We start from the raw sequence: 288,358 nt of genomic DNA, 5'->3' as shown, positions 1-288,358 counted from the left end.
TCTTCTATCAGCACCTCTCTTGCCTCTTTATGCACCTCTCTTGCCTCTTTCTGTACCTTTCTTCTTCTTTCTGCCCCTCTCTTGCCTCATTCTGTACCTCTCTTGCCTCTTTATACACCGTTCTTGCCTCCTTCTGCTCTTCTCTTGCCTCTTTCTGTACCTCACTTGCTTCTTTCTGTGCCTGTCTTCCTCTTTCTGCACCTCTCTTGCCTATTTCTAATCTCTTACCTCTTTGTGCACCTCTCTTGCCTCTTTCTGCACCTCTCTTGCCCCTTTATGCACCTTTCTTCTTCTTTCTCCCCTCTCTTGCCTCTTTCTGCACCTCTCTTGCCTCTTTCTGTACCTTTCTAGCCTCCTTCTGCTCTTCTATTGCCTCTTTCTGTACCTCAATTGCCTCTTTTTATGCCTTTCTTCCTCTGTCTGCACACCTCTCGCCTTTCAAACTTCTTACCTTTTTCTGCACCTCTATTGCCTCTTTCTGCACCTCTCCCACCTCTTCCTGAACCTCTCTTGCATCTTTCTGCAGCTCACTCTCTTCTTTCTACACCTCTCTTGCTGTACATGTCTTCTTCTTTCTGCCCCTCTCTTGCCTCTCTCTGTACCTCTCTTGCCTCTTTCTGCACCTTTCTTGCCTCCTTCTGCTCTTGTCTTGCCTCCTTCTGCATCTCACTTGCCTCTTATTGCACCTCTCTTGCCTCTTTCTAACCTTGTACCTCTTTCTGCACTTCTATTGACTCTTTCTGCACCTCTCTTGCCCCTTTATGCATCTTTCTTCTTCTTTCTCCCCTCTCTTGCCTCTTTCTGTACCCCACTTGCCTCTTTCTATGCATTTCTTCCTCTTTCAGCACCTTTCTTGCCTCTCTCTAACCTTTTACCTCTTTCTGCACCTCTCTGGCCTCTATCTGCACCTCTCTAGCCTCTTCCTGAACCTCTCTTGCCTCTTTCTGCAGCTTATTCTCTTCTTTCTGTACCTCTCTTGCCTCATTCTATACCTCTCTTGCTTCTTTCTGCACCTCTCTTCCCTCTTTCTGCAGCTTTCTTCTTCTTTCTGTCCCTCTCTTGCCTCTTTCTGTACTAATTGTGCCTCTTTCTGCACCTTTCTTCCCTCCTTCTGCTCTTCCCTTGCCTCCTTCTGCACCTCACTTGCCTCTTTCTGCACATTTCTGCCTCTCACTGCATCTCTTTTGCCTCTTTCTAACCTCATACCTCTTTCTAAACCTCTCTTGCCACTTTCTGCAGCTCACTCCTTTCTATCAGCACCTCTCTTGCCTCTTTCTGCACCTCTCTTGACTCTTTCAGCACATCTCTTGCGTCTTTATACACCTTTCTTCTTCTTTCTGCTCCTCTCTTGCCTCTTTCTGCCCCTCTCGTGCCTCTTTCTGCACCTCTGTTGCCCCTTTCTGCACCTTTCTTGCCTCCTTCTGCTCTTCTCTTGCCTATTTCTGCACCTCACTTGCCTCTTTCTGTGCCTTTCTTCCTCCTTATGCTCCTCTTTTGCCTCTTTCTAATCTCTTACCTATTTGTGCACCTCTCTTGCCTCTTTCTGTACCTCTCTAGCCTCTTCCTGAACCTCTCTTGCCTTTTTCTGCAGCTCATTCTCTTCTATCAGCACCTCTCGTGCCTCTTTATGCACCTCTCTTGCCTCTTTCTGTACCCCTCTTGCCTCTTTCTCAATAATGAGAACTTGCATCTTCTTCAATACTCTTGAAACTTCCAAGCATGCTTCTCCAGTTAGCTTGTTGTATTGTATTTTGTTCTCATGCTCCACTGGTAACATTAGCAAACGATGTAAGGTGATTCCTTTTATGTTATATGCTGCTAACCCAGTTGGAGCAGTAACCACACAAGACAAAGTAGAATCCGTTTTTTGCTGTAGGTAGCTTCTGATGACTTTTATTAAGAAACTTTTTCCAGTTCCAGCTTGTCCACTTACATACATCCTGATTGGATGAAATGATGTGCATGAGCACTCTTTTTTTTCATGTAGAAATCCGTGATCAATTTTGTTTCTGATCTCTTCATAAATTTGTTGCTGCTCTTCGTTCAGTTGTCTTTCCAAATTTTGTAAGTCTATAAATTCTTCTTGAGCTTGATTCATAGCCGTTTCCACTTCATTCATGGCTATTGATGCTTCATTTTCAACGATTGGTTGTCCTAGGGGATCTTGACTGAGTGTTCCTGAACTTTGGCTGTCCTGAGAACTGTCTCTAGCTACTTCTGCTGCAATTGTAGTTTCCTGTTCAATTTCTTCATTTAACATTTGCAGATAAGTTGAGAATGTACTGCATTGTATGCTGTCTTTGCAAGCATTAAAAGAATCTTCATAGCTTTGAAATTCTCCCAGTAGTTCATCCTCTGTACGCCATGGTTTAAACAGCTGTAAAAGAGCCAAGTAGTAAAATTCCTTTTTGTCAGTACTGTCGCAACTCAGCTTCCTGTGATTTATCAAACTTCCTTTTGTTTGCTTCACCAAACATCCTTCCTCACCAATGACTTTATATTTTCCATTGTTGATGTCTTCTGCGGCTTTCCGTGAATAAATGTAGTTCTGCAGCACTTCATAAAGACACATGTTCTCCAGATGATGACTTCTCTTTGGGTAATATGTGTCCAACATGTTTGATTTCAAAATATCTGTACTTTCTGGGTCATTCTCGGCCAAATATTCAATTTCTCCAACAGATTTCAGTACCCGATTTCTCATTGCTGCAAGGCCTAAACTTGCCCAAATTATTCTTCTTGATTTCGAGTAGAGACTTGCAGAAGATAACCTATCTGAGCATTCGTAGGATCCAATTTCTCGATGCGATAAAATCTTTAAACTGAAACTGTACAGCTTCTTACTGATAGTCTTCTCGTGAGAAATCTCTTCCCACATTTCCTTCAATTCAGTTTTTTCAGATTTCGTAATGTAAGACGTTACATATCGAGCAACAGCAATGGAATTGTCAGCTACATACTGTATATCCATGTTAGCATTCCACATGGATAAAATGACTGGGTTGTAGTCATTTATATTTTTTGATTCTTCTTTTCTTTTAAGGTTGTAGGTATTCTTAGGTGATTTTCTTGTGATAGTATGTCTCACAGATGACATAAAACTGTTTACTCTTCCATTTGAAAGAACAGGTCTAGGAAATCCAAATCGACATTTAGTGTAGTATTTATCTTTGCTCTTGTATTTCCGTCGACAGTATTTTCCACACCGATGACTTTGGAAACGTAAAACTTGCTCCTTTAACTTTTTCTCTTCTGTGCTTTTTGGTATAGCACATGTTGCATATTCTTCAATGTAAGATAACACTGCTTCATCAGCATCTGTTCCAAACTTTGGGGCATCCTTGATCCACAACAGCATATGAATATGAGGAGCACCTCTTGCCTGGTACTCTTTTCTCCAAAAGAAATCCACTACTTCTCCTAGAGGTGGATTTTTTTTATTGCAGATGAAGGACATCATAGCCTCAAATCTATGATTGAAATATCTGCAAACATTAACCGGATCCAATGAGCACAGTTCTCCTGCTGTCTTGTATTCGATGTTTTTAATGTTTGAATTTGCCTCTCGTAGAAAATCCAGTAAATCATCCCAAGCGTACTCAGCACAGCTTAGGGTAACGAACCATGTTGGTGTTCCTAAATTCCGTAACATGCATTTTAATTCACCATGGCGTCGGTACCAATATTCATTTGTCCCACGCTGACAAGCCATCAGATTGATCAGTTGTGTTTCCAAATGATCATCTCGGTGCTGCACTTTCTCCATAAAATCCTTAGCAGACACATTTTGTAAATGTACTCCACTTTTTAAAATGTGATTTACTGCATATGATAATGCAGACAAGTCGCTTTCAAATAAAAGATGGAACAAATAAGGAATACTTTGTCGAAATCTTGGATCTTCTGCATATAGTCTTGTAGTCCGATACTCAGAAGCTGGAATCTGTTCTGGACGTCCATCGTATCGTCCTCCTTTTCCTTTAGGAAACAGCTGGGGAAAACATCGAGCTTCCAAGCTCTCCTCCCATACACTCACGGGAGTTCCTTTTGCTTTCTTCATCTGAAACAGATCAATATTGTCTCCCATAACTTCTTTTGAATGAAGAGGATGTATGCTAAAATGTTCATAAATTTCTTCTTCCTTTGACTTGTCCACTTTTTCAATTTGTCCAGTTGGTGTTTCTGTGTCTTCTTGTAAATCTTCTTCTTCTTCTTCTTCTATATAAATTGATTCATACCATTTGTTATTCCTTTTCAAATACAAATTTGCTCTTTGTACTTTCCGTACATCTACCAGCTCCTGCCAAATCTTCTTATTCTTTGTAGGTACACCATTAACCAGAATAACTAATGGTTCAGTTTCCAAAGTATCTGCATCAATAGTTTCCATATTTTTTTTCAAATCCAAGGGCAAATACACCACTCTACCTTTTAAACCTCTCAGTAAATCTGAAGGAGGTAATTTACCAGTTTTGGGCTCCATACGTACTATGGTCTGGAACGGATGAACACATTGAATAAGTATAGACTCATAAGTATTTAATTCAGAAAGTTCGGCAGGAATAACATCCAATTCTAAATTATTATGTACAGCTCTGGTCGGCATTCTATTTACAAATACGCTGAACTTCACCCAATTCAAAACAATTTTCAAGAAATATATATGTGGCAAAATCCTTTCACTTATAATTATCTTCATTTTTCTATAGAGATCAACATACCTGGTTTGTTTTCTAAAATGAGTTCTGCGGCAACAAATACAAGTAATATTTGGTCTTTCATTAGAGATTTTTTCAAATTTTGTTATGTGATCATTAAATGTCTTACTTACAAATGGTTCTACATTCTCTTCCACTTCTTCCTCATTTACTGTGTCCTTTTCTGCACTGTTTTGTTCAGGACCAAAGTAACAAAACTGAATTTCATCAACAACCTTCTCTACATCTGATACTGACCCACGGAACAGAGCCCTATTCAATTCATCTAACTTTATTGCTGGACTTTTAGCAAAATACAACCGTCTCACAAACTTTCTCATTTCAGTATGATGAACAGCCAGCATTCTAAAATGATGGAAAACACTATTACACACTTTTCTAGATAGACAAGCCAGAGAATGACCCTGCAAACCAGTATTCTCTCTCACTCTGCATGGATCTAGACTTTGAAGCACCTTAATCTTCTGTTTTACACTTTTTTTACTATATTCTCTTAAAAACTCACGAAATTTATCAATAGATTCCTGACGCACAGTGCAAATACTACTACAATTCCAAGTGTACACTGGGGCTTTAGGACGTCTCCCCATAGCCTCATCCGCCATCACTTGTACCTCATCTCTTGGAACCATTATCTCCTTCTCCATTATGCAACCATTTTTCACTTCGTAAGCACGACCTCTGGTGTCAACTGCATGCAGCAAACCATTACTTTGAAAATAGCTCTCTTCATTAAAAAAAGGTTCACTACTTGAACTATGCATCCATTTTCCTAAAAACACTTTACAAAAGTTTGTTCTGTTCACTACTCTTTTCCTTTTGCTTTGTGATTTCAGTACATTAACCATTTTATCTAATGTACGCATCCTATTCAAAATTAAAATGAATAGTTTCCTTTTTAATTCTAATGCCTTTGCTGCAATGGCTTCAATTTCTTTTTTTCTCTTGTAAAATTTAGCCTTTTGCTTATATTTCTTCACATCCTTTATCAAATTGGACATAACTCTTCTCTGAAACATTTTTCTACGTATCTCTTTAAACGCTGTTTTTCTGTTTAAGTTAATCTTTTTAGTTGCAGAAGGTATATTTGCATTAACTAAATTCTCAATTTTTTCCTGTCCTTTTCTAGTGAAAACATTCTTTCCAGTACAGACATTTTGTACATTTTTCCTTTTTTTGAATATGTTCTTTAAAAAATCTTTTGTCTGCTTACCAGAAGATGTTTTCTTTTTCCCAACATGAGCATCTCCAACTAACTTAGGTCCTCCAGTTGTCTTCAAATATAGGTTTTTTTTGTGGTCTTTCTTTACTCTGGATTTTGTAGGCATCTTAAATTTTGTTCACTGCTCTTCAGCAATACCTGAAAAAAACTAAAAAAAAATGTCTTTATTTTATTTAAATATATTACTACATTTTTTATGTTCTTTAGAAATCTTAAAATACTATAAACCCCTTTCCTATAAATGAAAATCACAATAACACCTTCACAAATTAAATATCTAAAAATAATTCCTGTGTGCACACAAAGTCATGCTTTGAAATTAGACAGAAAACGAAATTTCTTTGCCAATTGCAAAGCATACTTTCTACTACTTTTTAGGCAAGTGAAAAGTACTTTTACAGACTGACACATTATGAATCCACTTTTCAGATTCTTAAAAAAGCACATGTCCAAACTGCTTTTTCAGACCAGCACCATGTGTAACCTGGGTGACTGACTACACTCCAGCAAGGGCAACCAGCCTTAGTGATGCTGAATGTTTTTGCATTACTGACTGAAACCTCAAACCCCACTCGCTTGTGAATACTGTGCATGATTCCACAGGGTAAGCAGCTGGGTGTGTGCTAAGAGTGTGCTTCTGCACAAAAAAATGGCTCCCCCTTTCCATCTAATGCAACTGTGAAATCACCAGAGCAATACGCAATAAATCTCTGCCTGTAATTCCTTTTTGCACACAGAGTCATGTTTTCATATTAGTCACAAAACGAAATTTCTTTGCCAATTTGAAAGCACACTTACTACTCTTTTTTTTGGCAAGTGATAAACATTTTTACAGACTGACACATTTTGAATCCACTTTTCAGATTCTTAAAAAAGCACATGTCCAAACTGCTTTTTCAGACCAGCACCATGTGTAACCTGGGTGACTGCCTACACTCCAGCAAGGGCAACCAGCCTTACTGATGCTGTATGTATTTGCATTACTGAGTGCAACCTCAAACCCTTAAAGTATTCCTTATTTTTACCAGTACACCTTAATTTATCGTGAAAACATAGTCCATATTATTTTACATGTTCCTCACATTTAAATTTCTCCCAAAACAGAAAATGATAAACACAACTTCAACAAAAGGAATTCCATTTCTATTATTCATTTCTTAATTTACCATATACATCCCCTCTCAAACTCTAAACTCACCTTTAAAATTAGTTATGTTATGTTATGTTATTTACTTTTATTACGCGCACAGATACTCGAAGAGTGTCCCGGCGCGGTTCAAGGAGGACAGAATTAAAGCTCAACCCTACGAGAAGAGGTAAGTTTTTAGAAGTTTCTTGAAAACCCCAGAGTCTTCAACCAATCGGAGAGAGAGGGGGAGGGCATTCCAGGCGCGGGCAGCATACACAACCAGGGAAGCGCCACCTAGTCTATGGCGCTGGAAGCGAGGTACCTTCATGAGCATAATCCAAGCGGGACAAGATAAGTGCACGCACCACCGATTCCCTAGCCGCTTGAGGGAGCAAAGGAAGAAATTTTGAGAAGACCGAAACAGCAGCCTGTCAAACGAGTAACCTGGCTAGAAAAGGAAAGGTTACTGTCAAAATAAATGCCCAGGTTCTTAACGGTCTTGCTGTTTGAAACCGGCGGTGGGAACTCAGGCGGCCAGATAGACTCTCTAAATCCAGAGGGGAAGTCACCAAACATCAAGACCTCGGATTTATCCTCATTGCATTTTAAATGTGCCGACGCCATCCATTTGAAGACCGAGGAAAGACACCTCTGCACATGGGCCACCGATGACCCCTGTTTGTCCCAAGTGAACAAAAGTTGCGTATCGTCGGCATATGCAATGACCTTAGCTCCCAGCCTCTCTGCTAAAAAGACCAGAGGAGTGAGATAGATATTAAATAGGAGGGGGCTAAGGGAGGAACCCTGGGGAACACCCGTGTCAACGAGAAGAGGTGATGAAGCCGCCGGGGGTATCCAGACTTGTTGGTAGCGGCCATCCCAAAAAGATTTGATCCAGCCCCAAACAGCGCCCGACACACCAATCTCCGAGAGTCTGTCAAGCAACAGAGAGTGGGGGACAGTATCAAAGGCTGCCGACAGGTCGAGCAGCACAAGGGCAGCCTTCCCGCCGGCGTCTAGACAGTCCCGAACGGCTTCAGAGATTTCCAGAAGAGCACCTTCCGTACTGAAGGAAGGCCGGAAACCCGATTGGGCAGGATGAAGAAGATCCGCACTCTCGACATACTCAGACAGCTGTCTGTTCACTATCTTCTCACAGACTTTAGACATGCTGGGGAGAAGAGAAATAGGTCTGTAGTTTCCCGGCGCTGAAGGATCGAGAGTCGATTTCTTCAGTAGGGGGAGGATTTTGGCCTGCTTCCAACAGTTAGGGACCCTGCCCTCCTGCAAGGATAGATTAATGATGCAGTTAACTTCCTCATTGACTGTTTCTGCCACCGAAGCCAGAAGTCTTGCTGAGCAAGGATCGTCCGGAGAACCGGACTTCAGACCCTGAAGAATTCTCAAGGTACCCGCCAGATCCACCGGGGAGAAATAAGACATGGAATGAATGGTAGGCAGCACCGCAGAAGTAATGGGAGAGGAGACACAGGGAATCAAGGGCCCCGTAGAGACAGGCGGGGCAGAGAAGCTGCCTTGTATCTTTAAAATCTTGTCCCGAAAAAATGTAGAGAGTGTCTCGCACCAAGCCGTGGTTGCTGGTAGGACGCAGCTCTGCGCCACAGGAGACAGAAAACTTTGAACGATAGAAAAGATTTCTTTCGAATTATTCTTGGCTCGATCAATCCGAGTGGCGAAGAAAGCCCTTTTAGCAGAAGAGATCGCTTTATAGTAGGTTTTTTGACCCAGCCTAAGCCGCTTCTTTGCTAACGAGCAGTAGTTGCTAAGACGCCAGGCGCGCTCCAATTTCTTACAGCCCTGCTTGAGGAGACACAGATCCTCCTTAAACCAGGGTTTGGAGGGAGAAGCCCTTGACTGTCTAGCCGAGGTGGGAATGGCAATGGCCGCCCAAGAGCCCGAAAGCCAGTTAGAAAAGGCACCAAGACACTGATCAAGGTCTTGTGACAGAGACGGCCTATTGGCCGCCAACGCCTTGGCAAACAATAGGGGGTCAACCTTCTTGAATGCTGGCTTATGACTGACCATTGGACTGACACCGGGCGGGGTCACCACCCATGAGAAGGGAATTAGATAGTGATCAGACCAGGGGACAGGGAGTGGAGTTTTGACAGAGATAGGGAAGTTGGAAAAAATAGGATCAAGAATATGGCCACCAATATGAGTAGCCTGATCGACCCATTGAGAGAGCTGCGCAGATTGGCAAGTATCAAGAAGATCACGTGTGTCTTTCGAATTATTATGGTCAAGATGAATATTGACATCGCCAAGAATCACATAATGAGAGAACTGTAAAGCTCTCATGGATACCGCCTCCACACAGGCCTGAAGGAAAGCATGGGCTACTCCCGGCGGACGATAGATCAGGGACCCTCCAAGAGAAAAGTGGGCCGAGCAGCGAAGGTTAAAATCCAGAACTTCGCAGCCATCCCACGTGCTGAGAGAGCACCTATCCAACGCCCACATCTCTTTAAATATCACAGCCAAACCCCCACCTCTCCCAGTGGTACGATCTAATCTGCTGATTTTGTACCCCGAGGGAATGGCCAAGGTAACAATAGGGTCGGAGGAGTTATCAAGCCACGTCTCTGTAAGAAATAAAAAGTCCAGAGCTTTATCGTCCAGGAGCTCAAACACTTCTGCATGGTGCTTTTTCAGCGAGCGCACATTGAGTAGCGCCGCCGAAATGACCGAGGAGTTAGGTATTTTAGAGCCAGAACCAACACCCAACTTGAGGCAGAAGCCACATGCCTCACACGCAAAGTCACTGGTTCCAAACAGGTTAGGGAACAACTTCGGGTTGCAAGACGACCCCCGCAGCCGATTAAGACACTCACGTGAGTAGGACCGGTGGCGAGAGACATCCCCCCTGAAATGGGCAGCATAACTGGCCCCGGCTCCCGTCGGGCTGCTGACGGGCGCAGACGGGCTTGCCTTAGGCGCGCCTTCGGCGCGCCAGCGGCGCGCCCGCTGCGCTCGTCCGCTGCGCGAACGTGCAGCATGCATTTAAATAGTGCCAGTGGTGGGGAGACTAGAGCGCGTTCAAGATCAAAATGGCGCTTAGTACAGTCCCGCCGGAAGTGAGGAAAGCTCACACGGCAATGAAAAATACAATTTAAAGTGCCCCCAAATATATATCCTCCACAAGTGTGCAAATTCGCAAATTAAAAGTTGGCAAAGATAAGACACAATTAAACACAGTTTAAAATGCGCAAACAATTGAACACAGTAAAAAAGTTGGTAAAGCAGCGATTTTGGATAGGAACAGGAACAAAATTCTGTCAGCCAGCTGTGAAAGAAATGTGGCACTCAAACAGCAGATTATCAGAGCCAGGATCTCTGTTCTTTACACCTCTCTCCTCTCAGCAGAACCAGATAATGGCAAACTTTCCCTCTCTTTTTCCACACATATACATGTTAATTTCAAATCTCAGTGCTTTCCCCTTTTTTTCAAATGTAATCACACATTTCTATTGGTTGAAAACCAACCCTTTTCCAAAAGTACCCTTCCCCCAACTTGACTTCTGCCTAGTACCCTTCCCCCAACTTGACTTCTGCCTGCTACCATAGCAACAGCTCATGGAACACTGCTTTGTTGAGTTAGGTCAGAAGTTCACCAAACAATGTTTCAATTCCACAGAGCAAGAGTGCTTGACTTTTCAAACCTAACAGCAAATCCATAGTACTGTTCTTTGGTAACACATTTTTCTGTACCAATACAAAACATGCTTCTATTAATTTACACATACAGCCTAGTTTTTATTCTAGAATGGTATGAAACAGCCAATCAGTTCTTTTTTTATAAAAAAAATATGTATGCCTCCATTTCCAAACTGTCTTTCATTTCTTTTTACCATTCTACTGAATTACACCTCCTGAGTGCATCCAGTTCTCCTTTGAAGATGTTCACAGTGTGGATTGTAGGGCACAGCTATGTCTTCTGGAGTGAAAAGTATGCAGAGAAAACACATATGGTGAGAGACCTTGCTTTGCCAAATGTAGACATTAAATGGATTGGTCAGAGAGGGTTAAAGTGGCACCAATTGATGCCATTGGTGAAATCCTTCATGCAAATCCAACACCCTGACCTCATAATAGTGCACTGTGGTGGCAATGACCTAGGCACTTTGACTGGGGTAGGTCTGGAAATGCTTATGAAGGACACCTTTGCACAACTGTTTTCACTTTTCCCTAAAACTGCCTTTGTGTTTTCTAACATATGCCAAAGGCAAAAATGGAACTGGTCCAATCATTTCTGTCCGCAGATTGACAAAGCAAGAAAGCACGTCAACAAATCTGTTTCTGCTTTCCTCCGTGACTATGGTATGGGTTCCATTTACCACAACAACTTGCGTTACGACATGCAAGACATTTATAGAGGAGATGGTGTGCACTTCAATGATGAAGGGAACAGAGTCTTCCTCTTGAACCTTAGACTCTGCATCGGTACTTACTTGAAGGTACCACTAAAAAATCACTTCATAAACACAACAGCTCTTTTTAGAGCCCCCTAATATCTAAACTCTTAAATCTGCATTTCATTTCTTTTATTTTATTTTTTTTCTACCGTACGCGTACGTTGAGCTTACCGTACGCGTACCCCGCGATTTTTTTTTAAATCAATAAATGTTCTCTTTGTACTTTTCTGTCCTTCTTTGACCCCCTTACAAATGTTAGGGGGTATGTAACTCTCTCCCTTGCCCCCTTTTCAAGATATCACTCTTTTTTTTCTGAGTGAAACACACGAAATGGCGGCCGCCGCTTCCTGGTTTCGACCGATTCGAATGTTTACTAAGATCTAACAACCAATCAGAATCGCACTCGCGCACGCCACCGTACGCGTACGGTAAGCGCACCGTAAGCGCACCGTATGCTGGCTCAGATATATATATTGATTTAAAGGCTATTTTCTCAGAATCTACTGAACAGATTTACACCAAACCTACAAAAGGCACTTCCTTGACCTGAGGACTACCTCTCTGCCAAATTTCAAGTAATTCTGTTCAGCCGTTCGGGCTGTAGCTGTGTCTAAAGGTCCTATGAAAAAATGCAAGGGAAAAACGCGTTTTGGGACCCCCCTTTTATCTCAGCCCCCGCTTGACGAATCCCCCCGAGACATTCAGGGTAGGAGCGGAGCGTAGCGCCCCACCTATTTTGAAAAATTCGCAAGGATTCGTCAACCGGCGCCAAAGTTATTCAAAATAGAATGTTGCGGATTTCCTATGGAAACGTGGTCCTAACTATAACTACCTACTGGCGACCGCCAGTAGGTAATATATATATATATATATATATAATATATATATATATATATATATATATATATATATTCACTGAAAAAACCATAGGTTTCACACATGTTATAGTTAGCGGAAATTTTACTGATAAAAAACCAATGAAATTCCCCCGTTATAGTTAGTGCAGGCAACTATAACTCACGCGACCGCAATCCTCTGCTGATGCTAATACTGTATTTAGACACTTATTTGCCCATGTCTTCTTCCATAAATTTTTAGCTATACATATATTACAAATATTTTTTTTTCATAAAGACACATATGTCATCAGCAGAAGATTGCGGTCGCGTGAGTTATAGTTGCCTGCACTAACTATAACGGGGGAATTTCATTGGTTTTTTATCAGTAAAATTTCTGCTAACTATAACATGTGTGAAACCTATGGTTTTTTCAGTGAATTTGCAAGGTTTTTTAAATGCTAATTCCTAACTATAACGTGTGTGAAACCTATGGTTTTTTCAGTGAATTTGTACGGTTTTTTAAATGCTAAGTTACTTTACGCCATTCGTGGCGTGCGCGCCCACTTAACGCAGTTCGTTCCGTGCACCTACGGTGGTACAAAAGGGGGTGGTGATGGATGGAGCATCAGAACCAATCAAACACTCACACCCAGTCAACAGATCTGGGTTTGATCCATCACCATTCTTTAGCCCACTCTGCCACCCCAGTTCAGACATGGCCATATGCAAATCAGTCTGACCCTGTGCCTCATGGGAAGAGTGCAGCCCGAACTGCCAAGCCATGCCTTCCCTGGACCGGAAACAAGCTTCCTAGGACCGGTTTCTGGCATTTCAGCCGTCTTCAGCCAGGCTTGCTTGAATCCAGTGGCAAAGTGAGCAAGGGACTCACGTCTGAGCATACCCTGCCAACTTATGGCGAACAAAGCGGGACAAAAGGGGGTGGTGATGGATGGAGCATCAGAACCAATCAAACACTCACACCCAGTCAACAGATCTGGGTTTGATCCATCACCATTCTTTAGCCCACTCTGCCACCCCAGTTCAGACATGGCCATATGCACGCACGGTGGGCCACGCATGGCCATATGCACGCACGGTGGGCACGCGGTGCGCTAGGTGCACCGCGTGCCCACGTTACGCTAGATGGGCCATGTACGCACGATGCGCTTCGCGCACCGTGCGCACATGGAGGACATATGATGCACTTCGTTTTGAAAGGTAATATTTTAATTTTTCACACCTGTTATAAGCCATGCACAAATGGGGCCCTTCGGGCACCATTTGCACACGGGGTGGGGAGAGTGTGGATAATTTTTTTTTTTAAATATTTTTTTACCGTACGCGTACGGTAAGCGTAATCGGCGAAATTAGCGACAAAATAAAAAATCCGTTTTTGGCCTTGGGGGATCTTTGGGGACTCCCTCAACATGGCTAGGTGCTTTGGAGCTGTCCAAACAGCCCCTTTACATGTTTTTGTGCTTTGTATTTTAATCCACACTCTCAGTGCGAGAGAGAAAATGGCGGCCGCCGCTTCCTGGTTTCGGCCGATTCGAATGTTTACTAAGATCTAAGAGCCAATCAGAATCGCGCTCGCGCACGTCACCGTACGCGTACGGTAAGCGCACCGTAAGCGCACCGTAAGCTGGCTCAGATATATATATTGATTTAAAGGCTATTTTCTCAGAATCTACTGAACAGATTTACACCAAACCTACAAAAGGCACTTCCTTGACCTGAGGACTACCTCTCTGCCAAATTTCAAGTAATTCTGTTCAGCCGTTCGGGCTGTAGCTGTGTCTAAAGGTCCTATGGAAAAATGCATGGGAAAAACGCGTTTTGGGACCCCCCCTTTTATCTCAGCCCCCGCTTGACGAATCCCCCCGAGACTTTCAGGGTAGGAGCGGAGCGTAGCGCCCCACCTATTTTGAAAAATTCGCGAGGATTCATCGACCGGCGCAAAAGTTATTCAAAATAGAATGTTGCGGATTTCCTATGGAAACGTGGTCCTAACTATAACTACCTACTGGCGACCGCCAGTAGGTAATATATATATATATAGCTCGCAACATCAACAAAGCACATTTCTTTTGGATACATGATCCATAAAACATACATAGATCAAAAACGTACAAATTTGGCACAGTAAAAACATTCCAGTTAAAAGGAACCAATATGAGAAACTAATGATTAAATCTGTATCTTAATAGCCAAGATATTAAATACAGTAATTCATTCTAACATGATAGGACATAGTTCGGTTGAAATAAAAATAGCATCGAATATAATTGACAATGTGTCAGCATACTTAAAAATATATAAATACAAAGTTAAAATCTGACTTTAAAAAAATACGCAAGACAACAAGGATGTGCAAGTGAGGTGTCCTCCGAGTGCAATACAGACAATCTCTCAGATTATGCTGTAGGGGCTATAGGAAGTGCACTCAAGGATCCTTTTTCATATAGGCCAAGCGGCAAGCAAAAGTTGAGCAACACTAATGACTACCACATCACTATTAACAGACTTCAAGTTTCTTTAGGCAGTCTCGTATTGCCTAAAGCCTAGCAGTTTGCCCAATAGTATGTTCCACGTCTTGTGAGAGGACTTGTAAGTTTTTCAAAATAAGAAAAAGTGGTGCAAAGTTTCAGGCACAAGTTTGCATGCTGGGCATGGATTGCTCCAGCTCAAATTGTTTTTCCCAGGTGGCCCTGAAGCAAACGCTAGGTAGTGTCCCATATCTGAATTTTAGATACGCTACTTTAACAGCGGATATTGTCAAAGGAAGCTCTATTAGCTACGCCAAAGTTGTAATAAAAAAATCTGTTGGTCAGTGTAAGAGAGTAGGTTCTGCTTCACATGGGTACCCCCAATTTTTGCTGGTGTTTCACTGTTTTTCGACCTTAGTCTGGCTGTGGCCCTGCTAATCAGGACCACAGCCTAGCTGCTTCCTCTCTAAAATGGTTTGCATGTACATTAGGTACATATCTAATTGGATTCTGGAGTGCCTTAAAAGCCCCTAGTATATGGTATGCTATGTACATAGGGCATAGGTACCTCAGAGACCTACCAGGGGCTGAAGCATGTATTATGCCACCCCTGGGAAGCACTCCAAAATGGCACCACAGGTCTGCTACTGCAACCTGGGTAAGGGTGTGCTTGCAACCTTTACCGTAGTATAGGCTACCTATATCCACATATATATACAGACACATATAAACCTATAAGTCACTCCTATGGCAGGCCTTGACAATCCTAAAGGCAGAGTGCTTGGTTTTGTTTGAGAGGGTGCCCAAGCATGAGCTGAGCCCCTCTGCAGCTTTTGGAAATACTTCCTTATGGCTGTTCTGTGATGCAGCCATACCATATACTCTTAAGTGCATTATAACCTCGCGGTAAATGCTAACTTTGGAATGGCTGCATCAAAACATGTCGTGTTTGGTGTCAAACGCTTTGGAATACAACCCCCCCCCCCCCCCCCGCCAGTTCTGGTGGTGGGGGTAGCATTCCACCCTTCTAGAGGGAAAGACATGTTCACACTGGTCAAACCCGGTAGGACTTTCCTGAGCCCTGGCATCACAAAATGAATGCCTCTGCCACAGATGCAGGTCTGGCCTCCTGCTGCTGACCGAAACTCTGGCAGGGGAGGCCTGGACAATAGGTTTCCTGTCGAAGGGAGGTGTAACCACTTCCCCAGACAGGCAGATGTGTATTGGGGCTGGGCGGGAGCACTCTCTGGTGCCTTGAAGTCCTGCACTGGGGGCACATTTGGTGTCCCTGTGCATAGTCCAGTTCAAACCGGTTGCAGGGGCTACCTGCCCATGCTCTGGCATGAAACTGGGCAAAGGAAATGGGTGTAACCACCCCTCTTTCCAGACCCACCCATAGGTGGGGCCTTAGAGTTAGTCCATCCCCTAAACTTACTATAAGTATAGGAATCCAGTCCCTAGGACTTTAGATTACCCTGGATGAAACTCTGCAACGTACATCCTGGACCTTCAATGTTCTATCCTGACTAGAAGACTGAAGAAATCTCCCTTGGGGTCAAGGAGTGACTCCCCTGCTTGGCAGGCACCAAAGAAGCAACTGACCGGTCTGCATCGCTGAAGCTCCTGCTGGACACTGAAGTCTTTGCATCACCAGAGGTGGATTTCCAGACTTCACCGAGGCTACCCTGAGTCGACAGCAAAGCTGAGGCCTGTGGCTATCATTGGTGACGTGGAACCATGACCCCTGGGCACCGTGAACTTTTGCAACAACACTATCTTCCTGGACCTCCTCAAAGTTGTGCTTTGAGCTCCAAGTAGCCCCAGCCTTGAGCACCTTCTGCACCAAAGATTGTTGGCCTCCACTCCACGAGTGACCCGTGGGCCAGCTTCAAGTGCGACCGCTTGAAGCTCCTTTGCCATCACTAGCCAGTTGGCTAGCAGGTCCCCACAAAGGCAACTCCTTTTCTCCTTGGGCTTTCCTGATTGCTCCAGATGTGCCCTGACTTACCCTCACTGGGTGAGTCCCTCTGACTTTGCTGGTCTGCACAGCAGTCCTTTCTCTGAATTCCAGTGACTTGCCGTTGCCAAGGCTTGTTGGGTCCATTCTGGTCGCCAATACTGCAGCACTTGACGGGCTTCCTGGGATAGCTCAAATCCAGCTTGTGGACTTCGTCGACACCTCCTGGACCTCGTGGCTGAAGAGTCAAGACACCCATCAACTCACCTGAAGCACCCGACATCTGTGGGCATTGGTCCATCCTGCCCTTGGTCACTGGCTAGTGACCCAGACTTTGTCCCCTCTGCTTTCAGTTTCCTTCCATCAAAGATCCAGGCTTGGATCTCTTCGGACACTTCTCCTCTTCACGGCATCAGCAGTTCTTTGCAGGCTTCCATTGAAATTGATGACGCGACCCGACACCAAAAGACACCTATGCACCCGGCTTCCCTGGGTGAGGTAACTCGAGTACTCCGGTGCTCCCATGGGTCCTAGCCCTAGAACTTCTTAAGTCCAAAAGGGTTTGGTCCTGACTCGATTAGAAGTGTCCCTAATCTTTACATTTCCAACCGCGACAATGCCCATAGAAGATAACGGGAACCCGCGGTTGTGTTTACACACTGCATACAGTCCCCGTGGGTCCCCTGTGTCACTACCTTGGGTGGTTCCTTGGGGTCCCAGTGATTCTACAGGCTCTAGGCCTTGTGTCTAGTTCAGTCGTGGTTCTTATACCACTTTTTTGTATATGGTTTGGTAAGCCTCTAGAGCCCAAACGTATATTTGTGCTTTTACTGATGCTTGCTCACTTGTAAATTAAGTACTTCGAACTCCAGTCTCATAAAGAGACTAGAGAGGTGTGTGTTAACCTAAATACATATATTTTAAATATATACCTGGTGTGGTTGTCCTTTCATTTGATCATTCAGGAGATTATAGACTGGTAAAACAAGCTACTTTACATTCCTTCAAGACTTAGCCTGAAGGCTGTTCTCCATAGCTACCACTAGGATAGCCTTCAATAAAGGTTGTCTTTAACCTATCACCATAAGGGGTTGTTTGGACTGATACAAGGTGCCCACTAGAACTAGTGGACAGCATATATCAGGCCACCTTCTCACACTCAGACTTTAGCTCCTCCCTCCATAGGTGTTCCCAGAACCTCTCCTTAATCAATTGCTTATATGTTACAGCAGCTTCATTTGGATAGTCCCAGAGCACGCAAAGATCTATCAAATAAATCTTGTGTGTTAGATACATGCCAACCAAGGGATGTTTAGGTGACCCCAAGTGCTTAGTAGTTTCATAGGTGAAGTCTTTAGGGTTCAAGTTCTTTAGTGAACCAAAGCTTGTGCCAAAACAACAAAGGTCTTAATTGCACGGTAAAAGAAATTGGGTACAGTCCCTGATCTAATAGTAATGGGAGCCCAGGTGTGCTTTATGGAAGGTTAGCTAACGCCCTGAGGAACTTTTTTCCACCATAATTAGCTGTTTAGTGCTTGTGTGACCCCAGAGTTCTGCACCATAAATTGCAGAGATTTTTGCTTTGGTGTAGCAAATTTCAACAGCTGGGGAAAGATTTCTGGATTTCATTCTCTTCACAATCTTGATAACCGCCCCTGATTCCTGTTGCAATTTTAGTGCACTCTTGCTTATCTGTGCCCTCCTGCTGAAATTTTGAGTGAGATTCACCTCCAAGTAAACAAAGCCTTGGACTTGCTCAAGAGGTCGTTTAAACACTAGAATGTTAGGTCTCACAGCCTTAAATGGGTTTAAAACCATTTATTTTGTTTTGGATATTTAACTCAAGGCTTCTGTATTCTCAAAGTGGTAAAAAGTGGTTAAGTATAGTCTGAAGGCCTGCAAGGGTCTTAGATATAAGAAGGGTTTTGGCGGTAAATAATACGTTGGGAATTGTAGTTGCACCTATTTTCTGGACATAGTTGCTTAAGAAATCAAGAAACTGGACTAAGTCATTACTATACAGTGAGAGGGAGAAAAGAGATAGGGCTAAAAAAAAGTCCTGACGGATTCCATTTTCTATTTTGGAGAAATTAATAAGCTTCCCATTATTTCCGTGCCTGACACGTGCTTGATTAGCTGTATGGAGTCTAAAAATATACATCTAGGATTTGGTCTCTGACCCTCATGCTGTCTAACACATCCTAGAGTTTATGGTGGGTAACCAGGTTAAATGTTGATTTCAAATCAACAAAGGCCACGTATAAGTCAGCCTTCCCTATAATAACTGTTTTCCAATAAATATGCCAAATCGCAACAGTTGATCTAATCTGCTAGTTTTTGGCCCGCTTGGAAATCCGAAAGTATGTGATTTTCTATTTCCCAGTTTATATGTTTCCCTAATAGTTAGAGAAAGAATATCTTCTGTAGCCCATTGATTAAACTGATGGGTCAATAGTTGCCTGGATCATCCCACCAACCTTTATTAAATATTGTGGTTATCTCGGCACTCTCCCATGGTTTTGGTATGGGGCCACCATCCGGAATTTCCCTTATGAGAACATTGAGATAGGGAGCCAAAATAGCTGGCTCAGTTGCATGTAGATGAACCGGTATGCATACTGGGCTTAAAGCCTTCTTGGGGACTGAGGAAAATAAAATATTATAAGGCCTATGTGTCCCCGTGTGTTCCCCACCACTCATGTGCACATACATGTAACCTATGTATTTCCCCTCCATGGCCTGTCTATCATGATGCTTATGCTATAACGTGGCCTGCCATCATCCAGTCTCCCATGAGAGAAACGACAAATCTGCACTGAGGCCTACACGTTTTGCATCATGTTTTCCTGCATTTTCATGAAGCCCATTATTGTGGCTCAGCCAGAGCCGAAAAGAGGTTTCAGGCCTCAGAACGCTCTGAAAGCTGCAGCTGCGTATCCTTGGCCTTGCACACTTGGGCCTCAGCCAAAGGGGCCCCGACCGAGTTGCCGAGACAGTATTGAGCACGGTTATCTGCTTACTCCTACCGAAACCACATTCCTGCCTGGAGAAGGAGGGATAAACATGACCCATCTGCAAAGGAGAAAGCCTAGCCTTCCTGTCTCTTTTTGTGCGATTACAAAGCTCACGTCAGTGAAAAGCCCATAGCCCCCATGTAAGCCTTCAGCAGTAAACGAAGAAATAAATGCCACATTGGCTCTTGGTGATGGGCAACCTATGTCACGAATCAGTCCCTGCTCCAGACTTTAGATATCAGATAATACAAGATGTGCTGGTCGTCTTGACACTGAAGGCCTAACTTCCAGATTCCCCGGTTGCACAGCAACCCTTCCCCACGTCAGTTACACGCCATGCTCGAGTCGAGCACAAGTAAGGCAAAGTTCCAGTAAAGTTCCAGCTGATCACGCAACCCCCTCCAGGTATCCACCCACCTATGACACTCACCTATGACTCATCAAGTGGACGCCCACATGGACGCCCACCTTCACGCCTACTTACACGCCCACATGCTCTTATCTCATTCTCTCTTGCTCTTCTGCTTACGTATAATATCAAATGTATATATACTGTACTCTGTGAATAAAGTTTGAGAATATATTCTGAGAATACTCTGAGAATTAGACCCTTCCAGATCCCTTGTGGTGATGGAACTATTCTCCCTATAACTCGAGTTATTGGAATAAAGCCCTTTTGAACCGGATACCACAGACTCAGCCTCTTGCTTTATGCATGATCATATTGATAATGAAATTCTGAGTGCGTAATACTTTATTTACGACATTAATGGCGCCCGAAAAGGGACAAATCTCCTTCCCCACACGCCGGAGATGAAGGTCCAGTTTTGCCCCCTTCCACAGCCGTGACGGACTTCAAGTGCGCACGTCGCGGGTTTTCCCGCCAACTCCCTCAGGCCACCGAAGGAGGAGGACTGCGACCAGGCATCCATACGAGGCGGTGAGGATTGTGGATCGTCCTAACCCAGAGCCCACCTGCGAGAGAGCTGTGTCCGAGGTTTCTAGAGATCCACCTAAGATACGCCATTCCCTGCGCAGCCTCAAGTGTCCGAGGCCTTCAAGTTCAAGTACAAGTTCTGCTTCCCGGTGAGTTTCTCATGGGGGTTGCAATAATGACGGGTTCATTTAATGAACACGGTAAAGACGTGTCTCACTTGTGAGACCGGTATGTTCAAGAGCATGCATTCAAGAATTAATGTTTCAAGAATTACAGTCCAAGTTTTCAGGTGCACCGATATAACTGTATGAATGTTATTGTCTTAGTCAGGTTCAGTTAGGTTTGAATGTGTCAGGTTTTTATGTAAGTTTGTTTCATTGTGATTTTTGTTTTTGGGTCATTGTGATTTTTGTTTTCGGTTACATTCCAACATGCCGTTGTTTTCAAAACTGCGTAAGATATGTACCAGAAAAGGTGTACTAGAGGAACCAGTTAACATTCCGCCTAGAGACACACCTGGACATTTCATGTACTGTAAGCATGGTTTAGATGCCGTGTTGTTTTTAGAACTATGGGTAGATTACACGAAGGATTTAGAGACAAAGTATAGATGGCCTATCACGGGAACGTGGGATGCGGAATGCATTATGAAGGTAGAGGAAGGTAGAGGAAGGTAGAGGAAGAGTTATGGAAGAGAAAATGTAGACCTGCTCAGAAGGATGCCATTGAATTATGGCGCAAGGAGTCACATAGAAGGACAGAGTAAGTGTTCCACAAAGCAGAGAGAAGTAGACAGGAGTCTGAAAAAGCCAAAGAAAAGAAGTTACAGGAGGAAGGGGAACGGGTAAAAAGAGAGCAGACTGAAAGAGAAAAAAATACTGACGTTGCTGGTATTTATCGCGTCCTTTCAGAGGAACTAGCAAGAGTGGCCCCAGTAGAAAGACCAGTTAGAGTGCCACCGCAAGTACCCCGATACATATAATAATGATATAGTAGCCCAAAGGTTCTTGAGCCTCCCACCAAACGAACAGCGCATAGCTGGTGTTTACATGGTCCAACATTTGACTACGTTGTCAAAAGGAAATTGAGAGGGGTGTAGCTAGAGAAGGAGCAACACCTGTGATTTGATGACACCCCTAATGTACAAAGTGTTAACGAAAAATAATTAGTGATCGGTTAAAAGTTTAGCTTGAGAAAAATTGTGGGTATTTCGAATTTGCAAATTGTACCAGAATACAGGTTTGTGTTCTTGGTGGTTCAGTGAGCCAATGTGCTGGGTCCAGACAAATTGTATATAAAAACGATCTTTCAATAGGGCGAATTATTGCAGTTTATATGGAATTGAGAAGACTTTTTGTCTTTGACACCTTCACAGTGAGGTCCGTGCGCACCGCAGCGGCCCTCCTACTCGTCGCGGCTTAGCCCCCGCTTCAGAGTGAGGAGAGGGTGGGGGCTGAATAATGCAAAGCTATGCAGAAATCGGAGACAGATTCTGACCTTGAAGCCAAAGTGGGGGCCGTAAAAGGAGCAGAACAGAGACACTGCTTAGAAAGCTTCTCTGACATAGCATCTGTGTAATGCCTGCAGCCGGAGAGCCTTGAGGGCCAGGAGTAGATAAAAAAAAACAGATGGCTGGCAGCCCAGGCTCAAGCCGCGCTGAGGGGCTATTTTTAGCTTCTCTGATAAGACAGGGCAGCTGAGAAATGAAAGTCGAGAAACATTTCCTTTGTTCGTTTCTGTGCAAAACAAATGCCCCGAGGAAATGTCTATGTTTTATTTTTTAGCAAATGTTACATTGCTTCTAGACAAAAAGTAAAATGATGCTCTTGCTTGAAATTTTAAGGGCTATATGCCTATATAAAAACGATTTTCAAATTCAGACAATTTTAAATTGTGGCCCAAAGCTGCCACCAGTTGGATTGGCAAAATGATCCAAAGGTTACAAGTATGAGAAGACACATGAGATATGCGCCTTCAAATAGGAAATGAGGGTACATTGTGTTGAAATAGATGCATAACACCTTTCCAAAAAGAAATGTTTGTGTGTTTTTCATTTTTTATTTTTACTGGTCCTATGTGTCAGAAATAACGCAGTCAGTCCAGCTGACAGCTGCTCATCATTAGGATGAGCTTCTGTCAGATGGGGGTGAATAGGGCAGGAAAATCAGTTATTGATAATAAGCCTGACAAATTAAGCAGGCCAGAATGTTCGCCTCTGAGCTGTAGGTACAGTAATTGCGCATCACTGCTCATTTATATATGTTAGTGTAATTGTCTATGCTTTCTGTGCTTGGTATACTGATGGCTTGGCATATGTATTTTATATATGTTTTGTTTTTGTGTCGTATTGACCAGTATGTTTAGCATTAATACAAGTTCTCCTGGGCGATACAGAGATGGTCGTGACGACGTAAATCTTTGCGCAGCGCTTGGCTGGAACTTGCTCACAATTACTAAATTTCACAGACATGATATTACCATTATCATGCTGTCAAAATAGCAGACAACACGTTATCAGTGTATGTCTAATTGGTATTGGAGATGAATAAAATAAAAAAGGCTATGCAAGACTAAAATATGTATCACATGACTGCCTTTCTCTTATAGACAGGCAGCCTCGGTCATATGTTTCCAGATTGGACATTAAGGAACAATTATGATCTGTACACTCGCATCTTAACACTTGAAATGCCTGTTTTAAATAAGGACTGTCACCCCAGGATTTCCTTTTTAAAGTTTGCTTTAGTAAGCTCATTCTTGTAAATGGTGGCACCAAAAGTTGACATGTTTTTAAATTAGGCTATTAGGTTTGAGCTTCTGAAGGGAGACGTTTGAATATGAAAGGCGAGGGATGCAGCTTATTGTATAGGTGGAAATTATTGCAAAATGACTGATTTCTTTAGCAGATAAATTATTAATTATGAAATTATCAACATTAATAAGTGTTCTTAAACTTGGTTTTCCAAATATTTAGGAAGCTTAGCATTCCTAGTATGGCCTCCTAGCATTAATATTGACTTCAGGTTGGTGTAGGTTCATGTAATAGGGACATTTGCATATGAGATGTCATTTGGCCAGCCCATGAGCTAACACAATGAGGTTTTTACATTTGTTAGAAGGATTTCTCGCCATTTCAAATACGCTGTGTATCTCCTATAATTTTGCTTACGCCCAGTAGCTACACAATGAGGATTAATAGTGTTGACAAGACACAGGGTTTGATAGTGTTTGACAGCAGTGAAATCTGTTTCAGATTTCCTCCTGTCAAAAAGGGGGGAAGGTGGAGAATATTGGCTTCTTGAGGAGAATATTGGCTTCCTGCTGGCCCCTGAGGAGGTTCGCTTCCCGCTAGCCCCTTAGAAATTAAGTCCCTTGGAAATTAAATTAGCCCCCTTAGAAATTAAGCCGAGGAAATAGGTATGTTGCTCTTCCCTTTTCTCATGTTTTATTGTGATCTTTCAGGGGAATTAGTTGTGGGTAGTTCTACTAAGCTTAGGCGACTAACACCGGAACGTATTCAATTGATTTCTGGCCTTTCACAGCCCAAGACACAAAAGGAGGTACGTGCATTCATTGCCCTCACTTCATATTGCCGGCAGTGGATTCCCCAGTATGCTTACATAGCCAAGCCCCTAATACAGTTGACGACACAGGAGATAGCTTCTACTAATGTCCTCCCTTGGACACAAGAACACACTGTGGCATTTGAAGAATTAAAACGAGCTTTATGTCAAGCACCAGTTTTAGCGATCCCTGATTACAACAAATCTTTTATGCTTTTTGTGACAGAGCGGGATGGAACAGCACTATCTGTCCTAACACAAGATCATGCAGGAAAACACAAGCCCTGTGCTTATTTTTCTAGTACATTGGACCCAGTAGCACAGGCTTTGCCTGCATGCCTAAAATCTGTTGCAGCAACAGCCTTAGCCATAAGACAAAGTGACTCGATAGTGCTGGGCCACCCCCTGACAGTACAAGTACCGCATGCAGTGGAGGTTCTCTTGAACCGGACACAAACACAACACCTGACTGTAGCGAGACTGACAGGTTATGAGCTGACGTTATTTCAACCACACATAGAGATCAGACGATGCAACATATTGAATCCTGCTACTCTTTTGCCCTCCAGTACAGAAAACGTTTCCACCACATGACTGTGTTGAAGTAATACATACCGTGACTAAACCAAGACAAGACTTGACAGATGTTGCACTCCCAGACCCTGACCTAACACTCTATGTTGACGGCTCATGTATGAGGACGGGGGCGGGAGAATTAGTGGCAGCATATGCAGTAACCACTGCTACTGAAATCATAGAGACTAAAAGAATAGACATACTGTCAGCACAAACAGTAGAGCTCATCGCCCTGACACAAGCATGCATAAGAGCTAAGCACTTGAGAGTAAACATTTACACCGATTCACAATACGCATTCGGGGTAGTTCACAATTTTGGGGTACTATAGAGAGAAAGAGGTTTCTTGACCTCTCACGGGGCCAAGATACAGCATGGCCCCCTTATTCAAGCCCTTCTAGATGCGATACATTTACCAACAGCCATGGCTATCCTGAAATGCAAAGCACATACTAAAGCCACAGATACCATTTCTCAAGGCAATGATCTGGCAGACCGAACCGCTAAACAGACAGCTCAGACCCCACTAGACATGACAAAATCACAGATACCATCAATGACCAAAGCCATGACAGTTAGGGATCCTTCCAGGGATGTACAAGACATACAGACACATGCTACTCTAGACGAATTAAAGAAATGGTCGGAACAAGGAGGGGTACTGACTGATCAGGGTTGGATGACTAAGGGCAAAGCAACATGGTTTCTTCCTGATTCGATGGTACAAGTGATCATAAATACCGCACATAGTCCTGCACACTTAGGAGAGAAAGCAATGCTAGACAGCTTACAGAATATATGGTTCAACAAGCACCTGCGTGCAGCAGCGAAACAAAAGGTCAGAACATGTATGATCTGTTGCCAATTCAATCCAGGTAAAGGCATTCCGATGGAACAAGGTGGATTCCATCCACCTGACCATCCTTTTGAAATCCTTCAAATGGATTATATCCTAATGAACAGATGTAGAGGTTACAAATATGTCCTGGTACTCATGAAGCAGGTGTCCCTTCTGTTAGGGTATACCTGGAAGTTTCATTGTGTGCGACATCCTGAGGCAGCAGGCCTTGTAGAAAGACACAATCAGACCTTAAAGATAAAACTAGCAAAGATTTGCGCAGACAAAGGTGTAGATTGGATGGTAGCCCTGCCGGTTGCCCTCTTTTACATGCGAATGGTAGCCCATTCTAGAACAGGCTTATCTCTCTATGAAGTGGTCTTTGGTAGACCACCGAATATGTGGGGCACTCTAATGCCTAAAAAGATTACTGATGTTGATAGTAACATGCTGACAGATTACCTGGCTTCCTTGATGTCTGCACTACTCTCTTGTCGTTCGCAGGTTGCTGCCGCCTTCCCTGACAACACCCAGGTCAGGGAACACTCCATCGCTCCTGGATGGAAGGCGCCGAAGTCAGTGCTCTGGACCACGAGGACGGCCGTTAAAGTCAAAGGGCGGAAAGGATGGTTGCACCTTCACCACTCTTTTACAAAGGAAAATAACTTTTCAGACTTTGAGCACCATTTTCTAGAGGAATTAAACTTAGATCTAAAAAGTCAGAACCCGTTTGATCAATTAAGTCCACTAGGTGGTGAAGCGGTTGAACATGTATTCTGGCTTGCATAAGATCTTGAACAAATCAGAATGAGAAAAAGAGCAAGATGAAAAGCAAATACTGTAAAATATTACGTGGTAGATGTATAGTGACTTTGATTTTTCTATCTCTTCTGTGCATCACGATAATATGTATCAGCTTAATACTACATGCTATTTTTTCCTCCTATTGCCTCACTCTTACACTCCTCCACTAATGATACCATAAAGCACACATTTAGTGATCTGCCATCCCATGAGCTATCATATCGACTTGCCTTACGCAACAATACCTTTATTCAGATGCTGCACCATTCACATCAGACTAGCAATGCTACAGACTGCTGGGTCTGTGGCCGACTTCACCCGTATCAAAAGATGAAGGGAGTGTTGCCTCTTTTCCCATTTCCATTCTCCCATAATGGTTCTTGCGGAGCATGGTTTGCCTTAATGACATCCATCAACGGTGATGCCAAAGAATGTCAAGACAAGGAGTGTAGAGGCGACTGGGTATGGGGTAACTTGACTAAAGTCATGAATGAAGCATGTTTCCCAGATGAAGAAGGTCTTCCCCAAAGGAAAAGTACAGATCTAGAAAATGAAGAGTATCTGCAAGGAAATGTGACCCTTGACTTTATAGTGTTGAATGTTAAGCCCATACACAATTTAGGTCCATCCTTAATTACAGTCCTGCCAGTATAAGGGAACTTGTGTGTCAGAAAAGAAGGCTCAGTACATTTGGGGCACAGCGAGTGTGATACTATAATAGTGTTTAAAGACAAAGGAAAGTCCTATTTCAGAGCATCACGACACACCTACTTTATTTGTGGCCAGACAGCCTATGTACAGCTGCCCTTGGACTGGGGTGGGACGTGCTACATATCATTTCTTTTATTCCTAATAACGCACCGTCTGTATACAAAGCAATAACAAGGCTCCACAAGATTGCCCAAAGCATTCACCAAGACCCAGGCACGTGGACTTGGTCCAGTTGGCTCTGGGGAATAATATCGGCATGGGGATGGAAAGTGTTGACCGTCTGTGGATTAATACTACTAATGACATTCAGTTGTTGTCTATGTCTGCAGTGTGGCCCGGCCATTGCGGCCTATGTGCTACTGCATGTGTTCCACATCCCCATTTACAGAGCATTGAAAATGGTAAAATAATGCTGCAAGAACAGATTGACTGTCACATGAGAATAGATATGACATGAGGGTCCACTAGGGGACAAGGAGGGAATGAGGAAAATAAAATATTATAAGGCCTATGTGTCCCCGTGTGTTCCCCACCACTCATGTGCACATACATGTAACCTATGTATTTCCCCTCCATGGCCTGTCTATCATGATGCTTATGCTATAACGTGGCCTGCCATCATCCAGTCTCCCATGAGAGAAACGACAAATCTGCACTGAGGCCTACACGTTTTGCATCATGTTTTCCTGCATTTTCATGAAGCCCATTATTGTGGCTCAGCCAGAGCCGAAAAGAGGTTTCAGGCCTCAGAACGCTCTGAAAGCTGCAGCTGCGTATCCTTGGCCTTGCACACTTGGGCCTCAGCCAAAGGGGCCCGACCGAGGTGCCGAGACAGTATTGAGCACGGTTATCTGCTTACTCCTACCGAAACCACATTCCTGCCTGGAGAAGGAGGGATAAACATGACCCATCTGCAAAGGAGAAAGCCTAGCCTTCCTGTCTCTTTTTGTGCGATTACAAAGCTCACGTCAGTGAAAAGCCCATAGCCCCCATGTAAGCCTTCAGCAGTAAACGAAGAAATAAATGCCACATTGGCTCTTGGTGATGGGCAACCTATGTCACGAATCAGTCCCTGCTCCAGACTTTAGATATCAGATAATACAAGATGTGCTGGTCGTCTTGACACTGAAGGCCTAACTTCCAGATTCCCCGGTTGCACAGCAACCCTTCCCCACGTCAGTTACACGTCATGCTCGAGTCGAGCACAAGTAAGGCAAAGTTCCAGTAAAGTTCCAGCTGATCACGCAACCCCCTCCAGGTATCCACCCACCTATGACACTCACCTATGACTCATCAAGTGGACGCCCACATGGACGCCCACCTTCACGCCTACTTACACGCCCACATGCTCTTATCTCATTCTCTCTTGCTCTTCTGCTTACGTATAATATCAAATGTGTATATACTGTACTCTGTGAATAAAGTTTGAGAATATATTCTGAGAATACTCTGAGAATTAGACCCTTCCAGATCCCTTGTGGTGATGGAACTATTCTCCCTATAACTCGAGTTATTGGAATAAAGCCCTTTTGAACCTGATACCACAGACTCAGCCTCTTGCTTTATGCATGATCATATTGATAATGAAATTCTGAGTGCGTAATACTTTATTTACGACAGGACAGTGGACTTGAGATCCTTTAATGAATAAGTAATGGGGATCACAAGGGAGTCGCATTGCCTTGGATAGTTTTTTAGTCTCTGGCTCTCAAACTCACTGCATCCAGAGCTGCTATCTGAGTACAAGTTCTCAAAGTGCTCACCCCAAATATGAGGTTGGGCATGGAAGGCCACTTTTGAGGCTGCATGATGGCTACCATGTACAATTATACACAAATAGGTCTTGGAATCTCAAGTTTTGACAGCGCAGACCAGATATTATCTTATGTTACGTTAATAAACTTGTAGAGCACACGAATATCCGTGGGTTTCTGGGCGCTATATAGGGTATTTCTGTGGGGCGGTAATCAGGAAGAGAAAACAGAGTGACTAGACATTAAAAAGCCAGGTTTTTAACTGTTTCCTCAAATTCCAAAGAGTGGGTGCTGCTTTGATATGTATAGGCAGAGTGTTCCAAAGTGTCAGGATTTCAGAGGAGAAACAGCTGCCCTCCTTTAACTCTCTTGAATTTGGGGTGATTGATCATCAACGTTTTTTTTCAATTGTAGATCTCGATTAGGAATGTACCAGGAGAGGGAGCGTCTAAGGTAGGCGGGTCCTGAGTTGTGTAAGGCCTTATACACAAGGCAAAGTGCCTTGAACTTAATACGAGAATCTACCGACAGACAATGGACTTTTTTTATGGATACAGATCACCTTGTCCTCCCAACAAGATTAGACATGGATCACCATTTGCTTGTACTTTCTCTGTGCAGTGGAGATACCACTCTGAGCTTTGGTTTTTATAGACTTCAGAAGGGTATTTTTTGCTGATCTGCACTGCTCATTATATCATGGATGCGAGGCAGTTTTATGTTTTAGGTTTTTGGGCTCCCTTGATAGCAAATCCCTTAAGGTTGCAAAGATTTCCTCATGGCATGCTATGATAGAATTGGAGCTTGGATCTTGGGAGGGCTAGGTTGCTAATTGTTTTCAATGTGCCACCTACCTTGGAATATATCTTCACCATTAAATTAGGGTGACCTGCTACATACTCCTTTTTTCAGTGCCTTTTTGTTGTTTGTGAGGTTAATATTACCCAGGAGTCTAAGTTTGATCACTTCAGGCCCAGAGGACATAAGGCCTTTTAAAACTACTTTGAGGGCTTTATGGTTGCTGTCCCCCATCTCAATAACTGCCATATCCCCCATGAATGACCATGTCTAAAGGGATAAGAGTTTATAGTCTATTCTAGAGGAGTGATTTTGTCTTTTAAAAGTCTGACTCCTGGTCTTTTAGTCAGACTGTGGTCTACCATTGCAGGCTCTAAGGCCCAGCCTCAGCGTCATGCCCAATAATTGATTTGCTAAAACTGAGCGTCTCTTGGCTTGGAGGTCTAGCTTCGGTATATGCCATATGGCTTCTTCCTCCTTAGTTATTAGCCGTTAGTTGTCTAGAGGTTTGAATATCACATTGAAATAACCAGCCACTATCAAAAATGCATCTACTGATAATACACCTATCGAGTGCTGTAAGGAAGTAAGGCTAGCTGGTTCCTTATTCACACCCATATGCCTATTGTACATACTAAATATATAGGCACATTGATTATTTTTGATAATAGAAAGACCAAGTAAGTCTGGTGAATTCTCAGAGAGCCTCTTAATTCTGCAGTTTGGTGAATTCTTCACCCAGATAACTAGACCTCCCACTGGATGACCTCTCCCATGGGCATGGGCGTGTGCAGTGCAACTCAGAGTTAGGTGCTGGGGTTAGTTGGGCACTGCCTTAGGCCGTGTGCAGCAAAGTTTTAGGCACAGAGCAAGGCGGTGATGCCAACCTGTGCTGCAGGTCAACCCCGTGCTATACATGGAGCAGCTGGGGGTTGAGCTCGGGGTCTGGCCTGTGGCCATGTTCTGCGCCTAACCCCCAATGGCATGCACAGCTGACTATGTGTAACAATATAAATGGTGTCATGGATAATATAGTCATATATGTGCTTTCACTTGGAAAAGGTATAATCGTCGCAGTAATTATGTCATTGCGAAGTCTCAAACAACCTTGAAAACAGAAAATAGGTCTGCAAATAGTTTTTTAAAGAAACTTAGTGCAAAAATATGAGTTTAAATATGCTTTGAAAGAAGTATGTATGTACCTGACAATGAAGAAGCAAGTCACCTCCACTGTAGGCTCCTGCTTTCACACGCTAAGCCTCTTGAGGAGGGTTTTCCCTTTTCTCCCCATGACAGTTCGTAAATCACTCCTTCAGGCATTAGTAATAAGCCACCTAGACTACTGGGACGCCCTCTTGATCTCAGCCAACGAATCCTCCCTCAATAGACTTCAGGTGGTCCAAAATACTGCAGCCCATTTAGTTTCCTAATCTCCTGCCAGGACCGCCTCTCTACCGCTACTTCATGGACTACATTGGTTACCAATCCACACGCTGATCCGATTTAAGATCTGCTGCACAGTGCACAAGGCACTAACAGCAATGGCCCTAGCTACTTAGCAGATAGATTGACCCGATATTAGCCTTCCAGAACACTCCGGTCAAGCTCTAAATTGCTACTTCTGGTGCCTCATGTTAAGAAATCCCGCATAGGTGGGAAAGCTTTCTACTACCTAGACCCCTCCTATTGGAATCAACTCCCTCCGGAAATGCCCTGACTATCTACTCTTCCGTCAGCTCCTCAAAACTGAGCTTTTCTGAAATCCTCTTCCTTTCCTTCCTTTCCGCAGTGTGGAGATACCCCTTTGGGGGTGATTCAGGTGCTTTATAAGACATGAAAATAAATAAATAGTAATATATGTAGGACAATGTTCAGAATGGATTTTTTTTGCATATCATTTTTTAATGTGTTGGTGGTCATTTAATGGCTGCTGTTTTCGTGATGTGTCCATGGAGATCATGACGTCATCGTGAAGATCCCCAAAAACGAAAGAAAAAAACATTCAGAAAAAAACATCACAATATTTCAGAGACTAGGGTGGCTCTGACAAGAGCCGTTGTGTTGCTTGTGTGTATATGACAGCTACACATAAGTCCAGATGCAGAGTTTCAGGATACTTAGAAACACCCTGTTGCCTTCATCTGTAAAGTGCACTCCATCATTTCTGTAAATTCCATACATGTAAAACGCAGTTTGTTGTTATAGATACAGTTCAAGTGATGGTCTCTGAGCAATGCAGAAACAGTTTTATTAACATGTTTCCTGGCTTTGTCAACCTGGGGACAGAATTGAATTGACCACTTCCATTTCTGTCTCTGGCATATATTAGGGTACACCAAGACTGTGTGAGAGAAAGTGATATCAGTTCGGCAAAGGTTTCTTTCATTATGATTTCCAGCCCTACTCCAGTCAATGTGCCCAGGTCATTGCTACCACAGTGCACAATCATGTGGTGGGAAGCTTGGGAATCTACATGGGATCTAACCAAAGGCAGCAACTGATGAATATTTAACCCTTTCTGGCCAAACCAAGTGATCTGCACATTTGGCAATCCCAGGTCCCTGTCAATACTTCTCTTTTTTACAGCCACTTTAGCCCATAGATATATCTGTGGTCCACAATCCATACTCTAAGCATTTTGAAGTGAAGGAACAATTGTAATCAGGAGAACACTGGAGCTGAATAAGGTAGTTTTCTAAACGCAAAATGGAGGTGTTCTAAAGAAACAAATATACATATAACAAAAATACTCCGCTCTTCCCTTGCTTGTTTGCTTGCTTTCACACGAACAGGAGCACGGACCACAGATTGGTGCAGGTAAGTTGTTTTATTTTGCTCTCTAAAACAACAGCATGACGCGTTTCAACCTCGAATGGCCTTGATCACATGACGCGCCTCACAGTTAGAGGTTAGATTTTAAACCATTTCGTTTTCATTTTTTTCAATATCCTTAAAGTTACAAGTGTATTTTTTTCCGTAAGGCAACAATAGATATTGAAGACATACTGTTTACAAAAATAGGTTTCGGTCAGAGTGACATCCTGGTTTATTTTGAAAATTCAAACTGTAAAACCATAAAACCTTGACAACTTGCGTAGAATACTTTAAGCACATTAAAACGCTACATTTGTTCTTACATGAAGCAACAATATAGACTGGAGACATACTGTCTGTTTGTATCAATAGGTTTTGGTTAAAAAAAACTTTATATGTATATATATATGTATATAACTCCTTGAGAGTTTACATGTGGCAACAGATTGCTCATGAGATATTTGGATACATTGTTTAAGACTTGTGTGATGTTTCACACACATGGCCACTTGGCATTGAATATATCATTCATACGTATATATATTTTTTTATATTTCTTTTATGTACTTACAATGAATAATTGAATTGTATTTGCATATGTATACTCTCTGATATTGATTTTATGAATTTTGTGAATGATGCACTGGTATTTGCAGTTTGAAGAGCATTTTATCTCTCATTTTTGCTGCAAGAAAATCTTTTGTTTATTTCTATGCTCGGGTTACGAGCAACTTTGGTCCGTTTTTTATGTTTACACATACTTGAAATGGTGGACGAGTGATTTGTAACTTTGGCTTGTGAAGAAGAGCGTCTGCTCGACACTCGTTGCCATTAAACATTTCTTTGAAACGAGCCTTGGAGTGCGAGGTATTCCTTTGCTTAGAATACTGTGGAGTTTTCTACAAAATATATATATATATATTCACTTAAAAAACCATAGGTTTCACACAAGTTATAGTTAGCTGTACATTTCACTCGTAAAAAACCAATGAAATTCCACGTTATAGTTAGATCAGGTAACTATAACTTGCGCGCCCACAATAAACTGCTGATGACGTCACATAATACATCACTTATGACATGGTCAGTGACATCACTCATGACATCAATGATGACATCTGAAATGACACATTGTGCATTGCGGTCGCGAGAGTTATAGTTACCTGATCTAACTATAACGTGGAATTTCATTGGTTTTTTACGAGTGAAATGTACAGCTAACTATAACTTGTGTGAAACCTATGGTTTTTTAAGTGAATTTGCAAGGTTTTTTAAATGCTAATTCCTAACTATAACGTGTGTGAAACCTATGGTTTTTTCAGTGAATTTGTACGGTTTTTTAAATGCTAAGTTATGTATTTATTTTTAATTTTTGCGCGCACGTTGCGCATTTCGTACCGTGCACGCATCGCCATTTTTTACAAAATATCAATTGTTTTTTTCTCCCTTGGGGGTCCTTAGATTTATATATTAAATGTGATTGTTAATTCTTTTATTTTTTTTATTTTTTTTTACCGTACGCGTACGGTAAGCTTACCGTACGCGCACTCCACGATTTTTTTTTAAAATTATTAAATTTATTTTTCATACTTTTTGGTCCTTTGTGAACCCCCTGACGAATGCTCGGGGGTCTGCAACTCTCTTCGTTGCCCCCTTTTCATGTTATCAACCTTTGTTTTTCAGTGCGAGAGACAGAAAATGGCTGCCGATACTTTCTGATTTCGACCGATTCGAATGTTTACAGTCATGTAACCACCAATCAGAATTGAGCTCGCGCACGGTAAGCGGTAAGCTTACCGTAAGCGCACGGAGCGCGCTTACAGATATATATATTGATTTAAATGCTATTTTCTCAGGACCTACTGAACAGATTTACACCAGACCTGCAAAAGGCACATCCCTGACCTGAGGACTACCTCTCTGCCCAATTTCAAGTAATTCTGTTCAGCCGTTCGGGCTGTAGCTCGGACTAAAGGTCCTATGGGAAAATGCATGGGGAAAATGCGTTTTGGGACACCCCTTTTTTCTCAGCCCCCGCTTGACGAATCCCCCCGAGACTTTCAGGGTAGGAGCGGAGCGTAGCGCCCCATTAGTTTTGAAAAATTCGCGAGGATTCGTCAACCGGCGCCAAAGTTATTCCAAATAGAATGTTGCGGATTTCCTATGGAAACACGGTCCTAAATATAACTATCTACTGGCGACCGCCAGTAGATAATATATATATATTATATATATTATATATATATATATATATATATATATATATATATATATATTCACTGAAAAAAACATAGGTTTCAGGGGTGTTATAGTTAGGAATTGGCATTTGAATTACCTTAGAATTTCACTGAAAAAAACATAGGTTTCAGGGGCGTTATAGTTAGCTGGACATTTCCCTCGTACAAAACCATTGAAATTCCCCCGTTATAGTTAGTTCAGCTAACTATAACTCGCTCCCCCGCAATGCACTTCTGATGACATCACATATTACATCACTCATGACATGGTCAGTGACATCACTGATGACATCACTGATGACATCTCAAATGACATCACTGATGACATCACTGATTACGTCATCCAGTGAGTCTGTGTTTCTGTAAAGTTTTAATATGTTTAGTATATATAGGGAAAGGCCTGTTGAAGAATGAGTGGGTGTACAATTGTGTGAATGGATGATTTTCTAGGTGCGTAACTGACTCTATCATTCATTAAATGTATCTTACTGCAGACTAGTGACTAAACTGTGTGAATGTCTGTATGTGTCTGTGTGTTGGTGTATAAGTGGCTGCATGGTTTTGTGAATAGCTATATGAGTGTCTATATGGGTTATTGATTGGTTGTCTGAGTATCTGTATGGGTGCCTGAGTGTTTGTGTGGGTAGGGTGTGTGTGACTCTGTGCATAGATGTGTGAGTGGGTGATTCTATGGGTGCATGGTTTTAAGAGTGCAACTGTGATGGACTGTATGGTTGGGTGAGTGTATGTATGGGTGTGTTAGTGATTGAATGTATATCTCAGTTGTACATGTGTCAGTAACTACATATGTGAAACGCAGTGTATATGTGTGTAAGAGTATATAACTGTCTATATGTGAGAGTGTGATTGTGAGAGTGGCTGAATGGATGAGTGTGTGCTTGTATCAGTAATTGTATAAGAGCGTCAGAATGTGGTAGCATTTTTATGAGAAAGTGAACTTGTGTGTGTTTAACTGTATAGGTAAGTAAATTGGACTGTGATTAATTATTTGCATGACTGACTAGGTGTGTCAGTACGTCAATGGATGATTGGCGGTGTGTGAGTGTCTATATAGGTGTATAAATGCATATGATAGTCCTGTACTGAGTGACTGTAAGTATGAGTGACTGTACAGGTGAGTGAGTGGAGGTGTATGTAGACCTAAGAGTCAATGAGTGGGTATGTAGTTATTGGTATTAGAGTATCTATGGTTTTCAAAATGGCCATCTGAAATTTTGAGTCGGTGTATCAAAGGTTATATTAGGGTGTGAGAAGATGCACTAATTTATCACATGGATGACGTCATCAGTGATGTCATCAGTGATGTCATTTGAGATGTCATCAGTGATGTCATCAGTGATGTCACTGACCGTGTCATGAGTGATGTAATATGTGATGTCATTAGCAGTGCATTGCGGGGGTGTGAGTTATAGTTAGCTGAACTAACTATAACGGGGAAATTTCAATGGTTTTGTACGAGGGAAATGTCCAGCTAACTATAACGCCCCTGAAACCTATGTTTTTTTCTGTGAATTTCTAAGGTTTTTTAAATGCCAATTCCTAACTATAACGCCCCTGAAACCTATGGTTTGTTAAGTGAATTTCAAATAGTTTTTGAAATGCCAATTCCTAACTATAACGTGCATGAAACCTATAGGTTTTTCAGTGAATTTCAAAGGTTTTGTAAATGCTAATTCCTATCTATAACTTATCTCCAAAGATATCACATTTAATGATTTTCATTGGATTTCTATATTTTTTAATTTCAGTGTGTCAATTTCACTAATTATCTTTTTTTTAAATACTTTTTTATCACCATTTTTTGAACTTATTTTTCAATTAATTCTTTAAAAAAGTAAAAAATATTATTTGTTTTTATTGGGTTTTTAAAAATATTTTTTCATATTTTTAAAAATATTTTGTAAACTCTATTTTCCCAATTTTTTTTTTTTTTCATTTTTTGGGGATCCGCGCACCCTATGCGCACCGTTCTCCATCCCTACGCGAAAGCATCCACGCATGGTATGCGTTGGGTACGTGTTTGATGTGCGATTCCAATGCGACTCCAAGCCTGTACGCAACACGTACGATTACGTTACGCGACGCTTATGTGCTTCCGCGATGCGTCACATGCGTGTATGACGCGGTGGGTGCACGGATCCCTTGAAATATTGAACATTTAAAAAAACATATATATATATATTTCATGTGAATATTAATTGACGAGAAACTCCAAACTACTCTTAAAAGTAATATATTTATACATCTAACCTATATTCCTTTTAAATTCGATTTTGCAGATGCGCGCTGGGTGCGTGCTGCGTAAGCGCAGGGTGCACGGATCCCATGTGACGTGCAAAAAAAGAGATTTGATTGGTCCATTACACTTCCTGTTCTAACTATTGAAAGACCCACCCATTTCAATCATTCTTCTTTGACCTTTTTTGGAAGAGCATCTCCTTGCAGAGAAGAAGCTTTTTGACTAAGTTTTTACTTAGTTCAAACTTTTTTTTCAGAACAGATAATGGCTTCAGGGCAGCAGGCATCTCCTGCATCTCCTCATACATCTGAGGATGATTTTGTGGAAGAGCCATCACCCACACCACATTTTTCATCTGTGGTGTGGAAATTTTTTACGTATCCTGAGGGGCAAACTAAAACCAATGCCACCTTGGTGACATGCAAGATCTGCAAAAGAGTGCTGTCTCGAGGGGATCCTAACAAGAAATACTCTTGTGGGACAGCTAGTATGATGAAGCACCTGAGGACCCTTCATCCGGTAAATCTTGCTCGGGAGGAATGCCGGAGGATGAGAGTTGCTCCTGTGCCTTCTGACTCATCGCAGCCAAGCACTTCAAGAGTGCATCCATCAGCACAAAATTTGGACATCCGTCCACAATTTCAATTTTTGAAAGTGCTCTGCACTAAATGCAACGCGATATTATGCTACGGAGAGCAGTCTATAGATCTGATCTGCCGTCGGCAAGAAAGTCACCGTTGCTAGATTTTTTTTTTTTCCCTGAAGTTCATTGTTTTTTTCCTCCTGTTCTGTTTTTTCCTTTTTTTTTTTGCAGAAAAACCAAAAAAATTACAAATTGTTCAGAAAACCCCCCAAAAAAATATAAGAGAAGAAAGAAGAAAAAAAAAATTCTTGTAAGAACTAACTTTCCTGGTTTAAAAAAAGAGCTATATTTGTTTGTTTGTGTGTGAAAGTTTAGATGAATGCATGTGTAGTACGTAATTGACTGAATGAATGCATTAGTAGCGTATGGTGAATGTATAAGTGCAGAACTATGAGGAAGTGCTGCAGCATCACACAGTAACCTCTTTAACTGCAGTGTGCTGTAGTACTTCCGAAGCACAGAGAGGCAACATATGTAAATAAATATGTTGCAAATCTATGCTTCTCTCTGCACGGCTGCTTAAACTGCAGCCATGTGGTGACACAGGCATCCTTGCACCATAGTGCAAGGATATCTGTGTCATGTGCTGTTTGTTTTTGTGCAGGAAGACACACCTTCCTGCACAAAAACAATCAGTAAAGGCATTTTTCTCCTTCAATGTATGCTGAGCATTGTAGCATGCATTGAAGATATAAAAATGTGGAGAAATGAAAACAATTCTCCTTGTTGTGCTTGCCTACACCAAATTTAGAATGATACAGCATTCACACGCATATCGAGATTTATGATTTCTGATAAATCTAGAGATGTGTCTTGTTCTATGAGTATTCAGTGCAATCATGCACAACAATACTTATAGAACACCCTTTCAACGCAAAGTGGTGTGTATGATGAGTTTGTATTTACATGGAGTAGAAAAAGTGCACAGAGTGCCTTTTCCTCTCTTTGTAAATATGAAAGAGTGTCTTGCGCAATAACTATGTTACAAAAAGTGACATATTTCTGTTTTTAAAATTGCTTGCGAATGATAGACGGTAAGCACAGAGTTTTGTCTGCAAAGATGTTCAAAGAAGAATGATTGAAATGATTGCGGTCCTTCAATAGGTACAATGGGAAATATTATGCAGGTCACATGATATCCGACTACGATCAGATTTCAAAACTACATAGGTATAAACAGAGTGTTTTTAAAAACGTGTTTAAACTTTGTAGCTTCTTGCAGATCTCTCCAGTCTGCATATTGATACTTAGTTAAACTTACCTTCACAGTAATAGAAATAAAAAATGGTATACATTTTTTTCAGATTTTCTTTGCAATTTAAATTGATGTAAATTGCTTATTTTAAAATTAGGATCTGTGAAAGAAAAGAAAAAAATAGTTATAGCATGTAATAATACATTTTACAACACAGCATAATTTCCACAAAGTAATTTTGCCATTTTTGCTGTTCTCAGAATATATTGAATTTCACTAGAAATAGTGATTTCAATCGTACTCATCACTTAACAGCGGGCAAAAAAAAAAAAAAACAGAAAGATTGTTTACAAAAACCCAACATGCTATTCTCAGTGAAATACCAGAAAATACAAATCACACATATATGAAATGCTTACGGCTAACAAAATTATATAACTTTAACTTATAAAAACTGTAAATGTTACCGCTTTAAAATATTCACCAAATTAATGACCACCAAAAAGTCCATAATTCAAGCATATACCTTTCCTTGAGGCCTATTTTTGCACTCCTTTTTATGTAAATTGTCCAATGGTAGTCCTACTAAATCATAATAATACATTTCTCAGAGAGTGAATTATCTTCCTAAAACTTTGGCTTTAAAAATATTAGGTAGGAATTTGGTAATTCACTAGGCAAACTTTGTTTGAAAACCAGCTGGGCATCATTACAAAGTGTCCAGCCTTTGTCACATTTTAGATAGGCAGTGTAATGTCCAATGTGTAATGTGGAAGGACCATTATGGAAAATTATAGCAATTGCTACAAAAGTCCTTCCTGGTATTGAGTTGTGCTGCTACAAATTGCTTTATTAAAGTATAAACTTTTCTTCCGTCAGCTGTACAACGTTGCATCATTAAAATTATGTATTTGCCATATATTTTGTTAAAAATAATGTGGATAACATTTCTGATTTACATTGACTACACTCCATGTTTTGATTTGCACCTTTAACTAATTTATTAAAAGACACTGATTTACAGTCTGGTAATGTTAAATACAGAAATCTCTCAGTGTCTACATTGGAGCTACATGTATACATGCAATTTTCACAATAATGTTCCCATTTGTAAGAAAGGCTAAAAATATTTTCTATTTCTACACCTTCATTTTCAAAAATGGTAAGCATACACATTAAAAATTCCTGAGCATCTTGTTGGATATTTTGTGAAAATTGTGTAGAACCAGAACACACATCCAAAAGATTACGAACATCTGAAACAGATTGTATTTTACTTGTGTCTGAAGTCAATTTTTCAAAAACAGAATGCAACAATTCTGCATAATTTGTTCTTGCAAACCTTCAAGATAAAAAACAACATTGAACACTACATTAGCATAGCAGTTGACACCTGAACCATTTTCAAACTGATATCCAACAACCACTTCAACAGTGTCCAATTTCTTTTTACTTGCAATCACAACATTATCTTGTGCTATTCCCTTCTCAACACCTTCAGAACTGATACTGTCAAACATTCTTTTTCGACCAACCACACGCTTTTCTAATACTGGATATTGACCTAAATTTGGAGCATACACCCTTCTTAACCTATTATACTCTTTTACACAGTTTGCATCTGCAGTAACCTTTGTCTCATCAAAATCAATCAAAAACAAACCAGATAATGTTCTGACTCGCGACAAAGCAACATATGCCATACCCTCTTTAAATACAGTAGATCCAATGTTCACCAATGCACTGTCTACACTTAATCCTTGAGATTTATGAATAGTCACTGCATATGCCAGAGAAAATGGAAATTGTTTCCTACGGACATATAAATCTTTAACAAGCAAAAAACGAACTGAACAACGACCAATTTCTTTAACTTCTTCAATCTGATCAAATTTAATTTTTAAAAATTAAATTCCTTCTTTTTGCTGAAAATTAACAAAATCTACCACTTTACCCATTGCGCCATTAACTAACCCTTTTTCTTACAAATTTCGCCTTAAAATTACCCGCCAGTTTACACACGCATACAGTGTCTTTTCTAAACCAGCTGTTTTAGATTTTTTTTTCTAAAGAATCCAGTTTTGTTTTTAACTTTCCCGTCAAAATAATAGTAATTCCTTCATGCTCTTTTTTATCGATGGCTTCCATTTTTATAATTTCTTCATTTTCCAGTTTCAATAGTTCTTCGTTGATTATGGAACACTCTCGCAGTGTTGGCATTAAACAGATTACTGATTTATTTTCAGCAATTTTCATGTACACTTTTGCAGGAAGTACATTTTCATTTGGAAAGACATTGCAAAGTAATCGACTTTCCAAAGCTTGTTTGCCATGTTTTGTAAGAATTCCAATTCTTATATCTTGAAGAATACTTTCATATTCACCATCATTTGCCTGTCGCATATTTGTTGTCAGTTCTTTGTATTCAAAATTTGTCCAAATTTTCACATTACCAACACTACCAAGAGACTTTCTGGTATCTTCATGTGCAAGTGTTTTAAATACTGGTTGTCCTTTTACCGGAGTAAGTTGCAATAGATCTCCAAAAACTATGACGTGTTTTCCTCCAAATAACACGTCATACTCTGTTTAAAGAATTTGTTGCATTCTTAAATGCACAAAGGCAAGCATCAAGTTAGAGACCATGCTCACCTCATCAATAATGAGAAGTTTCATTTTCTTCAAGACTCTTGAAACTTCACAACAAGCTTCTCCAGATAGCTTGTGGTATTCCAATTTGTTCTCATGATCTACTGGTAGCATTAGTAAATGATGTAAAGTAATTCCTTTAATGTTATGTGCTGCCAACCCAGTTGGAGCAGTGACAACACAAGACAAATGCGACTCAGTTGTTTTTTGCAGATAACTTGTAATTACTTTAATTAAGAAACTTTTTCCTGTTCCAGCTTGACTACTCACATACATTGACCACTCACATAGGTTGAAATGATGTACATGCGCACCCTTTCTTTTCATGAAGTAATCCATGGTCAATCTGCTCTTTCACTTGTTGATATATTTGTTTCTGTTCAACATTTAGTTGTTCTTCCAAGTTTCCTAACTGTACTACATCTTCTTGAGCTTGATACATTGCTGTTTCCACCTCATTCATGGCAGTTGCTGCTTCATTTTCAACAATTGGTTGTCCTAGTGGATCTTGACTCAGTGCAGCAGAACTTTGACTGTCTTAGAACTGTCTCTAGCAATCTCAGCTGCAATTGTAGCTTCTTGATCAATTTCATCATTCAATATTTTCACATAATTTGCAAAAGCACTGCATGGTATGCTATCTTTACAAGCATTAACTGAATCTTCATAGCTCTGAAAAACTCCAAGTAATTCCAGTTCTGAACGCCATGGTTTGAACATTTGCAAAAGGGCTAAATAGTAAAATTCTCTTTTTATCAGCAGTGTCGCAACTCAGTTTCCTGTGATTAATTAAATTTCCTTTCGTCTGTTTCACCAGACATCCTTCAGAACCAATAACTGCATATTTTCCATCATTGATGTTCTCTGTAGTATTCCGTTTAAAAGTGTAGTTTTGCAGCACTTCATAGAGACACATGCTCTCAAGATGATGACTTCTGCTCAGGTAATATGTGTCCAACATATTCGTTTTCAAAATATCTGTACTTTCTGGTTCTTTTTCTGCTAAATATTCAATTTCTTGAACAGATTTCAGTACCCGATTTCGCATTCCTGCAAGACCTAGACTCACCCAAATGATTCTTCTACTTTTTGAATATAGACTTGCAGATGATAACTGATCTGAACATTCATATGCTCCAATTTCACGATGTGATAACATCTTCCAACTGAAACTATATAATTTCTTACTTAGAGTCTTCTCGTGAGAAATCTCTTCCCACATTTCTTTCAATTCCGTCTTTTCTGATTTAGTAATGTAGGATGTTACATACCGAGCGACAGCAATGGAATTGTCCGCAACATACTGAATATATATGTTAGCATTCCACATGGATAAAATAATTGGATTGTAGTCATTTATGTATTTTGATTCTTCACTTCTTTTTAAGTTGTAGGTATTTTTCGGAGACTTGCTTGTGATAGTATGTCGCACAGCTGACATAAAACTGTTTACTCTTCCTTTGGATAATACAGGACGTGGAAATCCAAAACGACATTTGGTATAGAACTTATCCTTTGACTTGTACTTTCGTCAACAGTATTTTCTACATCGATGGCTTTGGAATCGTAAGACTTGTTGTTTTAAGTTTTTATGTTCTTTGCTATTGGGTACAGCACATGTGGCATAATCTTCAATGAAAGACAAAACAGTTTCATCTGAATCTGTTCCAAATTTGGGGGCGTCCTTGATCCATAACAACATATGTATATGAGGAGCACCTCTTGCTTGATACTCCTTTCTCCAAAAGAAATCCACAACTTCTCCAAGAGGTGGATTATTTTTATTGCAGATGAAAGACATCATAGCTTCAAATCTATGATTGAAATATCTGCATACATTAACAGGATCCAATGAGCACAATTCTCCAGGTGTCTTGTATACAATATTTTTTATATTGCAATTTGCCTCTCGAAGAAATTCAAGTAAATCATCCCAAGCAGACTCAGCACAGCTTAGTGTAACAAACCATGTAGGAGTTCCCAAGTTACGTAGCATACATTTCAGTTCTCCATGACGATGGTACCAATATTCATTAGTCCCTCGCTGACATGCCATCAGATTAATCAACTGAGATTCTAAATGATCATCTCTCTGATGCACTTTATCCATAAAATCCTTAGCAGTTACATTTTGCAGATGCATTCCAGTTTTTAAAAGGTGATTTACTGCATATGAAAGTCCAGACAAGTCACTTTCAAACAGAAGATGAAACATATAAGGGATATGTTGTGATCTTGCATTCATTCCATCAAGATGACATGTCTGTGGAATGTGGAATGTCCTGTGTGAGCTTGTAGCTCAGAGGTTCCAGAGGTGACTGTTGCTCTGGTCTGCAGCAGCTGTGTCTAATAAACACAATACATGAAGTATCCCCATTTGATGTCCTACAATCATTCATACCCCACTACAATTTGGCGACGAGGACGCCCACCTGCTTCTAGACTATGTCCTGCATGGTTGAGAGAGTGTCAACATAAGAATGATCATATGTTAAAAATGGACCAGGTCGTGAGGCCAAAGGTGGAAAATTCTCAGAGTAAAATGAAAGGACATTATGACCTTACGCACAGAGTCAAACCTGTGGAAGACAAATTGCAGGTTGGAGACTGGATTCGTATCAAGGATCCCAGTCACGTTACCAAAGCTTTGTCGAAATTCAGGCCTCCTGTCAGGATTGAGGTTGTGTCTAGGAATGCAGTGAGGACTAGCAAGAATGAATGGTGGGATAAGGGAAGAGTGGTGAAAGTGCACAATCACATTGCTGTGCCCAATGATTCTTCTCTTCCACCCAAACCAGTCTTGCACTCCTGTGTTTCTCCTCCATCTTCTCATTCTGATATTGATGTGTTAGAATCAAGGGGTTCTTTTCATCCTGAACCTGTACGTAGGAGTGATAGACGAAATACTGTCAAACCTTTAAGATATCGTAATTGATGTGTATTATCATTAAGTCATTTATTGTATGTTCATGATTTGGTGCATTAATGTCATGATGTTTCATTTGCATGTATATTAATGTATCTACAGTAAGTTATGATTTGTTGCATTGATGCTGTGTCATTTTATTGTTGTTTATTTGGTTTATTCATTGTAAACAAGAGAGATAGTGTTGTGATCTTGCATTCATTCCATCAAGATGACATGTCTGTGGAATGTGGAATGTCCTGTGTGAGCTTGTAGCTCAGAGGTTCCAGAGGTGACTGTTGCTCTGGTCTGCAGCAGCTGTGGCTAATAAACACAATACACGAAGTATCCCTGTTTGATGTCCTACAATCATTCATACCTCACTACAGGATGCATTGTCGAAATCTTGGATCTTCTGCATATAATCTTGTTGTCCGATATTCAGATGCAGGAATCTGCACAGGAGGTTCATCATATCGTCCACCTTTTCCTGTTGGAAACAACTGCGGGAAACAACGAGCTTCCAAACTCTCTTCCCATACACTCACGGGACTTCCTGTTGCTTTTTTCATTTGGAACAACTCAATCGTATTCCCCATCACCTCTTTGGAATGAAGTGGATGTACACTGTAATGTTCATAGATTTCTTCACATCTGGACATGTCCACTTTTTCAATTTGTCCACTTAATGTTTCAGTATCTTCTGCTAAATCTATTTCTTCTTCTCCCACAAACACATTTCTATAGTACTCATTATTTTTTAACAGATACAATGATGCCTTTTGCACTTTTCTAGTGGCTCATTTTCTGCATGGTCTACACCAATAGTTTCAAATTTTTTCCTTAAGTCTAACGGTAAATACACAACTCTTCCTTTCAATCCTATTTGCAACTCTGATGGAGGTAATTTACCTGTTTTAGGCTCCATACAAACAATAGCTTGAAATGGGTGAACACATTGAATGAGAATAGACTCATATGTATTTAAATCTATCAGCTCTGGAGGAATAGCAACCAACTCTAGATTATTATGAACTGCTCTAACAGGCATTTTATTCTCGTCTAATTTGTAACAATATTTGCAAATGCGCTGCTCAGATCCCAAATCAAAACAATCCTCTACCAGCAAATAAGTTGCAAATTCCATCCACTTATCATTATCTTCTATTTCACTTTTTAAATACAGATTGACAACCCTAGTCTGATTTTTATAGTGAGTTTTCCGACAACAAATACAAGAAACATTTGGTCTTTCACCTGAAAGTACCTTAAACTTTGTGAATTCATCCTCAAATTTTTTTGTAATCACAGGTTCTACATTGTCTTCAACATTTTCTTCTACTAATGTCACAGTTTCTCCACTCCCTTGCTGAGGACCAAAGTAACAAAACTCAATATCCTCACAAACCTTCTTCACATCTGATCCTGAGCCACGTAAAAGAGCACTGTTCAACTCATTTAACTTTAGTGCTGGACTTTTCGCATAATACAATCTTCTCACTAACTTCCGCATTTGAGTATGATGTACTGCCTGCATCCTGAAATGGTGAAAAACACTTTCACAAACTTTCCTAGAAAGACAAGTCAGAGAATGACCTTCCAAACCAGTATTTTTTTTCACTCTGCAAGGGTCTAGTCCATGCAACACCTTAATCTTTTGTTTAACACTTTTTTTAGTATATGCTCATAAAAAACTACATCATTTATCAATAGATTCCTGTTGTACACTACAAATACTACTGCAATCCCATGTATACACAGGGTGTTTAGGACATCTCCCTAGAACTTCATCAGCTATCACTTCTTCTGCATTTCTTTCAACCATTTTCTCTTTCTCAATTGGACAACCATCTCTAACTTCGTAACCTCTACCACTGGTGTCAACTGCAAACACTAAGGTGCCGATTACGATCCGGTAAAAAAATTCCCCGTACGACTCGTATCCGGTCTTTTTACCGTACAAATCGTACAAGTGCCGTACAAACAGGCAATTACGATTCGCATGGGAAAAAGTCCATACGAATCGCATTGGGAATTATTCCCCACACGTCCTCGGGTCGGAAAATGTGTCCGACACGTCCTCGGATGATTTACCGTACAAGTGTGAAAAGTGAAGTCCGACCGCGGAATTACGATCCATCCCGTGCGTCCGATGTTACAACCGTATGGAAAAAACACTGTCCGCACTGAACTCCCATAGCAACCATGGAGACATGTGCCCGCATACGTGCCCAACACTCCCCCAGACCTCCTATGTACGAGTCGAATCCCCCCTCCCGGCCCCTGTATGTTCGAGTCAACCCCCCCCAGCCCCCGTACGTTCGAGTCGTACCCCCACCCGTGTATGTACACCCGTGTACGTGTCGAACCCCCGTGTATGTACACCCGTGTACGTGTCGAACCCCCCCATGTATGTGTCGAACCCCCGTGTATGTACACCCGTGTACGTTCGAGTCGTACCCCCACCTGTGTATGTACACCCGTGTACGTGTCGTACCCCCCGTGTATGTAAGCGCTGGGGGTACGCACCGTACATACACGGGTGGGGGTAAGACTCGAACGTACACGGGTGTACATACACGGGGGGTTCGACATGTACACAGGTGTACATACACGGGGGGTTCGACACGTACACGGGTGTACATACACGGGGGTACGACACGTACACGGGTGTACATACACGGGTGGGGGTACGACTCGAACGTACACGGGTGTACATACACGGGGGGTACGACACGTACACGGGTGTACATACACGGGTGGGGGTTCGACACGTACACGGGTGTACATACACGGGGGTACGACACGTACACGGGTGTACATACACGGGTGGGGGTTCGACACGTACACGGGTGTACATACACGGGGGGACGACTCGAACGTACGGGGCTGGGTGGGGGTCGACTCAAACGTACGGGGGCTGGGGGGGACGACTCGAACGTACGGGGCTAGGGGGGGTCAACTCGAACGTACGGGGGCTGGGGGGGATGATTCGAACGTACGGGGGCTGGGGGGGGTCGACTCGAACGTACGGGGGCTGGGGGGGGTCGACTCAAACGTACGGGGGCTGGGGGGGTCGACTCGAACGTACGGGGGCTGGGGGGGTACGGCGCGTACCGGGCCACCGACTCTGGTCGTTTCGCGCCGTACTTCGCTTTTCCAGCACTTTTTGGGTGCCGTGAAAATATTGCCGTCCAGACTGCTGTCGGTTCGAATCGTACTTCCTGGGTCGTGAAACGCTGCCTGACAGCATCCCGACGTCACGTCGGAGCATTCCCGGATCACATTCGTATGTATATTTTCGTCGGTCGGTGTTTTTTACGATTTGTACGGAAATGGTGTTTCCGTGCGAATCGTAATTCCATGTTTGTAAAGTTTTACTACCGGGTACGAGTCAGACGGAGAAAACACTCCGACCGACGGTTCGTACCCGGTTTTTACCGGATCGTAATCGGCACCTAATTTTTTGCTCTGTAAATAACTCTCTTCATTAAAGAAAGGCTCTGAACTGGAACTGTGTTTCCATTCTCCCAAAAAAATATCACTAAAATGTTTTCTATTAATTACTCTTTTCCTCCTACTTTTGGCCTTCATTAAATTGATTGGTTTATCTAGTGATCGAATTCTGTTTAATACTAAAATGAATAGTTTCCTTTTTACTTCAAAAGCCTTTTCAACAATGTTTTCAATATGCTTTTTCTTTTTATAAAATAGAGCTCTCTTTTTATATTTCTGCACATCTTTCAGCAAATTATGTACTACTCTCTTGTAAAATATTTTTTTTCGTAATTCCTTATACTGATTTTGCCTTCTTTTAGCACACTTTGTCTCCTTTGACTGAATATTTGTTTTTTTTGCTTTTCCTCTTATTTTGAATTTTTTTTCTAGTTAAAACATTCACAGTGGATTCAGCGTTCTGTACATTCTGTTTCCTCCTACAAACATTTTTAATAAATTGCTTTGTGATCTTACCAGAAGATTTTTTTCTTTTTAGCCACATTATCATGTACAATCAATACTTGTGGTTGACTTTTCTTGAAGTAATTCTCCTGTCTCTGTTCTTTTCTTTTTCTTTTTTTTACAGGCATGATTTCTCTATTTTAACGTCGAAAAACAGTATCTGTAAAAAAGAATCACAAATAAAAGTATATTAATAACTTTCAAATTCACACTATTCTATTACTGTAAAAACACATTTTATATAAAAACTGACTAAGAACCTATAGCCATGAAGCACAAGTGTGACGATGGTTAAAACACTACATGCATAGTGCATACTACTTTGAAACAGTTTATGCCCTAAAGCCTACCTCTCTAAAAGAGTACATGCTAACTGACTGAATGATTACAATACTATTAGGAAACAAACTGGGTGTGTGACAGGGTATTTCCTAGAAGTGTATGATTATTGATGGTGTGAAAGACAAGTGTGAAGGTGATTAGAGACCTACATGCATTCTGGACACATGTTTCAATCCATTCATACGTTAAGGCCTGTCTCACTCCAATACTATGATTAGAGTACTGCAAGAAGAATGCCTAGGTGAGTTTATAAGTGTTCGGGTTTTGGCACAGTGAATGGATTACTCCATGGTGTTGAATGGTTCACTAGAGAACTCCAAGAGGAGTGACAGAGTATTTGCTAGAAGTGTATGAATACTGACTAGGGAATTGAAGGTGTAAAACACAAGTGTGTAGGAGGTTAGAGGACTGCATGCATAGTGGATAGGCATTTGAAGCAATTCATGTACTAAGGCCTGGCTCACTTCATGAGTACTTGGGTACTGACTGAATGATTAGAGTACTGCAAAGAGAGTGCCTGGGTGAATTTATAAGTGTTTGGGTTTTGGCGCAATGAATGGATTAGTACATGGTGGTGAATGGGTCACTGGAGGAGTACAAGGGGAGTGATAGGATGTTTGCTGCACTATATGTATACTGAGTGGGGAGTTAAAGATGTGAAAGACAAGTGTGTAGGTGGTTAGAAGACTGCATGCGTACTGGATAGACGTTTGAAGCAATTTATGTGCTAAGGGCTGGCTCACTGCATGAGTACTTGGATTCTGACTGAATGATTAAAGCACTGCAAGGAGACTACCTGGGTGAATTTATAAGTGGTTGCCTTTCAGTGCAGTGAATGGATTAGTACATGGTGCTGAATGGGTCACTGGAGTAGTATAAGGAGAGTGAGAGAGTATTTGCAGGAACTGTATGAATACTGTCTGGGATATTGAAGGTGTGAAAGACAAGAATGTAGGTGGCTAGAGACCTACATCCATAATGGATAGACGTTTGAAACAATCCATAGAGTAACACTTGGATCACTGCAAAACTACCTGACTACTGACTGAATCATTAGAGTACTACAAAAAAAGTGACTTGGTGAATCTTTTTAAGATTTTGGATTCTAGTGCAGTGAATAGGTTAGTACTTACTGCCAAATGAGTCAGTGGATGTGTGCAATTAAAGTGACAGAGTGTTTATTGCAGTTTATAGATACTGACAGAGAAATCGAACGTCTCAAAGGCAATTGTGTTGGTACTTACAGGCCTCCATGCATACTGCAAACACATTTGAATCAATCCATGTGCTAAGGCCTGCCTCACTCCATTAGTACTTAGGTACTGACTGAATGATTAGACTATTGCAAGAAGCGTACCTGGGTGAATTTACAAGTGTTTCAGTTTTGGCACAGTGAATGCATTACTACATGGTGCTGAACAAGTCACTGGAACACTGCAAGAGGAGTGACAGGATGTTTGCTGAAAGTACATGGACACTGACTGGGGAATTGAAGCTGTTAAGGACAAGTGTATAGTATGTTAGAAGACTGCATGCATACTGCATAGACATTTGTAGCCCTCTATGTGGTAATGCATGGTTCACTACATGAATAGCTGGAAACTGACTGAATCATTAGACTACTGCTAGAAGAGTGCCTAGGTAAAACTGTTTTTCAGTTTTGGCACAGTAAAAAGATTAGTACATGGTACTGGAATAGTCACTGGATGAGTGCAAGATGAGTGACAAGATGTTTATTGAAGTATATAGAAACCGACTAGTTAATTAAAGAAGTGAAAGACAAATGTGTAGGTGACTACAGGCCTGTATGCATACTGCATAGGGGTTTCAAGCAGTCCATGTTGTAAGGCCTGGCTCGCTGCATGAGCACTTGGATACTGACTGAATGATAAGAGTACTAACAAGAGAGTGCCTGAGTGAATTTATAAGTGTTTGGGTTTTGGCAAAGTGAATGGTTTAGTATATGCTACTGAATGGGTCACTAGAGGAGTACATGGGGAGTAACAGAGTGTTTGCTTGAAGTGTATGAATACTGACTGTGGCATTAAAGTTGTGAAAGAGAACTGTGTAGATGGTTAGAGAACTGCATGCATAGTGGATAAGCATTTGAATCAATGCATGTGCTAAGGCCTGCCTCACTTAGTTACTACTTGAATAGTAACTGAATGTTTACAGTATTGCAAGGGCACATCCTGGGTGATTACATAAGCAATAACTGGCTTCTAATTCTAACAAAACTTGAGAACAGGAAAGTTTTTAAGCAGTTATGCATATTCAAACATATGAAGTACCCAAATGCTTCTCTCACAGCGGTTCCCAAATGCACACAGACTCACAGTGTGATTCTAGATGAGCAACACGATCTCTAGGAGTTTACCAAAACTCCTTCACTACTGTGGAAGGGGTAAGGGTACTGTACACAACCTACATATTTCAGTACTACACTTTACTGTCAGTGCCTGTCTCATTTTATCAATGCATAAGCAATGACTGGCTTCTAATGCTACTAAAACTTGACAACATGGCAGGTTTTAAAACAGTTATCTGTCATCAAATACATGATGTTCCCAAATGCTTCTCTCACAGTGGTTCCCAAATGCACACAGACTCACAGTGTGATTCTAGACAAGCAACACTATCCCTAGGAGTTTACAAAAACGCATTCACTACTGTGTAAAGGGTAAAGGGACTGCACACAATCTACATATTTCACGACTCCAGTTTAGTGTCAAAGCCTAACTCATTTTATCAAAGCATAAGCAAAGACTGGCTTCTAATGCTACTAAAACTTGACAACATGGCAGGTTTTAAAACAGTTATCTGTCATCAAATACATGATGTTCCCAAATGCTTCTCTCACAGTGGTTCCCAAATGCACACAGACTCACCTTGTGATTCTAGAAAAGCAACACGATCTCTAGGAGTTTACCAAAACTCCTTCACTACTGTGGAAGGGGTAAGGGTACTGTACACAACCTACATATTTCAGTACTACACTTTACTGTCAGTGCCTGTCTCATTTTATCAATGCATAAGCAATGACTGGCTTCTAATGCTACTAAAACTTGACAACATGACAGGTTTTAAAACAGTTATCTGTCAGCAAATACATGATGTTCCCAAATGCTTCTCTCACAATGGTTCTCAAATGCACACAGACTCACAGTGTGATTCTAGACAAGCAACACTATCCCTAGGAGTTTACAAAAACGCATTCACTACTGTGTAAAGGGTAAAGGGACTGCACACAATCTACATATTTCACGACTCCAGTTTAGTGTCAAAGCCTAACTCATTTTATCAAAGCATAAGCAAAGACTGGCTTCTAATGCTACTAAAACTTGACAACATGGCAGGTTTTAAAACAGTTATCTGTCATCAAATACATGATGTTCCCAAATGCTTCTCTCACAGTGGTTCCCAAATGCACACAGACTCACCTTGTGATTCTAGAAAAGCAACACTATCCCTAGGAGTTTACCAAATCTCATTCACTACTGTGCATGGGGTAAGGGGACTGCACACAATCTACATATTTAAGTACTGCACTTTAGTGTCAAAGCCTAATTCATTTTATCAAAGCATAAGCAAAGACTGGCTTTTAATGCTACTAAAACTTGACAACATGGCAGGTTTTAAAACAGTTATCTGTCAGCAAATACATGATGTTACCAAATGCTTCTCTCACAGTGGTTCCCAAATGCACACAGACTCACAGTGTGATTCTATACAAGCAACACTATCCCTAGGAGTTTACCAAAACTCATTCACTACTATGGAAGGGGTAAGGGGACTGCACACAATCTACATATTTCAGGACTCCACTTTAGTGTCAATGCCTGACTCATTTAATCAAAGCATAAGCAAAGACTGGCTTCTAATGCTACTAAAACTTGACAACAATACAGGTTTTAAAACAGATATCTGTCAGCAAATACATGATGTTACCAAATGCTTCTCTCACAGTGGTTCCCAAATGCACACAGACTCACAGTGTGATTCTAGACAAGCAACACTATCCCTAGGAGTTTAGCAAAACTCATTCACTACTGTGCAAGGCGTAAGAGTACAGTACACAATCTACATATTTAAGTACTGCACTTTATTGTCAAAGCCTGACTCATTTTATCAATCCATAAGCAAACACTGGCTTCTAATCCTACTAAAACTTGACAACATGACAGGTTTTAAAACAGTTATGTGTCAGCAAATACATGATATTACCAAATGCTTCTCTCACAGTGGTTCCCAAATGCACACAGACTCACAGTGCGATTCTAGACAAGCAACACTATCCCTAGGAGTTTACCAAAACTCATTCACTACTGTGCAAGGGGTAAGGGGACTGCACATAATCTACATATTTAAGTACTGCACTTTAGTGTCAAAGCCTAACTCATTTTATCAAAGCATAAGCAATGACTGGCTTCTAATGCTACTAAAACTTGACAACATGGCAGGTTTTAAAACAGTTGTCTGTCAGCAAATACACAATGTTACCAAATCCTTGTGTCACAATCCTTACCCAAATGCACACAGACTCACAGTGTGATTTTAGGCAAGCAACACTATCATACGAGTTTACCAAAACTCATTCAGTAGTGTAGAAGGCGTAAGAGTACTGTACACAATCTACATATTTAGGTACTGCACTTTAGTGTCAAAGCCTGACTCATTTTATCAATCCATAAGCAAACACTGGCTTCTAATCTTACTAAAACTTGACAACATGACAGGTTTTAAAACAGTTTTGTGTCAGCAAATACATGATGTTACCAAATGCTTCTCTCACAGTGGTTCCCAAATGCACACAGACTCACAGTGTGATTCTAGACAAGCAACACTATTCCTAAGAGTTTACCAAAACTCATTCACCACTGTGCAAGGGGTAAAGGGACTACACACAATCTACATATTTAAGTACTGCACTTTAGTGTCAAAGCCTAACTCATTTTATCAAAGCATAAGCAAAGACTAGCTTCTAATGCTACTAAAACGTGACAACATGGCAGGTTTTAAAACAGTTATCTGTTCGCAAATACATGATATTCCCAAATGCTTCTCTCACAGTGGTTTCCAAATGCACACAGACTCACATTGTGATTCTATACAAGCAACACTATCCCTAGGAGTTTACAAAAACTCATTCACTACTATGGAAGGGGTAAGGGGAATGCACACAATCTACATATTTAAGTACTGCACTTTAGTGTCAATGCCTGACTCATTTAATCAAAGCATAAGCCATGACTGGCTTGTAATGCTACTAAAACTTGACAACATGACAGGTTTTAAGACACATATCTGTCAGCAAATACATAATGTTAGCAAATGCTTCTCTCACAATCCTTACCCAAATGCACACAGACTCACAGTGTGATTTTAGACAAGCAACACTATCCTAGGAGTTTACCAAAACTCATTCACTAGACTAGAAGAGGTAAGGGTACTGCACACAATCTACATATTTAAGTACTGCACTTTAGTGTCAAAGCCTGACTCATTTTATTAATGCATATGCAAAGACTGGCTTCTAATGCTACTAAAACTTGACAACATGGCAGGTTTTAAAACAGTTATCTGTCAGCAAATACATGATGTTCCCAAATGCTTCTCTCACAGTGGTTCCCAAATGCACCCAGACTCACAGTGTGATTCTAGACAAACAATACTATACCTAGGAGTTTACCAAAACACATTTCCTAGTCTACGAGTACTACATTTTAGTGTTTAGACATGACTCATTTTGCAAATTCATAAACAATGACTGATTTCTAATTGTACCAAAATATAAAAACAGCACAGTTATCTGTCTGCAAACACATGAAAAACACAAATGCTTATCACAGAATGCTTTCTACATGCACAAACACTGTCAATAAGATTGTAGACAAAACTACACTTTAGCAGGAGAAATACATTAGTCTGATTAAAATCAAAATAGTCTACATACATCCCCTCAAAATTAAATAACTCACCTTTCAATTTGTTTTGTAGATTAAGAAGTATATCAGTCACACACCAGATATCAGTCACACACCAGATTTTCTTATACAGAATCTCTGCACTGTGCACCTATCAGCAAAACCAAAGAATGGCAAAGTTTCCCTCTCATTTTCCACACATATACATGTAAACGTCAAATCACAATCCTTCCCACATAAATTCAAAAGCAAACACACATTTCTATTGGTTAAACATTTCAACCCTTTCCAAATGACATAAATTTGAACCCTACCTCCATTCTGCCTTCTGCCTGTTACCATAACAACAGGTCATGGAACACTGAACTGAGCACACAGGTCACAAGTTCAGCACACAATGTTGCTAATCAAAACAGCAAGTGTGCTTGACTTTTCAACATATCAGCTTATCATATATAATGTTCCTTTCACGCACTTTTTGTTAACCAATAAGAATCATGCGTTTAAAAAACAGAAACATGCACCCTACCTTTCAGTGTAGAAGGTTGTCAAACAACCAATGATTTCTTGTCTTTTTTCAAAACTGCATCTTAGCCACCATTTTAGAAAAATCTTACTTTTCAAACTGCCATTTCATTTACAGAGACCATTTGAGTGCATCCAGACCTCCCTTCAAGATGCTTAGAGTGTGGATTGTGGGACACAGCTATATTTTCTGGAGCCAAAGGTATGCAGAAAACAAAGGCATTCACAAAGACCTAGGTTTGCCAAATGTAGACATTAAATGGATTGAACAGAGAGGGTTAAAGTGGCACCAATTGATGCCATTGGTAAAAACCTTTATGCATATCCAACACCCTGACCTCATAATAGTGCACTGTGGTGGCAATGACCTAGGCACTTTGACTGGGGTAGCTCTGGAAATGCTTATGAAGGACACCTTTGCAGAATTGTTTTCACTTTTTCCCAAAACTGCCTTTGTGTATTCTAACATATGCCAAAGGCAGAAGTGGAACTGGTCCAATCATTTTTGTCCACAGATTGAGATAGCTAGGGAACATGTGAATAAATCTGTTTCTGCTTTTCTCCGAGACTATAGAAGGGTCAATTTACAATAACAATCTGCGCTTTCATATGCAAGAGATGTATAGGAGAGATGGAGTACACTTTACTGATGAAGGAAACAGAGTCTTCCTCAACAACTTTAGACTCTGTATAGGTACTTACTTATAAGTACCAAAAACTCTTAATGAACACAACAGCTCTTTTTAGAGCCACTCAAGAACAAAACACTTAAGCTAGATGTTTATCTCCCAAAAAATTGCATTTTTTTTCCCTTGGATCCGCGCACCCAACGCGTTAGGAACCGCGCACCCAACGCGAGAGGAACCGTGCACCCAACGCGTTAGGATGTGCGACTCCTAATTTTACCGTAAAAAAAAAAATAGCCCCTATCACTAATTTTTATTATCCCCGGGGACCCCATCCCTTGGGGAGAGCCGGCATTGCTTTTCCACATGGGGAGCTGCTGACATGCAGCTCCCCGTGTGGAAAAGCAATATTGTTTGGATTTTGATCTGCTCTCTCTTTCAAAATCCTAACGAAGTTTGCTATGGGAGGGCGGGAGACTCCCGCCCTCTCATAGCAAACAACAGTGTCCTGGGGGTGGGCACCCCAGGACACTGTAGGAGCCGGCCCTGGGGGGGTGGCGGTCCCCAGGGCCCTCGAGGGTTCCAGGAGGGGGGTCACGCAGCCCCACTCCCTTATTAATATATAAACATTTTGCCCCCGGGATTTGGCCCGCCCGGGGGCTAATTATTAACGAAGCGCGGAAGCCCGCGCTTCGGGTTTTTTTTATTTTTTCGTCCGGATCCACGCACCCTGCGCGCATTTCGCCGATTTTTTTTTTTTAAAAAGGGGGCACCAGGGGGTCCTTCTGGGACCCCCTGAGCAACACTAGAGGGTCAGAGAATTTCTACCCTGCCCCCTTTATATGTTTTAAGCACTTATTTCCCTTACTTCTTCAGCCTCGCTTCTACCGAGGCGCAAAATGGCTGCCAACAGTTCCTGGTTTCAAATGTAGACAGACACTTGACAGCCAATTAGCATTCAGCGCGTGATCAGGGAAGGTGCGCTTAGGGTGCGCTTAGGGTGAGCGGATCCTCCGAGGCCATAGATATATATGTACTTTTAACTCAAATTTTCTCAGGAACTACTGAACGGATTTACACCATTTAAGCAAAAGGCACGAGTCTGAACTGAGGACTACCTCTTTGCCAAATTTGGTGTAATTCCGTTCAGCAGTTCGGGCTGTAGCTGCGTCAACAGGTCCTATGGGAAAATGCATGGGGAAAACGCGTTTTGGGACCCCCCTTTTTTCTCATCCCTCGCTTGATGAATCACCACGAAACTTTCAGGATAGGAGCGGAGCGGACCGGAGCTGGCCAAAAGTTTGGAAAATTTCACAAAGATTCGTCAACCGGTCCCAGACTTATTGGAAATAGAAGGTTGTGGATTTCCTATGGAAAATAGGTCCTAACTATAACTACCTACTGGTGACTATATATATATATATATATATATATATATATATATATATATAGATATATAGTTAGGACCCTGTTTCCATAGGAAATCCACATCATTCTATTTGGAATAACTTTGGCGCCAGTTGACGAATTCTCGCGAAATTTTCAAAATAGGTGGGGCGCTCCGCTCCGCTCCTACCCTGAAAGTCTCGGGGGGATTCGTCAAGCGGGGGCTGAGAAAAAAGGGGGGTCCCAAAACGCATTTTCCCCATGCAATTTTCCATAGGGACCTTTAGTCCAAGGTACAGCCCGAACGGCTGAACAGAATTACTTGAAATTTGGCAGAGAGGTAGTCCTCAGCTCAGGGAAGTGCCTTTTGCAGGTCTGGTGTCAATCTGTTCAGTAGTTCCTGAGAAAATCAAAAGTAAAATCATATATATATGTGGGCGGAGCCTAACCACACATCTCATCCTGAGATCTGATTGGCTGTCAGCACTTCATCCAAGAAGTGTTGCCAGCCATCTTGGGACCAATATACATGATAGCACCTCATTAAAAAGCATTGCAGTTAATAGAAGGTTTTAAGACTTTAGTTACATTATAAATCATTTGTTGATGGTACCATACTCATTTTAGGAATTGTGGTATGTTCTAAGGTGATTTCACCATGTGAAAAAGCCTTCTGCTGGGATATCATGATTGAGAGAAAAATATTTTCGCATGCTTTTCCCACAGAGGTTTGGAAGGTGATCTATAAGCTAAACTGAGAGCTTATTTTCTGTAAATTCACATTATCTTTCTCAGTCATGTGAGAATGAAGTCTGACATTCTCAGTAAAACATGTACATCCAACAAGGGCAGAGACTGTCAGTTGATTCCTTTGTGTTCTACTGCAGCTTCCCAGAGTGTTCCAAAGAACAACTAGAGCGCTAGCAGTCCTACTTATGGCACACCTGAAGCCATCTTGCTTGGATTAAAGTGGTAACTCTTAAAACATTTAATTTAAAAAGGAACAAAATGAGGGGGTTCATTTTTCCAAAACAAGTATGATTAGTGCTGCAGAAAAAAAAACTAGGGCACATTTTGACTTCTGAAATCCTCTTTTATTTCATTAAAAAATTCTGACATGCAGACTGAAACATGCACTTTCAATACCAGCAGCAGTTTTCCCTGGTGAGCAGTAGCTTTACTACAGTGATCCAATGAGCAAAAAGAGTGCTAACATTCTGAATTTATGGCAAATGTGTGACACATCTGAATGCCTTCTTGATGGAATCAAAGTAAAAAGCTGAAAGTATTTCCTACTGAGGAGACTGCATTAAATGAGGAAATTAGGAAACTTCATAACAAATAAGTCTCCCAAGATGGCCACCAGAGACAAAAGAGCCCAAATGTAGCCCAAACATCACCCAGATGTAGCCCAAGTATAGCCCAATGACAGAATGTCCCAGAGTCTTCTTAAAAACAACTAGAGCGCTTACTGTCTTCATTATGACAAAAGTATGGCACACCTGAAGCCATCTTGATTGGAATAAACTGGTATCACTTAAAACATTTAATTTAAAAAGGAACACAATGAGGGGGTTCATTTTGCCATAGAAATTATGATTAATGCTGAAGAAAGAAAATGAGGGCACATTTTGAGTGACTTCTCAAATCCTCTTCTATTTCATTAAAAAATTCTGACATGCAGACTGAAACATGCACTTTTAATACCAGGAGCAGACTTCCATGGTGAACAGTAGTTTTACTACAGTGATCTAATGAGCAACTAGAGTGCTAACTTTCAGAATTTATGGCAAATGTGTGACATATCTGAATATTTTCATGATGGAATCAAAGTAAAAAACTGAAAGCATTTCCTACTGAGGAGACTGCAGTGCATGAGGAAATTAGGAAACTTCATAACAAATAAATCTCCCAAGATGGCCACCGGAGACAAAAGAGCCCAAATGTAGCCCAAAATCACCCAGATGTAGCCCAAATATAGCCCAATGACAGAAGTGTGCAAAACACTTATTATTTTGTGTTTTTGCAGTGTTATACAGTGCAGACTTGTCAGGTATTGGAGTGCTTTACATGAGCATTGGTTACATCACACAAGAACAAATTCATTTTGGTTGTAGACATGGGGAGACTAAGTGATTTGACCAGAATCACAGAATGTCGAGCTGAAGCAGAAACTCCAACCTGGTACCCCAGTTGCAAAGTCTGCAGTTCTGGAAGTAACACCACATCCTCTCCCCTAAGTGCAACATTTAATCAAGTGGTCAACTGGATAAAAAAACATAAAGATAACAAATAATTTAAAAGTGCTTTGTCGCTATTTGAAAACTCAGAAAATATGTCCTTATTTTAGTCTTTTAGAGCACTAACCATAATTTTGATGCCAATAAGACCCTCTCATATATGTAATTTCTAAAGGAAATGCTCTAGGTATTACAGTTTTGATTACATCAAGATGACGTCAGGCGTTCCACACTTTTGTAATAAATATAGAATGTTAGCAATCTAGTTGTTCATTAGGATACTGTTGAGAGGCAGAGGCCAGGGGCACGGACTCTGAAAATTGAAGGCAGGTAGGAGGGTGCAAAGGCAACAATTTAACCACACTGAGCAGGCAGGAAGGGCCGTGGCAGCACAACAGACTATGGAGGGCAGTGGAAAGGGGTGCAGGGGCAACAAACCAACAATACAGGACTTGCAAGAGAGGCTGTGGCAATGTAATAGACCATTGTGGGCAGAAGGAAGAGGCAATGGTAGTACAACCATACATGCCAACAGACCCGATTCAGCCAGGAAACGTCCAATGTTTTTAAGCTCAAATGGGCTTTATTTGATCTGTCTCCTGTCTACAATCTCCTCTTTTTCAATGTAACTCTAAGGGGAAAATCAATACCCCAGTTTTTTTTCAAAATCTCCCTCTTACCAAGTTCAAAATGTTCGCAAGTATGGTACATTGGATCATGGAAGGAAATGGGGTAAGGACATGGACTTGGATAACAGAGGACAGGAGGAACATGGAGAGGTGCACCAAACTGACCCTGCAGGGCAGGCATCAGGGTTTGCAGCAGCACAATACACCACACAGGGCATGCGGGACGGGAGTGCAGCAAAACAATCCATAGAAAGCAAGAGGGAGGGGACAGGACCATGCACATGGACAACAGAGAACAGAGGGGCAAGAGGCAATGGTAGCTAGCTGACCATAATGGACAGACAGAAGAGAAAGCTGCAGCATAACAGACCATAAAGGGCAGGAGGGATGGATCAGGGGCATTACAATGGAACAGACAAGCCAGGAGGGAGAGAGTAGGGGTCTGCACATGTAAACAGAGGGCTGGGGGCAAGGGGGCAGGGCAGGAGCAGCAAGATAGCCATGGAGGTCAGGCAGGATGGGCACTAGAAGCAAGACACACCATGAAGAGCAACAGTGAGACTGTGATAGCATACACACAGACCATGGAGGGAAGGTGGGAGGGGATCAGGGGCAGCTAACTGACCACACAGGGAAGGTGGGAGGGGCCATGGCAGCACAGAAGACCATGCATGGCAAGTGGGAGGGTTAGTGGCAGCACAATGGCTATGATGGGCAAGAAGGAGGGTGCAGGGGCATGCACAAAGGACGATGGAGGATAGAAGGGAGGGTCAGGACCTGTGCACAGACAAGAAAGTTCAGGGGAAGGGGCCTCACAACACACCGCACGGGGCAGGCAGAAGGAGCGGTTGCAGCACAACAGACCAGGGAGGGCAGAAGGGTGTGGCAGTACAATGGACCATGTAGGACAGGAGGAAGAGGATAGGGGCATGGCATGTGGACAGGCAGGGTGGAGGTGGCAGGGACAGGTTACAGTCATCTGACAATGCTAGGCAGGTGGGAGTGGAGTGGCAGCTCAACAGAACACTCAGAGTAGATAGGAGTGGCAGGTCCATGGAACATGGTGGGCAAAAAGGATGGAGCAGGGGCATGCACAAAGACATCGGAGGGCAGTGGGAAGGAGAATAGGGGCAGCAAGCTAAGCACAGAGTTTAAGCAGGAGGTCAATGATGGGGCATAGAATTGGGCAATGGAGGGCAGGAGGAGGGGACTGGTACATCATACTAAATTGAGGGCAGTGGCAGCACATCAGACCATGCATGGCAGGAGGTAGGAGGCTAGTCCATGGATTCACACAACAGAGGATAGGGAGGAGGGGGATGGGGCAGCAAGCTAACTGTTCAGAGAAGGCGGGTATTAGGAACTTTATTGTTTTTAAAACGTGTGTCTGTGCGAACTACTTAAAATATGAATAAGTATGCAGCATAATCTCACTTTTATTCAGGAAGAAGAGGACGTTTGTGACTGTGACTCCGGGCTCACTTGGCAGAAACACCCCCTGACCCTCCACCCCCTATCGCAAAATGTAATGCCCGTGAAAAGGGTACGTGAACACAGTGTTATATAGAACATAGTCCTGAGAGCACGATTGAAAATGAAAACTAGATATAGTGTATGGTATAAACTATGCACCAAAAAGTGTGATATAAGATGAACCGGGCGTGAAATATAATATGCAATACATTCTGCGCAATGACAGATTCATTGGAGAGCGCGAGATAGCACAGGCACTAGCGCGTGCTATGCGATGTGCGCCTTGGAGTGTAATATGCACAGGGCAGTGTTTTGTAACCTAACTAGTCTCTAAAGTTGTAATATAAAATATGTGCTGGGGAGTGTAACGTTGCATATGCACTGTGACAAAGATATGGATCCCAGATTGTAATATGTATGGCATAGCACTGTGCGTTATAATATAGGCATTGAGGAAGGCACGTTAGATGGGGCAATATAACCCGTGCGAAGACAAGTGTGGGATGACATATTCAGGGGGTGGTGTTACAGTGCACATGGGCTAGAGAGTGTCATAGCATATGCACTAGCTGGTGGAATACAACACAGAGGTGTGTGGCACTCGGCAGGCAATGGTGGATGTAACACAGCATTGGGCTCTGCCAGGAGCGCGCTGTGACTCTCAAGTGATGTTCGTCCCCTTTCCAGAGAGTAAAATAAAAAGTATTACACATCCGGCAGTGGATGTGTGTTTTATTAACCGTGAGGGGGGTTTCTTACATAGTTTTGGTCGAATTTTTGTCGAATCCCCTTTGAATGGCTTGGTGTGCATGTGTAATAAATGTGCCCGTCAATAGCTACCCATGTTTGTATAAATAAACGACAATGGTGTCTACCGGGATTAGGCACGGTAGGGCATCAGACATGTCAGAGCTTCACTAGTGGTGTAAATACATTCCACGTGGATTCATTGTATGCATAGTCGCCTTTTAATGAATATCACTCAAATCGTCATGGTGATAGGTACGTACGGTTTGTCCAGCATGTCCTAGGTGTGTCTATAAATATATATTTTTAAAAAATAATAAAAAACAGTGGCCGGCCCTGGGGATTGGGGTAAAAAAATATAATTAGGAGACAGGCCCTGGGGGATGGGGTCATCAGGGCCAATAAATTAGAATAAGAAGGGGAACCACACAGCCCCCCTTCCTAAAAAGTTAAAATAAATAAAAGACTGGCATTGTGCCGGAGGCCACGCCCCCTCCTTGCAGCACTCTGCAAACGCGCCCCCTGGCGAGTTGTAAGTTGGGGAATTAATTCCTCTTCAATACTGAGGGTCCCTGAGGGCCAACTAGCCCAACAGGCATCTCCAGTATGCGCCAGGGAGCAGCGCTGCAGACAGGTGTCATGAGGCCAAGCCCCTTTTTATACCTCTCTGCAACGCAGCTCTGTGGCGCTTACTGGAGGTACCTAGTGGTCTAGTTTGACCCTAGGGACCCTTAGGATTCAAGGGGACTTAATCTCTCAACTTAGAACAGCCACAGGGCGCGTTTACACAGTGGTGAAGGGAGGGGACACGCACTATGGCACGTTTTAAATTGGGGATATAATTGCCCTTCAATACTGAGGGCCCCTGGGGGCTAACTAGCCCACCAAGTGCTTCCAGTAAGCGCCACTGAGCTGCATTGCAGAGAGGTGGTCCAGGCCGTGCCACTTTTTACACCTCTCTGCAACGCAGCTCTGTGGCACTTACTGGAGGTACCTAGTGGGCTAGTTGGACCCTAGGGACCCACAGGATTTAAATGAACTTAATCTCCCAAATAAAAACGGACACAGGGCGTGTTTACACAGTGGTGAAGGGAGGGGACGGGGCCTGAGTTAACGTGTGCAAAAACGCCCTGTGGCCTGTTTTAAGAGGTAGTTTTAATCCCCCTGCCCTATTATATACTAGGGGCTTACAGAGGAGGTCATGCTAATCACAGGGGGACCCCAAAGCATAATGTTCCCTAGTGTATGTAGGTGTTTTCACTGTATTCTAGGTGTCTTTTAACATAGCACTGGCTCTAGGACTGGTTAGTCAGACTTAGTTACCACCAGTATCCATCTGAAAAAGTTGAGGGTACGGGATGATTTTGCAACAAGGCTTCTTTCTGCTCTTCTGTTTGTTCTTTCTGCACGTTATCCTTCTTCCTGCACTTTTCTTCGTCTTTGAGGACTTCTGTTGCTTCTTTCTGCATTTCTTTTTTTTCTTTCTGTGCGTTTTTTCTCCTTTCTTCACATGTCTTATCTCTGTAGGCATAGTTAGAAATTAGCATTTAAAAAACCTTTGAAATTCACTGAATATATATTCACTGAAAAAACCATAGGTTTCAGGGGTGTTATAGTTAGCTGGACTTTTCACTTGTATAAAACCATTGAAATTCCCCCGTTATAGTTAGTTCAGCTAACTATAACTCGCGCGCCCGCAATGCACTGCTGATGACGTCACATATTACATCACTCATGACATGGTCAGTGACATCACTCATGACATCACTGATGACATCTCAAATGACATCACTGATGACATCACTGATTACATCATCCAGTGAATGTCTGTTTTTCTGAAAATTCAATATGTTTTATAATGTATATCTTAAGGTCGATGGAAGAATAAATGGGTATATAAGTGTCTAAATGGATGATTTGTTTTTGAAAAATTGATTGTGTAACTGACTGATTAAGTGTATCATAGTGAATACATGGCTTAGTGAGTAATGTTTAAATATGTAAATATCTGTATCAGTCTCTCACTTTGTGTATAAGTGGCTGCATGAGTTGGTGAGTAGCTACATGGGTGTCTATATAGGTTATTAGTTGGTTTTTTGAGTATCAGTCTGAGTGTCTGCATGATTCGGTGGGGGGTATTACGTAGTGCATAGGTGCATGAATAAGTGACTCACTGATTGTATGTGTTGAAGACAGCATGTGTGCAGGACTGTATGGGTAGATGAGTGTGTGTATGGGTGTGTTAGTGAATGAATGACTGTCTCAATAGTGTCTTTATGAGTAACTACATATGTTTTAAACTAGTATATGTGACTATTGGTGTATATAATTGAGTATATGTGAGAGTGAGAGATTGAAAGAGTTCCTGTATGAATAAGTATGTGTTTCTATAAGTGATTGTTTAAAAGACTAAGTATGTGTAAGTTTCCGTAGAAGTAAGTGTGGTGGTGTGTGTATAACTCTATATGCAAGTAAATGTATGTTTGATTCTTTATTAGCATGAGTGACTATGTGTGTGAGTAACTCTATGGATGAGTGGCATTGTGTAACAGGATGTATAGGTGTATGAGTACATATGATGAGTGAGTACATGTATGAGTGACTGTATAGGACTGTTGGTGAATGAGTGGATGTGTATGTGGATCTTAGAATTACTGAAGAGGTTGTTGTAACTGGTATTGGTATGTCCATTGTTTTGAAAATTTTAGTCTCTATTTTTGAATGTGTGTATCAAAGGTTATATTAGGGTGAGAGGAGGTCTGCCACTCTATCACAAGGATGATGTCATCAGTGATGTCATCAGTGATGTCATTTGAGATGTCATCAGTGATGTCATCAGTGATGTCACTGACCATGTCATGAGTGATGTAATATGTGACGTCATCAGCAGTGCATTGCGGGCGCGCGAGTTATAGTTAGCTGAACTAACTATAACGGGGGAATTTCAATGGTTTTGTACAAGTGAAAAGTCCAGCTAACTATAACACCCCTGAAACCTATGGTTTTTTCAGTGAATATATATATATATATGAAGAGCTCTAATTAGAGTGAAACACTGTGTCAGGGATTGCTTTTACTCATTTCAGGTTGGCTTGATTGGTATTTTACCAATTCAAAGCTCTAATACTGTGCCTGGAGTGGTAATTGGCTTTTGTCATTTTACAGCTCGGCAAGGACAGCACTGTGCTAGTCCTATGCTTAAAGACTTTGCTGTACAAATGGCAAAAGACTTTGTCCTTTTCTATCTCGGCGTGGATGGTACTGTGCTAATCCTCTGCTTAAAGATTTTGATAGAAAAACAGACATTTGAGGTGAGCAGATCTAGAGTGTCGCTGGTGTTGAGAGTGCTCCATACAGGAGCTGCTTTCCACCTAAACTTGAGAACTACCCAGAGTTCTCTGCTTCTTTTTTGCATATATATATATATATATATATATGTATATATATATATATATATATATATTATCTACTGGCGGTCGCCAGTAGATAGTTATAGTTAGGACCCTGTTTCCATAGGAAATCTACAACATTCTATTTGGAATAACTTTGGCGCCGGTCGACGAATCCTCGCGAAATTTTCAAAACTAATGGGGCGCTACGCTCCGCTCCTACCCTGAAAGTCTCGGGGGGATTCGTCAAGCGGGGGCTGAGAAAAAAGGGGGGTCCCAAAACGCGTTTTCCCCATGCATTTTTCCATAGGACCTTTAGACACAGCTACAGCCCGAATGGCTGAATAGAATTACTTGAAATTTGGCAGAGAGGTAGTCCTCAGGTCAAGGAAGTGCCTTTTGTAGGTCTGGTGTAAATCTGTTCAGTAGGTCCTGAGAAAATAGCATTTAAATCAATATATATATCTGTAAGCGCGCTCCGTGCGCTTACCGTAAGCTTACCGTACGCGCACGGTGCCGTGCGCGAGCGCGATTCTGATTGGTTGTTAGATCTTAGTAAACATTCGAATTGGTCGAAATCAGGAAGTGTCGGCCGCCATTTTGTCTCTCACAGTCTGAGGGGGTGTAAAACAAAGGTGGATAACGTGAAAAGGGGGCAGGCTGGACAGTTCCTGACCCCCTAGCCTTTGTCAGGGGGTCTTAGAAGGACCCCCAAGGGCAAAAAATGAATTTAAATTTTTTTTTTAAAAATCGCCGAATGCGCGCAGCGTACGCGCACGGCGTAAACGGAGAAATTCCGTGAAATTCGCGAAATTACGCTTACCGTGCGCGCGCGGTAAAAAAAAAATTTCAAAAAGGAAAGCTTAAAAAAAAAAAAAAAAAATTGTGAGGTAAGGTTGGCTCTTAAAAGAGCCGTTGGGTTCATAGAGGGATGGAGGAAAGAAAGAATGGGAATATTATGAGCGTCTACAAACGTGCTGGTCTATCTTATTGTTAATAAGGGGAACACTGGTCTCCCCAAAAACAATAAGACCAGAACATGTTATACACCTCATTACAACCCTCCCAAATCCAGGGTTAACATCCAGAGGAGCAGAAGAAGGTGATGCTCCCACCTCAGAGGAAGGGCTCAGCTGAGCTGCCGATGATGTCCTCGGCTGAGCTTCTGAGGCTGGGCTCTGGTGACTTACTGAAGAGTTTTCTCCAGTATGTCGAGCAAAGGTCCTGGGATGTTTATCCCTAAGGTGTCTCATCATAGAGTGATTTCCAAAGGAATACTTTTTCCTAGGATTTCCTCTTGATAAAACACGGTCACAAAGTGTGCAAGTGACCAGTGGAGCATTGACCTTTTTCTCCCCCTCTGGAAAAGTAAAATACTCCCATATAAAAGAATTCTTCTGTTTCCTCCTTCTCTGGATGATGGTGGTGCTGCTAGCCTCACTCTCAGAAGAGGTCTGCTGTTCTGCCATTGTATCCCAAAGACAATTCAGCTCCTGCTCCTAGAGAATCACAAGCAGTAATGAGGGGAATGGGTGTGGTGTGGGAAGTTTCTGGAACTGAAAGTAGTTTCAACCAATGAAAAGTGTTCTTTCAAGCAGTAATGAGGGGAATGGGTGTGTTGTGGGAAGTATCTGAAACTGAAAGTAATTTCAACCAATGAAAAGTGTTCTTTGTGGATCACATGACCTACCGTGCGCGCTCCGTAAGCTGACGGTACGCGCTCGTAAACAAGTACGCATGCGCAAACGTGACGCTTACGGAGCGCTTATGGAGCGCGTACGTAAGATGCACTTGCGCATGCGCATTACACGCCCCTGCGTAAGCGCGACGTTGCTTCCGCGTGTACACGTACGTCACGCACATATCACGTAAGCGCGCTGTACTTATGACGTGCGGAGCGCGTAGCGTCAGCTTACCGTACGCGTATCCTATTACGTACACGCACCGTACTTATGATGTACGGAGCGCGTACCGTCAGCTTACCGTACGCGCACGGAAAAAAATGCAAAAAAAAAAAAAAAAAAACCTTTCCATAATGCAGGATATAGTACATATATTATTTTATACATAGGTTTACAAAAAATCACAAAAAAAAATGTGCATTTAAAAAACCGTACAAATTCATTGAAAAAACCATGGGTTTTACACACGTTATAGTTAGGAATTAGCATTTAAAAAACCTTGCAAATTCACTGAAAAAACCATAGGTTTCACACATGTTATAGTTAGCTGTACATTTCACTCGTAAAAAACCAATGAAATTCCCCCGTTATAGTTAGTGCAGGCAACTATAACTCACGCGACCGCAATCCTCTGTTGATGCTAATACTGTATCTTTAGCTATACATATATTACAAATATTTATTTTTTATAAACACACATATGTCATCAGTGATGTAATATCTGATATCATCAGCAGAGGATTGCGGCCGCGTGAGTTATAGTTGCCTGCACTAACTATAACGGGGGAATTTCATTGGTTTTTTATGAGTGAAATGTACAGCTAACTATAACATGTGTGAAACCTATGGTTTTTTCAGTGAATATATATATATATATATATATATATATATATATATTTATATATATATATATATATATATATATGCAAAAAAGAACCTGAGTTGCTGGGTATTGATCGAGAGATTATCAGGTACGGTCCACCATAGTCTTTAAAGATTTAATTAATTAGCATCCACGTAAAAAGGGTTGCAGCATCTTTTATAAGTTTATTCGCATATTACCAAAATAAGCAGACAAGTGTCCGCCCCGGACGCGTTTCGATCGTAAAAACGATCTTGTTCACCTGACGCGCGGGTGACCGGACTCCATTTTTAAATAAATTGTAACCAATGGGATTCATTCAATCAATTGCTTTCACATGATAGCCCTAAACAGAGTTGAAAGACTACCGTACATTTACAAAAAACAAATTGCTCATGCAACTAATTTACATTGAAAAGTCTGTTCAAAGAGGAAAATACTATTCACAATTAGTCTTATTGCTTAATGTTGTGAGATTGTTACATCACTACTCTGGATTTTTACAAATTAATCACTGACAATTCTAGTAAAATCTTGGTTGCTGTAAATAATTTACTGATAACAACGATGTTTAAACTGTCACATATTTTAGTGAAAAGAAGTTTTTAACATAATTCAAGTATTTGGCTAGTGCCACTTGATTCATATCTCATGTCTCTAAAACAAAGTCGACTAATAATATGAGTGGGATAGATATATCCCCTGTTTACATATGGTATGTAATCTTTATAAACAAGTTGATCACCTATTATAACCCCTTTTACTAAGTAGGCAAACAAAAAAAATTAATTTGTATATGCTAAAAGTGAAAGCGAAAAAATCAATAATGAATGAAAAATCCCTCACAAATAAGTTTTTTTAAAAAGATTGGAAGTGCACCAGACAGCTTACATGAATGCAGAGAAATTGATATGTTTACGTCAAAATAAAGGTGCATATAGCCCCAAATTCGGCTGATTGCAGATTTCCAAAGAAATTAGATGTCCAAAGTGAAAGTCAGCATTGAGGGGGTTCAAACAATGATAGACATAGCAAGAACTATATCGCTTTCTTAAATAATGAGAAACACACTCATTGAATTACATTATGAGATACTAGCGAGATATGCCCCCCTCAAAGATGAATGTCCCAATAGAACTTATCATCTAAATAAGTTGCATCAGTTTATTGATATCATAGGAAGTGATGGAAGTCCTCACTAGTGTTCAACCCATGTGGTGTGCGTATATCTAACATGAGGATAAAAGAAGATTCCAATTGCCTAAGTTTTTTCTCTCTGTTACCCCGCGATGATTTGGGGGAACCGAACCAATCACTGAATAAGTTAACTCCTTCAGATTGTTGTTATGGACAGCCTTGAAATGACGCGCCACTGGATAATTTTCATCAGAATTGACTATGGCGCGCAAGTGCTGAAGAATTCGATTAAAGACTGGTAACTTGGTGCTGCCTATGTATTTTAACTGGCAAGTACATTGTAGTTGGTAGACCGCATATTCCATCCTGCACGTATAGTGCTCTTTTAATTGAATCGGAATACATATATATATAGATAGCAAAAAACAAGCCGTCTCCGTAATTCCAGGTCGGCGAACAGAGACAACACGAATCCCAGGCACAGGTAAGTTTATTAGTTACAGAGCTGCAAATCTGATGCGTTTTGGGCCGTTGCCCTTGCTCACAGTTAGCCAGAGCTTGGCCCGCCATTTTTTAAATATGCTTTAGAAAACACCATGTGATAAAATAGACAAAAACAAAATACTATGAACGAGCTGTTGGTGTTACATGTCAGTTAGTCTGGTATTCAAACGATCAATGGTCATGTTTAAAACTTGCCGATTATTGCAAGAAAAAGCATATTAAAATCAAAAACCATAAATGATTTGTGTGCACAAATATAAATAAACCCAAGAGAACTAGTTTCATAAATAGGGATACAACAAACGGCGAACAATATACTAAATCATTTTGCGATTCCTGTATAAATACTGGAACTATTGGGCAATTCATAAAAATATACATGGTGGTCGATAATATTTTATGCAGAAGGGCTATATGACGCATATTTTTGTGCAAATAATGCAAAGGGAAATGGGCAGCACTAAATGGAAGAAAATTTGCAATATCATGCAATCTATATATAGATGTGCAAATACTGCTTAAAGCTATTGTGTACATCAAATAAGATCTACCCACATGTGCAAATTACGCACATTTTTAAAGCAGCATTTTTTAATATCCCTGTGTCAATACAACATGGCTCTAATGTGCAAATTAGGCAAACGATTTGTAAACATGTAAAACATGTGCAAACTTATGCAAAATTTTAAAACCACATACAATTTTGTACAAATATCGCCTCACTTATTGATCAGTTCTGCATTTGCCCATATATAGTCACAAATATTTATATAATTCCCTATGAACAAGTTCTTCTTAAATGTGCTAAAAACCACTATATGTAAACAAGATTTGGGTCTGTTAAGACCATTGTTTACCTGACCACCTGTATTTTAACTTTATGAAAATGATTGAACCTTAGTCCTATCATCAGCTTATTGGACGTGCAAATGTAGTGTGTAAACAATTAAAGAAATCCCATAAAGAAAATTATTAATTAAAAATTCTTTCATATGTTTATGTTTAAAAAAACGACGATGCTGCAGGGAGGCAGCTTAAAAAGTCATGATAAGTGCTAAATTCTCAAAAAGCAAGCAATTTCTATTTACAGTACTATGATTCTGTATTTATAAGAAATGATATAGGTCCTCTGTCTTGAACATATACATATGTTTCATTGGATGCTGTCAGCATGAAAGTCAATAAAATTAGGTAGTGTGTTGGATGCCTCAGGAAGGAGTCTCATTATTCGCTGTAATACAGACATTGATATGCTTTTGAAACTGTTGAGTAAACCACCCCTAGGTGGTTAGGCTCACTGAGCTAAGAGTGTATTCGGAGGGGAAGGGTTTTAAAGAGATGGAACATTTTTTCAAAAATTGAGGAGTGAGGAGTGAGGACACAATTTAAGTAATGGAAAGCTTTATTTTCCAAATCAGGGCTATGTAATAAACTGCTGTGTAGTATTTACAATTTTTTTTAAATGAAGCTTGATATAGGTTTTAACTCCTGTTTTTTGGTGATTTCTCCACAATCATTGTAAATTCATCACAAACATAGGTAGATAGGAATCTCTCTTAGAAAAAGAGGGTAGGGTTAACACATACTAACCATTGTTCCAAGTGGAAATATCGCAGTTTAAAATGAAAGACATGATTTAATTTGCTGCCTTTCTCATGATCATAGATCGCAAAGCTGAAGAGGTTGCCATTTCATGATTGCTTTGAATGAGAGTGGTGTACCATTCTTGTGCTTAATTTGTACACATCCTAACAGTGTCAAAATGATCCAGGAAGAGCTAAAACAACAGAATAATCTACAAACTGAATTCACTGGTTTGTACATAACTTTTGAATCCTTTATAAAAATTACATTAGAAGTGAAGAAGTATATGGGAGTTTGATAAAAAGAATATCACAGTGATAAGAAAAAAATATATCAGATGAACTGTATCTATTAAAGTGTATTTGTTTAAGAGGTTAGTGGTGAATGTTTTGGGAAAGCAAGAGAAAAATGAATTAGTGCCTCTTTATTAAATTGTGTACTTAATTGACAAATAATATTATAGTATTGTGGAAAGTCCAATGAGGAATTAAGAATGTTTTAAAAGTCTAAAAATCATGTGTAGAAGAGATACATCTGTCATTTGCATTAACCCTGGGCGTAGTACTACGCTTCGCTCACAGAGCATGCATAGTTTGCACTATTATGCAAAATGCACATAGCACAGTGCAAACGTAGCGTAGCAGCAATATCAACAATTTTACATGCTAAAAAGCATATAACCAATTCCCAAAAGTGAACTGTGAATGAAAATATTAGGCAATGAGAGAGGTGATGATTTTGGGGTCCCCCCCTAACCTAGGGGGAGGACCAAGCAGATGCCTTGAACACAAAGAGCATATCATGCTGGTGAACGATTCAGTGGTGGTCCCTTCTAGGACCAACCCAAGCACAGTTATGGGCAAAAATACAATCCCAACCAAAGGCCCTGCAAAGCATTATGGGACGAGATTAGCAGTGGGCAGTGAATATTATAGTGTCCAATATCAAAATCATTCTACAAAGAGCTGCAGTTCAACTAGCCGTTACTAGATGTCCCTCAGGAGTCAAATGCAAAAACATTGAAATTATTATTGCATCAAGCTGCAGTTCCACTAGTCATTACTAGATGTCCCTCACGAGTCAAATGCAAAAGCATTGAAACCCTTTAATGAATCTTTTGCATTTGACTCGTGAGGGACATCTAGTAACAACTAGTGGAATTGCAGCTTGATGTAATAATAATTTCAATGCTTTTGCATTTGACTTGTGAGGGACATCTTGTAACGACTAGTTGAACTGCAGCTCTTTGTAGAATTATTTTGATATTGGATACTATAATATTCACTGCCCACTGCTAATCTCGTCCCATAATGCTTTGCAGGGTCTTTGGTTGGGATTGTATTTTAGCCAAGAACTGTGCTTGGGGTGGTCCTAAGAGGATGGGACCACCACCAAATCGTTCAAGAAGATGTGCTTTTTGTTTTCAAGGCATCTGCTTGGTTCTCTCCCTAGGTTAGGGAGGATCCCAAAATCATCACCTCTCTCACTGCTTGCTAATTTATCATTTTCACTTTTGTGAAATGACTATATTCATTTTAGCATATTAAGATAGAGATACTTATTGTATCATCACTTGCATTGTGCAAGATGCTGTTTGCAATTATTGCTCAGAGCAAACAAGCACACAGTGCTAACAGCTACGCACTATGCAGTTTTCGTAACTGAGTGTAGCTATGTGTAGTGCTACTACGCAAACTATGCCCAGGGTTAATTTGCATTCATGGAGTTGTAGTACTTTTAGTAACCTTATTAAACAGGAGCAGTGTTGTCGCAAATACAAGATGAGAACATGTTGTCTGCCTGTATATGAATTAGAAAGTAGTAATACTTGTTAGGACTGCATCGGGAATTGTTTGTCAATGTCGTTTTTAACTTAGATTACCACTTTGCATATGCTTAGATGGTGAGATATGGTTTTTCTGGCTGCAGATAGCTATATATACAATGGGACTTTTGAGTTTACTTAAAGATGCATAGAGGTAAATATTTTTAGAAAGATGACTTGAAGGTGTACATCTATTAAGAAATCGCAGATGTGTTTACATGGAGATGTATGTTCAGTAAGGCTGATGAAAATGTCATGCATATGGTGAGGGTGGTGTTTTTTCTTTTAACATGGTTTGTTCAAAATTGAGAAGGATTCATTGTGCAGAACGCCTCAAGAGTTATTGTGCTAGCTTCATTTGGAGTGTAACTTTTGTTCGGGAAACGCTGACTATATGTTTTAGAAGCAGAAGAAGTATTTGAGAAATGATGTAGCTATATCATTCACAAAAGGTTCTGTGCTTTGAATTTTTTTTAAATGTTGTTTTCCGTTTTAGAAACATACTGATGCATGTGCATCCTCAGTAACAAAGCAAAGCATTCTCCTAGAGAGCCAGTTGTGCAATTATATACTAAGTGTGATATCTAGATTTCACTCGGAACATAGCTCAGTAGAAAAGCATGTACAGTAAAACAGGTAGTTTGATACTAACAGAAGGAGATAACCAATTAATCAGATCTACAGCTACAACCGTTATGTATCCAACAGTAATCAAGGTACTTTCACAGTCAGTCAGGCAGTATTCTTTTATTAATGCAATCACCTAACCACTAGTGAGGCAGTCATCAAATCAGTGATTCAGTATCCATGGAGTTATTAAATTACCTAGACACTAAACATGTCCTCTTTGAATCAGGCAGGCAGAACTTATGTAGTCATTGAACTATGGAGGAACTAGCTATACAGTCATCTAATCACCCAGATATTAACCATTTGCTTATGCAATTAACAAGGCTGTAACTATGCAGTCACAGTAACACTTGTGCAGAAGCTATGCAGACAGTGAAATACTGAGGAACACGCATGAGCTCATGCAAACACTCAGGTACTACTCATGCACTCATCTAATTACGTAGAGAGAACCATTGTAGTAAACCTGTTATCCATCCAGTAGCTATGCACTCATTTAATTACTGAGGGAATACTCTTGCACTAATGCAATCACCCCAGCAGTACACTCACTTTCATCCAATCTTTCAAGGTTTAACAATGGAGTCATGCCATCACTCAGACACCAGTCATGCACTCATGCAATCAGCCAGGCACTAGTGATGCACTTATTCAATTATCCTAACACTAACAATGTAGTTATCTAAACACCCAAGCATTACCTGTTCAATGAACCGAAAACACATGGGCAGCAGCCATATAGTCATGCAATCACTGAAGTACTACTCATGCACTCATCCAATCTGCTAGGTGATATACATGTACTTTAACAGTCATGTAAGCACTATCCATGCAATATACAAATATCCTACATACTATCTATGCACTCCTGCAATCATACAGGCACTAACATTGCACGCATTCTATCATCCAACCACTATCTATGTATGTATTGAATTACTGAGCCATTAGTCATGCACTTGTCTTATCATTGAGGTACTACTCATGCACTCATCCAAACACCCAGATAATCATAGTGATATAATCATGCAAACATGCAGGCAGTACCTATTCAGATATGGAATGACCCATGGAGTTCTGATATACTCACGGAATCATCTAGGCGCTAGCTGTATACTCAAAGAATCACCTAGGTACTATCTATGCACCAATTCAATCACCGAGGGAGTATTCATGTATTCAAGCACAAACACATGTTTTACAAGTTTTACTGAGGTATATGTACTCTTGTAGTACCATCTGGTGAATTATATATGCAAGCTGTGACACATTCTTTGGATGTAGCTGGAAGAATTAGCAAGGTATATGCTTTTATAGAGATTAACTTGCAGATTGTTATATGCACCATTTCCCAAAATATAAATCTGATACATTTAAATAGAACAGTACTGGGATAATAAATATACCACTAATACAGTGGTAGAGAGGCATCAGATAGCACTTATGTTGTGTTTACCTATTGTTTGTGTTGAGACATTGTACATACTTGTACACTTGGGGCTAAATTTAGAAGACAGTAATGCAGTGCGGAGCCGGAAGCCAATTGGCTGCGCCATGCTGCATTACTTTCAAAGCACAGAGATGCATCATATTTACAACAATATGATGGATCCCTATGCTGTCTCCTGTGCTGGCAAACAACTGGCTGCCATGCACCAACAGAGAAACCCTTGCACCATAGTGCAAGGGTGCCTGTGTAGTGGGGAAGATTGTTTTTGTGCAGGAAGGGACACCTTCCTGTAAAAAAAATATTATAAGAGGTATTTTCCTCTTTGTATGTGTGTGTATATATATATATATATAGATATATATATATATATATCTATATATATATATATATATATATTCACTTAAAAAACCATAGGTTTCACACATGTTATAGTTAGCTGGACATTTCACTCGTAAAAAAACAATGAAATTCCCCTGTTATAGTTAGTTCAGATAACTATAACTCGCACGCCCGCAATCCACTGCTCATGACGTCACATATTACATCACTCATGACATGGTCAGTGGCATCACTCATGACATCACTGATGACATCATCCTTGTGATAGAGTGGCGGTCGCGGGAGTTATAGTTATCTGAACTAACTATAACGGGGGAATTTCATTGGTTTTTTACGAGTGAAATGTCCAGCTAAATATAACATGTGTGAAACCTATGGTTTTTTAAGTGAATTTGCAAGGTTTTTTAAATGCTAATTCCTAGCTATAACGTGTGTTAAACCTATGGTTTTTTAAGTGAATTTGAACGGTTTTTTAAATGCTAAGTTATGTATTTATAAACATTTTTTTTTTCAAGGTTTTTCACTTTGGGCACACGGTGCACTGCGCGCACCGTGCGCGCACACCGCAATTTTTTTCAAAAATAATAAAATGTTTTTTTCACCCTTGGTGGTCCTTCTGTGACCCCCTGACAAAGGCTAGGGTGTCAGGAACTCTCTTCCCTGCCCCTTTTTCACGTTTTCCACCTTTTTTCCACCTTTCCTTTTCAGTGCGACAGACAAAATGGCGGCCGACACTTCCTGATTTCGACCGATTCGAATGTTTACTGACATCTTTCAACCAATCAGAATTTCGCTCGCGCACGGCACCGTGCGCGCACTGTGCACGCACGGTGCGCGCGTATAGATATTTATCTGCTTTTAAATGCTATTTTCTCAGGAAATACTGAACAGATTGACACCAGACCGGCAAAAGGCACTTCCCTGACCTGAGGACTACCTCTCTGCCAAATTTCAAGTAATTCTGTTCAGCCGTTCGGGCTGTACCTTCGACTAAAGGTCCTATGGAAAAATGCATGGGGAAAACGCATTTTGGGACCCCCCTTTTTTCTCGGCCCCCCCTTGACGAATCACCCTGAGACTTTCAGGGTAGGAGCTGAGCGGAGCGCCCCATTAGTTTTGAAAATTTCGCGAGGATTCGTCAACCGGCGCCAAAGTTATTCAAAATAGAATTTTGAGATTTCCTATGGAAACACGATCCTAACTTTAACTATCTACTGGCGACTGGCAGTAGATAATATACATATATATATATATATATATATATATGTTTTTATTGCCTAACTTGATCCTTTTTTTATTACTGTATGTTGTGCTTTTATGATATTTTTTATCGAATAAAGCTTTACCTACCTACCTAGATATATATATATATATATATCTTCAACACAAAAGATTGCCCATTGAGGAGACGCCCCACAACAGGAGATTGTCACCTTTTAATTGAGGAAAACACAGTTAGGCAAAAGTGCAGTCTCCCCCTCAGTAAGGACAAAGCCCAACGCGTTTCGAACACTCCTGTGCTCTTGATCACGGGCGAAGTGGAGACAAACGTAACGGCAGTTCAAAGGAGCCATTTGTAAATGTTCTAAGGCCATCAGGCATGCTGGTACTTGTGGTTCCCTTGTACGAAAGTGATTTCCCATATATGGAATTTATAAACATTTGGTGACTACATTGTGTTACTACAGATAAAAAGTAAATGGAAGTACTATAATACTAGTAGCCTTAAGTTGCTTGTGAAGTCTCTTCACCACTAAAAAAAAAAGGTCACCTTTTATTTCTGCTACAGCAATTTCTATGTAGTACCACGATTTATGTTTTCCCACATGGACTAAGAATATTTAAACCAGCTTTTGGCCTAACAGGGATGATGTTTACAAAACTAAATGCAAAAATTAAGACTGCTTCATAATTGCTGGACATTTTATACCAGATTTAAAAAATCAGAAAAAGTTTTAACATATAGTTACTTTCATTAAGGTAGTAACCAATCAGCAAACAGTATTAAAAAACTTGTAGTGAGTGCAGTGAACAATATGACATAGTTGTAATGATCTACTGTGCACATTTGTTTTTATTTTTTTACAATCCATTGTTTTTTTCCCCACTGCATATACGGTTGCATAGACTGACACACCCAGGCATACAGCAATGCCAACACTGACACACCCAGACAAACATTAATGCAGCCAATAATACACTGAGGCATACAATGACACATCCAAGCAGACACTGACCCACCCCAGCATATACCAAAGCAGACACTGATACACCCAGCCAAAGACTAATGCATCCAATAACACATCTAGGCATACACTGACACATACACTGACATACCCAGGCATACATTGATAGATACACTGACGCACCTAGGCATAAAACAATGCTGACACTGACACACCCAGGCACACACTGATTCATACGCTGACACGCCCAGGCATACACTGATGCATAGACTGACACATCCAGGCACACACTGACGTATACACTGACAAACCCAGAGACACATCAGTGCAGACACTGGTACACCCAGGCATACAGCAGTGCAGACACTAGTACACCCAGGCATACAGCAGTGCAGACACTGGGACATCCAGAAAATTACTAATGCATCCAATAACACACTTAGACACACACTGCTGCATAACCTGACACACCCAGGCATAAAACCAATGCAGACACAGACACACCCAGGCATACAGCATGTAGACACTGACACACCCAGCCAAACACTAATGTATGCAATAACACACCTAGTCACACACTAATGTATATGCTCACATACCCAGACACACACTCATGCAGACACTGATACATACAGGCACACACTGACGCACCCAGAGACACACCAGTGCAGACACTGACACACCCAGGCATACAGAAATGCATACACTGACATACCCAGACACACAGTGATACTAACACACTCAGGTACACGCTGATGCATACATTGACACACCCAGGCACACACTCATGCATACAATACCACAGCCTGACACACTGACACACCCAGAGACAAACCAGTGCAGACACTGAGACATCCAGGCATTCAGCAATGCATACACTAACATACCCAGGCACACAGTGGTACAGACACTGACACACCCAGCCACATGCTGATGCATAAAATGACACACCTGGGCACACTCTCATGCATACACTAACACACCCCTGTACACACAGATATATACACTGACACACCCATGCATAGAGCAAAGCAGAAACTGACACACCCAGCCATACACTAATGCATGCAATAACACACCCAGGCACACACTGATGCATTCACCAACATGCCCATCAAAGCAGACATTGACACAGCCAGGCATACACCAAAGCAGATACTGACACACCAAGCCAAACACTAATGCATCCAATAACACACCCAGGCACACACTGACACATACACTGACATACCCAGGCATACAACAATGCAGACAAGAACACACCCAGGCATACACTGATGCACACACTGACACAGCCACTCTCACATTGGTACAGTCACTCACACATTAAAAACACAGAGTTAGCTCTTTGTTTGACCAGATGGTGGTTCTAACAATCACATGGTTTTTTCCTGAAAGGTATTTTGACAGTCTTTTAATTGTTTTCTTCTTTTTTGTGTACAGGGTAGTAAAGAGAGTAAGGATGGGAAAATTTAAAGAAGCAACTGCCTTCAGTCTTCAAAAACATTGAGTTGTCACTGGAAGCAAAAAATAAAAAAACAATAACAGCGATGCATCTTCACTGTATGAATGCACCCACAATAGACAATTTTACAGCGATAAGCATGTGGCATTTCACACAATGAATAACCATGTCACTCAATTCTTCGCAGTCAGCATGTAATGTAATGACTGCAGCTGATGATCGTTCTCTCAAGGCTGCTGTAGTGGTTGACTGTCCTGCTAGTCCTGCTTTCTCCTGCATCATCCAGTTGTAGATCCTTTCATGAATTGTTTTTAGATGCTTCCTCATGGAACTTGTCCCATATGTAAACGTCTTTGCAGTGTCTCTGGATAACTGCTTTCTGCAAATATTGCACTGCACATATTTTGCTGTCACTTTCTTTTTTCCAAAAGGTATAGTAAAGTGCTTCCAGACATCACTTTCTTTTCAGTGAAGTGTTGCGTCTCCCTCCATATCTGCAACAGGTTGTGGATGATCATCCTGGATGGTATGATGTAGCATCTGCCACTGACCTTTATTTATGAGGGCTTGTGCTGCCGTAACATCACTGTTTTGTGTTGCTGCAGTGGCATAAACAATGTGCCACACTGCACCCTATTTACAAAGTGACGCATCTAGGCAGATGCGTTAATTTGTAAAGCCCTGCGCTACATTATACCTGCATCAGGCATAGTGTATGCAGGGTGAGCATTCACACGTAAAAAAGACTTGTAGAAGTAGCACAGTGAAATCTAAGAGATTTCACTGCACCACTCCTATGACTTGACTGTGTCACGATCCTTACACCTGCTTCAAGCAGGTGTAAGGAGAGACACATGGCTTTTTACATGGGACTCGCCCCATGCGTAATGAAAGGGAAACAGCCTTTACAGCGCAACAGTTACAACGCATGCCATTACATCGCATGCCGTTGCAACGCAAAAGGTGTGCAGCAGTGGGTAGAAGGTGTTGGATTTAACTCCAACACCTTCTCTACTGTTGCACACACTGGAGTTGGAATAGAAAATTAACCTATTCCAACTTTCAGTGCTCCCAGGACAGAAAGTCGGGGTAAAGTTATGCGTTGTAACGGCATGCGTTGTAACGTCACATATCGGTAATGAAACATTGCTGGAGTTGAGTACGTTTACCGACACACTCCAGCAAAGTGTCATTACTGTGACATCAGATACAATAGGATTCCTGAAGTATCTGTGCCATCCTTGCGACATGGAGTGCTGTAGTGTAAATAAGGTGCATCCATGTTGTCGCAAGGATGGCGCAATGAAAAGTGTTGCATCGCTGTTTTTCAACAATTACACTTTTCATAAATGAGGCCCATTGTGTAAAAGCAGAGCACCAATGGTTCTTAAACCTGCTTCTAGAGACTTCACTGGTGAAGTAACTGGTTTTGGGTGTGATTTTCCATGTGCATGCATGGGTTCCTCATATATCCAATTAGAACACAAGGACTGGGGGTGAATTTGCAAACCCGGCGTGTAGAATCGCGGATTTGTGAAAGTTGTAAAAAGTGTAACTTTGTTTAAAAGCAGATATAAGGTGGTCTATATACACCTGTAAATATGATCACACTGATCTCATAAATCAATCAGCATTTGTAAAGTGCAGCACTATTTCCCCTAAGGGTATCTGGGCACTGAGAGCGCCAAAACTCTGTCAAAAAGCCAGGTCATCAGTTTCTTTCTGAAGTCTGCCAGGGAGGGTGCTGTTTGGAGGTGGATGGGCAGGTCATTCCAGGTCTTGGTGGTGATTTAGGAGAAGAAGCACCCCATGCTGTGGCTGCATTGGATGTGAGGAGTGTATGAGGGTGAGTGAGGCCAAGTGCAGTTGTATTGAGGGCGGATTGAAGTTTATTCTGGGGATGAGGTACGATGGTCATTGGTCATGAAGAGCTTTGTAGGCATGTGTGAGGATCTTGAAATCACATTTTCTGAATGTGGGGCCAGTAGAGGTTTCTGAATTTATGCCAAAAGTGAGGCACATCGGAACACCATTTTAATGGAATCGAAATGGAAAACTGAAAGAATTTTCCACTGAGGGTGCTCCAGTAAATGTGGAAATTAGGGAGCTTCATAACAAATAAGTCTTCCAATATGGCCACCAGAGAAAAAGGAGATCAAATGTAGCGCACATATCACCCAAATGTAGCCAAAGTATGGCCCAATTATAGAAATTTGCAAAACACTTAATTTTTTCGTTTTTTTGCAGTTTTATATAGCACAAGCTTGTCCCCAAGGTATTGGAGTGCTTTACATGAGCATCGGTTACATTACACAAGGACACATTCATTTTGGTTTTAGACATGGGGAGATGAAGTGATTTGCCCAGAATCACAGGATGTCGAGCTGACACTGAAACTTGAACCTGGCTCACTAATTGCAAAGTCTGCAGCTCTAGCCATAACAGCATATCCTCTCCTCTAAGTGTAACATATAATCAAGTGATCAACTGGATAAAAAACAGAGATAACAAATAATTTAAAAGTGCTTTGTCGCTATTTGAAAACTCAGAAAATATGTCTGCATTTAAGTTTTTTAAAGCACTTACCAGAAAAGGAAATGCTTTAGCTATAGCAGTTTTGATTACATCAAGATGACGTCAGGCATGCTAAACTTTTGTAATATATATAGAAGTTAGCAATCTAGATGTTCAATAGAATACTGTTGGGAGCGAGAGTTCAGGGGCATGGACTCAGATAATTGAGGGTAAGGAGGAGGGTGCAGGGGCAACAAGTTGACCATGCTGGGCGGGCAGGAGGGGTAGTAGCAACACAACGGATCATGGAGGGCAAGGGAAAGGGGATCATGGGCAACAAACTAACCATGCAGGACAGGCAAGAGAGTCTTTGGCAATATAACAGAGAATTGAGGGCAAAAGGAAAGGCAGTGGCAGTACAACCATACCTGCCAATGGACCTGATTCAGGCAGGAGACTCCTGATGTTTGTAAGCCCAAAAGTGTTTATTTTATCTGTCTCCTGCCTACAATATCCTCTTTTCAATGTAAGTCAATGGGGAAAATCAATTTACCAGGTTTTGTGTTTCAAAATCTTCCTCTTACCAAGTTCAAAAGTTTGGCAAGTATGGTACATTGGATTATGTAGGGTAGGAGGAATAGGGTAGGGACATGGAATTGGTTAACAGAGGGCAGGATGGAGATGGGAAGGGGCACCAAACTGACCTTACAGGGCAGGTGTCAGAGGTTGCAGCAGCCCAATACACCACAGAAAGCAAGCTGGGTGACAGCGTGGCACAACGGACCATGGAAAGCAATATATACAGTTATACCAGACCATGAAGGGCAGGAAGAAGGAGGCAGGGGCCCGGCAACAGACTGGACAAGGCATGAGGGAGGATATTGGGGTCTGCACATGAAAAACAGAGGGCAGGAGGCAGGAGGGCAGGAAAGGATGACCATGGAGGGCAGGCGGGATGGGCTCTGGAAGCACAACACACCATGGAGGGCAACAGTGAGTCTATATTAGCATACACACAGAAAACAGAGAGAAGGTGGGAGGGGTCAGGGGCATCAAGCTAACCACACATGGCAAGTGGGTGGGTCTTTCGCAGCACAGAAGACTATGTATTTCAAGTGGGAGGGTTAGTGGCAGCACAACAGACATGGAGGGCAAGAGGGATAAGGGAGGGGGCAGGAGCCTACACAAAATACCATGGAGGACAGATGGGAGGGGTAGAAGCTAAACACCGACAAGAAGGGACAGAGGTTGTGGCTTCTCAACAGGCCATGTGCGGCAGGCAGGAGGAGCAGTTGCAGCATAACAGAGAATGGAGGGCAGAAGGGAGTGGTAGCAAAAGGGACCCTGGATGAAGGAAGGGGATAAGGGCAAGGAACTCAGACAGGCAGATTGCAGATGGCAGGGACAGGCTGCAGCCATCTGTCCATGCTTAGAAAGTGGGAGGGGCAGTGGCAGCTCTTCAGAACAATCTGAGTAGATAGGAGAAGCAGTGTCTGTTCCATGGAACATGGTAGTCAAAAAGGAGAGAGCAGGGGCGTGTACACAGACATGGAAGGGCAGGGGGAATAGATTAAGGGCAGCAAGCTAAGCCCAAAGGCTAAGTAGGAGGGCAATGATGGGTCATAGAATTGGGCAACGGAGGGCAGGGGAATGGGCAGGGACATCAAGCTAAATGGAGGGAAGTGGCAGGACATCACACCATGCAGAGCAGGAGGGAGGGGGCTAGTGCATGAACTCAGACAACAGATGGTAGGGAGGAGGTGGAGGGGCAGCCAGCTAACTGTTAAGGGAGGTGGCAACAGCAGTGGCAGAACAACGGCAACACAGGGCTGGGATGAGGGCACAGGGGCTTGGATTTGGGCAATGGAGGGCAAGGAGGGTTGGGGCAGGAGCAGTTATTTTGGGTGAGGGCAGCACAATGCCAGGCCCGGTCCGGCCTTGTGTCCAGCCCCCCTCCCATGCATTGTGTTCTGCATTTAACTTACTGTTAAAAAAACCTAGAAATTCAGACAAAAAAACAAAGGTTATAGGGGCGTTATAGTTAGAAAATAGAATTAATAAAACCAAAGAAATACACAGAAAAAAACAAATGTTATAGGGACGTTATAATTAGGCTCAGATTTCACTTGTACAAAACCAGTGAAATTCAGCAGTTATAGTTAACTATGCTAACGTTCTCTTACGCAATGCAATGCACTGCTACTGGCCTCAAATATTACATCACTCATGACATGGCCTGAGACATCACTGATGACATCTCAAATGACATCACTGGTAGCATCACTGATGACATCGTCCAGTGATTGTGACTGTTTTCTAAAGGTTTTTGAATGTTATCCATATATACTAAGGAACTGCAATGGTTAAATGACTATACTTTGTGTATTACTAATGAGTGATACTATTTCTAACATATATTATGTGAGTAGCTGCCTGACTGTGTGTATCATGTGTGAGTGGATGACTGAGAGGCTGTATAGGTGTGTGTGAGTGGCTGTATGGGTGAATAAGGGGGTGTGTGATTACCTGTATGGGTGAATCCGTGGGTGTGTGAGTAACTGTATGGGTGTGGGAGTGGCTGTGCGAGTGTCAGTATTGGTAATTGGGTGGGTGTATGAGTGGCTGCATGGGTGAGTGAGTGGCTGTGTGAGTGTCTGTATGCACCTGTGAGTGGATATGTGAGCGGCTGTATCAGTGGATAGTGGCTGTGTGACTGATTGTAGTGGTTATTGACTGTGTATGTAAGTGGCAGTATGGGTAACTGAGTGGCAGTTTGGGTGGGTGCTTGGTTAATTGATTGGGTGTGTGAGTGGCTGCATTGGAGAATGAGTGTCTATGTGAGTGGCTGTATGGGTGAGTGAGTACATGTGTGAGTGGTTGTATGAATGAATGAGTGGGTGTTTGAGGGGTTGTATGGGTGAATGAGTGGTTTTGTAGGGAGCCTGTATGGGTGAGTGACTGTGCATGAGTGGTTGGATGGGTGAATATGTGTGTGTGTGTAAGTAACTGTATGGATGAGTGAGTTGATGTGTGAGTAGGTGTATAGGGCATGAGTGGGTATGTAAGTGGCTGTATGGGTGAGTGACTGGGTGTGTGAGTGGTGCTATGGATCAGTGAGTGGGTGTGTGAATGGTTGCATGAGTGTGTGAGTGGGTGTATGAACTTTTGGTGTGTGTGAGTGGTTCTGTGGATGATGTCATGTGAGATGTCATCAGTGATGTCACTGACCATGTAATTAGTGATATATTATGTGAGGTAATAAGCAGAGTATTGTGGGTTGTAAGATATAGTTAGCTCAGCTAACCATAACTGCTGAATTTTACTGGTTTTGTACGAGTGAAATCTGAACCTAACTATAACATCCCTGTAGCATTTGATTTTTTCCGTCAAAATAAAATAAACAAATATAGATAGATAGAAAGATGGATAGATAGATAGATAGATAGATAGATAGACACATATCTTCACGGTATGCAGATATACATACCTTGACAATTTTATGGTAGTAAATGTTTTGGTCATCACTTTTCTTTCAACATGATATTTCTGTCCACGATACTCTGACATTCTGGAAAAGCACAATTCTAACTACAACTTCATCAAAGACATACCAAAGAGTTTATGCAGAGATTAAAATGATTTATTATTTCACAGTTGGATATTTACATTGAAAGCATCAGAAAGCTGGTATTGCATACCCTTTTACAAAAACATTAAGATAACAAAATCTGTATGACATAGAGTTGCACATAGGCTTTCCTGGAGAAACCTCGCACCTAACTTGATCATGTGAAATTCTGCATCACATTTGTAAGTCTTTAACCTAAATTTGCTTAGTTTGAGACTCACTTCTTATCTAAATGTGTATCCTTGATGAAATGGCTGATTGTTCTTTAATGAATATGGAATGTTGGGACAAGATTGCAACACAGTTTCACTTGTAAAAGTATTTGCTCTTAAGTACCTGCTTGAAAGAAGATAATTTGTAATACAGCATGTGTCTGATATTTAACAGAGGCAACATACTTAAGTATGGATAGAGTAGGGGCATTTGTCTACATAAAATGAATACATCATGATTTCCAGTTCATAGATTCCTATTAACACAACTATTTGTTCAGTATCACACTTGCTTATAGCTACTATAGCTTTTGTAATGCTGTATCAAAAAAGGTCTTGTATTCCAAACTGTCTCCGACCACTGGTTAACCGAGTAAGCAAATATGCAAACTTCATGACAAAATTCCTTCAAAAACATTCATTTGAAATACACATTTCAGGCACGTGGAGAGCCACCACCATTGAAATTTAAAGGCAGAAAGATCAATATACATTCTCCGAATACTGTTCAGTTTTATAGTTTAACAACGTTTTTCACCTAAGGTATCAGGGAAAGGAAACTTGAAAGGCAGTGCTTCAATGATAATATTTGACAGGGAAATAACTTGCATGATAGAGGGCATTGAGGTTTATGCAACACATAAGAAAGTTGCTACTGCTCCCAGTCTGTACAGGCTAGTGCATTATTAGGCATTTATTTATTAGCTAAATAGCAGCTTGTGAACTTAAGAGGCTGTATATTTCTTATAATAAGTGGACTACATAAGAAATTAACTAGGTTCAACAAGATCTAATATAATAGATGAGCAATATGCAGAAGTGTTAAGTATGTGAATTGTTGGAATTTTTATTGAGAATATTTATTTGATTACAAAATTGACCCACTGGCAAACACAAAAAGAATCTGAACTAAGATGGCAAATGAATCTGGCAGAAGTAAGAATAAAAAAAATTGTATTTAGTTGAGCAATTCTTGTGCTTATTTCTGATTCAAGATGTAACATAGTTGCTCTATCATCAGTGTACATTTTGAATACCCTAAAATTCGTACATTTCAACCTGTGCTGACTGACTTTAATCTCAATTAATCTAAATAGATGGTGATTAAAATGGAACTGAAGAAACAGCAATTTAGATGTGTTTCCAGTACATCTGCTGAAGGCGCTGATGCTTTGCCAAGTGGATGCCTCAAACATGGTGCTAGCCTTGCAACACGTCAGTGTCTTCAGCTGAGCCACTAATATATAAAAAGAGGGTTTACCCAAAAACTGACCACAGGGGTTGGGAATGGTCCAAATAAACAACAGGGTTACCCCTGACTGGAGTTGTCTAATATTAAAACAATAACAAATCATGTGAAATTAAACAAAAAATGCACAATAGAATAGAGAAGGACAAAAAGAGTACATCAGCAACACAGCAACTTTATTTCATATATTTGTTTCCACAAATATATAATCAAAAAGGCTATACAAATAGGCATCAGAAAATATTTTCAAAATATTAATTTATTTTTTAGTTCTATGTGATTTGTTATTGTTTCAATGTTAGAGTACTACTCCCAGGGGTAGCCTTGTTGATGTATTGATCTTTTCTTTTTAACCATTTCTGTGGCAGCTCCACTGAAGACACCTGGCATCCCTGTCTACCTGGTGGCTACCTTTATGCATAGCAACCAGTCTTCCCAAAGTGATAGTTTGTCCTTGAAAAACAAAAAATAAATGTTCTTGAAACAATCTGAGTTTTCTCCCAACGTGTTGTAGTCGTTGTTTTGCCTCTTGTCCAAGGCTGGCAGACTTTCACTGTCAGCCATGAACAAGAAAAAAAACATATGCCATACCACCCACTCTATATAGGGCAGAAGGTTTGACATGCATGGAGTAAAGTGGCAGACAGCTGAGTCTCCATCCTCAGAAATCGGGGGCTTTGCACACATCTAAACGGATTGACAGCAAGTTTGGTGGACGGGCAACCTGATGTTTTATGGAGGGTTCCCTGCATTAGCCAAATGCTAAATCACGCCCCAAAAAAATAAAGTAAGAAGATGAAGAGAGAAAGAGCGATTTATGGAGGTGAATCGACAGTCTTTATCCTTTGTGCACATTTCATGGTGTATACTGTTGTCCCCTTATTTTACTGATTTATGCCCAGCAAGGAATTTTCATTATAAGCATCTTTCTCTGTTCAATTTCATAAATGAATAACACAATCACATTTTGTCTATATCTGTGAACTTTTAGAAAGTTTAAAATGCAGAAGGAAACACTTTTCCTCAAACATTTGGATCCATTTCAAACACCGTGGTTGTTGATTTCACCTTATTATAATTAAAATAAGAGATTTTTAGGCAGGACCTCATTTGTATATGTTTTGTTTACTTCTGGGAAACCCAGTCTTCTTTCCATGCTTCCTGCTCCTTTTCTAGGAAACTCCCTAACTATATCCGAATCACTAATTCATTCATACTTCCTCCTTTTCCTCTCGCATATAAATGCCATTCTCTTATTTATTAGGTAATCAATTATACATGATGTGCACTTTTTTATTGTATGCCCTTAAGGACTCCCAGCATATTATTTGGTGTATTTCTGCGCCCTCTTTGTGCATTCTTAAATGTGTTGCCACCAGTACACTCACTGTTATCTATGTTTTCTACTCTATTTAGGAGTGGACTCGGCTCAGAAGAGGGTACATGAGTGTGATGTGCTCACCATTTTGCTTCAAGCACTCTAATTATGTCCTGGAGCCCCACTGTTAAGAAAAAGAAAGAAAAGACTCAACAGGAGCACATCTATAGCTTCAGCATGACTTGCCAGAGCTACCTAAATATGTAAAGGATGTAAAACGACGAATGGCACTGATAAAGTACACTTATAAACATGCACTGAAAAGTATTTGAAAACAATAGCTTTGCACGTTTTATTTTTTGACAATGGCTTTACGCGTGACTTCCTTTCAACAAAAATTTCACCTTTCAACATACATACCTTTCTATACTTCTGAATCTAAATGGGGACATATTCAATTTTTCAGATTCAGAAGCTCATGTAAAGCACTGTAAGGAGGAAGCAATGCTTTCCAGCCTATTGACTAGTAGGTTCATTTACTGTTACCATAACAGAGTAATTGTAATGACAAAGTCATTTTAATGAATTCAAATTGAATTGCAATGTCTTCAAATGAAAGAAAGGTTGATAGATATTTTTTGTTTGCTAAAAAAAAACGGAAACGAATGTAGAAATTGGTAAGAAAGTTCAGATTTTTCTATGTGATTGTTCAATACATTTTTTCATATTTGATCTACTCATCACCATCATAGTGCTTCTTTCAAAATTTTGTTAACATTGAATGCCCGACCAAAAATGTATACATTTACATTGAAGTTCCAAACAATGATGCTTGTATGTGTCATATTGAGTAGAAAGTAAGCAAATGCAACCAGCAAACCTGTTAGAATAATATCATACATTATTTGTGTAATTTTCACTGAAATTATAGATTTCAAAATGTTTGATTTCCTACCAATGGGCTTGGTAGTTCACGAGATTAAGTGAAAAGAAATGCAGGTAAGTTTATCGACATGATACCCAGGCTACTGAAGACAGTATGCGGAGTGAGAGCTATGTACAGCTGTATTATAAAAACAGAAGTCTAACTTTAGTAATAGTCTTTGTTTTTGAACTCCAGAGAGAATTCACTTCATTGGTAGTGGCATCAACATTACCATTAAGAGATCAATTTCTCCACTCTTTCCTCAAGAGTTCAATGTCTTTTCCTGCAAAGGATTAGTCCAACCAAGCTGTAGCAGGAGTTAAGCATTTCCTTCTAAACGTGCTATGGCGCAGTAATCTGAAGGAGAATGTTCACACACAGAAATGTTTATTCTCTCAGAATTTGTCACATTGCTTTTCCGTATTCAAATTGTGTCTTCAACTACGTAAGGGTAGTACTGATGAAAGAAAGAACACTTCTTAAAACTCCATGAAAGATAAACTATCTCCTTAAAGGGCCTTTAATGTGTTGACCACTTCCATGTGTTAAATGTATATTTTATGTACATTGTTCCACAGCAACTATCGAGTGACCTGTGAAAGAAAAAAAAAAGATTGTAAGGTTACATGTGGATAACTGAATGGTCTTTAAAATTGAACATTTCAAAATGGTTTGCAAAACCGTTTTCATTCTGATAGCACTTTGTTACTCTTAGCGTACACAAACATGGCTATTTGGGTTCATAAACATTAAACGCCCTTCATGATTCATGTCTTGGTTTAAGAGAGCATACAACACTCAAAATACAGGTTCACAGTAGCTCCTGGCCAACATGGTTTGAGAACTATTTTTATTTCTCCAAGAACGTTGGGCCCTCCATACGATTACATATCATTTTCCTTTCTTTTTTTGACTTCCTGACTTTGGACCATGTAGTAGCATAAACTTTGCAGTTGTATTGGTGATGATTGTGCATTCGAATTACTTTTCTCCATTCCCACTCAAGAATGCATTCTAGTGTTTGTATTTTTCAATATGACAAGCCGGTCCTCAAATGGCTATTGGGTTCTCCTCAAGTTTATGTTGTTCTGTAGAGTGCTTTTACCTTTTACTATATTTTATTTATTAAAAATGCCATCATACATACCATGCCAGTCTTGCTGATACTGTCTTTCAATGTCGTGCCATTTTTTGCCTTGCTGTGTCTGAAAACATTTTTCTTACTGGCATTTTTTCATAACTGCACACCGCTCATCCTGTTATGATTTTCTTCTGGCTCTCTTTTAATTGATGTTGTTATCTCCTACGCCTTCACACTCTCGTTTTTTTATTTTGATCAAAAAAGTGGCATTTTGAGCTTTGATCAATTTTTCCATTTCTGTATGCATAATATTCCGAGAATTATTAAGTGCCCTTTGGTTACTCATTAGGTTTCCCACATCCTCAACATTCTCAGTTCATACATCAATTAATATATCCAAAAGTATTCTTCATAAGGCCATTCCGCTCTGTCAAGGTCAATTTGCACTTTGAAAGTCTAAATTTACAGCACTTTGTGCTTTCCTAAGATGGAGATTCTGTTTTCTCATACACTTTATGTGTACCTGGTGACCAGATGTTATATCACTGAAATGATCGTTTGTTCTGCACCAGATCATATATTGGAAGTTAATGGGAGAGAAAGGATAGACTGCCAAGTGCTCTACAATGAGTAAACAGACCTTGGTAAATACAGTGATAGAATTATGGGTGTTTCTGTTGTATTATACACATGGCCTTTCAACCGACTATGTAGCAACTTTAAATATACATTTTAAATTCTAAAAAATATAAGGGTCGTCTAGGTTTCCCCTTCCAGTAAAGAAGAACTGGGATGAGCAGTGTACATTTAATATCTTCTGAAGTGGCTATCTATATTGGGTTGCCATTTGTTGGAACCATGGTTAGGGAAGATGACAGGTTATTAACTTGTAACTTGCAGGTGGACAGATAAACAATTTATAGTTCAACTGGTTTTAGCAATGGGAGATTGAGTACAACTGCTGGGCTCAATTATATGAGAAGGTGATTTCGAAATGAGTGCAAAGTGTCAACTGGTTTAAAAAGCCAACCGAGTTTTTGTTTACTTGATTGGGAATTCCCTAGGATTAACTCTGAACTCATCTTTGTAATTATTTCCTTACATAAAAAAAATTGCAATAGTTGCCACTTTTCACCTAAAATTCCACCTTTTCTGAAATGCCCCATTCAGCGCACACTATGCTCAGAACTGCTTTAGATTACACAGCCAAACTTTCATCTGCTAAAAAATGCAAGCATATAACTCCAATCCTTAGAAGCTTGCACTTCCTGCCTATTAATGCAAGAATCAAATTTAAATAGGGCTGCCTTTTCTGTAAATTCTTGCATGTGAACGTGTATATCGATCTGGCCCAATTATTCATAATTTCTAGTGCACAAAGAGGAATCAGGAGAAGGACCTCTTGGTGTTTAGAATGCCTAAGGCTGAGAACTTCTAAGCTCAAGAGCTGCACCTGCTTTCTTGAAGTGTCTTCCAGTTGCATAAAGAACCAAATCGTCACTCATGCTCTTCAGAAGACTATATCTGAAATGCTCTTCAGAAGACTATATCTGAAATACACATTAAGACAAATTGGCAAAGCTATTAGGTCTCAACAGTGAAATATATTGACTTTGCCAATTCTTGTTTTCTCCCTAATGGCTCGAGCCATCTTGTAATCATTTTTCCTAATCTAAAAGAAAACCAATATAAGATAGTTACCATGTGTTATAGGTAAAAAAGCCATCTTTTTTTTTTTTGATAATTCTTTTTATTGGCATTTATTAACATAAGCATACATACATCACATTCCGTGGAGATGAGTATGATACATGAGTAGCAGAATAGACCGTCATCAATATAGAGAGCACGTTTGCGTCTTGTTCCGTGGAGATGCGGCCTGTGCTGTAGCAGATCTTTGCCCGTAAAGAAAACTGGGGGGGATAACCAAACTGGGAAGTGCCATGGGGTTCTGAATGATTGGGCCAGGTTTATGTCATAAGTCTGCCATTGCCCACTCGATAATATAGCTGCCTCCCACCTGGGGGGGTGGGCGCGTATGCGATCTGGTGTGGGGAACCGTGAGGTACGTCAGGTGAGCAGGGGTGAACCCAACAGGCCTGAGGGTGGTGTGGAGGGTCACTGGGGGGATCCCCTGCCTTGGGAACCTGTACCGCATGAGGCGGTGCGGTGTCGGGGGTATGTATGTTGGTGACCAGGGCCTCCGGGGTCTGGGATTGTCTGAATTGGTGCAATAGGAGCGCCCATTCTAGAGAGATTGGGACTTTGCGGATACCTTTGGCTTCTTCCTCCCGTATTGCGTCCTCCTCAGCTGCAGCCCATTTAAGAACCGCCCCCACTCATGCCGCAATCGGAGGACCAGTAGGGGACCGCCAGTGCATGGCTATACAGCGTTTGGCCAGTAGGTGGGCTAGGAAAACAAAGCGTATTGGTATCTTGTGTCGCTTCCTCCGCCCCAGTATACCCAGCGCGCATCCCTCCCAGGTAGTCAAGTGGGTCAGCCCGGTGAGATCTCTAAGCGTCGAGTGGATAGATGACCAATAGTTCTGAATGCCCGGGCAGGTCCAGAACATGTGGAAAAAGGCTGCCTCCCCCGCTTGACAACGAGGGCAAAGGAAGGTAGCGTCGGGATAAAAGCGTTGAAGGCGCGCTGGCATTAAGTAGGCCCTATGTAGGATGTGAAACTGTATGTTCTTAAATCGGGCGTTCCTGGATACTTTTTTGGGGAATTCTATCGCCCTGTCCCACTCGCTGTCATGAAATGGTTGTCCTGCTTCCTCCTCCCAAATGGCTCGGAGAGGTACTAGCAGTGGGGGTGTCAGGTCCCCGATCGATTTGTACAACCATGTAATAAGGTGTCGACCCCGTCCCATTCGTAAAATTGTGTGGAGAACTGGGTGTGTGGGAGGCTCCCCCAATGTAAGATCAGAATATGGTCGAAAGTGGCTGAGGAGTTGACGGTGAAGCAGGAACTGGCCTGGGGGCAGATCATAGTCGTCCATAAGCTGCCGGTACGACCGGAGCTGTCCCTCTTTAAACAATATTTCTGCCTCGGCAATGTCTCTAGACGCCCACTCCCGAAGCATGGCGGATGTGAAGAATCCTCCGTGTCTCGGCCAGCCGACTAGTGGTAGTAATGGCGTGTATGGAGGGCAGTGTGGTGCCATGCGGTGTATACGTTGAACGCATTTCCGGGCAATATCTACCTGAAGGGGTTAGGTTCGCGTATGGCGGGAACCCGGCAGAAGCAGGCGACGCAACTCGGGTATGGGCATACATCCCATGGCAGTGCATGTTTCGAGTGTGTATCTCTCCGCCGTCCAGTATGAGAGCCACTGGAGCTGCGACGCCAGGAAGTAGGCTTCGAATGATGGCGCACCGAGCCCCCCTTGCGTCGTGGGTAGTTTTAGCTTGGCCAGCGCAATCCTGTGCCGCCCCTGACCCCATATTAGAGAGCTGAGGAGTGTATCTAAATCTTTGAAAAAGGATCGGGGTGGGATCACTGGGAGATTGGTGAAGTAGTATAGAAGCCGCGGGACCAGTATCATCTTTGCCAGGGCTACCCGACCAATCAGGGCCAACGGGAGGCTCCGCCAGAACCCAATAGAGGATCGTATCCCTGCTAGTGCCCTACGATGGTTACCCTAAAAAATGTCGACTGGGGAATGATATAATCGGATCGAGGTATCGGGGACCTTCTGCCGCCCAATGCAGTTTCCGGTCCCCGATCCAGACATCTTGGGAGGAGGCGCCTGGATGGAGGGGTATACCATCGACTTGTCCCAGTTCACTTTCAAGCCCGAGGCCTCCGCAAACTCTGTCAGGGCGGTCTCGAGCATGGTGAGATCCGCTGTCACATCCTGTATGTAAATGAGGAGGTCGTCTGCATACATGGATACGCAGTGCGTAACGTCCGCTAGTGGGATAGCCCAGGCTTGCCCATCCTTACGGAGCTGGACGGCCAAGGGTTCCACCACGAGCGCAAATAATAAGGGCAAAAGGGGACACCCTTGTCGCGTGCCCCTGTGTATTGCGAATTCCGGGGAGATATAGCGACCAAGGCGGACCCGGGACGTAAGATTTGTGTAGAGCAGGCGAGTGTAGGCTATGAGTGTGGGGCCTAGGCCCGCCCGTCCAAGGACGGAGAAGAGGAACCGCCACGTTAGAGTGTCAAACGCCTTTTCAAGGTACAAGATCAGACACGCCGCGTGAGGAAATCGGTCGCCAATCTGATCCTGGATGTGAAAGAGGCGCCGGATATTATGAGAGGTATTCCTTCCCGGAATGAAACCGCACTGGTCCGGGTGTACTAACGGGCGTATAATTAGTGAGTATCTGTCCGCCAAAATTTTCCCTAGAATTTTGCAGTCGGCTGTGAGTAGTGTGATGGGGTGATAGGAGGCTAGGAGTTGAGGGTCTCGCTCGGGTTTCGGGAATGTCACAATCACCGACGCTCTCATGGAGCCAGGTAGTTCGCCGAGTCTGAGCGCCGAGTCTAATACTGCTGATAGACGAGGGGTCAGCTGTGGGACAAAGGTGGCGTAATATTCAAGTGGGAGCCCGTCAAGGCCAGGGGCCTTGCCGCGGGCCAGTGCTCGTTCAGCGCTTGTAATCTCAGTGGTTTGTATCTTTGCGTCCAACCCCTTCTGGTCTTCAGCAGAGATTTGGGGGAGGGGAAGAGGGTCTAGGAAGTGGTCTACGGCCCCTGGGTCGAGAGATGAGGGAACAGTGTAGACTGCCGAGTAATGTTGATAGAATGCCTGAAGGATCTCGTCCTGGGATTGCACCAGGGTGCCCTGGGGATTTATAATTGCGGTAATAGGCCGGACTTCAGTATCTCGCTTAGCGAGCCATGCCAGAAGTGTGCCCGTCTTGTCACGGTCCTTGTGCATTCGGGTTGCGTATGCCCGAAAGTTGTGACGTCGGAGGCCCACGCACACCGTCTGGTACTCCGATTTGGCGTGGGCCACCTGAGCCACTGTCGCTACCGATTGATCTGCGGCCTTCGTGGCCGCAGCCAGTCGCTGTTCCGCCTTCTCTAGGGCTTGCTCCAAGGTGTGTCTCACCCCGGTTCTGTGCCGAATGCATTCTCCACGGGCTACCACTTTGAAGCCATCCCACTCGACCACGGTTGACGACGCGGTCCCCGTATTATGAGTAAAGTAGTCTTGGATGCTACGTTGGTGTTCGTGTGTGAAGATCTGGTCTGTGAGGTAGTCCCGCGATAATCGCCACGTGGGGACAGGGGGGTGCGGGGGTCGCCACTGGAGGCCGAGAAGGTGTGCATCATGGTCTGAAACTACTCTGCCCAGATAATCCGAGTGACGTATTTGTGGGAGAAGCGTTGCGGTGCATAAGAATCGGTCAAACCGGACTCGCAGGTTGTGAGGAATGGAGTGGAAAGAGTAAATGCGGGCCTGGGGATGGAGCAGTCTCCATGCGTCTGTGAGTGACCAGTGCGCGACCCATGCTTTAAATCGGTCGATTTGTCTGTAGGTGGGGGAATGTGGGAGTGGGGGGTGCGAGCGGTCCAGTCTCGGGTCCAGGATACAGTTGTAGTCCCCTCCTAGTAGCCAGGGTACATGCGTGAATTGGGCCAGAGAGGTTGTGAGTCGGTCCCAGAATTTATCCTGATCGACATTTGGGGCGTATATACTTCCCAAGGGGATAGCCCTCCCATCTAGTAGACCCTCTAGTAGGACGTATCTGCCTTCGTCGTCCACCACCCGTCTAAGTTCCCGAAATGGGGTTCCTGGACAGATCCATATCAGTGCCCCCCGGGCAAACGAGGAGTAGGTCGTGGCGCAGATGAGTCCGCGCCATTTTACTCGTAATTTGCCCACTTCGGTTGAATTAAGGTGGATTTCCTGTAAGCAGAGGATAGATGCTTTCTGTCGTTTTGCATAGGCGTATATCGTGTAGCGCTTACGTGGGCTGTGTAGACCATGTGTGTTGAGTGTGAGTACATTAATGTCTGCGTTGGTCATCAGCCGTGCCATAAATGGTCGGTTCTGTGTGGGGGCTGGGTGAGGTGCCCATTAGATAAATCGTGTAGTGGACCCTCAGGGATGCGCTGCGTCTGAAGGGAGCAGGCAGATGGGGAGCCTGGATAATCGGGTATTCTGTGGTGTGAAACGACATAGCAGGGTGGGACATGTGCGAACCGGGGTTTAAACAACGTGTAGGGGTGTGGGAAACTGTCCCAATACATAGGACTCATCGTTTGGGAAACGGTGTGTCCAAACTTCCTCCCGTAACACGAGGGGGGAGAACTGCTTTATATGATAGGGGGTGACGATATGCGAGTGCGAGGCCGCGCGCTGAGTGGGCATGTAGTAGGATCGGTGCGCGTCAGGAGCAGGGTGTCAGTCCCCGTGTTTGAGAGACAATGGGTGCTAGGTGTACATTACATAAAAGGATACCATGTGGTAGTCTGTATGCCTGAGTTGCCTCATGGCGAAGTAGGAGAGGTCAGTCCATCCAGTAGTCCATCTGCAGTTTGCGGAGTGGCGCCGCCTGGTCTGCCCCCGAGACGGTGCCATCGCTGTCGTTTTCGCCCTCTGATGAGAACAGGTGCGGGGGTCGATCTAAAGAGTCTGAGGGCTGTGTGGTGCGCAGATCGATCACTGCTTGCAGAGCTTCACGTCTTTCTCGCATAATCTGTTCGAGTTCAGGCGAGTCATGGGAGCCGTTCGTTGTTCTGGACTCGATATTGTGGAGTTTCTTGGGCCGCTTCCTGGCGTGGAAAGTTTTGAGAGGTGAGCCCCTTTGCAGATGAGGAGTGGGTGCCCGCGGGCAATGCTGATCTGTCCAGTCTTGCGCGGCTTCCGCGGATGTGAAGAAGAGGGAAGACCCGTTGTAGAGGATCTTGAGGCGGGCCGGAAAGAGCAATGCATATTGAATCTTATTGTCCCGTAGTCTCCGCTTTACCTCCAGGAAGGAAGATCTCTGCTGTTGTACTGCTCGGGCATAATCCGGGAAGATCATGATTTGGTTGTTTTCCACCCGCAATGGCGCCGCCAGTCGCACCGCCCGAAGCACCGCATCCCGATCCTGGAAGTGTAGGAACTTAGCGAGGAGTGGTCGAGGAGCCGCGCCGGGCGGGGGCTTTCGGGCTGGCACTCGGTGAGCCCGCTCTATGGAAAAGAATGTTGTACGGTCTGATGGTGGGGTAAAGGATTTCAGCCACGTGTCCATATAGTCTATGGGGTTTGCACCCTCGACTCCCTCTGGCAGCCCCAGCACTCGGATGTTACAGCGTCTTGAGCGGCCCTCCAAATCCTGTGCTCGTTCCTCCACCGCGGCTAGGCAAGAAAGGACCCGCCTGGAGCGTCTTCTGTTGCTCTTTTAGCATTGGCTGCATTTCCTCAAGTGTCTGTTCCTCTGTATGCACCCGGTCCGCCAGTTTCCGGTGATCATCGCGGAGGAGGTTGACATCTGTCGCCAGGGTACCAAGGCGTTCTTCCATAGACAGACGGGATAGCTCGATGGCGGCGAGGACCTTATCCAGCTTATCCAAGATTGATAGGTCTGTGGAGGGCACCGTGTTGGGGGACCAGGTCGAGGTCCGAGGCATGTTCTCCGGGGCTGTCTCCGGGACCGCTTGAGGCTGCGCAGGCTTTGATTTCCCCATCTTGATTCCACGTGGTATGGAAGGGTCGGTGTCGTCGGTCAGGTCGTAGGAGCCCTCAGTGACGCCAGGGGTCCGCGGAAGGGCAGAAGGCGCAGCAGCGATGGGCCGTGGGGGAGCCGCACAGGGAAGTAGCAGCCCGGGCCGGTATACTGGATCTCCCTCCGCGGGCAGGGCACAGGAGTCGTCCACGTCAGCCACAAAACACCACCAGCAGGGCGCTCCCAGTAACAGGCCACCCTCACGAAGACTCCGCCTGCAGCCGAAGTTATGGGAAATCACTTGCGGCGTTCCCAGGATTGAGGGGGGACACCCCACAGGACTTGAGAACTGACTTCGCGGCCTCCGTATAGGCCAAGCCCTCTCCCAGAGCCCATAGCTGAGGCGAGGCCACTGAAGTCCCTCAGTATATAGGCGACGAGGTCCCGCTGTGAGTGGTGGGGGAGCCCGAGCCCACGGCGCCCTCCCTCAAAGTCGCCGTCTCCCTCGTTCTCCTCAGTGTGTTCCACAGCGTCCGGCACCTTGGGTGTCCTCGTCGGCCACGCCGGGCCTCGTCAGTCTTCTGGGCCCCCTGGGGGGCTCTCAGGCGGCTCGTAGCGGGCAGGCGGCCGGCAGGTCCGTCGAGGGCACAGCAACTCCCTCGGGTATCGCCGGAGAGGCCGTCGCTTTGGCGGTCACAGGAACTAAGGCCTCACCGGCTGCATTGGGAAGGATCCGGCGTCACCCGGGCGGCCATGTTAAGGTCAGGCAGGTTCTGTTCGGGAGGGTCGAAGGGCCTCCAGGTCTCGCCGTTCCCACCGGAGCCCAGCGCTCCCCCAGCCCCTCCCAGAGTCCACCACAAGGGGTACCTGGGGTGTTCGAGGGCTACATCGGGGTCCGCTCACGGCGGGTTCACTGCGTCTGAGATGGTGGGTGCGCCCGGGGTGGCGAAGCCCCTCCGCCTCACGATGTTCCGTGCCGCTCATCTTGGGTCTGTTCCCGGTTTACACCCTCCAGGTGTCAGTGCAGATAAGGCATGATGCGCCGCTGGTCTCAAAGCCTCCCCTCACACCGTCACCCGTTTTGTTGAGAGGAGCTCCGACGCCATCTTGGTTCTCGGGTTGCGGCGTCGGCGGCTGCGGCCGGACAAAGTCCCGTTCTGAAGGCTAGGAATCCGCCCAGGCGTCCGCCGGCATCACACTATCATGCAGCCACCTTCCGACGCCCCCTGCGCCGATGAGCACCCATGAAGATGCTCCATAATGCTTCCGAGAGGCGCCCAGACGCGGAGCCTCAGCAAAGCAGGACCGCCATCGTGGCTTGCTTAGCCACGCCCCCCGTAAAAAAGCCATCTGATAGTGTTTTTTCATAAAATAATTTTAAAAAATTTACAAGATCGCTACCATGCATGCATGCACAAGCATGTGCAGGAGCCATGTAATAATGCTTTTCTTCTATTTTAAGCAAAGTCATCTTGTAAAGGTCTATTTTAGAAAAATCCTTTAAAATAGTTGCCATGTGTAAGCTTGTATGTATGGTAGCTATCTTGGAATGTTTTTCTTTAATATAAAGATTCTGAAAAACCTATTGTGCATGTCCATGCATGCGCACACATGGATAGCCATCTTGGAATGGTTTAAAAGGCATTATAATATGGCTGCCCACCAATAGAGAAGTCAATGTCATGAGGATCATGAGGGCCAGGGGAGAAAGTGACCATAGAGGTGGCTCATCTTTTAATAAACAGAGTGGCAAGTGAAATGAGTAGCAGCAGAAGGACACAGAGAGTGGGAGAGAAATAGTTCCTCAGGCAATTTAAGGACTGATGCCAGCGGGGAAGGGTATACTCATAAAAAAAACACAGTGAAATATAAGTGCTCATTGGGTCTCCACCAGAAGAGGGAGAAAAGCCATTGAGTCAGGAGCAAATATTAGAAAAGTCTGGCTTTGCAATACTTCATTCATAAACCTCCTTAAGTTGAAATACTGCTACCACGCAGACTGCAATATAGAAAGACATTGTTTAAAGTTTATGTTGAATGGTGGATCTTATTTTATACTGTATGTCATTTTATGCAATATATTCAGCTCTATCGATGTTGGTAACCACCATGGCAATTAGGCACACCCTTTATTTACATATTAGTATGGCCTGCTTAGAGTCATATTAAGTCACTCTCTTCCTTGTCTGGGGCACCATCAGCCTAACGTCTTAACCAGGTCTTTCACATGTTTCCAACAGCCGCAAAATTCACTATACACATCATTTACTTTGGTTTCTCTGGGCAAATGCTTCATAAAATAAACATACTTAGATTAAACCATTTTCTCAATAATATATCACGCTGCTCCCCCAACATTACACCTTTTCCCTTCGTCACATTGATTCTTCCACTGAGACACTTCTCACAATTTATATCAAGAATTCTTCCACAATACCCCTGCCTACCCATTCCAAAATGGCCACCACACAGGTTTGCACAAGAACCCCACCTAGTAAACCATACTAACCCTTTTGCCACAAACCCTAATCTAGCTTGCATGAAAAAACGTGCAATTGGAACGTTATGCCTTGTATCAGAACCACCATCTTCAATTGCCACTTTGCCATGATTTTAATATCACCCCTCGCCAGCCAGTGCCCTAAGTGCATTAAAATATGTCTGCCACTGTTTTTCTCACCCACCTGGCACGAGTTTGCATTGCTCGCTTGGAACAGTATAGCTCAACGTCATTCTGATGAATAGAAATGACTCACAAGCATTTTATGTTTGGTTCTTTTGTCCCCATTATATCCTCGTATTCTTCTTTACCTTTTGGTTTCATATTTATGTGTCTGTTATTTCTGTACATCCTTAAGGAAGTCCCTAGGCCTGTGAGCCACAAGGGATTAAACACATGTTGGCTGTTTTTGTGAACATCGTACCTCCTAAAATAAGAAATACTACAACAATAAATGACAAGAAGAATTCTGTTAACATGTAAATACAGTGACTATGCCTGCACTTATTTATCCAAGCTGAGAGGGTTAGATATTTATATGTGATGGTTCTTCATGAAAATCAGATGGAGGATAGAGAGTACTTATTGTGAATAGGGGTGGTGTAGCACTTTAATAACTTCGGTTGAAATAGGGAACATTTGAGGAGATATGCGTGGGCGTCTTTTTCCCAGAGGAAGGTAGAATCTTCAAGAAAATCTGATAACGAAAGTGGTGACTTGATCAGCGCTCTAATCAGGCATACAACCCTTTTTGCTGCCTGGTTGGCGGTATTCATAGTATATTCTCATCATTGAGTCATTGGAAGCAGAAGGAGAGTACTTTATTCAGTAAAAGAAATTGCATTCAGGAGATTCATTATGGATAAAGGCAACCCTACCAGTTTGCTGTGTTTCAGTGAGATGTAGGCTCTGCATTTAAAAACCTTAATCAATTTTGCTTTTGGATCTGCTAATTTTTCCCTTGCTGTGGCATGAATCTCTCAAGTGGAGTCTCACTTACTGAAATGCTTCCTCAAAATTCGTTTGGTGCCGCAACCTCCAGTGCCTAACGTTTAGTATGGTGTCACCTGTCTGCAGGCAGCTAAGATAGAAGTCTCTGAGCTGGTGTGCAGTAATACATGTAAACATACCGTACACCTGTAGGTTGACTGAAGAAGGCTTCTGTTTTTTATTCAGACTGTCAATGGCACACAGGTAGACCTTTGGCATCTGAGGCACAGTGTAAGAGAGTAGGATCTGCACTTATGTTGCCCCCACTTTTTTTCTGATGTATACACTGGTTTCTGGCTATATTCAGGCTGGGTCCCTGCTAATCAGGTCCATAGTCTCTCTGTTCTCTCTAAACGACTTGGAGTGCATATTAGATGCACTAGTGATTGGTTACTGTGGTGCCTTATGAGCCCCTAGTATATGGTACCTTAGGTACCAAGGGCATAGGTACTTTACAGGCCTACCAGGGGCTGAAGCATGTATTATGCCAGTCCTGGGAAGCAGACTAAATCTGACACTTCAGGCCTGCTACTGCAGCCTGGGTGAGGTAGTGTTAGCACTCCTCACTGAGGTATAGGTTCCTATATCTCACCATACACACACATATAAACCTATCAGTTATCCCTATGGCAGGCCAAATCAATCCTGAGGGCAGGGGGCTTGGTTTACAATGTGAGGGGGTGCTTCTGCCTGAGCAGGGCCCCTCTGCAGCTGGCAGGGTCTATTCCCTGTGGCTGTTTGTGGATGCGGTTAAACCATATACTGTTAAGTGTATTATAACCTCCCGGTTAATGCTAACTATGAAATGACTGCATCAAAACATGTTGTGTTTGGTGTCATACAACTTGGAATCATACCCCCACATCAGTCCATGATGTGGGAGCATGATCCCACCCTTCTAGAGGGGATGACATGCACCTACTGTGGTAACACGGTAGAAATCTGAAAGAGCACTGGCATCACAAAATGGATGCCTCCTGCTGCTGACCGAAACTCACAGTGGAGGAAGCCCAACAATAGGCATCCTGTCACAGGTAGGTGTCACCGCCTTCCAGACAGATAATTTAATGTAAGTTATATTTATATATTCACATATATTTGAGTTACAGTTCCACAAAATGTTGCATTATTACATGAAAGCAAATTACACAAATTTTGCACAACCCCTATTTCTGAGCGCAGCAAACATTTTCACACTGGTAGGGAGCTCTAGACCAAATTGGTGAGAGTCTCAGATAAATAAACATATTCAACTCCATTAAAGAATTCGGCTAAGGTAAATCTGACATTAGATCTGAATTTCAGATTCAAGAAATAGTAATGGAAGAATAGAAATGTATACAAAGTATCGACATTGGTCCTTGTATAATGTGCAATTCAAAAGTTATATGTCAACACAGTTTAGAGATAAAGTGCACAATATGGAAAATTGATAAATATAATTCACTTTATGCAAAAGGAAAGGAGCCTTCCCTTTTAGTAAGTAGATGAATTATAAGGTCTCATCCTCATTCTATGTCAGGCAACAGGTGACTTAGAATGTGTGTGAGAAGTTAGCCTGGCATATGCTGGTCTCTAGTTATAGTGGCCACCTTGCACCAGTCCAATTCGACTATGGTAGATAGGTTTAAGACAACCTTTTAAAGAAAGCTATCCTAGTGGTAGCTGTGGAGAGCAGCCTTCAGGCTAAGTCTCAGAGGAATGTAAAGCAGCTTGTTATACCTTATAATCTCTTGAATTACAAAATGAAAGGACACCACACAGGTATATATATATATATAAAATATATATGTATTTATTTCTAGACACACTCTACTAATCTCTTTATGAGATTAGAAGCCAGGAACACATTAAAATATTAACGTTTCACAACAAGTTAAGCACAAATATGGCTGGGGCCCTAGGGGTGTACCAGACCATATACTAAAAAAGAGGTTTAGGAAAGTCGACTTGCAAAATGACAAGGCCTAGGGCCTGTAGAATCGCTTGGGCTTCACGAATGCAGTGATAGCAGGTAAGTAACAGACCCACGGGAGATGTGTGCAGTGTGAGAACACGGATGCAGGTTCCCTATTGATTACAAAGGAGCAAGTCGCGGTTTGATTTTTAAGGTTTTAGGGTACTTCGAGGAAGTCTACAAGCAAGCCACTTACAAGGTAAGTCATTCGAGGGCCAACACACACCAGGGCACTGGAGTGCACGAGTTACCTCACCCAGGGAAGCCGGGTGCATAGGTGTCGGGTCTCGTCACTGTTTTCTATGGAGACCAAAGAAGACTTGCTGCTTGCGCCGACTGAAGAAGTGTCCGGTGGAATCCAAGTCTGACAGCAGATGATCTTAGATTAGCTCTAGGAGCTTAGGGGTCTGAATCATGGGGTAAGTCAATTACAGTGTCTGAGTCAGATGATAAAAATCAAGATGACCTGGACTCTGTGGTTGAAGGGCCAGATCCACAGGGATCTGAAAAGGACAGAGGAATTCTCCCTAAGAGAGCTGACAGAGTGGAGGAGAGCCATAGGTCCCCTTCAAGGGAATCTGACCACTCATATCACTCTGGAAGGGAATCTGTCCAGCAGAGGAACTTATACCTTTCTAGAAGAGAGACCTCCTCTGAAAGAATGTACAAACTGCTGCAGTAAGAGGAAGCAAGAGTTGCCCTCAAGGCCAAGCAGTTGGCTTTAGATAGAGAAGCCTTTGAGCTCCAGAGAGCTTCTAGAAAAGGGGGATTAGAACCCCCTGGTAGCAACAACAGTGCCCACTTCTGGGGCTGCAGGGACTTCGGACTCTGGCAGGAGCAGGAAAGTTTGCGACCCTTGATTCAAGTTTTTGGTGCCTGCCAAGCAGGGGAGTCACTCCTTGACTCCAAGCGAGATTCTTCCGTCTTCCAAAGGTAGTGGAACGTCGAAGGACCAGGATTCTTCTTGTAAAGCGTCATCCAGGGTTATCTAACTTGCAATGGCAAGGTGTACCTATCTTATAGTAAAAGAAAGGGAGGGACTAGCTCCATGACCACTCCTCTAGGAGGGTCAGGGGGGTGGATGGTTACACCCACTCCCCTTTATCCAGTTTCGCGCCAGAGCAGGGGCAGGTAGCCCCTGAACCGGTTTGAGCTGGCATATGCACAGAGGAGCCTACTGCTCCCCCAGTGCAGGACTTCAAAGCACTCTAGGAGTGCACCCATCCAGCCCCAATACACTAAACCCTGTCTGGGAGGTGACCACACCGCCCTGTGACAGGATGCCTATTGTTGGGCCTCCTCCACTGTGAGTTTCGGTCATCAGCAGGAGTGCAGCCCAGTGTCTGTGACTGGTGGCATCCATTTTGTGATGCCAGGGCTCTTCAGGATTCTACCGTGTTTCCACAGTGGGTACATGTCTATCCCTCTAGAAGGGTGGGATCATACTCCAACATCAGTTACTGGTGTGGGGGTATGATTCCAAAGGGTTTGACACCAAACACGACATGTTTTGATGCAGCCATCCCAGAGTTAGCATTTACCGCGAGGTTATAATGCACTTAAGAGTATATGGTTTGACCGCATTCATAAACAGCCACAGGGAATAGACTGAGAACTGCAGAGGGGCCGTGCTCAGGCAGAGGCACCCCATCACATGGAAACCAAGCACCCTGCCCTCAGGATTGACAGGGCCTGCCTTAGGGCTGACTGATAGGTTTAAATGTATGTGCAGGGAGAGACATAGTGAACCTATATCTCAGTGAGGAGTGCTAACACTACCTCCCCAGGCTGCAGTAGCAGGCCTGTGGTGTCAAATTTAGTCTGCTTCCCAGGGGTGGCATAATACATGCTTCAGTCCCTGGTAGTCCTGTGAAGTACCTATGCTCTTGGTACCTAAGGTACCATAAACTAAGGGCTCATAAGGTACCACAGTATCCAATCACTAGTGCACCTAATATGCACTCCAAGTTGTTTAGAGAGAACAGAGAGGCTGGGGCCCTGATTAGCAGGGTCCCAGCCAGACTATAGCCAGAAACCAGTGTAAACATCAGAAACAAGCATTTGCAATGCAATAGGTCTCGCATGAGTGAACGTGTGAGCTATTGGCTTTGCTAATGATAATGCAATAGCTCAAACGTTCAGTAATGCAAAAGCGCTTGCATTGCAAGTGGGTTTTTTCTATATATTTATGTTTTAAGCAATTGCGGCACCAGCGCTGATCGCTTAAAAAAGACTTAGGGGTGTGTTAACAGAACCCTAGCAAAGAAGAGCAAATAAAACCGGAAAACAGTGCTGTGCAAAATAGATGTTAGGATACCAAACATCCTAAACTTGGGGCTGGCTATTGGCTGTTATTACACTAAAAGCCACTGTAGACATCGTACCACCACGACTGCAACTTTCTGCCTCACTCTTTCCTGACCCGTTGCCTGTTGTTTTGGGACAACAGCTGACACATTTATATAGAGTATTTTCAGTTTTTTGTAAAGCGCTAAATGTCTTTTTCAAGTCCCTCAAAGTGGTGGATCATTGATGCCGCGTTCGCTGGTGGCAGTGGGAATGTTAAACGTGTTTAGCAGCTTTCATCTGAATTTTGCGATTGCGTTCCTTTTTTAGCACAATCTCAATTTTAACCAGCACACTCTTTTCTAATGATTAGAAGCACACTTAATCATTAGTCACCTTTGTTAAACGCCTCAAGTTTGCACAGTGAACTCATTATTCCCTGGAGAACAACTCAGGACGATCTAAGATGCACACTTCATAGTGCGGTGGTATTAATTGCATCGCTTGCAAGCGGGTGATGCACATAGTCATAATGAATGAAATAAAATATGTATAACTCCGTGAGCTTATGTGAAAGACTAAACAGTCTGAAAAAAAGAGAGGGAGTAACAGAGTGAGAGAGAGAGTGATTGATTACAATATAAAGGAGAATAAGAGAACGTATTTACCCGCCTTTGTTTTTGCCCGAAATCTGCGTGTACCAAACAAACTCTTCCCTCTGAGCCTCCCACTGCCTCGCTGATAAATCAAAGTGCCGACGCTATGCGCTTAAGAAGGACCTCGAGTGCTGCAGGTTTGGAGGTGTCGGTTCCTTAAAACACTGTGACTGGATCCCTGGACAGCGCAATCACTGGCCTGCGCACGCCCAGATGAGTAACTGACCTGGCCCATGGGAAGACTGGCAGCCGCTGACCTGTGGACATTAGAGGGTGCCTGCTGGGCAGGCCCCTGGTGAGGGTGGACGGTCCTGTTGTGGGCGTACTCCATCTGAGTACGAGGGTGAGAGGGGAAACTGTCCTGATGTGATCGTCGGCACAGTACACAAAGTGCAAGGGTTGGCTCACTTGAGTCCCGTTCTGTCCGGTCACTGAGGCTGCTGACCAATGAGGAAGTGCTGCTGGACTGCCTGAGCCATCCTCTCCGCCTGCGGTGTGTGTCGCCCAGAGTTGTCAGGCGGATGATCAAAGGAGGTCCCTGCGTGGGAGACCCCCAGCCCAATGGCCATTTCTGTAGCAGTCTTGGGGCTTACAAAATTAAAGTAAAAGTGCGCATGGTGCGCTGAAAATAAAACAAGCTTGTGACTCTTTGCGGACGTTACGAGAGACAGAAAAAGAATGGCTTTAATAAACAAGAAAGAATGAGTGGTGTGCGGCAAAGCCGCAAAAGCGAAAGCATTTGTAACCTGACACAAGACATATGGCAGGCTGCGCGCGCTGCTGACTTTGGAGCTGGAGAACAGGGTTCGAGCCTCGGCGTGTGCTGCATTATTTAATTATTTAAAAATAAACAGCGATCTTGGAGGGGAGGGTGGGGAGAGATAAATTAAAAAAATAATACACATGGAGGGGGAGACAGATACAATTAAAAAAAAACACGGTTGAGAGCGACAAATGCAGCATCTGAAACCAAATACAACAAACGGTGCGAGAAGGTGGCTCAACAAGAACGCTGCTGTTTTTGGAGCAGGAAAACAGGGTTCGATCCTCAGCATGGGCTGCGTCATTTAAGTGTGATTTTAATATGAATAAATTGAAAGGCGCACGGCCTCCGTATCCACCTCCTTGCTTAGGGAGTGGGAGGGGTCATGGCGACTGGCTGTGTAACAAGAGTAGGCGGCTGGAGCAGCCGAGCCTGCGCGGCTCACTGTACAGGCTGGAAGACCTCAGCATACTGAGAACAACAAGGAGCGAGGGGCGCGAACCCGGCGCCATGGAAAAAAAAAAAAGTAGTGCCTACATTTAAAGATGCCTCCCTGCAGCGCAATTTAACAGTAGTTGATCGATGCTGCTTCCGCCAGAAACGGAAGAAAACGGAAATGACGTGACGGACCACCAGCCAACAAAGAGCACGTTAAGAAGAGCAATGACCGATTTCACCAATGGTAAGTGAGGAAGTAAAGAGAAATGCAATGGGTGGAGTTTAACTAGCAATGCTGATTACTTAATGCCTCGTAGAGGCAGCGCATGCGCTGCCCTATGCGAGACCTAAAAAAGTGGGGGCAACATAAGGTCAGATCCTACTCTCCTACAAAGCTAAAAAGCTAGCTTTAGTGTGGTGCGTTGTTACCATCCTCTTATATTGCAACTGGTTGAATCACTGATTCTACCAACACCGGTGCTGTTAAAATCCGTCTCAAAAAGTACCATTGTGAAAGTGAGCTATTGAAATATATGAAGGCAGATCATTAACCAGAGTACTTTTATCGTTCCTTTTCCTAAAGATTTGAAAAATAGGAATCAATAGTGAATTTTTATTGTAGCCTCTTCCTTAACAATAAAGGCTATATAATTTAAAAAGTGAGAGTGTATATGTCAATTTGCTTCCTTTATTTAAACTTTAAAGAAGCAGAGGCTGCATTCCTAATATTGCCAAAGATAATTGATCACGTCATTTCATGTACAGTAGACAGTATCAGTGGCAGTAGGTATCCACCGAGAGTAACTTTCAGCTAGAAATGGTTCTTGGTGCTGAAAAGATGTACTGTTCCTTATGAAATATGAATTGAGAGAAAGACTGATACATTCAAAGCAGATTAGGTTGTATGCTCTTCAACATGTAAAAGTATCAAGTAGGCTATTCACCACTCCCTTATGGGTTTTGGTGCAATGATTCACAGCTACCAGTTAGCACAATATGCTGCACAGTGGTGCTCATTGCTTGAGCACGGGCAATACCACCCTCTCTTCATTATGGTGTAAAGGGGCATAATGTGCTCTACAGTCATTGTGGTGGACAAAACACCAAGAAGACTCGTATTGGTCATTGCGGTGGTGGTTTCCTATCTCAACTATTGCAACAACAAATACATGGAGGACTTATGTAAAACCATCTCTAAATTTCAGGGTTTGCCGGACAATGATGCTTGCCTCACTTCAACCTAAAGTTAGCCATAAAATCCCTGGTTTGACTCCAGCACAAAGAGCCTTGAAGTCGCCTGCCCAAGCTCAGAAGCCCTTAAACAAGTGGACCTATGACCCTTCCATCCGCACCAGTCCACCAAATGGTAAAGCCTCCCTGAAACCGCATCCTCTTTACAAGGTGAGGTATAAGTGCTCAGAGGGACAACCATGCACTACAAGTCTCAACTCTGAAGACAACTACACAGCATTAATCAAAGCAGTAAAGGGTCACCTACTTCTTTCAGCCTACAGTCGCTGGTCCCTTTGACTGATCTTCTATGTGTGAAAAGGCCATATGATACGTCACATATGAACTAGACATGCCATATGCATGTAAATGAATCTTAACGTGCTTATGCACAGAATGGGTGATACATACATAAATATTTCCTGCAATACTTATGCTAACAATGAGCAATGCTTAATTTCTTGCAATGCTTATGCAAATAATAAATCACTCCTTCAATGCCTATGTGAGCAATTCCTGCAATGCCTCTACAAACAATAAGCAATTCCTGCAATGCCTCCATAAACAATTTTTGCAATGGCTGTGTGTACATTTGCTGCAATGCTTATGAAAGCAATAAATCATTCCAACAATGCCTCTGTAAATGATTCCTGCAATGCCTATGTAGACACTTCTTGCAATGCTTATGCAAACAAACAATCCCTGCAATGCCTCCATAAACAATTCTTGTAATGGCTGTGTGTACATTTCCTGCAATGCTTATGCAAACAATAAACAATTCCTGCAATGCATGTGTGAACAATCATGCAATACTTCTGAAAACGAGTGCTGTAATGCATGACTGAGGCCTGCAATGAACAATTCCAACAACGTGCGCTTAAAGAAGCGCTCAGAGCAAGGGCATAGTCAATATCAGCCTAAGCGAGGTTGCCAATAGGGCAGAATACATTGTTTTATGGCCCCTTTTTTTCTGTCATCTGTGTTTCGTAGTACTGGAAGAATAATTACCATGACACAGGTGTGTGATAGGGGCCAAGGGTTGCAAAAGTAGCCACAAAAACTGTGACAGAAAGAAAGAGAAAGTATGTAAATGGTAAAGAGAAAATAAGTCAGAGCAAATAAAGTGAGAGAGTGGAATGAAGGAAGGAAAATACAATGCAAATAAGAAGAGAAAGATAGAAAATTAAAAAGGGAGCAGAATGGAAAAAGGCTCAAAAGAAGAAAGAAAGATGGAAAGGAGTAAAAAAAAAAAAAGGACGAATGAAGAATATGGAAGGAACAAATAAAAAGAAAAATGGAAAGAGAAAAAGAAATAAGGAGAGCTGGAAAACAGAATGAAATAATGGAAAGAAGAAATGGGAGACAGAAGTAAGGTCAAAGGAAGGAAAAAAGAGGAAGTATTACATTGAAGGAATACATAAAAAGGATAGAATCAAGGGGGGAAGGAAGGATGAAAGGATGATAAGAAGAACAGAAGGAACAAGAAAATAATGAATTACAAAAAGGATGGAAGACGGAAAGTAAATGACATTTAATATAAACAAGGTCAGAAAGATAAAAAACAATGAGAGATGGAACAAAAGAAGTATGAACAGACAGAAAGAAAAATGAAAGAGTAATGAAAGAAGAATGCAAAAAATATAAATAAATGTTATTAGAAAGCATTTAAGATGGATGGAAAGGAGGACAGGATAAAAGAAAAACGAAAGAAAAAAAGGAAATAAAAAATCAATACAAGTTAAATGCATTTTTTTCTACCAAAGTCCTTTAGCTTCATTTTTATGAAATGCAATCTTTTGCACATTTTCCTTGAGTGAACAATATTCACTTTATCACGCTTGGCTACTGACATACTTTATTAATAAAACTGCCAAAGGATTTTTTACGAGCCATCCTCTGCTCGGAGCGCTGCTGTTTCTATCTGCCGAGCCAGGCCTGAGATGCCACTCGCCTTGAGGGGGCGTGGCTACATTAGAGAAGTCCGAGCTGGCCAAGAGGGCAGAGCTCCAAAGACAGCCGAAGTGCAGGGGATACTTGATCCCAAGGGGATACCAGATATTACCCCCCCGGTCCCTCCGGTCCATCCGGTCCTTGTCCCATTCCTAACAAGTGGAGATCACTATCTCCGCGACAGAAAAAAAGAACAGGAGCATGCTGGGATACCTAACCCACTCCCTCCCGCTGGGAGTACATAAGTGGAACCAGCCCAGCATGCAGCCTGTTCTTTTTTTCTGTCTTCCGACAGAATGGGACGTGTTGCTTCCTTACCTGTGTGTTTCTTCCATGGATGTCTTGTCGGGCTGCTGGGCTGTCCCTCACGTCCTGTTCCACGTCTCCTGGCCTGCCGGGCTTGCTGGGAGTCGCGTTGATTGGCACCCGGCCCTTTGCGGCTGGGGCGCCGCATCTCCGGATTTCTTCCGGGTTACAGCGCGCGTCTTCCTGCGACTTGGCCGGGCTGGAAGACGTGCTGATGTGGCTCTTATGGGGGTCCAGGGGCTGCGCTGGGCGGTGCTCCTGGTCTCCCTGCCTGGCTTGTTGGTGTGCTGCTCGCCTTCTTTCCTCCCTGTTGCCCCTGCTGTTCTTGATGTTGGTGCAGGGGCGGACCTTGATGGGGGTCTGTGTTTGGCCGGTTGCTGCAGCCCTCTTCCTCACCCGGCGCTGGTGTCTTGGAAGGCGCCCGGGCTGGTTCTTGGGGGCAGGGTGCTTTTGGTGTGCTCTTTCTGCCCCTGTGGTGAGTACCGCATGGCGGTTCCGCTTTTCTTCACGTTTGCCTCGTGCTTACATGTTCCTCTGGCGATGTGGTCTTTGCTTTGCCTGGCTGGGTCTGGCTGTGCGCGGTGGGCTGCTTCGGCGGTCTTGGCTGCGGGTCCTGTTCGGCTGCTTAGGTGGTATTCTTGCCTTGATTGCTGCTGGAGCTTTCTGGTGCTCTGGGACCCGGCATCCTCTGGTCTCTCCGTCTGCTGGTTGATTCCTGTTGGGGACTGTCCGTGCTGGCTTGTGGTGCTCCATGGTCCTGCTTGCTGGGTTGGGGGCGTTGCGTGGCTTTCTGCGCTGTGTCTCTGCCTTGCTTCCCAGTGCTGCGGGGGGGGGGCTTCCTCCTCCGGTTGTGGGTTCCCTGGCCTCCTTATTTTTCTGCTTGCTCGGCGCTTGTTGCAGGATGGCATCTGGGCGGGGTGTTGGGGGACGGTCTCTGTTTGGTGGTGTTGGCTGGTCCCCCTGGTGGGTGCCGTGTAGCGGGTTTCTTTCTTCCCTGTGCTGTGCTCTTCGGCTGTGCTGGCCTGCGGCCTTGGCTCCCCGTTTTCCACTGCTGGGGGTGTGCCGGGGCTGGCGGGTGCTGTGGCCGTCCGCCCGTTCCCCAATGCACGCGTCTGCTCTCATGGGCTTTTTCATTTTCGGGTGGGGTTTGGCCTGGTTCGTTCCTCTGGCCTGTGGGCTTCCGGCCTTCCTGCCCTGCGTGCTTCTATTCCCCCTGGTTGGTGCCTGGTTGGATGTCCGCCTTGGTTGCCTGTTGCCCGGCTTCTTCCGCCTACTGCCTGTCCGTCCTGTTGGTTCCTGCCTGTACTTGTGGATTCGGGCCTGGTGCGTGCATGTCTGGGTGCCTGCCTGCGGCTCCTGGTGCTGGACGCCTCTTGCGTCCTTCCGTGGGTGTTGGCGTGGCCCGTGCTCAGGGTGCCTTATTTCTTTCTGCCCCCCTGTGCCTGGCCAGTGCTCTGGGCTTCGCTGTGTGGGGTTTCCTGGCCTGTGGCCTTTCCTCCCTGCTTGCGCCTGGTATTGCCTGGGTGTTGCGGCTGGGCGCGCCGGTGCCCTTGCGTTCGCTCCTCTCCTACCCTCCGGCGTGACCTCCTGCCCGGGCTGGTGGGCTCCTTCCCCGGCGGGTTCCCTGTGGGTGAGGTTCGTGCTGGTTGTGGGTTGGGGAGGTGGGCCTGCGGCCCCCCGATATTCCCCCGTCTGCGGCTCCTCTGCTCTTGGCCCCTGCTTGGGTTTGGCTGGGTTGCTTCTTGCGTCCTGCGTCGGGGTCCTTGGTGCTTCCGGACTCCCTGTTTCTTGGGTTCCGGGGGGGGGGGGGCTGTTGTGCCCTCCCTCTGTCCTGGTTGGCCTTGGCCTTGGTTGGCTGTTGGCTCCGGGGCTGTCCTGGTGGGGCCCCTGGTGGGCTTTCTGGCTGGTGTTGCTGCTTGCCTCTTGCCTGGTGCTGTGTTGTGTTGCGCTGGGTTGGTGGCTGGTGGGGTTTGGTGTTCTGTTGTGGTTTCCTTTTCCCCTCTTGTGTCTCTGATTTGTGGCTTGGGGTCCTTTGCCTCTCGCTGCCGCTCCTTTTGCCTCCTGTGGTGGCTGGGTGTTGTGGGTCTTCCTTTGCTTCTGCCTGGGTGGCTCCTTGGTTTCTTGGGTGTGCTACTGCTGTGCCCCTCCCTGTCTGTGGGTTCGGGCTGCCCTGTGCCCTTCTTTCCTACTTGTGGGTGCCGTTCCCGGTGTCCCAGGTCGCCGTGCCTTCTCTTGGGCTTGGCCGGTGGGTTTGTTGGTGGGGCTGCCAGCTGTGGTCTGGTGCTCCCCTGGTGTGTGGGCCGCGTTGCTGCGTCCCCACTCCCCTTTTTCGGCCTTGTGCTGGTGGTTGGCTTTGCCTGGGCCCTGGGGCTGTGGTTTTCCCCTTGTGGGCCTGTCCTTGGGCTTGTGCGTTTCCCGCTCCCGTGCGGACTGCTTTCGGCCTGTGGTGTCTCTGGCCGTTGCTCTTGCTGGCTCTGCGTGGTTTGTTCTTCCATTTTATGGTCTGTTCCCGCTCCCCCCGGGGGTTGTGCGCCTTTGGTTTCTCCGGGCTCCTCTCCTTTGGTTTGGGGGTGCCTGGGGTGTTCCGGGGTGCTGCTGGGGCCTCAGCTCGGCCTCTGTGGCGTTTGCTCCCTTGCAGTCCTTGTTTTTGGCCTCCCTTTGCGGGGTCCCTGCCTGGGTCCCTGCCTGGGTTCTTCCCTGGCCGCTCATTCTCTGGTGCTTTTGGGCCTCTTTTTTGGCCTCTTGATGGCCGGTGGTTCTGGCCCTGTTGGTCTGGTTGCCGGGTTGGTCCTGTGTCCTTTCCTGTGCTGCTCCTTTGCGCCTGGCTGGTGCGCTGTGGCCTTTGTGTTGGTTGATGGTTGTGGCTTGCCGGTCTCCCTCACTGTTCACCTGCTGCTTCTCCTCTCTTGGTGGCTTGGCTTGCTTTGGTGCCGTTCCCTGGGCCCCCTCTTGGTTGGGGTTTTTGGGGTTGGGTCGGTTGACCCTTTGCCTCTCATTTCGGGGTCTGATGCTCCGTATTGGGGTCCTCCGGGCTGGCTGGCTTGTAGGTTGTCCGGTTGGCTTCTTGGGTCTTTCTGGGCAGCCTGCGTTGGTGGGCTGTTGGCCTCCTTGTTAGTCCTTCCTGTTTTGCCCTTCTTGGGGTTCGCCTTGGGTGGTTCCTTGGTGTCCTCCTGACCTGTGGGTTGGCTCTTGGTTGGTGGGGGTTCCTCCTTCCCGGTTCTGGGGTTTGTTTCCCCGGTTCTGTGTTCGGCCCTTGGTTGTTCTCTCTTGGCTGTGCACTGGCCGTGTGAGGGGTTTGCTTTGGGTGGCGCTTGTTGCTCTCCCTGGCCTTGTTTGGGTGGGTTCCTGGGTTTGTGTCCCTGTGTCTCCTGCTTTTGGTTGCCTCGGTCCTGGCCTCTGGCTGGTTCCTGTGCCCGGGTTTTCTTCTCCCAGTGTGGCGGCCTTGGCTGCGGCCATCTGGTGTCTCTGCTGGGGTTGGCGGTTTGTCTTTCCTGCCTTTTGGCCTGGGCCTCCTGTGGGTTTTCTGTGCCTCCGGTTCCTTTTTGCCGTAGTTGTCGGCTGTTGGTCGGTGGGGGGGGGGGGGGGCCTTGGCCCCTTTCTTCCTGGTTGTTGCTCTGGGTCGGTGCCTGTTTTCTTGTCTGGTTCCTCCCTCTTCGGTCTTTGCGGCTCTGCTGGTGGCTTCCCCTGGTGTGTTGGGGTTGGTCCTGTGGTTGGTCGCGTTCGTTGTTTCTCTGGGTTTGGCGTGCCTCTTCGTTCTCCTCTTCCTTCCCCTCGCCTCTTGGTGTGGTCTTTTGTGGGTTGGTCCGGCTGTGGGTCGCCTTCTACCCTGCTATGTGGGGTTCGCTCTCTGTCTTGCCCTGCTGTGTTCCTTCGTGGGCCTTTGGCCTGTCTCCCTGTGCAGCCTGCTCTTGAGCGTTGGGCCGGGATGTCCTGTTTTGACCCTGTTGGGGCGGCTGCTTGGTGGTGCCTGGGGCTGTGGGCTTCTCCCTTGGTGGTTTTTCTCCCTGGTTGTTTGCCCTTCCTGGCTGGGTTGCTCCGTTGGGGTGCTTCGGCTTCTCCGGGGCTCCCTTTCCCTGGTGGTTCAGGGGGGTGGTTTTTTTTCTGTCCCTCTGGGTGTTCCCTTGGGGTTTGCTTCTGGGTGCGTGGGCCTCCTTCGGGCTTGCCTGGGGGGTTCTGTGCTCGTTTGCGGTCCTTTCTTGATCGTCCCCTGCTTGTTTTGGGGTCTCGGCTTGGTTGGGGGCGTGGCTGGTTGTGTGCTCCTGCCTGCGTTTTCTTGTGGGCTCCCTTCTGCTTCTGTTGGGTGCCGTTTTTTCTCGGTCTGGTGCCCCTGGCTTTGGTGGGGTTCCGGAAGGCCGGGTTCTCTGCTTTGGTATTCTCCACTTGTTAGGAATGGGACGAGGACCGGAGGGACCGGGGGGTAATGTCCTATTACTTACCAGTAATCTTCATTACTCCTGGTCCCGTGGTCCTCGTCCCATTCCTTACTTCCCTCCCTCCCTCCCTGGCGGCCGGCCTTCCGGTTGTTGGCTTGGTGTTTTCAGGCTGCATGCTGGGCTGGTACCGCTTATGTACTCCCAGCAGGAGGGAGTGTGTTAGGTATCCCAGCATGTTCCTGTTCTTTCTTTCTGTCGCGGAGATAGTGATCTCCACTTGTTAGGAATGGGACGAGGACCACAGGACCAGGAGTAATGAAGATTACCGGTAAGTAATAGGACGTTACACAACACCGGCAATAAACAATGTCAAATTTACTATGTTCTAAAAGCCCCATCCTCTTGAAAAACAAATGTCAATGCTGGTCATTATTCCACTAATGTTGTTTCCTCATATAATACAATGGGAGATTTTCTAGAAGGAATGGTGCTTTTTTTTTTTGTAATTTAACACTGCTGCGGTATGAGCACATCTTATAAAATGTTCACAAGATACTTAGTCCTGGGTAGGAGTAGCCCCTTAATTATTTTAGCATTCGTTAAAATTCCGAAGGGAGTATATTGTCTTAAAAACCACAATCCTGATCTTCCAAATGCAAGGACAAAGAAAACAGCAGGTCCGGACCTCAAACAGGCAACCACTTCAACAAAAATCCAGATAGGCGGGTTTATGGACACAAGGTAAGATTTATTGCTCCATAAATTATGCAGACAAGTGTCCGCCGCAAGTATATTGTCTGTGATACTGATCAGATATTCAGTTTGTGGGAAATACCATGCAGATTTTGCTGTTAACGGCACCAAAAGCCTTATGTACTGGTAAACACCAGGCCTTTTACCCTTTATCACATTCCGACAGGTTTGACCTGAAGGTGCGATGTTCAGCACCCGGTAATTACAGGGTTCGATAAACATCACACCACTCCTATGAATGAAGTTTATTGCTGTTCGATTTACTACAATAATTACATCTCAACACATATGACAAACATAAAACATAATTAAAAGAGTGTTTAAAAATGGAAAAGGTGTCAGGTTTGTAGTTCCTTTTTGGAGCTTCAAACGCCCATCGCCAATAGTCCAACCTGACACTTTTACCTTTGCCTCACGCATAGCATCGTCATGGAAACCAAAGGGCTGCTCCCTATTCTAAAATGCTCTCTGCTAAAGGTGCTTCCTATTCCATTATTCCTGTGGGGGCAAAACGGTGTCCGCCATCCATCGCCTCTTTCAACCTTTACTCCATGGACAGATGAGGTCCATCATGGACAGTCCACATCCTCAGCAATTATCCTTAGCCTAGTTCGTAAATTTGGTCCCAAGAGATTAAAAGTGCACCCTGCTAGTAGAGTGTGGTCCCAGGAATCAAAGTGCTCTGTGGAAATACATGGTGACCAATGTAAAAACAATCATAACCATTTTAAAATACTAATTGCTGCTTTCCTAGATTTCTAAAAATTGCCTGGGTAGCTGGCATGATTCACCTTTTAAACACGTTATGAACAGTCCACATTCAGGACATTATCCTTATTCGAATTATTTAATTTGATCCCCTCTGGTCAAAAGTGCTCTGTGCCAGTAGGGTGCAGCCCCACAGGTGAATGTACTCTATGTGGAAAGGCTACCAATGTAAATGCAATCATAAACATTTTAAATTGCCCAACTGATGCTTTCGCAAATTAAAAAAATGTCCAGATAGCAGGATTCTCCTTTCACGAAGGTTAAGACAGCTGCCCAATATGTCTTTACATTTAAAGTTCGATATATTGGACAAAGCCAACGGCAACAAAGGAGGTTTCGAGCTTTACAGATGAAGATCACATGTATTATGGACTCTAGTATTTGTCCACACCACCTGCATCACGTATCACCTTCACCATCCTTGCGACCATACCAATAGCATCTTAGGGGAATAAGGCCAAAACGCATACTCATAAGTGTATACTTTGCACAGTTTCAGAGGGGCAGATTCAAATATTCAGATAGGGTGCCTGGGGTGGAGTGATTCACAGCCCAGCTGCTGTGAAATTTAGTTCTTAGATGCCTGAGGTCCTAATGCCATGAACTTATCTTTCCTCGTTTCATTAACAGCTTTGCTTTCGTTCTCCACGGTAAGGTTTTATTTATTAGATCTCCCTCACTCAGGGCCTTAATAGAGGTTGCTAAGAGCAGACCGCATGCAGAGCCAGACTCTAGAATTTCTCCCAGAACAGATGTTTCATTGAGCCAATTGGGGCAATTTTTAAATTTTGACGGTATGTGACAAATTTGTCCTGAAGGACTAGATCCTGCTTGCTACATAAATTCCAGTAAAATTTGAGGTTGGCTAGTGCAAATGGATGGCAATAGCAGATACATTGTTGTTTATCTAGCCACTCATAGAGTTGATCCGTAAACACCATTGCATCATAAGTTATTGTGGGCATCAACTTAGATGCCATCATTGTCAGTAGTGCATTGGTGTTTTAGAATGCAAGACTTCTCTAGAGTTGGCCTAGTCTGCATATCAGATATTTCTCCCTCGATTTCAAAGAGCCTAACGGAGCTTTCCTCCCCCCCACTGTCAATGAGCTTAACACCAAGATATTTAAAGCTGGTTATTCTTTCTAATCTTGAGTCTTTAATGAACCAAGAGCCCATTTTAATCAAGTTTCTGCCAAATATCACTGTTTTTATCTTCTTTAGATTGATGGTAATATAATTTTCTGCGTAGTATTGTACAAGCACATCGAGCGATCTCTGGAGGCCAATTTGAGTGCTATCAAGTATCTTCATGTCATCTGTGTATTGTTAGATTTGGATTTTTTGCTTCTTCAATTGGGGCGGGAAGATCTTTGGGACTACTAGGTGAATTTCCATGTCTGCGATAAAAAAAATAAAGAATATGGGGGCAAGGGTCAATCATCTGTTTGTATAGATTTTTCCTGAGGTTGCCAAGTTAGCGGATAGTTTAACTTTCATACACATGTTACTGTATAGTGATTCTATGGCCTTCCAGAGGTGCAGTGGTATCTCCACCTTCCTGAGCTTTGCCTATAGCCGACCTTTAGGGCATTACTGAAGGAATTTGTAAAATTAATAAACGCTGCATGAAGTGGTCGGGTCTTGGGAAACACAGCTTTGTCAATTATGCATGTTAAGGTCAGGAGATTATCCTCGAATGCTACTATGCCTTTGAAAACCAGTCCAAAACCATGGGATCATTTTCTTCTCTTTTGGCCAGGTTTCTAGCTCTTAGTACAGTAAAATTGCGGGGCACTGTCCTTCCAAATCCAATAGCGATATCACTTTATAGTTCATGGGTGAGGGTCTGCGTCACTTTTTATGTATTGGAACCAAGATTGAACACCTACAGCTATCGAGGACTGTGGCTATAGAGTAACATTCTGTGAAGAGTGGGGTTAAGATAGAAATCCAAAGACTACAGTCTGATTTTTGTATGGCTGCTGGGAGGCCATTTGGGCCTGGTGCCCCACCCTTAAGGCTATTCCAACCTTTCTCATACACAGCCAGAGACTAATATTGAAAGATTTCTGCAGTGTGTTCACTACCCTCACCCCCATTAAACCCTTCATCCTGTCAGATATATCTGAGGTTTTTATCTCCGTTTGATGCACCATAGTGATCTCAATCACTCCCAACTGCAATCGAATGCAATTTAATGGGCAACTTGTAGTCAGGCCCTTAAGGAGGAAAAGCAAAAAACACTTTATATGAAACTGTGCTATTCTTCATAATGTGGGGAATTGGGTTGGTATCACCCCATTACTTCGGACTGATTACTCCATCACAAAATTACTCCAACATATTTACTCCCTCTAGTCTTCAAAATTAACATTATTTCTCAATGTCCTTCTTTCCTAAATGGACGAGGACAAGATTAAAGGTGAGAGGAACTGCTGTGTAATATAAACAGATGTCTTGCACAACCATCTTGCATTGTGCTTTCATCAAATATGAGGAGCCATACTTTAGGACTGAGTCACTGTATACCAGAGAATCTAGAAAAGTCCACAGCTAGCAATGTGGGATGCATTAGGCATCAATGTGTAAAAGAATATAGCCCACCGCATTTACCATTGGGACTTATGAACAGAATACCCTCAGAATTAATGTACATAATATGTCCTGTAAATTTGACCAGGTTACCAATAGTCACAAGCACAACATTGAAATATATAGGCATTTTTATTGGTGAAATATAGTCTCTGATGATATTTTGCCTAGCGAATCTGAGAAAAGGGACTACATCTCCTGTTCTTATGGTGAAAATATTGTTGATATAGCTGTTTTAGATCCTTATGTTGATTTTAAAAGGGGTAGTCTCTTTATATATATTAATGGTCTCAAAATGATGCATGTACAAACTTGCTAAGCTTGGATGTAGATGCACGTCTCATTGAAGGGACACCTGTTTGTAACTCTAGAGTATCCTCAAATTGAATATAAGGGGTAAGGAAGAAGATTACATCACAAAAGTCACAGGGATAATTGAATTTAAGTCTTCCGTTCTCAAACATGCTTTAATAGTATGCAAGGTAGAATCCTGGGGAATGTTTGTGTATGGTGCTTTTCTTCCACTAATACATTTCATACTAAAGATGATTTCCCTAGGAGAATCAAACTCAATTGGCCCGATTCAACTGCATTTGTAGTACATAAAAATGTACTCCAGTAGTACTACTTACTACAAAATGTGATTCACAAACCTATGGGTGCAGATTTCCACCTCCTCCTCTTCTATCTTTTATGTACGAAGATCTATGCCCCGGGGGCAGTGGGAGAATACATGTGGGAAGGACCAGGATGAGTGACAGAAAAATGGAGAATAATTAGTTAAAAGTAGATGGATGTAAAAGAAAAATAAATAGGGTTTTGAGAGAGACATATTAGTGCAAAGCACACATCTACGATAGAGTAAGAACATTGCAATTCACAAATACACTTCCAAAGTTACTACAGCTCAAATGCTATCAAAACAATGTTTAAATGTATTCCAGCCTAGTCTTGGAGTAAATCAAGAATCACAATGACCAACCGCTGGTACTCCAACACTCTCTCATAGAAAGCAGTTGAGGAAGGGAATACAACTAACACCCTATAGGAAATAATGTTAATTTAATTCAATTTATGCTCAATTTAACTTACAGGATGGATATGGATATTATGTTTGACCCAAAACTGTCCTTGATGAATATGGATGTTGTAACAAAGAATGAGCATCTTCAACTTCAAATGCTTAGTACAGTCCCACTCATGGTCAATTTTCACCACAAGGTATAATTGTCCTGAACCTTGGTGAGTTCATGGATGGATTCCTGCAGTAGATTATATGTTGCCATTCCAAATTAGACCGAAAAAACACTGAGCAGCAATGTTAGGTCTAGGCTTGAAAAATGCTGATTGCATAGCACCAGCTCTGTGGTTTCTGCATCGGATTTCACGTAACAAAGAGTTCCCTTCAAGATGCTATGCATACCATGTTAGGATTCAAAAGCCCTAAGAAAGCTGAACCACTACTGCAGATCAGCTTGTGGTGTGTGATCTACCTCAGATAAGAGGGATTTCGAGCAGCTTTCAATAAGAAAGGCTGCAGAAGAAATGTTTTAGGTGTACAAGCTTTAAACAATAGGTAAAGCCAATCTAAAACATTTTCTTGCCTATCCAGAGAGGGAAGAGTAGGGTGGTACTTAAAATGTGAGGTGCTATGTTCACTCACAAAAGTACTATTCACCTGCAAAAGCACTGTTAGAAGTCATGATTACTTTCACATCTGATGCTCTAACTCACAAATGTTTTTAAGCAAAAGCACCCTAAACCTCTCGATGTTTAGCAGCAACTCATCATCTCACTCATATTGATTCTCTTCCAAATATCTCCACAGAAATATGCTTTTTATGAGGCTCATCGATACCTGTAGATACCCTTATATAAGATGGACTAACAGATGCTGAGACAACATGGCATACTTGAAATGGGAGATGTTCAGTCATACCAGTGCAAACTATTTCAGTTCCTCTCAGCCACATAATCATATGGCTAACTACGACTTTATGTTTTCACTTATAGCATGATGATTTAACAAGTTTTCCAAACTAGAATAAAGGGATGCCTTAATATCCCCCAACTTTCAGCAAAAGTCATACATGTGCTGTTGCAAAGGGGGAAATGCTGCTCCACGCTTTAACTCCACACTTTAAATCCAAAGTTGTGATGGAGGCAGACATGTAGGCATAAAACCTTCGCAAAGTGAGCTAAAGTACCATGAAAAGACTCTATATTGCAGGTATATTCTATTTATCAATTAAAGTAATGATATAGAATAGCCAACATGGAGATTTTGTTATTATGGTTAAGACGAGTAAGAAAAAACTGATGTAAATTGTGGTCATACTTCACCTTGGTTGTTTTTACTTTGTTTCCAGTACTACAGCTCCATCCTGTAAGGTCAGGTAAAACCTTGCATTCTTCTCCTTCTAAACATGGTTGCATTTGGCACCACCATTTCTGAATCACTATGGAGGCTACAAAGAAAAAGTAATGGAAAATGAGCTTTAAGTTCTGTTGTACCCATATAACAATTGCCTGCTTCCCCATTTACATATACTATGTACATACACTGCAGCCTGTATGTCATATGTGCTGCAATTTCATAGTGCATGTCTATGGATGAGAGGTAGGTCACAGCATTTGCATGAGCACTATAATCTCTGAAAGGGTCTGTATACAAACTCTATGTGGCCAAATTGCAGTCTATATTTCATATTAAAAAATACTTCCATGCATTGGCCATGTCAAAATACGTACACACTGTGTGGAGTTTATGTGCTATATAATAATAAGTGTCTACTTCATGGAAAACAAAGGGTGGCGAAATAGATGGTGCTGGATGGAGTTAATCTTTTTTATTGTTGGTTTGTTTTTGTTTTGTGCTGTTTCCCTGTGATGTGTTGATATGATCTTTATTTCGTGTTTATGCTCTGTTGTTGTGTAGTGAGTTGCTATTTTGTGTTATTTGGAATGTTTTATTTGTTCTTTCTTATCATTCTCAAATGTCAGTGTTGTGTTATTTTGTGCTGATGTGTTGTTCAGCTTTGTCACTGTTAGGTGTTAACTTGAGTGATGATGTGCTGTTTGGAGTTGTGGTGTGTTATTAGCCAAATGTAATATATAGCAGGGCAGGAATTGAAAACATTAATGATATGCCCTGCCCTGGAGGCTCAGATCAGTAGTAAGGTTCTTCTTTCTTGTTTCTTACTGTTTTTTATAAGTGCATAGGAAATCATTAGAAGCAAGCGTGCTCATATTTCAATAATTTATTTTATTGCACTTTATCTTTATGACCACTGACGTCCCATAAAAATGAGAGAATATATCTATGAAATATTAAAAGGTTCGATTTATTTAGCTCATTTATTGAGTCTATTTTCCCACTGCAAAAGGTGCCCCTTTAATACATTCAGCAGCACAAAGGCTAAGTTGCATTCATGTTTGCAGTTTTCACCGGCCCACACTAAACGGAAATGTGCATAAAAGACAGAATATACCACCTGAGTCTGTGAAGATAGCACTTCCCTGCCCAGGCTGCAACTGGCAGTGCTTTCAATCAGGAATTGTTGGACAGTACATAAAGCTCATTTCAGTTGCTTTTTATTTGTACAAAATTACTTAAGAAACCTGAAATTTAGGCATTTAGGTCACACTGACAGCCTGTATTTTTCAGTCACTCCTGAAACTATCCGATTAGACTAGAATTCTCAATTATTGTAAAAAGCTTTGGGTCAACCCTGCTGCAGTGTCTGAGAGCGTGGTGGCGGTAATCAAAGAACTTCATTGAAAGCAGTCGCCAAGTATGTCTACTCTACAAAGAAATTAAAGTTCATTCTAATTTTGTGATATTTAATTTGACATCATTAGAGATTCGTAACTCACTTTCTTACAGAGACTATTAGACTGATGTATATTTGTATTTCTTCACATTTTCTCTCAATATATAAGGACTCTGAAATGTTGCAGTGATGAGATGGCAACAGTCTTAAGCATATATGAATAACTATTTCCACAATGTTACATTGTACTTACAATCATGAAACCTTCAATTGAACGTTTATAAAATCTTTTACCAGAACCTAAAAACCTAGCCGCTGAATCATTAAAAGAAGATGATCTCAGGGGGCGTGGCCAAGATGGCGGCCGAGTAGGACATGCCTGCTCGCCGCTCCGATCCGACACCTGGGCCTCACTGAAATAGCGGCGGATAGCGGACCTGGGAGGAGCGTGGATGGCTTCCTGCTCCCTCCCCGAAGATGATCTAACATCAAATTGGGCCCCAAAACAACCTATAGCTCTGCGTGGCCTGCAAGCATTCGTGGGCACTCTACCGGAAGTGGCCGGGACTCTGGTAGCAATGGCCTGGAAGGAGACGCACAGCGGAGCCAGAATTTGAGAAGTCCAAGGCTGCCGGTCGTGGCAGCAGTAGACGCGTACCAGAGCCTCGACCCGGTGCGTGAAGCTTCCAGGACCAGACAGGGTAAACAATAAAGTCGCTGCTAACGGCCCAAGAGGAGTGCGCCTCCAGTAGCGACAGCCTAATGCTCAGTACGGCGTGGCCTACAAGGATCAACGCTGGGGAACAGACGCGCGAGGTCTAGAAAGGAGCAGATGGGAGCCCTGACTCAGCACGGAGCAGCCTTTGAAACCCCGGCTGCGCTGAGCGATGAAGCTAGGACCGAGCGGATTGAGAGAGATAGATCCGCCCGGCGAGATACAAAGTGCACTGCGGAGAGCGGGCAGGGAGGCTGTGAAAACAGATCATTGGTTTCGGTGAATGCCACAGAGGCAGCAGGAGGGCGATAGGCACAGCGAGCGGCCACACTGGATCTTGAAGCAGGTGAGGGGGCCACCAATCCTCCTCAGCCCCCCCTGCAGCTGACTAAAGCCACTGAAACTAAGAGGCCTGGCAGGCCGATGGACCCTTACTTGCCTCACAGCCAAGGAGGAGCGCTACAGGCTTGATGGGACCTGTGGGCTGGTGGAAGAACAGTGATAGCTAGGCCAGGAGGCCCGGCCTACCTCATTGCCACAGCACTGCTCACAGAACGCTGTCCTGATGTCTCGCCCCCTTTCTGGCGATCCGGTGCTAGAGAAACAAGAGGGATAATTTTGGGGCCGGGTGGGTCCCGCAACTGCATGGCTGCCCTTCCTTAGCGATCCACCACGATTCATCCTGCAGTCCACGGCTTAACACTTCATGCAAGTAAAGGAAGAAGTGACAAACCCCTCCCTTGGTTGGGGAAACAGAGTGCAGAGCGATTCCCAATCCACAAAGGGCGGGAGAGGAGCGGCTGGGAGAGCGGACCACGAGACGGAGTCAGCGACATAGACTGTGCAAGGGTCGACATAAATGGGCCAGGGGCTCCTGGCTTGGCAGCCTGAGTGCGTCGGAAGTGCGTGGGGAGTACACCTTCTACTCGCACTCCAACAAAACGTACGCTAGAATAGATTACATACTGACAACAGCCACATTGACCCAGCAGACGCAAATGGTGGAGATACTTCCATGCTCCCTGTCTGATCATTCAGCAGTGAGTATCTCCCTAACACTCCCATACCATGGTCCATCGCGCCGGATATGGCACCTTAGGGAGACGATGTTACAGTGCCCCACAATGATTATGCGGATCACTAAAACTATTATGGATTATCTAGCCATTAATGATACACCGGACAGCTCTATTGCTATATTATCGGACGCCCTGAAGGCAGTGGTTCAGGGGGAATTCCTGGCCATTACTGCCTTTGATAACAAGGTCCAGAGAGAGAAGAGAGAGCAACTTTCAGGCACAGTAACAGAACTTGAGCGCATGCATCAGAGAACAGGGGCAGATGGAGGGCTGGGAATCCCTAACCTGCAGGACTATTACTGGGAAGTTCAGTTGCGGCCACTGGTGGAATGGGCACAGACAGAGCTTTAGCTAGACAACCACTTTGGGGAGTTCCATATCTTGCCAAAGCAGACAGGCCCCGGAATTTATAGCTCTCCAAGGTAACACACCCTAGACTGTGGGCCTGGGATAGGGTGGCCACCTCACGCGGGCTTACGACCTTTCCCTCGACAATAACCCTAATGGTTAACAGCCCAGACTTTACACCAGGGCTGGACTTGTCAGTGTTTGCACAATGAACAAAAGAAGGCTGTGTCGATAGGACACCTCTTTGACGTAGAAGGACCGCTGTCCTTCACTGACTTGCGGAAGACACACAAACTTCCAGAAGTGGAATGCTACTGATATATGCAGATTCGACATTGGGCAATGCACCCCGGGACACTGTAAGGGCCCGAGAGAACCCTCACTCCATTTGAAAAGTGGCTACTCAAGAGGCATACTGATGAGCGTCTGACAACAGACCTTTACAAATTTCTCAAATGCGACCCGGGGCTAGGCAAATCACCCGGACAACTCAGATGAGAAGGGGAATTGGGCAGGACGCTTTCTAAGAAAGAATGGGATGACATTTCTTATAGAACCCGTCACATAGCGTGTAATGTAGCGGACATAGAAACGGCCGTAAAAAATCACCACATATTGGTACCTTACTCCCCCACATCTCCACAGAGGTAACCCGACACCAGCCTCTTATGATGGAGGGAATGCGGCTCGTTGGGAACTCTGACTCACCTATTGTGGGAATGCCCACAACTGGCAAGCTATTGGGAAAAGTTTTTTGACGATATTGATGATATTGACTCTCACTTCAACACCCAAATACCCCGCTTTCCAACTTACATTCTCTTGGGCCTCCATAATCACCTCACATTCCCATTTAGAGTGCAGCGAGGCAGGCAATGGCGTTGGCTCTGGGGCGGCCCTGCAAAACATCCTCTCCCACTGGGGTACTGTTACCACGTCTACTCATATGGGATGGCTCAACAGATTGTGGGGGACACTAGGGATGGAGAAAATTTCACTGTCACTCTCTAACCCAGGAGCCTCCTTCCATGACCACTGGGTCCCTTTCCTGAAATTGTTGACCTTGGAGTTCACAGAGCTAACCTGCCCAAAATACCTGAGACTACTGCACTGGACAAACCCACCACAAACTGCAGCAATAGATGATAAGTGACACCATCAGGGATAACTCCTCCAGGGTCAGATACCTACAAGAGGAGATTGGAAGAAATATTGGGTACGCTCAAGACATTGAGGTGGAGAGGATGGAGTGGGAGGGGCGCATTGTTATGGTTTCTGGTTTAATGTTTCTTTATCATAGCTAATCCACTTGATGGAATCCACAGAGACAAGTACAGAATGTGACTTATATTGTCTGTTGTCATTTTGAATGAAAACCAATAAAAGAAATCTAAACATAAAGAAGGCGATCTCTAAATGTGGTTCACTAATTTAAAAATTTGAGGACATGAAATATTGTGGGCCCCAAAACATTAATTGCCTATCTTCAGGAAGATTTTGGAGAACATTCCTTTTTTGGATATTCAGTTTTTTGTAGTCCCCGGCTCAGATAGGTGGTAAACCTCTGACTAAATATTAAATAAAGAGTACTGGTCAGAATTCTACACCTGCCTCCTTCACTCACTAGCAGACACATATGATTCACACAGAATTCTTGGTAGAATTGTCATTTTAATCGAAGTAAGTTAAAGTCATATTAAGTAAGACATGAAAGGTGTTATCGTTCTAGATATAGATGAGATATATTGCCCTAGTCACTGGTAAGTCATGATGTGTACATCATTGCATTGCATTTTTCAGATAGTGGAAAAAGAATAACTTGGTTTGACCCCAGTGGGAGCTGGTGTGCCATCATGGCAAGGTGTGAGACTTGATTGAAAAGTTAATTAAGCCTTTGGCTTGAGTTCATCAGTAAAGTTGAGCAGATAAAAAATTTATACTTATTGCGAAATTCCTTGGGGAAAGGCATTTTGGGGGTTGTCCACTGAGATGATTAGGCCTTCAAAGAACTTCAAAGTGCCCATTATCAATTTTACCATGTGCAAGATATCTACAAGGATGAAGCAGATTAGATTTGTAGGAGGATTGCGCAGGTGTCAGAGGATGATGTGCCAGTGACACATTTCATAAGGAGGTTCAAAATGGTATCCTTTTTATAGATCTTAAATTCTTTTCAGGATCTATAGTACTGATGGATGAAGCCACACCCTCTGACAGATCCTTAATTATTGAAGGTGATGTTCCACTTGTACCACAGTATATCACAAAGGGCTGAGGCCATAGACATATTGCAACACATTTTTGTATGTGGAAGATATTAATGGTTGTGCTGACAAGGATGTGGATTTTTCCAACATGTTTATTTTTAGATCCTGGTTTGAGAAGATAATATCTAAGAGATGTAGTGGAGGGCAGGTGCTATAAGAGTGGAAAAGGGCATTGAGCAATTTCGACACAATAAGCACGTGATAAAGCTGGGGATGGGGTGAGCCTGAATTAATGGTCAGGCACATTTGGATGGCCACTTCTTTGGAGCAGAGGATGGCAAAGGTCTTGGAAGTGTATAATACTGTAGTAGCAGAAGTTTATTTTGTGAGCCCATAGCATTCTGCAAAGGAAACAGTATGAGCTAAGAGAGTTGTTTCTGTAATGGCCCATTAATGGATGGTAGAATGCATGGCTATGGATAAAGCTTAATGTGTAAGTTTTTGTCAAAGCCAACAGATTGACACTGTCAGCTGGTGAACTTTTATTTTCAAAGGTATTCAAGTTAAAATGATAACAAAGGTATACGATTGGCAGCTCAATGTCCTAGCCAGCTAAAAAGGCAGAGCATCATGAACTCTGTGCACTCTGGAGCACCCACGGACCCCTGTCCCCACCATGCCTTCAACCATGGGAGCAGGACAATTAGGGACAAGCCTAGGAAAGTCCTGTACACCCCCACTGCCTTGACCTCCTTCCCTGAGGACTGGAAGCATTCTGAAGCGAGGCCCCTCCTAAAAAAACATCCACCAACCCAGCAGAACAGAAGACCTACCAGCCCATCTCACTGCTCGGCTTTCTAGGAAAGGTTCTCATGAAGGTAATCAACCATCCTGGACCCATCTCAATCTGGATTCTGAGCCAACCACAGCTTTGAGACAGCCCTGATCGCAGCCACCAATGACATCAGGACCATCCTGGACAGCAGAGAAATGGCAGGCCTCTTCGTCCTGGACCTGTCAGCCACCTTCGATACTGTCTCCCATCACATCTTGATCAACAGACTCCACCACATCGGAATCCAGGGAGATGCCCTCAAATGAATCGTCTCATATCTTACCGGAAGAACCCACAGAATCTATCTCCTGCTGTTCATCTTCGGAACCAAAGAAAACCCCCTGCAGTGTCTGCCAAGAATCGTACTTCGTCCCCAATCTCTTCAACACATACATAAGCCCCCGGCCAACATTGTCAGATTGCATTGACTCAACATCATCTCCTACGCTGATGACACCCAGCTCACCCTCTCTCTATCACAAGACCCCTCCTCAATCAGAGATAACCTCTACAGAGGTATAAGAAACTTCACCAAATGGATGAAGGACAACTGTCTCAAGCTCAACACTTGTTAGACCTTCACTCACCTGAAAACCAGGATGTTCAACTTGAGAGATGAGAGGATTGTTCTCGACTTCCCCCAAGAACTTACGTCTGGATAGAACTGAATTTGCAAACACAGCTCGCCAGAGGCAAATTCCTAAGGGAAGGGGGAATAGGGACAAAATAACAAACAGAGAAAGACACTCCGACTCCCAGCTTTCATCGGCTATGGATATTCAGGCCTTCTTTTGGAATTGTGTCTCTAATGTAAAACAAATGACATAAAACAGCATTAATGGGGAATTAAAGAACCATCATTTGTAAATCTTTCTGCTATAGAACTTGTGGTGAATTTCCTCCTTATTCTGGTTTTATCTCCACCAGAATGTCATTCGTAATACCATAAAAGCGGTTTGCTTTTCTGCAATGATAATAGACGCAACCTTAATTGAGTTTCTTGTCTTTAAAAACTCTTAAACACATTCTGTGACTAATACCTGCTAAACACTTACAAACATAAAATTTCTTTTGCTTTCATTGTTAAACTCTTTTGCTCATTTTACAAATGTCCTTCTTTTTTCTGTACTCAGGTCCCTTGATTTGAAGACTCCAGCGAGAAGCGGAACGTTTTAAAACAAGATAAGAAATGTTTCTTTAATTGCGTGTTCTACTTGGCAATCAAGTTCCACAAAATATGACCTGTGTCTTTTATCCAATGTTTTGTTCGTTCTGTTGCGCAAAATAAAACCAAAAGAAACTTACTGTCATTATCTGCACCTGTCATCTTTATGCTGCCTACTCACTGTTCTCTTTAACTCTGATTCTGTTTCCCATTTCAGGTCGGGAGGTCTTGGACGAAGCACCGGAAGGACGAGAGCGAGTTTCCTGGGTGAGGTGGGATGGTTATTCGGACCGGACAGGAACTGCTGTCAGGGGCGGCCTTAGGCATGTGCAAGCTGTGCACCTGCACAGGGCCACCAAACCCCAGGGGCCACCACGAGGAATCGGATACAATACATATTTGTGGCGGCCCCTGGCAGGGATTTGGCGCATGAATGACTGAGGCGTGCTAAATCTAATGTGATGCACGCTGAATGGTTGTTCTTATACTCTTTTCCTTTCTAACCCAGTCTCGTCTTTGTGTGGGGTCAGCCTTGTTTCGGGCTCTTCTGGTAGGTCTTGTGCTTGTTTAGAAAACAATTTCCAGGAAAATCGAGCTTGTTTTAATAGTCCAGATCTGGCACCTCCGGAGGCTCGCATGCGCAGTGCCCGCGAGTCCTGCAGCGAAGGGGTTACAGAAGCACCATGCATCACTGGCGGCAGGAGGGGTGGCAGCACCCTTGCCCGGCGTGCAGTGAGCAGCACTGAGACCGGCCGAGGCCATGCACCGGCGCGCCTAGAGACCCTGGGCAAGAAAGGCTGCCTTGCAGAGGATAGCATGCCATTGTGCAACCTTTGGTGCCAGCTGCGAGGTGAGCAGCCCGAGGGTCAGCGCATGGGGAGGGGGAGTGAGGAGGTCAGCGTGTGCCACTGCAGAGTGAACCCGAGGGAAGGTGAGCCATTGGACGAGGGTGTGGGGAGCCCTGGGGAGGAGGGCAGATCAGGCATAGGAATGTATCCCAGCCCGTGGGGGTGAGGAGCCGGGGGCGTGGGGAAGGTTGGGTGAGGATGTTATTGTAGATGGTGTGTGCTTTGGGTCTGGGTGGAGGTAAGCCATGTGAGGTGGCGAGCTGGAGGTATTCTGGTGGTCATGGGAAGGGAGGGCATGATGAATCGTGAGAGAGAGCCTCTCTCTCACGATTCATCTCTGAGAAGGCGCGGGTCGGAGAGGTGGTCACCGTGCGCCAGGGGTAGGGAGTGGTAGAGATCGGCGCTGTATGTTGAGGGAAATGTGAGTCAGGAGTGCAGGGGCGGTGTTTACTTGTGGCTGAGGGGAGGCATGGTGACTTTTGGAGGTGTAACTTGGGAGGCACTGTCGTATTGGGGGGAAGAGGAGAGCAGGGTACGAGGTGTTAGACGTAATGTTAAGGATTCATTAAAATGATTACAATTACTTATCAACAATCATGAAAACAGAGTATGAAGCCGATACTTGTGATCTAATGAGTGGATCTGCCTGCACAAATCTTTTAAAACATCGAGTGTTCGAATGTACTTGGCATTTGGATATGTCTGTTTATATGGTGTTGAGGCAGACATGAAATGCAAGCACCTATGGATGGACGCCTGGAATAGGATGGCAGTGCCTACCCATGTTAACTCAATCTAATGCCCTTTTGCAGAGACCTTGGTAGGAGACTGGCTTCTTGATAATTTCTTTAATTACATTCCAGTGCTTGTCATGTGACTAGCAGAGAAAACTAGTTTAACTAGTCCTCAGTTTGCAATTGGTGAAGCAGCCTTCTCTGTCCATACTAGGGGCATAGTTACCATTGGTTCAGCAAGTACAGTGGTACTGAGACCCAAAACCCTCAGGGGCCCATTGAACCCTGATAATTGCTATATTCTACTTCCTGAGCAGCAGCCAAAGGGGCCATTTTCCTTGCTTATGCCACGGCCCATGGGGTCGTTGGTACGCTGTGCTAGTGATTCGTACGTCTGCTTGAAATTTGTCTCCTGACTGGATGTTCCTTGCACATTAATTTTGCTTCAGTGAACCTCTAGTGCCTTTTCATAGCCTTAGGACTCACTGTAATTAATCCTTGTTTAATAGGTGCTCTGTAAAGCGAGCAGAACTGGTTGCTGGAATATGGCACTATGCAAGAAACCTTAATTAAATATATTGTATTTTGTCTTTTGACAATGTGGTAAAGTGGACGAGTCTTTGGTTACCTGTAGGCTGTCTTCAGGATCAGTTAGTGACGTACTGAGACAGGTCTCTGTGTGCCATGACTTCAAGGTAGCTTACTCTCTTCCTGCTAAGGTCACTTACCAAATAGATCATGAACTATTCTCCAGGCTCTACTGTTCTCAGTGGACATGATCTACCCTATAGTTTTATAACACTCTTCAAATAAACCTTCCATATGTGGCTAGTCCTCATAATGTGTCATACATGTAGTGGGAAGGGTAATTACTATCATTCAGTCAGGGTTTGTAAAGCTCAGCTGCTTCACACATAAGGGTCTCGAGGCAGTGTGGGATTCATGCTGCTGGATCATGCTGCTTGTTGGTTGAACAGCGAGGTCTTGTGGTCCTTCCTAAACTGCTGGAGCGATGGTGAGGCTCTGAGGTGCAGGGGGAGGGTTTTCAGGTCTTCACTGCCAGGTGGGAGAAGTAGCGGCCTCCACTGTTTTATCAGCGGCTGCATTGGGTGGCTGCTAGGGAGATGGTTCTGGAACATATTTTCCTGGTAGGTTGGTGGAAATTCACTCGTTCATTAAGGTATGCTGGTCCTTCATTGTGTAGTCCAGGGAAGACATGGATTGGCAGTTCGGGCTGGACTGTTCCCATGAGGCACAGGGTCAAGGCTGATTTGCATATTGCCATGTCTGAACTGGGGTGGTGTGGTGAGCAAAAAAACGATGGATTTAGGCCCAGATCTCTGTACTGGGGTGAATGTATGACAGTGTTCGGCATTCTGTCCATCAACTGTTGTTTTTGCAAGAAAATAAAAATGACATCAAAATCTTTCAGCAGCCGCCACTGCTGATTGTCTTCTTTTTTTCCCTACCCACTGCTAGCCTCGCCCGCTGCATTGCAAGCAAAATGAAGAGAATTCGAGTACACAAATCTGGTTATTCGAAACGAAAGATAAAGGTGGCTCAGCAGGCTTTCGTAGTGTCACAGGAAGGAGCAATCCTGAACTTTATCACCCAAGGGAAACCTAAAGATGGAGAATCCTCTGGCCAGAGTACTGCTGATGCGCTAGGTAAAACAGGCGCTGACGACCATAAAGAAGAACAAAAAAATGATGATATCCATGAGCAGAATGATACTCATGAGCAGACCAATGAAAATGAACAAGGTGACTCTGAAATTGATACAAACATGCAGCAATTATCTTCATTATTGGTTATTGATATTGGGTTATGTACTAACACTCTATGTTGAGTCGCGTTGAGTTTTATGTTGTTTGCACGGCTTCTGGGATGTAGGGAGTCGGAAGTTTGTAACGGCTCCGTAGTAGAGCAGAGGTAAGCGCTGTTCTCGGGAAAGACGGAATTGTTGTTACCCTGTAGGTACACAGGGAAAACGTGTGACGATTGAAGTTGCACGACGCATTGTCTGGGTTCGATTAGGTGACATCATCGTGTGTTGCCATTAGAGACATTTTCTGTGTGAGAGAAGTGTGTATGATAGCGAAGGTTACCTGTGAAATTTTGGTCTTAGGTACCAGGGATCCAAATGGCATTCCGATAACGCTTATCACTGGAAAGGTAATAGGTATTCTCTGAGCTTGTTAGAAGGACAAAGTAGAGGGAAGCGCTGCTTTGTTAACGTATGTCCTAATTCTGTAGTAGGACAGACTGTTCGCTGTTCTCGGGAAAGACAGGATTCTGTGTGAATGTACTATATTTTCTTGTGTGAAAGTGCGTGAATGTAAAGGCATTCGGGTTAATTGTGAAACTCTAGTTTTATTTCTCAGGAGCATTGGGTCTCCAACTATGTGTCTTAATTCTGGAGAAACGGTTAGCTAATGCTTGTTAGAAGGGTAAGGTAGAGGGATGTGCTACTTTATCAACGGAAGTAACGATTCCGTGGTAGGGCAGAGGTAAGCGCTGCTCTCAGGAACGACGGAATTCTCGTGAGAAAGGTCTATTGCTATTCCTTGGTTAGCGAAGCGGACAATGGTGGCGTTTTTATGTTGTTCCTAACAGAATTGTAGAATTTCGAAACAAAACTTACCGAGCGGATTTGTGAAGGAGGGGAAGACAGGAGCAGAAGCTGCCGCAGCAGCTGCTGACGTCAGAACGACCGCGCTAGGATTGGACAGTCGGTCAGAACCGTAAAATGCTCCAGATTGGTGCGATAGTGTGCACCGCGTTAGGAGTGGAGAAATACAGGGTGACGTAAACGATCCCTATTGGTGTGTTAGTGAGAGTTGCGCTGGGATTGGAGAATTGTAAAAGTGACATAAACGCTCCGGATTGGTGCGTTAGTGTGAGTCGCGCTACGATTGGACAGAAAAGCGGTACAGTTGTAAAGGAGACTAGTGAGACACGAAAGAAGGGAAAATGTATTACGATCCACCAGAAAAGGAGAAAAAGTCATTGTTTGGTAGAATTAAGAAGTGGTTTAAGAAGGACAAACCGATTGTAACTAGGGAAGGACAGTTACTTCCTCCACCAAAAACCCCTGCATCCTTCATGGTTGCAAAATATGGATATCACACTTGTATTTGGTTAGATAATTGGGTTAAGTATACCGAGAAGGACGGAGTGTTGGCTTTTCCGGAACATGGTTCATTTAATTTGGCTGTTTTGAGAAATTTGAGAGAGAAAATGATGAAATTAGAACCAAGACCTAGACCGACTCTATTTGAGGCTTTGACGGAGTGGGAAGACGAGATGCATGACCGAGAAAGACAGAGAAACAGTAGAGGATATAGGTACCTGTTTGGCAGATCATAGGGACATGAGACGCATGATGATCAAATGAGAAGGTGGCGGAACGCGAGTATGACTGAGGGTTTGTTTCCCGTAAGAACTGCAGGAGAGAATGAAGGACGAAAGTGTGTAGAAAAGAGGCATAATGTGGAATCAAGAGGGTATGGAGTGAATGAATCAGAGGATGATGTTCTTGATGATATGTTCTATAAGAATCCACCTTCATATCGACCAGAACCAGAAATATTAAACCCAAGTGCCCCAATGAAGGAAACAGTATGAATCATAAAATCGGAACCAGAGTTCCAAGATTTGGGAAGAAACAATTCCATTAGAGAGGTAGAAAAGACGTCTGGAGGAAAATTGGATGGAGAAAATTCTGCAGAACTAGCAAAAACGACCCTAGAATTAACCGAGAAAATAAGAGAATTGACTAAGAATCTAGAAGCGGTAACTGTTCCAGTAACGATAGGTCAAGTAATGCCTATTTTTGATAAACAGAAAGATAGCGAACATTGTTTGACGGTCCCTTATAAAAGTAGTAAACTGGTTGAACAACCAAGAATGAGTCAGAGTGAGAATCCATGGAGACAGACTGAGTATGATTGAACCGAATTTTTCAAATAAACCGTATTTAGGTCAAAACAGTGCAGAAAAGCATATGACGATGATAGAGACAATGTCAGAAACTCAAAAAGATTTTGGGCAAGTAAATGTAGAAAAGCCAGTAGGACCATCAACAGAGGAGTTGAGTGAATGGTTGAGAAGCTTGCAAAAGAAAGACAAAGAATCCCAATTAATAGATGTGGCCAAATTACGAATGGTACTGGAAGAATTAACAGTAGGAACTATCCCGACAGAAAAGTTAAAAACCTACCAAGATGAGGAGTTGTTATTTCTGTGTAAAAGCGTAACATGGAGAGCAAAAAGTCTTCATGAAAGATTAGAAGAGGTGGCAAATGAAATGGGTATTGATATTGAAAAGGTAAAAGCACTACAGAAACCCTATTGAGTAGATTTCACCGAAAAAGACATTGAAAACATGAATATCACAGGACGAATAGGTCAGATTAAAGAAATAATTATGTTTTTTGAGAAAATGGGGAGATGTGGACAAATGGAAAAGCAGATGGTTTCGTAAACGAGACGAAGTTTCAGACAAAACATTTTCAGTTTACCCTGTGAGAGAAAAAGAGAAGGTTGTGACAGAATGCCCTATGAGAGAGATTCCAGGAGGAGGATATGTACATGTGCCATGGACTAGCCGAGATATTTTGTCATTTACGAATGACTTCCCTCGACTGCGTGAAAAACCCGTTGAGTGGTATAGACAGGTGGACAGATTTGTGAAATTATCCAAAGTATTGTGATTGATCTGAATAGCTTGTTTGACATAATAGTACCAGCAGATCTATGGACAGAATGTAAAATAGTAATAGATTGGCCGACACAGGAATACCCAAGGGATCCAAAGACAGGAGCTCCAGACCCCGAGGTAATGAAGAAATATGAACAGGTTATGGCATTTTTGAAAAACAATGTACCCCCTAAAGAGACAGATTGGGTAAAAATTGACAGAACACATCAGGAAAGCAAAGAATCAGTACATACCTATTATAAGAGGTTAATTTTAGCCTTTAAACAATTCAGTGGAGATGAAAATTTAAGTGACAAGTCATTTCGTATACAGATTTGTATATGGTCTTCGTCCAGAAATTAGTGAAATGATAAAACAGCATACGGTAGATTGGCAAAATAAGAAAATAGACGAAGTATTGAGACATGCTAAATATTTCAGTGATGAAATTGAAGCAAAACAGCGAAAACTGAAAGAGAAGGCTATGTGGGCACAGGTAAAGGTAGCAGAGAGACAGGAAGCACAATTAGCAGAACAAGCTGGGTCAAAACAAAAATTTAATCCTGGGAAAAATAAAGGGAATATTGAGGAAGCTAAAAAGAAATTTCCGTGTCATAATTGCGGTAGGATAGGGCATTGGAAATCCGAGTGTAAATTTCCTCCAAGCACTAACAATGAAAATCCATCATTGAATCCACAGGTTCAGAATGAGGTGAGTGGTCAACAGCAACGACAACAGCAGGGTGTAACACAACAGAATCAGGTGCCAAAACCACCTTTTCCACAGAACAAAAATTGCCAGAAGTATAGTAAGGAGAATGGATTCTACAACGGAGAACAGGTAAATAAGCCGCAACGCGCTAGCGCTGCTTCGCAGTATTGGCTGCAACGCGATGAAAGCGATTCAGAAGAGGGTTATTGACGGTGCCGAAGGGAGGAAGAAGAGTGCGTACTTGGCGCAACTCTAGAAGTAGACCAGACAGGCCCATTTGTAGATGGAAAAGTTAATAATGAAAATATTACTTTCCTAGTTGATACTGGTGCTACTCGATCAACTGTTAGATCAGCTGATGTCAAGAATCTTCCTCTCTCGGATGAAACGATCCAAGTAGTTGGTGTATCCAACAGACAGATTAAAACTTACCTCACAGAACCAGTGAAAGTTAGTATAGGGAAATTTTCTGAAATGCACCGATTCGTAGTGTGCGATACCAGTCCTGTGAACTTGTTAGGTAGAGATTTATTGTGCAAGATGAATTGCACCATATTTTGTACTCCAGATGGAATAGCCTTTGAAACACCAGATGATGATGTGTTGTATAAAATGGCAATGGCAAACAGAGAGAAAGAGGTTACAGGAACCTAAGCTGTATTTAACCCTGATGAATTGCCAAAAGAATTAAAACAATCTGTAAAAGCAGAAGTGTGGGATTTCACAGGAGAAGACATAGGATTGATGAGGAATGTAGATCCAGTAAAAATAACTGTAAAAGAAGGAGTATGTTACCCAAATGTCCCACAATATAAATTGACACCTGAAATAATCGAAGGAGTTACTTCTGTGATTGAGAAAATGATAAAGCAAGGAATTTGAGAGAAATAAGGAGTATCCCATGAAATTCACCAATAATGGGACTGAAAAAGCCTAGTGGGAAGTTCAGGATGGTACAAGATCTGAGAAAGATAAACAAAATTGTTGTACCATGTTGCCCATTGTACGAATCCATCTGTGATTCTATATCAAATCCCTCATGACGCAGAATGGTATACAGTGATTGATCTGTGCCATGCTTTCTTTTCCATACCATTGCACCATGACAGTCAGCAAATTTTTGCATTTCGTTTCGGTGAGCGTATTTTGGCGTGGTGCCGAATTCCACAGGGGTATACAGAAAGCCCCTCAATATTTAATCAGCTAGTGAAAAAGTCTTTGGAAAGTCTAGAAATGCCTGAAAATTCAGTACTAGTCCAGTATATCGATGACCTGCTTGTGGCATCGAAAACTCGTGAGGCTTGTGAGGTAGACACAGTAGCCTTGCTGAATCATTTGGCAGATGGAGGACTAAGTGTCACCATCGAAATTACAATTTTGTTAGAAAGAAGTCCAATATTTGGGACACAGCATTGAGAAAGGACACAGGACACAGGAAAATAACCATAGACAGAATCAGGATCATAAAAAGAATGAGTCCACCAATGACCCAAAGAGAAGTAAGAATGTTTCTGGGAATGGTTGGATATTGTCGTCAGTGGATAGGCAATTTTTCATTGATTGCAAAACCTTTGGTACGATTGACAAGGAGTGATGTGAGAGATCCACTTGATTTGAACAAAGAGGAGTTGGCAGTATTCAAGAGATTGAGAGAAGGATTGTGTGAAGCACCTGCATTAGGAATGCCTGACTATGACAAGGAGTTTGAGTTGTATTGCAGTGAGAGAAATGGATGTGCACTCTCTGTTCTAGTACAGAAGCATGGAAAACGAGGAAACAAATTGCGTATTTTTCATCCATGTTGGACCCAGTAGCTGTAGCCCTTCCTGGGTGTTTGAAAGCAGTAGCTGATACATGTCGAAGTTTGGAACAGAGTGAGGGAATTGTGATGGGATACCCTGTGAAAGTGTTTGTACCTCATGTTGTGGCGATTCTTTTAACAAGGAGTCGTACTCAGTATATGACGCACAGCCGACTGACTAAGTATGAAAAGGTCATTTTGGGTGCAACAAATGTGAGTCTTGTGAGATGTGTTACCGTGAATCCTTCAACGCTATTGCCAGACGTAGAGCATGTGGAGGTAAGAGATGAAGCAGATCATGACTGTTTGAATGAACTTGATTTCTGTACAAAACCAAGACCTGACATAAAAGATGAACCCTTGCCAGAAAGTGATTATGTCATGTTTGTTGATCGATCTTGTTTGAGAACAGATGATGGAGTGCTGAGTGCAGCATATGCAGTATGTACAGTTGCAGCAGTGATGGAAGCATGCTATTTGAAAGGAGTAAGGTCAGCCCAAGTAGCCAAATTTGTTGCCCTGACCAGAGCATGTAAGATTGGGAAAAGTGTGAGAGTGACTGTGATAACTGATAACCAGTATGGCTATGGGGTGGGCCATGATTTTGGCCAAATTTGGCTGCAAAGAGGTTTCCTAACCTCAAGTGGAACTCCCATTAAGAATGCTGAAGTGGTTGGAAAGTTGCTTGAGGCAATACAACTGCCTAGGCAATTGGCTGTGGTGAAATGTGCTGCCCATAGTCGCAGTGGTGATTACATTGCCACTGGTAATAAATTTGCTAAAGATATGGCGCAATATTGTGCACGAAATCAGAATTCAATCAATTGGGCAAAGGAAAAGGAATTGATTTCTTGTTTTCCAATGTTTACTAACACTATGGGAACATGGGAAGAGGTAAGACAATTGCAGGAAGAAGCAGGAGAGGAAGAAATAAACCAGTGGGTAAAAGCAGGATGTGCACCAAGAGAGAAAGATCATGTGGGGGTTTATCGAGATGGAAGACCAGTTATGCCTGATAGCATGATGTCTGCCATGGCACGGATGTATCATGGACAGGGACATATAGGGAGAGACGCCATGATTAGGTCTTTTAAGCAAACTTGGTATAATGCCAAGTTCAGGCTTGTAGCAGAAAGTATTCGTCAAAGATGTCTAATTTGTCAGCAATACAATACTGGAAGAAAGACAGTAGTGAGTCTAGGAACAATAGGTCAAGAGGGAGGGCATTTTACCAGAATGCAAGTGGATTTCATTGAGATGCCTCCTTTTAACAGGTTGAGGTATGTTTTGGTGATGGTATGTCTATTCTCCAGGTGGGTAGAGGTGTTTCCAACAAGAAGAAATGATGGAATGACAGTGGCAAAATTACTGTTGAGGGAATTTATACCTAGATTTGGGTTCCCAGTAACAATTGAATCAGACAGAGGAGGACATTTTCATAATGAGATTATAAAACTGATTTGTAAAGCATTGAATGTACGACAAAAACTGCATTGTGCCTACCGACCAGAGGCTTCAGGTGTAGTAGAACAAATGAATGGTTCTATCAAAAACAGAATAGGGAAAATGTGTTTAGCCTCAGGTATGAAATGGCCCGATGTCTTGCCTCTAGTACTCATGACTATTATATCAATTCCAGACAGAACTACTGGTTTGAGTCCGCATGAGATCATCATGGGAAGTGCCATGTGTCATGTGTTTATACCAGTCAACAAGCTAATGACTATAACTGATGACATGGTGTTGGAATACTGTAAAAGCCTGGCTGACGCAGTTCATTCTGTGTTTCATCAGGTTGGAGCGGATGCCACCACTCTTGAAAAGAAGCCAGCCCTTGATCTAAGCCCAGGGGACTGGGTAAGGATAAAAGTACACAGAAGAAGAAACTGTTTGGTTTCCAGGTGGGGAAAACCAAGGCAAGTCATCTTGACCACAACAACAGCTGTGAAGTGTGCTGGATTGAAGAACTGGATCCATGCAAGTCATACTTTGAGAATTCCAAATCCAGTTGACTGTAAAGAAAATGAGTATTTTGATGAATCAGAATCCAGTACTGAGTCGGATGACGGAGAGTCAAAAGACAAAGAAAAAGAAAACCCTGAAAGGGGGGAAACTTTGGTCCCCAGAAGTAATTCCCTGAGGAGAAGGTTACAGATTTCTGATACCAGTTCAGACTCGGATACAGAACAAAGAGCACACTCTACCAAGAAAGAACAAGGGAAGAACAAAGAAAATGACAGTGGAGAGACAATAAAAGAAATTCATGAGAAGGAAGTGCCAGATGAAAGATTGAGAGAAGTTCCACCTGAAACAACACCTTTAGATGGACAGGTGCCAGATACAGAGAGAGAGGGAAAGATTATTGCAGAAGACCCCCGAGGAGGTGTAGGGAACTCCAACATCCAGTTAGAAGCAGGGACAAGTAGTCAGCAGGAAGATTGCGTGTCGGAGATTCGAGGAGGGACAGAAGTAGGGAAAACAAAAGAAGTGGTGGAAAAGGAAACAGTTGAGAGTAAAAAGCAAGTTGAAACAGAGTCTGAGGAAAGCGAAGATGAAATACCAGAAGGTCGAGTTCTGAGAAAGAGAGCTTGGAGAACTGAAAAGAATGATAAAGGGAGTAAATTTAAAATAGCGGCAAAGGACGAGGTGTGGCCAAACAAAATAAAGAGACTGAACAGGTGAATGAAGTGACGAGTCAGGAAAAATCGAAAGGAGAAGAACCAACAGTAGTTAAAAAAAGCAAAAGAACAAGGAAACCTAACCAGAAGTATAAATCGCCGGAATGGACATATGTGGCCCTGCCTGAAGTGAAGGAAGAGGTGGATAGCCAAGGAAATCCAGAGGTGGTTGTACCGGAAGTGGTTGAGGAAGACGAAGAATCGGAAATCCTGAGAGTTATCTTATCCGATATTGGAGAAGAAGCGGATGTTCAGGACAACATGTATGTTGAAAACGAAGGGAAAGTGAAAGATGATGAGATGCCAAACTGAATGAGACACGAAATTACTGATGGAAAGACAATAAAATATTGAAAAAGACAAAAACTGGTAGAACCACATAGGTGCTTAGAAGCCTTGGGTTAGAAACTAGTTGTGAAGTAGAAGAGGCTAAGTCAAAAGACACGGCTCATTTTAGAAAAGATGACAAACATAGAAAGTAGCAAAAGTAGATGTACCTTCCTTAGAAGATGGTGCAAAATGTGTTGTTGTTGTACAGGATTATTAAAGCTTCTTTGGAGTGTTCTCGCTCTACTAATTTCATTTAAAGTTACTGTAGATACATTAGAAGGACATAGTGATAACATAACTAATATAGGGAAAGTTCAAAAGGTAGTTCCAACTAGAATAGATAAAAACTATTTACATAAAGATAGGTCAATAATAGATTTTTCTAACAATGTGTTTTCAAAATTGTTGTATGAATATGTAAAACAATGGACGTAAGGGATTGCTACGTTTGTATGCAATTACCTGCATCTGTATCTGAAGGAGTGACTTATCATCACCTTCCAGTAACATATGGAATAACATGTAGTGTAATAGCTAGTTTATTTTATCAAACAGGTAAATTAGAGTATTATTTTTCAGATGTAGATACTATATTTTCACAAGTACCGGCAATTAACAAACTAAACAAGGTAAAACCTGCAAAGGTATTAGGTGAATTTTTCTTAGAGACTAAAGAACTAACATTAGAATATATATTTAGAAATAACTTGGCTTGCAGTTTAAAGAAAGAGGAGAAGACATTTTTAGATATGGTTGAAGAAAGGAGATTGAAAATGCAAAGACAGGCTTCAGAAGGGAAAGTGGAGAAAACAGTCTGGGATGTAGAAATGGAGAAACACTTGAAAGGAGAAACGAGTCCAACTATGGCTTTAGATTGGCCTCAGAAAGGGAAACTGTGTATAAGAAGGAATCAAACGGCGTATGACAGTTATTTTCTAGGGAATAGTGAGTGCCATGATACATATCGAATCATGGGAGAATGGGGATTTAAAGGTGGAAGAGATCCAGTCTTTCCAGGACTGTATTTCATTTGTGGGAACAGGGCATATTATCGTTTGCCAGACCATTGGTATGGCACATGTTATGTTGGCAAGATTTTTCATATGGACAGAGAAGATGGTGTACATAGCTTAGGTAGTTATTTAGCACGTAGTAAGAGAGAATCTTGGACTGAAATTGTGGGTGACATTTTTGGAGCACTGATACCCGCAGTGGGAATATCTCTGAATGCAAACAAAATTAGAAAACTTTCAACAGTAGTGGATCGCTTGTCAACAAGCACCGCTGGAGGATTCTTATTGGTAAATACAGAAATGGTTGCCATGCGTACTATGGTAATGCAAAATCGACTTGCCCTTGATATTTTATTGGCATAAGAGGGTGGAGTCTGTGGAATGCTGAAAGTTCAACATTGTTGTACTTACATTCCTGACGAAAGTAAAGATTTGAAAATTTATATTCAAAATATTACAGAATTGCATGACGAAATTGTACCACTGGAGGTTGAAGGTGTCTGGGAGAAGATTGGTAAGAAAATATCAGCTATTAAAGACTTTGTAGTAAAATTAGGTAGTACATTTATAGGTAAGATATTATTTCCATTAACATGTGTGATTTCCTTAATATTAATAATTAGACTAGGTTGTATTTGTTGTAGAAAGAATAAAAACCAGAAAAGAATAAAAAGAGAAAACTTAAGGAGAAGGGATAAGGAACAAGAAAGAGAATTTGAAGAAATAGAACTAGATGAGATAAAGTTAAGCATGTATAAAACAGCAAAAAGAGAAGAAACAGGGGAAACTGAAATATGAATGAAACAAGAAATCAATTTAAAAATTCCATAAAAGGGATACAAAATGTTTGGTTGGTGTGGTGATATAATCACCAAAGGGGGGATTGCCTATTGAGCGGGTAGAACAACATTTTGTATACCCCCCATTCTGCATGTTTATATTAATCTGAATAATTAACTAATAGTAATCTTATTAATTGGTTTGCAGTGAAAGACTTATCAATCATATTAAAAAAAGAATTACACGTGGGAATGGCATTTTGCATGACTATATTAATTGTAAACTAACTTGTGTACGCATACTAATAGTAGAAAATTAGAATATTGCATGATATATGTTGCTTTGGTGATGTATTTGTAATTTGTGCTTTATTAAGTGAGTATAAACCGCTTTGAGTGTTGCTTTCTGCTAGATAAATACACACACATATGGGTATTAGCGAAGGGATAACATTTTATCAGCCATTTCTATGTTTTAATTACGGTTTTGTGTTTCTTTTGCTTAAGTTGCCCATTTCGGCCTAGACAAGATGGCTGAACGAGACGTTGAACGTGACTGCCCCTGACAACACGAGGTTCTGGGTGAAGTGCGCAGGCGTCACCGCCAGCAGCAGCGGCCTGGACCTGACCCCGGGAGAACATGTACCCTTCAAGGTCTTTCCGGGAACTTCGCCAGCAGCAAAGACAATGGACAATTTAAAAACGGAACCAGCAAGTGCGATGAGTTCATTACACAGACACCATGAGAACTTTACCCCGCGACCCCAAGTCGACCAATCAGGACTTTCTAAAACCCCGATCTTGATACTTTTTGACATTATTTTCATTATAAAAGTAGGTAGGGAATTGAACTAAAAAAACTCGTTCTTATTTGACGAACTCGATTTCCTGACGTTATGCTGACGGAGAGGACGGTGACACTGCTGGACAGCTGTTATCCTTAATCTTTGAGAGACTGAATTGCGGCCTAACTTTGCTGAATAAAGATTTTTCCCCGACCTGACTGACTTAGAGGACGACTTTTAGCCAGATTAGGTAAATATGATGTTCTGCAATGCTGATGATGATTTCTAACGATTTTGCAATATTTCTTAGATAAAGAATATTTGATTAATTGACAAATGTGTTGAGTTGATTATTTGAAGAAAAGAATTTGATTTAGTATGTAAAGAGTAGATAAAGGATTGTGACACTAAACCTATAAAAACAACTAAATGATTAATTGCCTTATGAGGGAATATTTTAGGATTGGAGTCAACGTATTTAGAGTAAGGTAAAGGTATTCCTTTCATGTCAGAGTTTGGAAGCTTATTCCTCTAGGGAAGCAGATCAATGGAGTGTGAGTATTGGTGTTATGGACCCCACCAATGAATGTATTTGAGTGAATTTGCTGTTGAGGTATTTGGTCTGTGACGAAGGGGGAATTTGATGTTCCACGCTGCAACATGAGGGCCCTCTACATCGAATTGATGCCCTATAGACCTGCACCCTGCTAAGTCCTAGTGGCTAAATGCGTTCCAATTGAGGCCTTGGGAGAAGTCTGGGTTTTCCGTAATAGGAGTGAGGGGTGATGGGAAGGTTGTCAGGCCACTGCAAGTAGCAGTGGCGTCCCAGGCTTTTAATGTGGATCGAGCCATCGGAGAGCCATACATCCCAGAGGGCCTGGAGGCCCTGCAAAGAAAGGGGATCTTCCAGAGAGCCTTTTTCGCTAGCGCGCTCTCCATAAAGAGCCAGCATTTCTCAGATTCTGGCTGAGCCCATTCTAGAAGAGTCCGCATCTGTGTCGCCTTATAGTAGCGGTCAAGATCAGGTATTCCCAACCCCCCTCTTCATGGGGTCTGAAACTCAGAGCTCTATTTATTTGCGGTCTCTTATCTGGTCAGACATAGTTGACAAAATTGGATTGTAGTTGTTTTAAAACACCTGGAGGCGGCTTCACCGTGAGAGTCTGGAAAAGGTATAGGACCTTGGGGAGTATGCTCATCTTAAGGGCTGCGACTCTACCCAGCCATGAGAGATTAAACGGCTGCCATCACCCGAGCTCCTGCTTGGTCTGACGCAGCAGCTGGGAATAGCTCAGAGATGTCTCGGCAATAGAGGAGGACAGCATGATGCCCAAGTATGGCATAGTCTTCTGTTCCTATGAAATAGGTAATGCGTGGGCCAAAGCCACGATGGTGGACTGCTTCAGTGAGAAGCTCAACGCTTGGGACTTGGTCACATTGACCCTGAAGCCGGAGGCTGTTGCGAACTCCTCCAATTTGGCCAATGACGCCTGAACTGAGGTGTGCGGCGACTCTAGCGTGCCAACGACATCATCTGCATACAGGCTGATGGTGTGACGCTCTCCCCAAAAAGGATCCCCTTGATACGTTGATTCTCCTGAACCCATCGGACGACCGGCTCCATATAAAGGGCAAATAATAATGGTGAAAGCGGGCAGCTCTGCTGCATACCCCTGGATATATTAAAGGGATCAGAGGTAAAGCCATTTACCCTAACAGAAGCTGAAGGGCGGCGGTAGCCACTAAACACCCATTGACGAAAACAACGCCCAAATCCAAACCTCTCTAAAAAAGTCTCCAGGAAGGGCCAGTGGACCCTGTCAAATGCTTTTTTGGCATCTATTGAGAGGAAGACACGCTCTTCTAGCTGGCGGTGAGATTTATCCAAAAGGTGTAGTAACCTTTTAGTATTATCGCTGCACTGCCTAGTTGCCACAAATACAGCCTGGTCCGGGTACATTAGTCCTGGCATCATAGGCCCCAGTCGAGCCGCAAGGATTCCTGTGAAAATCTTGAAATCGATATTCAAGAGGGAGACCGGCCTGTAGGAGGCGCAGAAACTATTATCTTTGCTGGGTTTAGGCAATACTGCCACTGATGCTAAAAACTTAGTAGGTGGTAACTCCATGGTGTCGTCTATGGCTTTAAAAAGTTGTGTCAGTATTGGGGCCAGAAGTGGGCAGAGGGTTTTATAAAAAAAGGGCAGTAAATCCGTCCGGGCCGGGGAATTTAAGAAGTTTAAGTCGAGCTATGGCCGAGATAACTCCTTCAATCCTGATAGGGCTATCTAGAGTCGCCCCCTGGTCAGCTGTTAGCTTAGAGTGAGTTATGCTTTGACAATAACTGGAGGGGTTCTGATCAGGTAGGGATTATGCAGTATACAGATTTACGTAAAAATCTCGAAATGTCTTGGCTAAGTCCTCGCCTCGGGTGTGTTTGATGCCTGCGTCAGTCAAGATAAGTAGAACTGTCGCTGCCTGCCTCTGTGTGCGCAATTTATGAGCCAATAAACATCCACATTTGTCCCCCCAATATAAAATGTACGCTTCAAGTGGAGTGCCGCATATTCTGCCCTGTCAAGGTCGAGGCTGGCTAGCTGCACCCTAGCTGCTTTTAATTTCCTCCATATACAAGGTGCCCCTGTCCTTTTATGAATCCCTTCTAATTCAAGTACTTGTGCAGAGGGTTCTTCCCTGTTGTTGGCAGCGGACGTTGCTATGAGGTCACCACGGGCCACTAACTTGAGGGTTTCCCAAAGGGAGATGATGGAGGTGTCTGGTGTGTCATTTATAGCTATAAAGTCTTCCAGTAATTTTGTGAGGCATGTGACGACCTCAGGGCGGTGGAGGAGTGAGTCCCTAAGTCTCCAGGAGTATATGGTCTGAAAGTAGGGGGAAACAACAGAGTCACAGTGATGGCTTCATGGTCTGAGAGCACCTGGGGTGCAATTATCGAACTCTGCACTATTGGGAGAAGAGAGCGAGTCGTTACGGAGTAGTCCAATCGTGACTAAGTCCCCCAGGCAGGAGAATAAAAGGTGTAATCAAGTGAGTGAGGGGGAAAATGCCGCCATAGATCTACCAGTCCCAGGTCATGTAGCCACTGGCGATGTGTATACGAGAGAGCCCCTTCCTGTCCCTGCCTCTGCGCGGAGCGATCTAGTTGGCCATCGAACACTACATTCAGATCACCCCCTATAAGGACTTGTCGATCGGGTGTAGAAGATCCCCTGTCCCTCGTCTGGGCGTATATAGTGGCTAGTGCCAGTGTGTGTCCCCCTATGGTCACTGAGTACGTCAGGAGCCTCCCATGAATCTCTGACATCTTAGCCCCCACCATCCCGGGGAATGTGTGTGTCACCAGTATGGCTACCCCGGCTTTTTCAGTAGGGAGGGAAGAGAAGTACTGTTGTGGGAAGGCCTTAGAGCACATTCTATGGATATCACTAGCCAGCAGGTGGGTCTCTTGCAATAGGCAGATATGAGCCCCAGAATTTTTTTAGTAAGGCAGTAGCTCTACGCTTAACTGGGTTATTAAGCCCTTTTGCGTTGAGCGTCAGGATCTTAACACTCATCTGTTGAACGGATAAAGGGGGGAGCCGTGAGTTGTGGATCCTTGAGAGCAACCCGAGTCACAGCTATACTATTTGTAATGTGTTTGGAGTTATTCGTCAATACCACGCAGAGGTTGCTGCCCTGTACGCGCATTAGGAGAGACTTAACAGGGGGGAGGAGGCCTCAACGATAAAAAAAAAAAACACAACGAACAAGACCATAAAATGATACATAAATCAAAGTCAATGTTCAGAGCGTCCTGCTCTTGGTATAGAGAGAAAGAGGTACTCGTGGCCCGTGGCTCCCCGCTTCCACCAGAAAAGCCCATGAAACATTTGTCAACACCCTCTTCCAGGAGCGAGGGCGCATTGATAATGTACCAAAATGCAGTTGGTGGAAATCCCCTCTTACTCCAAAGAGACCCCAGCGAGGGATGACAACACTGCTTGCCGCTCCTTAGCCATAGTGTCTGGGTTGGAACAAGTCGTCAGGCTTGGGGGTTTGATAGTGGTCCATTCATGGCCGCTTCAGCACCTGCGAGGGCACGGGTTCTGACTAGGTTGGTCCGATGTGGGTTCATCAATGCCTAAGAGTTTATAGGCCACGGGAGGTGAACGGATTTGCCTTAGTTCCCACTGGTAAGTGAAAATCAACCTGAACGAATGTCCCCATGAGTATTTTATGCCAGCTTCTCGGAGATGGAGTGTGATCGGCCGGAAGGACTTGCGCTTGAGGAGCATGGAGGCATCCAGATCCTGGAAAAGCACCGGTTTCTGTCCCTGGTATGTGAAATCTGGGTTTCGTCGAGCGTCGCGGAGAATCCTCTCCTTCAGCTGATAATCATAGACGCAAGTCAGTATGTCCGCCGGGAGTGCTGGAGCAGCTCTTCGTGGGCCTACCTTGTAGGTGCGGTCCAGATTGAACTGGAACTCCGGGGGTTCCCTTAAGATGGAGCGGAAAAGGCCAGCCACAAGGTCCTCGATATCGCTGTGGCTGTCGTCGTGCACCATATCACGGATGCAGCTATTATTCTGCTGGGACCTATTCTCCAAGTCCTCGGTGTGGGCCTGCAAGTCCACATTCTGCTCCTGCAGTCGGAGCATGTCTTGGAGATTTTCAATTTTCTCATCCCTTCCAGTTTCATGCTCCTCCAGTGCATGAACTCGTTCTCCCAAGGAACTCCACATTGCGGCGGACATCTCGGAGATCTGCCTGAAGATCGCGTTTCATCGTAACCAGGTCATCCCGCAGGGAGGAAAAGAGGGACTCCATGAATGATCGGCTGACTGGGGCCTCAGGACCCTCACTTTTGTCCACACGCCCTGAGCCTGTCTGGCTTTCAGGCTGTTGAGTGGGTTTAAGCAGCATCTCCCTTACAGTCCTTTCTTTCTTGCTTTTGGAGGCAGCCATAGTGTCCACGTCCGCTGAGCCTAATGATCAAGCAGAGGCCAGGCGTACCGAGGTCTGCAGGGATGAGAGATCCTGTGGAACCGCTAAGGAGCAAGATCAGGCATCAGGGTCTGCAGCGCGATGTGAGTGTGATAGGTGCCAGTGACCAGCGTTTAGCGACTATCTCGGCTGTGTTGCAGGGGTGTCGCCTTCCCAGTTAGGGCATTGGCCGAGAGCGCTCTTCCGTTCTGAGCCCATGGTACTGGTGATACTGGCGGAAACTCCAGAAAGTCCAAGTGTGAGAGTGGGGCGAAGGAGAGACCCGCTACTGATTCCACCCAAGGGCGCCTGCGCCTCTAGGAGGCAGTGGGCCCAAGCCTAGTCGCAGGGCAAACACAACTACCGGGGCTCTGCGTTCGAACCCTCACTAAGCGTCAACCAGTTCTGCCTGGCCGGGCTGCCAGAGAGCTGTCTGATATATAGAAGGAGCTCTGCCTCGGTCGGAGATGTTGCTTTCAGAGAGGGCAATTCCAATGAGCCCCTCGCTCATGCCGATGTACAAAAAAGCTTAGTTGATGGCCTTTGCTGCCTGTGCTCACCTCTGAAGGCTCACTGATGTCCAGGCCGAATCCCAGGGCCCCTCGTGGAAGGCACAAATGGCTATGTGCGCACCTCCCCGCTTCCGCCGGTAAAATTTGTCACACTGTCGCAGGTCTGGAGGGCTGTCTGGCCAGTGTCTAGAAGCTCCTTAACAGGCCCTTCAGCTGGCAGGAGAGAAAAGGCAACACAGTGGGAGCTGGATGTAGTGTGGGCCGCTGCCGCGGTTGCTCCTCCCCAGGTCGTCAGGAACGAGGACAACTACGGATGTTGGTGCCAGGGTCTCGCCTGATTATCACGCTCCGTTTCCATCCTTGCGGCCCCAGGTATAGACAGGCTTTGCTTCACTGAGGGAGGACGCAGGGTTGAAGCATAGCGGCGGCCTCCTAGGGTGCACCGGGGCCGCTGAGAGACGTGCGGTCACCTCTGGGAGCTTATTGGTGTCTGGGCCAGGGCTCGGGCCTCGTGCGCTCCCTCCTGATTCCACTGTCCAGAGTGGCACTGCCCCCGGTCAGAAGAGCCGCCCAGCCAGCCCACAGGGGCACCTATGTAGACCCTTCGGCTGGTAGTATGGAGCGGCCGGCAGTAACAGGGCGCCACGATGGACGCGGCCGTTGCAGCTCCACCCCTTAGGGCCCCTAGGTTGTAGGGAGTAAGGCCTGCTGGTGATGACAGCGCCGGGGCCTCGCGTGACCACTGCAGGCTTTTGCTTCTCTGGGGGGAGCTGCAAAGATGATGCGTGGCGGCGGCCCCCTGGGACGTGCGCTAACCTCTTGGAGTTTGTTGGTGCCCAGGCCGGACCTTGAGGTCTTGTGCACTCCCTCCTTCCTCCACTGTCCAGAAATGCACTGCCCCAGACCAGGAGAGCCGCATAGCCAGCTTCCAGGGGCACCGACTGCGGGCCCTTTGGTTGGCAGTAGGGAGCGGCTGTCAGTAGTAGGGTGCCGCGATGGTCACGGTTGTAGCAACTCCTTCCCCTAGGACACTGGGAATGAGGCCTGCTAGCAAAGACGGCACCGGGGACTCGTGTGACTGCCGCGGGCTGAGTTAATCACTGCAGGAACAGGTGAGCTCCGCTGCCGTTCCGTCGGGGGAATGCTGCAAGGATAGTGCGCAGTGGCGACCCCCAAGGGCACGAGGGGGCCACCAAAAAGTGCAGATCTCTCGTCCTCGCTGTTGAATCACTGCGGGCCCCCTGAGCGCTCTGCGTCACCACGAGGCGGCCCAGCCATCAGTAAATGGCTGATTCTGGAGCGTGGATGCTGCAGCTTTGCACTCTTTGCCGTGCGGCACTGCTCCGGAGAGGTTTGACACCGATATCGGCACCCTTGCACCATTGGAATCGCTATTAAGGGCCCGGTGGGAGAAGAGAGCCCCGTGTAAGCGTCCTACCAAGATGCCATCTTGGCCGCGCCCCTTTAAGGTAGTTTAAAAAAATAATTTGTGGTTCTTTTTAACTTGAAAACTGTGCTCTCACCTTGGAATAATCTTTTCTGTACAGGTAAAATCACCGTGGGGCACCAGGGGAAGTGAGGGTTTGGGCTGTTCATTTGGATGCCGTGCTCCAGTCTTTCTTGATCAGCCCACCTAAAAATGGAAGTTGTGGCACAGAAGCCTTCCTAAAGTAGCTACTGGTCCCGGTTGCGGGGGAAATTGCTCGACTCAGAAGTTATGAGTCTTTTTTAAGGGGGTTTTAAAAAATAATGTTTGGCTCTTTTTAATTGAAAATCTGTGCTCTAACCTTGGTAATGTTTTTTCTGCACGAGGAATGTCATCGCGGGGGCACTTGGGGAAGTGATGCATTGGTGCTGCATTCTAGTCTTTCTTGACCGGTCTGCCTCAAACGGGAGGTTGTGGCATGGACACACTCAGCTGGTGCACCGCTGGCATGCCTAAGGCAGGCTCATCTGTGCCCATCCAGGGCTGTCTGTCTGTCTGTGCCCATCCAGGGCCAGGGGTGTTGCCCATTTTTTTCAAGGTAGGATAAAATACACCCCAACCCAATTGCATACTGGGTGATTTTAACCTAAATATAAATGACACAAAAGACAGTGCCTCTAAAACTCTTTTACAGGATATGGACTCATTACAGCTAGTACAGCTGGTGGATGGCCCCACACACGAGAAGGACCATACCATTGATTTGGTGTTCATTAACATGGATACTCTCCAGATTCAGACCCCTCTGCCATTAATCCGGTCGGACCATTTTATGATCTCTTTTAGGTTTCCAATACCCTTATCAACTCCATCTTTCCATTCAGTTAGGCAATTAGATCGTGCCTGGCATAATCTTAATGCAGAGGAGTGGAAACAGGAACCTTATTGCCAGTCTTTACAGAAGATGCCCCTGTGGCAGCACATCAGTTTAATTGATGGATCACTTATTCACTTGATAGAATTCTCCAACGTAGATAGAGAAAAGTTGCAAATTGGACACATAAATCCCCTTGGTTCAATGCTCCTTTATTGTCTCTGAATAAAATGGAAATGGTTGGAGAGAAGATGGAGAAATAAGTTTGTTGATTCAAGTAGAGTGAACTATAGTCTATTAGGCTATACCATTCAGAAATCAGGAAAAAGGCTTGAGCTACTTTTTTGCCACAAAAATTGCTAACTCCTCTAACTCCCCCAAATAAAGTTGTAGAATCCTTAAAGACATCACAGTGCCACCTACAGCGTGCTCCAAGGTGAATGCTTCTGTCGAACATAGTAATTATCTGGCACACTCCTTTCAGGGAAAAAATTTGGACATCTACTCCCCTTTCCCTGATAAGACTCACTCAAGGGACTTTCCTCTTAATAAATCCCTACCTGAGCCGAAAATGGAACATCTCTAAACGTTTCACCACCTTACAGAGAACCTTGTTAAAGAGCTGTTAAATACACTAAAATCAGGCTCACCCCTTGCCCCTCAAAAAGGAGCAGATTGCATCATCCAATGCTGACAAAGCTGTTAAACATCGCTCCCTGAAGTGGGCAGGTCCCACATTTCTGGAAGCACACCATAGTTATATCACTCTTAAAGAAGCCCTCTCTTGACCCCCTCTGTCTAAATATTTATATGCTCATTTATTTTTCTACCAGGAGTAGTGAAAATTTGGGAAAAAACATGTTATTAAAAATCTCGTCCCACTCAAAAAGTGTTTCTGACCACAACACAGTACTGAGTGTGCTCTGTTGAAGGTGGTCGAAGAACTAAGGAAACTTTTGGATCAGGGAGGATATGCAGCCATTGTCCTTCTTGATTAGAGTGCTGCCTTTGACACCGTTGATCATTGAATCCTCTTTCAGAGAGATTCCAACGTAGGTGTCGACGACAGAGCACTTGAATGGCTCTGCTCTTATCTGAAGGCTCGAACCTTTCAGGTACTAGATCAGACATATTATTCTACCAGTCTTCCCCTCATTCTGGAGTGCCTCAGGTTTCTTCCCTGAGCCCCACTCTCTTTAATCTGTTTATGCTCCCTCTCGCTAATTTCATGCAATCGTTTGGATTGTCATTGGTGTCTTATGCCAATGACACCCAGCTGGTCATATCCATCTCACCTGACCAGACGTCTAACCATTTACCCCTGACATCCTGCCTTCAGGCAGTAGCCAGTTGGATGTACAGCTATAAATTAAAACTCAACAAGGACCAGACAGAATTTATGGTGTCGGACAACTCTCAGGCCGTCTCCTGAGGCCCATTCCAAGTAAGTAAGTTGCCAACCCACACAGGCCCAATAAAGAGCCTGATGTTATAGCTAGACCGCAAGCTAACGATGGAACACGAGCCTTAAGAAATCTCTGCAAGCTGCTATGGCATCCTAAGATTACTGAGGAAAGTTCTTAAGTTCCTTCCTTTTTTAGCCAGGAGGATAATTGGCCAGGCATTAGTGCTGGTGCATCTTAACTATGGGAATGCCTTATACCTTGGTTCACCATGTTAAGTTGTTAAAAGGTTGCACACTGTGCAGAATACAGTGGCTCAACTGCTCAAAGACACTTTTAAATGTCAGTCAGCCACTAAGGCCCTCAAGGATCTCCACTGGCTACCGGTGGAGCGCAGGGTTCAGTTTAAGTCTTCATGCATCATACACAGGGCCCCCAGTGTTACATTCAATAGCCCCTCTTACGTACCCAATAGGCCTCTTAAATCAGTCTCTGCCCATTTACTCAGTGTCCCCAGGATTCGGATATCGCATTGGGGTGGACGCTCCATATCTTTCTTGGCATACAAGCTACCTTTCCGCAAAGCCTTGAAGACTTGGCTATTTAAGGAATAATGTAATACCTGGACTGCTCTACGTTAGCTGTGAAAGTGCTAGGAGTCCTATTGGTAGCTATACGCTATAAATAAAAACGACAGAATAGAATAGACTCATGTAACAGCTAGCAAATCCAGCACCTTGAGACCCTCCTCGGTGAGTTTCTGTGGTCTCCAAATCCTTGATTGATTGATTGGTTAAACTGATGGTCTGGTGGTCCATGTAGAAAAGGATTTCCATTAGTGAAACTTCAGTTAGGTTGTAAATTATAACTATGTGATCAGTGTCCTAGGGTTGCATCTCCAGACTGCATTCTTGAGTTTCATTTTACATTTTGAAGGCAGAATGTAGCCAGGGAGATAGTCAAAACATGCACTGTGTTCTAGGGAGGAACAATGATAACAGCTACGGGTAAAGTGGAGTCTTACTAATATGGAAGGTGAGTGGAGGAGTGAGATTTTTGTATAGCGCACACAAAAGGTTAGGAGCTTCCAATTCAATCAGGCAAGGAACAGGAAATGCCCATGGAAGCGTATCTGATTCTGGTTGAGGGTATGACTTTAACGTGTGGAAGATGCCTGCGATGGTCAAATATTGTCCATACCCCAATGTTTCACCCCATATTTAAATTGGCAATCCAGGAGATCACCTAGAGCTATTTGGATAGGTGAATTACACTTTAATTTTTTTATACCATCATTACTGTCATTTTAATACAGTACAACTGATAATGATATTGTTGCTATGGGGCTAATACACTGTAGGGAAATAGAGGAGTAAACACAGCGGCATTCCCAATCCTATGATTAGTGGATTGGAAATTGTCTGAAATGTAACTGTGAATGATCTACACGAGGCTCACCCAGTCTCATCAGGAGTCAGGAACTAAACAGTGACCTTGTTTTCAAAGAAAAAGGTATTGCCTATAGATTAGTAATCTTTCAAATTTAACGTGACCACCAGGATCATGTAAAATAAAACATTATTAGCACATTGATATTTGTTTTTCTAATAGCCAGTAAAAGCACCATGAGGCAGCAAAGAAAGTAAAGGGGATAGATATTATTTATTGTAGATATTATTTCATTCTTCTGCTGTACAGCGCAGTGGAACAGAAAATTCAGTGATGATGAGGCAGTATAGAAACATGCCATCCAAATATGACTACCTAATTTGTAACTCAAATGATTTAGAATTGCATTGGGTTAAGATATGGAGAGTGTGGAATAGCAGATGAAAGGTGAGCAATGAAAGGTAACAAAAGCACATGCTGTAGCAGTCAGAGCCAAGACCAGATGCAGATGGTGGATGCATTTGGCTCCATGCCAGATATGTAGATGGTGGTCGATCATGGACAGTTTGGAAGGACTGCTCTCTAAATCTAAGGCGCAATGAGGTGTGGAAGATTATAGGTCACAGAGGTAATTAATATCGGAACTTCAGTGAGCTACTCACCGGGGAGGCAGGTTATGATGGATCCTGACAGGGGCTATCATCTGCATTACTGCTTACAGGCTGGGAATGGTTGACTACAGCAGGAGAAGGTGGAGGTACTGTTGGGGATAGCACATTATTCAAGAGAGGCATCGGGTGAATAGTGAGGGAGATGGACTTGGGAGCCCAAAGGCTTATAAGAAGGTTAAGGGGGTGGTGAAAAAAAGGGAGAAAGAAAGAAGTCACAGATGTAGGTGAAGGATGGTAAGACGCAGGTAGTCAGTCAAACAACAGTGGTGGTTTTGGACAAAGAACTAGAATAATTGTGGGGTGCTGGGAAAAAATATATTCTAGACAAAAGGATGTGGCTGGAGGCAGATGGGAAAGCAGTTGTCACCTGGCAAAAGTAGCAAATTAGAATATTCCATATTGGGCAAGTGGTAGCAGAAGTAAGGTTGTTTTACCTACCTGTCATGGATACGGAGACCAGAATGGACAGGACTCTTCTATGTTTTTTATTGACACTTCTTCCTACAGATTTTTACTTTTGTGAATAGCCTCTAGGAACCAGAAACTTTTATCTCTATCAATATTTCTCCGGTGCTACCTGGTAATGCGATGCCACTTCAGCTGCAGGTCCACCCCTCCAGAATGGACTGGAATATGGAGCAAGCAATTGCCAGTTGCTGAGATTAGAGGTGGGTATAACTCGTGTAATCTGCTGCAGCCAAATTACATAAAATGGCAGCAGAATTACACCAGGTGTGTCACCTAGAGTTTAGCACTATTGTGGACCAAAGGATGCATTTTGTGCTAAAAAAAAATAGCACTAAATGCAACAGAAAATGCACAGTAGCAGCCAGCAGCCACTCGCCTGTGCTAAATTCCTTGTTCCTGTCTCCTGCTGTCCGATTTGTGTGCCAAATGATTCATAAATACGAGAGTAATCACCTAGGGGCATATGTATGAAACAAATTTTTATTCGCAAATGCTGCGAATCGCAACAAACAGCGTTTGTGAATACAAAAATCTCTATTTGATATGTATGAGACACATTCACAGTGCAAACTAAGAAATAGCAAAAATAGCGATTTCTAATACTGCAAAACCAAAATTCTGCGAAATTCGCAAACAGGGTATCGCAATCTAAGAAATCGCAAGGACATGTATGAAAAATTCGCAAATTGCGAAACTGATAAATTCGCAAATTAAGAAATCGCAATTAACACCAAGTGCATGCAGGTGGTAACCAGGTGCAAGGTACTTAAACCAGCCCACAATGCAACAGATTTTTCCACAATGGCAGTTGTGTTCATGATAGCCAGGAGGTTGCGTATTCGGGCTCTTGCACAGAGGAAAATGAGACAGGAAGGTATCTTCAGGCTGCGCATCACTCTGTTCCAGCAGACTGAAGAGGACATCCATGACAAGTACAGGCTGCACCCACAGATCATCTTGGACCTGATTGAGGAGCTGAAACCCTATTTGGAACACCCAACACGCAGGACACAAACAATTCCCACTCATGTGCAAGTCCTGTGCTCCCTGCACCTCCTGGCCTCAGGGAGTTTTCAAGGGGTCATAGCGGAGGTTGGCGGGGTGTCACAGAGTGCCCTGTCGTGCATTTTCCATGCCTTTCTAGATGCAATCCTACAGAGGCTATCACATCACATATACTTCCCCAGCACCCAACAGGCATTACAGCAAACAAAACTTGACTTCTACCAGATAGCACGTTTCCCCCACGTCATTGGTTGCATTGATGGGACCCATGTGGCCATCACACTCCCATCAGCAACTGAATATGTCTACAGAGACCGTAAATGGTACCATTCCCTGAATATACAGATTGTGTGCAATGCTAAGTATATCATCAATGACATTGTACCCAAATACCCTGGCAGTACACACGAATCGTTCATCTTTAGACATAGTGGGATACACAGACGTCTGAGTGCTGGAGAGTTTGGTGAGGGATACCTGCTAGGTAAATACATGGAACACATCCATACATCCACTACATCTCCTGAGGAGGGGGGCATTGACTTACCTATTGTGTCTATCCCTGCAGGTGACAGTGCCTATGTAGTGCGGGACTTCATCCTGACCCCGTACATGGATTCAGCCAATGCAAGTGAGAGGAGATACAACAGGGCACACAGATCTACACGCTGCGTCATAGAGCGTATGTTTGGAATCCTAAAGAGCCGGTTCCGGTGCCTGCATGAAAGTGGAGGTGCACTGCAATACAGCCCTGAGACCTGCTGTAAAATCGTGGCAAGCTGTGCAATGCTCCATAACATGGCTATGAGGAAAGGCACCACAATTGATGTGACCGATACAGACACATCGGATGACGATTGCCCTTCTCCTCCTGGCAGACAAGCATCAGGAGTTGGGGCAGCTGCCGGACGTCAGAGACGGACTGAGATCACGCAAAACTACTTCTAGGTGAGTAATGATGACATGAGCTAAAATAATGATTGAAATCTGTGCTGTGTTTATTGACACTTCAAAAGCATTCACTGTTGCTGTACCCAGCACATGTTATGCACACAGTGCAGGTAGTTCACAAGAAAGTGTTCATGCATTGCTGGGTTGCATCACCCATTGAAGCAAATGTTTCATTGTACAGTTCACCTCCTCCGGAGACGGATTGGTGCTATTTGGGATTCAGGCTGAGTGCCCTCCGTGGGGTTCCTAGGTACTGCACCCTGTCTGGCACTGCGCCTTCTTGCTTTAGGCAATGTAGGTGTGATGCTACTCCTACTTAAGGTCTCCTCGCTCTCTCCAGAGACCATGAGTGCGGTGCCACCAGAGTTGGCCGTCTGCATTTGCTCAACTGCACTGGTGACCTGTTCCAGCCCTCTTGCAATGTCCTGGCAGCAGTGTGACATTTCCAACTGCATGGTAATGCTGCGACGTGTCAAATTGCTGATGGTGGTGCAGAGGCAGTTCACTGCCTTTGTGTAGTTATGCAGCCGTGCGTTGGCACATTGTGCAGCCCTGTCACTGGCGTCTTGGTTTTGCTTCAGGGTGTCACAGAGGTCACGTATGGCACCTGCCATGGCCATGATGCCCTCCTCCATGTAGCGCTGATTCCTGTTGAGTGTGCTGAGCTGCCTATTAATGGAGTGCAATGATTTATGTTGCAGGCGCTGTACCTGCAGCATGCTGTTTTCAAGACCTGCAAATACAGTGTGCTCCTCATCGGTGGCAGTGCTGCTCCTGGGCCTTGACCTGCGTGTTTCCATTGCTGCCACACTCATTCGTGGGGTTTCCTGCCTCCGCATGTGTGACACACCCTGCCTTGCCTCTCTTTGATCACTCTCCTCCCCTGTGGGCTCTATGTCATCCTCCAATGGAGGCAGTGGGGGCACATGTGTGCGCTTCCTGCGCATGATTGTTGTGTGCTCTGTCTCCTCACTTGAGTCCCCATCATCATGCTGGTCCTCAGGATTTGCAAGGTCATCTCCCTCTGCACTGTCATCAAGTGCCCTGGATTGTGCTGTGGATGTAAAGGGGAATACATGAGCTTGTGTCATTGTCTGCATTTTGCACTCAATAAAGTTTCTACAGTTTGTCTTTGCCAACTTCTGACACTGTCTTATTCCCTTATCACTGAACCATATGTTGCATTTGATTTCCTATGTGTCATGGACACACTATCATACATCTTACTACAACTCCCATGATGCATTGCTGGGTGTGCTGTAAGAAGTGGACCGGAGTGACATGTGTTGTGTATATTTTGCGCATTCGTGAAAGTGTGCATGGGATGGGGATCTGGGCAGATATATTTGGCATGCATCTTACCTTGGCTGCTGGATGCTGGATGTTGGGTCGGAGATGTCAATGTCAGCCACACCACTGACTCTCTCAGGCAGGAGGGAGGACTCCACCAGCTCCTCATGGGGTGTTGGCTCTGCTGATGTGGATGATCCTCCCCCGGTCTTGTTGGCCTCCTTGGGTCTGGCTGCCACCCTCTCCTTCGACCATTGCTGCATGTCATACCATCGCTTGCGCAATTCTTCGACAGTGTGACGAGTAACACCCACAGCATTGACTTTCTCTTGAATGTCCAGCCAAATCTTTCTTTTCCTTGATTCAGGGACTCTCAGTGCCTTTTTCCCAAAGAGGAGCTCATGGCTGCATACCATCTCCTCTATGAGCACCTCCTGCTCCTTGTCAGAGAATTTGTGTTTTCTCTTCCTCTTTTCACCCTCCTTGCCCTCATGTTGCTTCTGGGACTCCATTGGGGTTTTTCTCTGCTGTGCTGACTCCTCGCACTCTCCAAACAGCCTCTGACTGTGGCTCAGGCAATCAGGTGCAGCAAATCACTCCCACTTCCTGGTTGTGATGTCATCAGGCTGCACCTGTATAGCAGATTCCCGCGTTTGAAATTTCTTAATTTGCGAATTTTGCAATTAAGGAATCGCAAACCATGTTTCTGAGAATTATTCGCGAATTTTAGGTAATCGCTAATCATTAGCGATTTTTTAGATACGTCCCGAATTGCAAATCTCAAACTACAAATCGCAAAATATCGCAATTTTAGATTCGCTAAACAGGATGTTCATACATATGCCCCTAATTCTCTATAATTTTGCATCAAAACGGTAACACAAAATTACCAAATCAGCCTGCTACAATTAAAATTTCACCCAGACATAGCTGAGATTAATTCAAGCATTTCATATATCACCTTGTTGTTGTTGTAGTTTATGCTCTAAGTGTGATGGGTAAGCCCAGTTGTGGGTCCCGTGCTAACTGTGCCATAGGACTCAAGCTATACCTCATTAAGGAGACCTATGTAGGTCAAAGATTGTCTGGGGTTCCTTGTGGTCCCTTCTTGAGAGTACCTCATCAGGCAGTTCATATTGGATTGTTCCCATGAGGAGAAGAGTCAGTACTGGTTTGCATAAGATGGACCTTTGTCTAGAGTGAGATGGTGGGTGAAAAATTATGTACTGGAATGCAACCTGAGCAATTGCCAGTGTCTGAAATTAATTCAAGCATTCCATCCATCCTTTTGTTGTTGCACTCAGGAGATAAATGAACTGATTAGGGCACTGGTGTCAGCTCCTGTGTTTCTGTGGCTAATCCATGCAGGCCCAGGGCTTTTACTTGATGCTTCACCAATGGCATGTCTAAGCTTTCAATAGTGATTAGGTCATGTGCCTCCTTCTAATGTGGTTGAAACTATGCTGCAGGTACCATAAAAGATTACCTTGTCAAATCTGCATGACATTTGTATGTGGTGTCACAGCTCCAAGTAAGTTTTGCGGATATTATATAGGAGACTTTTTGTAACAATTTTTGTTAATTGATACAATAAAAATATTCATTCATTCATTCATTCATTCACAGCTCCAACTATGGTCCATCGACCTGCAACTCCTGCTCTTTGATGGATACAAGGCCATCATAGAATTGGAGGCCTCACTATTTTTTTTAGCAAGGCCGTTGGTCCCTTCAGGTACGTTTGCTGACACAGAATGATCTCCCATTAGGTTTTCCCACAAAAAATACACATTTGTTTCATAGGAAACAATCCCCTTCCTGGGAACATTCAGAGATTCAACACTGTTCCCCAATGCTGGTCTCTTTCTCATCATCGGTGTCAGTTATGATAATTAAGATGACACTGAAGTTCCAGGCTCAATCACCCACTCCTGCCCTTTCTTCTGGACATATTTAGGAAAAACCATCGCCCCTCGGCCAGTCCTGAAGGATGATTGCTCTGGTCCCTGTGCCCCCTGACCCGTCACAACTACAGTCTATGGCACTGGTGCAGAAGAAGCATATACCCACCAAGTTGCTGAATTCCACACCTATGGCATTGCATCAGGTTTCGTCACTGGTACTGCCCTTGGCTCAACCTCCATGCTGCTTTTATCCTCAAAGTCAGCAGACATTATCAGAGAGTCGAAGATCAAAGTTCTTTCCTCTTTTCATGATGTCAGCAGACCACCTTCCTAGGGTCCAGAGATTTGCCCAAATGGAGGAATTTTTCATTTGGGGCTCTGATGTGCTACATATGCTGTATGAAGGATGCACAGAGAATGATCAGTTAGAGACTGATACCTCCTCTCGACTTACATTAGTAATTTAATACAATTTAATAATTTGCGGAGCATAGGTATGTCTCTAACCTCTATTGGTTAATCATATCTCCACATTTTACCCCCTCAACTATCCTACTCTTTTACAGAAAGGTACTTCTGTGGTGGTTAGTGCCCCAGTTGAAAGTCTAAAAATATGTGAAAAAGTTTGCTGCAGAGATTCAGGTGGACCTGCTGCAAAAGGTATCTGACCAGCAGTTCCTTGGCGTCGGACTCAATTTCAGCTTCTTCCTGCTCAAGGTTCCCAGAACCTCCAAACAAAAGACAGGGTACCATTCTGCACTGGGACTTAAGCAACCGTAACAAAATGTACAAGAAATTGCAAAGCTTTTTAAAAACAATTTAACAAGGTCACTCTGAAATGGGACTTAAAAAGCTTTTTGAACTTTTTGACTTCCCAGGAAAGGCCTAAAATTGCACTTAGGTCCCGGTCTACCTCTCCCATAGTCTTTGACTTTGTGCTTTGTGGCACTATTTCTACTCAAAACTTTAAAAATTCACATCTTGATTCTCTTCATTGGATATTTGCTCTTTTGGTGTAATTTTGTTTATTACATTTTGATTATTGGTTCTAATTAATTTTGGCATTTGTATTGCTTGTTTTTTTACTTTATTAGTGATTGGGTACTGCATAAATATTTTGCAAATTGCCTTAAGTTAAGCCTGTCTGCTCTGTGCCATAGTTACCAGGGGTTGGCTTAGATTAATTTAGCGAGTTTGAGGGTTAATCCTGACGAATAGTTAATATTCCATGAGGTGGGTAGCTACTCATCCCAAATAATAATCCAATGTTTTACAGTATCTACATTTAAAACAACACACTTGTGTGGAGTTTAATTATATGGACCTCACATGGCAGAATGGATGATCAGCTCTTTGTGGGAACTACTGATGCCAAGAAGGAAAAAGTGGTGATCAAGCTCATGATCTTATATTCGATTACCTTTTGCATTAAGATTTGCTCTACCTTGGCCAAATAAGACCTGGGCTGATAATTGCGGGGCCACCACATGGTTATCCAATTCTGCAAAGCATTGTTGTCTCATGGCCTAGGTTCATATTGAAGGGTGCTTTACTTTGGGACTCATTCATAAGGTAAGGAATCTGCAGGAAGATGAAACCATCAGAAGAAAAAGACTGATACATTAGGTAACAATATTTCTGGTTGATACTATAACTTTCCGCTGATTCTTTACCCTCTCTCCTGCCTATCTTAATAGTGCCACTATTAAGATCCCAAGGTATGCATGTGTTGTTTGTTGCCACTAGTGATTATTTTCTCTCACTTCATCTCTACCTGTACTAATGAGGTTTTGAAAAAGTACCAGAAAGTGTTGCCAGCATGCCAGGCTGCTCCATATAGCCCTGATGCTGTCACATGCTGGGTGGTGAAGCAGCAGCGGAAGTTGCATGTCTGCGTCTAGCAGCACTTGAAAGCTATTGCTATGAAAGACATTTTTCTGTCTCCACTGTGGTGCTTAGAGGATATTCATAATGTGCGGAATCTGCAGAAATATATAGTTGACCCAAAAAATATTGTTACTTTAGGAAAATAACCTTTTCATCTCTACAGAAGCATCAACACTTGGCTATGTATTATAAGGATGAAGTACACATAATCTGTAGTTTCTTTATATGTGTTTAATCATCACACCCACCAAGTACAAGCGATGACAGTAGACTTCAGCTTCAACTGTCCCTTCAGTCCCTTCCAGGTCAGAACTGCAACTTAAAGGGCAAGTTACAACACAGCTTCCCTTTATAACCTTTATAAACAATATAAAAAACACAACAGAAAGCATGAGAACAAAAAGAAAGATAAAATACAACAGCTGGAGCAAATATAAGAAAACACATAGTTCGAGAACATAACAATTCCAATTAGCTTGCAGAGCTAAACATAAAACTCTCTAATACTATCTGTGCTTTACACAGTAATCACGAAGATACACAGGTGGTTTCCTAATTCTGGAACCACGAGAAAATGGAACAGATTGAGTACCATTCTCATTGCATACCGGAAATTTGGGCTGAACTACAGCATCTCTGAAACCATCCCCAGAATGAGCACATCTCGACAACCGAGACATACTCCACACATCACCCCCATCAAGCATTACAACATTTCTCATGACTTTAATAATGCGCCTCGGACCAAAGTATTTTGTTTCACCCTTGGGAGACCAAACTGCTTTCTTTACAAAAACCACATCACCAATTTTCCAAATAGGTTGACATACGCCATTTCTCATATCAAACCTACGCTTGTAATTCTCTTGATATCTATTGAGTCTCCAATTTCTCACAACACACCCTCTATCCTTCACACTCAACCAAAGAGGATTCAACTTAGAACCAGCTGTTCTCCCCTTAAGCTTTTCAAATGGAGAACAACCAGTAACACTATTGGGTGTGTTCCTATGCGCCCACAATTTCTCTCTAAGGATGGGTTTAAGTGGAACCCTTCTCTCCAAGGCACTTTGGGCAGAAGCTTTTATTAGTCTATTCATACTCTCAACTAACCCATTTGCCTGTGGAGCATAAAGAGCAGTTCTATGATGAGTGATGGAAAGTTCTTTCAAGAAATCTGCCATTTCTTGAGAGGTAAACTGTACCCCATTATCCGAAACAAAAACATCCGGTATGCCTTCACAAGAGAAGCATCGCTCAGAAATTCAATAATATTCGTGGATACAACTGAACCCATACAAGAAGCAGACACCCACTTGGATGTGTAATCAACTAGTACCACCACAAATCTTTCTGAAGGGGATAAATTGTCAAAAGGACCTACAATGTCAACAGCAAGCTTTGACAAGGACGTTCAGGTATCGCAACAGGAGAAAGGGGAGCAGTCCTAACTTTCCTTGACTTGTCATTACCTGCACACATGACACAATCCTTGACCACCTCTTCCACTTTACGATCCACCTCAGGCCACCAATAAGCCTCTCTAACTCTCGCTTTGGTCAAACTACGGCCTAAATGACCCTCATGAGCCAGATTGACAATTTTCTCCCTCATACTAATGGGAGGTATCAGTCTGTCCCCCCGCAAAATCTCTCCTTGTAAAATATTCCGTTCTTCACGTACATTCCAGAAACCTCTCACACAATTTGGAACCATACCCAAAGAAGGCCAACCATTTACAATGAACTTCATAATGATACTTCTAGCCTCATCGTCCTCACAACCAGCTTCCCATTCCTTCTTATCAATGGCTGACTCTCTCACCCAACAAACAGTGTTGTCAGGAATACTGACCAAACCTTTTTCTAAAGGCATCCTGGATAGGAAATCTGCTGGGACATTTCTCAACCCATGTAAATATTCCACAGTAAAATTGTATTCCCAAAGTCCCTCAACCCACCTTTTAATTCTTGGTGTGGTGCTTTCAACATTTCTACAAGAAAACATATGTACAAGCGGTTTGTGGTCTGTTCTGACCAGGAAAGGTATGCCCCACAAGTAAAACCTGAAATGATTGATAGCCCAGTAACAAGCTAATGCTTCACGTTCTATCACCGAATAGCGCTCTTCTGCACCCTTCAAAGAATGAGAAGCAAAACCAATCACCCTTTCACTGCCATCCACCACCTGCGATAACACCGCACCCAAACCACGCACACTGGCATCCGTAGTTAAAATGGTCTTTTTCTGTACATCAAAATGTCCTAAGGTTGGCATACTTGCAATCTCCTTTTTTACTTTTTTAAAAGCATCTTCACACTCATTTGTCCAAACAAATTCCACTCCTTTTTTGAGCAAACCCCTTAATGGTTGCATAACACTAGCAAAATTATACACAAACTTTGAATAATATTCAGATAATCCTAAAAAAGATTTGACCTGATCTTTGTTCAGAGGCGAAGGTGCTTGAGAAATTGCCTCTGCTAAATCAACCTTAGGACTAATGCCCTCTCCAGAAATTGAATGTCCTAAATAAGAAACAGAGGTAACTCTGAATTTGCATTTTTCACTCTTCAACGTGAGTCCCCGCTCCCTCAACCTTGACAGGACACGGAATAAAACTTCATCATGTTTATCCCTATCTTGCCCATGAACAAGAATATCATCCTGGAAAAATAGAACAGAATCAATGCCATCCAAAACATTCTTCATCACCCTTTGAAAACAAGCTGCCGCACTTGCCAGCCCAAAAGGCATACGAATAAACCTGTATGCACCTAAAGGGGTTACAAATGAAGTGAGGTGTCTAGAATCTTCATTTAACAACATTTGGTGGTAAGCCGCAGATAAATCCACTACACTAAATAAACTAGAACCACCCAACTTTGATAATACCTCATTAATATTGGGCAAAGGTTGTCTTGTCACCCAGATGCAATTGTTTAGACTCCTCAAGTCCACACACATCCTGATTTTCTTCCCATTATCCTTCGGGACCAAAACTATGGGAGCCAACCATTCAGACGACTCTATTTCTTCGATCACCTGCAGATCGAGAAGCCTGTTGATTTCTTCTTTCAAAGGTTCCAACATAAGGTTGGGAACCTTCCTTACTTTGTGTACAATCGGTGTGGAATTTAAAAAAAAATATATTTTATGGTTAAAACCATTAAGACACCCAAGCTTTTCACTGAACACTTCCGGGAACCTCCCCAAAATATCTTAAACATCACTCTGTTGTGAAACTAGCATGATTTGATTAGGTGCATTGGGGTTCAGGATAATACCAAGATCTCTTTGGTGGCGCCAACCCATCAAATTATCTCCTCGTTTTGCAACATAGATTTTCCCTACTGTTTCTCTTCCTTCAAATACAATAGGATGAATCGAAAAACCAATTAAATCAATTTTCTGCCCACCATAACCCACCGGATTGATGTCAGGTGTCATGAGTTTTATATCACAAGAGCCAAAAGTGGAGAACCAAAACTTATCACTCAAAAGAGTATAAAGAGAGCCAGAATCAGCTAATACGGGAACACATTTACCTCCAATGTACACATCACACAAAGGCATATCAACATTTCCAGTGTCTATTGCCTTCTCATTATTCACTGACTCAACTTTACTATCTGTAATACAATGTATTGCTATCTGAGAAAACTCATCAGCATCACTTAACATATTCACTTTGATGTTCCTACACATGCGAGCATAATGACCTTTTTTCCCACAACCTCTACAAATAGTACTTCTGGCAAAACAATTTGGATAATTCTGTCCGTGGTTCTGACTGCCACATCTAGGACATTTAAACTTATTTTCTTTATTGAAACTAAAATTTGACTTTTGTTTATCCACTTTAACAGCAGGCTTGTCTTGATTGGGATCTGCTTTGCTAACTAAAGCAACAGATGTTTCACCTGACTCACTTCCCTGGTCCACATTGTTGACACTAGACATGGGAACAGAGGAAGGTATCCCACTTCGCATCTCCTTGACCCAAAAAGATGTGTGTTCAATGCTTTCCACAATCATAATGGCTTCTTTAAGATTTGGATTTTTTGACAGTAGTTTTTCCTGAACTTTTGGATCATTGGTGCATCGTACTAGCTGATCACGGATGAGGGCGTCAGACAATTGATCAAACTCACAAGTCTGTGCCAAGGACTTTAATGCTGCCACATAGTTCCCAACTCTCTCTTCTTTGGCTTGTACTTGCATAAAAAATGTGTGCCTCTCCATAACCACGTTTATGCGAGGTCCAAAATGACTCTGCAACTGCAATAGCGTCATCTCAAACACATCATTAGGTTCACCTGCACCTCTGCCAATTGGTATAGGATCCAGGCTGTCGTAAATATTCCTTCCTTCTGTGCCCAGGTTGTGAAGTAGTATAGCTTGTTTCCTTACTGCAGAAAACTTTTCGCCAACAAATATGAGTCAAAAAGCGGTTTCCATTTTTTCCAGGGAAGCACAGGTTCCCCTCGTTCACTTAAAAACTGTGGTGGTTGACTCATGCCACTTGCCGACGCCATGTCTGAATACTTTCTCACTGATGTTCAAAATGTAAGAAATTAACTTATTCCTGTATGAACTTATCCATGCGCAGAATTAATATTCAGCAAATGTTAACACAAAAAAAAAAATGTTCACTCCATGCACTGTGTAACTCTTGTTGAAAGCTCTAAACCACAATCCAGCGCATAACCCATTTGTGGAGAGAAAAGGAAAAAAACTAAATAAATCAATAAATAACTTCACCACTTTTTCCTCTCAACTATGTTAACATTGCCATTAAGCGTCAAAAACAAACTCTGTTCATCAGCAGCAATCTTAGTGCAGCTGCTCTTCTTACAATGACTCCCCGCGCTGACTTCCTCTGCCTTTGTTTACTCGGCTAATTCACATCATTAGCATTCCATGGCTCAGAGACAACACGCGCCGACGTCTTTCTCCATTGTTCAATAAATCTTCACGAGCAAGCAGCTGTCAACACGCGCTCAGCTGACGCGTCTGGCTCTCACCTCGCGCTTCTGTTCCACACGAGCAAGCAGCTGTCAGCACGCGCTCAGCTAACGCGTCTGGCTTACACCACGCGCTTCTTTTCAAACAATGCGCGTTTCTTAAAATGGAGCCATAAATCTCAACATAACATGACTTGCCTCGCACAAAGTGTACATTCTCCAATCTTCAATCTGCTGTCATCACATGCTTGTCAAACGCGTTGGGAACACACCTTGCGCTTTTATTTCTTCCTCGCACGTTTTCCATTTTTTTTTAAAATGAGGCTGTAATTCCCAAATAAATCATCCTTGCCTCTCAACACATACGATCGCCGATCATTACTCTTCTCCCAAGTGTCACACAGGCAGCCCTTCGATTCAAATATAAATCAATTTCAGACCTTGGAGTTCGTTTCTTCTTTCGTTTTTTGATAGCACGCTGGGTTTCTCTTGGTGGGTGTTTCTTCTTAGTCGTCGCCAGTATTATAAGGATGAAGTACACATAATCTGTAGTTTCTTTATATGTGTTTAATCATCACACCCACCAAGTACAAGCGATGACAGCAGACTTCAGCTTCAACTGTCCCTTCAGTCCCTTGTACCATTCCAGCCCATGTCATTACATTCCAGGTCAGAACTGCAACTTAAAGGGCAAGTTACAACACTATGGTGCCAATTCCGATCCGGTAAAAAAATTCCCCGTCCGACTCGTATCCGGATTTTTTTCCGTCCGAATCGTCAAAGTAGCGTACAAACTGCCAAGTACGATTCGAACGGAAAAAAGTCCATACGAATCGCATTGGGAAGATTTCCCCACACGTCCTCGGGTCGGGAAAAGTCACCGACACGTCCCCGGGCGAAAAACCCACCGTGCGGAAAAATAAAGTCCGACTGCGCAAGTACGATCCCTCCCGTCCTCCCCATTTCACAACCGTACGCAAAAAACACCGTCCGAACCGAACTCCCATAGCAACCATGGAGACATGTGCCCGCATACGCGCCGAACACCCCACCACCCCCCCCGCCCGCGTATGTACGCACCGAACCCCCACCCCAGCAGTGCATGTATGCCCCGAACCCCCACCCGTGTATGTACGCCCCGAACCACCACCCGTGTATGTACGCACCGAACCCCCACCCGTGTATGTACGCACCCCACCCCCACCCCAGCAGTGTATGTACGCCCCGAACCCCCCCCAGCCGTGTATGTACGCACCAAACCCCCCCAGCCGTGTATGTACGCACCAAACCCCCCCCCAGCCGTGTATGTACGCACCGAACCACCACCCGTGTATGTACGCACCAAACCCCCACCCGTGCATGTACGCCCCCGAACCCCCACCCGTGTATGTACGCACCAAACCCCCACCCGTGTATGAACGGACCGAACCCCCACCCGTGTATGTACGCACCCAACCCCCACCCCAGCAGTGTATGTACGCCCCGAACCCCCACCCGAGTATGTACGCACCGAACCCCCACCCGTGTATGTACGCCCCCGAACCCCCACCCGTGTATGTACGCACCGAACCCCCACCCGTGTATGTACGCCCCCGAACCCCCCCCCAGCCGTGTATGTACGCCCCCGAACCCCCCCCCAGCCGTGTATGTACGCACCAAACCACCACCCGTGTATGTACGCACCAAACACCCACCCCAGCCGTGTATGTACGCACCGAACCACCACCCGTGTATGTACGCCCCCGAACCCCCACCCGTGTATGTACGCCCCCGAACCCCCACCCGTGTATGTACGCACCAAACCCCCCCCAGCCGTGTATGTACGCACCAAACCCCCCCCAGCCGTGTATGTACGCACCAAACCCCCCCCAGCCGTGTATGTACGCACCAAACCCCCCCCAGCCGTGTATGTACGCACCAAACCCCCCCCAGCCGTGTATGTACGCACCAAACCCCCCCCAGCCGTGTATGTACGCACCAAACCCCCCCCAGCCGTGTATGTACGCACCAAACCCCCCCCAGCCGTGTATGTACGCACCGAACCACCACCCGTGTATGTACGCACCAAACCCCCACCCGTGTATGTACGCACCAAACCCCCACCCCAGCCGTGTATGTACGCACCGAACCACCACCCGTGTATGTACGCCCCCGAACCCCCACCCGTGTATGTACGCACCAAACCCCCCCCCCCAGCCGTGTATGTACGCACCGAACCACCACCCATGTATGTACGCACCAAACCCCCACCCCAGCCGTGTATGTACGCACCGAACCACCACCCGTGTATGTACGCCCCCGAACCCCCACCCGTGTATGTACGCACCAACCCCCCACCAGCCGTGTATGTACGCACCGAACCCCCACCCGTGTATGTACGCACCGAACCCCCACCCGTGTATGTACGCACCCAACCCCCCCCCAGCCGTGTATGTACGCACCGAACCACCACCCGTGTATGTACGCACCAAACCCCCACCCCAGCCGTGTATGTACGCACCAAACCCCCACCCGTGTATGTACGCACCGAACCCCCACCCGTGTATGTACGCACCGAACCCCCACCCGTGTATGTACGCACCGAACCCCCCCCCAGCCGTGTATGTACGCCCCGAACCCCCACCCGTGTATGTACGGACCGAACCCCCACCCGTGTATGTACGCACCCAACCCCCACCCCAGCAGTGTATGTACGCCCCGAACCCCCACCCGAGTATGTACGCACCGAACCCCCACCCGTGTATGTACGCCCCCGAACCCCCCCCAGCCGTGTATGTACGCACCGAACCACCACCCGTGTATGTACGCACCAAACCCCCACCCCACCAGGGAATGTACGGACCGCACCCCCACCAGTGCATGTACGGACCGTACTGACGCCAAAAAAACACGTACTGAACCAGGACAAACCATATTTACACAAGGAGAGTCAAGTAGAGTTTCCCCACACCACCAAACATGCCCAACAACCCCACAAACATCACATACACTCACCTGCAACTGCCAAACTGCCAAACAGAGGCCCAAAACTCAATCACTCCTCATAACACACCCACACAAATTTCAAACACAGCCACACCCACAAATGGACCAATAAAAATGGACCACACACACAAACCATGAGCCTTTGCAACAGACCCACTGCTGCCAGAGCCCACAGACGACCCACACCACCATACTTGAACCTCACACTTGCATACCTTCACACAACCACCTACACAAACACCCCCTCATCACATTCACACACACACCTCCACTACCACACCCACACACCCACAACCATCCACACCCACACCCCCACAACCATCCACACCCACACCCCCACAACCATCCACACCCACACCCCACGCCATGTCCACCACCAAGAATCCAAAGTTCACAAAGGAGGAGCTGGAGATCCTTGTCGACGAAATCCTCAAGAGTCGAGCCACAGCTCTTTGGGACATTGGTCAGACAGACCAGCATATCCGAAAAAACGGCCATGTGGCAGAGGATCGTCGATTCTGTGAATGCTGTTGGGACCACCAGAAGGACCAGGCACGAGTGCCAATCCAGGTGGTACGATCTGCGGAGGACGGTCAAGAGGAAGATGACTGACAATCACAACCAGGGGAACATCACTGGAGGAGGGCCGCCCCCCAGACCGGTACAATACCATCCCTGGGAGGAGAAGGTGATGTCCACGCTGGCGGTGGAGGGACTACACGGACTGCCAGGACTCCCAGACCCTGGTGAGTACACAAACAACTCACCTCACATGGGGGGGATGCCATACACAATCAATCATGCATGCCACCCCCCCCAAGCCACCACCGCACACAACAACACTCCACAAACACACACATGCCACTAGCGCCTCCATGCCCCATGCATCAATCAGGGCCATGCCAAGTCACAGGCCACACAAAACACCAACACAACACAGGATGTGGTCGATGCTGGGAGTGGGGGCATCAAAACTAACACTGAGCAACTCACAAGCACACAACAATGCCCCCAGCCCATATGGCCCAGGGCACAGCCATACAAACTGTGTGTACCCACACAGTACTGTCTTGCCTGCAAATGGTGGCTGCCATGCAGGATGACATGGGTCTGAAGGCACAATTTGCACATAACAGCAGACAATGAAGATGCATCGCTCTGATAGAGTCTCAGCACACACCGCCACAGCAGCAGCCTACACTCAGACACAAAGCCCAATGGGTGCCCGGAGAACAGGAACTAACTCACATGAACAAGCCAATGGCCATTCAAAGACCGGCTAACTGTGTGTGCCCAGGAAGCTGGCCTGAGGTGACAGAGAGTGACAAAGAGAGGGAGGGAGAGGGGGAATGAGAGGGAAGGAGACAGAGGGGGACACAGGGAGACAGACAGAGGGAGGGAGTAGGGTGACAGAGGGAGACCGACAGAGGGAGGGAGGAGGGTGACAGAGGGAGGGAGGAAGGGAGACACAGGGAGACTAAATCACCCTTGGGTGGTGTGGCCATGTCCACTCGTCAGCCGGTGGACTGTGTGCATGCAGACCAGGTCTGGCAGTGCCTCAACCCCCCCTTCCGTAGATGAAGACCGGTCCATGTGTCAATCTGTGCACGAGTCCATCCGTGCTGCAGGCACAGACCTAACCACACACCCAGTATACCCTTCCACTGTGTCGGTAAGAACCCTGTCACAAATGCTTCAGTCCCCTACCTGCAACATCAAATTGCCTTGGCAAAACACCATTTGGCCACGTACAGTGCAACACGTAAGGCGCCTCTGCATGGCTCTCTACGCCCGCACACCACACTGCTGACTGTGTACCCAAATAGATGCATCAACTAAGATTGTGTCTCACACATGCGTAAAGCCCTGACAGCTGTGGCCAAGGGACATAGCCATGCACAAGTGCACTGTGAGAGGAATGCAGGACAGATCCAACTACCCAGAGGAAGAGTGCCAAATCAGAAATGCATGCAACATGGATGCCACATGTGACACTGTTAACATTGTCTCTCTCACACACAGGTCAACGTCGACGAACACCCCCCAACACTGGGGGGGGAAGTCTCACAGGACCAGGCTCCGCGGGATGAGGACCCCACCGCCAGCGATGACTCTCACCACTCCGTGGATGACCCAGACCAACCTGGCCCCTCTGGTGTCCAACCACCTGCAGCACCTGCGTCAGGTACAACTGTGCCAACCACCACCCCCATTCCTGCCACATCCCAGGAGACGTCCAGGAGCCCTGCCCGCACACGACCACCCAGCCAGTCTGCCCAGGAGGGACACAGTCCTCCGGGCACCCAGGAGGAGGCAGGCGGCAACGCAGATGCCATCCCTCAGGGGTCCCGGAGACCCGATGCACCCACAACGGCAGGCCAGGTGCACGTGGGCAGGGGTGGCGGGAGTGGAGGACGGCGGAGGCGCGAACCTGACCAGGCAGCTCAGGACCCGGTAGTGTCCCAGGTCAGCAACATCCTGGATACATACCGGCGTGACACCAGGGGCATGGACCAGATTGCGTCCACCCTCAATGACATCAAGGGGACCCTCCAGGAGATGAAGACCCTGCAGTCCCAGCAACATGCCTGTCAACTGCAACACCAAGGAAGGATGGAGGATAGACAGGCTGAGCTCGTGGCGGTGCAAACCCAAATGACCGGTGTACTCCGTCGGATTGCCGACAACATGGGCAACCCTCCCTGTGGCACCAGGCGAAGGCCATTACCAGACACAGGGAGGGATCAGGAGGAGGAGGATTCATCCGACGGAGCGTCACAGACATCGTCACGGACTGCTTCCGAGGGTCCCCGCAGGAAGGTGGGTCATCCACGAAAAAGACTGTGAGAGTCAGCAGAACATCACCATCTCCCAGGTCACCTGGCCTGGCACCTGGCCCTCTGGCCCAATAGCAGCACATGACATTCTCTGCCACATGGACTTGCTGGTCACTGTCTGACCTATGTTGACGAAGACTGTGGCATGGACTCTGACATTTTGCTACGGCAAGGATACCAACTCCCCCAGTGAACTTTGGATTCTACACTCCCGCTGTGCACCTCTTGTCATCCCCACAAACCCGTACCCCACCACAAATAAATTAATCACACTTACAAGATGATGCCGTGATTCTACATTATTACAATACATGTGTGTGTCGTACAGTCAAAGCATGCCTGATCTCAGAATTAACTCCAACCATCCAAACCGTGGGGTCGCAGTCTTGCCCAGGACACACATGGGTCCCAATGTCTCATCTGATACAGACATGGAGTACCATACTCACCTGTGCTGGGCCCAACCAGCTGAGTGGTTCCCGCACAACTGTGGCTACAGACACATTCAGGGGAGCAACAGTCATGCGCAGAGGTCAGGGATCATGTGGAGTGACCTGGCTTGCCGCTCCCAGGTATGTCTAGACATGTGTCCCTACAATGTGCAGCATGCTTGCGTCAGGCGGATGTTGAGAATGGTGGCTAGGCCAAGGTTGGATGCATGGAGATGCCAGAATGCAGTTTAGGATCACAGTGCCACATGGTTGTGTTGGGGTTGTGGGCTGCATCATGAGTGTGGGCGTGGATCGAGAAGGTCATCCTGCAGCTGGCTGTGAAACATTCCCCCCATCCCGTTTGGACGTTGATGTGGCCTGGTTGCCCGACGCAGTAGCAGAGCTGTGCAGATGCACTCCGGATATGGACAAGTACCATGGGAGTCGTAAGGCACATGTCCGTAGACTGCAGGGTAGGATTCGACACGGATGTTGTAGTTGCCCTGGGGGATGGTCTCTCTTGCCTTGAGGTGGATGGAACTGTGCATCTTGTGCATAATACAGTTCCCACTCCCTGACAAACCCCTAGCATCTTGTCACTCTACACATACACATATGCACCACCTATGAAAACTATGCCAGACATGCCGCACGCACAGTGGCAACAGGCCACCATTGACAGGGAAGAGGCACCTTGGAGACAGAGGGACCAATTTATTAGTCATGTGTGTTGGAATGACAATGATACTCTGTCAACACATACACAGGTCATGTGGATGAACATGTGGGAGCAACACTGGCACCCCCCATTGCAACACAGATGCTGGTATCCCATTGACCTGGCACACAAGTGACGGATAACAGCTAAACACCCCCTGCTGCCACGGAGAGGCCGCTATACACCATTGAGGCCCTGATGGGGCAATCACACACCATGTCAACCCGGTGCAACCTGTATGTTTCCGAGGCCAGTGTTACACACAATGATGGCCTCATCACAATCCCCAATCCCCTGCCACATGACAGTCACCAAGTCTGACCATGGCTCCAGGTGAAGCCTGCCCCATGTCATGTTCCCCATGTAGGATCACCATGTATGCAAATGGAACACACATGAACCGGAGAAGTGCACACAGACTACAAACAATTCACACACCCAAAACGACGTGAGGCATCCCTTACCCTAAGGAGATTTCAACACTTGCCCGTGCATGTGACGCAGAATCAGCACATGTTGCTGTGTTCATGAGGAGTAGCAGGAGCACAACAATGCCACCAGCAGACAGCATGCCCATGGACCTGTGGAAGAGAGACACACAAGGAGTCAGCCCAAAGGAGCACATCCGCAAGCATGTACTCAACACGTATCATGTTGTCAACATGACAGGTGACAATGATGACCCTCAGACAACATCCTTCCATTGCGCCATCACTCGAGTGACACTTCAATACACACCACTGACTCACTTGGCAGACATGCAGATGGACACACACATTGCAACACATGCCACACACGGCCCAATGCGTGCACACTCAGACACTGGAACTCACCACTAAGCAAAGAAGTTGCGTATGAGCCGACTCCGCATGTCCTCCACAGCCTCCTCCTCCTCCACATCACTTGCCCCGTCACCAAGGCCTTCATCCTCCACGGGTGGATGGTCCTGGTCATCTTGATCCAGTATGAGTGGAACAGCTTCCTCCACTGCCATGTTGTGCAGCATGCAGCAGACGATGATGATCTTGCACACCTTTACCGGGGCATATGGGAGTGCTCCGCCGGTCTTGTGGAGGCACCGGAATCGGCTCTTCAGAAGTCCAAACGTCCTCTCAATGACTCGCCTGGTCCGCCCATGTGCGTTGTTGTAGCGGTGCTCGGCAGCCGTGCTGGGGTTGCGGACAGGCGTCATCAGCCATGGCATGTTGGGATAGCCAGCGTCCCCTACAAGGAAACATCATGGACAGAAGTGTGTCAGCACAGGCAGTGAGATCGGAAGATGACGCCAAACACTGAACTGCCAGAGTCTACCCACCAACAATACATGCTCGCTCGTTCCGCAGCTGCAGCATCATTTCAGGCAGCCTGCTACGCCTCATGATGAAGGCATCGTGTGCTGATCCTGGAAAGCGAACACAGACATGTGAAATCACCATGTTGGACAGACACACCACAAGGGCATTAATGGAGTGATAATGTTTGCGATTCCTATACACCACCTCCTGTGCCTGTGGTGGTACCAACGCAACATGTGTCCCATCTATGGACCCAATGACATGGGGCATCCCTCCCAGGGCATAGAACTCACGCTTGACATCTGTCAACTGCTCACGAATTGGGAATTTAATGTACTCATCCAGGTGAACCAACATGGCCTCTAAGAAATCATGCAGAACACGGCTGAACATCGTCTGGGACATGCCCCAGACATCAGCAATGGTATGTTGGAACGTACCCGTGGCAAGGAAATGTAGGGATGCCATCACCTTCAACTTGGGTGTCAGTGCACTGGGATACCTGTGGCGCGGGAGGAGTTGTGCTTCCAGCCGGCCAGTCAACTCATCAATCAACCGTTGGCTGAATCTGTAGCGGCGTATACAGTCCCGTTCATGCAGGGCAGCAATGTCTGGCATACGTCGAGGGAGAGGCGGAGCCCTGCAGTGAAATGGAAGGAACACCTAAGAGTGAGCACTGTACAACAACATCGTCAATGCACTGAGCACATGTTACACAGCCAATACACATATGCCACGTTGTGAGTCAGGTCTGTGCCACATTTCCTGGACACGTACGCCAGTCAGGTGACACTCCTACCAAGGGACAGCCACTAACGGAGGGGGGCAAGATCACGATGACATGGCATGAGACTAGCTGTGGGCCAGTGTAAGTGAACATGCACACGCATCACAGGATTCACAGACATCCACACATGTGCATAAGTAGTATGCGTATGGTACAGACAGGTAGTTGGATGCGATATGCACTGGTCACATGTCATAGGAATAGGACAGGCCACACACATTGCCTTTGAGGAGTACATGTCGAGACAGAACATACATAGGGAGCATGTGGATATGTACTTGTGTTGATACTCCGTGTAGTTGCATACATACACACCTCATGGCAAATCACATATGTGGGCTGGTGTGCGGAACAGTGTGCCATGCCCATCGACACACAGACACATGTTGGCAGCAGCAACTGCTGATGCATTGGACCACACACCTACAGCAAAATCATGGAAAGACATGCCACACACTTGACATGGTTGCAGCGTGCAACGCAGCCATACACATGTCATGTGTAATATTCCGTGTACCTGGCATCAGGGGACAGGTGCGGGTGTCCGTGACTGGGACATGCAAGTGACTCATGGCTCCACTAGTGTGTACGACATGCACACATGTCAAAGGAGTGCAGGGGATGTGTGGTACAATGCGCACCATCACACACGACATGTGTACACAGCTCATCGTACATGTGCTTTGCCCACACCTCAGGGGTAAAGTGCCACATCACATCCTGACACACCTGTGTCACACACATGTGGTATTGCACAGACAATGCATTGGTGTCCACCCTTGGCAATACCTGTCCGCTCCATTCCTGTCTGTGTGCCGCCTGTCACCACTGACAGTTGTGAAACGCACCGTACATATGCTCGGAGTGCGTGTATAGGGTCCCTGGGCCAATATTGCCGCTGGCGTATGCGTACGCCACAGTAGTACGGACCGTACAAGCGCTTGTGCGGTCCGGATCACAATATGGGCGCTGGCGTATGCGTACGCCACAGTAGTACGGACCGTACAAGCGCTTGTACGGTCCGGATCACAATATGGGCGCTGGCGTATGCGTACGCCACAGTAGTACGGACCGTACAAGCGCTTGTACGGTCCGGATCACAATATGGGCGATGGCGTATGCGTACGCCACAGTAGTACGGACTGTACACGCGCTTGTACGGTCCGTACTACTGTGGCGTACGCATACGCCAGCGCCCATATTGTGATCCGGACCGTACAAGCGCTTGTACGGTCCGTACTACTGTGGCGTACGCATACGCCAGCGCCCATATTGTGATCCGGACCGTACAAGCGCTTGTACGGTCGGTATCACTGCTTGTGGGGTGCCCTAGGGCGTGGAACGCACCGTACCTGTGTGTAAATGTATGATAACACATAGGGGACACATGAGGGACAAGTATAAGGGCCTAAATGCCTGATGGTTGCCATGGAGACTGAGTTAAATTTTTGAATTTGAGCACCAGGTGCACAGCAGAAGTCAGTTTGAAAGAATCTACATTGTTGCAATGTGGATGTTGACTTGACATCATTATCAAAACTGAAACCATGCAAAGCCACACACTGGGGTAGGTTTGAAGGGATTGGATGAAACGTAGGATGCTAATGTGACTGACCAATCAATCTGTACTCCTATACATGAACAGGCCAGCCAGGCATATATAAGGCAGCCAGGTCCCATGAGAGAGCACTTGCCTGCACATCCATTCATCCATGACCACTGCTGCTGATAGTGATTCCTCTGGCACCATGTCCAGGACTGTGGAGAGGTCACAGCCATTCACCCAGGAGGAGAACCTTGCCCTGATAGATGTGATCCTCCCACAGTTCCAGAGCCTGTATGGTCGACCAGGGGTTCAGGTGAGTGCAGACTCCACTAGCTTAGACTGTGCCCCTTTTGTGTGACAGTGACTTCTGGCATTGTGTCCATGTGTGACAGACATGCACTGTTATTTGGAGTGGGTCCCAGGGTGTGGAAGGCCTCATGTCACCCATGCAGTGCATGCTGTGTTTCCTGTGTGCACTCCTCACTTGCATAGTGCCTACTGTGACAATGAATGCAAGGTGCATGCCACATTCTGCCTGCATACTCCTCCTGGGGATGTTGTTTCCACAGTCCTGATGTGATCCTGTGTTCCCCCCAGTGTGACAGGTGTCAGTACCCATGGATGTGTGTTTGTTCAGTGTACCTGTGCTGTGAGTGTCCAAAGGCCGTGTTCGTCCCCTGCACATTGGTGTGTGTGTTAGTCCCCTGTCATGTGGGTGAGTGCATATGGGGAGTGTTGCACACAAGCAGCATGAGGGATGGATATGGCCTGGCCATCCGATGTGAGCAGGGAGCAGTGCTGTGTGCATGCCGTGCTGAGCCAGCCCCACACCTGTGACACCCCCGTCTACTGGCACATGGGCAGAGTGAGGTGTGTACCCGCAGTTGGCAATGCCATGTGATTGTCCTGTACCTGTGTGTGTCTGTGTACTCTGCTGAGGTAGCATCAGTGTGCTGGGGCAGGTGACTGCTGTGAGGTGCTGTACATAATCCTGGTGTAGCCTGTGAGGCACAGTGTGATCCCTGGTCAGTGAGTGTGTGGTACCCCTCATGCCACCCGTGTGCTTTCACTGGCACGTAGTGCATTTGGCCTTCCACAGTGGATAATGTCCCTATGACAAAGGTGCAATTAGTTGCATGCATACCATGGCCTGTTCATAATGAGGATTGTTCTATATGTGTGTCTCTGTGTCTTTGCTCATGTGGATTAATGTATTCTCTCTTTTGCATCCTCACAGGTAGGCGCCATTGCCAAGGGGGAGATCTGGAGGGAAGCCGTCAGTGCCGTGAGGGGTACAGAGGGTCGGAGGCGGAGCCTGTCTCAGGTGAGGAAACGCTGGCAGGACATCCGGTGCTGGACGAGGAGGATTGCACGGCTCATGCTGGGGGACTCACCTGAGAGCCGTAAGAACCGTGGGCGCCGTCATCTGACCCACATCCAGAAGCGTGTGCTGGCGGTGGTCTTCCCCGATATGGACAGGCGCCTACAGGAGAGGCAGCAGCAGGAAGGGGGTAGGTACATGTGTGTCAGTTGTGTGTCCCCAGCCAATGTAAGTGTGCAGTTGCATGGATACACTGCCAGGGTTTGATTGTGCAGTGCGTCAACTTCTCCACAAAGTAGCACAGTGCTGTTCTCACTCCCTCCCTTCCCCTCCTTGCAATGTGTTCCCTGGTCTGTCTGTAGCCACTCTTGCACAAGGTTATTTAGGCAGGCAGTTCATGCAGGTGCCCTATGCTATCAGCATCATGTGTGGGGGTGATGTGCCACAGGTATGGGGACCTTGCGTGTGCCATGGCCAATTTCAGTCATTGTGGTGTCCATGTCACTTGGCACTGATTGTGAATCACGACATAGGGGTATGTCTCCAAAATGTACAGCCTTCCAGCATGCATGTCCAATTGTGTGCCCTCTGACATGATGTGCCTGAGTGGGAGGCCTGCTAAGTGCAGGGACGGTTGCTTAATTTGCAGTCATGTCCATCCTGGACCATGGAGGAGTGTGGGCACTACTGTGCCCTGGGGCACCTCTTCCTTGGTATCATGTGCGTCATCCAACAATATGGCCATTCACTGTGTCTTCACCATGGGTTGGGTAGGGTGGCATTGTACCCTGGGCTCAACTGTTAGGACCTACAGGTTGCTACATGTGTCCACTGTACAGGGGGACCCATTTTGCTTGTGCATACTCACAGTGGGCATTACCTGTGTGTGTTGTTGAGACAATCTGATGATGTTTGCCTGTCAATGATGTGTGGACATGGCCACCAGGGGCTGTGTGTGTACAGTCATGAATTAGTGGAGGCCATGTGTTTCCATCCCAGAGTAAGAGGTGTACATACTTTCTCCGTCTCAATGAGATTGTCTCAGGTGTGGGTGGTTTGTGCGTACAAGGCCTACATGTCAGAAGCTTCATCCTCCTTGCTGGGTTTAGCCTGTGTGTGATGTTTGACTGGACATACGCTCAAGGTGCAGTGACCCTGTCATGTGTGGCCTGGTTTCATGTATTGCCTTTGCAGCATGCGGCAAGAGTAAATGGATATGATTCATGCTCATCCCTTTTTGACGACGCAGTGTGGTGCAGGTGCTGTGCACATTTGTCCCCAGAGGCTGGCTCCTCTCTAAAATTTCAGGTGCAGTGATTTGCTGTTGTGTCATGATCTCCATTGTGTCTCAGTGGCATGGTGGGTCGACAAACTGTGTGTTCCATGGCCTACATGTGTACATTGTTTTGTAGGTGTTACTCCTGTTGCTTTTCAGGTTATGCAATGTGACCTATGTATATTTGACTCATGTGACATAAGTGTACAGGTGTCTGATTTTCTCCTGTCTCTTCACCTTGCCCACAGCATCGCCGGGGGACACGGAAGGAGACACTAGCACGGACCGGGAGGAGAGATTGAGCACCAGTGCCAGCAGTGCTGTCCTGTCTGGCACATGGAGTGGCACGGAGGCCGAAGGGAGTGAGGCAGAGGACCTGTTGACTGCCAACACAGACTATGACGCAGACGGGTCCGAGGCTGAGCTCCCAGAGGTGGCGGAGTCTGCCCCCCCAGCTGATGGCAGCCCTCCACATCCCCCCGCCACCTCAGGTTCCATCACCGGCCTCCCACATGCTCGTGGCCCTTCCCTCCGTGCTCGGTCCCCACATGTCTCCTTCCTGCCAGGCACCGCACCCCCTGCCCCTGTCACCACTGCTGCGGTGAGTGCGGAGTCTGTGGACATCCTGAGGCAGTTGCAGGTTGGTCAGACTGCAATGCTAAATGTCCTCCATGCCCACACCCAGGTGCTGACCCAGATGGAGGCATACATGGAGGGCATGTCGGCTGCGCAGTCTGACCAACGGCAGTTGCTGAGGTCCATAGACTCCACACTGACTGCAGCACTGGATCTCCTGCAGCGCTGCGTAACACCCCCTACCCCTGCCCCATCCACAATTCCCACTCCCGTGCCTGTCCCACGCACATCCAGACGTCAGCGTGCACGCACCCCAACAGACACAGGCACCACACCACCAGGGAAGTCGAAGCGCACACCTCCTGTCACGCACACACAGGGTGAGGAAGGCACACCCACTGGGTCGGGGGGGAAACGTAGAACACGCAGCCACAGTGGGAGTCCGCATTCCACACAACCCACTCCCTCCAAATCCACTCCCCTTAGCTCTCCTGGCCAACAGTCAGTGACAGCATCATCCACTGCGAGTGTGCCCCCCAGCCCCAGGATGACACCACCCCGCAAGCGGTGGAGGCGGGACCCGGCCAGGGGAGTTGAGTCCCCCACCCTGTCCACACCCTCCCCCAGTGGCGCTGCGACCCATCCCTTTGCCCCCCCCCCCCTCCTTGGGGCCTGTGGTTGGATTGGGTGCGGGGGAGTCGCTGGGGGAACTTGCCGACGTGTGCAGCGCCATTCTGTCCTCCACCTTTGGCGCTGGCACCCCCCCCTGTGGCAGAATCATCCCTCCCTGCACCCACAACACCTACCCTTTCCCCTCCTGTCCCTGCGGTGCCTGTTTCCACCCTCCCCCCTGATGCCCCCTCTTCTGTGGATGAAATGGACTTGTGAACTGTGCAGGCAAGCTAGGGGACACACGTCCCGATGTGTACCCCCCCCCCCCGGACTTTGCTGCTGGGCTGGCCCATGGCCCTTGTACATAGTGGACATTTTCTCAGATATATTTTCCTGCGGAATAAAGCCTTTTCTTTTGGTTTTGCACACTGATGCTTTCCTGGACTTGCTGTTGGTGCTGGTGCTCCCTGCGTTGGGGTGGTGATAATGTGTTAGGGGTCTGTGAAATGTTGGAGTGTGCTGCTCATGGGGTGTACCCTGCCATCTGCGTGCCATCACAAAGGTCTCTGCCAATGGTATTTGGTCATGTTTGCTCTCACTGTATGGTGACATTGTCCCAAGGTGTGTTCCATCCTCTGTGGAGCAGGCCATTTTCCCTGCAGGGTGTCTCCCAAATGCTGTGCTGTGCTGGGTCTACATTTCCTGGATGTGTGAGGGTTGCCGTTCAATATAGCCATGCTGGCTCAGCGATGGCTCCGCCTGCATCTGGGGTATCACCCTTGTAGGTCACTGAACTTGTTGATGGGGTATATTGTCCTATGTCTGGGCACTGCTGGGAGTGATAGGTACACACCCCTCCTGTGTCTGGGCACTGCTGGGAGTGATAGGCACCCACCCCTCCTGTGTCTGGGCACTGCTGGGAGGACTCTGCACCCACCCCTCCTGTGTCTGGGCACTGCTGGGAGTGATAGGCACACACCCCTCCTGTCTCAGGGTACTGCTGGGAGTGATAGGCACCCACCCCTCCTGTGTCTGGCCACTGCTGGGAGGACTCTGCACCCACCCCTCCTGTGTCTGGGCACTGCTGGGAGGACCCTGCACCCACCCCTCCTGTGTCTGGGCACTGCTGGGAGGACCCTGCACCCACCCCTCCTGTGTCTGGGCACTGCTGGGGGTGTTTGGCACACCCCATTCTTATTGCAGGTTCGGTGCGTACATACACGGGTGGGGGTTTGGTGCGTACATACACGGGTGGGGGTTCGGTGCGTACATACACGGGTGGGGGTTCGGTGCGTACATACACGGGTGGCCGGGTGGCGCTTGGGTGCGTACATACACGGGTGGGGGTTTGGTGCGTACATACACGGGTGGGGGTTCGGTGCGTACATACACGGGTGGGGGTTCGGTGCGTACATACACGGGTGAGGTTTCGGTGCGTACATACACGGGTGGCCGGGTGGCGCTTGGGTGCGTACATACACGGGTGGGGGTTTGGTGCGTACATACACGGGTGGGGGTTCGGTGCGTACATACACGGGTGAGGTTTCGGTGCGTACATACACGGGTGGCCGGGTGGCGCTTGGGTGCGTACATACACGGGTGGGGGTTTGGTGCGTACATACACGGGTGGGGGTTCGGTGCGTACATACACGGGTGAGGTTTCGGTGCGTACATACACGGGTGGCCAGGTGGCGCTTGGGTGCGTACATACACGGGTGGGGGTTTGGTGCGTACATACACGGGTGAGGTTTCGGTGCGTACATACACGGGTGGCGCTTGGGTGCGTACATACACGGGTGAGGTTTCGGTGCGTACATACACGGGTGGCGCTTGGGTGCGTACATACACGGGTGAGGTTTCGGTGCGTACATACACGGGTGGCGCTTGGGTGCGTACATACACGGGTGGGGGTTCGGGGCGTACATACACGGGTGGGGGTTCGGGGCGTACATACCAGGGTGGTGTGGGGGTTCGGTGCGTACATACACGGCTGGGGGTTTGGTGCGTACATACACGGGTGGCGCTTGGGTGCGTACATACACGGGTGGGGGTTCGGGGCGTACATACACGGGTGGGGGTTCGGGGCGTACATACCAGGGTGGGGTGGGGGTTCGGTGCGTACATACACGGCTGGGGGTTTGGTGCGTACATACACGGGTGGGGGTTCGGTGCGTACATACACGGGTGGCCGGGTGGCGCTTGGGTGCGTACATACACGGGTGGGGGTTTGGTGCGTACATACACGGGTGGGGGTTCGGTGCGTACATACACGGGTGAGGTTTTGGTGCGTACATACACGGGTGGCGCTTGGGTGCGTACATACACGGGTGAGGTTTCGGTGCGTACATACACGGGTGGCGCTTGGGTGCGTACATACACGGGTGAGGTTTCGGTGCGTACATACACGGGTGGCGCTTGGGTGCGTACATACACGGGTGGGGGTTCGGGGCGTACATACACGGGTGGGGGTTCGGGGCGTACATACACGGGTGGGGGTTCGGGGCGTACATACACGGGTGGGGGTTCGGGGCGTACATACACGGGTGGGGGTTCGGGGCGTACATACACGGGTGGGGGTTCGGGGCGTACATACACGGGTGGGGGTTCGGGCGTACATACACGGGTGGGGGTTCGGGGCGTATATACACGGGTGGTGCTTGGGTGCGTACATTCACGGGTGGGGGTTCGGGGCGTACATGCACGGGTGGGGGTACGGGCCGTACTTCCACGGGTGGGGGTACGGTCCGTACATACCCCTGCCCACGCTCTGCGTGCCTGGGTACGGGCCGTACCCATGCCTTTGGTGGGTGGGTACGGTGTGTCCCCCCATTGTTGCGGTGCCGTGGGGTCCGCACCGTACACAGGCCTTGGGGGCGTGGCTACGGGTCGTACCACGCGTACCCCTACATGACCCCAGCAATGCTGGTACGAGCTGTACCAAGGCCTTTCTGACGTGGGTACGGGCCGTACCGCCATTGTTGGAGTGACGTAGGGGGACGCGTGGTACGTTCCGTACCCACGCTCTTGCGGCCTGGGTAGGGTACGTACCGGTTCGCGTGACCATCCACTTCCGTTGTGGCGGACGCTTGCGTTGCTGGCCTCGCCCCCACACCCTGGCAGTGTCCAGGCCCTGATGGTCAGGTATGTCCAGGCCATGTGTGATTTGGTACCATGTGTTGGTGTTGTGTGTCCTGCCCCTGCCCCCCCCTTTGCCCCTGGTTGTTGTGCTGACCTTCTGCGGCGTCTGCGTCGGTTCCTGTACGCCAGGTGGACTGCTAGGAGGGCAGGGATGGCACGTAGGTTCGGGTCCATGTCTGTTCGTCGCGTCCAGCTGCTCCTTGCGTGTGTCGTCCTGATTTCCCGGCAGTTTTTGGCAGCCGGTAAATATTTACCGTGCGGGATGACGTCGGTTCGAATCGTACTTCCTGGTTCGTGAAACGTAGGCTGGATGCGTACCGACGTCACGTCGGCGCCTTTCAGGATCGGAATTGTGTTTAGTTTCTGTTCGGTCGGTGTTTTGTTCGATTCGTACGGAAATGGTGTTTCCGTATGAATCGTACTTGCATTTTCGGATGGATTTCGCACTGGGTACGAGTCGGACGGAGAAAAGGCTCCGTCCGACGGTTCGTACCCGGTTTTTACCGGATCGGAATTGGCACCTATGTTTGTCAGCTCTTGTGCTTAGTTTATTGGCATACAAATCTAACATCACTGTCCCAGAAAGGAAGGGAAAAGTGTTATTAAGAGAAGGCTGAGGTAATTAGAAGTTGCCTATCTTTAGCAGAGAGTCCGGAGGAGTGAATACTATCACATTGAAGCATCCTCAATGCTACAGCTTGTCTCGTATTGAAGGGCGAATGTGCTCTAAAGGAGACTGCAGCTGGATTTTGAAGCTTTATTGAGGAACTGCTCAGAGGGTCTGCAACACATTGATCATCTTGGAGGGAGAATGGTGCCTTACTATTTCAAGACAAACTGCATAACGTTCTCAGAGTGGATCTTTATATATTTTGTGGTTTTACATGAATCCAATGTTACAGGAATCAATGAAACACTACACTGTTTGCTGTATACATGACATCGCAATCTTACAATCATCATCACTGGTATATAGAAACAATCCTGGTCTCCTATTGCTTCGCAATAGCTACAAAAGACCTTATTAATTATATTAGTGTTATGCTAAACATTCTGGCCAGTCCAGTTCAGCTCTTGCGTCCAGCCGACTGTGTCCGATGAGCAGGAGCAGGAGCAGTAACCGCCGAGAACAGTCGCTCAGAGAGAGCCGCTACCAAACGCAATTTTGAGAGCCAGTTTACGGATTTTGTTTCTCCTCTCGCTCCCCCTGCAATCCTGCTATTAGCAAGTGGCTGAGGGGGTCGAGCGAAGTAAAAACGAGTGAAAGCGACCGCGCTCCCGAGGGACCCGGGGGATCTGGCAGCTGGCGGTCCCTCGGTTCAGAGGCGATCAGAGGTTGCTACTCATTGGTTGTTGACAGCTCACGGACATTGGATTGCTGCGGCTGCGGACTGGTTCCCATCGGTGAGTGGCACGCACAGGGAGTTTCTCCCCCCTAATGAAGTAGGGGTAAAACGTTAAAACGTTGATTTAATATCAGCCTCGTGTTTTCTGCGCAGAGAAGGACGTAGAAAAGGATGCACTAAGACCCAAAACTCCAGGCACGGACACTGTCGACTTGGTTCCCCAGTCTCCATGAGCGGGCGGCAGGGGGGGTGAGTGAGCTGCGGTGGTCCATGACTTTTTTGACACTCCTGACCCTCCAGGTCTGGAGCTGGAGTTGTGTCTCCCTCCGCCCTAGAATCCGCAAATTTTCTTTCTCTCTTCTCTCAGCACTGACGGCATGTCCGCATAACAACTGAAAGCCAGTTGCCCACGATCTACACCCTACAGCACACTGCACACAGCCTTAGCTGACAGCACGCTAAACCAGAGGCAGTGGTCTGGTGAGGGGGTACAGGTGCGCAGGTATTGACAAGCCACTGTACGGGGGGTGTATGGTCCCTTTCCTGTTGGAGACATTGCAAGAGCTGTGCATGAACAAAGAGTAAAGAACTTTAAGAGTACAACCAACAGGAGTCTGGCAGGCGTGGCTGGATTTGGTGGCTGAAGTGGCGTCAAAAAAAAAAAAAAGGAGCAGGTGTTTCAAATTTGGGTGATAACTTCGGGTAAATAACCTGTACCTTCAAGAAGGAAAACAACCATCGTAACCGCCACAACTAGCCAATCAGCCTATCAGCCTAATATTGCACACAAAGAAAAACAAACGGCTAAAAAAAAAAAAATGTAAAAAAATGAGGTTAGGGAGACCCAGAAGGCAACAGGTACAAAAACCAGGAAATCAAGGTTCCAAGATATCGAAGGAGATAGATGAATCAACCGGAAAACCAGTTCAAGTAAAGACAAGCCCATTAATTCCTTTACAGTATTCTATATTTGGGAAACCGATCCCTAATAGGAAATTCATGTTTCTAAAAGATCCAACGACAGCCATCTTTTCAGAAACAGGTCAACTGGAGGGCCTTCCGAACCCATTGACACCACAAAAAAATCTTTTAAGAACTAAGTCTAACATCACGGAGATCAATAGCACACAGAAGGTCAGCAAAACTAATGAAAATGTCACCGTGAAAGACCAAAAAAACAGCAGCCACTTAGTCATACAGGCACAAGTCTATGCCTCTGACTACCCATACTGAACACCAAAATCAGTATTAAATCTAACACCATTCAAACAAATGTCAGAAGAAATACATTTGGAAACATCAGATAATCTTCAATCTGCAAATATTGAGCAAAACAACTCATGGATGCGCTCAATATCATTATCAAGTAACACTGACCTCCTGCAGGCGTTGGAAGCTGAGACTCTTTACCAATCGGGGAATGGAAAGAGCAAAGAAACAAGAGAAAAAGAAATAGAACACTCACTACCAATAATTGAAATATCAAGTACATTGGAACAGCCCATTCAAACTCAGAGCCAAATGAATCACAATGCAAAGAGAAACGATCAAGATTCGACACCACAGTTGCAAACGAGCTCCACCACAACAAGTCTCTTACAGAATAACATAAAGCAAAGGAACGAGATAGAAGTGGAGATAGAAGTGGGACAGGGCCCGCATCGAAAATAAAAGAGGAGATCCATCAGTCAGCATATTCATCACTGTTAAAAGTGCTAGAAACCACAATAACAGTACTTAATATGCAATCGGACAAGTTAGACATACAGATTCTCTTGATGAATATAATCGCCTCATATATCGTAGGTATCAATACGAAACTGGAAACGTTAGCGGACTTGATAATTAAGGAGCGAGAAAAAAACGCAGCAGCAGGCAAAGATTGTGTATGTGGCCCAATAATCGATAAGCTAAGTAATGTACCAGCAATTCTAACAAGTATCCTAAAGGAAAGGCAAAAGACTCGGGATTGTCGGACAATAGATACAAATCTTACAAGCAAATCCCCAAAGCCAAACCAACAAACTTCCTTTGCTGGTCATTCAAATGTATTGATTACAGTAGATTCATCAATGACCTCGGACAGAGCTACAGGTCTCAAACATAACATCAGTAATCTCAGGAAGGAACAACCAAAGGTACTACACATAAGTGACCGACCAAAGATCATCAGTAAAGGGACAAGGATGATAGACAAAGACATGGGCCAAGTAAATCCTCCTCTGGCCTTACTAGATGGCCAAGGCAAGACAGAAATATGCTTGCAAACCAAGAGACAGAGGAAACGGGCAAGGAAATCCAGAAAGAATAATTAGAAAACAATAAAAGATCCCAACATCAACAGGAAATGATTTCATATTTTTGAAACCAAAAAATTACAAACAAGTCAAGAAATGTCAAGTACACCGAGGACTATAGTAGAGGAAGAGCAAAAACAAGGACATCACACCTCCTCAACCTTATTAAGTCATAATCAACAAACAGATGAATCAATTAATATGATCAAACACAAACTCAAACAGCATTCATTAACAGCAAACCGCTGGAAGTAAAAATAAGTAACCCTCAGACTCAATACAAACACGATTCTCAAACAAACCAGCTAACCAGACGTATAAGTCGAGAAGTACACAAAGACAGAATAACGGTAAATCAAGCAATGCGGGAAGTAGTCAATTCATCCCGAGATGACATCATTCCAGAAAACAAAGAAAGACAGAAGCAAATAAAATATGCATCAGAAATGACTCAGGTGAAGCGACCATCCGACATCAGGAATAACCCAGTGCAAATAAAGTGCAGCACAGAGATGGAGCAAAGAAACCCCCCAAAAGAAGTGGCACCGAAGGAAAAGTTCACAACCAAAATCAATAAGAAAATAGGGGATAAACCTGGAATCAATCAAAGAGAGGTATCGGAACTAACTCTTGTGAAGCGATCACCTGATATCAGGAATGACCCAGTGCAAAAAAAGGGCTGCTCAGAGATGGAGCACAGAAGCCCCTCAAAAGAAGACGCACTGAAGGAAAGGTTCACAATCAAAATCAATATGTAAACATGTGATAGACCTGGAAACAATCAAAGAGAGGTATTACAACATTCAGCCCCCACAGTAATAACATTGGAAAATAACCAATAAAACAATTGGAAGAAGCAGATTATATTACCCCCCCATTACATCTCACAGGGGCAACAAGATCTCCTTAATAGAGGGAACATACTCAGACTTATAGCTGAAATTTCCACCGTAAAGCATTTGGCCACCACAGATCTATTGTCGATTCAATTCATTTCTCAAGAAAAAACAGTAGCACGGAAAAAACACTAACGACTTGGAAAAATGATGAAATAGTGGCTTTAATAATGAACGCCAGACAAGAGTTCAAAGGTTGGGGCATTACAATGACAAGACCAATCAAGCCACGATATCCTTCACCTCTACTAAATGTGACAAAGAAACCTAAAATACAGGAATACAACATCCCAGTGTACTCAGTACTACAAAATGCAAGGGGATAAACGAGCCTTCCCGAAGATATTACGGGCAGTCAAACTCCACAACAAGACACTAATAAATGGAATTGTATGGCCTTAGCCCTAAACGGCCAGAAAAAAGAATGACTTGCCACAAAGGGAAAAAGCACCAATAACAATAGCATAAAACTTTTATCCTGGAACATCGCAGGTGCAAAAAGAGAACTACAGGACAACACTGCCCCAACATACTGGGAGTGTTATAATATTATCGCACTCCAAGAAACATGGCTGATGGGAGTGCAAGGAAGTGGCCAATTACACACTCCACCATGTAATGGCAACCAGAACACATAAATATGGAAGGCCAAAGGGTGGTCTAGCAGTATATATATCAACGGCTCTAGAATTGTCTCACTTTCACGAATAAATTATTAACTCAAGCACCTAAAATTAATTACGCACAGAAAATAAGGTTTAAGCCCAATGCAAATATCTCCAGCAAAGCCTACTCGCTAAGAAAAGAGCTGAGAAAGGTAGTGAGGAAAAACAACGTACAGAAAGTCCCAAATCACGCCTGGGAGAAAATAAAGAAAATCAAGAAGCAGTATAAAAAACAAATCTGGAAGGATCGGAAAGCACAACAGGAGATATTCTGGGTAAAGTTACCTTCCTGTGCTAAACAAACAACAGGCTCTTCTGGGAATTAGTAAATGGCACAACAAGATCAAAGGAAGTAATAAGTAATGCCTCTGTAACAGAGACTGCTTGGGTAATTCATTTAAGTAAAATATTTGAAGACCTCACAACACTCCCTAAAAGTATTACAGACCGTAACATCAAATCTCTGGAGCCTAAACTCCCTGGGAAGAATTCCCCTGGATCACAAGACCTCGGTACCATCCCAGCCCCACCAGCAGTCCTGGAAAGTCAACACTACACAGTAGAAGATATCTCTAGAATAATAAAACTCTGACACAACGATGGGGCCCCAGGCCCAAATGGTATCCCGCAGGCCATCTTCAGGGGTGATCCTGACTACTGGGCAAAATCGTTAATAAGGCTCTATAACGAAATTGGTTTAACAAATACCCTTTCCCCGAGCTGGAAAGGGTCAATTATTAACCCGATCTTCAAGGGAGGTGACAGGGCAGACCCGGCAAACTACAGGCTAATCGCACTTGTTGATGTCGAACCAAAATATTTTGCCTCATTAATCCTGGAGGACTTGGTAGAATGGTCCAACATAAAAGTGCTGATTCCATTCAACCAAACCGGGTTTCTCAAAGGATGTGGCACAACAACAAATATTTTAACCCTTGGCACACTATCAGATAAGTGCAAACACCAGCAAAGAACACTACAACTGTGTTTTATAGATTTCAAAGCTACGTTCGACCGTGTGAACCGTGGTCTGTTATGGAGTAAACTACAGAACCTGGGTCTTCCGGACACAATTTTACGACCCATAATACAATTGTATACGTGTACATGGGTCTGTGTGAAAATAGCAAACGGCACAAAATTGTCCAGGAAGATACAAACAGAGATCGGACTGAAACAAGGCTGTGTACTAGCCACCCATTTATTTAACCTTTTTTATGGCAGATCTCTCACCCCGATTGGATCAGGCAAATACACATCCTCCGCGCCTGGCAACATTGCCCATAACGCACCTCTCGTATGCAGACGATATAGTCTCACTTAGTCTAACTAGAATAGGCCTACAGAGAGCACTTAATGATCTATTAAGTTTGCTAATACCAATCCCTTCTAAATTAACATCACCAAAACAAAAACTATGTCAATCACGAACTGTACGCGACATCAGTATCAATTCAAGTTGGGAGAGACGAGCCTTGGAATAGTTAGTACCTAGAAGTATCTGGGGGTATATACAGACAAAAGATTAAATTTCCAATTTCAGAAACAATATCTGGAAAAAAAAGAAACGGCCTCATTTATGCATTTTGTGCCCTTGCAAAAAACTACATGGTCCTTCCTTTACGCCACTAACAGCATAGTGTTAAATGGCAAAGACGGAAAACCACTAGACTCTCTGCAAACAAAGGCCTATAAAAAAGTCTTTAGTCTACCTCAGAACGCATCCCCGGCCCAGGTTCGACTGGAATTCGGCCTTATTAAACAGGAGATAGGGAGAAAATACGCCGCGATTAAAACTTGGTACAAACTTTGGCAGAACCGATCCAATATCTTAAATGACGCTTTGTGGCGAGCCCAAGAAGATGATCCAAGCTCAAGTTCTGGTAAATTCCTGAAAATGGCACTGAAGGAAACTAAGGTAACCGAACTTGGGGCGCAGAATCCCTCCTTCCAAGTCTTCCGTAGCATAACAAACAAAGCGGCTAAGCTACAATTATCAGTAGAAGACAAACGCACCTTAGCCAAAAGATCCCATGCTTGGATGGTTCTCCAATCCTATACTTCACTCCGACCGGCGGAATACCTCGTTATAACATATTTGCCCCACTGGAAACGAAAGTTAATGGCAATTAGATTGTGTCTGCCACAGTTTAAAATCGAAACGCGTATTACTCCTAGAAAAGGCTTTTAATGATAGAGGGATCCGAACTTGTAGATCGGCCATCATTAGAGGACTTGGTACAACAGACCCTCAGTTGACCTGTAAAATTATGACATTTGTATTATTTTATGAAAAAAACGATATGGCCGATAGAAGCAGATACTGCCAACCCAGCAATGTTTAGTAACTCTATTGCAATTTTAAAATGTTAAAAAGCTTTTAATGTTAATATCTGATGAAACTGCAATACTGACAACAATTTTACGATATAGAATCACGTATTAATTTTTAGCTGGTTTCAGGATAGGGATATTATTTTCAGTTTTATAGACAAATTAAGTAACATGCTCTTCTTTTCTATATTTTAAATCATTTATATGTTTGTAAACAATTGATACCTGATTTGCATCATGACATTGCTATGGTTTTAATTAACTTAAGCAATAAAGTATTGACCTAATGTTATATTAGTGTGCTCATGAGCCTTATCGAACCATTTGTTTCTCACTACCTGTGAATTCTTAGGCCTGACATTCCTTAGAAGACCTTCCCTGGCTAATACGGGAAGGTCAGATGGAAAAGACCCCAGTGGCAGCAGCCACCCATCATCTTTTTTAGAGATGTGGTCTCTCTGACTTGCCTTTCTGAGTTTAAGGCACCCACAAATTCAAGGTGACAGTCCTGGATCATTGGGGCCATAGGGAACTAGCCTGCTCTAAGAAAATTCGCTTGGGTGAATGATTCTACCACTCAAAAATCAAGTACTGATTATCAGCACTGACAGCAGAAAACACACAAAAAGCACCAAACAAATAGGTACTGGTACCAGTTGCGTAAGATAAGCCCCCACAGCCGACGCAGTGCAGGGTGGCCCGTAAGCTCCAGGGGGCCCCGTCACCACAGTAGACTGGCCTGAGAACTCCTGAGTCCAGAGTCTTTGTAGTTTGCAGGGAAGCCCTCAAGTTTCGTTACGCCACTGACTGGTACATGCTGCCACTTTTTCACGACATGAAAGGCACTTTGATTTCGTGCCAGTTTATGACTCTTCAACAAGCATCTGTATACATACTTCCTGCTTTTAGCAGCATATTAGGAAGTGATGTATACATCTTCGAGATCATTGTAGACGGAGAGGCACTGCCCACCGAGCGAAGCTGTGTGTGAATGCTCGCTGGTGGCGCTACATGGAATTCGAACAGAGAAACTTTGATATAGTGAGATTGTTGCTGACCTGCTTTTAAAAAACGCTTAGCTTTTAAATATTTCTTTTTAACTGTTGTATTGGGAAATATTAGGCACTTGCACTTTTGGTAAAAATCATACTTCCAGTGACGAGGAAACCACTTCCGCCGGTTAGCGGTCTAGTGACTTGGGGAGGGCATTCATAAGGAGCACGCTGTCGCACCCGCGCAGCAGGCGCGCCGAAGGCGCACCTAAGGCATGCCCGTTTGCGCCCGTCCGCGCTCAGGCCGGGCGCAGGGCCAGTCCCCTTAGCCCCCCCATGCCGACTAGGAGAATCGTCAATCCCGGTAACGATATGCGAAGGTGGGATTCTGCTGATAAGGGCTCACACTGTTATAAACGATCTCCAGTTTCTCTTTACGGAACTGAAATGGTCTCGGATAGAAATTAAGGGAACCATATATGCAAGGATTGTCTCACTCAGTTGCCTAGGTTGTTAAACCTTCCTATTAAACATAGGGTCTACACTCAGGCATCAGATAATGGTAATGGAGGGTACACTCTGAAATGCTCTCTATTTAATGCTAGATCGCTAGTAAAACATTCGGAGGAATGTGCTCTCCTGTTGGAGGAAAAGAACATCAAGTTAGCATTTATTACTGAGACGTGGCTGGATACATTGTCGGGTCCTGACCTTGTGAAAGCTACTCCTTTTGGCTACCAGTGCTACTCACTGGATCGAATTCATAAAAGGGGCGGAGGGCTCGCAGTGATATACCATGACTCACTGACCCCTCATTTTCTACCTGTTCACGACCTAGGATGTGAAGCTTTGTCTTTTAAGATTTTCTCAGCTTCCTATAAACCTCTGAAAGGGACTCTTATCTATCGCCCTCCCAGAGGGAAGAATTATTTTTTAAACTCATTAAGCCTGATGCTTGAAGATGGATTGAGTCAACAAACATTTGTGGTACTTGGAGACTTTAATTTCCACTTGGGAAAATCTGAAGATCCGGACACAGCTAGATTGAACAATATTATGGCCTTAGACGGCCTTAAACAGCTAATCTCTTCTCCCACTCACTCGAAAGGGCATACCTTAGATGGGATATTTTCTAATAACTGCGATCTGACCAACATCTCTGTCTTTCCAGTCACTTGGTCTGACCATTTTGTAGTCACTTTCGAACTAAAACATGTGAGGAGGGGTTCCGAACAAAAGAAGGAAATTACAACTAGGGCTTGGGGTAAGTTAGATGTTAAACACCTAGAATCTACTCTCATTGACTCAATGTACATAGTCCCGCAGGATCCTGATGCAGCTACTTGTTGTTACAACAGTTGGATAAATGACGCCTGTCTCAAATTAGTTCCCCCTAAAAATGGATACCGAAAAGGGCACTACCTACTGCCCCTTGGTATTCAGGTGAACTTAGGGACAAAAAATTATTATGCAAACGGGCCGAAAAAGTTTGGCGGAAGAACTATGATTCGGCCAACAGATCAGAATACAAACTTACTATTTCCTGCTACAAACAACCCCTCCTATTAGCCAAGAAGGAATATTTTTCTTCGCAAATCACGAAAGCTAAATCAGATACTAAGGAGCTTTTTAAAACAGTAATTAAATTGTCTAACCCCAGGACACCTAATGTTCCTGTCGCCCCTGATTTTTGCAATACCATAGCAACTTTCTTCCAGTCAAAAGTGGAATCTATTTTTATCTCACTCTCAGAACAGATTGACATAACTCATAACAACTCAAGTTCTAAAATCTCGCATCCTTCAGATAGTACTTTTGATCATTTCTTACCTTTGGATTCCGAGGACACTACCAAACTTGTGACTAATATTAAATCAGGCGCTCCTACTGATTCCTGCCCCACTTGGATTATCAAACAGATCGCGGATATTATCTGCAGTGTTTTGACTCCCCTTTTTAATGACATGTTTCGTACTGGAACTTTCGCCAGCTCCTGGAAAAGGGCGTCTGTACTTCCACTTCTAAAAAAACAGTCCTTGGATCCTAAGGATCCAACCAATTGCCGCCCTATCTCCAGACTTCCCCTCCCTGCCAAAATGGTAGAAAAAGCCATGAATAGGCAACTTAGTGATTTTCTTCAGGACAAAAACTCTCTGGACCATTCTCAATATGGTTTTAGAGCTCATCACAGCACCGAGCTGGCACTTCTCAAATCCACAGAGGAGATCAGAGAAGTGATGGACAAAGGAGGGAATGCGATGTTGATTTTATTAGATCTGTCTGCGGCCTTTGATACCGTTCACCATAAGGTATTGATGAATAGGCTTTCTGAGATCGGGATAGGTGGTCAGGCTTGGAATCTGCTACACTCCTTTTTGAAGGACAGATCTCAAACAGTCGCACTCAATGGAGAAATCTCCGAACCCTTTTCCCTACCTTGCGGGGTGCCGCAGGGCTCCTCCCTTAGCCCTACATTATTTAATATCTATGTGGCACCCCTGGCTGGTATTATTAGATCTTTTGGGTTTCAGCTTAACTCCTACGCAGACGACACTCAAATTGTGCTGTCTGTGATGGAGGGAACCGAAAAGGAAACAGGGGCTCGTTTTTCGGACTGTATGGTATCCATTTTTAGGTGGATGTCGGCAAATTGCCTCAAGTTAAACTCGGCCAAAACAGAGGTTATGAGATTTGGCAATAATCCGCTGATGTGGACACCAGATTGGTGGCCGGACATGCTTGGTCCATGTCCCACACCCTGCAGGAAAGTTAAAAACTTGGGTGTGATGGTGGACGATAAACTCATTTTAGGGGACCAGGTGAGCAAGGTGATGTCGGGATGCTCCTTGGTCCTTAGAATGATCAGGAAAATTAGACCATATCTTTCAGAGGGTTGCCTTAGAACTGTGGTTACGGCACTTATACTATCACGTCTTGATTATTGCAACAGTCTGTATGTTAATATGCAGATACAACATCAAAATCGTTTGCAGGTTATTCAAAACGCTGCCGCCAGACTGTTGACTCGGACTCCCAGGACTGTGTCAGTTAAGGGCGAACTACAGAAGCTGCACTGGCTCCCTATTCGTCTGAGAGCACGCTTCAAGGCTGCGTGCATAGTGTTTAGGGCTTTGAACGGGATTGGTCCGGAGTTTTTAAGACAAAGGTTTTTCTGGTACGTTCCTAGTAGAACTCTCAGATCCACTGAGGCCAAACTAGTACAAACACCCCAGTTTAAAAAAGCCAATTGGGGAGGCAGAAGTTTCGTATACAGTGCTTCCAAGATCTGGAATGAACTCCCTTTTATGCTAAGAAGCTCCTCTGAGTTCTATTGTTTCAGAAAACATCTTAAAACATGTTTTTTTTTCCCAGTTTTAGTTTCTTGTTATTGTTAGGTTGGCAGTGCTTAGCGCCAGGACACCGCAAGGTAATCGTGCGCTTTATAAGTAATAATAACATAACATAACAAACAACCCCTCTGAACATCATATAAAGTTGTTGTGGATTTCAGGCTTTTATATAAAAAAAAGTCTCAAAAACTAAAAAGAGTCATCGTGAACTTGAAGAATGCACTTTATTGAAGAAAGCTGGAAAATATCAACAACATGGGAGGTGGAGGAGAAATGGCTCTGCCAATCCCTGTCGCCCCAGAGTTATGAGCTTTGGGTTACTACACCCTGATCTCATATTGACTCATTTCCCTCGTCCTTCGATGTATTATCAGGGTAGAACCAATACTTAATATTTCCCAAGATTTAACATGGAATTTCTTGGATTGTTAATGATTTACGTTTTAAATTTACATTTCACCCAGTGTTGGCTACATCTCCAGAGGGCAGAACAAGAAATGTAAAGTGGTATCCATAACAACGGAAAGCTCTGCAATTAGGTGATCAAAGCTGCTGAACGATAATGACGTAAATTACACAGAGACTTATATATGGCATAAAAATGTAATTGCACGTACACTCTATAATTTAGAAGTAAACAGAATGATTAAATAAGTCTATACGTTTCAGCAGCCGTCGTGTTTTTTGCTTCACGTTTCATCTGGGAGTGTTCTTTAATCTCCGTTGGGTTTTGCAGGCATGTTTTCATTAAGAAATCGCCGCTAGCTCGTGCCATTCAAATTTTTCTTGCAATAAGTACACTTCTAGAACAATGCAACTCATTTTTTTAATTAGGAAATAACTTTTATATTGATGATTATAAATAGATATATACTGTTATTCAGCAGTGGAGACTTGTTATTCCAGAGTATCTAGTACACATCACAGAATTAGATTCTGCAAAGAAGGCAGCAGCGAGGTCAGGAGCTCCTTCCAGGAGCTTCAGAGAGTCAACGCCATGGCCTCGTGGCCTGATTGGTAGCATGCTTGGAGAGGCTGCTTGATTGTGTCTTGCCATTCCAGGAGGACACTTGAGGCCCATCACAGAGCTCCGAATCCCCCCTGAGAAGGGGGGGGATCAGGAGTGCCAGCCCTGCATGTCCATGGGCAGGGCACTCCTGTAATATGGATTCACATATACTGCCCTCCTGGAGTTTGCTGCTGCCTGGGGAGCCTGCTTGGAGCACCCAGTACGTTTCCCGATGCCTGAGTACACACTGTGCAGTTTGTGGGGCAATGCAGCATAGGGAGGAGGCAGGGCCCTGGAGACAAGGAATTCAGCAGGGCCTTTGAGACCATGGGAGGTAGTGGGTCCTCTGAAGCATGGGACACCACGGATCTCAGAGACACTCAAGAAAGAAAAAATCTGTGTCATCAGAGCACTAAGGTTTAGTTGCTCTGTTATTTGAAAGTACTGATTTTCTGTCATTCTCCATGAAATTACATGCTTCTGTTTAATATTAAGTATCCAAAGGCACAAAGAAGGGGCCATTTTGAGTGAAGGTCATCTTACCAAAGGCAACCTTCGGGTAGTGTGAATGCCAACATTTTATACCTCTGATGATGGGTCAGTAGATGGTGTTGCTTTGGCAAGCAGCCTCACTGACCATCAGCAAACTGAATGCAGACAAGTTCTGCAGCAGTACAGACATATGTTTAGCCTGAACCCTAGTCAGACTTCCTGGTGCACCCATGAGGTGGACACTGGAGACAGTCCGCCTGTCAAGAGTAAAATCTACAGGCAACCTGACCATGTCAGGGACTGTATCAGGACTGAAGTCCAGAAAATGTTGGAGCTATGTGTGATTGAGCCTTCAGATAGCCCTTGGGCTAGTCCAGTAGTCCTAGTACCCAAACCTCATACCCAGGGTGGTAAGAAAGAAATTAGGTTTTGTGAAGACTACAGAGGCCTCAATGCAGTTACCAGGACTGATGCCATCCAATTCCCAGGGCAGATGAACTGATTGATACTTTGGCCTCAGCCAAGTATCTTAGTACATTTGACCTAACAGCTGGCTACTGGCAGATCAGGTTAGCTGATGATGCAAAAGCCAAAACAGCATTCTCAACCCATGGTGGGCACTACCACTTTGTGGTGATGACTTTTGGATTGAAAAATGCACCTGACACTTTTCAGAGATTGGTGAACACATTTCTGGTAGGGATGGACACTTATTGGTCAGCTTATCTTGATGATATTACTGTCTTTAGTTCCTCCTGGCAGGATCACCTGGTCCACCTCAGAAATGTTTTGGAGGCCCTGCAGAAAGCAGGCCTCACTATCAAGGCCAAGAAGTGCCAGATAGGGCAGAGTCAGGTTGTGTACCTGGGCCACCTTGTAGGTGGAGGCCAGGTTCAGCCTTTACAGATTAAAATCCAAACCATCATGGAATGGGTTGCTCCAACCACCCAGACACAGGTGAGAGCCTTCTTAGGCCTGCCTGGGTATTATAGGAGGTTTGTTAAGGGATATGGCTCTATAGTGACCCCCTTAAATGATCTTACCTCAAAGAAAATGCCAAAAAAGGTTCAGTGGACAACTAGCTGTCAGAAGGCATTTGAAGACCTAAAGCAGGCCCTGTGCACTGCCCCCATCTTACAGAGTCCAGACTACACCAAAAAGTTCATTGTCCGAACAGATGCTTCTGAGCTGGGTGTGGGAGCTGTACTGTCTCAACTGAATGATGAAGGTCAAGACCAGCCAGCAGCTTTTATAAGCAGAAGGCTGACCCCTAGAGAGAAACGTTGGTCAGCTATAGAGAGGGAGGCCTTTGCTGTGGTGTGGGCCCTGAAGAAGCTGAGGCCATACTTGTTTGGCACTCACTTCATAGTTCAGACTGACCACAAGCCCCTCCTATGGCTTAAACAGATGAAAGGTGAAAACCCAAAACTTTTAAGGTGGTCCATTTCTCTACAGGGGATGGACTATACAGTGGAACATAGACCTGGGACCCAACATGCCAATGCAGATGGACTATCAAGGTATTTCCACTTAGAACATGAAGACTCAACTGGTCAAGGTTAGTTTAGTGTCCCTGCGTTTGTGGGGGTTGTGTAGGAGAGTAGGAACTGCACTTATGTTGCCCCCACTTTTTTTCTGATGTTAACACTGGTTTCTGGCTACAGTCTGGCTGGGACCCTGCTAATCAGGGCCCCAGCCTCTATGTTCTCTCTAAACAATTTGGAGTGCATATTAGGTGCACTAATGATTGGATACTGTGGTACCTTATGAGCCCCTAGTATCTGGTACCTTAGGTGCCAAGGGCATAGGTACTTCACAGGCCTACCAGGGGCTGAAGCATGTATTATGCCACCCCTGGGAAGCAGACTAAATCTGACACCACAGGCTGCTACTGCAGCCTGGGTGAGGAAGTGTTAGCACTCCTCACTGACATATAGGTTCCCTATATCTCTCCTTACACACACATATAAACCTATCAGTCACCCCTAAGGCAGGCCCTATCAATCCTGAGGGCAGGCTACTTGGTTTCCATGTGAGGGGGTGCCTCTGCCCGAGCAGGGCCCTCTGCAGCTCTCAGAGTCTATTCTCTGTGGCTGTTTGTGGATGCGGTTAAACGATATACTCTTAAGTGCAGTATAACCTCGCGGTAAATGCTAACTCTGGGATGGCTGCATCAAAACATGTCGTGTTTTTTGTCAAACGCTTTGGAATCATACCCCCACACAGTAACTGGTGTGGGAGTATGATTCCACCGTTAGAGGGATAGACATGTACCCACTGTGGAAACACGGTAGAATCCTGAAGAGCCCTGGCATCCCAAAATGGATGCCACCAATCACAGACACTGGGCTGCCCTCCTGTTGCTGACCGAAATTCGCAGTGGAGGAGGCCCAACAATAGGCATCCTGTCACATGGAGGTGTCACCACCTTGCAGACAGGATTTAGTGTATTGGGGCTAGGTGGGTGCACTCTTAGAGTGATTTGAAGTCCTGCACTGGGGGAGCAGTAGGCTCCTCTGTGCATATGCCAGCTCAAACCGGTTCAGGGGCTACCTGCCCCTGCTCTGGCGTGAAACTGGACAAAGGGAAGTGGGTGTAGCCACCCACTTCCCTGACCCTCCCATAGGTGGGGTCATAGAGCTAGTCCCTCCCTTCATTCTAGTATAAGTTAGGAAACCCTTGCCATTGCAAACTAGATATCCCTGGACGACGCTCTGAAGAAGAATCCTGGACCTTCGACATTCCACTACCTCTGGAAGACTGAAGAATCTCCCTTGGAGTCAAGGAGTGACTCCCCTGCTTGGCAGGCACCAAAACTTTGAATCAATGGTCGCAAACTTTCCCGCTGGAGTACGAAGTCCCTGCAGCCCCAAAAGTGGATTTCCTGACTTCTCCAAGGCCTCGTGAGTCCCTAGCGACTCTGAGGCAAGTGGACCCCAAGAGTGATGAGGAACCGCAATACCTGGGTACCGGGCACTATTTTCAAGTGCAACCCCTTCACGACGTTCTACAAACTTGTGCTTTGGGCCACGGATGGTCCAAGCCTCCAGCAGGATTCCCTCTGAAGATCAGAGACCTACCTCGTCCCGAGTGATCATGGGCTCCTGGTGAGTGAATCCTCCCGAGGCATCTTTGCGATCCCTTGACGGCTGGTTTGTGGGTCCCCAGAAGACTTTTCTACAGAACCAAAGTGCTCCCCTGGTTGCTTCAGGCCTGCCCTCACTTACCCTTGCAGGGTGAGTCCCTCAGTCCTTGCTGGTCTGCACCGCTGACTTTTTACACTTTCCATGAGACGTGCTGTTGCCAAGGCTTGTTGGCTCTAATCTGGTTGCCGACACCGCAGAAAGCTGCAGACTTTGTGGGATATGACGATTCCAGCTCCTGGTCATCGTCGATGCCTCCTGGACCTCGTGGCTGAAGAGTCAAGACACCCGTGATCACCTGAAATCACCCGACGACTGTGGGCATCCATCTTCCTTGCCCCGGGTCACTGCCAAGCGACTTTGAACACTGTCCCCTCTGCTTTCAGGTTTTCCTTCTTCTGAATCCAGCCTTGGATTCCACTGGACACTTCTTCTGTCTTCACAAGCTGCAAGTCTTCTTTGGCTCCCATTGAAAATGACGCCGCGACCCGACACCAAAAGACACCTATGCACCCGGCTTCCCTGGGTGAGGTAACTCCAGCACTACGGTACTCCTGTGTGTGTTGGCTCTAGAACTACTTATCCTGTAAGTGACTTGCTTGTAGACTCTCCCAAAGTATCCTAAAACTTTAAAATTTCAACCGCGACGTGCTCCATTGAAGTCAATTGGGATCCGCGGCTGTGTTCTCACACTGCATGCGTCTCCCGTGGGTCATTTACTTACCTACTTTGGGTGGATTAGTGAGGCCCCAGCGCTTCTGAAGGCCCTAGGCCTTGTCCCCTCGCAAGTCGTTATCTCTAAGTCTCTTTTTTAGTATATGGTCTGGTACGCCCCTAGGGCTCCAGCCATATTTGTGCTTAACTTGTTGTGAAATGTTGATTTGTGCATATGTCCTTGACTTCTAATCTCATAAAGAGATTTGTAGAGTGTGTCTAGTAATAAATATATATACCTGTGTGGTGTCCTTTCATTTAGTAATTCAAGAGATTATAAGGTAAAACAAGCGCTTTACATTCCTCTAAAGACTTAGCCTGAAGGCTGCTCTCCACAGCTACCACTAGGATAGCTTTCTTTAAAAGGTTGTCTTAAACCTACTACCATAAGAGTCGAATTGTACTGGTACAAGGTGGCCACTTTAACTAGTCTCCAGCATATACGAGGCCAACTTCTCACAGTAAAGACCATTGTTCTACCAGACGTCCCTACAGTGTGATATAGAAAGTGCAAATACATTGTGGTTTTGTTTATAAGCGTCTACTATTGGTCCACCATTGTTGAATATTTCCTCAATTAAATCTGATTATGATAATACTAGAGTAAATATGAGTGATGTTTAAATTTTTCACTAACTTCAAGGCTACATTAAGTAAGGTAAACTTGGATAACCTACGGACCACATTCAGTTTTGTATTATTCATAGCGGCTCTTCTTCAAGCACCATCATGACAAATCTTTCTCAAGAGGGAACTACGGTCAGGTCAGGCATGCTTCTCTGCCCATGAACATTTAACTATCCTATGGCAGACATTTGTCACAGTACAGCCCTGTACAAAGAAAATTTTATGAATAACAGTTAAGCTATATGGGTTCAAATTGAAAGACCGGGACTCCTTAATTTTTTCACAGTTTGCTCCATCAATATGTTGCCACTGCATTTTCACCCTGTAACCAGTCAGTTTGCCACATACTTAGAAGTTAAAGCTACTCTTCAAATCACGAAATGTACAGCACCCAGCTGTGAAGAATATAGTAATGGCGGTATAGAGATAGGACTGCTTTCGCTGCTGTATATCCACCCACTTCTTGACCAATACACAGAACCAAAGAGTGCAAAAACAAATTTATTTTTCTAGAATACCACAGGATACCAGGAAAGGTAGGCCTAAATATTTTAAAGATCACTTATAGCTGGATGCTTTTTAAATATTTTAAAAATCACGTATAGCAGGATGTCCTTATGTGCAAAAATCAGGTAACTTTTATTATTAAAACTCTACATCCCAGCATTTCTCTAATGTTGGTGGTTTGAACTGGTACACCCTACCAAAACTGAGGTCTCCTGACTGACTATGTACCGGTAAAAAATGCTCATTTGCTTCTAATCTGGAAATCTCCTCACAATAAACCACTTTTTTGAGCTGGGTTCTGGCCATGGCTTTCACCACCCCTTCTCCAGTGGGAGCAAATGGATAGTGGTTTGAAAAGACTTCATATGGAACTTCTTGGTTGCATCACAAACCTTTACACTTTTGAAAGACAATGGCAAACATTTTTCTTTTCAGTCATTTGTCGTGTCTCTCATTTTGTATCTGTTTCATCTCCAGCCATCCAGGTACAATGAATCTCTTGCAGTGTGTTGGGGTATACAAATTCCCAACCCAAATGAATAAAGAGATCTCTCTTAAGGAGTTTTCTAGATGGGAAGGAAAAGCATTTAATCTGATGCAGGCCTTTGTTTAGAAAGCTGCTAATAGCCTTAGAGCTCATTCCTGCAGGGCAATAGCAGCTGTTAATTACCTCCCAAAATACGCACCTTCTTCTTCAGCTAGGTCCCATAATTGCAGAGACCATAACTAACAGTCATTATTGCCCACAAGTGCTGGCAATAGCGGTTCAATATTCTGTTCATGCTTTTCATCTTAATTAGTCACAGGTCAGTCGAGTGGCGGCTGGCAATTTTTGCGAGTGGGTGGCTGGTAAATTACATTAAATAAATAAATAAATAAATAAAATAAAAAGTTACTCACCATGCAGCAGCCATCCTCCTCACTCCGGTCCTCTTCTTCTCTGTGGCATCAGGGCCACAACCAACTCCCTTAACCAATCCTGGTGCTTCTCTCATGAGTTGCTGTTAACCAACATGAGAAAAGGGCCAGAATTGGAGGGAGTGGCCTCTGTCGAGGCTCATGAGGGCACTGTAAAACTTCACTTGCTCTGGGTTGTTAAAGTGTGCATGTTTGGTAGGCCTTTACAAGATGGCCAGCCAAAGGGACATGTGCACTTTAAACAGTGCACAGGTAGTCCTCTGCCCACCACTCCTCCCTGCTGCCTCTCAGCAGGCCCCACCCCATCTTGAAACTTGGTTTGGGTTGGAGTGACAAAAAATAAAATGGCAATGAATTAACTTCATTGCCATTTTATTTTTCGGCTCAGGGGGCATTTTAGTGGGGGCGACACTCCTGCGCTATAATGGAGGAGCCGTACCTCGACCAGACATAAGTCAATGTCAGAAGAAAAATTAACACTACATATCTAGTTTGTAGTGGCAATAACAACAAGGAACATCATTCACATGAGTCCCATTACAAGGCCAGCTTTCAAAATTATTTTCACTAACAAAATCCTCCAGTGGCGTCACTAGGGTTGGTGTCACCCGGTGCGGGTAACTCATGGTGTCACCCCCTCACGATTTACCGCATGGACCGAGTCCGCTAGCCTACAAGCCCTAGATTAGATTATATCTACTTGCAAACAGTCACCAGTATACAACGGATCAATTCTGTGTGTATACAGAGCATGTGGAGAGTTATTTGAAAGTAAGAGCGATGTCTGGATGTAAGTGCAAACCCTCAAATTCCAACAGGCCAGGTTTTAACACAAGTACTTCCAGGCCCGATTATCCACTTTTCGACCATCCCGCTCCTGTGTACCTTATCTCACAGCTGACCTTCGGGCCCCAGCCCCATATCAGCCCCATCCAGCTCTACTTTCATTATTCCCGTAAAAAACATTAGCAAAATCACCTTCAAACTTAAAACATTAAATATAGCAGTAAATATAATTAGCACGCACTTTAAAATATGTTCCACAGTTGCCCTAATGACCTGATTGCTAATTAAATAAAAACAGAAAGGCAATGACAGGGCCGGTTTTATCGCTAGTATGTAATTCCGTCTACAGGGAATGTCACATGAGCCAATGAGGATTACAAGATGTAGGAACCACATGGCATCCATACTGGTGGGCAGTAAATTTAAAGAGGGTTTGTGCTGGGGAAGCACAAACTCAGGATTTAAAGCATACCGTAGTGGTTGGGGCTTGACTTTACCAATAAAAATGTATATCGGCCCAAACTCTTTTTAGCAACATTAAAATAATGAAAGACTGGGGAATTTCTAACTTTATAGTAACACAAAAAAAGTGAAGTTCTAACTATACCATTCATGTTTGTCTGCAGGTCTGTGATGACAGTTCATAGCCACTGTCCTATATTAGGATTATAACTTTTGAACTGCAAGTAACACAAGAACCTCTGTGACAAAGGCAGTAACCCACTGAGCTATCCAAATAAAATACAGTTTATCTGCATTTCAAAACTACCAACAGGCAAAGGACTGCTCTCCAGCAGGATCATTAATCACCAGTTCTCTGGACATGTTTTATTGTTGCCTTGCATCCATGGCCATGATAACGATGTGCCTTGCTGGGCCTGTGCAGATTTTTAAAATAAAAACAAACAGTAACACATTCTCTGACCTACTCCTTGTGTCACAGCCTGATCTGATAAGCAGCTGCAGGAGTCAGGAAAGGTGAATAGGAATAAACAAACTCATTTTCTCAAATGCTGAACAAAAATGGAAATATCCACGCAGCAGCACAGGACGGTAGGCAAAAGTTACTCGGTGTCAATTTCAAATAAAGCATTTGTTCCCTTCTTTCCCATGCCCCTATTGTACTTGCACACACAGCCAGCCCACCCGAGCCCAGGCCCAATAACGCATACGCATCTCCCAGAATATGAAGAAAAACAACGCCAGCACTGAATAGGCAATGAATACGCAATACTTTAGGCCACTGACTCACTGTGGGTGTGTGTGTGTGTGTGTGTTTACATAGAGAGAGAGAGGGTTTGTTTTTCAAAACAGAAACATGTCTTCCAAATGGGACGTAAAGTTTGTTTCTCGTCACACCCCACAGTGTTCCCCCAGAACGCCCTTTGGTTTGATCTACACGGTGCTCAAGCATACATCCCAGCTGAAGTAAAAGAGCCTTCATTCCACCTTGTAAACAACTTAGGGAGAGATCTTGCACACTCCCCCAAAATCCTTCTCAGGCACCCCACCGCGCTGATCAGCTTGTGCCTCCGAGTCACCCATCAAAACCCCCTCCGAGGCGCTTCCAGCCTCGGGTCTCCCGTGCACACTCCGCACGGCCTCGAGGCGCCCGTGGGTGTGAAAAGCTCGTCTCCACTCGGGCCAGCCTCTGGCCTCTGCGCCCGTCCATCCCTTGGAAACCGTGCACGGGGGAAGGTCCGCCCGGCTTCCGCCTCCCCTGCTGTGGACGGGTTTTGCAATTCACGACGATGCTGCTGCCCCCTGGGACTGACACTTGTCGATAAGCGGATAGAAGCACGCAAGGGCGCACACTGCGCTATCCACCCGAAGGATATTTTTTGTAACATCGCCTGATTGAAGGCCGAAGCTGAATGGACTAGAACCACGGCGGATGGCTTCTTGGAAAGAGCTCTTTTCTGCAACTTCAACCGTGGTTGAGTCAGACAGCTGTAACAACTCTTGAGGGGTCAGGGTGGAGGGAAAGTGTGGGGGAACTCCTTCACCCAACTCTCTGATCTTGAACGGTTTGTAACTCCCTCCCTCTGTGATTCCCCTCTTTTAGCTGTAAACATTGGGGCCACTTAGAACGCGCCTATCAGTTCGAGGCCCGGTGTGCTTATAAAAAGATGTGTGTTTATATTTTCGACGATTGATTTTGTGATACTACATAAAAGTTGACTCGAGAAGAGCCTCTCTCTTCTGCATAGTGCTTACAGCGATGCAGCGCAGTGGGTCGAGCATCTGCTGCGGGGCACTGTGTGTGACATGTAGCTCAATGCGGAGCCAGCGCAGCCTTTCATCCTTCTCACAGTTTTAAAATGAATGCCATTGAGTGGGTGATAAAGCACTTATTACAAAATTGGCAACAGAAAATGTAGTTTGTGGCGAGCACTGCGTAAATGGTCATGCTAATCACATACATGCCCAGGACAGTAGTATGTACGCATTGCCTACTGCACACCACATGCATAACCTCAAGGGCACGCATCAGGCACAACACTGCACACACGTCCGACAAAGCACAGACAGGCCACATGCTTGGAAAGTAGGACTGTGCTGATGACAGCCATGCCCACGAAAACACACAGCGCGTTACAAGAGCACACAGCAGGACTAACTACAGAAGTAGAACCTGCCCTTGTGGGAATCGTAGTTGGCGCGAGCGGTACCAACAACATCACTAAACATAAACAATACTTCACGAATCGTACGTTAGCGCGCGCCACGTCATCACTAAACAATACTTCAAAGGTGAATGGCGGCCACTGTGCCCTGCTGCTCGCCAGAGGCACCTCACTGCTTAAGTGCTTTCAGTTTCACTACTGCCCTCGTCTGCGTCTCGGTTCACTGACTGTTGTCAGCTGACACCGTCCACTCCTCTTACCGATGATAATGGAAGCTGGCGGCTGGCCTGGAACTAAAGGAATCGCGAATAGGCTATAGTAGGCCTGGCCACTCACCTGCTGAGTTGCAGACAGGGGGGGACTACCTCGGTCGGCCTTCCTTGAAAATTAAATTATATAGTGGCAGTGTGGGCTGGCGACGGGCCAACGGCGACCTGAGACCCCCTCACACCTCCTCTCGTGATGCCAAGTCACGCGCAAGCGGGAACCCCTCTAGTGACGACATGACGTCACTCCCGAGGCGCGCAGACACGGCGGAGGAGGAGACAGTGCGCGCTGCTGCGCACAGGCACCTCCTGTGAAGAAGAGATGAACAACAACTAAGGTTAGGTTGCAGTGCACTCGTCGTTGCGTACTTGGACTGCTGGTGGTGGTTTACTTAGTCTGACTCTTTCAATAACATTGCATTGCATGATGATTGTGCACCCACGGTTGCAGTGCACGCACCACAGAGTCACAGACAATGACACATCACCGACCGGACCGCCGGCCCGTTGGTGTCACCCCCGTGAGGGTGTCACCCGGTGCGGTCCGCACCCGCCGCACCCCCCTAGTGACGCCACTGAGATCCTCTACAAGTGGAAGGATTGGACATGTAAATAGAGTGATGAGCGCAGCAAATTAATATTGTGATTCTTTTTTGCCATTTGTTTTTAAAATGTAATCTCAACTTGATGCTTTATGAAGGATTAGTATGACAGACCAATGATTTGTATGGAGTATTGGATACAAAGCAAAATACATTTTGTATTACTATATGCATTCTTTGGATGATCTACTGCCCTATCCTAGATTCGAGGTTTAGCCACAGCTGCTTACTGAATTTATACAACTGTGCAAATCTTTTTTAACTAGGGTTCACCATACTGAAATCTTTAAGCAAATAGAGCAACTATCACACCCCCTTTCAGAAGGCCACGGGACATGCAGTGGCTACTGGGTCCAACTGTGGTGGTTAAGGCTTTTTACTCATGATGGCCCTGAGGCACAACCTACTCTGGATTGTAATAGTGATTGTTTTAACATTTGTATATAGTTGAACATATTGTAAATATATTTTCTTGCTTTTTACATGTCTTTTGTAGCCCTAAAGAAGTCTGTGTAGGACGAAATGCATAGGCTACTATAACCGCTATGCAATGGCTTTTTTGATGAAGACAATGAATAAAGAATAATTGAACAAAGACACTTTCATCGTATGCAGTGATTTATGAGGTGTATTATGTTCTCAGATATGTTGTCAGTCTAAATCATTGGAGAGTTTATGTCGAACTCTTATTAACTGGACCTATTGCTAACAATGATGTGAGTGCTGAACCATTAGGGATAATTATTGTTTTGAAAGTTGCTTTCAAATTGGAGTAGAGCGGGTTCAGTGCACCACATAGACTCCAATAACCTGCCCAACTAATTTGGCTGTTACATGCGGTATTGTATTGCCTCGATCCCTCTGTATGTATTTGCCTAATGTAATTTAGAGTCTGAGTCTTTGAAGGTTTATGTTGGGGCTGCTTCTTTTGAAGGGGAAATTTCTAATTGTCTTCTTTACTCACGAAAGGCTTTCTGTCACAGCAGGCAACACTCCGAAGCTTATTATCACACAACACAATTTATGGGAGTTATGAGAGTTCATACTTGGATCTCAGCCACAAGTATATGTGCATCAAAATATTAATCCCAGACTCCCAGGCCTAGTCTTTAAGATTCCCTTATCAGCCCCATCTCCTTTCCTGAGATGTGTCCAGGCCCCTAACTGGTGATCTATCAGTGAAGCAAAGAGTAGCCTTTTGAAGAGTAAAGGGAGTCTCTTCCTCCTTTCCTCCAGTGTGTGTCCCACCCGGCTCACAGAAATACAGCAATACACAAAACAATCTGGGGGAATTCCTCTACTCCTCATGTCTTCACCAGGCACTAGGTTCTCAAAATGGAACCCAAGGTTCTCCATGTAAAGTACACACATGCATTCAGCACACACATCGAATTGGCGCACACTGTTAAGCACTGAAGCTTTACTTTACTGTAGCAGGGTGTGCTATCTGCAAACATACACTACCAGCACATGCTCACCATTGTGCACGCCACACAACACTTCTCCCTTCATGTACTGTACTTCCAGCAAGCACACACTTTTGTGGCTAATACCCTGCACAACACTACATCGCTCATTGTTTGAAGTTGGCCTGGTATATGCTGTTCACTAATTAAAGTGGACACCTTGCACCAGTACAATTCGACTCTTATGATAGTAGGTTTAAGACAACCTTTAAAGAAAGCTATCCTAGTGGTAGCTGTGGAGAGCAGCCTTCAGGCTAAGTCTTTAGAGGAATGTAAAGCAGCTTGTTTTACCTTATAATCTCTTGAATCACTAAATGAAAGGACACCACACAGGTATATATATATCAAATATATATGTATTTATTACTAACAACTCTGCTAATCTCTTTATGAGATTAGAAGTCAGGAACATATGCACAAATCAACATTTCACAATAACTTAAGCACAAATATGGCTGGGGCCCTAGGGGCGTACCTGCCCATATACTAAAAAAGAGACTTAGAGATAACGACTTGCGAGGGAACAAGGCCTAGGGCCTTCAGAAGCGCTGGGGCCTCACGAAACCACCCAAGGCAGGTAAGTAAAGGACCCACGGGAGACGCATGCAGTGTGAGAACTCAGCTGCGAATCCCTATTGACTTCAATGGAGCAAGTCGCGATTGGAAATTAAGGGTTGTACAATACTTAGGGAGAGTCTACAAGCAAGTCACTTACAGGGTAAGTAGTTCTAGAGCCAACACCCACAGGAGAGCCGTAGTGCTGGAGTTACCTCACCCAGGGAAGCCGGGTGCATAGGTGTCTTTTGGTGTCGGGTCGCGGCGTCGTTTTCAATGGGAGCCAATGAAGACTTGCTGCTTGTGAAGACAGGAGAAGTGTCCGGTGGAATCCAAGCCTGGATTCAGAAGAAGGAAGACCTGTAAGCAGAGGGGAAAGTGTTAAAAGTCACTTGGCAGTGACCCGGGGCAAGGAAGATGGATGCCCACAGTCGTCGGGTGATTTCAGGTGATGCACGGGTGTTTGACTCTTCAGCCACGAGGTCCAGGAGGTGTTGACAATGACCAGGAGCTGGATTCAGAGTGTCCCACGAAGTCCGCAGCTTACTGCAGTGTCGGTGACCAGGTTGGAGCCAACAAGCCTTGGTAACAGCAAGTCTCGTAGAAAGGATAAAAAAGTCAGCGGTGCAGACCAACAAGGTCTGAGGGACTCACCCAGCAAGGGTAAGTCAGGGCAGGCCTGGAGCAACCAGGCAAGCCCTTTGGAACTGTAGAAACGTCTTCTGGGGACCCACAAGCCAACTGGCAAGGGATCACGAATACGCCTCGGGAGGATTCACTCAACAGAGGGCCACGGTCACTTGGGACGGGGTACGCCTCTGATCTTCGGAAGGATTCCTGCTGGAGGCTTGGACCATACGTGGTCCAATGCACAAGCTCGTAGAACGTCGTGAAGGGGTTGCACTCGAAAATAGTACACAGTACCCAGGGATTGTGGTTCCTTGTCACTCGTGGGCTCCACTTGCCTCAGCGTCGCTGGGGACTCACGATGGCCTTGGCGAAGTCAGAAAATCAACTTCCTGGGATGCAGGGACTTCGGACTCCGGCGGGAGCGGGAAAGTTTGCGACCGTTGATTGCAAGATTGGGTGCCTGCCAAGCAGGGGAGTCACTCCTTGAATCCAAGGGAGATTCTTCCGTCTTCCAGAGGTAATGGAATGTCGAAGGTCCAGGATTCTTCTTCAGAGCGTCATCCAGGGACATCTAGTTAGCAATGGCAAGGGTTTCCTAACTTATACTAGAAGAAAGGGAGGGACTAGCTCTATGACCCCACCTATGTCCAGTTTTGCACCAGAGCAGGGGCAGGTAGCCCCTGAGCCGGTTTGAACTGGTGTATGCACAGAGGAGCCTACTGCTCCCCCAGTGCAGGACTTCAAAGCACTCTAGGAGTGCACCCACCGAGCCCCAATACACTAAACCCTGTCTGGGAGGTGGCCACACCTCCCTGTGACAGGATGCCAATTATTGGGCCTCCTCCACTGCGAGTTTCGGTCATCAGCAGAAGGGCAGCCCAGTATCTGTGACTGGTGGCATCAATTTTGTGATGCCAGGGCTCCACAGGATTCTACCGCGATTCCACAGTAGGTACATGTCTATCCCTCTAGAAGGGTGGGATCATACTCCCACACCAGTTACTGGTGTGGTGGTATGATTCCAAAGCGTTTGACACCAAACACGACATGTTTTGATGCAGCCATCCCAAAGTTAGCATTTACCGCGAGGTTATAATGCACTTAAGAGTATATGGTTTTGACCACATTCACAAACAGCCCCAGAGAATGGACTCTGAGAGCTGCAGAGGGGACCTGCTCAGGCAAAGGCATCCCCTCACATGGAAACCAAGCACCCTGCCTCAGGATTGATAGGGCCTGCCTTAGGGGTGACTGATAGGTTTAAATGTGTGTGCAGGAGAGATATAGTGAACCTATATCTCAGTGAGGAGTGCTAGCACCACCTCACCCAGGCTGCAGTAGCAGGCCTGTGGTGTCAGATTTAGTCTGCTTCCCAGGGGTGGCATAATACATGCGTCAACCCCTGGTAGGCCTGTGAAGTACCTATGCCCTTGGTACCTAAGGTACCATATACTAGGGGCTCATAAGGTACCACAGTATCCAATCACTAGTGCACCTAATATGCACTCCAAGTTGTTTAAACCAGTGTAAACATCAGAAAAAAAGTGGGGGCAACATAAGAGGCAGATCCTACTCTCCTACACTCATGTAATGTATTCCCAACAGGCAGGCATACATTCAGTAACCACATATATACTGCATAGTAATGTGCTTTCATAGGCACTCATACATACAGTGCAGAGTCACTACTCTTGTGCTGTGCAGCGCTCCACATCTACCTAATGTCAGCCAAGGGTGAGTTAAGCACACAACAGCTGAACTTTTAAAAAGGTGAGTGAGCCTGCAGGCCTCACTCCAATGACACAGGGTAATAAGGACCTACTGATCTCCACATGGTATACTGTCACCACAGCTCTTGTTTTGCTTAACTCCTGGTGTTGTGTAGTTTCTACAAATCCAGATTGATTCCAGACACCCCCAAAAGATATGTTAGTCTGTAGACTAGCTCACAGTGCCACTATAAGTCCCCCAACCTTACCAAGGAGCGTATCGTTTCTGGCAACTATCAAACATGACAACCCTGGCCCATCAGGGATCGTGAAAACAGAGAAGTACTTTTTGCTCAGCCACTCGTGCTCACTTTTTCTCAGAGAGATACACAGAATAAACAGTGGGGATGTTTTTAATAAGTATTTATTGAACCAACGTCATTTTAGTATAACATATGTGTGCTGCAACAACCATGAGACAGATATAGATAATTACAAGCACCAATAGAGTAAATAAAAGGTGGTATTCTACCATAGCGCAGTATATATATGCAGCCAGATGGATACATGACAGTAATAATGCGTATTCCTATGAAGCAACCTAACTAGATGTACCTGAGTGTACCTAGCATGTATGTAGGTGTATAGCCAATAATCCCCCTAGGAAAGAACCAACCCCATTACCTGATGTGACAGAGCAAAGGACCCCATCTTGGTCTCAAGTTGGAGACCCCGCAAGGGATGTCAGACCACTGCGTGCTGGAGTGTCTGCGTGCAGGGACTTCAGCGTCTCGTGTCATCATGGAAGTCTTTTCTCCTCTGGTTATACCAAGAGTAGATGTGGTACTTTTATACCCAAACGGTACCCTCAAGGGTTCTACCAAGATGTGTCATGGTACTGTGGGCATGTCGGCCAAGGTTGACAATAGTGGTAACCCTTATACAGAGATATTATTCGGAAGATGGTAATCCTGCTGTGATACTAAAAATCCTCATGCATAATAAAAGAGGCTAGTTTTCAAAGAAAACCACACAACATTTATTCAGCACCAAACTAGGTAAAAGGTCAGCTCCAGAACCTTTATATAGAGCAAGATAGGACAAATGTAGGTAAAAGGTTGTGCAAAGACCTAGGCCTCTATTGAGGAACATTGGGGTTCATAACACTGGTGAAGACAGTAGCCTTCCACCAATATGAGGGTAGTTATTTGTGCGCCCCTCTAAGTCCAACAGGACTGCAATCCATGAGATGTCCTATTTGATGGCGCCCACTCATGATCCGTGTTTGCTTATTAATCAATCAGGAGTTTGTAAAGTGCAACTACTTACCCTTGAGGGTCTCAAGGCGCTGAGGGAGGGCTGCTGATCCATATGGACATGGAGGTTCAGTCGAAGAGCCAGGTCTTCCGATCCTTCCTGAATTAGGTCACTGACGGGGATTGCCTGCGGTGGAGGGGCTGGGTATTCCAGGTCTTGGCAGCGAGGTAGGAGAAGTATCTTCCACCAGCTCTGGTCTTGTGAATCCGTGGGATGGTGGCCAGAGCAAGTTGGGCAGAGCAGAGCTGTCTGGTGGGTACGTGGAATGAGAGGCGGGGGTTCAGATATGCTGTTCCTGCATCTTGGAGAGCTTTGTAGGTGTGGGTGAGGAGCTTGAAGGTGATTCTCTTGTTGACCGGGAGCCAGTGGAGTTGACAAAGGTGGTGAGTTATTTGGTTGTGGCTGGGAATGTCGAGGACCAGCCTAGCTGTGGTGTTTCGAAACTTCTGTAGTTTCCAGAGCTGTTTCTGGGAGACTCCGACGTTGAGTATGTTGCTGTAGTCGAGTCTGTTGGTGATGAGTGTGTGGGTGTCTGTCTTTTTGGATTCTGTGGGGTCAACCTGAATGTCTTACAAAGCAGGAAGAGCATGTGGAAGCAGGATGAGGAAACTGCGTTGATCTGGCAGTACATTGTGAGCGAGGAGTTCACTATGATGCCGAAGTTGCATGTGTGGTTCGAGGAGGTTAGGGGGTTTCCAGTGCAGCAAGTCATCCTGGGCTGAGGGTCCCACAATGAGTACTTTGGTCTTGTCCGACTTTAGCTTGAGGCAAAAATCTGCATTCAGGATCAAGAAAACAGTAAAGTTGGAAGGGGTAAATGTCTCTTACCATGTAGTCCCAACACCAACTATAATATGGGAAAGGGGCTGGTAAGTGGCTGCTGTATTTCCCATGATTTGCAAAGGAGATGGAAACAAACATAAGACATGGACCCAGGACTTAGTGTCACACATATACTGATATTGGTTCTAGCAGCACTCAGTAGCTGTCGGAAAGCCATTATCTATGCATTAACCTTTTGCTACTCCTCAGACATTATTCCACCCTTATAAAATAGTTCTATGCCTCAACCTAACTAACACATCTATAAAAGATGCACTTTCACAGGCAAACTGAAGGATAGTTGCGCAGGTCAGGGGGAGACAGATGACTTTCAGTGTTACTTCATTGTCAGATTCCCATCTCAACACCCTTCTCACAGATTGATCAAAGATGGTCCAGATGGTAAATGTGAATAAGCCAGCTTAGCTGTGTAGAGCTTTAGCCTCCATTATGTTACTCTTTTAGAAGGAGGAAGACTAAATTCCAGATACCTAGATTTGAAAGAGACCAGACTGTGCACCTTATGTGTACCCTTTCCTTCTGAAAGGACAGTTATAGTTCTAGATGACAAGAGTGTTGCATAAGTGGGAAGATGGCTAGTCTAGTCGCCAACTAAGGATATGCAAGATCAAATGTATTATTCTCTCTCCTCCACATATGACCTAGTTTGATCATAGACAGATTACTCCCTGTGGTACTGGGCCCATGTCTGCAAAATTATGAGTATGACGTTTGGTATTTGACAAGAAACAGTTGTAGTTAAACATCATTAACAATGTACAGCTGTAAGTGTTAAGGCATTTCACTCAAGTCAGTCCGAAATAGTTAAAGATAAAATGTAAACACACACACTATTTAGACCAATTTAATACATGCTAGAGATTTTAAGAAGTTCTTCTATTGTGAGCTGACAGTTTCTAAACAACTGATACTGAAATTGAGTGGAAGGTAGAATTAGATGATTTGTATACTATTATGTTTTGTACTTTCCATTATAGCCTTGGGTAAGTGTGGACTGGAGTTGTCCAACCTGTACATAAATCCCTCTTTGTGCATGGGGTCAGAATTCCAAGATATGTAGAGTTAACCACACCTGGCAATGACTGAGTCCAAGAAAGTAGTAACCCTTCGTCAAATTTTGGCAGATCCAACCTGCCGGAATTTAAGATGTTAAAAGTGTACAGCATTTACTGGGACATGGGAATATTACATAGGAATGTTGATGTGGTAAACACCAACATCTGGATGTTATTCTGCAAAAACTTAGAATAGGTGCCATAACTGATTTTGTCAGGTGCGATAAATATCACCTACCCCTGCCACTCATAATCAAGTGATGGTAATACTTCTTGATCTTTCTGAAAACTACAGAAAGAAAATTCCTTAAATCTTACAGCAGTGACACATCAACATTGTTTTATATTTTAAATGGAATCGGGATAGGCACCATAGAGATGAAACGTCATCAGCACAGTGAACAAGTAAATGTTGACTTACCATCCACGCATGATGGAGCTGCTCGCGTTGTTCCCGCTACTTGTCCAGGAAAACAGGAGCATTTTACTGTTTGTGATCTTTCTTCTATTTTATTTTTGTTGCAGCATCTGTGGGCAGCGATGACCTCGCATGTGCCCGGCTCTACTTGAACTGAAATGGCATATAAACAAGCACGTGTAAGGCATCTCATGGATGACGGATTTATGCTGAACTTTTTTTATTTTCTCATTAAATCAATGACACTAAAAGAAAAGAGATTTCAATGTTTTAACTTTAATTTGTATTTTATATTTAGGTATCACACGTAGCAGACATAAAATCACAAAGTTTTACATTGAACTGCTTGGAGACTGAATGGAGCATTGAATAAAGACAATTGTTTGAACAAGGTTAAGCTATTGTTAAGTACGCAACTCGATGAAGTTGGTAAAGTTATTCTTTATTGTAGGTATGCGCCAACACAAACTCCGGAGGCGGAGTAGAAATAACATCCGATGGATTTCGTGATCAGCTGTCAACTGTCACTTGACAGGTGGCAGCTGATGACATCACAGCTGATAAGGCGTATCAGCTGGGACAAACATAGAGCAATGCTACGGTGTCCGCGCAGGGACACAACATAGGAACACAACACATCCTTCCCCCTAGGGAAACAAAGGAGATGGGGGGAAAGGGAAAAAAGGGCACAAGTGTTCACTCACAAATATAATCTCTTAATTTGACTCGCGGACCAAGCAGTCTCCCAGCTCTGCTAGTCGCTACCGGTACATCATTGTCCAAAACCGGTGGCACAGGCAACCTGCGTCTGGTTCTGTCTTCCTTAGCCCGGGGAATGGGCCCCTCAACTTGTCCAGAAGGAGCACCCTTGAGAGAGGGTAGGTTTTGTATCATAGGGGGCCCCTGGCCTATTGACCAGTGGGTCCCGTGTTGCTATATAGTCACCCTGGGACATCCCTCCCACTTAGCCAGCATGATACTGCTGTGTAGGCCCTTCTGTTCGAAATATAGGCCTTTGTTACATTGACCATAGCTCTGCCGTTTTAGTGTATTGCAGGCTTATGGCAGGTCTGACCCAACTCATATTCAGTTCCTCTTTCTGCGAGGTTTCCCGCTCCAAACTAGTAGCCCCCACCCTACCGTGCCCTGTGCTCGGAATCAAAGTTCAGCATCCCCTTGAGACTTCGACATACAGTAAGCTGCATCCTGGCATGGCACTTGTTTCCTGAGCAGGGGTCCCGCTTTTAAGGGAAGTGGCAACCGCAGAGTGTCAAGTTAGGAGAACTGAGGAGATTTATATGTGTCCATATTCAATTCGCGCACAATATCTGTTTATATTTTCTGAGTCGCGTACAATGTCTGCTTATAGTTTCTGCTTGCTCTGCGAAATTTACGACAAGCGATTGGCCTGAGACACTGACCTTTTCACCTAGTTCATTGTCAGCATTAAGTGGGTAAATGACGACATGTCTGGTAAATACTGCAGACGAAGCTATTTGGGTAACTTACGTAGGTAGAAGTTGCGTGCAAAGAACCCCAAAAAACAGTATAAATAGGGAGCACTCACAAACATCAAGCGGACTACCTCGCTGTCTGTATGTGGGTTACGGACTGCGTAGAGTTTTCCCCAAGAGCAAAAGAAGCTCTTGCGTCTGCTTAGCATTATGTTGTATTTTACCCATATGAAATGTCTTGTCATGTTTAATCATTGTTCTCTTTATTTGTTTCTCCTTTTTTGTATTTACATAATGTATTCATTGTAATTGCAGGAATGCTTGCTCTAGAGTAAACGTGAGAGTTCCTAGGTAACAGAGTTCTTATACTCTGAAACATTTCTCCTTGGTGTAACCTGTTTCTTCAATTACACTTATAGATGCGTTCTCTTTCTCTGACAGTACAATAGTGCAGATACAGAGGGTATCATGATGAGCTCCATGTGATTATCTGAATTCTGTATTCTGTATTTTATGCCTTTGTCTTGCAGTTTCTTTGAAGTTGCATCTTCTCATTAAACTGCCATTGTATTCTGCCTCCAATTCCATGTCTCACATGTCTATTTTCTTCAATTTTAGAGCAAGCATTCCTAGGCACCCCGGTTCAAATTAAGGTGCGCCTTTTGTCCCTGACTCACTCTCCTGCTCAGTTCTGTGGTGGCTCCCGGGGCTCTGAGTACCGCCCCTAGCTTCCTTGACCCGTAATGAATCCTCCCTCCAACATTTTGGTGCCGTGACTCGGATTAGCAGTGCCTGCAGACGGGGGCAGTAACGGCTGGGTTCGTGGGGACACAGACTGAGCACTCGTGACTCCTTTCTGGCCGACGCCTTTGAGTACAAGCACTCGGGTGAGTATTAGGCTACCTGACGTGAGGTGACGCTTTGGTGACGGTTTATGAAAGGAGCGCTTGTGAGGCTTCTGTGTTTTTCTCGGCGCTCTCAGTTCTTTCCTGTCTCCTGTCTGGTTGGTCTCGCTAAGGACATTTTTAACTGGGGAGGCTTGTGTGTGCGACATGGAATTCTGAGCTGGACAGTACGGTCAGGAAGTTGTTGGTTTATTGTTTCCTTTATGTTATATATAGATGTATGTGCTATTGTTTTTGCCTTGAGTGCCCGGAGGAGAAGGCTGCGTCTTGCGCCTTTCACGGGCTTATTTAGCTCTTTTTTTATTATTACATTTTTACATTTTACATTTTTACATTGTTATGAGTTTTGTAGGAAAACAGGCATAGAAGAAAGACAATAAAAAAGTAAAAAGAATAAGGGATAAGGAGAGGCTGTTTATGTCTGCAGTCTTTTCAATGCTATTCTTTTTGGTATAGCTTGCTGTTGGGTCTCTCTGTATATAGTGAAACAGAGAGCGCCTCTTTACCAGGGGGCTACGGGTCGGCCTGGTAGAAGAGAAGGAGAGATACGATTTACTATCGTATTCTTTCAGCAATAAAAAAGTGCTCCACCGAGTGCTGTGTGGATACAGTGGAGGCTCTCCTACATCAATACAAGGTAGGAAAGAGGTTGGATATTGTCGGTCCACTTAGCTACTGGATAACGGATATCGCCTGGATTATGAGGATTTTATGAGGTTCCCCGGGTTGGTTTATTGGATGTTATGAGTTTTTGGTAGTTCTGTGACAGTTTCCCTTTTGTGCGTGCGCCATTTGTAAATAGGAAGCACGTGTTCTATTTTTGTCCTTCAGAGGGCAAGGTATGCAGTCATTGTCTGAGAATAGACACTCTGAACGTGCCTGACTTACTTCTTTCGTGAAACACATGTAGAATTTCATGACTGCATGACTTCAGGTTACCGTCTGATAATGCATACAGAGGCTCATTAAAGTGAAGCAATTGCACTTTATTGTGGTTGGTGCTTATATGGGCACTGCAGTAAGGGTCACTGGCTGACACAGAAGCTGCTTTTAGTAAGGCCATATTATTTACGTGCACAGTTATTTTGTTATTTGTATTTTTGATGATATGTTTTATGATATGCAGATGAATATTGAATATATAAGAACATGATGGTTATGTTAAATTGATGTTGACTGGTCTGTATCGTTTTATTAGGATAAGACCTGCTAGGTAGGGTTACCATTGTAACAGAAGATCACTGCCAAATGCAGAAGATTGGTTTATTAGTGAGATTCAATAACTAGGGAGGAATGTAAATGCTTTTTGTGCTCCCACATGCATTGATCTGCCACTGATAACTGAAGTGATCTGACTTCTCACCAGAAGGAGTTTATAACGGCCCAGATAAACGGGAGATTAAAGAGGCATTTTATTTAACAATCAAAGAGGCATTAGGGGACAAGCTTATACTTGACCACCCTGCCTCCTCCCTAACTATTGACACATAAGGAGAGCAGAATATATATATATATATATATAGTACTAAGAGATACAGATGAGCTATAGTGAACAAGAGTCAGTTGGGGTAGTTCTGCACATACTAGATGACAGAATAATAGCGGTACACAATCCTGGCGCACCGACCTTTCGTGTATTTAGTAAGACCAATAATAACTAGGATTGTAACTGTTTTTATGTATTAGAGCTGTTGCATTTTTTTGTGAATAAATAGTATATCATTTTCCTAGCCCCTGTCTGATCCATGTGGCTCAGCACCACATTTAATTAGCACAGGTCATTTTCATATGACTGACCACGTAGTGCACAACAATATATCTCGAATTGTTTAACTATTTCCTCACATTTATATTTTTATGCATGTCCTCGGCAACAGGAGGTTGTGTCTGGCGTCTTACTTTGTGCCACAAATATTTGTTTATGGGACTGCATCTGGCAGCTCAAATTTGTTCTGAATTTTAATCACTTATGTGGTGTAGATTGTATTGTTTGAACGTCTAACAGTGTCTTTTTTTTCAACTGCGAGTTTCCAAAAGCGGAGCTACTTTTCTTCCTTCCTCACGTTGCATTGTGGTTTTCTACCTTAGGCCTGGCACTAGCCAACGCCTTTTTGACTTCTCTCTCCATATTTGTAATGGGTGTCCTCTGTTCTTCTCCTTTGTCAGCTACGTGCGGTGTACTTGAATAGATATGATGTCTGTCGCCTTCTCTCGGTTTGCAATTTAGCGTCTCTCCCCTCGCTTACCTGGTTTATAGGCCTTTTTCCCAGAAGTGACCACAAATACTTCATGTCCTATAGGTCAGAGGCACCTGATAATGTTGTCCTTTTGTAGTCAACTGTGCGTCATTAAAAGAGTATAAAGATCTGCTCCTTAATCCATTCAACGGACTACCCTGCTGCAGTGACCCCTTGGGTCACTGACGCCTGTGTGGTCTCCTTCAGCCCTCTATTTGAGCATCTTTGGCTGAAGCTCTGATTTCTTATTGTGCTATGGAATGGTCTTTTTCTCTCTCCTCTGCATAGCCCTTATTCTGAAACATTATTGCAAAGCACTAATGGTTGTCCCTCCTAACTTAACATGTGCATTCCTGGCATTGCAGTAAAGTGTATGTTGCATTTTGTAAGTATTTGCACTATATGAGTTCGTTCTTCGCTTCAGATATGTGTCTTTAAATGCCAAGACTTTGTTAAGACTTCCAGGCTATATATTGAATTTTCCTTAAACAAAGGGGTTCTTCTTTCATACAGATAAGACAGCTATTCTTCCCTGTCGTTTACACGTCTATTTTGGCATATTTTTGCAGAAGCACCCCCTCAAGTTAAACTGCCTTGGTGCAGTGCCCCAGGACCATGACATTTCACCCTTTCATTGCATCTAAATGTATTTTGAAATTTTAAATCCTTGCACGATTACTTTTCTCATTTAAGGGTGTGTCTTCTGGATAATTGAGCGTCATAAACATCTATTTTTGTGTTACTATTTTTGGTGAATTACAATTGTAGTTTTGAATAGCCTTTCAGGAGTTAACAAACTGATGAATATATTCTCTGCTGGGTTAATGATTTGATAAATAAAGGTGGCACTTCAACGTAAGACCTTTGTTTTTAGAAGAGAAATACTTTCTCTTATTTTGCCTATGGGCCCTCCTCATCTCTTTCTCTTACAGTGGTACCACAGGAGATGTTATATGTAGGTGTACGTCTCTTGTGCACTACGGCAAGAAGTGATAAGCAGGAACATCTGGGTACGTGCCAAGCACACCCACTTTAACTGAGACAGGTTCAATTAGAGACCACGCAACTGGTGCGCGGTGCTACCAGTGAATACTGTGTCTAGCTTCCAAGTAGCTGCCTTCACGACTCTTAAATTACGTCTTTCTGTGCACAGTTTTAAATGGGCTCCACTATTTTAACTCATAACACTCTACATTAAGTACATTCTGTTCTCTGACAGTGACACCTCAGGCTTCTCATCTCACCTTTCTGGTGTGTTTGCACCCATAGTACAGGTTCCTTCCACTTGAATATTCAGTAAAGTGGTAGTAGGAAAGGGAGAAAGGTTTTTGCATGCACTTTTCGCCACAACGCACAGCACCTTTTTGCATTTTCTGGTTGCTTTACACCCTAGACTTGGCCCAGTGTCAAATGATAGACCAATCACACAAAAGGAAGAATGACATAATAAGATGAGGTTAAGGACTGCCGTCCCTTACCACCCAGAGCACAATGATAGAAGTTGTGATACCAGGTAAAATGGAGCTGTTACTTATGATATTTATGGGTCATGGACCGCCATATTGAAAAGACTGACAAAAAGCCATCAATATAAGTAATATAGTTTCCTGGCAGAAAAGGAGATACTTTCAGTTTCAAATGCATATTAATATCTCTCTATTTGGATGGCCAGTTATAATTCACACTGACGGTTGCACTGAGTGCTGTAGTACTGAGCAACCAAGTACAGAATAATTTACTCCTACCTGCGTTCCAAATTCAGCAGCAAGTGAAGCAGGCACAAGCAGTAGCCCATCATGCTAGGGCAGATCCAGTAAGTGCTGCCACAAAGAGCACACAGTTGGGATTAGTTAATAGGGAAAAATCCTGAAATTGTGTCTCATGGCCAAGAAAGTTAGTGACACTTTAGAGATAAAATGATGGAGTGGAATGCATGCTAGACATACCCATGGTTTGACTTCATGAGCACACGTCAAGTGCTGCCAGATCTCCTCAGCCTTTCATCTTTCCAAGTTGGATAAAATTAGTACCGTGGAGTTAGGGGAACAGTAAAGGTTTGCTATTTTGCGCCACAAAACTATTCTGAGTAAACGTGCGCTTTACAAAAAAAGCCATATTATTTTAAAATAAGCTATATTTTACGTACAATTAAAGACAACACGTGTCTGGATGTTACATGGTGTTGAAGGGTTAACAGATTTTTGAGGCTGCCTTCAGAAGTAGCAGTACTGGCTGACTACAGATTCTGGGCGTTGAGCCAGGCAGGAAAGGTGCTTCCTGTGTTTGGAAGTGTACATAGGATTTTGTAGAAAGGAAAATGTATGTGTAGAAATATATTTGTTTGTGGAAGTGAAGAGGAAGAGTTGCCTAGAATCACACAATTTGGTAACGGGTGAAGCCGAGATTGAAAATAGTGTTTTCAGGTTTCACGTGGAGCAGTTCAGTGAAGGAATATGTATGTGTTTATATACAGATGGGTGAGAGGAAGTGAGGAATAAGTTTTCGGATATGCACAGCTGTGTGCAGCCTTCAAAATATGAGACAACCAGAGATTCGTAGGATGCTCCAGTACTAGGAAAATACAAAAGAATAATTAATATGTGCAGATATAAAGTAGATCTCAATGTTAAAAGACTGTATGCATAGAGTAAGCAATGCTCAGTATTGCAATATTGTCAGAATAAGAGGTGTGAGTTTAGAGAGGCTTTCTGAAATTAAAGTTGCAGATTTTAGAGATGGTTGCATATATTTAGCAGTTCAACCACTACAAGTTTTTATCTTTCTTGAGAGTTTCTATTTTCTGTTTGGGTTCTTCTTTCGCTTTCTTAGTTAATGAATGACTAGAGGTTATTATCACTAGATTCCTCCCTGCGTCTACAAGAAGAGTATATTGGATTTTCCGTCTTCGGGATGTTTGCTTACATGGACTCAATGTTATTATTTTCATCACCTCGTGTCTGGTTCGAAATATAATACAAATAGGAAAATTTATCATTCCACAGGCTCAGGCCTACCACATTTTCCCACACGTTTGGATGACAGCTAGACCATGTGTCCATTATGATATAAAAGCAGCAACAACTTTCAGCAATGCCTGAACAGACTGTTTAAGGGTAATGAATTGAGAATTGAGAGAAAGCAAAAATAGTTTATTGCCCATGGATCACTCTGTTTTCACTAACGAATATTACAATATTCTGACAACAACTGAACGCCCCATATACTTCTCCCTGATCAATTAATATATGTATAGGTCACATCAATTGGGTATCAAAGTGGCATTGAAATTATGTAAGAAGCATGTTTTTGTATAAATTAACACCCGCTGCGAAGTTTCTTTCTACTCAGGTATTTAGGCAGAAGGAGAAGGATCCGCCCCATCAACCTTGAGTCCAAAGAAGAAGAGGACAGGTGTTCAGCCACAACAGGAACATCGCCATCTTCACAAGAATATGGGAAGAATAGATTACCGTGTAAGGTGAATGTGCTATAATGCATTCTCAGATGCAGTACATTTGCCAGGGACACAGAGGATAGGAGTAAAGAAAAGTAGTAATGTTGTGTTTATATTATGTTTAGGTATTGATCATTTGTAATTATGTGCTTCGTATTATAATGTTTCAAGGAAACAATGTGTGCAGATTTGATGTGTGTTTTAATATATAGGTGCGATGTTTCGGGGTGTTTGACAATAGGTTTCTGTAGTCTTATGAATTTACAACAGGTGTATATCTGCAATTAATTCAAGGACATGGGTGCACTTTATTTCATGATTTTGCCCCTAAGTAGGTCTGGCGTTAACAATGACCTTTCATGTTTAGTAAAATGTTGTCTCTCCCTCCCTCTCTTGGCTAGCTTCACTGTGAGTGACTTAATTCTGTTCTTTCACAAGGAGCACATTCACACACAGTTGTTTTATCCAGTGCCAGGAACTACTGTGCAATGTGTGATTTTTTAGGCCAAAACAGTTTCTGCTTTTGCCAATGTTTGTTATAAAGATGAGGGCCCAGCAACACCCACACCAATGAGGTTTCATGAAAATATTACCAAGACAAGTTGTGCATTGACAAAGCCAAAAGGCTGAACAACAATTTCATTGGCTTTACCAATGCTTGTTTATTTTTATGTTGCAAAGAAATGGTACCTACCTTATTCCAGTAATTTAGCTAATTGTTTTGCATTCTTTTTTGTGAAGCAAAGAATTACCAGTCTTGCTTTCAAGCTTCTGCAAATATTTGCATCTAATTGAAGAGCATTCTGAGAGCAGTATACATAGTCTCATAGTCATACATAGAAGTGTGTACACATTTTCATACTCTAACGACTGTCAGTAGTGCAGTCTGAGCTTACAACAGTTACTGGGAGCGCTCACCCTGATAATGAAGCCTATGCATCAATGAACATTCAGCATTAGCACATGGACACATATATTGTCTTTTTCGCAGACTGTGCCTTTCCCAGATCCATAGTGTGGTACTGTAAACTGACAGCCAAAGGGATTGTAAAGGGATTGTGCTGTAGAGGGTTGAGCCTACTTGTCCCCAGAAACAAAATATGCATGAAGACTTGTTGCCCTTGACCTCAAACGGATATGTCCTGGGCGTGGGGCTATAGGAATTACACATCCCTGGGCACAACTTGACAACTAGGAGGGTTTTGATTACTAAAGGTGTTACTGTGACAGAGATTTTCATCTGTGTTTTCTGTTGGGTCAAGCTGTGGTACAGTGTTTTGATTCCTCTTTTGCTCTTAAGATAGTGAATTTCGTTGTAAGGTCTTGTATAGGGATGCCAATATCATTTTTGGGTTCTGCTCTTCTTCTCTGCTGGACAACACATGCAGTGTGCACCATTAATAACTCAACTATTGCAAGGCCTGTTGCTTCCAGTTCCAATTGTAGAATGTGTTGCACACACCTCCCCCAAGGACTGTGTATCAATTGGTAAAGAATTTATTGAGGCAGATGTTCAAGAAAGAATAGCCTATGACACTAAATAGGGTGGAAGGAGAGGAAGAAGAGAACAGGGGAGGATGTATGCAAACAGAAAAGGGATATGAATAGGCCCAAATGGAAAGGGATGTTTACCAACCATAATGCTTGCCCCCATGGCCTGTCTTTTTTTCATGGTTCAACACTTGTACGATGTGATAGGAGGACCAGACTGTTTTCCTAAAGCTGTATTTCCACTGCCTCAGGACACTTAATTTCCCCACATGAAATGGACTTCATCAACATATCTCCTACTGAAACTACAAGTACGTGTTGGTCATTGTGTGCATGATCAGCAAATGGACTAAGGCCTGCCAATTCAAGAACAGCAGTGCACAAACTATTGCCAAATGCCTCCTGAAAGAGTTCATACCGTGCTTTCGAGAACCGGCGTTCATCTCACATGTGATTGAGGGGTTGTGCAAGGGGCAAGGAGCCACACAGATACTACATGTGTTCCACAGAAACTACCGAGTGGGAATGGTATCCCAAGTTCATCCTGAAGGGCTGCACGTGCTACACAGAGGAGAAAGGACGAGTGTGTAAGCGGGCCCCTAGGATACGTCTGGAAACATCGACGCCCCAACCCCTCAGTCTACAAGATGTGACAACGAGCCATCTTTACCTTTTCTTCACTTTGTTTCTTCATATCGAATGTGCCTAGTAATAAGAAGTGCTTGCAAACCTCTCAAATTACTTGAAGACAGGCACCAACGGTTACTTTATCTGATTAAAGCTATCATCTCTGAGGATCTACATTATTATGCAGCAGACCTTTTTTGGAACATAGTACAGACGCAGCAGAAGATAAGACATTCGTCCAACTAGTCACACTAGCCACACGTACCAACGATTGGAACAATGCCTCAAGACTTGCTCAAGCCTTTCAGAACAATTAGAGAAAATTATCATGGATGCTACTAGCAGCATTGACCCCCCATTGTTGCTATTATAATGACTTTTGTACCACATTGAATGAATTGCCATTAATTAAGACGGGACAAGGGGACGGTTGGCAGAGCATGTGTTACAATGTCATACCTGTTTGTCCTAATGTGCAATATCCTCTTCTGTAGACATACCGAGTACGTAGCAGTTGCACCTCCTGAGAACTGCATAATTAGCAAAGGGAGAACAAGCATAGAACAGGGAATGTGAATATCTTAGCACTTATAGAAGTTGTGGAAGTAACAATAGGACCACCCTAAATGCGTCTACCATTACCAAATACCTCAAAGACCTGATTGGTATGCTGTCAGGAGTTTGTTCATATTATGAACAAGAGGGGGGAATGAGAGAGGGTAGGTTTTGTATCATAGGGGGCCCCTGGCCTATTGACCAGTGGGTCCCGTGTTGCTATATAGTCACCCTGGGACATCCCTCCCACTTAGCCAGCATGATACTGCTGTGTAGGCCCTTCTGTTCGAAATATAGGCCTTTGTTACATTGACCATAGCTCTGCCGTTTTAGTGTATTGCAGGCTTATGGCAGGTCTGACCCAACTCATATTCAGTTCCTCTTTCTGCGAGGTTTCCCGCTCCAAACTAGTAGCCCCCACCCTACCGTGCCCTGTGCTCGGAATCAAAGTTCAGCATCCCCTTGAGACTTCGACATACAGTAAGCTGCATCCTGGCATGGCACTTGTTTCCTGAGCAGGGGTCCCGCTTTTAAGGGAAGTGGCAACCGCAGAGTGTCAAGTTAGGAGAACTGAGGAGATTTATATGTGTCCATATTCAATTCGCGCACAATATCTGTTTATATTTTCTGAGTCGCGTACAATGTCTGCTTATAGTTTCTGCTTGCTCTGCGAAATTTCCGACAAGCGATTGGCCTGAGACACTGACCTTTTCACCTAGTTCATTGTCAGCATTAAGTGGGTAAATGACGACATGTCTGGTAAATACTGCAGACGAAGCTATTTGGGTAACTTACGTAGGTAGAAGTTGCGTGCAAAGAACCCCAAAAAACAGTATAAATAGGGAGCACTCACAAACATCAAGCGGACTACCTCGCTGTCTGTATGTGGGTTACGGACTGCGTAGAGTTTTCCCCAAGAGCAAAAGAAGCTCTTGCGTCTGCTTAGCATTATGTTGTATTTTACCCATATGAAATGTCTTGTCATGTTTAATCATTGTTCTCTTTATTTGTTTCTCCTTTTTTGTATTTACATAATGTATTCATTGTAATTGCAGGAATGCTTGCTCTAGAGTAAACGTGAGAGTTCCTAGGTAACAGAGTTCTTATACTCTGAAACATTTCTCCTTGGTGTAACCTGTTTCTTCAATTACACTTATAGATGCGTTCTCTTTCTCTGACAGTACAATAGTGCAGATACAGAGGGTATCATGATGAGCTCCATGTGATTATCTGAATTCTGTATTCTGTATTTTATGCCTTTGTCTTGCAGTTTCTTTGAAGTTGCATCTTCTCATTAAACTGCCATTGTATTCTGCCTCCAATTCCATGTCTCACATGTCTATTTTCTTCAATTTTAGAGCAAGCATTCCTAGGCACCCCGGTTCAAATTAAGGTGCCCCTTTTGTCCCTGACTCACTCTCCTGCTCAGTTCTGTGGTGGCTCCCGGGGCTCTGAGTACCGCCCCTAGCTTCCTTGACCCGTAATGAATCCTCCCTCCAACACCCTCACCCTGGTTTGCACTGGAAGTAGGACCCATTGGTATATCGCACTCAAAGTCACAATCATATGCCGGCTTGCGCAGTGATTTGTCCATAGGTTCCTGCCCGGAACCGCTGGCTGGTTCTTTAGATGTGTAGGTATCAGAGTCATCCCAAGGGTGTCTAAAAGCTGACAGATTTGAAAAGTGCCACACCCTTCCATCGCTAAGAAGAGCAGAATTGCAATACACCTCACGGACTCGCAATGGAGGGGTGTACTTATCTTGACCTTTTGCGATATGACCGCTCTTCTTCGCCTTGACATACTCACCCTCCTTAAGAACCACAGGTTTGTTTCCATGCGTTTTGTCATAGTATTCTTTTACTTTAGCTTGTGACTTCAAAGGCTTTTCTCGAACCTATTTGGATGACCAATCAACTCTCCTGGCTGCTTTGATCCAACCCACATTGTCTTTAGACAACGGTGTCCTACCACGCATTAGTTCAAAAGGGCTGTGACCCATTGTCTCACATGGAGTGATTCTATAAGCCCAAACAGTCTTGAGTGTTTCACGTCTCCACTGTAGACCGTTGCTATTGGCAATCTGTATTATGCCTTTAATAACCCTGTTGAATCTCTCAACAGCCCCATTACCTGCTGGGTGGTAGACAGATGTGGTCTTGTGGTCAATATTGTTTTTCAAAATATAGTTTTTGAAAATGTCAGATGTAAATTGAGTACCATTATCATTTATGATTTGTTTTGGTAAACCTTCACGACAGAAAACGTTATCCATAAACTTTACAATGTTCAATGCCTCCGGGTTATTAGTGAATTTTACTTCTGGCCACTTTGAAAAATGATCGATTATAACAAAAACATACCATTTTTCTTGTCCTTCAGATATTGGACCCATAATGTCTATTCCAATCCTTTCCCAAGGCATGCTTGGGCTGGATAATGGTTGGAGAGGTGCTCTGAAAGTTACTTGTGCTTTGTCTGATGTCATACAAAGAGCACACTCTCACACTGTGCGTTCAATTTCCAGATTGACTCCTGGCCATCAGTACATGTTTTTTACTCTCTTCTTGGTTTTGATTATGCCTAAATGCCCTTCGTGACACAGTTTTAAGAGTTTACATCTGATATTGAGGGGAGGCACGAATTTTCCACTTCTGAGGAGGAAACCATCCTCATACGACAATTCATTTTTAACCTCCCAAAAGGCTTTGAGTTGTTCATTAAGTTTATTATTTGTGCACCAACCTTCTTTCAGAATTTGTATGACTTGCATTATGGTGCTGTCATTTTTTTGCTCCATGAACCATTCATCCTTAGATATGCCACTGTCCTGTTCCAAAACAGCTGCGACAGCATTCTCTTCCATATCGGAACATGTATCGCAGTTAGGATGACATACGGGCATTCTACTTAGGAAATTTGCAACAACGTTTTTGATTCCTGGAACATACTCAATGTCATACATGAAGTCAAAAAGGCATACAGAAAGTCTGGCTAGTCTCGGAGATGCTGTATAGGAACCCTTGGTGGTGAAAACTTTTGAAACGGTTTGTGGTCTGTGCATAAGGTAACTTTCGGCCTCAAACAAAATGCCTGAAATGTTCCAATGCCCACACACAAGCTAGGGCTTCACGCTCAATTACCAAAAAGTTCTCTTCTGAAGGAGTGAGAGAGCGTGATGCAAAAGCTATAGTGTATTCCACACCCATGGAGTCTTTTTGTGAGAGCACTGCACCTAAACCTTTGTTGGTCGCATCTGTTGTCACAAAGCTCCTAAGTGATGTGTCAAAACCTTTTAGAGGTAGAGCGGAGCACATATCTTTTTTTATATTCCTGACAATCCTGTCGCAGTCATCAGTCCACACAAATTTATTCTTCAATTTGAGGAGTTGCCTCAATTCATATGTTTTGTGTGAGAAGTTTCTTATAAACCTCGCATAGAACTCCACCATTCCCAAGAATGATCTTAGTTCATCCTTGTTGGTGGGGACCGGTGAGTCCTTGATGGCATCCATCAACTCTTTTTTTGGGCTTATACCATCCCCTGTAATTTGATGTCCCAGGTAGTTGACCGTGTTGCTTCCAAATTTGCATTTACGATATTCAGCAGTTAATCCTTTTTCATTTAAAATTTCAAGAACCTGCCTCACCTTTTTGTCATGCTCCGTTTTTGTTATTCCCATGACCAGAATATCATCTTGAAAAATTAAGATGTCTGGGATTCCATCAAACATGTTATGCATGAGCCTTTGGAACATTGCGGCCGCAGAGGCTAGACCAAATGGGACACGTGTGAATCTGTAACATCCGAACGGTGTAATGAACGTTGTGAGTTTTTTACTGTCTTTATGAAGTGGCACTTGGTGATATGCCGACTTCAAATCGATCGTAGAAAACCATTTTATACCCTTTGTTGTGGCCAGCATTTCATTGATTTTTGGTAGGGGGTATTGTTCGACCACTATGTTTTTGTTAAGATCACGTAGGTCCACACACAGTCTTAAATTGCCATTGGGCTGTTTCGCAACTACTAAAGGTGCGACCCGCTCGCAAGCCTCCACCCTCTCAATTATTCCTTCTTCCAGGAGATTGTCGAGTTGTTCTTTGACTTCTCTTTTTATGGCAAAAGGAATGTTCCTAACTTTATGTACCACTGGGGTGGTGATTGGTTTAAGTTTTATTTTGTGCAGGTACCCTCTTAAAGCACCTATTTTTTTGCTGAAAACACGTGGAAATTCATCAAGTAGGCTTTTACTAAAGTCTCCCTGCTCTGCTATGATTAGCACAGGGTCTTCTTTCCTCGGATCCAGAATAATTCCGAGATTACCCTGTTCCATCCACCCCAGAACAGACGGACCTACCTTCGACACATAAAGTTTTCCAGTGGATTCCCTTCCTTTGTAAGCAAAAGTGAGGTCTCTGTAACCTCGCACATCAATTGGCTCACCAGTGAAAGACTTTATTACTATGTCAGGTTTTTTTACATTTTCACCAATTTTTCCCTTAAACTCCTCTGACCACACTTTTTCATTTATAATGGTATAGGGCGAGCCTGACTCTGCCACTATACTTATGTTTATACCACCAATGGTCATGTTACAAATAGTTTTTTTCGTTTTGGTAACATTCACATATGCAGAATTTTCGTTTTTTCCATCTTTAATATTGAGGACAAACATGTTCATATCGTCCTCCTCAGACAAATCTTGTTTGAACTCATTAGTTTCTGAAACAATTTTTACTTGTTTGTTTTACATCTGTTGCATGCTTTTGAAAAATGTCCTTTTACCCCACAATTTGAGCATTTTACCTCACGTGCAGGGCATTTTAAGTCATTAGCCAAATGGGAAGCACTTCCACACCTGTAACAGCGCCCCCAGTTCTTCGTCTCATACTTCTGGTTTAGCATTTTTTGACCACCTTTACTCCAACTCTGTTTTACGTGTGTTTTTTGATCACTCACTTTATTTACACTTTCACTGTTTTTTTTGTCTTTATCCTCAGAAAGGACTGCCTTGGCACAGCGTCCAGTTAGTTCAGCCTTGCGTGCTATGTCTATGATATTTTGCAATGGGTATTCGCCCTTGGCCCACAGGTTATCTTGGATATTTTCATTAGAGCCTTGCATTACAATTTGATCCCTGATGAACTCATCATGGAGTGCACCGAAACGACAATTTATTGCAAGATTCTTTAACACTGAAACATAGTCGTCTATTGATTCATCCTTCCCTTGTTTCCGGTGAAAAAATTTGTAGCGATCCACACCGACGCAAACTGTTGGTTTATAACATGTGTTCAAGTCATCAATTGCATTTTGAAAAATGTCACCTTCATTCTCAGCCCTAACCTTTTTGTTAATGGAGTTATACACTTTGATACCATCAGCGCGTTTAACCTCATCATCCTCCTCCAATGTAGAAGTATAATTTAGAAAATACTCCCTCCATTCCTCCCATTTTAGTGTAGGTTCGCCCCCACCACGTAAAAATGTTTCTGGAGGAGGCAAATTCCAAACACATCCAGATGACATGTTGTGGTGTGCTAAAATATAATACGTTTAATGTATGTACCAAATTTGTATACACCAACAAGGAGATGCTTGGAGGGTGTTGAGGACGAAAAGTAGTCAAGTGTGCACCAAGTTACATTGTTGGAGCAAAAGGAGGAGAGTGGTAAAGGTGGAAGTTCCCACAGCAGTATAGATCCGTATGTATCTTTTAATGTCTATTTAATTTTGAAGTATTTGCATTCATAAACGACAACACACTGAAGTAATGAAGAAAGGAAACCTCTCTGTACTATTTTGTAAATGCTTTGAAAGTAAATTACTTCCCTGGATGCATGTTCAATAGCTGTCAGTAGTAAGCGCGCACCGCTTAAGTTATTACCTTAGATTATTCCTCAAGCGCGATGACTGAATTGCAGGTAACGTTTATGAAGCGAGGTTGCTTTGACGTGCACAGAGTGAAAGTTTATTTTGCTCAAAATGGCGTCTTACGTCGTAGCACGTTGACTAGACTGCTAACCTTGTGAGTAAAAAGGTGTCTTGACGTCGAATACGTCACCACGCGTACCGCGCAGGCATGCTAGTCAGCTGTGAACTGACAGTTGGACATCTGTTCGTCCGTTGGTGAGTGACAGTTGATTCCGTTGTGGCGGAGAATTTCATAACACGTTGGTCAGTAAACTTCAGAATAGATTCACCAATCTTCCTCAGTAACGCTGCAACAAGGTTGATGCTTGATTTACGTGATATGTTTAAATATCAGTAGACCGGCAAACGTCTGTTGTGAACATGCACGAACTCCTCAGGAACACAAACTAATTCCAGACTAGAATTAATTGCCTGTGCTTTTTGCTTGGAATTGCCTGCAGACATGAATCTCCGAGAGATTACTCGATAAAGGTCCATAACGTATTCATCCACTTTTAAACATTCTTTCAAATAGATGATGAGCACGCCTGGTTAACTTCTTTTAAGTCTTGTAGATAAATTTACTGACCTTTCAACTTTTAAGATGAGAATGCAGCTGAGAAGTCCTTATACATTTTTTATCCTTCAGGTGTGATTCCACGAATTTTTACTCATATAACTCTTCACAGAAAATTACATTTTTTTTCTTTTTGTCCATAAATTCTTCCGTGGGTTCCTGTGTTGGCACCCGTCGCAAAATTGTTAAGTACGCAACTCGATGAAGTTGGTAAAGTTGTTCTTTATTGTAAGTATGCGGCAACACAAACTCCGGAGGCGGAGTAGAAATAACATCCGATGGATTTCGTGATCAGCTGTCAACTGTCACTTGACAGGTGGCAGCTGATGACATCACAGCTGATACGGCGTATCAGCTGGGACAAACATAGAGCAATGCTATGGTGTCCGCGCAGGGACACAACATAGGAACACAACAGCTATAAAGATTGACTTTGACTCACTAATAATCAATCAATCAAAAAGTTTATTGTTTCAGTTAATTAAAACCATAGCAATACATTTACTAAAAACAAATGCTGTGATAAAAATAAGTTATTATTTCCCCCCCTTTTTTTTCTTTTTGTTTCCTAAAAAAGATAAAACATTTTAACATGCATGGTGTACAGTTTAGTAATTCTGGAGCATTGATTAGTCCCTGTAAGGTGTTTCTTCCAACGTTCTGATGTTATTCTACGTTGTGTTCGGGAGTACGGTCTACTTCTGAGTTGGCCGTCTTATTTGCTTCTTGCTTGCAGGGCGCAGGGTTATTTTTTAGAGCTTGTGCATGAGCTAAGAGAAACTTTATTAGTTGACAGTTCAATGAGGTGTCAGTTGGGTCCGGGGTCACCATGATTGCCGATCTGCATGTTCTTATGCCTCTAGTGTTCATTGTTTTTTTTAGGAAAGTGACTCGTGCTTGGGATAAGTTCGGACAAATACAGGCAAGGTGGACAAGGTCCTCTTTGCTGCACCCACATATTCTGCAGTCTTTGGGCCCATTGTGGACCCAAGTTGGCTGGTCCATGGTGGATGGAAATTTACCCATATGCAGGGCCCTTTATTGTAGTTTTCTGTGGCCCGAGAATGTAATAGTTAAGTATGGTGCTGGGGTTAGTGATTTGTAATTGGATATTACCATCCAAGCATGTTTTCTCCTGCTGAAGGTGGTTTTGTCTACTAGTAGCGAGTGAAACTTTACTGATTTGTTTATAACTTGCTTAAAGGCCGGGTAGGGCAGATTGATTTCCCAGAGTTCTCTTGAACAAGTGTCTGCTAGAGCCTTTTTTAGGTATTTATTGTATGGAGACTTTGCGTCTTCCTCTATTTCGTCCCACAGGGCCTTGTTCAGTTCCGAGACTGCTATATTTTGTTTCGTTTGTTACCCCAAATTCCAATCTGGTCTGCGCTGGTGAAGCTCCCTGATGGATTTGGAAGACTGTTTTGTAGATTGCCACTTGTGCTTTGTTGAGTATATCCGCGTCCTTCCCATGGAGAGCTATGCTGCCGTAGGATAACATAGATAGCGTTTTGGCTTTTATTGTTGCCAGTAGGGGTTTGAATGATGGACCTTTGAGCTTTTTTGGCAAGGACCTGAAGGCGAATGATAAGGCGTTTGCTCTCTGAGAAATGTAGGCTTTCTGCTGCTGGTGGTTGTGCCGGTTATCGATGTAGAACCCCAGGTACTTGTAGTTAGGTACTACTTCTAGATTTTTGCCCTCCAGTTGGAATTGTTGATTGGCAGCCCGTCGTCTGGTGATGAGCATTGTTTTGCTTTTTGTGATGTTTATCTCTAAGTTGTTGTTGGCTATGAATTCCGACATTCCCGCAAGTGACCTTTGTAAGCCGATCTTGGTTAGGTTCATCAAAACGACGTCGTCCACGTAGGATAAGTGAGTTAGGGGTGGGGTGCCTAATTTAGGTGGATGTGATATGATTTTGTTGAGCTCTGGCGCTAGGTCTGCCATGAAAAGATTGAAAAGATGCGGGGCCAAGACACAACCTTTTTTGAGCCCTTTGCTGGGCTTAACCTTTCTTAATAGGCTTGCTCCGTCTCCCAGTTTTACTCTCATCCATATGTTGGAGTATAAGAGCAATATTCCTCTGAGTATTTTGTCTGTGCAGTTATCCCCATAGAATATTATGGTCCACGCTGTTGAAGGCCGCCTTTAGGTCGATGAAGCAGAGATGCAACTGTTGTTTCCTTCGGATGTATTTATCGGCTATCAGTGAGAGTGATAGAATATTTGTTGTTGTCCCACACCCTTTCCTGAAGCCTGTTTGATTAAGCGGGATTCGTTTTGTGCTGTCAGACCACATGGTCAGATCTTCCAAGAGTAATGAGACATAGTACTTTGCGTCAAAGTCCAAAAGCGCTATCAGCCTGTAGCTCGCTGGGGATGTTCTGTCTCCACCTTTAAAAATCGGAGTAATTATTGAGCCTTGCCAGCTTGATGGGATTTGATTTTCTCTCTCTACTTCGTCGAACTGTTTTTTTATTCTTCCGCTCCACAAGTCTGGGTCAGATTTAAAGAATATTTGGGGGATGCCATTTGGACCTGGGGCCCCGCTACCACGGCTCTTCCTAAGTATTCTTCTTACATCTTCGTCGCTGAAGCCTGGGTGTCCGAATGCGTCTGCTGGCTTAATGCTCTCACTCGATTGTGCCTCTTCTTCGTAGTGTAGTGTAAGCCGTTGGCCCGTTCATGGTGCTTGCACTGCCCTCCGTTCTTCGCTCAAGTATACTTCTTCTATGTTGTACAGTGTGTGTCGTCTGCTGGTTGGTGAGCTGTATGTTGTTTGTGAGGCCCTCCTGTCGTTGGTTAGTTGTTCCTCGCACTCTTTGGGAGACACTTGTGTCCTCTGCCTCCATTGTGGGTGTTTCGGAGGTGCTGTGTCTGTGAATCTCTTTGTTATTAGTGTGGCCCAATCGGCTTCTTGTACGCTTGAAGTGGTAGGGTTTGAGGGTGGCTTAGCCCATTTATTATTCTCCAAAACGCACTTGAGTTGGTGTTTTTTGCTGTGCACAGTAGTTTTGCCCAAAAGTCATCCTCCTTTGTTCTTTTATGTTCCCACAATGCCTTTTTGTATTTTTTATTGAGGTTCTGTCTTTTGTCCCAGTCTGTGCTTGACGTAGTTGTTTTTTCAGTATCCTTGCGTTTTTCCTTATTTATAACTTGAGTTTAATCAGTTCTGTTGAAAGTGGCTTATTGTGTTTTAATGTCCGAGCTTTTTTGTGTGTGATGGACATAATTGTTGTTAGCTCTTCTGTGAAGCTCTCCCAGTTTTGAATCTGGTTGTGTGTACTTGTTTCACTTTCTGTTTTCATTCTCTGAACTTTTTCTTGAAGGTCTTTAATATTGTCTGTTGACCATTTCAGTTGCTTCAGGTTGGTTGATAGTGAGCTGTCTCCATTTATCCTACTGTATTGATGTTTAATATGCTTTAAGTTAAAGTAGGTATGCTGGTATGAGTGGTCGCTTTTTGTCGTGAATTCAATTGGGAACTGCTGTAGGAGGGGCAGTAGTGGAAGTGATACCGCTGTGTAGTCAAGCCTAGATGATGTGGTCCCTCCAAGATGAGTATATTTTTTAGGGTAGTCTTCTGGCGTTCTACCATTTAGAATCTGCAGGCCCAGGTATTCCAGAGTTGTTAGCAATTGTTGCCCACTAATAGTTTGTGTCAACTTCATGGAGATGCAAAAATCAACAACTCTAATCAACACTACACTATGATAAAAGTAATTGCATACATAAAAGAAAAAATAATGAATTATCACAAGCATTGTAAAGAGCAATCACAAAAGAAAGTAGAGAAAACAGCGTCTAGGTAGATGGAAGTAGCTTAATAAATTCAATTTAAAAAGTACTTTAATGGCCACAACGCGAGCCATATTGTGGTAAAAATTGAATACCGATTTAGTAAGCAAATGACAAATAGTCTTTTAAAACGTGTCTGCTAGAGGGCTGCAGCATCCTGTGTGTGCTTACACGGGGTAATGGGATGAGGACAAGTCTTCACAAATGATTGCCGGGTCACCTTGTTAGATGTTTGTCTAGTCTCTTTGGTGATGCTGCAGGCTTTATACTCACACTTCAGCCTATTTATGGGTAATGTGCATCTGCCTTTTCTTAGCAAGAGAACTCTATATTGGCCTCTGTGGTTCCATTACACCCAGAACAAAGGGTCTTGGGGAGTGAAGACTGAACAGCATCCAGGTTTCAGGAATGTACCTAAATGTAAACTTTCAGACAAGTGTGTGTGTGTGGCATCTGACAAAATAAAAATAGTGCAAATATAACAGAAATGTAGCAAGTACTGTAGGTGCTGCTAATTCGCCCATCCCAAAAAATACTTTGCCACACAACTAGTGTAGTACGCCGGCATCGACTGCAAATGGCATGGACTCCGGTGTCTCTATTAGGGTTGATGGACCCTCCGGCCTACAAATTCGAAAGCTTCTGGAGTGGATTCTTATTGAATTCTCACTTCATCTTTTGCTTATATACATGGTTATACCTATCCCATTGGTCTTTTACCTAGGATGCGACTAATACGATGCGCCAAGGCAGTACACTGCTCTGTTTTTTGGATGGGCGAATTAGCAGCACCAACAGTTTTTAGGTCTCGCCTGACCCAGCGCATGCGCTAGTCTGGCGAGACTTATTGAGAGAGCTCCAAAAAGTGCTACCAGGCCAGCCTAGAGCTACAGTGCATGTGCGCGGGCGCATGCGCCGCACTTGACCGCGATTACTTTCACTTTCTGGACCGCATAGTGCTTGTTTTATTTCTATTATCCTGAAAAAGTTGGTTCCCCGCAAAGGGAGATTTCTGATGCTCGCACTTTGTTTTGCCGGGGCCAGCGCTGAGAAAGATCCGTAAATGTTGTTTTCTTAAATTTCTTGGCACTTGTTTGCTTTGGGAGTTCTCATTCGTCAGGCGGAAAAAGACGAGCGTGAGAAAGAATAGCTCGCTAATAGTGAAGGAGGTGGGGAGTTTGCGTTCAACCGCTTGAGTTATAAACCAAGTTATTTAAAAAAAAAGTTCGTATTAATGGTTTTACAGCCATCCTTCATCTTCTCAGAGCAGATGGAGCCTTTGTGTCTTAGCACTGCGTTCCGAGAAACGGCACAGACGCTTCTCCAGAGTCCGCATGTAAACATCACGGGCCCACATAATTGGTTGATTGATTGTTGAGCCATTTTGTTTAATCGACCGTACTTTTTTTAATACGCCAAATGGAACAGCTCACTGGGTTAACGTGCCTGCTGTCGAGATCTGTATGTAAGTACTTACTGCTGCATTGGATACAGGCAATCCCTGGTATTTTACAGTGTAAAAACCTACTGGATGTCCGGGATAGGACCACTCACCTCTGCTCTGGTATTAGCCGAGACTGTCTCCCAAGAAGGCGTGGCTCTCGCATCTGTTTTGCCCCAAAAACGAATAATATCCTTTTGCACTTCTGTGAGGCAAAGCTTTATTTGTGCTACCGAGCACTTTTGAGGGGGCCAATTCCTGACCGTTCCTCAACATGTTTTTAGTGGTGCTAATTGAAAACTGTTAAATCTGAATTTGCTGGTCAAAATGTACACAGCCCAGGCACCGCTGGTCACTAAACCTGACTCCTGTCCGAGACCAGGATATGTCCCCTCAGATCTCTCCCAGGCTTCCCAGACCGGCAGCGGGTGTCTCGAGGTTACATCTGTGCATAAGAGACCTAGACACAAGATCATCTGAGCCGTTCATCCTTCAGAGGTCGATATCATCAATAGCGTTGAATTGGGTAATAGTAATGCCCGTGGTTTACAGCGCTTAGAAACTGACAAACTATGATAACAAGTGCTGTTTGTATTATAATGTGTGCATTTCGACAGAGGTTTTGAAACCAGGGTATGTGAAATCACGTGTCTAATCTCCACATCCAATTTACGTTTTTTTAAAAAATACAGCTTCCTGCCAGTCACGCAGTTTCGAAGTGCTGTGGGCGCTACTAATACTAATTTCAGGTCTATGTTTATGCAGGTAATCCCGGTGTTGTGTAATATCTGGTATCCCCTTGGGATCGTGTATCCCCTTCTTTTCGGCTGTGTTTGGAGAACAAACTCAGCCCGGGCAGGATCAGACAGAAGCAGTCGATCGCCGCTCGGGCTGAGTGAGGGGATACACGATTTCACGGGATACCACCAAACGAACTCAGGCTATAAATAACCTGACGTTTCTTTAATCACGAAGCCACAGCTACACAGGAAGCAAACCGGGAGCAGCAAAAACAAGCATTTGCAATGCAATAGGTCTCGCATTTATAAGAGTTTGAGCTATTGGCATTGTAAAATTACAATGCCTTTTATTTATGTTTTGTTTTTAAAACAAATAAAAGGCATTGTCATTTACAATGTCAGTAGCATAAACTCGCATAAAAGCAGTGTGTGGAGTGCAGCAGTGTGCGGCGTGCAGCAGTGTGAGGCGTGCAGCAGTGTGAGGCGTGCAGCAGTGTGCGGCGTGCAGCAGTGTGCTGCGTGCAGCATGGAGCAGTGAGTAATGCAGCAGTGTGCAGCAGTGTGTGGCATGCAGCAGTGTGTGGCGTGCAGCAGTGTGCGGCGTGCAGCAGTGTGCGGCGTGCAGCAGTGTGCGGCGTGCAGCAGTGTGAGGCGTGCAGCAGTGTGCGGCGTGCAGCAGTGTGAGGCGTGCAGCAGTGTGTAATGCAGCAGTGTGTAATGCAGCAGTGTGCGCAGCAGTGTGTGGCGTGTGGTAGTGTGCGGCGTGCAGCAGTGTGCTGCGTGCAGCAGTGTGTGGCGTGCAGCACTGTGTCGCATGCAGCGGCATGCAGCAGTGTGTGGCGTGCAGCAGCGTGCGGCGTGCACCAGCATGCGGCATGCAGCAGTGTGAGGCATGCAGCAGTGTGAGGCATGCAGCAGTGTGCGGCGTGCAGCAGTGTGCGGCGTGCAGCAGTGTGTGGCGTGCAACAGTGTGGCGCGCAGCAGTATGGCGCGCAGCAGTGTGAGGCGTGCAGCAGTGTGAGGCGTGCAGCAGTGTTTCATGTAGCAGTGTGAGGCGTGCAGCAGTGTGTGGTGTGCAGCAGTGTGCGGCGTGCAGCAGTGTGCGGCGTGCAGCAGTGTGTAATGCAGCAGTGTGTAATGCAGCAGTGTGCGCAGCAGTGTGTGGCGTGTGGTAGTGTGCGCCGTGCAGCAGTGTGCTGCGTGCAGCAGTGTGTGGCGTGCAGCAGTGTGTGGCATGCAGCGGCATGCAGCAGTGTGTGGCGTGCAGCAGCGTGCGGCGTGCACCAGCATGCGACGTGCAGCAGTGTGAGGTATGCAGCAGTGTGAGGCATGCAGCTGTGTGCGGCGTGCAGCAGTGTGTGGCGTGCAGCAGTGTGTGGCGTGCAACAGTGTGGCGTGCAACAGTGTGGCGTGCAGCAGTGTGAGGCGTGCAGCAGTGTTTCATGTAGCAGTGTGAGGCGTGCACCAGCATGCGGCGTGCAGCAGTGTGAGGCATGCAGCAGTGTGAGGCATGCAGCAGTGTGCGGCGTGCAGCTGTGTGTGGCGTGCAGCAGTGTGGCGTGCAACAGTGTGGCGTGCAACAGTGTGGCGTGCAGCAGTGTGAGGCGTGCAGCAGTGTTTCATGTAGCAGTGTGAGGCGTGCAGCAGTGTGTGGCGTGCAGCAGTGTGCGGCGTGCAGCAGTGTGCGGCATGCAGCAGTGTGTGGCGTGCAGCAGTGTGAGGCATGCAGCAGTGTGAGGCGTGCAGCAGTGTGTAATGCAGCAGTGTGTAATGCAGCAGTGTGCGCAACAGTGTGTGGCGTGTGGTAGTGTGCGGCGTGCAGCAGTGTGCTGCGTGCAGCAGTGTGTGGCGTGCAGCAGTGTGTGGCATGCAGCATTGTGTGTCGTGCAGCAGCGTGCGACGTGCAGCAGCATGCGGCGTGCAGCAGTGTGAGGCATGCAGCAGTGTGAGGCGTGCAGCAGTGTGAATCGTGCAGCAGTGTTTCGTGTAGCAGTGTGAGGCGTGCAGCAGTGTGCGGCGTGCAGCAGTGTGCGGCGTGCAGCAGTGTGAGGCGTGCAGCAGTGTGTGGCATGCAGCAGCGTGTGGCGTGCAGCAGTGTGTGGCGTGCAGCGTGCAGCAGTGTGAGGCGTGCAGCAGTGTGAGGCGTGCAGCAGTGTGCGGCGTGCAGCAGTGTGCGGCGTGCAGCAGTGTGTAATGCAGCAGTGTGCGGCGTGCGGTAGTGTGCGGCATGCAGCAGTGTGTGGCGTGCAGCAGTGTGGTGTGGTTTGTAAACAACAAGAAAAGCGGATATCAAAGGAAGGGTGGGAGGGAACGAGCATATGAACGAGCATATGGGGTGTGAGTTATAACGAAAGTTAATTGTTGTAAGAGGGGATGCAGGAAGTGAGGCCGCTGGCGCCGGGATCGAACCACAGGCTCTGCCGTCCGGAGTCCACCACTCTGACCACTGCACCACACCTCTCCCTCTCTTTTGAAGAGATACCTCTGTGTCGGCGATTTGTATGTGTTGATGCAAGCCACGAGTGTCTGCGCTTGTGAAAGCGTTCCTTATCTTGTGCCCAGGATAATAGCCTTCTTTGTTTGTTTACTGAGAGTTTAGAAGTGTGATGCGTTAAGTGTGTTTCCCACAGATGTTGCGAGGCCAGTTCTCCTAAAGCCTCACTCCTGTTTCATTGGTCGAATGACTGTGCCACTGCATTCCATACAGTTCGCAGTATCCACTACCTAATGTCTGCTATTCCATGTCCTCTCTATTCCTCTTCCGCTCCCGGCAAATGTTTGTCACCAACATCATGTAGTTTTTCAGATCTTATATGTAAGTCTTAGTGTCATATGTTAAATGGTGCTTGAGTGTAGCACCATCCTACCCATGTCACTGTTCCTGCATATAGAGCAGTTCCAGTTGGATCGTTAACTGCTAGTGATACATTCAGAAAGGGAGTATTGTACTGTTATTGTGCATGTAAGTTTTAAAGCAAGAGGGTATATGCTCCCATGCTACCAATGGCATCCTGCAACCTCCAAATGTGTGAAAGCCAAAGCTCCGCTCAGTATATCGATAGCCGGCAAGGAGGTGGGGGGCAGAGGCTCCACTCAGTGTAGCCTGAGCCAACTCTGCGGCTCTGCTCGATGGGACGTGAGCAAAGACGCGATGTTTATCATGAAGAGAGCAGCAGCGTACCCTGTCCCGCTAAAGACCCGGGTTCTGCTTAAGCTACCATGATACTCTTGGCAACCTGCACCCTTCAAATGTGTGACAGCAACGGTTCTGCTCAGTATAGCGTGAGCTGGCGAGGCTGCTCCGCTCTATAAGGCATGAGCCAGACAAAGGCAGCATTTAACCCCAAGCGGGCAGCGAGGTACGCTGTCCAGCTAAGAGTATAGAAAAATAAGAAAGCTCTGCACCTACATACGTGAAAGGTAGCTACATGTCACCAAAGATTGGCAAGCCCCGCAAGAGTGCGTCCATCTTGGTCAACTCGTATTTAAGGGCAGGGCCGACTAGTTAGCAATCACAGGTGTGGCAGTTATGATGGGGAATGTAGTTTAATTCAAACTCGGTGTTGTCTCCAAACTAATACACAGGCACGGGTGTCTGTGAAATGAAGTCCTGGTTTCCATGGAATCTCCTGTTGCCAGTTTTCTAATTACCTTACCTATTGAAGGGGGGTCCAAACCCTTCAAGCTGGAACTGAGAAGGAATAGCCTCATAGTAAGGTCTGGTTGAAATGAAGCACTTTCAGCTCCAAGCGTATTTTGAGTTAGGGTAGTTAAGTCGCCATTCAGAGCTGCACTAATATTGGTCTTTAGGGATCTACGAAATCTACAAAAAGGTGGAAATGTGTGATGGGACTAAATAGAGCCTTAACCAAACAAGATATACGTTTGTTAACTGGTCCTTTCTGGCACACTCCACACGTTTCATTGTACATAGTGTTACAAGAAGATTCCATATCACGTTGAACAGGGGTTTTACCTGCGTTAAAATAAATGCAATCACCACCTCGGTAGCTATGTCACATTTGGGTTACCACCTTTACTAGAGAAAAAACGTACCTGCCATTTATTGTTGATTTAAGTGTCTGCAAATCCCCGAACATGACACTTAATACACTAGAAGCAAAAATCGTATACATTTATAACATGACTTTTCTGCTATTGTTAGTCAGAGACCATTACTGCAGTTTTAGAACACATTTAAAAGTGATTTCTATTTATAATTCCTGTTAAAAGCATGTACATTTAGGGGCTAAAAATACCGGCTTTAAAGGATTTTGCTTATTTTGCATTGAAATACCGGTGATGCCGGTATAAAACCGACCAGGTGGCAACCCTAGTCACATTAATTTTACTACTTGCCTGGTATCCGTGAAGCAGAGACACATATGCGGCATTACAACATGCAGTGTATTGAACAAATGCATTTAAATAAATAATCCACAGGACACAAAAAAAACATGTTCCTCGATTTGGAACATACATCTCCGGATCGTTTTATCACATTCTCTTTACAAAGCACCTAGAATGTATTTAATTTACACATCTCTCTATGTAAAACCCCAACAGAAAACATAAACAGCGATTATGGCGAGCTGTGTTGTTAAATTTAGAATGAAAAATGCAAACGCTAAACATTTAACGATTGTGTATTACTGAAATGAGAAAGTACAAAATCTTGAGCTGCCCTGACACAAACAATTAAAGCACAAGCACGTAGAACAAGCAGAGGGAAGGGTAAAGCAGCACGAAGGAGCCAGAGGGCACGGAGAGTGTAAGCCCAAACAAGAGCGCACTGAAGCTGACGAGGAGGGAGTGGGAGGGGGGAGTGGGGGCGGGCACAGTGGTGCGGGCCACAGTTGTAAAAGGCAGGGAAAGGGTGAGATTGAGAAAGGGAAAGATAGGGATCAAAGGAAAAGAAGGGAGTGGCAAATGGTGTGCACTTTGATGTCCTCAGTGGCCGCGCGGCTCACTGAGGACATCAAAGCAAGTGCTTTTCAGGCTGCCAAATGGTGCGCGCGCCCGGAGCACATGCACTGTAGTTGGTGGCCTGAAATGCACTCGTTTCCACTTCCAAAAGCGCTTACTATAAGTCTCGCCAGGGCAGCGCTAAAGCGCTGTCTCAGGCGAGACCTAAAAAGGAAAATAAATGAACGTTAAATGCATGTCGGGGTGAAAGAAGGGTATTTTTTTAATTTGAAAAGAAATGTAATCAGATTGTGAAAAAAAACCACACGAGGAGCGAGAATGACCGAGAAGGGAAACAATGGCAGAGATTAAAAAACGAAAAGTAGAACAAGCATTGGAAAAGCCAATAGGTCTCTCATTTTGGATGCCAATGCAGACCTACTAGTTTTGTCATTGTTTCTTGCCGCTATTGTTCAGCATCCGCAGAAAAAGTAAAAGAGCGTTGATGTGCATGCCTGCACATGTAATTATGAGCGGGGGAGGCGGCAGAGAGAGCAACTTTCAACGATCATTGGGGCATTTCTGAACGAATGCTGCACACAAGCGAGAAAGCAGGGAAAGACGTAGTCCCGTGAAGTGGTGGTGTCACAATATGGAACAGATTGATGACACCTCACGAAGCACCTCAGAGCGAGCGATGTCACATTAATGAACTACCAGCAGTGGTGTCACATGAGGAAACTGACAGAGGTGATGTAACGGTTGATTTGACATTAGTGATGTCACACAAGCAAATAAATAGGCAGCAGAGATATAAAATTCTACATACGGGAATATTGATGTCACCCAAGAAAATCAGCTGTCAAATGTGAGGTCATCAGAGGCAATACAAAAATTAGCGATATCAGGCACAGCAGCTGACATCAGTGACATTACATCAGGACATATTTAAATTAATGTTAAAAAGGAAAACTGAAAGAGAAGAAACTACTTGGTCAAATTGTATTCGGTGATATACATGAGGACATATAGCGTGAGGTCACACGAGGCAACTGGCAGTGACACAATAGCCCCCCCCAAAAACTCCATGTGACCAATTAACAATTGTGATGCTGGTGAAGTTTTCTAGATCAATGTCACACATAACAAGCATTGTCATAGTGTAATAATGAAAGATGTCTCGTAGACAGGCCGCTTAGAACAGGTTGTAGGTTTATTTGACAGGTAACAAAGTGCATATAAAGATCATCAGTAAGGCCTCAGATCTCCAGTAGAGCCCACATAGCCAATAGGTCTCGCCTTTGGGACCCTATAAGTGTTTAACTAAGCAACAGTTAATGTTGGTGCACCAAGGATATTGTGCTGCATAACGAAATGCTTATAAGGTCCCAAATACGGGCTCCTCTGGCGTTCGGGTGCCCCTGCCCCCCGTGGGTAGATGCAGGGAAGTGTTGTTGAGTACTGGGGCAGATGTTTAAGGCAGAGTGAGGAATCCGCTCCGGAGGAGGGCAGGCATGGCTCCTAGCAGCACCGACAGGCAGGACAAGGGCTTGAAGGGGTTAATCACGAGATGCAGCAAACACTGCCAGCCTTCAGCATGAATGGGGTCAGGTGCTGGAAGTCTGCGGAAGGGTATGAGGGTGGGATGAGACAGAGAGGGATTAAGAAAGGGCGAGATAGGATTGGCAGGAATGATGCAGAGTGACACTGCGAGGGTGGTGAAATGAGGGTAGGGTGAGGCAGGGGGCGAGGTGATGCAGGGGTGAGAGATACGATGGGAAGGAAGGCAGACTACGAGGGGAGAGTGGTGAGTGAAAGCGTGCAGGCGCGTGACAGGTGAGGGATAAGAATGTGAGGGCGGGTGATGCGAGGCTGAGAGGTATGACAGGGTGTGGTGAGACAGCTGGTGGGGTGAGGCAGAGGGTGAGTGATGGAGGAGTGGGAGATGTGAGGTCGAAGGGGCGGAGAGGCTGCACACGGTGAGGATTTGAGGCTGGTGGAATGCAGGGCAGGAGTGTCGGTGGGCAGACAGTTCGTGGTGATGCAGGGGTGACACTGTGGGGGGGCTAAGAGGAAAAGAGCGTGAGAGCAGATGGGAGGAGACACCGCAGAGTGAAAGCAGTAGTTTAATGCAGGGGGTGGGGCTGTGAGGGTGCGCGGCCACAGAGGGGTGGGGGCTGTGAGGGTGTGAGGGGTGGGACTGTGAGGGTGAGCGGTGACAGTCCCAGAATTGTTTAACGTATTTAAGTTAGGAAATATTGAACTCTAAAAACCGCGACTAAAAACGCAGCCTGAATGTAGAGTTTTTTGTTATCTCCGTGAAAAACACCAACTTGCCTTTGAAATGCATATAAGCAGCGAGCGGCAGGCGGGTGCCTCGACTTAAACTAGCACAGCAGTTGCTTTTGGGAACAGAGAAAGGTTTTATTGTACTGTTTTGTGGACACGTGTAGATGGAACAACGTTTAGCTAGCTAACCGGGTATAATTGTGTTCCCAACATCACCCCCTTCCCCCACAATTGCATAACGTTTTTGTCTGTGGCAAGTTGAGTTTTGGCAGATAAACACCTACCAGAGCGCCGCCCTAGCGTCCTTTACTTAGGATTTACAGAACAGACGCTTGCGCCACCTGTGCAGTCTGCGCAACAGATTAGTGACTGCTGCGGCCATCTTACAAACGAGTGACTGGAGTTGGGAGTTAATTGTGCCTTTGTACGAGAACTGAGGTAAAGTACGTTAGAAACCCACTAATATAATAGTACACCATTGAACAGAGCAAGGGCTACAGTGGGGTTAAAAGAAAAACACTTGGGAGGTTAATTTACAGACTTACTCTTGTTTACTGATTTAACCACAAAGGTTTCTCTGTTAAGTAAAGTGCTTGTAAGTCCTCTTTTGATTTCTAGTCACTGAGTAGCCCAGCCCTCTTTCCCAGCTGTTGGCGCTGATCTTCTCCCACTCGTATTTCAGCCCATTCTCAGCAACGCAATCCTAGCCACCGGTATAGGACAACGTCATGTGAAAAGTACATGCCCCCGGTGACCTTAGGAAAACTTTGGAATTCACCAATTAATTCCAGGGAAGCCTTCAGCCGAGCTATGCAACGGGGCTCTACCTTTACTGCAGGGGAAACTGCGGCAGACATCAGAGCTGAGCTGAGCGTAATAAAGTGCTTTAAACTTGCAAGGCGCTTTATTGTTTGTATATTAAGTGATGACTAACGCTGCACTGGGTAGTCTGCCACGTACAATGGCAAAGCCAAGCGAGAGAGAAGCAATGTCTGGCGTTTCCCTTGTGGGAGTGAGCAGTAAGGCACGATAATTGCTAACAGATAGCCTGCTGCTCGCACCCGCAAGGGAAATGCCAAACGTTCACACGTTGCAATACAAAGTAATGCAAAACGTGAACGTTTTTGGCCAAAATGCTGATCGATTTCAAGAGGTGCCCTCCTATGCAGTGCATGCACGCTGCATAGGCGAGACCTAAAAACCGACAACAGTAATGTAACATGTTAAATGGCACGTTAATGTGGACAAGGAAACCGAGAACAATAATTTAATGAGTTAACTGCCAGCAGTGCTGTCACACTGGAGAACTGACAAGTGTGAACAGACGTCACACAGGAAAGTGAATGTAATGCTATCTTTCTAGGGACAGTACTGCATGACATGTACAAAATACAGTGAGAAGGAAGGTTACAGCTCTGATATCGCATGACCAGACTGGGGCACTTCTGTGTGGCGAAGTTTGAAGGGAAGTGCATTTCTTTTGCAGAAATCAGACATCTTGTTTTTTAATGACCAGGTTTTTAAGAACGATACTGTGCCAGTAATTAACACACAACAATCAATCCACTGCACCACATTGTGTTGAGACGTGCCATGCACCACTCACAGAAAGAACAATAGTAAAACAAAGCTGCAATTATATAACAAATACTGACTGTGTCTTTGGTCAAATGGGATGCTCTGCACCAAAAATGGTCCTATGTGGTTCGCTAACGTGGTTGTGGTCATGCTGGTAGTACTTTCAGATATAGCCTTTCAAATTTCTTTACCACTAGCCAAGATATCTGCATAAGGTAGACAGGAGGAGGTAGCAAAAGACCAACATTTGGTTGCTTACAGGGAATTCAACAGGCACTGACTGGTCTGTACCGCACAGCTGCTATCAATTAACAATAGACCGCAGCGTCAAGGAACTTCAGTGCCCCGTCTCAAGTCAGTCACACTGTCTCTGCTGTTTAGTACCCTGCCTCTTGTATTTATTTACCCCGAGCACGCTGTGGGCTATTTGCTGAACTGTCATTCTAGGAAGTGAGTGCTGCCCATGCGCAGCAAGGCTGAGATTTAAGTAAAGCAGCATTGTCAAAGGCAATCTGGTGGGGTGGCTAGTGGGGTAGTTAGCGGGGCGGGGTGTAGAGAAGTGGATAAGGCATGTAATTTTAAAAAGCGTTAGAAAACTGCCACCGCTAGCCACTTTACAGGCCCTTTTAGGTGGAAGAGGCAATGTAACTGGTGCTCGGTTTTTCAAGCGAGGCGGAAGGGGAAGGTCGGCGGTCTGAAAGCAATGACGGGAGCGTTTTGGGAAATTACAAGCAACAACAGAAAGGTGGAGGTGTAAGTGCAACAACAGTAATTTTTTAATTATATACATACAATAATAAGGCTGCCACCTTACTGGCATATCACCAGCCTGCATTACATATCTGTGATTGTGCCAATTAAAACAAGCATTAGCAAAGCCAATATGTTTGCCTATGAGAGACTTATTTGTCTAAGTCTTTAAGTAATGTTGTGTAGGAGCATGGCTGGAGTGCAGCAGAATGAAAATAATACAAGCATTTGCAATGCAAATTGGTCTCACATTTGTTAGAGTTAGAGGTATTGGTGCTGTAAACGAGAATGTCTTTTATCCTTGTGTTTTGGATTGGCGTGGATTTGATGTATGTGGTGTGGAGTGGAATTATGTGGTTTGGATTGGAATTGTTAGTTGTGGAATTGCATGTGGTGGAATTGTGTGGTGTAGAGTGGATTTTTGTAGTGGAATGGTGGCCAGTTAAAATATGTGGATAGTTATTATGTGGTATTAAGTGTACTGAAATTATGTGGAGTGTAATTGTGTGTCAAAGAGTGTAATTATGTGGAATGGCATTTTGTGTTGTGAGGTGAGATGTTGTGGATTTTAATTATATGGTGTAGTGTTTAATTTTGTGGCATAATGTGGAATTCTGGGGCATTGTTTGGATGTATGTGATGTGTTGTGTAATTGCATTGTTGAGTTGAAATATGTGGTTGTTGAATTATGTGGCGTGGAATGAAAATATGTATTTTTGTATTGTGTGTCGTGGAAGTGTGTGGCGCTGAGGGTAATTGTGTTGCATTGTGTGGAGTGTATTTGTGTGGATTGTGTTACTAAATTTTAAAATGATGAAACATAATTACTATGAAAGGTGGCCTTTCATTGCGCAGAAATTTACAAAACTTTATAATAATATGTAAAGACTTGTCCGAATATCTCAATTGAAAAATGCAGAGTGATTCCCCAGTGACATTTGTGTTGATGAATTTTAGGGGTCTTGAACAATGTGGGGTGCTGATTGGGTTGCAAATGTTGCTAGGGTTCTGCACATCTGTGGGGGGTGGGACCCAAACCATGTTCATCTAAACACAGCCTGTCACATTTGTCAGAGGAGTTCTGATTCCAGGGGTCCAAACTATGCACCCTTGCATGTGTATGTGGTTCCTGGGATTTTGAAGTAATTCACTGCTCAGCCGGCAGCGAGTGGGTTGCTCATAAAACTGTAAACATATTAAACACCTCAGCATTGGATAGCTATTGAGTGAGGTAAATAAACAAGCATAAACATTTATGTCAGATAAAAGAGGGCAGACACCTGCCTCATTGCATCTGGCCGCTCAGAGTAGGGTTACTGTTGTCCCTGGCCATTTCCTCTCTGCATTCTCAAGCTGTTATTGCCTTGTTTACCTTATGAGACCTGAGATGGGGGGGATATTGCTGGGGGCAGTCCCATTTCTTTAATAATGATGCTGACCCTTGCCTGACCCACCTCAACGCCAATGTGATTGCGTCATGTGTTTAAGGCTGGTGTGTTTGGGATGGCCATTCACCACTAGTGACTTAGATCAACTTGCAAAAACAAAACAAAATCTCACTTTCTTCCCAAGGGCTCGAAAAACTAGTGATTTTATTATTAGTGTACTTCCTGAGAAATGGTCTTATTTAAGCATGATTCTAGTCTCTCTACACAATGAACCCTAGTCAGCATGTCTGTTCAGTAGGTTTTATGTTCCCTGCTGATATTGCTGTGTAGGTTTCCACCCCTAGCCCAGAGGTGCCTGGAATTTCCTGCCTCACTGCCCTGGCCCCAGATTGTCTGGGGCAACAAAAGACCAGTGTCAAAACTTTTGTGAGAGTGATCAGGCAGAGCCTTTGTGATGTGCAAGTGTGGTAGGTGACCGCTCCTCCCCCTCATCTAGTCAGAGATGACCCCTCCTATTACCACCTATTCCCCTTCCACAATCGCCATCTGTGGAAAAGAAAGGACTCCTAAACTGCAAATACACAGAGAAATGCACAGTGGTCTGTTTGAAGCATGCAGTTTCACGTGCAAATGTGTCCAGGTTGAATTTCAGCAGGGCCAGCTCAGCCTTGCATCCATCCAACATAGATAAAATGAGTAGCGTTAAATTGGGTAACACGTGTTATTACAGCATCTTTAACTGCAAACCTCTGGCATTATGCACTATATAAAACTTTTTAGCATCATCATTATTATTATTAACCTCCTAATCACAGGTTTGAGAGTGGCAGGCCAACTGACTTTTCAGCTAAGTGAGTTGGGTAATGATGACCACTTGTTATATACAGCGCTATAAACCGGAAACACATGCAAGCACTGAAAATAGAAACAGGTTTTATTTGATGGTAAGACCAACGAGTACACCTATCAGGCAATCTGCTTTAGAGATCACCTGTGCTCTTCTATTTGCGAAATCAAACAGAGAAGAAATGTGTGGAATTTTCTTTTCTCACATGGCTATTAGGCAGCGCTGCAGAAAACAGATGGTGAGTCAGAATGATAGCAGAATGACATTCAGGAAGAGGTGAGAGGAGGGGGACACTTACCTGACAACAGATTGAGCCAAGATCTACATCACCACTACTGCACATCCGTATTTGAGGGCACTATATGGCGTGGGGGCTCAGCGTGAAAGAGGTCTCATCTTCCAGAGGCAGTTTCAAGAACAAGGCAAGAGCAGGCCGCTGCATTAAGTCTAGAGGAGCAGAAGGCCATCTATATAATCGTAAAATTAGCAAACAGTACAGGAGATGAATAGGTGCAAAATGTCACTTTGCCAAGGGTGGCAAAAATCCATGCACCGGCCCTGGTTAGCTTTCTTTTGTACCCACTGTTTCCCTTGAAGAATCGTTGGAGGGTAGAGTTTCATAACAGAACATATTTTTTCCTACAACTCCACAGTCTAAGTTGGAGAAACAAGGGCTCATGTTCGTCAATAGTTACAGCTCTGAAACAATGTACAGGATCACTTCTCCAGAAGCAGTCTATACTTGCAAGCAAGTGAGGCACAGAGCACCCTCAATCTAAATCTCACGAGTAACATTTCTATTTGTCTTTTGTGCTTCTGGTGACCGGTCTCTCAGGTGTAAGCATAAAACCACATTGGCAGATCCCCCCGACGTGACTCACAATAGCCATCTTTGAAAAAAAAAGTAAACCTAAATTGGAATAACGCTCACTTGAGCAGAAATGTGCCAAATACACAGAGCAACAGGCAGCGGTCAAGATGTCCGCCTGTTTGAAGCATGCAATTTAAGTGCGAATGCGTCCATGCTTAAAGTTGAAGCTTAACGTGCAGCGCATATGAATGTATAAAGAGCTGCGGGCCGCGCTGATCAAGGAGAAAGCACTCATTGCGATGGCTGACCATGAAGAACCATGAACGCCTGATGGCCAATCCGAAGGAATAATGAGTGAACTCGCCTGAGCGTGAAACAAACGCCCAAAGGAGGGACAATTTCAAGCAATGGACCAATAAACAGGCAGCATTTCTGAAAGGCACAAAAAAGAACTAATGCCAATCGATGGGCTTGGTTGAAGCCCATATTGTAGATACATCATGCCTTGCAGAGCAACTCATGCACGCTGACTCTAGGCTCGACCTAAAAAGCAAATATGATACGGTCTTAACCCTTTTTTTATTGCTGGCGGGGTAGGATGAAGGGCAGGGACACAAGGAGGTATGGAGGGAAGGAAGGAAGGGGTGTGGGGGGCAACATGGACAACATAAGGGGGTGGGAATAAAATAACGTTTTGTTTTTTTCCAGGCTGGTGGCACGTATTAAACATCAGTGTGTAGACTAATGCAGTTTGTGTGGTAGTCCTCATCAATGCACTAAAATGCTTAGTCATGCATTTATAGTGCCTCCTAACACAGTGGCACTGTGAAGCACAATTAATGCAAATAGATGCAGGCCATTGCAAAATCACAAGTAGTGGGCTGCCTGCTGGCAATGCTGTGCATACCGTGCTGCCTTTTAAGATTCCATTTCTTCAGTCCCAACAATGAACACAAATTGTCATCACATGGTGCAGTGCCTGCCTCAGGCTCTCGCTGCAGTGCATAATAAAGCCGGGCCTCAGGTACTCAGCCACGTGACATGCCATTGCAAAGGCTGTCAAACAGACTCTGAAAATGATATCCTCTCTGGAGAGTAATAATCACCCTGATACCACCCAGCAGTGCACTGACCCTTGCCCAGACTGCGACAGAAAGTGATGATCCATCCAGGGAGCGGCGACTTGCCCTGTTGTATTTAAAAAACTGCCGCACCCTGCATGGCACCGTCAGTGACAGTTAACTCAAGTCCACAAAGAAGTCAGTGATTGGATGATGATGGGCCAGTGACCCTGCAACTGATGGGTTTTTCTGTTGCTGGATGCCATGTGCTCCCCCGCAGGCATTGAGTGAGTGGAGCTGCCGGCACCTCTCAGACCATGCAGCGTTACAGACCCCTGGCCTCATTTGGCAGTGCTGTGTTTGTTTTACCTTGTGTGCTAGTGTGTCCGCACATTGACAGACTGGCGCTAGAATGTTTTTTTCAAAATCCTCCTTCCTGCCCCCAGGAAGGCATCACTGCCAGTGGACAGGGCACACTGGGCCTACCTGCTGGCATGAGAAAAACAACAAGCGACTCATATCACATGTGCTATTCTGGAAATGCATCCACATGTGGGAGGGAACAGGCTGGCAATCTGCTTGTTTCCAGTCATGGCAATGACGTGTCACGCTGTCATGTTTTAACAAGCATTGGCATAGCCAATAGGTCTCGCTTTTGGGACCTTATAAGTATTTAGTTTTGCAGCACAATATCCTTGGTGTAACAACATCAGCTGTTGCATGGCTAAACCTTGTACCTTATAAGTGTTTAGCCATGCAACAGTTGATGTTGTTGCATCAAGGAAATTGTGCTGCATAACTAAATACTTATAAAAGTGTGACCTATTGGCAATGCCAATGCTTGTTTTAAATGGATTGTCTCTCTGCCGGTTTATGTTATGTAGGCCTGTAGCCTTAACTGATGGAATGAGCTTTGCATTTGCTGGTTAAACTGTTGCGCTTTTAAACATTTTGATACGTGTGGGATAATAGGCTGCAGATCGCTCAATTAATTTTAAGATATTTTAATCTATACACCATTTTATATTTGTTTTAGGTTGGTGTTCTGTGTTTGCTGTATTGATTTAATTAATTGCTATTTATTGTAGATTTTTATGATATTTGTAATTGCTTATGTCAATGAATTGAAAATTGTGCAATATTTCTGTAAGAATGCATTTCTTGGAAATAAAGAGTCTGATCTGATCATACATGTGTGCATTCATATATAGCAAACATATATTTCTGTTCTGCTGAGGCCACCCTCTTCACTGACTATAAAGATGGTTCTATATTTTGAATGAGGCCATACAAATTGCACAGAAGGGTATACTTTGCAAAAGTCTATGAAATTTGTTGCAGCTTCACAAAAACTTGCAATCTTTGACACGTCACTATAAAAATCATGAAATGTGGGGAAATGTATGTCATCAGCAAGTCCCGTAGTCATTGCAGGCAGCAAAGAAGACACGGGCACAGACCAGGCTACGTGCAAGTAGCAGCTTTATAGGCAGGTAACTGAGTTGCATTACGTTAGGAGTCACGAGATGCGTGTGTTTTACGATGAACGTGAAATATAATGACAGTGCAAACTGATTAATTGTAATTTTGCTGCAGAGCATGACATGCACAATCACGACAATGCCCCAAATCGTGGATAGATATCCGATGCCGAAACGGGAGAGGTTCCGAGGACAGTGAAAGAAGTAAAGAAATGAGAGTGGTGGCGCAGTGGGGGAATAAAAATGTGAAGGAGACGCGTGAACTAGCCTATGTTCGCATTAAAGTCTGACGAGCGTGGGAGCTAAACGCCATAAAGACGGTGAGATGCGAGTGCGATCTCAATGAAAGATAGGGCTTATGGCCTAATTACAGCGCAGTGCTGGTTAAGGGAATTCCATAGGTAAAGCACAGTGGCTTGCATGGACAGGCTGACGTGCAATGTAACCCCACAAACTCGTCCCAACTGTCTGTAGTCCAAACAGAAACCCCAACAGTAGACGGGGCAACTAGTGTGAAAACAGCTAAGCAGGGGTGGAGAAAGTTAATACAGCTGGACGCTAATTGTAACAAATTAAAGAATTAAATAATTAAATCAAAAACAGGCACTGTGCAACAAGTTACCGTATAGTGAAAAAGATCTAAGAGTGCTTAATGGTCTAACGTTATATACAGTGATTATATGCCAAATGCGACGAAAAGAAACACACAACAAGCACCAGAAATTGTCTACTGTGTGAGGCGGCATTGGCTTAGTCGGAAGTGAATTGCGTCTTGAAGAATTCGCATCAGATGCTTCCGAAGTTAAGAATAACAAGATAACGAGGAGGGAGGGGGAGAAGGGAGGGGGGTAGTGAGAGCAGACAGCAAGGGGGTGGAGGAGGCTTAATGAGCCATGACAGAAAGGCAGATGGCGGATGCGGGCGTGCACGCTCACGTGCACTCAAGCTTCAGGCCATGAAAAGCCTCTGGTGGCACTTTTAAAAGCCACTTACTAAATGTCTCAAAGAGACAGCATGCGCTGTCTCAGGCGAGACCTAAAAAGCTCCATCTACTATTACTCCACACCGTCACCAGCAGCACTGAGCAGCAGAACATGCCAGCAGACTAGGGAGCAGCATCTCTGCACTAGTTGAGCGTCAAAAGGCAGCCAGTGTGAGTCAATACTGGAGCAGCTATAGCATGAGTGTCAGCCCTCTGAGAGCCAGCAGACAGAGTTGGTAAGTTGCAGGCAGAGCAACCATTAAGAGAAAGACAAAGTGATATGTCTGTCACTGTGCTGTTTGGGGTGATCATGTTTGCATGTCATATTGTGGTTTTCTGAAACAATGAGAAAAGGAGATTTCAAATAACATTTCTAAGTTGTGATAAAAGATGTGTTTATGTAGCCACATTACATCACGGCCAGGCAATTCCACTCTTTTCGGAGACAGTAATGCCATAATTTGTCCATGTTGCTGCAAGGGTCAAACAAGCCCTAGTAAGTAGTGGCCAGTCCATGAGTTTCTCATGTTTTCATAATGGAGGGTGCTTGTCATAGTAACCTTCCATTTGAGGTACTTAGCAACTGTTTCAAGATTGTTTTAGAACTTTTTATTGCTCAAAAGTCAGTCATTTTGCTTTCTATGCAATTCTTTGCTTGGTTTTACTCATGAGAAAGTGTCACTCTGAGTGTCACATATTTGGTCTTTGAATGTCACTCATAAGTAAGCTTAAACCATTGAAATGTCACACATAAGCAGCAAATAAGCTGTTATGGTGGCAACGTGGGTGGGTGGGTGAGTCAGGGGGACAACACGGACACTAGATGGTGGAAGCGAGGGGATCAGAGCAAGCACATGGACAATACATGTTGAGAGGGTGGGTGCAAGCAAACACTGGCAACGACATGGACAACAACAGGAGGGCGGGTGGGTAAGGTAGGGAGCAATACGGGCAACTTCCAAGGAGGATAAGTGGGGAAAGCAGCAAAACAGGAAAAACGGAAGCAACAAGGGTGGGTGGGGTTGCAAGCAACAACAGAAGAAGTTAGTATTGGTGGAGGCAAGCAACAACACATGCAACAATGCAAGGAGGGTAGGCGTTGAAAGCAACTACACAGGCAACAAAAGGAGAATTGGTGGGGGGGAAGCGACAATAAGTGGTGTAACCATGGAAGAAGGGAGGGTGGGTGGAAGCAAGCAACAACATAAGCAACAATGGACTGAGGATGGAGTGTGGATGTTGTAAGCTAAAACCCGGGCAACAACAGAAGGAGGGAGAGCAAGGGTCAAGCAACAAGTGCAATAATGGAAGTTGGGTGGGCAGGTAGAAACAAGCAATAACACGGACAACAATGGAAGGAGGGAGGGTGGGGCAAGTGAGAAACACAATTGGCAACAATGGAAGGAAGGAAGGAGGGTGAGTGGAGGAAGGTATAACATGAGCAAAAGTGGGAGGTGGGACAATGGGTGTTATAAGTAAAATTATGGACAACAACAAAAGGAAGTTGGATGGATGGGGCAAGCAACAACATGGACAACAGTGGAAGGAGGGACAGTGGGTATGCAGCATGTATGAGGGAGGGACCCTGAGGGGGAGAAGTACACAAAGAAGCCAGCCGAACAAGATGCACTCTGCTATAGTGCTTAAACACAAAGAAAAAGTAATGCTTAAAAACATGATCAGTGAAAGGATACAAGTAATGTGTGCATGCTCGAGTGGAGGGACAAATACGTAAAACGAAAGGAAGCTTACAGCATTTTACCAATAAAAAGCAAACAAATGAGAGTGACAATGAAGCCAACAAATGGTTAGCAGTGAGTAGGCTCTAAGCCCACTTTTAGAAAACAAAAGATATCAAATTCGCAGCGCATGCGCTGCCTAGGCGAAACCTACAAAGCAAATGCATACAATTCTGTATGTTTTCTTTTGACATAAACCTGAAACAGCAAGTATCTGAATAAATCATTTGAAAGTGTCTAATTTTTCAATACTTATTTAAGGAAATGGAGGCATGATTGTTACTAATGTGGACTGAGTATTTTACACTAACTTGTTTTCGCCTAGCAGCTCTTGGCTGTTCCAAAATAGCAAACGTAAGCAAATGATAATTGTTTCTGGTGTAACCCAATTAGCAAGTAACTGAATGTCATGTGAGATAGCAGTCTACACTTTTTAATTTATACCATGTTGCATTCTGGGACTGTAAAAGTTTCTCTTTTAAGACTGACAGTTCAGCTGAAAAATAATAGCAAGAAAATTGCTGAGGTGGCTAAATGAGAAGGATGCTAAATATCCTGTGTGGCCATCAACAGTGCCATTGTCAATAGCTTGAAGAGAATCAGTACTTCCCAGGCACCTGCAGCAAAAGCCCCAGTCAAACACAGAATAGCTACAGTAAGTACACTAGTACTCCTGTGCATCATTACTTCTTAAAGAGCCAAGAGAAGTGCATACAAATTTGATGGAAACATTGTAAAATTTAAAAAAAACATGAAATTAGAAAAAATCCCAAGTCTGGATCTCCTATTGAATTTTGGTGTTGGATGCATCGTCTATTTGGTTTGCTTATGGTACCGAGTTAGTTAATGTCCTCAAGTCTGGTTTGCTACTGGTTAGAGCACATACTTGCACTTGCACTATAGCATTGTCTATTTTATATTTCGCAAAAATTCCAAATTAGTAGTTAAGACGATGAGTCCATTTACTCTAAGTGAACAGTGTCCCAAAAATAATGGCCAATACCGGCTATATTTAGTAGCCCCTACAAACCAAGAGTTAACACTTACCAGCATGGAATTTGACATGCTCTTCACCTGTGGTCTAAGTGAGCGCAGTACTTCTTTGTCACATCACACCCTTCCTAATAATCTCCACTCAGTGGTTACCTTTTAGGCATTGGCCATTTGAAATTTCATTTTATTTGGCAGGGGATCACAGTAGGTCTATTTACATTTGACATTTTTTAGTGCAACCTCACATGCAGTTCTTGTAAAGGATTCCATGTACCTGTACTATAATATTTTGTATCACCTACATTTACAGAGTTAACTCTTCTTACCTTGAAACAGTTGTATGTTGGCCTGATGACTTCAGTTTTTTCCAGCCAATTCACATCCTTCTTTGTTTTACAACATCGCCTTCTACTGGTACACCAAATATAATGGCTCATTTATTGTTATATCTTTTATCCCCCACATCTCAAGGGTTAACTTTAAGCTATTTACTAGCTGAAATGGCTATTTATTTGATAGGAGATTACAATATCTTTTAGCACTGTTGATACCATTCCACAAGCTTTCACTTCAAGGTCCATTAGGCGAAACCTAATCTAATGACCCATATGGGCTATATTATTTTGTGTCTCATGTTTCTTGGGTTAAAACGTAATAGGATACAATTTGATATGGTCTTATAGTGGTGTGGAAAACACAGGGCTTTTCTGACACATCATACCCTTGTTTATGTTTTCCACTGTCTCTTTCAATGGGGGTACTAAATATTATGGAACATGCAGTGATGTAATATCTGCTATTCCTTAATTGTCAAGCGTTATCTTTTGACCATTGACAAGTTAAAATTGCCTTTTCTATGACAGCAGATGAAATTATCTTTAAGCATCCTTAAATGCATTCCACAAGCTTTCACTTCCAGGCTCTTTGGGGAATACCAAATATAATGGCCAATACGGGCTGTAATATTTGCTATTCCATATGTTGTTAAAATTAAAGTATACAAAGATAAAATTTGATGTGCTTATGTTGGCATGGTGAACACAGTGTTTGTCAGCCATACCGCAGCAGTGTATTTCAGAGTCACTTTCGGTGGGCCCGATTCACAGAACTAACTTAAGACAAAATCCTAAACTTACTACCATTTTCGTATTCACAGAAGGCACTTACTCATTTTGGTATTCACAGAAGACACTTACTCACTTCGATATTCACAGAAGTGATGAGTCCTAACTTTAGGACTCCTAAATGCCTTCTGTGAATACCGAAAGTCTTAAAATTAGGATTTTTCTCAGTTTAGGAGTCCTAAAGTTAGGACTCCTAACTTTACTACTACTAAACTGAGAAAAATCCTAATTGTAAGGCTTTCGGTATTCACAGAAGGCATTTAGGAGTCCTAAAGTTAAGAGTCCTAACTTTACTACAACTAAATTGAGAAAAATCCAAATTTTAAGACTTTTGGTATTCACAGAAGGCATTTAGGAGTCCTAAAGTTAGGAGTCCTAACTATACTACTACTAAACTGAGAAAAATCCTAATTCTAAGGCTTTCGGTATTCACAGAAGGCATTTAGGAGTCCTAAAGTTAGGAGTCCTAACTATACTACTACTAAAGTGAGAAAAATCCTAATTTTAAGACTATCGGTATTCACAGAAGGCATTTAGGAGTCCTAAAGTTAGGACTCCTAACTTCTGTGAATACCGAAATGAGTAAGTGCCTTCAGTGAATACCAAAATGGTAGTAAGTTTAGGATTTGGTCTTAAGTTAGTTCTGTGAATCGGGCCCTATGTGTATACCAATTATTACGGCTCATGCTTTGCTATAATGTGTGGTATCTCCTACTTTTCAAGGTTTACCTTTTAACAATTGATAAATTGAAATTGCTTTTTATTTGACAGCAGATTATAGCATATATTAGTACTTTTGAAGTTTTGAATACATTTCACAAGCTTTCACATTGAGTTCACTTTGGGGATACCAAATAGGCCCATACAGACTATAATCTTTAGTATCCCCTATGTTTTTAGGGCAAAATCATAACAGGATTCAATTGGACATCGTCTTATGCTGGCTGGCTTGTGAGCACAGTATTTTTTTGCCAACTGGTAGCATTCTTTGAGTTGTCTAATATCTCTTTCTATGGGAATACCAAATATTATGGTTCATGCAATGATCTACTATATCTCGTTTCATTAATCACCCTTTAGCCATTGACCAGTTGAAATTGCATTTTATTTGATAGCAGGCTACAGTATCTATGTGACCTTAAATATTTGGTTTCCCATTTGCTTCTTGGGTTAGAACTTACCAGGATTCGATTTGAAATGCTCATATGTTGGATGAGTGAGCAAAGTATTTCTATGCCAAAAAGAACCCCTCTTTTTGCTTTCCAACATTGTTTACTATGGGGATACCAAATATTATATCTCACTCATTGTTGCAATATCTTGCATACTCTACATTTCATGAGTTATCCTTTGACCATTGACCAGTTAAAGTTACCTTTTATTTTGAGAGCAGACTACAGAATCTTTTACCATTTTGTACATCATTCCAAAAGATTTCACATCAGGATCCTTTAGGGGATACTAAATAAAATGGCCTTTATGGCCAATAATATTTGGTATCCCCTGTGTTTCTTGGTTTAGAACTTACCAGGATTCAATTTGACATGGTCTTATGTTGGATGGGTAATCACAGTATTTCTATGCCAAATACCACCTGTCCTTTCAAACATCATTTACTTTGGATATACCAAATATTATGGCTCACACATTGCTGTAATATCGCGTATCCCCTATGGGTCATGGGATACCCTTTAGCCATTCACCAGTTGAAATGACCTTTTATTTAATAGCAGACTACAGTATATTATCACATTTCGTTACATCATTCCTAAAAAAAAATCATTTGGTTCCCTTTGGGATACCAAATATAATGGCCTACACCGCCTATAATATTTGGCATCCCCCTATGTTTCTTGAGTTAGAACTTGCTAGGATTCCATTTGACATGGTCTGATGTTGGATGGGTGAGCGCAGTATTTCTAAGCCAATTACCACCTTTCATTTAGTTTTCCAGCATCGGTTACCATGGGGATAACATGATATCCTGGCCCACACATTGCAGTAATATCTTGTATCCTTTATGTTTCATGGGTCACCATTTAGCCATTGATCACATGAAGTTACCTTTTATTTGATAGCAGACTACAGTATCTTTTCAACTTTTTTAGGATCTTTCCTCAGCATTTTACATTTGGTTCCTTTAGGGGATACCATATATAATGGCCTATTGCGCCCATAATATTTGATATCCCCATCTGTTTCTGTTTTGATGTTGGATGGCTGAGCAGAGTATTTCTGTGCAAAAAAGCACCCTTCCTTTTGCTTGCCATAATCATTTACTATGGGGATACAAAATAGTATGCTGTAATATCTTGTATCCCCTATGTTTCACGGGTTACCCTTTAGCCATTGACCAGTTGAAGTTGCCTTTTATTTGATAACAGACTACAATCCCTTCTCACATTTTTTACATCATTCCACAAGACTTTACATCCGGGTCCCTGAGGGGATACCAAATATAATGTTTTTTACCAGCTACAATATTTGGTATCCTAAGTGTTTCTCGGGTTAGAATTTACCACGATGCAATTTGACATTGCCTTATTTTGGATGGGGGAGCACAGTATTTCTATATCAAATTACATCCTCCCTTTTGCTTTTCAACATCATTTACTATGGGTATACCAAATATTATGGCTCACGCATTGCTGTAATATCTTGTATCCCCTATGTTTCATGGGTTACCCTTTGGTCATTGACCAGTTGAATTTGCCTTTTATTTATAGCAGACTACAGTATATTTTCACATTTTGTACATCATTCCACAAGATTCTGCATCCGGTACCCTTAGGGGATACGAAATATAATAGCCTATATGGCCTATAATATTTGGTATCCCCAGTGTTTCTTGGGTTAGAAGTTACCAGGAATCAATTTGACATCGCACTATGTTGGATGGGGGAGCATAGTACTTCCATACCAAATGGCACCCTTCCTTTTGCTTTGCAACACCATTTACCATGGGGATACCAAATATACCAAATATTATGGCTCATGCATTGCTGTAATATCTCGTATCCTCTACATTTTATGGGTTAACCTTTAGCTATTGAACAGTTGAAGTTGCCTTTTATTTGATAGCAGACTACAGAATTTATTCACATTTTTTTACATCATTCCACAAGAATTTACAATGGGTTTCTTTGGTAGTTACCGAATATAATGGCATATAAGCCATAATATTTGGTATTCCCCTTTGTTTCTCGAGTTAAAACTCACCAGAATTCAATTTGGTATGGTCTTATGTTGGATGGTTGAGCACAGTATTTGTATGCCAAATAGCACCCTTCCTTTTGCTTTCCAACTCTGTGTTACTATGGGGATACCAAATTATTATGGCTCACATACGGCTGTAATATCTTCTATCCCCTATGTTTCACAGGTTACCCTTTAACCATTGACCAGTTGAAGTTGCCTTTTGTTTGATAACACACTACAATACATTCTCAAATTTTTTACATCATTCCACAAGATTTTATATCCGGTTCCCTTAGGGGATACCAAAGATAATGGCCTTTACCGGCTACAATATTTGGTACCCTCAGTGCTTCTCGGGTTAGAAGTTACCAGGATTCAATTTGACATTGCCTTATGTTGGATGGGGGAGCACAGTATTTCTATACCAAATGACACCCTTCCTTTTCCTTTCCAACATCATTTACTATGGAGATACTAAATATTATGGCTCATACATTGCTGTAATATCTCGTATCCCCTACATTCCATGGGTTACCCTTTAGTCATTGACCAGTAGAAGTTGCCTTTTATTTGATAGCAGATTACAGTATCCTTTCACATTTTGTACATCATTCCACAACATTTGACATCCAGTAGGCTTAGGGGATACCAAATACAATAGCCTATACAGCATATAATATTTGGTATCCCCAGTGTTTCTTGAGTGGGAACATATCAGGGTTTAATTTCATATAGTCTTATGTTGGATGGGCGAGCATGGTGTTTCTATGCCAAATAGCACCCTTTCTTTTGCTTTACAACATTGTTTACTATGGGGATACCAAATATTATGAGTTACGAATTGCTGTAATATCTTGTATCCCCTATGTTTCACAGGTTACCCTTTAGCCATTGACCCGTTGAAGTTGCCTTGTGTTTGATAACAGACTACAATCGCTTCTCACATTTTTACATCATTCCACAAGATTTTACATCCGATTCCCTGAGGGGATACCAAGTATAATGGCCTTTACCGGCTACAATATTTGGTATCCTAAGTGTTTCTCGGATTAGAAGTTACAAGTATTCAATTTGACATTGCCTTATAATGGATGAGGGGAGCACAGTATCTCTATACCACATTGCTATTTTCCTTTCCATACCGACATCATTTACAATAGAGATACCAAATATTATGGCTCTTGCATTGCTGTAATATCTTGTATCCCCTATGTTTCATAGGTTACCCTTTAGCTATTGACCCGTTGAAATTGCCTTTTGTTTGATAGCAGACTACAGTATCTTTTTACATTTTGTACAACATTCCACAAGATTTTGCATCTGGTACCCTTAGGGGATACCAAATATAATAGCCTTTACGGCCGATAATATTTGGTATCCCCAGTGTTTCCCGGGTTAGAAGTTACCAGGATTCAATTTAACATTGCCTTATGTTGGATGGCAGAGCACAGTATTTCTATACAAAATAGCACCCTTCCATTTGCTTTCCAACATCGTTTACTATGGGGATACCAAATAATATGGCTCACGCATTGCCATAATATGTCATATCCCCTACGTTTCATGGGTTACCCTTTGCCTGTTGACCAGTTGAAATTGACTTTTATTTGAAAGCAGACCGCAGTATCTTTTCACATTTTGTACATCATTCGACAAGATTTTGCATCCGGTACCCTTAAGGGGTACCAAATCAAATAGCCTATATGGCCTATAACATTTGGTATCCCCAGCGTTTCTCTGGTTAGAAGTTACAAGGATTCTTTACTTTACTTTGTCTTTATTTCGGTCTCTCGGACCATAAAAGGGTTGCAACATAAAACTCTTGAGAATAAATACAGTAATAATTTACAAACAATCAATTGACCAGAATATAAAACAATCATTCAATTAATGATGACTTAATGCATTGGTTACGGCTGTGCCACATTACTGTTAAAAACTTTGCAACTGCAAATACAATTGGGGCCGACAAGTCTCTTTTCAAAATCCTATATGCGGGGAGGTAGCGCCTAAAGCCCAGGTTTTTGAGTATTGGGACAAGCCAGTACTTTCTTGCTCTTCTATATGCTGGACAGAAGAATATTATATGCAAATCACACTCCCTCGGGTAAGCGCAGGCTGGACATTGTAAGGAAGTCTCAGTATTTCTCCAGCGAGCAGTGTACACTTTGAGAGGAAGGGTGTTGTACCGCCATTGCATAAAAAGCTTCCTGGTGAGCGGGGGGCAAATGTTGTCGTATACAAGCTCTTGAAGATATGAGTCTTTTGACCCCAGAAATTTACCCGTTAGGGACCTCTCCTCAGTATTGTTGATTAGAGCGCGTAAATGGTATTCATAATAGGCTTTGGAAAGAGACTTACGTGATATTCTGGGGCAAGTGTTTTCTGGATCAGACCAAAGATTCTGTCTGCCTAGTGCCTCACATGTTTGTTTAATATACCTGAGCCAAGCAAACCGTACAGGGTTACAAAGTCTCATGATTTCCTGAAGCTCAGATCTGTAATTGGACAGTTCTGGTATAGACCATAATTTTCGCCAATACAATAGGGGTTTAAGGCCCAACTCTTCTGAAATTGGTCTAAGGCCTAGATCGAGTCTCAGTGGTAAGAGGGGGGTACTAGGCGGAAGGACTGTTAGTTGCCTGAGAAAATTATTCTTAGTGACCTGCATGGTCTGGGTAACAGTATGCCCCCATAGTTCAGCTCCGTAAGTCACTGCCCCTTTTGCCTGTATTTTATAAATTTGTAAACGAGGGGAAAACGGCTGGTAAGTCAATCCTCGAGACATCCTTGCCAGTCCTCCTATCATTTGAGTTAGTTTCAGATTCGCCCTGGTGCGATGCGAATCCCAGGACATAGACTCGTTTAGTGTTATCCCCAAGTACTCAAATGTGGAGACCCTCTCCAGCCTTGAGGGCCCAAGAGTGGGATTGGCGCGTGTTTTCGGGGGGGGTTGAAGATCATATACTTGGTTTTAGAAGCATTGAACTCCAAACCCCGAATCGCACAAAAATTTGCGAATCCATCAAGGATCCGCTGAATGCCCATAGGGGACTTGGAGAGCAACAAGGTATCGTCCGCGAAAAGAATAGCGGGTACCCTCGTGCCTCCAAGCCTAGGGGCATCAATATTTTCCAGTGCATTCAAATGACTGATCACCCCGTTGACAAAGAGGCAGAAGAGAGTCGGTGCCAGCACACAACCCTGTCTGACCCCCCTGTCAACGGGGAAACGGTCAGTAAGGGTGCCCCCTCTTCCGCACCTCACCCTTGCGAAATTCCCCAAGTGCAGTCTTCTTAAAATAACTAATATATCGTTTGGGAGGCCAAGATCTTCCAAGACGGCCCACAGTTTGTCCCTGGGCACTAGATCAAACGCAGCGCGTAAATCAACAAAGACCGAATATAGGGTGCTACCCTCTATTAAAACGGTCTTCCAGTAAATAAGATTTAAACGAAAAATCTGGTCAATGGTAGAGACACTTCTTCTAAAACCAGCCTGATATGTGCTCATAATACTTGATTCCTCAATCCAGTCTTGTAAATGGTTAAGAATGAGTTTACCAAACAATTTTTGGGGGACATCAATTAGACTAATTGGTCTATAATTGGCTGGGAGCAGAGGCGAGCCCTTTTTAAAAATTGGGACAATCTTTGCGCCCAGCCAAGTATCAGGTAGCTCCATGCCCTCTAGGATAGAATTAAATAGTAGTGTAAAATAGGGTGCCCACACTTCGGATTCCTGCTTAAATAGGTCTCCCGGAAGGCCATCCAGACCCGGTGCCTTTCCTGACGCCAGACCCATGATAGCTGCTCTAACTTCTTTAAATGAAAATGACAGACCCGATGAAATATTAATTTCTGCCTGGACAGGATCAGCACCGGTCCCCTCTGGTGACATATATAGGGACTGGAAGTGATCCTGCCAGGTCTTGGCTGAGATGTTAAGTTCAACCGCGGAGACCAACTCCTCTGAGCCTGTGTTTACACAGCGCCAGAATTTTCGGGAATCTCCGCATGCCAGAAATTTCGTTAATTTCTCCCATTTATCATATTCCCATTCAAGTTTAGCATTCTTGATTAGGGATTTGTATGCCAATCTTCTCTCTCTAATTTCTGCCCGACCCTGCCCTGACTTGATTGTGGAAAGGAGATCACTTTTAGCCTTCCTACATACAGAATTATGCCAGGAGGGACCGTGGATAGGGCCAGAGGCCCTTTTGGGTTTACTGGTTAAAATTTCTGATGTAGATATAATAAGATCTGCATGTAGCTGCCCCAACTCAATGAGTGATCCCGGCGTGCTAGGGTGAATGTTTAGGGCTTTGGCCTTCTCTAACATGGGAATAAGTAGGGCATATAACTTAAGTAGCAGCCCTTGTTTGGCTACCAAATTCTCCCACTTTATTCTGCGTCTGTTATTTGAGAGAAGTAGCCCCACATCGGGAGACTCCCTGTTCTTCTCCCTAGATTCCAGACCGAAATAGTATAGCACAAGCTCCAGAGCATTGTGGTCGCTATTTTCTCTTAGCAATACCCGGAAATCACTTATTTGTGACCACAGGGCCAGAGGGACCAGAATATAGTCAAGTCTTGATGTTTTGTCCTCTCTATGGAAGGTGCATTTTGGGGGAATATCTGATGGTAGCCTTCCATTGCAGGCCCTGATCCCATGTTTAAGTGTAAGAGATGTAATTTGTACCGCCAGAGGGGACCACACTCTTGGGGCCGGTAGATGGGACGGTGGTATGGACCAGGCGAGATCCTCCTCCTGAGCCAAGCCATCCAGTGGGCCCAGGAGTGGTTCAAAGTGGCAATTTAAATCTCCGCCAATTATGTAAGGGGTGCCCTCAGGAATTGTATTTAGGGCGAGGTCGAGCTCGTCAATAGTACAGGATTCTTGCGAAATACTGACTGGTCTCGAGTAAACATTTATTACCAAGAGACATTGCGGACCTGGCCACTCCAATAGTACAGCCAGAATATCCTCCGAATTAACTAGCAAAGGGGCAGCCCTACATCCTAAGTCTGAGGCTATCCAAGTTACAAGACCACCAGAAGGGCGGCCTTTGCCACTCCATTTGGCATTCTTAGAAAAGACGGCGAAGCCAGTGCGGGTAAAATCTTCTCTCATCCAGGTTTCTTGAAAAAGACATATGTCCTTATTCTCTATGAAGCTGTTCCAAGCCGGGCAGTTTAGTTTATTTGACAAGCCCGCCACATTGCAAGATAAAATATTTAGAGGGGGGGCTTGAGTCCTCTCGGGATTGGGAGTTGGAGGAAGAGTGACCATGGAATGAGCCCTCAGATATTCGGACAATTCATCCTGTGGTGGGCACTCCAATACTGCAATAGTAGAAAGAGTGGGAACCACCATACAGGAGTCCGAATTGATTTGTGTCTGCTTGGATCCAATGTTCTGTATGGAAATGTCTAGCTGTACATCATTTAATGAGGGGCTTTTACAGCCCCGCGCCTCGCCTAGACCTTGCCTACCCAGTCAATCCACCCTATCTAAGTAACTGAACCTGTTGTATGTTGGAAAGTAATTATCCGCAGTAATTCTAGAGTTAGGGTGTGCTTTATTTGCATTGGGTCTCCACCTCCGGTCCCTTCTAGGCACGAGTTCCCAACCCTCCCCTTCCCCCTCGCACCCTGCCAGGGGGTAGAAGAAAGACAGGGGGAGGGTTTGAATGTGCGACTCGTGCGTGTTCCGGGGCCAGCTACAGATGTACTTCACAGTGCCGGGGTCCCTGAAGTTGATCACAACGCAATCACCCTGAATAGACTTCCTAGAGGTGCCTACCCAGGGGACTCTTCTCACCATGAGGACCTCACTATGTGTGCCCTCGGGCAGGGGTCTATTGTTAGACAGCCAATGGATAATCTTATTTTTTAATGCACCCACTGGTTCTCTGGCAGAAGGGTTAAGTTCAGGAATGCCAGCTAGAATCACTACATATGGAATGGCCTGGGGTGGAAGGTTAACCATCTTGTGCTGTGGGTCCATCGTCGGTGCCTCGGCTGGAAGTATAGCCAGGGCTTCTTGGGAATTTGAATTTGCATATGTTGGGTTGCGTGGTAATGGATTCTCTATTACAAGTGTAGGGGATTTTTGTGATGAAATAGGCTGAGATGGAAGTGAGCCTTTTTTAGAGAGAGACACAGATTTATTCTCGCTCTCCTTACTGGTCTTAACACTGGATATCTCCTTCCCCTCCACTATATGTGAGAGACCCGTATGAATTTTCAGTAAAAGTGATTCTATCTTGGAGATGCGGTCCTCCAAAGGATTAAGGATTGTCTTTAGGAGGACTCGAATGTCCAAGAGAGTAGGGGGCTCATTTCCTGTTGTGAGATTTAGGTTGGGAGGTGGCTCAGACGTGTTTAAGGCAGATGGTGGCCTATTTTTCCTAAATTGGTTCAGTGGCTTGTTTTTAGAGATCTGGTGAGTGGGCTCCTTTTTAGTAATACGTTTGGGTACATTCGCCTTTCGCCCTCCAGTGGGGCCAACCTTTGTTTTTCTTTTGGGGGTGTCTCCTTCCCTCGCCCTCCGAGATTACTCACTATTAGAGATGGGTCTCTAGGTACTTACATCGCCAATAGGGAGGGTTTTGGTAGCGCTCGAGGGGAGTGAAAGGGGCCTGGCGCATGGAAGGGGTAAAATGCTTAGCTCCGTAATAGCAGACATCTCGCAATCAGTGGTAATCGCAGCACAGGTCAGCTAATTCAGGTGTAACATTTTTACCCCTAGAATCTACCATTTTAGGAGCACCAGTTTGCTCAGGCGTGGTAGCAAGTGCAAGAGGACCTAAAGAAGCTCTTCTAACCCAGTCAATCTCTTGAGATATTCGCCTTTCAAGGATCGATATTTCGTCGATTATAAGTGAACCAGCTTTAACAAAGTAAGTGTCTAGAGTACCTTTAGCCGCTCCTGCGACCCGCAAGGATCTGCTTCTTGTTTCTCTAGCCGACATTGTCAAATGTTTCCTCCGTTGCCAAATGCCGGAGTTGGCGACAATGTAGTGCCTTGGCCTTGCCTCGGCTGTCCTCGAACGGCCTCAAACGGCCCGCTCTTTGCCCGGTCTTCGCCCCGGCCCTCGACCCGCACGCGTCCCGCTTGCGCGCGGGGGCGGGACTGTACAATTAGAGGAGGGGGCCGGAAAAGGAGGAGTCGGGAAGAGGAAACAGCTGCGGTCACCAGCAAGCAGTCTGGTCCTCGCAGTCCCGGCTCTGCACAGTCCAGGTAAGAGTGGTGTCCCCCCCAAGACAGCAAAGCGTTCTTTATCGCACCCAGCAGGATCCGGTGGTTAATCCAGGAGAGTTAGGAGCAGTGACAAGCCTGCGAGCGGCTCCCGCGAAGCGGGGGCCGCGAGGCTTCAAGTACCTTCAGGGGGAGGAGTCGGGAAGAGAAAACAGCTGCGGTCACCAGTGAGCAGTCTGGTCCTCGCAGTCCCGGCTCTGCACAGTCCAGGTAAGAGTGGTGTCCCCCCCCCAAGACAGCAAAGCGTTCTTTATCGCACCCAGCAGGATCCGGTGGTTAATCCAGGAGAGTTAGGAGCAGTGACAAGCCTGCGAGTGGCTCCCGCGAAGCGGGGGCCGCGAGGCTTCAAGTACCTTCAGGGGGAGGAGTCGGGAAGAGGAAACAGCTGCGGTCACCAGCAAGCAGTCTGGTGCTCGCAGTCCCGGCTCTGCACAGTCCAGGTAAGAGTGGTGTCCCCCCCAAGACAGTAAAGCGTTCTTTATCGCACCCAGCAGGATCCGGTGGTTAATCCAGGAGAGTTAGGAGCAGTGACAAGCCTGCGAGCGGCTCCCGCGAAGCGGGGGCCGCGAGGCTTCAAGTACCTTCAGGGGGAGGAGTCGGGAAGAGGAAACAGCTGCGGTCACCAGTGAGCAGTCTGGTCCTCGCAGTCCCGGCTCTGCACAGTCCAGGTAAGAGTGGTGTCCCCCCCAAGACAGCAAAGCGTTCTTTATCGCACCCAGCAGGATCCGGTGGTTAATCCAGGAGAGTTAGGAGCAGTGACAAGCCTGTGAGCGGCACCCCAAGGATTCAATTTGACATCGCCTTATGTTGGATGGAGGAGTACAGTATTTGTATACCAAATAGCACCCTTCCTTTTGCTTTCCAACATAATTTTCTATGGGGACACCAAATATTATGGCTCACGCATTGCTGTAATATCTCGTATCACCTATATTTCATTTGTTACCCTTCAGCCATTGACCAGTTGAAATTGCCTTTGATTTGATAACAGACTACAGTATCTTTTCACATTTTGTGCATCATTCCACAAGATTTTGCATCCGTACCCTTAGGGGATACCAAATATAATAGCCTCTACGGACTATAATATTTGGTTTCCCCAGTGTTTCTCTGATTAGAAGTTACCGGGTTTCAATTTTCCTTATCCTTATGTTGGATGGGGAGCACAGTATTTCTATACCAAATAGAACCCTTTCTTTTGCTTTCCAACATCATTTACTATGGGGATACCAAATATCATGCTCACACATCGCCGTAATATCTTGAATCCCCTATGTTTCATGGGTTAATTTTTAGCCATTGGCCAGTTGAATTTGCCTTTTTTTTGACAGCAGACTACAGTATAATTTCACATTCCATACATCATTCCACTAGATTTTGCATCCGGTACCCTTAGGGAATACCAAATATAATAGCCTATGCGGCCTATAATATTTGGTATCCCCAGTGTTTCTCGGGTTAGAAGTTACCAGGATTCAATTTGACATTGTCTTATGTTCGATGGAGGAGCACAGTATTTCTATACCAAATAGCACCCTTCCTTTTGCTTTCCAACATCATTTACTATGGGGATACCAAATATTATGGCTCAAGTATTGCTGTAATATCTCGTATCCCCTATGTTTAATTGGTTACCCTTTAGCCATTGACCAGTTGAAATTTCCTTTTATTTGATAGCAGACTACAGTATCTTTTCACATTTTGTACATCAATCCACAAGATTTTACATCCTGTACCATTAAGGTATACCAAATATAATAGCCTATACGGCCTATAATATTTGGTATCCCCAGTGTTTCTCTGGTTAGAAGTTACCAGGTTTTAATTAGACTTCATCTTATGTTGGATGGGGGAGCACAGTATTTCAATACCAAATAGCACCCTTCCTTTTGCTTTCCAACATTGTTTACTACGGGGATACCAAATATTATGGCTCACGCATTGCTGTAATATCTCATATCCTCTATGTTTCACAGGTTACCCTTTAGCCATTGACCAACTGAAGTTGCCTTTTGTCTGATAACAGACTACAATCGATTCTCGCATTTCTTACATCATTCCACAAGATTTTACATCCGTTCCCCAAGGGGATACCAAATATAATGACCTTTACCGGCTACAATATTTGGTATCCTAAGTGTTTCTTGAGTTAAAACTCACCAGGATTCAATTTGGTATGGTCTTATGTTGGATGGGTGAGCACAGTATTTCTATGCCCAATAGCACCTTCCTTTTGCTTTCCAACATTGTTTACTGTGGGGATACCAAATATTATGGCTCGCGCATTGCTGTAATATCTTGCTTATCACATTTTTAAAATCATTCCACAAGATTTTACATCCAGTTCCCTGAGGGGATACCAAATATAATGGCCTTTACCGGCTACAATATTTGGTATCCTCAGTGTTTCTCGGGTTAGAAGTTACCAGGATTTAACTTGACATTGCCTTATGTTGGATGGGGGAGCAAAGTATTTCTATACCAAATTGCACTCTTCCTTTTGCTTTCCGATATCATTTACTATAGGGATACCAAATATTATAGCTCATGCATTGCTGTAATATCTCGTATCCCTTATGTTTCATGGGTTACCCTTTGGCCATTAACCAGTTGAAATTGACTTTTATTTGAAAGCAGGCTACAGTATCCTTTCACATTTTGCACATCATGTTACAAGATTTTGCATCCGGTACCCTTAAAGAGTACCAAATATAATAACCCATACGGTCTATACTATGTGGTATTCCTACCGTTTCTCGGGTTAGAAGTTACAAGGCTTCAATTTGACATTGCCTTATGTTGGATGAAGGAGTACAGTATTTCAATACCAAATAGCACCCTTCCTTTTGCTTTCCAACATCATTTACTATAGGGATACCAAATATTATGACTCACACATTGCTGTAATATCTCGTATTCCCTATGTTTCATTTCTTACCCTTTAGCCATTGATCAGTTGAAATTGCCTTTTATTTGATAGCAGACTACAGTATCTTTTCAAATTTTTTACATCATTCCACAAGATTTTGCATCCGTACCCTTAGGGGATACCAAATATAATAGCCTATACGGCCTATAATATTTTGTATCCCCAATGTTTCTCTGGTTAGAAGTTACCAGGTTTCAATGTGACTTCACCTTATGTTGGATGGGGGAGCACAGTATTTCTATTCCAAATAGCACCCTTCCTTTTGCTTTCCAATATCATTTACTACGGGGATACCAAATATTATGGCTCACACATTCCCGTAATATCTCGTATCCCCTATGTTTCATGTGTTAATTTTTAGCTATTGGCCAGTTGAATTTGCCTCTTATTTGATAGCAGACTACGGTATGTTTTGTACATCATTCCACAAGATTGTGCATCCGGTACCCTTAGGGGATACCAAATATAATAGCCTATACGGCCTATAATATTTGGTATCCCAAGCGTTTCTCGGGTTAGAAGTTACAAGGATTCAATTTCACATGGCCTCATGTTGGATGGAGGAGTACAGTATTTCTATACCAAATAGAACCCTTCCTTTTGCTTTCCAACATCACTTATTATGGGGATGCCAAATATTATAGTTCCTGCGTTGCTGTAATATCTTGTATCCCCTATGTTTCACAGGTTACCCTTTAGCCATTGACCAGTTGAAATGTACTCTTATTTGAAAGCAAACTACAGTATCTTTTCACATATTGTACATCATTCCACAAGATTTTGCATCCGGTACCCTTAGGGGATACTAAATATAATAGCCTATACGGCCTATAATATTTGGTATCCCCAGTGTTTCTCAGGTTAGAAGTTACCAGGATTCAATTTGACCTTGCCTTATGTTGGATGGGAGAGCACAGTATTGGTATACCAAATAGCAACCTTCCTTTTGCTTTCCAACATCATTTACTATGGGGATACCAAATTTTATGGCTCACGCATTGCTGTAATATCTCGTATCCCTTATGTTTCATGGGTTACCCTTTGGCCATTGACCAGTTGAAATTGACTTTTATTTGAAAGCAGGCTACAGTATCCTTTCACATTTTGCACATCATGTTACAAGATTTTGCATCCGGTACCCTTAAAGAGTACCAAATATAATAGCCCATACGGTCTATACTATGTGGTATCCCTACCGTTTCTCGGGTTAGAAGTTACAAGGCTTCAATTTGACATTGCCTTATGTTGGATGAAGGAGTACAGTATTTCAATACCAAATAGCACCCTTCCTTTTGCTTTCCAACATCATTTACTACAGGGATACCAAATATTATGACTCACACATTGCTGTAATATCTCGTATACCCTATGTTTCATTTCTTACCCTTTAGCCATTGATCAGTTGAAATTGGCTTTTATTTGATAGCAGACTACAGTATCTTTTCAAATTTTTTACATCATTCCACAAGATTTTGCATCCGTACCCTTAGGGGATACCAAATATAATAGCCTATACGGCCTATAATATTTTGTATCCCCAATGTTTCTCTGGTTAGAAGTTACCAGGTTTCAATGTGACTTCACCTTATGTTGGATGGGGGAGCACAGTATTTCTATTCCAAATAGCACCCTTCCTTTTGCTTTCCAATATCATTTACTACGGGGATACCAAATATTATGGCTCACACATTCCCGTAATATCTCGTATCCCCTATGTTTCATGTGTTAATTTTTAGCTATTGGCCAGTTGAATTTGCCTCTTATTTGATAGCAGACTACGGTATGTTTTGTACATCATTCCACAAGATTGTGCATCCGGTACCCTTAGGGGATACCAAATATAATAGCCTATACGGCCTATAATATTTGGTATCCCAAGCGTTTCTCGGGTTAGAAGTTACAAGGATTCAATTTCACATGGCCTCATGTTGGATGGAGGAGTACAGTATTTCTATACCAAATAGAACCCTTCCTTTTGCTTTCCAACATCACTTATTATGGGGATGCCAAATATTATAGTTCCTGCGTTGCTGTAATATCTTGTATCCCCTATGTTTCACAGGTTACCCTTTAGCCATTGACCAGTTGAAATGTACTCTTATTTGAAAGCAAACTACAGTATCTTTTCACATATTGTACATCATTCCACAAGATTTTGCATACGGTACCCTTAGGGGATACTAAATATAATAGCCTATACGGCCTATAATATTTGGTATCCCCAGTGTTTCTCAGGTTAGAAGTTACCAGGATTCAATTTGACCTTGCCTTATGTTGGATGGGAGAGCACAGTATTGGTATACCAAATAGCAACCTTCCTTTTGCTTTCCAACATCATTTACTATGGGGATACCAAATATTATGGCTCACGCATTGCTGTAATACGTCGTATCCCCTAGGTTTCATTTGTTAGCCTTTTGCCATTGACCAGTTGAAATAGCTTTTAAGTGATAGCAGACTACAGTATCTTTTCACATTTTGTACATCAATCCACAAGATTTTACATCCTTCACCGTTAGGGTATACCAAATATAATAGCCTATACGGCCTATAATATTTGGTACCCCCAGTGTTTCTCTGGTTAGAAGTTACCAGGTTTCAATTTGACTTGACCTCATGTTGGATGGGGGAGCACAGCATTTCTATACCAAATAGCACACTTCCTTTTGCTTTCCAAAATCATTTACTATGGGGATACCAAATATTATGGTTCACGCATTGCTGTAATATCTCATATCCCCTGTTTCATGTGTTACCCTTTAGCCATTGACCAGTTGAAATTTACTTTTATTTGAAAGCAGCCTACAGTATCTTTTCACATATTGTACATCATTCCACAAGATTTTGCATTCGGTACCCTTAGGAGATACCAAATATAATAGCCTGTACGGCCTATAATTTTTGGTATCCCCACTGTTTCTCGGGTTAGAAGTTACCAGGATTCAATTTGACATAGCCTTATGTTGGATGGGTGAGCACATTATTTCTATGCCAAATGGCACTCTTCCTTTTGCTTTCCAACATTGTTTACTATGAGGATAGCAAATATTATGGCTCACACATTGCTGTAATATCTTGTTTCCCCTACATTTCATGGGCTACCATTCAGCCATTGACCAGTTGAGGTTGACATTTGTTTGATAGCAGACTAAATTAGCTTTTCACATTTTATACATCATTCCACAACATTTTACGTCTGGTTCCATTAGGGGATACCATATATAATGGGCTATACCAGCTATAATATTTGGTATCCCCCGTTGTTCTCGGGTTAGAACTTACCAGGGTTCAATTTGACATGGTCTTATCTTGGATGGGTGAGCACAATATTTCTATGCCGAATATCCCCCTTCCTTTTGCTTTCCAACATTGTTTACTATGGGGATACCACATATTATGGCTCACACATTGCTGTAATATCTCGTATCCCCTACATTTCATGGGCTACCCTTTCGACATTCACCAGTTGGAGTTGCATTTTATTTGTAAGCAGTCTACATTAGCTTTTCACATTTTGTAGATCATTCAACAAGACTTTACAACTGGTTCCCTTAGGGGATAACAAATACAATGGCCTTTACCGCCTATAATATTTGGTATCCCCTATGTTTCTCTGGTTAGAATGTACCAGGATACAATTTGGCATGGTCTTATGTTGGACGGGTGAGCTCAATATTTCTATGCCAAATATCACCCTTCCTTTTGCTTTCCAACATTGTTTACTATAGGGATACCACATGTTATGGCTCACTCATTGCTGTAATATCTCGTTTCCCCTACATTTCATGGGCTACCATTCAGCCATTGACCAGTTGAGGTTGGCATTTGTTTGATAGCAGACTAAATTAGCTTTTCACATTTTATACATCATTCCACAACATTTTACGTCCGGTTCCATTAGGGGATACCATATATAATGGGCTATACCAGCTATAATATTTGGTATACCCTGTTGTTCTCGGGTTAGAACTTACCAGGATTCAATTTGACATGGTCTCATGTTGGATGGGTGAGCACAATATTTCTATGCCAAATATCCCCCTTCCCTTTGTTTTCCAACATTGTTTACTATGGGGATACCAAATATTATGGCTCACTTATTGCTGTAATATCTCATATCCCCTACGTTTCATGGGCTACCATTCAGCCATTGACTAGTTGCGGTTGACATTTATTTGATAGCAGACTACAGTAGCTTTTCACATTTTTTAAATCATTCCACAGGACTTTACAACGGGTTCCCTTAGGGGATACCAAATACAATGTCCTTTTCGCCTATAATATTTAGTATCCCCTGTGTTTCTCGGTTATAACTTATCAGGATTCAAATTGACATAGTCTTTGGTTGTAAGGATGAGCACAGTATTTCTACGCCAAATAGCACGCTTCCTTTTGCTTTCCAACATTGTTTACTATGGGGATATCAAATATTATGGCTCACACATTGCTGTAATATCTTGTATCCCCTATATTTCATGGGCTACCATTCAGCCATTGACCAGATGCGGTTGACATTTATTTGATAGCAGACTACAGTAGCTTTTCACATTGTATACGTCATTCCACAACATTTTACGTCCGGTTCCATTAGGGGATACCATATATAATGGGCTATACCAGCTATAATATTTGGTATCCCCTGTGTTTCTCGGGTTAGAACTTTCCAGGATTCAATTTAACATGGTCCTATGTTGGATGGGTGAGCACAGTATTTCTATGCCAAATAGCACCCTTCCTTTTGCTTTCCAACATTGGTTACTATGGGGATACCAAATATTATGGCTCACGTATTGCTGTAATATCCTGTATCCCCTACATTTCATGGCTTCCCCTTCAGCCTTGGACCAGTTGAAGTAGCAATTTTTTTGACAGTAGACTACAGTATCTTGTCAAATTTTTTACATAATTTAACAACATTTTAAATTAGGATTCCTTAGAAGATACCTCATGTACTGGATTATACCGGCTCTAATATTTGGTGTCCCCTGTGTTTCTCGGGTTAGAACTTACCAGGATTCAATTTGACATCGCCTTATGTTGAGTGGGTGAGCACAGTATTTCTATGCCAAATAGCACCTTTTCTTTTGCTTTCCAACATTGTTTACGTTGGGGATACCAAACATTATGGGTCAGGCATTGCTCTAATATCTCATATCCCCTACGTTACATGGGTTACCCTTTAGCCATTTACCACTTGAAATTGCCTTTTATTTAATAGCAGACTAGAATATCTTTTGACATTTTTTACATCATTCCACAAGATTTTACATCTGGTACCCTTAGGGGATACCAAATATAATGACATCTACTGCCTATAATATTTGGTATACCATGTGTTTCTGGGGTTAGAATTTATCAGAATTCAATTTGACATGATCTTATGTTGGATGGATGAGCACAGTATTTCTATAGCAAATAGCATTCTTCTGTTTGCTTTCCAACATCGTTTATAATGGGGATTTCAAATATTATGGCTCACGCATTGCTATAATATCACGTATCCGCTACGTTACATAGGTTACTCTTTAGCCATTGACCAGTTGACGTTGCTTTTTATTTGATAGCAGACTACAGTATCTTTTGACGTTTTTATATAATTCCACAATGTTAGACCTGGCACCTTGGCGTGAGTCTCCCTTCCTCTTTTTGTCGCTGTGCCTCATGTAATTTTATGGTGTTGGCCGCTCAGCGCGCTGTGCCACTGCCAACCAGTGTCGCGGTGCGAGTGCTCCCTATGTAAATTGTATATGTTGGTTGGATTCCATGATTGGATTGTTTGGTTTACTGTCAGACCCCAGTAAAGTGCGCCAGGAGCGCCAGGGCATGTAAATACAAACACCGCTGGTGGGCTTGCAGCACTGGTTGTGCCACCCACAGAAGCGGCCGGTAAAATATGTCTAAGGTCTGCCACCGCAGAACCTGCATGCAGTCTGGTACTGACATGCTGACTGGCAAGTGCCCACACTTGCCGGTCCCTGAAACCTTCCCTTAGCTGCATGTTAGTCACCCCTCTGGTAGGCCCACGGGCAGGGTGCGTTGTAAGCCTAAGGTAGGACAAGCCTGGATGTGTGGCATGTCCTAGTAGTGAATGACCGCCATCTTGTTGTTCACTACTGCAAGGCTACCCTGTTCTCATAGGCCAGTATGGGCGGCTTGGATTGTTACACCCTATGATCCTAACCGACCCAGGGAACATGGTAGAAGATCGAGTTTAGTATGCCTGAACTCGGAATAATAAGGTACATCTTTTCGCAAGGTTTATTTTAATATTCCTTGTTTGCAAATGCCGCTTTTAGAAAGCTGGCCTTTGCTTGCCTAAACATTTCAGCCCGCCTCTGCGTGATGTGTATCTGATGTCTGGCTGGTATGAGTGACAGGGCTGGGGGAACCCAGATGGGCAGGGCTAGGTAGCCTGGTGGTGAATAGGACGATCGACAGGTAGATGGGTGGGAGGAGTACTCCTAGGCTCTGAATAGGACAGTGCTCTGCCACCTCAATGCCGGATCCGCCCCCTGTGGAGCGTCTGAGGACTCTGCCCTGCACTCTGAAAGAAGAAGCCTGCATCGCGTAAACAAAGTGCTCAGAAACCGGACTGAACTAGGCAAGGGCCCCCCTGGCCTGGGAGAACAAAAGATTTGCTGTATAAATGTAGGAGCCCTGCTCCTAAGAAACTAGATCCGCTTTTGACCAAGAAGAATCTCTGCCTGAGGAGGAGGCACCGGGAAAGCTGTAGGAGGAAGACTGTCCCTGTCCTGGGGGATTGGCCTGCAGTGGTGACCTTGCTACCAAAGGGGAGAAGAGAAACTGTTGCTGAAGACTTTGCTTTATTTTTACTTTCAAGACTTGTGCTTTCCAAAACGATCTCCAAGGGCTTGGAACTGAGCTTGCCCCCTGAACTGAGCCCCAGGACCATTGGGCTCTACCTGATCTTCACTCGCCTGCCGCTAGACTGTGGTGTCCTTTCCCTCGCCGGAGCTGTGACCCTCGTGCCCCAGTCCCTCCCTGAGCCGTGACCAGGACTGCTTAGCCGCCCCCGCCTTGGGAAGAGCCTCGCTCGATCGGAGCCGCTCCCCCTACGCTGTGCTGGGCTGCCCCTGTCACCTCGCTCGCTGGAGGCTCGCTGTGCACCTTCACCCTCCCGCCGGAATCGGCGTTGTGAGCATCTCCAAGCCTCGGACGGCCCGGACGCCACCTGCGTGCCCGGCTGCCCGGCTGCCCCGCTTTGTTCACCCGCCACCTGCAATTCCACAATGTTAGACCTGGCACCTTGGCGTGAGTCTCCCTTCCTCTTTTTGTCGCTGTGCCTCATGTAATTTTATGGTGTTGGCCGCTCAGCGCGCTGTGCCACTGCCAACCAGTGTCGCGGTGCGAGTGCTCTTGTCGTGAGCCTGAAGATCAGACCCCCATCGTGAAGTGTGGGAGCCCCGGACGCCGCCTCGCCCTTCTGTCGAAGAGCCGCTGAAATCCCGCACCCGCCTTCGCGTCAAGAAACAAGGTACTGTACTTACGAACTCGACCGCGAGCTTGCATCGGATCCAGGGTCCGCAACGTTCTGATTTCCCTGTCGTCTGCCGTGTGCTTCCCGGGCGCCGCCTCAGCACGAAGTGCGCTGAGGCCCACAGTTACCTTGTGCCCGCCTGAAGAACTTTCCGTAACAAAGAGACTTTACCGTATTTCCAAGAATTGTGGCCCCCATCAGTTTAACGTTACTGGGCCTTGTATTTGAATCTGCTGAATCTACATAAAAGCTTATTTTTATATACTTCCTGATTGGTGTCCGTTTGTGGTGCATGCAAGGGGTTTACTGTATGTGTAATTGCATTTGCTTAACCGTGTACGCCTGAGACTTAGCCTAGACTGCTCGCGCCACGCACCTAGAGGGTGAGCAGGGGTTATTCTGAGGAGTCATCCTTTGCCCTGACAAGAAGTAAAGGGTCCCTGCTTGTTGTGGGTACACACCTGCGTCAACCAGAGCCCCCTCATTTCTAACATTGGTGGCAGCGGTGAGGATTTACGGATTTGCATTTGTGGTTTGCATATAGTGAATCACTGATCACCACGTAGTGAGAACAGACCAGTAACGCAGCCACAAGACTAGCAGTTGTTTTTGTTTTGCCAAGAATCTCCGTTGTTAGAGCCATGCCTGGTTCACTTCCCGCCGGAAGGGCAGCTTCTATAATCTCTGGATTTGAGGACATAGATTGGGAAGAAAGCGCACTTGAGGGCTATACAAATGAAGAATTGAAAGGTTTTTGCTCCAAGTTCAGAATTGCCCAAACTGGATTGAAAAACAAGACCCAACGAGTGAAGGCGCTGAGGGCCTGGTATGAGTCAAAGGCACCAGAGAATCAGGTGGAAATGGTTCCACCAGAAAGTGTCCATGAGTTTGGCAGAGGCCTGTCGCCAGAAGAGTTGGCAGACAGGGCAGCAACCCGGGCACACAAAGTAGAGATGGCAAAACTTCATGGGCAGATGGATATGGAAAAACAAAGATTAGCCATGGAAGAAAAGAAACTACAATTAGAGCATGACATGAAGCTGAGGGAGCTGGAGCTGAAAGCAAAAAGTTTGGAGCTTAATCCCTCTGGTGGCAGCACACCGCCAGTACCGGCGGAACCAAGAGTTTATATTCCCAAGGATGTAGTGAAGGAGTTCTTCAAGAATGACGACATCGGGCAGTGGTTCAGAGCCTACGAGGTAGCCATGTCTTCCCACCGGGTCCCTGAGAAAGATTGGGGAGCGGGGTTGTGGGGACGGTTCCTGAGTGAAGGGTGGGACACACTGTTAGATTTACCTGCTGATGTTCATAATTCTTACGCCCATATGAAGGAAGCATTGATGACTAGGTATGGGTTGACCCCTGAGTTATATAGACAGAGGTTCAGGGGTTGCACTAAGATTCCCAATAGTACGTATGTGGAGTATGTGACTTTCTTTTGCAGAGCGCTGGATGGTTTGGTAAAGGGTAGTAAGGTAAATGATTATCAAGGGCTTCTTGATTTAATGGCATGGGAGCACTTGTCCAGTAATTGTTTTCCTGAGCTACGCCAGCACCTGATAGATAGTAGGCTGACCAACCCGAGGAAGCTTGCTGAGGAGGCGGACCGCTGGGTCAGTACCAGGGTCCACAAGGGTACCGTGGGAGATTCCGCCAAAGGTGGGCAGGGTCCCCAGCAGAAGAGTTGGGGGACAGGGGTAAACAGAAGCAATTCCAAAAAGGGCCCCAAAATAGTCCCCAAGGGAACCAAGGGAAGGGTTCTCAGCCTCCCCCACCCCAGAAACCGACCGGGGCCCCGACCGGTCCTCCTGTTCAGAAGGGGCCCGTCAGATGTTACAGGTGTAACAATTTGGGGCATTTTGCCTCTGATGTAAAGTGTCCATTGTTTGGTAAACCAGCACCCACTGGTGCTCCACCCCGGCAGGTGACTAGTGTAGCCTTGGGGGAGGAGAGGGATGTCCAAGGTGGGTGGGGTCCCGCAGAGATGTCCCTGGTCTCGCTAGGAGACCGTGAAGTGGTCCCTCCAACCCAGCTGCCTGAGAACACTAAGAAGTACAGGCAGTGGGTGACCATAAATGGCCATAGAGTGGAAGCTCTTAGAGATACAGGAGCCAGTGTGACAGCTGTCAGGTGTCACCTGGTGTCTCAAGAGCAGGTGGTCCCCAATGCATTCTACCCCGTTGTTGCCGCTGACAACACAGAGAGACACTGCAAGGTGGCTCAGGTTCCCTTTGAGTGGGGGGGGGGGGTCTCTGGTACTCTTCAGGTAGCTGTGAGGCCCGCCATGCCTGTAGACTGTTTGTTAGGGAACGATTTGGAGAGCTCACCTTGGGCTAAGGTGGAGCGGACTGCTCACCTGGAGATGGTGGGCATGCTGGATTGGGCGTGTGTCACCACACGGTCCATGGCAGCCAGTAGAGGGACTCAAGAGGTCCTGGAGCCTGAGAGGGAGGCCCAGGAACCGGCCTCGGAGAGAAGGAGCAAGGGGTGCGGGAAGCCGGCCCCTGAAGTTCCCACGGTCCAGGAGGAAGCAGACCTTGAGGGGGATGCCCTGGAGCCTACAGGGAAGCAGATAGCTGAACTGGGAGACCTGCCGGAGCTGACCCATTGGCAGCAGGAAGGGGGTCCCACCAGGGAGGACTTTTGCCAGGCACAGAAGGAGTGCCCTTCTCTCGTGGGTATGCGGCAGCAGGCTGCAGACCAGGCCGCAGGTGATCAGTCAGGATCACATTTCGTTTACTGGGAGAATGACCTCCTATATACAGAGCCTAAGGTTGCTGAGCCTGGGTCAGCCCGTGCGCTGGTGGTACCCCAGGACTTCAGAGCCTTCCTACTGGGGCTGGCTCACGATGTGCCATTGGCAGGGCATTTGGGGCAGGACAAGACCTTTGAAAGGCTTGTCACCCACTTTTATTGGCCTCAAATGCGCAGGAGTTCAGATACTCACTGCAGGACATGCCAGACTTGCCAGGCAAGTGGAAAGAGTGGAAGGAAGCAGAAGGCTCCACTCCAGCCATTCCCTGTGGTCGGTACCCCATTCCAGCGAGTGGGGATTGACATTGTAGGGCCACTGGACCCCAGGACAGCGATGGGCAATAGGTTCATCCTGGTCCTGGTGGACCATGCCACCCGGTACCCGGAAGCCATTCCTCTGAGGACAGTGACGGCCCCCGTGGTGGGACGGGCACTGATGGGAATTTTCTCCCGAGTGGGATTCCCTCTAGAGGTGGTGTCTGACCGAGGTACCAATTTCATGTCCAAGTACATGAAATCTCTTTGGCAAGAGTGTGGTGTAACCTACAAGTTCACCACCCCTTACCACCCTCAAGGAAACGGGTTGGTTGAGAGATTCAACCGAACCCTCAAAGGCATGATAATGGGCCTAGAAGGACCCATGAGGCGTAAGTGGGACGTCCTCTTACCATGCCTTCTCTTCGCTTACCGTGAGGTGCCACAGAAGTCTCTGGGGTTCAGTCCCTTTGAGCTTCTGTATGGTCACCCAGTCAGAGGACCTCTGAGTCTGGTCAAGGAATGCTGGGAGCAATCTCCCAGGAAACCTCCCCAGAATGTATATAGTTACATGCTGGCCTTCAGGAATCAGACTAGGCGTTTCAGGCAACTTGCTGAGGCAAATCTGGAAGCCAGCCAGGAGGAGATGAAGCGGTGGTACGACCAGAATGCCACTCTGGTAGAGCTTCAGCCTGGACAGAAAGTATGGGTCTTGGCCCCCGTGGAGCCGTGTGCGCTCCAGGATAAGTGGACCGGTCCCTTTGAGGTGGTGGAGCGCAAGAGTCCTGTTACCTACGTGGTGGACCTGAAGTCTCCTAGGAACCCCTTAAGGGTCCTACATGTCAACCGCCTCAAGCCCCACTTGAAGAGGTCCCAAGTGGGCATGCTCTTGGCAACAGATGCTGGGATGGAAGAGGAGACCGAACCTCTTCCTGACCTCCTGTCAGCCAAGGAGCAAGATGGGTCAGTGGATGGTGTCATCCTCTCTTCTGCCCTGACCCCTGAGCAACAGAATGATTGTCGCCAGTTGCTGGGACAATTTTCTGATCTGTTTTCCCTGGTCCCTGGTGTCACTGATTGGTGCGTCCATGATGTGGACACTGGGGATAGTCCACCTGTACGGCACAAGGCCTACAGGGTGACTGACAGGGTGAGGACATGCATCAAGGAGGAGGTCTCCAAGATGTTTGCACTCGGGGTAATTGAGTCTTCTAGCAGTCCTTGGGCCAGCCCCGTGGTCTTGGTCCCAAAGGCTGCTGCTCCGGGAGCCACACCCGAACTCCGGTTCTGTGTGGACTACAGAGGACTCAATTCAGTCACTAGGACTGACGCACACCCCATCCCCAGAGCTGATGAGCTCATCGATCGGCTAGGGGCTGCCAACTACCTCAGCACGTTTGATTTAACGTCGGGGTATTGGCAGATCGCCTTGACCGAGGGGGCCAAAGAGAGGTCAGCATTTTCCACCCCAGATGGGCACTACCAGTTCCGGGTTATGCCATTTGGGATGAAGAATGCCCCTGCCACCTTCCAGAGATTGGTCAACCAGGTGTTGGCTGGGCTGGATTCGTTCAGTGCAGCCTACCTGGATGACATCGCGGTGTTCAGCTCCACTTGGGAAGAACACCTGCGACACCTCTGGGAAGTGTTGATGGCGCTGCGCAAGGCAGGCCTCACGATCAAGGCGAGTAAGTGCCAGATCGGGCAGGGTTCCGTGGTGTACTTGGGACACCAAGTTGGGAGTGGCCAGGTGGCACCCCTTCAGCCCAAGATAGAAACCATCCTGAATTGGGAGGCGCCCAAAACCCAGACAGAGGTGAGAGCCTTCCTAGGTCTCACTGGGTACTACAGGAGGTTTGTCAAGGGGTATGGCAACATGGTTGCCCCCTTGACAGCGCTGACTTCGAAGAAGCAGCCCAAGAAAGTGATCTGGACTGACACCTGTCAGAAAGCTTTTGAGGCCTTGAAAACTGCTATGTGCACGGCGCCCGTGCTCTTGGCTCCCAACTTCTCCAAAGAGTTTATCGTTCAGACAGATGCTTCAGAGCATGGTGTGGGGGCTGTTCTTTCACAGATTAATGAGGAGGGCCTAGATCAACCCGTAGCCTTTCTTAGCAGGAGGTTACTTCCACAGGAACAAAGGTGGAGTGCTATTGAGTGTGAGGCATTTGCAGTGGTCTGGGCGCTGAAGAAGCTAAGACCCTACTTGTTTGGGTCTCACTTCCGGGTTCAGACGGACCACAGGCCCCTCAGGTGGTTGATGCATATGAGGGGTGAGAATCCAAAGCTGTTGAGGTGGTCCATTTCCCTACAGGGTATGGATTTCACGGTGGAACATCGCCCTGGTACAGATCACGCCAATGCTGACGGTCTGTCCAGATTTTTCCGCCTTAGTGATGAGGAACTCCCTGGGGTAGTGTAGTTCTCCCCACTTTTCAGCTGGAGGGGACACGTGTTAGACCTGGCACCTTGGCGTGAGTCTCCCTTCCTCTTTTTGTCGCTGTGCCTCATGTGATTTTATGGTGTTGGCCGCTCAGCGCGCTGTGCCACTGCCAACCAGTGTCGCGGTGCGAGTGCTCCCTATGTAAATTGTATATGTTGGTTGGATTCCATGATTGGATTGTTTGGTTTACTGTCAGACCCCAGTAAAGTGCGCCAGGAGCGCCAGGGCATGTAAATACAAACACCGCTGGTGGGCTTGCAGCACTGGTTGTGCCACCCACAGAAGCGGCCGGTAAAATATGTCTAAGGTCTGCCACCGCAGAACCTGCATGCAGTCTGGTACTGACATGCTGACTGGCAAGTGCCCACACTTGCCGGTCCCTGAAACCTTCCCTTAGCTGCATGTTAGTCACCCCTCTGGTAGGCCCACGGGCAGGGTGCGTTGTAAGCCTAAGGTAGGACAAGCCTGGATGCGTGGCATGTCCTAGTAGTGAATGACCGCCATCTTGTTGTTCACTACTGCAAGGCTACCCTGTTCTCATAGGCCAGTATGGGCGGCTTGGATTGTTACACCCTATGATCCTAACCGACCCAGGGAACATGGTAGAAGATCGAGTTTAGTATGCCTGAACTCGGAATAATAAGGTACATCTTTTTGCAAGGTTTATTTTAATATTCCGGGTTTGCAAATGCCGCTTTTAGAAAGCTGGCCTTTGCTTGCCTAAACATTTCAGCCCGCCTCTGCGTGATGTGTATCTGATGTCTGGCTGGTATGAGTGACAGGGCTGGGGGAACCCAGATGGGCAGGGCTAGGTAGCCTGGTGGTGAATAGGACGATCGACAGGTAGATGGGTGGGAGGAGTACTCCTAGGCTCTGAATAGGACAGTGCTCTGCCACCTCAATGCCGGCTCCGCCCCCTGTGGAGCGTCTGAGGACTCTGCCCTGCACTCTGAAAGAAGAAGCCTGCATCGCGTAAACAAAGTGCTCAGAAACCGGACTGAACTAGACAAGGGCCCCCCTGGCCTAGGAGAACAAAAGATTTGCTGTATAAATGTAGGAGCCCTGCTCCTAAGAAACTAGATCCGCTTTTGACCAAGAAGAATCTCTGCCTGAGGAGGAGGCACCGGGAAAGCTGTAGGAGGAAGACTGTCCCTGTCCTGGGGGATTGGCCTGCAGTGGTGACCTTGCTACCAAAGGGGAGAAGAGAAACTGTTGCTGAAGACTTTGCTTTATTTTTACATTCAAGACTTGTGCTTTCCAAAACGATCTCCAAGGGCTTGGAACTGAGCTTGCCCCCTGAACTGAGCCCCAGGACCATTGGGCTCTACCTGATCTTCACTCGCCTGCCGCTGGACTGTGGTGTGCTTTCCCTCGCCGGAGCTGTGACCCTCATGCCCCAGTCCCTCCCTGAGCCGTGACCAGGACTGCTTAGCCGCCCCCGCCTTGGGAAGAGCCTCGCTTGATCGGAGCCGCTCCCCCTACGCTGTGCTGGGCTGCCCCTGTCACCTCGCTCGCTGGAGGCTCGCTGTGCACCTTCACCCTCCCGCCGGAATCGGCGTTGTGAGCATCTCCAAGCCTCGGACGGCCCGGACGTAACCTGCGTGCCCGGCTGCCCCGCTTTGTTCACCCGCCACCTGCAACACCCCGCTCTTGTCGTGAGCCTGAAGATCAGACCCCCATCGTGAAGTGTGGGAGCCCCGGACGCCGCCTCGCCCTTCTGTCGAAGAGCCGCTGAAATCCCGCACCCGCCTTCGCGTCAAGAAACAAGGTACTGTACTTACGAACTCGACCGCGAGCTTGCATCGGATCCAGGGTCCGCAACGTTCTGATTTCCCTGTCGTCTGCCGTGTGCTTCCCGGGCGCCGCCTCAGCACGAAGTGCGCTGAGGCCCACAGTTACCTTGTGCCCGCTTGAAGAACTTTCCGTAACAAAGAGACTTTACCGTATTTCCAAGAATTGTGGCCCCCATCAGTTTAACGTTACTGGGCCTTGTATTTGAATCTGCTGAATCTACATAAAAGCTTATTTTTATATACTTCCTGATTGGTGTCCGTTTGTGGTGCA

General features: G+C 44.5%; 1 protein-coding gene across 1 annotated transcript; it reads right to left on the bottom strand.

Annotated features, from left to right (window-relative positions):
* Nucleotides 1-89,358: 89,358 nt before the first annotated feature.
* Nucleotides 89,359-230,401, bottom strand: LOC146870342 (chemokine-like protein TAFA-2). The gene is made up of 4 exons (XM_085642841.1): nt 230,281-230,401; nt 216,816-216,965; nt 121,837-121,961; nt 89,359-89,829 (listed from the first exon to the last, which is right to left on the bottom strand). The coding sequence occupies exons 1-4, from the start codon at nt 230,399-230,401 to the stop codon at nt 89,818-89,820; spliced, it is 408 nt and encodes a 135-aa protein (XP_085498967.1). The 3' UTR covers nt 89,359-89,817.
* Between the last annotated feature and the right edge of the window lie 57,957 nt (nt 230,402-288,358).

Source organism: Triturus cristatus, chromosome 1_1, assembly GCF_964204655.1.
Source record: "Triturus cristatus chromosome 1_1, aTriCri1.1, whole genome shotgun sequence".
In the NCBI taxonomy this organism is placed as follows: Eukaryota; Metazoa; Chordata; class Amphibia; order Caudata; family Salamandridae; genus Triturus; species Triturus cristatus.
This window is presented reverse-complemented; position numbering and strand designations above follow the sequence as displayed.

Coding starts and splice junctions, on each gene's coding strand:
- LOC146870342 (XM_085642841.1), bottom strand. CDS start 230,401: ATGGAAGAGAATGCTGTCGCAGCTGTTTTGGAACAGGACAGTGGCATA. Junction 216,966..230,280: donor CATACAAATTCTGAAAGAAG/GTTGGTGCACAA, acceptor ATGCCATTTCAG/TTCAAGTAGAGCCGGGCACA. Junction 121,962..216,815: donor AGCTCCATCATGCGTGGATG/GTAAGTCAACAT, acceptor TTTTCTTTGTAG/CCTCCATAGTGATTCAGAAA.